The sequence below is a fragment of the Trichosurus vulpecula genome, chromosome 4 (genome assembly GCF_011100635.1).
Source record: "Trichosurus vulpecula isolate mTriVul1 chromosome 4, mTriVul1.pri, whole genome shotgun sequence".
Taxonomy (NCBI): domain Eukaryota; kingdom Metazoa; phylum Chordata; class Mammalia; order Diprotodontia; family Phalangeridae; genus Trichosurus; species Trichosurus vulpecula.
The window spans coordinates 34,913,340-35,160,852 of NC_050576.1; the positions used below are offsets into that span (position 1 = coordinate 34,913,340).

Below are 247,513 nucleotides of genomic sequence, written 5' to 3' on the forward strand. Positions count from 1 at the left end.
AGATAAAGGAAGAAAACAAAACACTAAAAATTAGAATTTTGCAAGTAGAAGCTAATGACTCTATGACACATCAAGAATCAGTCAAACAAAATCTAAAGAATGAAAAAATAGAAGAAAACGTGAAATATGTGATTGTAAAAACAACTGACCTGGAAAATAGATCCAGGAGAGACAATCTACCTGAAAGCTATGATGAAAAAAAGGCCTGGACAGTATCTTCTGTGAAATCCTTAAGGAAAGTTGCCCAGAGGTCCTAGAACCAGAGGGTAAAATTGTCATCCAAAGAATCCATTGATCATGCCCTGAAAAAAGACCCCAAATTGAAAACTCCAAGAAATATTATGGATAAATTCCAGAACTACCAAGTCAAGGAGAAAATACTGCAAGCAGCTAGAAAGAAACAATTCAAATATCATGGAACTACAGTCAGGATCACACAGGATCTTTCAGCTTCTACACTAAATGACAGGAGAAATTGGAATATGATATTCTGAAAGGCAAAGGAGCTTGGACTACAACTGAGGATCAATTACCCAGCAAAATTAAGCATAATTTTTCAGGCAAGGAAATGGACAGGGAAATAAGGGAATTCCAGACCTTCCTGATGAAAAGGCCAGAGCTCAATGGAAAATTTGATCTCCAAATACAGAACTCAAGGGAAACATAAAAAAGTAAATGGGGTGGGGGGGAACCCTAGTTAATCAATAAGACTAATTAGGTACATCCTTATATATGATTATCTCGTTTATATATTTTGTATATATATATATATATATATATATATATATATATATATCTCAATCTTGCGAGTAGTGTACCTATTATGACACTTGAAAGGGATATTCATAGACTGTGGGCATCAGTTTAAAATAGCCAATATAATGATAAAAAAATATAATTAAGAGATATAAAGGGTTGGTTCTGGGAGAAGAGGTAAGGAGGCAGTAGAAAAGGGTAAATTACATCAAATGAAGAGGCACAAAAATACATTATAGTAGAAGGAAAGAAGGGAGGGAGAAGAGCAGCATTTGAGCTTTACTCTCATTGGAGTTGGTTCAAGAAGGGAATAACATAACACTGGTAAGTATTGAAAGCTAACTTGTTCTACAGGCAGTAGGAGGGGAAAGGGGAAAAAAGGGAGGGGGTGGTCAGAAGGGAGGGAAGAAGTAGCAAGGGGAAAATGGTAAGATAAGGGAGGGGAATCAAGAGTGAGGGTAAACTGAGGAAGGCAGCTGTCAAAAGCAAAACTCTGTTAAGGAGTGGAAGGTGAAAGGGAGTAACAAAAGCATAAATGGGGGAAATAGGATGGAGAAAAAGACACAGACAGTAATCATAACTGTGAATGTGAATGGGATGAACTCTCCCATAAAACAGAAATGGATGGCAGAATGGATTAAAAACCATAATCCTACAGTATGCTGTTTACAAGAAACACATTTGAAACAGGGGGATACACACAGGGTAAAGGTAAAAGGCTAGAGCGGAATATATTGTGCTTCAGCTAAAGTAAAAGAAGCAGGGGTAGCAATCCTAATCTCAGACAAAGCAAAAGCAAAGATAGATCTAATTAAAACAGATAAGGAAGGACACTACATCCTGCTAAAAGGCACCATAAACAACGAAGCAATATCATTATTTAACATATATGCACCAAGTGGTATAGCATGCAAATTCTTAGAGGAGAGGTTAAGGGAGTTACAGGAAGAAATAGACAGCACAACTATAATAATGGGAGACCTCAACTTCTCCCTCTCTGAACTTGATAAATCTAACCTCAAAATAAACAAGAAAGAAGTTAAGGAGGTGAATAGAATTTTAGAAAAGGCAGAGATGATAGACCTCTGGAGAAAACTGAATGGGGATAAAAAGGAATATACTTTTTTCTTAGTGGTACATGGCACATACTCAAAAATTGACCATGTACTAGGGCATAAAAACCTCACAATCCAGTGCAGAAAGGCAGAAGTAGTCAAAACATCCTTTTCAGATCATGATACAATAAAAATTATTTGTAATAAAGGACCATAGGAAAATAAGCTAAAAATTAATTGGAAACTAAATAATCTAATCCTAAAGAATGAGTGGGCCAAAGAACAAATCATAGAAACAATTAATAACTTCATTCAAGAGAATGACAATAATGAGACAACATACCAAAACTTATGGGATGCAGCAAAAGCAGTTCTTAGGGGAAGTTTTATATCTCTGAATGCTTACACGAATAAAATAGAGAAAAAGGAGATCAATGAATTGGGCATGCAACTGAAAAAGCTAAACAAAGAACAAATTGAAAATCCCCAATTCAAAACCAAATTAGAAATAATGAAAATCAAAGGAGAGATTAATAAAATTGAAGTCAAGACACCTATTAAATTAGTTAAATTAAATTAAATAAAACCAAGAGCTGGTTTTATGAAAAAAAACAATAAAATTGATAAACCTTTAGTCAATTTGATTTAAAAAAAGAAGAAAATAAAATTACCAGTATCAAAAATGAAAAGGATGAATTCACCTCCAATGAAGAGGAAATTAAAACAATAATTAGCAATTATTTTGCCCGATTGTATGCCCCAAAATTTGACAACCTTAGGAATATGGATGAATATTTACAAAAATGTAAATTGCCCAGGTTAACAGAAGAGGAAGTAAAATACCTGAATAACCCCATCTCAGAAAAAGAAATTGAGCAAGCCATCAAAGAACTCCCTAGGAAAATATCTCCAGGGCCAGACGGTTTTACATGTGAATTCTATCAAACATTTAAAGAACAATTAATTCCTATAGACTATTTGGGAAAGTAGGTGAAGGAGTCCTACCAAATTCTTTTTATGACACAAATATGGTACTAATACCCAAACCAGGAAGAGTCAAAACAGAGAAAGAAAATTATAGACCAATTTCCCAAATGAATATTGATGCAAAAATTTTAAATAAAATATTAACAAAAAGATTGCAGCAACTTATCACAAAAATAATACACTACAACCAGGTAGGATTTATTCCAGGAATGCAAGGCTGGTTCAATATTAGGAAAACTATCAGCATAATTGATCATATCAACAACAAAACTAGCAGAAACCATATTATCATCTCAACAGATGCAGAAAAAGCCTTCGACAAAATACAACACCCATTCCTATTAAAAACACTATAAAGTATAGGAGTAAATGGAGCCTTCCTTAAAATTATAAATAACATCTACCTAAAACCATCAACAAGCATTATTTGTAATGGGGATAAGCTAGATGCATTCCCAGTAAGATCAGGGGTGAAACAAGGATGTCCATTATCACCCCTATTATTATATTTGGTACTAGAAATGTTAGCTGTAGCAATAAGAGAAGAAAAAGAAACTGAAGGAATTGGAATAGGCAAAGAAGAAACCAAATTATCACTTTTTGCAGATGATATGATGATTTACTTAGAGAATCCTAGAGAATCATGTAAAAAACTACTTGAAATAATAAAAAACTTTAGCAAAGTTGCAGGATATAAAATAAACCCACAGAAATCCTCAGCATTCCTACATATTACTAACAAAACCCAATAGCAAGAGATAGAAAGAGAAATTCCATTTAAAGTTACTGTAGATACGATAAAATATTTGGGAGTCTATCTGCGAAGACAAACCCAGGGCCTATATGAGCATAATTATAAAACACTTTTCACGCCAATAAAGTCAGATCTAAATAAATGGAAAAATATCAGTTGCTCGTGGTTAGGCTGAGCTAATATAATAAAAATGACAATTTTACCTAAATTATTTATTCAGTGTCATGCCAATCGAGCTACCAAAAAATTATTTTACAGAGCTGGATAAAATAATAACAAAATTCATCTGGAAGAACAAGAGGTCTAGAATATCTAGGGAATTAATGAAAAGAAATGCTAGGGAAGGTGGCCTAGCCATGCCAGATATTAAACTGTATTATAAAGCAGCAGTCATCAAAACTATGTGGTACTGGCTAAGAAACAGAGTGGTGGATCAGTGGAATAGGTTAGGTACGTGATGCAGTAGTCAATGACTATAGCAATCTACTCTTTGATAAACCCAAAGAATCTGGGCTAAGAATTCACTATTTCACAAAAACTCCTAGGAAAATTGAAAAATGGCAGGGCAGAAACTGGGCATGGAGCAATATCTTATACCATATACCAAAATAAAGTCAAAATGGGTTCATGATTTAGGAATAAAGTCTGATATTATAAGCAATTTGGGAGAGCAAGGAATAGTTTACCTGTCATATTTATGGGAAAGGGAAGAATTCATGACACAACAATAGATAGAGAGTGTTACAAAATGCAAAATGGATAATTTTGATTATGTTAAACTGAAAAGTTTTTGCACAAACAAAACCAGTGCAACAAAGATTAGGAGGGAAGCAGAAAATTGGGAAAGAATCTTTACAACCAGTATCTTTGATAAAGGCCTCATCTCTAAAATATTCAGGGAACTGAGCCAAATTCATAGGAATACAAGTCATTCCCCAATTGAGAAATAGACAAAGGATATGAACAGGCAGTTATCAGAGGAAGAAATTAAAGATATCTATAGTCATATGAAAAAATGCTCTAAATCACTATTGATTAGAGAAATGCAAATCAAAACGACTCTTAGGCACTACATCTCTCCTGTCAAATTGGCTAACATGACAAAACAGGAAAATGACAAATGCTGGAGGGGATGTGGGAAAATTGGAACATTGTTACATTGTTTTGGAGTTGCAAATTGATCCAGTTATTCTGGAGAGCAATTTGAAACTATGCCCAAAGGCTATAAAAATGCATACCCTTCGACCCAGCAATACCACTTCTAGGGCTGTATCCCAAAGAGATCACACAAGTGGGAAATGGACCAGTATGCACAAAAATATTTATAGCAGCTCTTTTTGTGGTGACAAGGAATTGGAAATCAAGGGATGCCCATCAATTGGGGAATGGTTAAACAAATTGTGGTATATGAATGTAATGGAATACTATTGTGCTATAAGAAATGAGGAGCAGAAGGACTTCATTATTAACCTGGAAAGACTTATATGAACTGATGCTGAGGGAGGGAAGCAGAACCAGGAGATCATTATACACAATTACAGACACAAGGTATCTATAAGGACTAATTTTGATAGACTTGGCTCCTCTCATCAACCCAAGGTTCAAAGACAGCTCCAAAAGACTCATGATGGAAAAAGCTATGCGCATCCAGAGACAGAGTTATGGAGTCTGAATGCCAATTGAGGCAAACTGTTTGCTCTCTTTTTTTACTTCTTTTTTGGCTTCCTTTCTTCTTTCTCACCATTCATTCCATTGGTTATAATTCTTCTTTACAACTTGACTATTATGTAAATAAGTTCATTGTGAAGGTATATGTAGAACCTACATTGGATTACGTGCTCTCTTGGGGAGGAGGGGGGAGGAGAAGGAGGGAGAGAAAATTTGGAACCCAAAAAATTGTGGAACTGGGTGTTGTAAACTAAATTTAAAAAATAAATTTATAATTTAAAAAAATAAAATAATAGCAGAAGCTATAAAATATTTGGGAACATATATAACAAGATTCACCCAGGAACTATATAAGCCTACCTATAAAACTTGCCTATCCCAGGATCAAAATTGATATGGAGGTTCTCCCTGTATCATCATCCACTCAGCATTCCCTGGACCACCTGCCAAAACCTCCCCCTCTCTGAGATCTACATCCAGGGAATGATACTACATCTTTGCCACCTTAGAGGCCACTGCTGGGGAGGTTCCCCCTTCTTCTACAGTGACTAAATAAGAATTCTCCTTCACTTTCATCTAGTGTCTCAGAATTCTCTCCAAGTCAACCAGGAATCCCCTTTTTTTCCAGGTAAACACTACCCTCCGTGGTTACATAGGAAAAGTTTATGTTGCTCCCCTATCCTGTTAGAAAACAAAACATTTCCCAATAATGCAACCACTCCGTCCCCCAAACCCTTTCTGGGAAGGAGGTCCTTGAAACCATCCCAGAGGAAAGGAAGAGTATCAATTGTAGGCATCTGAGCTATTTCTCTAAGGTAGATGGAGCTCTGAGGGGTAAGAAGCATGAGGCCAAGGCAACTCTGTGCTGAGAAAGGACTAGAGAAGGGCCAGAGAGAATTAGCCAGAATTATATCCCAAAATAGTTCACTCTTATCAGGCAAGACTTCCTGGAGAATGGAACTAAGAAGTAATGGGACAAGCTTCTTTCCAGGGTAGTACTGATTTGTCACAGACATGGCTTCAGGTTAGAAGCCTGGCTTGGTACGCAGTCATTATGTGGTCAAAGGAACAATAATGCAGCTGTTCATCAGCAGGAGCCAATTTCTTGTCCTAAGATGGCCATTTTGCCAGTTAGGAGCAGGTTGAGGGCTGCTTGGGTTAGAAACAGCTGCCTTGAGTTTTCAGATAAAGAAATCAAAGCTATCTATAGTCAGATAAAAATGCTCTAAATCACTATTAATTAGAGAAATGCAAATTAAAACAATTTTGAGGTACCACTTCACACCTATCAGATTGGTTAACATGACAGAAAAGGAAAATGACAAATGTTGAAGGGAATGAGAGGAACTGGGACACTAATGCACTGTTGGTGGAGTTGTGAACTGATCCAACCATTCTCAAGAGCAATTTGGAACTATGCCCAAAGGGTTATAAAACTGTGCATACCCTTTGATCCAGCAATGCCACTTCTAGGTCTGTATCCCAAATGGATTAAAAAAGAGTGGGGGAAGAACCTATTGGTACAAAACAAAATTTGTGGTAGCTAAGAACTGGACATTGAAGTGATAACCATCAATTGGGGAGTGGCTGAACAAGTTGTAGTATATGATTGTAATGGAATATTATTGTGCTATAAGAAATAACAAGCAGGATATTTTCAGAAAAACCTGGAAAAACTTACATTAACTGATACAAAGTGAAGTGAGCGGAACCAGAAGAATATTGTAGATGGTAACAGCGATATTGGACAACAAATAACTATGGATGATGTAGCTATTCTCAGCAATACAACGATCCAAGACAATCCCAAAGGACTCCTGATAAAAAAAAAATGCTATCTACCTCCAAAGAACTAATGTTGTTTGAATGCAGACTCAAGCATACTATTTTCTCTTCCTCTCTTTTTTCTTTCTTTCTTTCATTTTGAGTCTTGTTGCATAAAATGACTAATATGGAAGTGTTTTACATGATTGCACATGTATAACCTATATCAGATTACTTACCATCCCAGGGAGGAGGTAGGGAAGAAGGGAGGGAGGGATAGAATTTCTAACTCAAAACAAAAAAAAATCCAACAAATGTTAAAAATTGTTTTTACATGTAATTGGGTGGAAATAAAATATTATTTTTTTAAAAAGGAATAGCTACCTTATCCTTAGTGAAAAGGAATCATATGGTCCTGTGCTCAGCACAGCATGGTATCACCAACCAAATATCCAAGTTGACACTAGACCCACTTCCCAGCCTCTGCGATTCTTGTTATAATTCCAACCTGGTTGTTTACATATTTCTCTAATGGGTGCTTCCATGCCCCACAAACACCTATATGCAGTGGAAGGCATTGGGAAAATTCTTTCATTGGTCTTGATCCAAAGGGAAGAGCCTTTGATTGTCCAGTCCTGTGTTCTCCATCCCCAGAGCACATAGCTAGACCCATGGAGACTGGCAAGGAACTAGTATAAAGGAAGATCTTCTCTGCCCATCCCTCAAGGCTCTCTCACATACCAGCCATGCAACCTAAAGTTCAGCCAACTGGAGGGACTTTCCAGCACCCCTCTTCCTAAGGTATTTCCTGTTACCAGATCAGTAGTTGCTGAAGTCCAGTTGTATGGGCCAATCTTGTAGCAGATGGAACTATCAGTTAACCAGACTGTTTCTCAGGAGCCATCATGTCCTTATAGGTGGGAACCCATTGGGCTAGCAGAGGAGGCAGGGTTCCAGGGTCTGGACTGAAAGTCTTGGCATAGTCATCACCCATTTGTGAAGAGCAGTAACAGCAGAGTGACTCAAGTAAGCATGATTTCTAATATGCCTTTTTCCATTTAGCAATAGAATCTCTCCATCTTGTTTGAGGGACCATATTACATCATTCAACCCATAATAAGCAACTCTGGAAAAAAGGGTGAGTATATGACCCAGTGCCACTGTGTTCAGTTGTAACTAGGACCCAATAAGGGGCAAGCATTTGCTTTTCAAAACTGACATAATGAACAAGCTCTTGGGAGCTTGGAGCTCCCCCTGGCCCATCATTAGAGAATGTTGCTTTCTAACTGGGATCATAAGTATTGTCCACTTCATAACTACACTTCTAAGTACAGAATTACCATGGAAATGGGCCATTTTTACAGATATGCCCCATAGAGAAGAGCTTGACAGTAATTGGATGTTGCACCATGCAATCTTACATTATTCTTACCATGGCTCTTTTGTAGTTTAACTCATTTTTCTGGTCGTTTGAAATTTTTTTTTCTTTGACTCAGTGTCTCTAGAATTTGGTTACAACATTCCTGAGCATTTTTGGTTTGAGGTTTCTTTTGGTAGGTGGTTGGTGGATTTTTTGTAGTTTCATTGTGCCTCCAATTCTAATAAATCTGAACGGTTTTATTTTATTTTTTTGAAGTACGGCATCCAAATTTTTGATTCATCACGGTTTTCAGGGAGTTAAATGATTCTTAAATTCTTTCTCCAAATGTTTTTGAGGTCAGTTGTTTCCAATAACAGATGCCTTACATTCTCTCTATTTTAACAAACTTTTGATTATGTTCTAATAGTTCTTGCTGCCTCATTTAGTTCTCAGTGCTCCATTTTATTTACTAAGGAGACAGCTACTTGGGTAAAATTTTCTACCTGATATTCTAAATTATTTATTCTCCTTCCAACTCTTTCCTCCAGAGCTTCTATGAGTCTAATTTCATTTTTTGTCCCTTGTCTCAGTTCTTCCAGCCATTATTTTAGTCTTCATGCCCAAGCCATTCTTTTTCCTCTGAAGTTCTGCTCATATTTGTAGTGGAGTTCCCCTTTTCATCTGAGATTGCTTTATCTTAACTCAGGTTTCTTCATTACGTTAAATGTTTTTTTTCTGTTCCTTCCCCCCCCCCCCCGCCCCGCCCCGCTTTTCTCCACTGCTGTGGCCCCTTTTCCAGAGTTCATGGGCTTCAGTTAATTTATTGGTGCTTACTGTGGCTTCCCTGGTGTAAGCACTCTTCCAGATGCCACTGGTTTCTAGCCCTCTTTTTTTTCCATTCTGGACTGTATGTAGGATCTTATTTTTGTTTCTCTTTGGTTGTTGTTTTTTTTTTTTTGTTTGTTTGTTTGTTTGTTTTTGCTGAGGATTCATCTTACAGAACTGTCAGGTGAATTCTGTGGCTCACATTCTCTGAAGGGTGGTGTTGCTGATAAAACCAGGTGCATGGAGTCACCTGACTCTTCCTCTGGACAAGGTGGGAGAAAAGCAGATGATTAGTTGTCTTGACTCTGGATCCTGTGGGATGACTAGAGAAATGTAGAAACATAGCAAGAGAGAGAGTGACTGGATGGTTGGGCCAGGTTGGAAGTAGAAAGAGAGTCACGTCCAGTTTCTCAGCACCTGGGTGGTGGAAGGGTGTTGGTTAATTTTGCTAAACTTTTCTTTCTCTTTTATTCTTTGTTACAAGGGATGTGTTTGTGTGTGTATGTGTGTGTGTGTGTGTACACAAACAACATTGATGACATTGTAATGAATTAGCCATTGATAAGAAACATGGACCTTCTAGTTAATTGACTTGCTAAGGACCAGCTATGCCACTGGTGGGCTTTATAAAGCAAGATGTTCTCACTCCAAGAAACCAAGCTTAAGAGCGAGCTCTGGCAGGAACTGAAGACTCACCTATCCCTCTTGCGAGTGCAACAAAGTATAGAAGGTAATTTCTCTCTCCTTCTTCCTCTCCCCACTCCCCCAATACCCACCATCTACAACAGTATCCTCTAGCAAAAGTGTGTGGTCATAGGAGACATATGCATGTATGTAGCTTGAAAGCTGAATTCAAGAACACTTCTTTATGGACCCCAATCTTCTGGGTAGAGAGAGAGGTTGAGGAAAGAAAGAGCTTGGACCCTGCTGCTCAGGAGAAAGCAGGTTTCAGAGGCAAGATTCTGAAGGAGTAGAACTGGGAAGATGTCCACCCAGTCTCAGGGCAAGAGTTCCATTTCTATGAAAGCCTATAACAGTTCTGTAGTCAAAGAGTTCAGGCAAACCAGGTGCTATAGGGGCCAACCAGAAGAGCAACATGCCATGTAGTAAGCCCAATGGAGTAACTCATTAGGCCAAGATGTATTGTCCAATGAGTGGCAGGTCAGGGACATCACAAAGTAGCCACAGGGGCCCCATATTGTCATAAGTGAAGCTGTATAAACATGTATAAACTCTGGACCTGGACATCTTTCCCTTTGATGCTGTATTTGTTTGCTGAATGTTCTCAACATTTATGGGGTGGGCAAATGTTCTACTATAAATCTTACTGTGCTATTTATTATGGAACCCCTGTCCCAAGGCCTATTGGTATGGGACTTTCTTCTTATTCATGGAGATGAATACCCTGCCCTGGTGAGAGCAGGAGATCTCCAGCTTTCTTCAGTCTTCAGGATTCTTCAAGCATCATGTCACTTTAGGCACTTCTGGCTTCCAGCCTTGAGAAGGAAGATGGATGATCCCAACCCTACTTCAGGTTATTGACAGAAAATATACTGGGAAGACATGAGAGGAGCCAGTGGTCTCTATCATGTCCCTGTCCTAGCTTGCTATACCCAAGACTTTGTGAAGTTTCTCCTTGGGTAACATCCAGTGTTTCCCTCTCTCTCCCTCTCTCTCTCTCCCCCGTCCCTCTCTCTTTGTCTCTCTCTCTCTCTCTCTTTTTGTTGGTTGAATTGAGCTATCTTGCTCCCAGTGAAAGAGTTCCTTCACTCTGTATTGTCTATTATATATTCTCCTTCTCTGATTTCTGTTTTGCTATGATTTGGATAAATGGGTTTCCTTGCAATTCATTATATATGTGAAACTGGTATTTGGTAGGAAAAGGGTCAAGCCTTTGATATAGAGCTTGAGGTCTTGTTCTCCCCCATTATGATAAAGTGATCAGAAGTTAGATTGAACATGATCATATTCCCTCTAGAATAATAATATTTAAGATAGTAGAGAGATATAATTCTAGCCCAATACCCTCTCTCTCTCTGAAGAGAGCAGAGTGGTGGCCTCTGGCCCCAACTTCCTGCCTCCCCTTCTGGAAAACCTTGAAGACTCCCTTGGTGAAGGATGGGGCAGGGAGAAGAGTCTATACATGTCTATTCTGTCTTCCTTCGAGCTATGCAATGATAGTCCATGAAAAATGTGGAGCCCACCATTACAATTAAATGCCTTTACATTGGAATAACTGTGTCCTCTGACAGACTACTGAAAGATAGTCACATTAATGGGGGCTTGTGTGCTATAGTTTTAGGAGAGTATACCCAAGGAGTACCTTGAACTTAGAGCAGCTGTCCTCCAGGGGACTCACCTGTGAGTGTATGTTAGGAGGGGGTTGCCCTTGGATTTTTAGTATGACTGGGGGATTATGAATAAAGAAAGAATCCAAACATGGTAAAGAAGGGGTCAAAAAGAGCAGAAAAGAAGGGGAGTTCCTATTTTTGGTCATTTGGGGATCATGTACAAGATCATACCTCTGGACCTGTAGGAAACAAAGTAAGGCCTCTAATTGCCGTTTATTTCTTGTGTGTATTTGCTAGTAGAAAGTGTGTGCTGGGGGAAGAGGGGAGGGAGCAGGGAAAGGGAGAGCAGCTCTAAAAAGAATCCAGATGATTTGTTCAAAAAAATGTAACTAAAAGAACTAAAACCATTGGTTCAGAAGCAGCAAAGCATTAAAGGAGTTCTTGTGAAGGTCCTGATAAAACCCCCAAAGGTGTGTGGACTTACTTCCTCTAAATTATGATTCTATCCCTGGATCTAACATTTTACACTTAAGTGTTAAACTCAGAGAAAACCACCTAAATTAATCCTGGGAATGTATAAAAGCTACTTGACCAAATCTGTTACTTAGAGTTCCCAACAAACTCTCTTTGCAACTGCATGTAATACTAAATTGTAATTCTAACAAATCTAATCCTAAACACAAGGTGGAGATTTGTTTCTTTGAAAACCTCTATTTAACTTGGGGGAGGAAAGAGGGAGGAATGCCACTGGTGTCACACATTGGCTCAGAGGAGTAATAGGGGAAGTAACCTATCATAGGTAATCGGAAAGTCATCTGGTGGCCAAGCAATCCATTACACGCCTTATGTTGGTCAGTCATGTCCATCTCTTCGTGAGCCTAGTTGGGGTTTCTTGGCAAAGATACTAGAGTGATTTGCCATTTCTTTCTCCAGCTCATTTTAAGGATGAGGAACTGAGGCAAACAGGGTTAAGGGTCACCCAGCTAGGCTGTGTCTGAGGCTGGATTTGAGCTTAGTTCTTTCTGACTCGAGACCTGGCGCTTTATTCTCTACACTACCTAGTCTGCCCTACACCTGCTGCTTTCTATAAATGTGGAAATCGGAGGAAGGTCCACGTCTCTGACACATCACAGGCACCTCCAGCACCCACCACCCACACCAATTATCATAGTTATAATTTATAAAAAATAATAACTATAATAATATTATGAATGTGATGGGTGACCTTGTTTTTCTAAGTAGAGTTTCTCAAACATTGACATGGTATTGGTGCCACTTTGGTAAATAAAAATGTATTTGCCCTTAGCAAAAACATTATAATATTTTCCAGTTCAACCACTTGCTTCAATATACTATCACAAGATAATTCTGCCAACTCTTTTTGTTCAAATGACGTAAGACCAAATTGCTGTATTTGTCCATGCCAGATGTATTGATATTTAGAAATATCTAAGTCTTCAAAATAAATAGTCTACAAATAGCTTCTGTAAATTAGTTAAATGATCAAAAATTCAAGTCTTTACTTTTTTCTGTTTCATTTGCAGAACAAGTATTTTTTTTTATTTTGGGAAACTTACTATATTCTGCAAATTCATTATCCATAGCTATTTTCCATAAATGTCATCATTTTAAATTTCTGAAACAGGGTATGAGTGTGAAGAGCTTGTATTAATTTATTTGTAACACCCCATTTTTCAAAAATACGTACCAAGTTTCAGGGAAGAATTTTTGTTATAAAAATAATTTGTGTCATCTTTACTACTATTACCAGAAAAAATGGCAATTTATTCTTAGAGCTCAAATATCCTTGGAAGTTCTTTAGCATGTGAAAGTCAGTGTGTTTTTAAAAATATAGAAGTATTTTCTTCTTTGCTCCTACATCATCACACAATTTTACAAAGAATTTTTATTTTAATGGACTGCTTTTGGTAAAATTGACTGTTCTCATGTCAATTTGAAAGAACCTGTCCTTAAATAAATTTCTTAATTCAAGAGAATGGGCCCATAGTCCTTAAGGGGCCACATTGTTAACTAGTGCTTATAGTCCCATTTTTCATCCTAACACTGAACGAATTCCATCACTACAGAGTTTAATGAAATTCGACCACATTATATCATTTTGATTAAATATGTCAATTATATTGAAAATGTCTTGATGTGTTTTCAGAGTAACAAATATTTTACATCATCGATGCAGCCTGGGTTTTCTGAGGTCTAGGAAGATTCAAAAGGACCTCCTAGAAATCATAGACTTAAGAGGACCAGGGGTCATGGAGACTTGGTGAGCTAGAGTGTATGCAGGCAAATCTCCTGTGGAAGTCCTTAGGATTCCAGTTCCTTTGGCCTTGAAGGGACTCATTCTCAAGGCCATGGATATGGGAAGCAAGACAGAGAAGAAAGAAGAAGTGATCATCCATCTGCAGGAGGAGAACCCCTCCTCCTGAGTATGGCAGAGAGCATGAGACAGCCCTTAGACTGAAAACAGAAAAATGCAAAGTATGAACTCAAATCTCTTTGCAGATCACACATGGAGGATGAGAGATGAGAATGAAACAAGAGTAGCCATGTTGCTGGGGTGGCCTAGAGAGAGCCAGGAATGGTGAAGAGTGTCTGACGCCAGGAATGCAGCTGTTCCTGTTGGTGAAATCAAGCTTTTTTTCTCTCCATTTTTCCAGAGTGCTATGCTTTGGACAACTTGCCCAAGGTAAATTTTAGACCCTTTCTTTCTATTCCTTTCAAACCAACCAGTTTGAGGAGGAAAGTAAAATCCAAGCCTCATAGCAATGCTACCACAGCATGCAACTAGAAGCAATTTTCCTTTAAATGTCTATTTGTGCATTTTATGTTCAATAAATCCGTCAATGAGTATTTTATTAAGTATCTACTTTGTACCAGGCATTGCGCTAGGTGCTGGAAATAGAAGCAAAAAATGAAACAACTTTAACTCTAAAGAAGCTTAAATTTTATTAGAGGCAGACAACATGAACATATCTGTATGTACATATATATGTTCAGAATAAATGCAAATAAATATATATTATAAATATAAGGTAGTTAACTACAAGGTAGCTAAAGAATAAAGGCACTAGCAATTAGAAATTACAAAGCTATTAGCAGTGAATTAGTGAATCCTATGAATTAAGGTGATTGAGATTAAGAGCCCTGGGGGGAGGTGGGAGTTTGAGTTAATTGGAGAGAACTTTGTAATTTTTCGTTATTTCTGAATATATTACAGAATATGCTCACTAGGCTGCCATTGATTCTGGAGAGAGAGGGTAACTAGGAGACGATCAAGGAGGAGAGGGTATGTGGGCATCTTCCATCTCTGAATAGCTGCACTCAGCACATGCACTACATACTTCACTCTCTATTACGTCAAATTCAACATGTCATATCTTTTGATCAAATAAGCACCTTTAACTACATCTGCTGCTTTATCCGCTTGTGATGCAAAATGAGCAGCTTGTAGTTTCTCAATTAATTGATCACATAAATCTCTTAGTGTTTATAGACAACTCTGTTTCCCACTATATTGTCTACAAGAATAACCATTTGAAAGTGCTATGAAATTGACTTGCCAAGCACTACTTTGACTGTATTGATATCTGCAGATGTTTCTGCTACCAAATGAAACTATATGTCTCATTATCACCATACTGCTTACCAAATTGCCAAGCAACCTTATGTACTGCAAAAAAAAAAATCATTTTGCTGTCACAGGAATTTTGTTTTTGCTGAATAGGATCATCTAATTTTCTCTGGGAAAAAATTCTGTTGCTTTGACAATGGATTCTGCATACCCATTTTCAAGATGTTCCCATTTATTAGATTTCATGCTATTTGCAGCTAAAACATTTATACAAAGAAAATGCAGTGATCTTTACTCAATGTCTGTAATTATGAGTCTTTTTAACTTTTAATTTTTTTTAAAGGTGTTTTATTTATTTTTAGTTTACCACACACGGTTCTACATAGTTTTGAGTTCCAGTTTTTCTCCCCTCCCTCCCCCCTCCCTCCCTAAGACGGCATGAAGTCTCATATAACTGTCATGTATAACTTCGCATTGAATTAATTTATGCTCTAGTCAAGTCGTGGAGAAGAATTTTGACCAATGGAATGAATCATGAGAAAGAAGAAGCAGAACCAAAAAAAAAAAAAAAAACAAAACAAACAAGAAAAAAAAAACCCAAAAACAAAAACAAAAGAGAAGCAGAAAAGGCAAGCATGTAGTGTGCCTCAGTCTGTATTCAAACTTCACAGTTCTTTCTCTGAATGAAGGTAGCATTCTCCATCGTGAGTCCCCTGGAATTGTCCTTGCCCCTTTAGGTTGCTGAAAGAAGCGCAGTATGTCAGGGTTGGTCCTCACGGAATCCACATATCTGTGGCTGTGCACAACGTTCTCCTGGCTCTGCTCCGCTCACTCAGCATTATGTCGTGTAGGTTTTTCCAGGTTGTTATGAAGTCTGCATCATCCCCATTTCTTATGGCACAATAGTATTCCATCACCTTCATATACCACAGCTTGTTCAGCCATTCCCCAATTGATGGGCATCCCTTTGCTTTCCAATTCTTGGCTACCACAAAGAGAGCTGCTATAAATATTCTTGTACATATGGGTCCTTTTCCCGCTTGCATGATTTCTTTGGGATACAACCCTAGAAGTGGTATTACTGGGTCAAAGGGTATGAACATTTCTATAGCCCTTTGGGCATAGTTCCACACCACCCTCCAAAATGGCTGGATCAGCTCACAACTCCACCAGCAATGCAACAATGTTCCAATTTCCCCACATCCTTTCCAGCATTTATCATTCTCCTGATTTGTTATTTTAGCCAATCTGACAGGAGAGATGTGGTATCTAAGAGTTGTTTTGATTTGCATTTCTCTAATCAGCAGCGATCCAGAGCATTTTTTCATATGCCTGTAGATAGCTTTAATTTCTTCCTCTGAAAACTGCCTGTTCATATCCTTTGACCATTTCTCAATTGGGGAATGGCTAACTTTTAATTTTTAATAGTCTTTTCTTTTCAAGTTTTGAGGTCCAGATTCTCTTCTTCACTCCCACCCCTCCCCCACTCACTGAGAAGATAAACAATATGATATCAATTATACATGTGAAATCATGCAAAACATTTCTGTATTAGCCATATTGCAAACAAAAAAGGAAAAAAAATTAGAGAAAGTGAGAAAATTATACTTCAGTTTGCACTCAGAGTTCATCAATTCACTCTTTGGAGGTGGATAGCATTTTATATCATGAATCCTTTAGAATTGTCTTGGATCACTATATTGATGAGAGTAGCTAAGTCTTTCACAGTTGATCATCATTACAGTATTGCTGCTACTGTGCACCACGATTTCCTGGTTGTCACTTCACTTTGCATCAGTTCATATAAGTCTTCCCAGGTTTTTCTGAAACCACTTACCTCATCCTTTCTTATAGCACACTAGCACTCCATCACAATTATATACCACAGCCTATTCACGTGAACCACATACTTAACTGCCTACTACATCAAATTCAACAACACTGAGGCAGCTAGATGGCACAGTGAGTAGAGCACCAGCCCTGGAATCAGGAGGACCTGAGTTCAAATATGGCCTCAGACACTTGACACACTTACTGGCTGTGTGACCTTGGGTGAGTCACTTAACCCCAATTGCCCTGCCCTCCCCCCTCCAAAAAAAATTCAACAACATGTCATATCTTTTAATCAAATAAGTACCTTTAACCACATCTGCTCAGCCATTCCCCAACTGCTGGGCATCCCCTCAATTTCTAATTCTTTGCCACAACAAAAAGAGTTGCTATAAATATTTTTCTACAGATAGGTCCTTCTCCTTTTTCTTTGACCTCTTTGGGATACAGACCTAACAGTGCTATTTCCCAGTCAAAGGGCATGCACAGCTTTATAGCTCTTTGGGCATAGTTCCAAATTTTTCTCTAGAATGCTTTCTAGAAGTTCACTACTTCACCAACAATGCATTAAAGTGTGCATTTTCCCTCATCCCCTCAGCAATTGTAATTTCTGATTGGTGTGAGGTGGTACCACAACATTTTTTAAAATTTATATTTCTCGGGGGCAGAGCCAAGATGGCGGCTGGAAAGCAGGGACTTGCTTGAGCTCTCCCCCAGGTCCCTCCCAAACACCTATAAAAATGGCTCTGAACAAATTAGAGAGCTGCAGAATGCATGAAATAGCAAAAGGAAGCAGGGCTCCAGCCCAGGACAGCCGGGATGGTCGCTGGGAAGCAAGGAGCTTGGAGTGGAGCAGAGCAGAGCCCAGCATGGGCTGCACCAGGACCAACCAGACTGGGAGCTGGGTGGAACAGTGTAGCACCCTGAATCAGTGAGCTGTGGCAGTTACCAGATGTCTCAACCCACAAACACCAAAGACAACAGAAAAGGTTAGTGGGAAAAGCTTCTGGGACAGAGTGAAAGAAGTTCATGGTTGGCCACTGCCCTGGAGGTGGCAGAGGTGGTGCAGCTCTAAGGCTGCTTCCAGAGCTACAGTTGCAATTGCCTCCAGCCCCAGGCCCACCTGGTGGGAGGGATTGAGCAGCAGATTAGAGCGGGAGTGCAAAGCCTGCTTTGCCCTGCCTGGATCTGGGCTGCAATCCTGGTTGGTGGTTCTTGGGGAAGAAGGAGCACTGGTGTGGCAGAGCTTGCTGTGTAGAAGTAGCTCTGAAAATAGCAGCGCTTGGACCCTAAAGCTTGGGACAGAGTACTCTTTACTCTACAAGCAGTCGTATCCTGACAAAAAGCTCAAGGGTCAAGTAGTTGGCTAGGAACATGAACAGGCAGGGAAAACAAATTCACATTCAGACTCAGGCTTTGGAATCTTTTTTTGGTGACAAAGAAGGTCAAAACATACAGCCAGAAGAAGTCAACAAAGTCAAAGAGCCTACATCAAAAGCCTCCAAGAAAAATATGAATTGGGCTCAGGCTGTGGAAGAGCTCAAAAAGGATTTGGAAAAGCAAGTAAGGGAAGTAGAGGAAAATTGGGACAAGAAATGAGAGTGATGCAAGAAAATCATGAAAAACAACTCAATGACTTGCTAAAGGAGACCCAAAAAATACTGAAGAAAATAACACCTTAAAAAATAGACTAACTCAAATGGCAAAAGAGCTCCAAAAAGCCAATGAAGAGAAGAATGCCTTGAAAGGCAAAATTAGCCAAATGGAAAAGGAGGTCCAAAAGACCACGGAAGAAAATACTACCTTAAAAATCAGATTGGAGCAAGTGGAAGCTAGTGACTTTATGAGAAATCAAGATATTATAAAACAGAACCAAAGGAATGAAAAAATGGAAGACAATGTGATATAACTCATTGGAAAAACCACCGACCTGGAGAATAGATCCAGGAGACATAATTTAAAAATTATTGGACTACCTGAAAGCCATGATCAGAAAAAGAGCCTAGATATCATCTTTCAAGAAATTATCAAGGAGAACTGCCCTGATATTCTAGAACCAGAGGGTAAAATAGAAATTGAAAGAATCCACCAATCACCTCCTGAAAAAGATCCCAAAAAGAAAACTCCTAGGAATATTGTCACCAAATTCCAGAGTTTCCAGGTCAAGGAGAAAATACTTCAAGTAGCCAGAAAGAAACAATTTGAGTATTGTGGAAACACAATCAGGATAACACAAGATCTAGCAGCTTCTACATTAAGGGATCTAAGGGCTTGGAATATGATATTCCAGAGGTCCATGGAGCTAGGATTAAAACCAAGAATCACCTACCCAGCAAAACTGAGTATCATGCTCCAAGACAAAATATGGATTTTCAATAAAATAGAGGACTTTCAAGCTTTCTCTGTGAAAATACCAGAGCTGAATAGAAAATTTGACTTTCAAACACAAGAATCAAGAGAAGCATGAAAAGGTAAACAAGAAAGAGAATTCATAAGGGACTTACTAAAGTTGAACTGTTTTGCTTATATTCCTACAGGGAAAGATGATGTGAGATTCATGAGACCTCAGTATTAGGGTAGTTGAAGGGAATACACATACATACATACATACATACATACATACATATATAGACAGAGGGCACAGGGTGAGTTGAATATTAAGGAATGATATCTTAAAAAATAAAATAAAGGAATGAGAGAGGAATATATTGAGAGAGGGAGAAAGGTAGAGATAGAATGGGGCAAATTATCTCACATAAAAGTGGCAAGAAAAAGCAGTTGGTTGGAAAGGAAGAAGGGGCAGGTGAGGGGGAATGAGTGAATCTTGCTCTCATCAGATTTGACTTGAGGAGGGAATAACATATACACTCAGTTGGGTATCTTACCCCACAGGAAAGAAGGAGGAGGGGGACATAAAAGGGGGGTCAATAGGAGGGAGGGCAGATGTGGGAGGAGGTAATCAAAAGCAAATACTTTTGAAAAGGGACAGGGTCAAGGGAGAAAATTGAATAAAGGGGGACAGGATAAGAGGGAGCAAAATATAGTTAGTCTTTCACAACATGAGTATTGTGAAAGGGTTTTACGTAATGATACATGTGTGGCCTATGTAGAATTGCTTGCCTTATTAGGGAGGGTGGGTGGGGAGGGAAGAGGGGAGCAAATTTGTAACTCAAAGTTTTAAAAGCAGATGTTCAAAAAAATTTATATTTCTCTAACCAGTAGTGGTTTATAGCATTTTTTGATATGACTATAGATAGCTTTGATTTCTTCTTCTGAAAACTGCCTGTTCACATCAGCTTATCAGTTGGGGAATGGCTCTTATTTTTATAAATTTGACTCAGTTCCCTATATATTTGAGAAATAAGGCCTTTATCAGAGAAACTTGCTGTAAATTTTTTTAATATTACTTGTCTATGGTATTTTTTAGCAAAATGCAGTTTCCCTGATTATTTCTTTTAATTGGGTCTATTTTTCGCTTTTCCTTTGTCTGAAACCAGGATTGTTAACCCAGCCTTTTTTACTTCAGCTGAAGCATAATAGATTATGCTCAAGATCTTAATTTTAACTCTCTATGTTTAACTTTCTACTTTCTGCTTCAAGTGTGTCTCTTGTACACAAAGTATTGTTCGGTTCTGGTTTCTAATCAATTCTGCTATCCACTTGCACTTTATGGATTAGCTTATCCAATTCACACTCAATTTATGAATACTAATGTACTCATATGAAAACATTATCTAAATCACTAATAATCAGAAGAATATAAATTAAAATAACTTTGAAGTATGACTTTATACTCATCAGATTGACCAAGGTGACAGAAGAGGAAAATGACAGCTACTGGAGGGCATGTAGGAGAATAGGGATACTAATACATTGTCAGTGGAGCTGTGAACTAGTCCAACCACTCTGGAGAACAATTTGGAACTATGCCCAAAGGACTCAAAAACTGTATCACCTCTGACCCAGTTATACCACTACTAGGTCTATATCCCAAGGAAATCAAAGAGAAGGAAAAGGACCAGTAGGTACAAAAATATTTATAGTATCTCTTTTTGTGGTGGTAAAGAATTGGGAACTGAGGAGATGCCCATTAATTGGGGGATGGCTGAACAAGTTGTGGTATATAGTGTCAACCCGGAAGTTTGGTTAAAAGAGGCAAACAAGCTAGATGATACATAAATTCATATTGTTTTATTCATGTAAAGTTAGCAGATACATGGACATGGAGTCAAAACTTAAGTTTTGGCTGTCTGATAAAAAGAATTAGAAGTCTTAAATACATTTCAGAACAATCCCAACTCAGAATGTCTATGTCACTCAAATTTATGCTCTCCGTATATATTTAACCATAATATGAGAAAGGAATTTTCTTAATTGAATAAGTTGTAAATACAATAAGATAAAAGAGTTGACAAAGTGTCAATTGAAATTACAACCCAGGATATCTGTGTTTCCTTTACTATTAACATGACATACCATAGTATATGTCCCTAAAATAAGATAAGAAAAGTCTAATTATTCAAGATAATGTCTTGGGTTAAGGCACCTTATCCTTAATGGCCATAAACAGATAAAAATGCTCTTAGTCAGCTACATCTCGCCTTGTAGTTATTGACACAGGAAGAAGCATTCCCTGGGTTTGCTCAAAGAGTAAAGAAGGGCATGTCTGTTATGCTGCGGTTCTTCTCTTGGTTGATTAGTTCAGGCTTTGGCCCTTATTGGGGTTCAGATGATCTTAAATGATCATCAGTAGATATGAAGGAATACTATTATACTATAAGAAATGATGAAGGGGATGATTTCAGAAAACCTGGGAAGACTTATATGAACCGATGAGAAGTGAAGTGAACAGAACCAAGAGAACAATCTATACATTAACAGCAATACTGTAAAGATAATCCGCTACAAAAGACTTAGTAACTCTAATCAGTTGAATGGATCTACCACAGCTCCAAAGGCTCATGATGTAAAATGCTATCCACTTCCAGATAGAGAACCAGTTGTCTTGGTGTGTATTGAAGCATATTTTTCTTCCTTTATTTTTATTGCTTTTTTTTCTTGGAACATGGCTAATGCAGAGATGTTTTGTGTGACTTCATATGTATAGTGGGTATCGCATTTCTTACTTTCCCAATGGATAGAATAAGAGATAGAGGGACAGAGAAAATTTGGAACCAAAAATGAAAGTAAAATTTTATTTTTTTTATCATTTTTATTTAATATTTTAGTTTTCAACACTGTCCACAAGATTTTGAGTTACAAATTTTCTCCCCATTTCTACCCTCCCCCCCCATTCCAAGATAGCATATATTCTGATTGCTTTGTTTCCCAGTCAGCCTAGATTTCTATGCCCCATTCCCTATATATCTTGTTTGCCAGATGCATGCAAAAACAGCTTTTTTTGAGAATCTGCTTTTAAAAATTTGAGTTCCAAATTCTCTCCCCTCTTCCCTTCCCATCCACCCTCCCTAGGAAGGCAAGCAATTCAACATAGGTCACACATGTATAATTATGTAAAACACTTCCACAATGCTCATGTTGTAAAAGGCTAACTATATTTCCTTCCATCCTATCCTGTCCCCCTTTATTCAATTTGTATATTCCCTTCAACAACCCTAATACTGAGAAAGGTCTCATGAATTACACACATCATCTTTCCATGTGCGAATGTAAACAAAACGGGTCAACTTTAGTAAGTCCCTTATGAATTCTCTTTCTTGTTTACCTTTCCATGCTTCTCTTGATTCTTGTGTTTGAAAGTCAAATTTTCTATTCAGCTCTGGTCTTTTCACTGAGAGAGCTTGAAAGTCCTCTATTTTATTGAAAATCCATATTTTGTCTTGGAGCATGATACTCAGTTTTGCTGGGTAGGTGATTCTTGGTTTAATCCTAGCTCCTTTGATCTCTGGAATATCATATTCCAAGCCCTTAGATCCCTTAATGTAGAAGCTGCTAGATCTTGTGTTATCCTGATTATGTTTCCACAATATTCAAATTGTTTCTTTCTGGCTACTTGCAGTATTTTCTCCTTGACCTGGGAACTCTGGAATTTGGTGACAATATTCCTAGGAGTTTTCTTTTTGGGATCTTTTTCAGGAGGTGATTGGTGGATTCTTTCAATTTCTATTTTACCCTCTGGTTCTAGAATATCAGGACAGTTTTCTTGATAATTTCTTGAAAGATGATGTCTAGGCTCTTTTTTTTTAATCATGGCTTTCAGGTAGTCCAATAATTTTTAAATTATCTCTGGATCTGTTCTCCAGGTCAGTGGTTTTTCCAATGAGTTATATCACATTGTCTTCCATTTTTTCATTCCTTTGGTTCTGTTTTATAATATCTTGATTTATTATAAAGTCACTAGCTTCCACTTGCTCCAATCTAATTTTTAAGGTGGTATTTTCTTCCGTGGTCTTTTGGACCTCCTTTTCCATTTGGCTAATTCTGCCTTTCAAGGCATTCTTCTCCTCATTGGCTTTTTGGAGCTCTTTTGACATTTGGGTTAGTCTATTGTTTAAGGTGTTATTTTCTTCAGTATTTTTTTGGGTCTCCTTTAGCAAGTCATTGACTTGTTTTTCATGGTTTTCTTGCATCATTCTCATTTCTTGTCCCAATTTTCCTCTACTTCTCTTACTTGCTTTTCCAAATCCTTTTTGAGCTCTTCCATGGGCTGAGACCAATTCATATTTTTCTTGGAGGCTTTTGATGTAGGCTCTTTGACTTTGTTGACTTTTTCTGGCTGTATGTTTTGTTCTTCTTTATCACCAAAAAAGGAATCTGGAGTTTGAGTTTGAGTCTGAGTTTGAGTCTGAGTTTGTTTCTGCTGCCTGTTCACGTTCCCAGCCAACTACTTGACCCTTGAGCTTTTTGTCAGGATACGACTGCTTGTAGAGTAGAGTACTTTGTCCCAAGCTTTAGGGTCCAAGCGCTACTGTTTTCAGAGCTGCATCTACTCTACTCTATCACAGCAGCGTTCCTCCTCCTCCAAGAACCATCAACCAGGACTGCAGTCCAGATCCAAGCAGGGCACAGCAAGAGAAACTGCCTTTGTGCCCACAGACCACTCCTTGCACTCCCGCTGCTAGATTCCTCCCACCATGGGAGCCAGGGACTCATGAAGCAGTTAAAGCTGGAGCTCTGGAAGCAGCCTCAGGAGCTTCCTGCTACTGCCACTGCCACCACTGCACCACCTCTGCCATCCCCAGGGATGGTGCTGGACTGCTCTTGCCTCGATCCTGCAGTTTCCCGCTAACCTGCTCTTTGGCGTTTGTGGGTTGAGATGTCTAGTAACTGCCACAGCTCAATGATTCATGGCCTTAAGGCTTGTTCTGGCCTGCTGACTCCAGTTCTGGTTGGTCCTGGTGCGGCCCATGCTGGGCTGTGCTCCGCTCCCAGCACCGCGTGATAGACCCTTCCCAGTGACCATCCAGGTTCTCCTGAGCTGGAGACCTGTTTCCCTCTGCTATTTCATGGGTTCTGGAGCTCTAGAATTTGTTCAGAGCCATTTTTAAAAGGTGTTTGGAGGGATTTGGGGGATAGCTTTGAAAGTAAAATTTTTAAAAGTATGTAAGTTCCTTGAGAGCAGGGACCATGTTTCTTTCTACTTGGAGTCATATTCCCAGCACTTAGCCCTTACCTAGCACAAGGCAAGTGTTGGTTGTTGACTTGACCGCACTTGAATGTTCCATATTACTACTATTTAACAGTCTCTATGGTCTGTGTTTGCACTCTTTGCAGCTGCTCCAATGAGTTTTCTCTTCGAACTGCTTATATGTTTATCCAGAACAAAATTATATTATTTTATTTTTTAAAACTAGAGTTAGTTAAATTTTAAAACAACAAAATTTAAATGTAACTTTCAAAAATTCCCAATTATTATATGTAGCCATTTTTTTGAATTGTTTCCATTTTTGAAAGTTGAAGTTTTTTGGAAACTGGCTGTAACATTGAACCTACCAAAATGAATAATGTTTTAGAAATGTATGAACCATGGACACATATCCCAACTCCCACTCCCACTGATAAATTGGGTTCCCGGAGGCTTGGCCACAGCACTCTCTCTCTCCTCCCCACCTCCCTCTCTCTCTCTCTCCCTCTCTCTCTCTTTCTCTCTGTCTCTCTGTCTCTCTCTGTGTCTCTGGCTCTGGCTCTCTGGTTCTTTCTTTCTTTCTATCTCTCTGTGTCTCTCTGTGTCTCTATCTCTCTGTCTCTGTCTCTTTCTCTCCCCCTTTCTCTACCTCTCCCTCCCTCCCTCTCTCTATCAAGGATCTAGGGGTATGTACTTCTGAGAGTTCAGAGTGCCATTGCCTCAAGCCCCCACTAGCGTGCTTCCCCAAAAAGATTTTTAGTTGAGAATCAATGCAGCGAGCTATCCTTAAGTAGTTTTATAGAGGGGCATTTACTAAGGTGGTACAGTAAGAATAGTTGGCATGAAAACAGTTGATACCAAACATCTGTGACATATTCTCCCACAAAAACATACAGAATCCAGAAGAAAGTGGTCTCAAGTCTAGAGAATACATGTAAAGGCATAATATACAGCTCCTAGTGTCTGGAAGAGGTTCCCCTTGGGCATGGTGTAGTTTTCTTTTTGTTGGATTCCACTGATTAACTGACTGACTGAGATATGTTTTTAACTAGTCGTGGCATGAGACGGCTTTGACCCCATTCATACAAATCTAACAGCTATTACACACAAAAGTGTTATCTGACTTTAAGTTTAAATAGTTTACATTCAAATGCAGCACACAACAGCACAATTCAACTATGTCCTAATGGTGGTAGACCACAGCGACGATGAAAGGTTATGCCCTTGATGACATTCAAAATATTCTGAATCTACCTAATGCATCAATGGTACAGCTGTGAATTGATACAACCATTCTAAAAAGTGATTTGGAATTTTTCAAAGAAAGCAAATAAAATATCTGTGCTCTTTGACTTAGAGAGCCCACTGATATCCATATACCCTCAAGAAAGTCAATGACAGCAAGTAAGAACCCATATACACATAAATACTTATAGCTGCATTTTTTGTGATAGCAAAAAACTGGAAATAAAATAGATACCCATCTATTGGGGAATGGCTAAATAATTTGGGGTATATGAATGTAATATAATACTACTGTGATATAATAAATGGTATGATAAATACAGAAAAATATGAAAAGATTTCTAGGAACTCTTATAAACCAGAACTAGTCAAATAATATATTTTTTGCTGGAAATGGCAAAAATGAAACCACTGAAATTGAATGAATGAAATTACAATGATCAAGCTGGGTCCCAATCATCAATAGCTTTTAGGTCTGCCACATCTGAGGTCACTGGATCCTATGAAGAAGGGACAGTAAAGACTAAAAATGTGAGTGTCCAATCATTCTAATAGCAAACTAGGACTCAATACCTTGACCATCCATGAAGCCTGAACGGAAGCTGTGTGATGGCAGAGAACAGCACAAAAGCACTGGCTTATGCAATTCAGAAGTGGAACCCGAGAAGCTTGGCTTAATTCTAGGACCTTCCTTCTTCTAATGATTTATCTATCCGGTTTATAGCTTCTTTGTACATAGTATTTCCTTGTTGTCTCCCCCATTAGATCGTGAGCTCCTTGAGGGCAGGGACTGTCTTTTACCTCTTTTTGTATCCCCAGCACTTAGCACAGTGCCTGGCACTTAAAAATGTTTATTGATTGATGCATTACTCTCCAATGTTTGAAGAATGGACAGCTTAGTTGGAAGAAGCTCTGCAGGCAGACTTGTATTTCCATTGGAAGAATGTGGTATGGTATAGATAGAGCATTATTAAGCACTAACTATATGTCAGGTGATATGCTAAGGACTGGGAATATACATATATATATATGTATATATATATATATGTATATATATATATATATTTAAAAGATAGACCCTACCTGTGAGGAGATCACATTCTAATGAGAGAAGATAATACATAAAAGTGAAATGGAAAGAGGGAAGGGGCAAATGGGAAATTTTTGGAGGCATAGATAAATCCTATTTGGATCCACTGACTAATCACTGCCAATAAGCCAGCACAACACAGACAAATGCAAAGCTACAGTTAATTTATTTGGAGTGAGACATACTGTGCTAGCAGATGATGGGCTCGCGTGTGTGCATGCGTGCATGCATGTGTGTGTGTGTGTGTGTGTTTTACAATTTGTCTGGTAATATTTATACCATTCTACCATTCACCAGGTTGGTCACTGTAGAACCTCATAATACTGCTAACATAGGCCCTAAAGCAGGCAGATGCTGGCCCTGGTTTCAGTGTTGATCTAGGAGTTATGAAGGTGAAATGCTGTTCAAAGTTATTTGAAAATCTCTGTGGCTACAGCTCCCACCACACTCTTGGAAATTTTCCTGCTCTATATAGATCCTCTATATTGAAAATTCACAGGCAACACCCTTTTCTGTGACTACATGGTTTCTTTGTTAAACATACTGTGAAACAGATAAGCGTCAGGGCCATTTCTTCCTCTTGGCTTCCCCTGTGACTTTGCCTTCCTCCACATCTACCCCTTTACCCTGCTTTACTTGTTTCAATACATTTCCTGGGTGCTTACAAACTCCTGGCACAGGCTCCCAAGGACTTCTGGTGACACTTTATCCCACCACCAACTTCTCACTAATATCACATGTCCAAAATCCAGAAACTTCCATCTTTCAGCCTCTGCTTATAAGACTAAAGGTGCTGACTTACTTCTGGAAGGCACTGAAGACTCCATTCATATAAGAATCCAATGAAACAGTAGAAAGACACACATTGTTCAGGCAATTGTTGATGATGACAAAAAGCAATTTATAAAAACTCTTCATGTTTTTCTCTCTGTCTCTCTGTCTCTGTCTCTCTGTCTCTCTGTCTCTCTCTCTCTCTCTCTCTCTCTCTCTCTCTCTCTCTCTCTCTGTCTCTCTCTCTCTCTCTCTCCCAGCCTCTCCACATGCAGAGGTTATATCAAGCCAGGTGATGGGATCTGTGCATGCTCCAGACCCTGGCTAGACTTTCAAAAAGAAATCTCTTTGTAAGATCCTGCAAGTGCAGATCAGAGAGAGAACATTGGTCAGTTCCTCCTGGAGGCTGAGATTGTCAAGGCAGAACAGCTGAAGGTTTGTGATTTCTAAAATGAGCATAAATTGGTGTTTCTTGAATAGTTTAGTTTTCCAAGCCAATCTGGCCACCTTGTGAAATGAGACTCTGCAGTAAATGGACTTTTCATTTATTTAATTACTCAAAGTTCCGTTTACATCTGCACAATTAAAGAAAATAAGTCTGAAGGCTAGTAATACATAATAAAATTGCAGTAAGTTAAAAACTAAGCCATTTATTCTTCCTAACACGTTTCCAATGGAAAACATGCTGTTTTGAGCATTTGCTATTCAGTTGATTACTTTTCTTTTGATTTAAATGTTTTTGTTGTATTAAACCATGAGTGTTACAACTTTTAAAAACCTGTCAAGCATCCCACCACTGTGAAGCATATCACACAATCCTCTACAAATCTTTTTCTACTCGATCTGTCACTTCTTTGGGGTTCCTGAAGGATAGTCCTGCACCACCTCCATCAATGGGTTATAAAAAGAATTATGGAAGTGATTGCATGTCTGGGACTATAAGCACAGGCAATCAAGGGTTTAGGACAATCTAGCAGCCTTCTCACCAGCGACTGAAGTATTTGGGAACTTTTCTAGCTCTGCATCAAGTCTGGTGTTTACCCATTGGTCAGTCTCGCTCCACTCCTGGTCTCTCCATATAAAATCTCAGGTGTCAGCAACCACTCTGAGGCTGGAAGTTCCTGTCAAGATTGCTGTGGCTTTCCATAAACCTGTGCTGGAATGGAAGGGGAAGTCTTTCTTAGGTTGCATTTGTAGTATCTATATGTACAATCCTGATTCTCCAAATCAGTTGATACTGGCTTGCATGGAAGCCAACTAACTGGCTGCATCTGACAGCAACCAAGCATGAGCATATAGCTACACTGTGGACAAGGAAATCCTGTACAAATATTAAGGGAAAATTAGATAACATCTAATCTAGTATGACTCTATTACTGCTCTACTGAATAACCTCCTGCCTCAGAATGAGCACAAGCTCCTCTGGAGTTCCCCAAGGGGTAGAAAGATGACAATAGTGATTCCTAGTGAAAGGGGATGGGGTGACTCCTCAGCAGCTTTCTGTCTCCTTTTAGTCCTGCCAGCCAACTATGATCACTGCGGACATTAAGATAGGCCCCTGATGGACCCTGGAAGGGTACCCTGGCTTACAAGTAAGTAATACTCCTCCATTCAGCTAAAGATTTTTCAGTCCCTGCAAAATTATTCAAGGTTCATTTGAACATCTGCAAATATACTTCATAAGCATCAATCCCTAATCCAACCAGGTTGATTATCCCAACATCACAGGTATTCATCCCACATTATCATTAACATTACATCCACATTACTATGATATGAGGCAGACATAGCACAATGTAAAGAATCACTTGACAGATTGTTTCAATACCAAGATTATAAGCAAGACATGTCACATGGACATACATGCTCTAAATACACCAAGAAATGAACATATAATAGCAAAAAAACCTATCACTAATGGGAGGGAAACAATACTGATAGGTGCAATTAGCAACAGTAAATTCATAACATTAGCATATAAACATGAATAGCAACAATAAAAAAGAAAACAGAAAATATGCAATAGCATGTTTAATTTTCTATTTCAAATTTATTATTTATTTTTAACATTCTTTTTTTTAAATTTTGAGTTTTGAATTCTCTTTCTCCCTGCCACCCCTCTCCCACCCATTGTGAAGGCAAGAAATGTGATATCACTTTGTGAAATTATGCAAAACATAAAATATTCAACATATACTAGTGTATGCAGTTATATGCAAAGCATATATTATATGCAAAAAGATTCATGTTGTCATCTGTTGGCAAAAAGAGCCACTCCTCCTCCTCTCATCGCCAAGGAGCCTGGATGCAGTTCAGTACCTGCTTCTCAGCTATTCTATGGAAAGTGTTTTACAAACCTTGGAGCACCATATACATGTTTATTGTGATGACATGAGGATGATGGATGAGCTGGGTGACCGGATAGACGGGTCGTTAGCACCTTCAAACCTACTGCTTTATAGTCCCGAAACTGGCAGGTGGCCCTGACTGGCTATTGGAATTCTCAGACACTGTTGCATTGTCTCTCCACCTGTGGCATGTCCCCAGCTGAAGCTTGAGGCAGACAGGCAGCTGCCTCTGGCCCCCAGCCAAGGCAGGAGTCGGGGTTGAGATGCCCAATGGCTTTTTCACATAACCCTTTTCTGAGTAACTCCCCTCTGCCCCAGTAGGTGGGCGCCTCCTTCTCCCTAGAGTCCCTCTAGGTGACTGTCTATCATTTCTATCTTCCTGCTCACCATAGGGGTCCCACTAACTCCAATATGGCCAAGATGTGATTGTGCTGACCTGTCTTGTAGAGCCCCACCCCCATCAGCACTATGGCTCCCAGGGACCTCTTCTGGAAGCAAGCCAGCTGCCTTGTTTCTCAAGTGTGTGATAGACACAAGCTTTCTTCTAGTCCTCCACCTTAAATGTTCCCTGAGCACCAAGGTTTCTGGTCAAGATTGTCTACCATGTTAAAGTCTTTGATGGTCGCAAATATGAGCCTTATGCCACGGTTTGTTTCTGCCAGAGCTAAGGTCATGGCAACGTGGTTCATTTCTTTCTGCCTCTCTCTCCTCTGAGACATGGACTGGATGTGAGTATTCATGTCTTCTCCAGCTTTGGATACTCCAAAGCACAGTTCAAGAGGCGGGTGTGATTTTCACCCAAACACCAACCTATGACACCATTCCTGGAAGAGTTATCCAAATGTTGTTGTGAATGACACATACCCCACTTCACTAAGATCTTTGCCCAGGTCTCAGTGTAGGCTAACTTAGGCCTGTCAACTTTGTATTTCTTGTAGATACTTGTGTGTGTGTGTGTGTGTGTGTGTGTGTGTGTGTGTGTGTGAGAGAGAGAGAGAGAGAGAGAGAGTGTGTATTTGTGTGTGTTAGAAGGGAAGCTCCTAGAGAGCAGGAACTGCTTTATTTTTGTCTCTGTGATCCCAGGGCCTGTAATAGGAGCTTAATAAAAGCTTGTTGGTTAATGAATTGTCACTGGGAAGTTAAAATGCTCAGGTTATGGGTCTCCTTGGGGATGGTAAAGAGAGGTTCTAGACTTCTCTATTCCTGCCAAAGCTAAGGTTTCCTTGAGGAGTTTCCTCTCCAAGTCTTTCTCCCCCTCATCATTGAGAATTGACCTTTTCTTATTTGGAGGAATGGACATGTTTCAAAGCTGTCAAGGAAAGCAATCACAGCTGATCACCAGGCAGGTGAAAAACAATGGACTCTGGGAATCATGGCAGCCAACATGATAACAACCCAAGGGAGATTTCTTCATAAATAGACACAGGTCAGGGAAAGCTGCAGCCATGAGCCTATCAATCAGATGCTGGGATCTCAATTCCTAACTAGTCTGTTCTGAGAACTGAGTCAGGGGAGCTGAGATCACACTGGGAATGGAAAACAGGCACTTGGATTAGACAGGGAGCCAGGGCCCTCAGTTAGGAAGCAGGGTACCGAGAGCAGAGTGTGGTCTGGGAGGAAGGTCATGGGCTATGAAAAGGCCTGGGCACCTTTCTAACTACTAGCATGCTACCATTGCATTGGGTCTACTGTTCCTGTTCATCCTGGCCCCCCCTCCCCCTGCCCTGGCCACCATTTTATTCTCTTTCCATAATCTATGGTCCAGGACGTAGGTAGGCTTTAGGAGCTGACTGCGCAGCTTCTCTGCAAGTTCACCATGTTTAATTAACCTTATGTCCACAAGTAAATTGATTGGTTATGGAATATCAATACATAGAATCTAGATCGAGGTAGAAAATTTTCAGGAGAGCGGGGATGGGGATTCCAAAGTTACAAATTGTCCTGATTTCTTTTTACAATTCTGGGGCAATCATTTTGTATCCTCCTCTAGATTCATTCAGAACCTAGAGGAGTAGTTTAGTGGGGCTAGGCTTTTTACATACGCACAAAGAAAATCTGTGCCCAAGTCAAAGGAACCTTGATGGGAACATGGGGCCAATGGCTGTGGTGCAGCTTTGTGGACAGTTTGAGTTTGGACCAGCCATGGGCATGGGTCAAGAATGGCAAGGCCTACTTGGCTGGAGGCCAGCCCTCTCCCACTCCCCACTTAGCCTGGCTCTCAGCCCATTCCAGGCTGCTTTCTCTCCGTTATGGGGAGAGAAACTCTGCTCTTTGTACAAAAAGCAAAGACAACAGTCACAGGAAGGTAGAAACAGAGACTGAGAGACAAAAACCCTGAGACCCCAGGAGATGGAGATGAAGAGAATCTGAGACAGAAATAGCCAATTTAGTTCAGGAAGGATATTGACAAAAGGCACTGAATCAGAAACAGAGCGAGAAGCTCTGTGTCTCCTGCCCTTGTCCGCCAAGGTCTGCTCCTCCCTCCTGCTCCCACTGGGGATTAGAGCAGCCACCAGACCTTGAAGGGGAGGGCAGGGGTAGCCAAGGGTAATGAGCTTAGACCCTGTGACTCAGCTAATCCCTGGTGGCAGATGACAGTGGTCACAGACTCAGGGCCATTACTTGTCCCTCCCCAGATACTCCAAAAGAATCCAGGACTTCGTCTCTTAGCCTTTCCAGCCTGGATCATAAAGCTATATATTTATCCCAGAGAAAGGAGGTTACTTGCACAAAGTCACACAGGTGGTGATTGGTGAAACTGGGATTTGGGCCTAAGTCACAACATTATGCTCTCTCTCTGTCTAAATTGGGATGGAGGTTGGATGGGTGTTCTTGGAGCTGTTCCCTTAGCCTAATGAACCTTAATAACAGCTAAGATGTGGGTGTCCTGGGAGCATGTGACCCCAAGGTCCTTTGTCCTCTCTGTCTCTGCTGTGGAACCACGGACCCCTAATGTTGGAACTTATGGGGTCTTACAGCCAGAAAGCCCCTGCCCTGATGCAGGTCAGCTTGCCAGCCCCACCCCAGGTCCTGTATGTGGTTTCTCCCCACCCCCTTCTCTGCTCACAGCTACCTCCTCACTCTCCTTCCATTGGACTTAAAGGATTTTGATGGATAAAGGAATATGACCCTGGGAGGAGACTCAGGTGACCAGTAGCCCTTGGTGACCCCGAGACTTGAAGACCTGGGATTTTGCTTCCCCTGTTGAGCTTGGACCTTCCAAACTGTCTTCAGCTCCAGTTAATCAGAAGGTCCTGGGGTCCCTTCAGTCCTGAGCCCCTGGCTAAACCAGGCAGCAGGGTCTATAGGCTGAAGGCCTGGGTTCAAGCCCAGGCAACATCTTTTCCCATTCTGAGCCTTATTTTCCTCCTTTGTGAAATGGACTGAATCATCCTTGTCTTTGGTACCTCCTGAGGTTTGGAAGCCTGAGGATGGGGAGGGTGCACAACAGTTTGAGAAGCCTGAGGGAAGGCGCCAGGACAAACTGGTGGGGGGGGGGGGGAGGGGTGTAGACCTCCTGGCCCCAGTGATCCAGCCCTAGAGTCCTACCTCAGACTCCCTCAGCCAAGGGTGGGAGCCATTACGCTAACTTAGGGAAACATGGGGGGAGGGCCATAGATAGGAGGTTTCCGACTGCAGGAAATAGATCTCCTCTCCCCATTCATTCTCCATTCATTCAGTCTGATTCACCATTCCATGAGAACCTGCTGTATGCAGGGACCTATTCTGGATACTGGGCTGGGCTCCCAAGGGGTTAGTACCCTACCTCCATACTCTGCCTCAAGTCTTTCCCTATTCCAGTCTATCCTCCACTCAGATGTCAAAACGATCTTTATAAAGCCAGAGCTGACCAGAGTGCCCCCCACGTGGTTCCCTATCACCTCCAGGATCAAACATGAAACCCTTTGTTTGTTTGTAAAAGCCCTTCAGAACAGGGCCCCTTCCTTCCTTCCCAAACTTCTTAAACCTGACTCTCCAATTCAGTGACTGTTGGGGCAAGAGGAGGTGGCCTCCCCTCTCACTTTCTGGGCTCGCAGCTGGCTGGGCCTGAAATGGGCCTAAGCATGCCAAGGAGTGTGGTGCAATGAGGGTGGGCCATTGACCACATGACTCAGAGAAGTCCCCAGGAGGGATGGATACCCTGACCCCTTGTCCAACAGCCCCTTCACCCCAACCTGGTTCCTCCTTTCTTAAGCCCATCCCCCCATTAGGATACTTGGGTCCTTTATCCTGGGCCCCACCCCCACCACAGGAGGCTTTCTGGGAAGGGAAGGGGAGGTCTGTGGGGGGCAGATAAGCCACTAGCAATAGAGTTGAGGGGGCTTATCCAGGCAAACCAGGAAGGCTCCACCCTCTCTGCCCCTCCCCTCTCCTGGCCTGCTTCTCAGAGGGCTTTGATGACTGGGTCCTTGCCCAAGGACTACAGGTTTGGGCGGCATCTGGGGTCCTGGCAGGAACTGACAGGTGCAGTGGAGGGCAGGTCTGAGCAGTGCTTGGCGCTGGCAGACCTCTTATTGGCCTTGTGCAGAGTCCCAAGAGATGGCTAGATCCCAGGGAGAGACTGGGCATTCTGGTTTATCTGCTGGTCTTGGGGGAAGGACTGAGAAATGGGGGGGAGGGGGGAGCATCTCAGGGGCTGCAGGTTTCTGGGCAGTGTCAGAAGTCAGGGAGGTTTTAGAAGAGATTCCAGGCAATGCTGGGGGGGAGGGTGCTCACTGTGTGTCCCAGTTCCAGGCTGGGAGGCTGAGCAGAGCAGAGATGTCTGGGGTTCTCTCTGGGCTCCTGATGGCCTAAGCTTGGGGCTGTACTCAGCCGTAGGGGTTTTTACGGGACAGAGGACCGGCAGAGTGGCCCAGGCCCTTGGGACTCACACAGTGAGACAGAGCAAATCTTAGTCTCCAGGGCCTCAGAAACAGGTTGGGACCCCAAAGCCTATCCCTCCCCCAATCCACTGAGCAAACAGCATTGCAAACAGCAGGCACTAAATAAATGTTCACTGAACTGACTACAGGCTTCAGAGTGGGTACAGCAGGGCATGGCCTGGGGGAATTTGGCCAGTTCAGTGCCTTGTTTCAGAGCTGTTATTATTGGGGAGGCAGAAAAAGGGCTCTTAGAGATTCTAGCTCCTGCACAAGCTCCTGGGGGCTGCCAAAGGGTAGAGGATGGCCTGATGGGAAGTGTCTGGAAGACCCAGGAGGCCCAACTAACTGCCCAGCCCAGATACCACATGCAGGCCCTGGCAGAGGGGTTGTGTGGGTGGTTCCCATTTCAGTCAAGAGGTTCAAACTGGGATCAGACAGCTCAGAAGTGGTGGCCCCCCAGTAGGAACCCAGGACTTCCAAGACCAGCACCCTCTCCATTGGCTTACATGCCTCTCAGTTACATCTCATGTGCCTGTATTTAGTTACCCACTCTCTGTCTCTCTCTCTACCTCTGTCTCTGTCTGTCTCCTCCAATCCCATCCGTGTCATCACTCCTCAGACCTGCACAGATATGAGAGACCGAGAGCCCCTGAGGGTTTTGCACAGGGAGCTGGGACCAGCCAGGATGGTGGGAGCCGGATTTCCTCCTCCCTGGGAGGTCCCCAGCCTGAAGGGCTGGAAGCCTGTGACTCCAGAGTCCTGTCAACTCCTCCCTCCCTATGCATGAGCATGGAGCAGGGGATGGCCTGGGGGAGTTTGGCCAGTTCAATGCCTTTTCTCAGAGCTGTTATTATTGGGGAGGCAGGGAAGGGGCTCAGAGATTCTAGCGCCTGCACAAGTTCTTGGGGGCTGCCAAGGGGTAGAGGATGGCCTGATGAGAAGTGTCTGGGAGACCCAGGAGGCCCAACTAACTGCCAGTCCTGGGGGATGGGTGAAGAAGTCAGAAGAGGTACAGAGGAACCTTACTCTTCTCTGGCAAAACTCTTCGCCCATCTAGTCCCCCTCCCTCCTCCTTAGCTTCTTCCTCCTAATATCTGAGCCTGAAAGAAGGAAAGAATCCCCCAAGTGACTATTGTCCCTACCTAACCCTCCACCCCCACAGGATCGCAGATATCCCCCCCCCAATTCTCTCAATGTCCCAGAGAAGGCTGGCTTGGAGTCAGGCATCCCTAGCCCTGGAACTAGGCCCCAGCCTGGTGATTCAATGGGCCTGGAGGAGCATCTCCACTTTGGGCCTATCTGTATCCTCCTCCCTCCCATCTGGAGGGCCTCTCCTTAAGCTGGGCTACTGATGGGACTGTAGATGAAGGGAGCTGAAAGGACTAGCAAGGAGGTTAGGCTGGGGGTGGACTATGGAGCAAGGTACACACACACACACACACACACACACACACACCCCTCATGCTATAACCCTGCATGGCACTCCTTCCAGGATGCACAAAGTGGCCCTGCAAGCTGAGGACTACAGGTGTGACTGTTGTGAAGAAGCCTAGAGCCTCAGAGCTGAAAGGGAACTCAGCAGCCCCTGAGGGTCCAACCCATGCACCAAGGAACCCCCACCACAGTGTCCCTGATGAGTGATCATCCCACCTCTGCTTGAAACCCTCTGTCCAAGGAGGGTGAGCTCACTACCTTCCCAGGCAGCCTGGGCCACTATGGGATGGTGGCAATTTTTAGGAAATGTGTCCTGTCATCCAGGCACAGTTGGCCTCATTGCACGTACCCCTGGTAATCACTCCTGGTCCTTCCTCTCTGGCCAAGCAGACAAAGGCTGATCTCTCCTCCACGTGACAGTCATATTTGAGGACAGCTCTCATGTTCTCCCTGAACTTATCTTCTCCAGTGTCAGCATTCCCAGGTCCTCTAACTAATCACCATATGACCTCATGCCAACGCTCATTTCCCATTCTGGCTGCCTCCTCCAGACACTATCTGGCTGATCAGTGTCTTTCTTAAACTCTGGTGCCCAAATCTGAAAATAATATGTATTCTAGGAGTGGTCTGACCAGGGCAAAGAACAGAGATAAGGAAGTTGAGACTCATAGAGGGGAAGTGACTGGACCAGGGTAATATTTACTTAATTACTCAATGTCAGTCAAGATTTTGAAGTCATGACTCTGTTGGCTGCAAGTTCAAAGTTCTATTAACTACACTACCTTGCCTCAGTTGTAAGACAATTACTGGTACAACCCCATGGAAGACAGACTGAGGACAGAGTCCACTGTTCATGATGGACATTGCTCTCCCTCTCAGCAGAAAGGAAGGGAAGACCGGAAGGCAGGCCCCCAAGACCACAATAGTGCACCAAGGAGGGTTCATAGATCCCAAATCACCCCAACCAGTCTTCTCCAGCTGGATGCTGGGGCTTGGCGTGGGCTGGACACTGATGTCCAGCTATTGACCCATGGGCTCTTATAGTAATTCAGTCAACCAGAGAAGAGAGGAAGGAAGTGGGGCAGCAGGAAGCGAACTGGCCTGGGGGGTCCTTGGACCATACAGGGGGAAGGGCTTCCCTGTTCCTCCCTGGCTTTTCTGGGGTTCCTTCCTCAGCCTCTGCTCTCATAACAGATCCATTACTAAATCTTGTCACTTCAAATTCAGTATTGTCTTCCCACAACCACCCCTGACTCTAGACTATTGCAACAGCCTCCAAACAGAGTTCCATGCCTCTACTTTCTCCCCAATCCAATCCATCCTTCATGCTGATCACCATCCTTTCTTGCATGGATAACGTTTCTGTTAAAAAAACTTCAGCTGATTTTCTACTGCCTACCAAGTAAAAGTATCCCCAGAGCTTAGCACAGTGCCTGGCACATAGTAGGTGCTTAATAAATGTTTATCAATCGAGTGATCGAAGAATCAAAACTTCAAAAGACCCAAAGACGAGTGAACAGGGCTGCTTCAAGAGAAGGTCCTGAGTTATTCCAAGCTGAGGTGAGATAACCACTTGGTAGGGTTGTTAAGGAGGAAAGTCTTAGGTAAGTCCGGGCTGGATGGGATGTGGATTCTGGAGTTCTGAGGCTAACACTGTCCAAGGCTGCTGGTCCTGAAATCAAATATAGACTCCTCTATTTGGCATTGAAAACTCTTCATTACCTACCATGGGCATGAACTCTGAAATTCCCTTCTCTGATCACAATCTGTTGTCACTCCAGCTTTCCCTCTACCTTGCAAACCCCAAACCGTGACCTCTAATCCTTCCACCCCTGAGTTCTTTCCCAGGCCATCACCCCTGCACTGGTTACGGTGTCCTCCCTTCCCCGTCTTGACCCTTTGGCAAATCAGCTCAACTGTCCACCATCTCCCACTTTGAAGTCCCTTGACCTCTCATCCTGTTGTTGATCTTGCCCAGCCAAGCCCAAATCTTACATCACTTCTACCACCCATCACCTTCACTCCTCATGTACTGCTGAATGAAGCTAGAGAAAATCATGAAACCATGCTGACTGGATCTACTACAAATTTATATTACACAGCCTCAACTGGGCCCTCACTGCTATAAGGCAAAACTTTTGCACCTCTCTAATTGACTCACTATCCCACTCACCACAGCGGCTCTTCCAAACCTTTTCATCCCTCCTCAAACTTCCCCTGGCTCCCCCTACTCCCAGCTGAGAAACTTGCTTCACATCAAAAAAAAAAAAAAGAGTCCTTCTCCAAGAGCTCTGTCTTTCTCATCTCACGTAACTCATATGCCACTATCTCCTCTTTCATCCCCATTTCCCATGAAGAGGTGGCCCTTTCTTCTTCCCAAGGCAAGCCCTGTACGTGCACAAGCAGTCCTATTCCATCCCATCTCCTCCAACAGATTGCTTTCTGTCATTTCCACTCTCTCACTTGTTGTCAATCTCTACTTGTCTATTGACTATTTACCTATGCCTATAAACATGCCCATGTCACCCCCATCCTCAAGACCTCACCCGCAGTGTCCTATGACTTTGATAGACTTAGTCATTTTCAACAATGCAAGGACCTAAAACAGTCCCAAAAGACTCATGATGGAAAATGCCATCCACATCCAGAAAAAGACATATGGAGTCTAAATGTAGATCGAACCAGACTATTTTCTTTTTGTTTTGTTTTGGTTTGGTTTATGTTTCTCTTTCTCATGGTTCCTCCCATTTGTTCTAATTCTTCTATATAACATGACTAATGTGAAAATGTTTAATAGGAACGTATGTGTAGAGCCTATATTGGATTGCACGCCATCTTGGGGAGGGGGAGAAAATTTAAAACTTATGGAAGTGAATGTTGAAAACTAAAAATACATAAATTAACTTAATAAAAAAAAGAAAAAAGGGGAAAAAAAGACCTCAATTGATCCATCCTTTCCCACTAACCATCATCACCCATCAAGAAGGCTGCTATAATCACTGCCTCCTCTTCTTTTCCTCTCACTCTTTTTACACTTTCTACAATTACTCTCTGACATCTCACCTCATGGTTCACCCAAAACTGCTTGTTCCCAAGTTACCAGTCTCTCAAATCGAGTTTCCTTAAGCACAGGTCTGACCATTCAATACCTGCGGTAGTTCCCGTTCACCTCCAAAGTCAAATAAAAAATCTTCTGTTTGGCTTTTAAAGCCTTCCCTAGCCTGACCCCTTCCTACCTTTCCAGTCTTCTTACAACTTATTTCACCCACTACCAGTGACACTGGCCTACTTATTGTTCCTAACACTAGACACTCCATCTTTCCAGGCATGGTCACTGACTGTGCCCCCTGCCTGGAATGCTCTCTCTCCTCTCCTGTCTCTTAGCTTCCTTCAACTTCCCACCTTCTCCAGGAAACCTTTCCTGATCTTCTTTCTTGTGATATATGTCTTGCCACTGGACCCAGATGGCTCTGGAGGAGAAAGTGAGGCTCATAACTGTACAGTCCTCTCAGTTAGGTCCAATTCACCTTCCTGATATCATGGTCCTCTTGGAGAACAAAGGATAAGCAACAACAACCACATCAGCCTCCTTCATTCTAGTGCCTTCCCTCTGTTGATTATCTCCAATTTATCCTGTATATAGCTTTTGTATACCTGTTTTCTCCTCTCTTTGATTATCATCTGCCTTATCCCCAGCACTTAGTAAGGAGCCTGGCACATAGTAGGTGTTTAACGTTTATTGTCTGAGGGACTGACCCAGTGCTTCCCTAGGTTTCCAGTCTTCTCAAACACAACTCTCCTTCATGCGCAATTGTTGTTCGTCCTTCATTTTGGAAGAGGACTAATGGTGATGACTTGACTTGTTGCTGAATTGGATTTCATGGAGGCAAAGTTACAAAGTCATCAGCCTCACTCTCTCTTCCAGAGTCATTTAAATCCAGTGGCAGGACAAAAATCAAGATGGCAGACGATGGCCCAGGATGTGGCGGATGACCTCGGCATCTTTCATGTCTGACCAAGCTCAGCTTCAGCTGCCTTCATGGCCATCATTGGAACAAATTGTTCTCAGCTGCCCATTCCTCTGAGGGATGTCTTCATTCACACCTTGGGGTAGACGCCCCACTAATTCACCAACAGGATTGAGGCCTGTTGGTTACCCTCAACCTGATTGAGCCCGTTTGAAAAGATGGTGTTGCCAGGGTGTGGCTGCTGCCCATGTTACAGCCTCTTGGAGCCACATGTGAGAGTTGGTGACCAAGGACAGAATGACTCAGTTGCCACCACCTCCCTGACAGTTCTCCTTGCTCTTCCTCACCCACAAAGCTTTGTGCCTTGCTCCTGACAGTCTCCCATACCTGGGATTCTGTTCCTCCATCCTTGAGCCTCGAGAGAATTCTCAGTGGCCTCAGTGGCTCACTCAATGACTACCTCTTGCACCAGGCCTGCCTTTCCAGATTTCCCTCTAGCTGCTGGTGCCCTCCTCCCAAACCACCTAGTACTTACTGCACCTGATGGGTGTGGGTGTTGCCTCTCCCATTCAAATATAAGCTGCCTGAGGGCAGGCACTGTTTCATTTCTCCCAGTTCCCCTTGGCCTGGCTACCACAGGGTCTGGCAGAGGAGAGATGCTTGTTGGTGGATCAGGAGCAACTATAATCAATTATGCATGACAGTGGTGTACCCCAAATGTGATGTAAGACATAATTAAGGATTTGTGTGAACAGGCGGGTCAGCCCTGGAGCAAGATTGAAAGAAAGAAGCACCAGGAATCTGGCCACACCCCCTAGGCTTGGCCCCCCTCAATGAGAGGACACCCCCAAAGGGACCAGCCCACAGGGACCAGGAAGAGAAGAACTCAGCACCCCAGAATGATAACTCTAGCCTGCCCTCCCTATCCTTGGGTCCTTCTATTTCTCTCTCCTACCTCCCTCTAGCGCCCCACCTCCCTGTTCAGCAACTTTACACCTAACTCTATTCCTCAAGGCTAACACTCTCCTCACAATACCTTCTTCTTCCACACTAATGCGCTCCCTCTTCCCACCATTGCCTCACATGCTGCTAGCACTCTGGGCTGTGCTAAATCCTCACCCGCAACCAGTGACCCTCCCTTAGAACTAATTCTCCATCCACCCACTCCCAAACTCAGAATCCCCCAGTGGCTCCCCCCCATACCAGGGGGGCCCTGGGCTCCTCACACTCTGTTCTCACCCCAACACCAGGCTGATGGCAGATTTCTATGAGTCCTATAAAGGCTGTTTCCTTGTGATGTTTCCCTGGGGAAGAAGCTAAAGTCTAGTTAATCCCCTTAATAAAAGGATTTGTTCTGTGAAGTTTGGATTCAGTCAAAGGGCCAAACTTGAGGGCCACATGTGGCCTCGAGGCTGAGGGTTCCCTACCCCTGAACCAGACTCTACTGTTACTGGGTAAGAAGCATTGATAAATCTCATTCCTGTCCCATGCCTCAGTTTCCCTCTCTTAAAAGTGTGAGGAGAGGTGAGATTCTTCTCCAATCTAAGCTGACTCCCTGGGGAAAAGGAGAGGATGCTCTCTCCACCCCTGGTTTCCTATGGGCAACTTGGGGGGAAAGGAAGGAAAATAATCATAGAGTCACCACCCCATGTAGGGCTCTGGCCAACCCCTGGTGGGAGGCAGTGGCCCATGGTCCCTTCCAGGAAGGTATGGCTCCTGCTTACCCACAGGCCCAAGGAGAGCTAAAGGAAGGGAGGAACTGCCTAGCCCACTTGTGGAGAGGAGAAGAGAAGGAGCTGTGTCTGAGCAGGAGGGAAAGAAAGGAGGGGCATGGCCCAGGCCCCAGAGCTCTGCCCTGGTACACACCCTGCATGCTTTCGAAAGCCAACCCCTAACCTACCTAGACACACACACACACACACACACACACACACACACACACACATATTCCTCAACTTATTTCATTGTCTCATCCTCTCTACTCCAAGACCTTTCACTTTCTGATTACCAGAAATGAGAGGAGGAGGGACTTCTCCTAAGTCAACCAGCAAATGGGTGGTCAAGTTGGGGTGAGAATGTGAGGCTCTGGATTCTCAGTCTGTACCTCTCTCCTTTTCCCCACACAGTCTAGAGTCAGCAAACACTACATAATTCATATTTCTGTAACCTAAAGGTTTGGAAGCACTTTCCTGGGGGTGGAGATAGGTCCAGGTCTAAGGACCCAAGCTCTCAAATTAGGAGACTCAGAGAGGAGCAAAGACTGACCAGCAGTTGTATACCTAGGAGAGTTTGAGGTAGGATTTGAACCAGTCTGACACAAAGGCCAGGATTCTGGACTCCATGGGGCCCTCAGTGAGGACGGATGAGGGGGCTCTGAAGTGTGGAGGACTTAACACCACCCACCCTTCACTCCAGGTCAAGCCCGATGAAGCTAGGGGGACCTTAGGGGAGGAGAAACGCCAGTTGGTCTTCGGAGAAAAGTCACCTATGACCTCCCCAACTCAAACTCCGGACTCCTCCCCACACGCATTAGCCCCCTTCCCTTCAGCTCCCAGGCAGACTATAGGCCAGGCCAGTGTGGCTCTGGGCTACCATGCTCTTCAGGCCTAACCAAAGAGGCCCCAACGAGTGCCAGCTGCTTTTCGGAGGAGGGAAGGGAGAAAATAGAGGGGCTCAACAGGACTGCTCCGCTTCCCGCCTGTAAAGCCCAAAGAGAGGCAGCTTCTCCAGGCTCTGGGTCCCAGGCCTCTGGGGGTAGGGGGCAGGCAGCGCCCTGACTGCAGGGTCGGAGGGCGTAAGCCCGGGCCTCCAGGGCCAACTTTCAGAGGTACAGGGGAAGGATCAATCTTGTGGACGTCCAAGCCCCGGAGGGCGGCAGTGGAGGCTGGTAACCTTATTCCTTGGGAGGAGGAGCCTGGGGGAAACAGACGGACCGGCGGCGGGGGCGGGAGAAGGGGAGAAAGGGGACGGGTTAGGGGGGCGGGCCGGGGAGCTGAGCGGGGGAGGGGCTTGGCTGGGGCTCCGAAACCGTCTCGGTTCTCCAAACTTGCACCAAACTCCGAGCCCCAGCCTCCCTCCCCACCCCCCCAACACACAAAACACAACAAGCTCGGGAAAAGCCTTGGAGTAGTGCAGTCGGGGAGACCGACACCACAGCAGCCTCCGCCTGGGCCAGGCTGATGCAACTCTCCCTTTAAGAAATCCACCTGGACAGCCCTCGGCCCGCCGGTCTAGAGGCTCGGGAGAGGAAGGACAGGGACCAAGGACCATGGTAAAGGGAGATGAAGGAATCGAGGGAAGCTGGTGCGTGTGTGTGTGTGTGTGTGCGTGTGTGTGTGCGTGTGTGTGTGTGTGCGTTTGCTGGCTGTCCCGGCGTCTGGGGCTCTGTCTGCCCGTCCCCGAGGCGGGCATCTGTGCCTGTCTCTCTGGGTTGTGTCTTCCTCTGTGTTGTGTGTGCGTGCGTGCGTGTGTGTGTGTGTGTGTGTGTGTTCGCGCGCGCGCTCGCACCGACCCTATATGCTGCTCCTGCCTCTCTGTCCTGAGTGTCTGTGGCTCCGCGTGTGCCGGGTTCTCTCGGTGTCTTGTGAGTGAGGGCATCAGTGCTCCCTGCCAACGCTGCCCCCCACCCCACCCCGGCTGCCTGTGTACGCATACCCGCCTGCAACCAACGTGTCTGTGGATGCTGTTGGATGCCCAGGATGTGGGTCTCCGTGGGTACCTGTGCATCTCGGAGCCTGTCGTGGCTCTGCGTGCGAGTGTATGCGAATGTACGCGAGTGTGTGCGCGCGTGCGTGAACGTGCGTGAGAGTGTGAGTGTGTGTGTGTGGTCCCACGCAGTGCCCGTCACCAAGGTAGCCGGGGGAGGGAGCAGCCTGCTATTGCCGTTTTCCGCGCCGGCGCCGGCTACGGCTTACTCTCGGGCATCTCTGGAATTGGGAAATGCAGGCAGGAGGCTGACACCGATGGGGGGGACTCTCGCCCCCTCCGAGAACGTGTGTGTATGTGTGTGTGTGTGTGTGCGTGCGTGAGCGAGTTCTGTCGGGGTTCCTTCGCCTAGCCACCGGGCGGGAGCCCTGCATTGCCCTCGCCCAGCCCAGCCCAGCTCAGCCAGGTTCCCCTCTCCCGGGTCCCAGTAGCCCAGATCTCTCCATCAACCTCTCCCTTCTCGAACCGCAGCCACTAGCTCGATGCCCTCCAAGAGACACGGGCGGAGAGACATTTGGAGGCTGAATCAGAGTCAGAGTCAGAGTCAGGGTCGGGGCCGGGGTCCGGACCAGGGTCAGTCGGGCGGCTCCGCAGGCAGCCACAGGTGAGGGCGGGGAGCCTCCCGAACCCCGCCCCTCCCTCCTTCCCTGTCTCCCCCTCGGGCTGGGGCGGGGCGGAGCGGATTGAGGGGGGCGGAGCAGAAGCGGCCCGGTACTTTTCCACGGCATGTGCCGGAGGCGGGGCCTGCCGCCGCTCCCACTCCAGCTGAGGAGGCCCACACGTGGCGGCTGATGTAACCCCGGCTCCCCCGCGCCGCATTTAAAGGGGAAGCGCCCCGCCCCACCCCCAGGAGCCTAGGTGCAGGGAGCCTTCTCCAGGGGCGTCCTGAGTCCCCCAATCCAGATGCCCCTGCCCGCCTTCACCCCCAGCCAGCCTGCACTGCCCGAGGAGGCCGCGCCCCTCTGCTTGACAACCCTTAAAGGGGCCGCATCCCCCTTCCCTGACCTGTGCCGGGGAGCTTGCTCGTCTCCACCCCCGCGCCCCACCCCACCCCGCTCCTAAAGCCCAGCCCAGGCTGGCCCCCCGGAGAAGGCCTAAAGCCGATGAGAAGCTGGGGGATGAGAGGGGGACGGGGGGGTGGGGAGCGAAGGCGCGGGACCAGGGAGGACAGACAAAGGGGGCCTGCGGGGTCTGCACGGCTGCGGCAGCAGCAGCGACAGCGGAGGCGGTCAGGCTGGGGCTGCTTTGGTGAGCGGGCCAGGGGGGCGCCGGCACGCCCACTCTGGCCGCCTTCCCCCTCAGAGAGCAGTCACCCAGCAGACCTCCAGGTAGGGAAACTGAGGGAGGCCTGCGTCCCTGAACCCTCAGCGACCTAGAGGCCTTGAGGAAGCAGGGTGTGTTTGGGGGTCGGGCTGGGGAAGACCCCGGCCTCCTATAGCAGCTCCGGAAAGGCCAGCCCTAAGCAGGCAGGAGATGGCACAGAAGAGGTAGAAGGTCGGTGAGGCTTAGCCTTAGAGGCCCAGAGGCAGGAGGGACTCCTGGGCACGGCCCCTTCCCACTCCTTCCCATGCCAAGTGCCTGGGATTGAGTGCCAGTGGCAGGACCAGACCAACAGCCAAAGGAAGGAGGACAACATGGATTTGCATAGGAAAATCAGCTTCTCCCCCTTCCCATGTATCCTAGAGGGTTAGAGAGGAAGCTGCCCACGGCACAGGGCAGGGTGGCATGGAGTCCTGAGGGGCCCCGGAGCAAACCTCCTTCGGATCCAAGATAGTCAAATGTCCAAACCCATCTTTCTCAAGGAAACTGGAGTATTTTTTCCTCCAAGAACAGGGCCTCTTGGAATCTGGGACAGGTCCAACCTACATAGCCACTTGCCAGCAGCTAGTTCCTTATAGCCCTGTCCTTAGCTCAGGGTGACAGCACCAAGGTGGTAAAGTAGGCAGGGCTCTAGACTGGGAGTCCAGAAGGCCGGAGCAGACACCAGCTGTGTGATTCTAGACAAGTTCATTGACCTCTGTAGGCCCGTTTCCTGTTGGAAAAAAATGAGGGGCATGGGCTCAGTGCCCTCTTAAGGTTTCATCCAACTCTAAATCTGTGAGCCTCTGACCTCTAGCCCTCTCTCTGGTGTCCCCAGCCTTCCTCCATTATTCTTCAGCCTCACCTCTCCTGTCCCCCAGGCTCCTTTCTGCTTAGCCCAAGGCTGGGCAGCACATTCCTGAGGGTCTGGGACACTGAAGAGGAGGATCAGTGCTGGAACCACCACTTAGCTACAGTTTTCATCCCCTTCCCCTTCGGGAGGTGTGGCATGGAAGGCCTTGGAAGTGCCAGGCAGAGCAGGGCCCAGATCAGGCAAGAGCCCCCAGCATAGACAACCCTGGGCAAAGTTTGAGCTTGGAGGGTGGGGAGGGCATGCTGTTCTGAGCTACATCCACCCTGAGGGGAAGAATTAACAGTGCTCCAGGCCACTAATAAAGGATTTGGCCATAAGCCCAGGTCTGGTTTTTGTGGATTGTTGGGGTGTGTGTGTGCTTGAAAAATCTTTCATAGAATTGGGCATCTGGAAAGTCAAAAATATACCTTTGTCCACTGAGAGGAAAAGGCCCATGGGTCTGATAGATGGTCTCTGAGGTCCCTTCTGCCTCTTTATGGTCCTTGTTTCTGTGATCAGGAGAGGCAGAAAGAGAGAGGAGAGCCAGGAAAGAGATGCCCTGTGATGGGGGGCATGAAGGGCCAGGTGTGCTTCCCAGCTGGGGAAGATGGAGACTGCTGGCCTGAGTGGCTGTAATGTCCAGCTCCTCTGTTCCACCCCAAAGCCTGGGCTGGAGATCAGCCCAACTGAAGAGCAGCTTTCCCAACCCCAGGCCCCAAGCCCCTCATTCTCCCTCCCTCGATGCAGCCCATGCACTCACTGCCCTCTGTCCTCTTGTGCTTTGTCTTCAGCTCTTGATGCCAGTGGCCTGAGCAGAGCTGGAACCCAAGGCCGTGAGTGCTGCCCGGGACTCCAGAGCCCCACACCCACGGCAGCCTGATACTCTGGGGCTGCCATGGCCGTCAAGAATGTCAAAGGGATGCAGGTGAGTACCATCGGATCCAGGTCAAGGAGCAAGACGCCAGCCGTACCCGCTCCTGGGCCTTCCCCCCCCCCCCCCGATTCTTGGGCCATTTAATCTGGGATTGCCTGGCTGGCAGCAAAGCCTGGCAGAGAAGTCAAGCCCTTATTGTGCAGGTCTGAAAGTGGGCTGTTCAAGGCCTAGCCAGGCAGTCAGGGAAGGGCCGCCTCTGAGGGTCCAGGCAGAAACAGTGACTGGGTGCCCGGCTCTTGGTTCCATCTCTTTTCTCCGTCTCCCAGTCTCCTCTGTCAGAACATTAACCTGTAGCTGTAGGGCGGGTCATTGTGTCCTTCCTTTGGGCTTATCATAGGGCAAATTGCCTGATCTCTCATAACCTGGTATAGACCTGGGCTATTGGATTTGGAACAGGAAGAAGGTGGGTTACAGGAGGGGTAATGTTTTCAGTGCCAGGTATGAAGGGACAGAACCCAGGGAGGGGTGTAGGCAAAGCAGGCAGATGAGACCAATCCTGTAGCCACCACAACCCATGGAACTGGGACTGTTTCTCATTCTGGGCTTCAGACCCAGGTACAGTATGGAGGTCCTCTGCACTTTTCCTCCCCTTCTCTAGTATTTTTTTCAGATGTTTTCCCTTCTAATTAAAGATTGACCTTGGGTGGGGGGTTACAGCTTAATTGAAGTCAGACCTGAGGCTGCGCCTAAAACCAAGAGTGGCCACTTGGTGACAGGCAGGCCCATCCTGACCTTAGTTTATGAAGGCTGTTCCAAAGTGAGTCTGAGATCTAGGGGTACCAGGAGGCTCAGGGCTGCATGAGTGATGGTCTGGGAATTGACCTCATCTGTGGAGGGGAAGGAGACCCAGTGAGGCTCCTGGAATGCAAGCCAGGGGCCTCAGCTTAGGCTGGGGAACCCCAGTGGGGAAGAGGCTCCAACAGTTCAGTATGGGAAAGGGTAACTTGGGGTAACTCTATGGGAAGAGTGTCTCCACACCAGGGACCCTACAGCAGGCCCAGTCATTAAGATCTATACTGGCTACTGTCCGGACAGCCTTGCTGGTCTGCGCCTGCTCACAGTCCCATTCCCAGAGCTCCCTCTCTGCCCAAGTGAGCAGTATGGGGCCTGGCTTCTGCCCTCTGCCCTTCCCACAGCTGGGCTCCCTGCTTACAGCCCGTATCCCAGGGACAGGAGGTCCCGCTGGGTGCCTCTGAGATTCTAATCCTGTCTTGGCCTCCGTCCCTCTGAGGATCCTAGGCAAACCTCTGTTCTCAGGCTTCCCATTTTGGACCTGTGGAGTTGTCCTTCCTCTCGGGTTTGTTCAGTCTCAGTGCAGAACTTGGCAGCCAGCCTTCAAGCCCAGGCCAGCAGGCCCCTTTTGCCCCAGGTCCCTGGTTTGCTCTGCCCTGGCCTTCTCTGGCGACGAAAGCTCTCCCCACATGGTCTCCCAGTCTTCCCTGGCTGCACACTGCAGCATTAGCCTAGTGGTTCTGGGGCCCCCTTGGAATCAGGATCGGGGGTGGGGGATATCTCCCAGCCAATCCCCAAGTGAGGCTTTAGTCTCTGCTCAGCAGCTGGAGCCAAGCCAGATGACTAGGGGAGAGGAAGCTCACTTGCAGGCTGCCTTACCAACAGCTGAATCTCCTCGGTGTAGGAAGAGGGGAGCAACAGTAGGTCCCTTAGCCACAGGCAGGAGCAGCCAGATCTGCTCCTTCCAGCATATTCTCTGGAAGGAGGACCATGGATGCTCATTGTGCTTCTGACTGTCTGTGATCTGGGACCCAGCATTCTAGGCCTTGGTTTCCCTGCTTGTGTACTGAGAAGTTGTTCTTCCATTGTTATGGCCACAGAGATGCTAACAGTGCCACAGGGAGGGATAGGACGTTAGGTGGCCCTCAGCTGCCTGGGCTTGGATGCCTTTGAGGTCACCATAGGTCCAGTGAGTTCCCGGTTTGAGCCTCTCCCACGGAGGCAGGGGGCTGGTGAGAGTGGGCAGCCCTCATGCATGTGTCTGTGCCTGAGTCCCACGTGCCCCCCTCCCCATACCTCCCAGCCCAGATGGGCTCTGCCAGGCTGGCTCGGCTGCCTTGCTCACGCCTCAGTGGCTCCCAGGACATGGGCTCCCAAGAGGCCAGCTGGCCATGGAGCCTCTAGGCAAGGGGAGCAGCTGGACAACTTGGGGGCAGATGCAGAGGGTGAGAGCGAATCAGAATGGAGGGGGGCCTAGTGAGAACACAATGAGGCCCTTTCCCAGGGAGCCCTTGGGGTGGGGGTCTGTGGCATCGGAAGCTGGAGGGAGGGCTCTGGGGCCAGAGAGAAGCTTGAAGGATAGACTGGACTCTCCAGACAGAAAGGGCTGGGGTGGTAACTGAAGGGCCTTCCTCCCCTCACCCCCATGTCCATTCCACAATTGGGAAAGGTGAGGTGTGCTCTGAGGGGACAAGCCCAGTGCTATGAGTCTTTGATAATCCCTCTGCAGTGGCTTCTGGGAGTTAGGGGCTCATGACAAAGGAGGAAATAGGCTGCTTCGAACCTGGTGTTCTAGATCCCAAAGCATCTCCCTTCTCAAGGCCTCACCTGGCTACCCCGAACCTAGCTATCTCCCCCAAACCAGGAGACTGGAAGGGTGGGGGCTGAGCAGGAGCCTTCTTCCTCCAGCAAGTGAGCAGGTTCATGGATGCTCTTTCCTTCCTCTGGGGTTAGGTCAGTGAAGGGGTTTCGTAGCAGTTCTGCTCCAGCTTAGGGCACCTGGATGCAGTTCAGCCTGGGCCCAGAAGGACCATAGCCCAGACAGCCAGGCCTCCTCCCTAATCCCAGACACCTGTTTGCTGGTTTTCTCCCTCCACCCTAGAGAGAAGGTCCTCCAGGGCCCTGGCGACCCACTGGCTCTGGCCGTCCTCTCTAGGGACCCAGGAAAGTGTAACCGAGCCCAGGGCCCATGGGGAGGGGCAGGTGGGCCAGGCTGAGGGACTTAAATAGCCCCAGAAATGTGGCCACAGGCTGTTCCAGCTGGACCCCAGCCCAGCAGGCAGTGAGCCTGAGTGAGAGGTGGGGCTAGTGCCTCAGTGAATGAACTGCAGATATGAAAAAGCCCAGTATCCCTGGGGAGGCAGGCTCAGAAGGGAAGGGTCCATCCCATGAGCCTTTTGGCCCCTGAGACCCAGACCTTTGCCATTCTTTCTGGTCATCTCCCCGCTCTCTGCCAGGTCCTCCCTGTGCCTCCTTGGCAACCTGGCATTTCTATGAGCACACATAACCCCAGGCCAGCCCTGGATGCCCATTGGCCTTTGCACCTCAGTTCTGTGGATTTCTCCCATGTTGGGTCTAGGGCCTCTGGGCTCCATACCCTTCTGGCACTGTGGCAGCTCTGATATGGTAGGTCCAGGGGTCAGAGTGGTCTGCATGGCACAGGAAGGGAACTGGGGAGACTCTACTTAAGAAAGTGGGCCTGGGAGCAGCTGGAGCCCACTAATGAGGCCTCATTAAGGCCAGTGCCCAGCTGGGCTGCTGCCTCCTCCTGTCCCTGGGCTAGGGCTGTGTGTTCTGGGCACCTCGCCCAGGCCAGGGCAGCCAGAGCCCAGCGCCTACCCTGGACCTCATGGGTGACTGGCCCTTCCTGAAGTCAGTAACCACGCCAGGGGCCGGAAGCAGGAACAAGTCTGACCCAGGAATGGGCTGGGGAATCAATGAGTACTCTTCCCCCTCTCCCTCCTGGCCCCACCTCAGTGGCTGGGCACTCTGGCCTCAAGGGAGGCGCCTGGGGGCAGGGGAAGTGCTCCTGGATTCAGTGTCACATCCTCAAGACTTTTCAGTCTGAATTTTTGAGGGAAAGACCTTACAGACCTTGGAAGGATACGTTTCTTCATTCCTACCCAACTTGATAATGTATGCTAGTCTTTGCTCCTCCAGACCTCTGCCTGTGCCTAGTAGCTGGCAAGTACCTAGGTGGTGCCTCAGGACCAGAGGGGAGCTGGAATTTTTGGTTCTGGCTGACCTTCTTTCTGTCCAGAATTGAAAAGTGGCTGTCTCACCACTGGGCAGAGAGCAAATATTTCTATCAGTTTCCACAGGTTGATGATGGCATTCTGAGTCCTCCCTGAAAATGGGGAAACAGAGTGGAAAGAATATAGGACTTGGCATCAGGAGAGCCAGCCCCCTCTTGGCTTTCCCCCTTCCTAGCTGTAGAGACATGTGGCTTTGGGCCTTGAGGCTACTGTAGGTCTTGGAGACTCAGTTTCCATGTCTGTAAAATAGATTGTATTAGATGGCCTTCAAGGGCCCTCTCAGCCCTCAGGCTAGGACTCCAAGTGGGATGGTGGCAATGGTGGTGGTGTGTTCACACCAGCCCCTTATCCTTAGAGGCCATGGCCCTTCCTCCTGGCCACATTTTGGGTCCCTCCTGTAGGACTGGAGGGGCCCCTCTCCCTGGCCTCATTCATTCCCAGGGCTTGCTACCCCCCATTGGGCTGGGGTCTTAGGAGGGTAGCGGAGTCTCTGTGGGTGTGAGTGTTTGACTGTTTTTTGTTCCAAGAACTTGCTGGGAAACAAGGGAGTACATCAGAGGCTGCTCTGAATCGTCCGGGCTGCATGGGGACTGAAGGGGGGGAGGGCTGGAGGGGGGGTGCTGGAGAAGGCAGAGCTCGGGAGGAGATGAGGTGAAAGTAATTCTGACGTTGGCCAAGCGCGGCAGAGGGAGTACCAGGGAGGCGGGAGGGCTGAGCTGGCAGAGGTGTGAATGAGTCTCGGACTGAGCCGCCCGAGCTCCCCACTGCTCGTCCCAGGATGGCGGAGGCCCGTGGTGGTCAGGGGGCTCCCTTCTCCCCAGAACAGGTCAGCCACCATCCCCCTTCCTGGCCCCAGTTGGCCTGGGCATCCTATGGGCTTGGGGGGCTGGGAGGGTGAGGGGCTGAATGAGTGTCTCTTGGGAGGGGGCAGGCTCAGGGAGAGCAGCAGCCGACAGAACTGACCCAGAAAGTCGCAACTCGGCAAAGAGTGAGAGAAGAGGTGGTTTGTGTGTGTGAGAGTGTATGTGTGTGTGGGGGTGAATAGGGGAGGGGGGGCTGTGAGGGCTCCCCCTGCCCAGGGACCTGCTGAGAATCTGCTCTGTGTATCAAAGGGGCATTGTCCTGGCTCCCGGGGAGACGGGCCGGAGGTGCCCAGGAATTGGACTAATCAATACAGCCCCATTGTCTGGGCCACGGCAGTTACTCCTGTGGGGAGGGGGGTGAGGGCACCAACGTGGTGCCCACAAATTCAGTGGCGGTGGGGGGGGGATGGGTGGCAGGAGTCTCAGAGTGAGATTTGGGGAGATATGAGATGACCTCCCATTAACGTAATCCCTCTAGGAGGGAAATGCTCTAGGAAAAGTCCTCCAGTGTGTCTTTCTGGGGTCTAGGCAGGGGCCATTGTGCCATGCATGATGTAGCTAATGGAAAGTGAGGCTATTCCATGAATTGGCCCCTCTACTCTGGGTGTGTGAGGCAGGGGCCAGGAATAGGGGAGTCTGGTTCACTCTCAGGAAATAGTAAAGAATAATGTCAAGGAGTTTGGGGTTGGGTCTTTAGAAAAGGATACAGCAGCCCATGTCCTCCAGCAGTCCCTGAGAGACTCCAGTACAAGCCCTGCTGGAACAAATACCCCTAAGTCAGAGGAAGTGCTCCCAGTTCACCCTGAGCTGGTACAGCTCGGCTGCCCTGAAGAGAAAGGTATATGCACGTCTCAGATGCCTAGAGGGTTCGTCATAGGATCTATGGGTCACCACCCTGGTGCCTTCCCCACCAAGAGCTGAATTAGGGATGGGATGATGGTACCTTCTCAGGCTTCTCCAGCTGGCTTCCCATAGTATCCAGGGCCTGGCCTGTCATGGCACTGGCTGGCACTCCTGGAGGGGGAAGGGAGGGCAGCCTTTTGTTTTCTCTGTTGGGTCTTTGGTGCCTCTGTCCCTGTCAACAGAGCTCTGAGAGGAAATGGAAAAGGAGCTGTCTCAGGGACCTGTGTCACCCATGGGCCAGCACTGGCACAGGGTCCAAGATGCTGCCCCAGGTACCTGTGGGCCAGAGGACAAGCATCTATACCTTCTTTGGGCCAGGTGCTCACTACAGCCCCACCAATGCTATCCTAGCTCCACAAGCTGGGCAGGCACCCAGGTTGGGCTCCCAATAACCTCCCTAGCAGTCTCATTCAGGACTTGAGTGAAGAGGGTCTTTGCTTCCCCTCCCTCTACCAAGATGGCCCAGTTTGTGGATGGGGAACATGGCATGTGACAGATGACATATGTCCATCTGTGGCCTGACTTGGCTTCCCTGGAGGCAGGAATCAGAACATCAGACAAACAAATGCTAAGAGGCACTATCCCTAGAAATGGCTGGTGGGAAAGAGAAGCCGCATAGACCTGGCCATAAGAGCCTTTGTCTCAGATCCCCCCTCCAGAACCCGAGGAAATCTCCAGCAGCCTAGATGGAGCTCCAGGGAAGGATGTGATGTGAGGTCCTGCCCTCTCTTTTATAAAGTTTGTCTTGGATGTGACTCCATCTCATGAGCTAAACCAGGCTGGAGAGTCATCAACAAGGGCACGTCCAGCCCAGGCAGGGGAGCTCCAGGAGCCCTTCCTTTCCATTCAAGAGAGGGAAGAGGGAACCGCCCTCCAGGCCAAAGGGCACAGGTTGATGGGGTCTGACAATTTACCCAGTGCCTGCCTCTAGCAGCCCTGAGACAGAGCGGGCAAATCAGCCTCCCTTCAGAGATGAGGAAACTGAGAACAGCTAGTCCCCCTGGAGCCGGGACCCCCCGCCCACGACTCACCCCACTACGTCTCCCACAGTTAGACAAGGGGTTTCCCGTGATGATGGAGAAATCAGGCCAGAAACCTGGGAAACTAACAGAAAACAGAGATTCAAGGCTCAGAAAAACCCTAATGGGGACAGAACCAAAATCTCAAAATTATTGGACACCTCGTTTCCAATTCCTCTGGTCCTGGAGTGTGCCAGAGCCGGCTCAGATGGGCTCTGGGAGCTGATTGGTAAGGACCATTTGTGGTGGGTATCAGTGGCAGCGCCATGATTTTGGGAAAATGCAGTTAATTTCAAAGACTTAGAAAGTACCTACTGTGTGCATGAAAAGCACTGTTAGGTGCTAGTGACAAAAAACAAACAAGACAGTCCCTGTCCCTAAGGAGTTTATGTCTCCTTAGACATAAGGTGGTACCTAGCTATCTCCCCCATCCCCCACCACAGGACCAACAGTTATACAGTGGACTATTCTAAGCTTTTGGTTTGAGGGTAGGGGAGAACAGACTTTGCAAATTCTTATGAAACCATTTTGGTGATTCTGCCCTGGAAATTGGGCTGCCTCATTCCCAGGGAAAAGCTCAGTGAGAGCAACGAAGAGGGCAGGGAAATACTCTTGGCTTCAGTTTCCCCCCTCTGTAACTTGGAGGGCCCTGCCTATTCTATGCTTGGTGCTGTTCTGAATCCCAATGCTTGGGCCATGGTGTTAGCCGTAGCCCCCCTAGAGAGTGCAGGGGAAGGAGGAGGGGACACGGGTGATCTTAGCTGGGTGGCACAGTGCGTGGCACAGCTCTGTACCCGTAGTCAGGATAGACCTGAATTCAAATTTCGCCTCTGACACTTATTAGCCGTGTGACCTCAGGCAAGTCACAGAACTCCTTCTTGCCTCAGTTTCCTCATCTGTAAAGTGGAGATAATGATAGCACCTACCTTCCTGGGAGGATCAGATCAGATTAACATGCATATAGGATCCTGCAGACCTTAAAGCTCTCTATGAAATGCTGGCTCTTATCTTTATTCTGAGCACAAGGAAAGCCCTAGGGTGGCTGTGCCAGGGTAGCCAGTGAACCTGTCTGTGTTCATAGAAATGATTGTGTCTCCTCATCCTGCACCCTGCTGCCCCCCACTTCCATCTCAAGCTAGAGGGGACTTGGGCTCTTGGGCTGATGAGGCAGAGGCTCACTGGCCTTACAAGTCTTCTCCAGGGCTCAGGATTGTTGACAGGAAGGGAAGATCAAAATTCTCTCACCCACCGAAAGGTTCAAGTGAAAGATAGTTACGCCTCCTGTCAAAGGTAGGAACCCAATGGCAGCCAACTTGGCATTGGGTGACTGGAAACTTCTATAGGGCAGGACTGTGGCTTTTTTCTCAGTATCTCTAGGGCCAAGCACTGGGCTAAGCCTGGCACATTGATTGGCCAACTGGTTGATTAAATGTCCTGGCACCAGGAGCAAGAGACCCCCTTTGTCTCTAGAATCATAGCAGTTTCCTTGGTCGGGTTGGGTTGGGGTTGGTTGTGTGGGGGTGGAGGAGATATTGGTGAATAAAGGGCCGCCCCATTTTTTTCTAACTATGAGTTTGAGGAACCTGGGGAGAGTGGGCTGAAGCAAAGAACTTCCAGAGACAGGCAATAAATAGCCCGCAGAGAGGCAGCTGTTAAAATGAAGGGGATGTCCTGGGGAGAAAAGAGGAGAGGGGGATGTGAAAACCTTTGACTGAACAGAGGAAATAAACTTGGGGAGGCCAGGCAGGGAAGAGGGGGATGCCAAGGGGGCCCAATGGCTGACCAGACAGTGGGTGGTGGCCAGTCTTCATGGTCTGGGGCAGCGTGCCCACTGCCAAGCAGGGGCTCTCCTCTGGCTACATCTGGGTTCAAACCTCAGCAATAGCCTCAGCCTTTAATCCCACCCTCACAGAGGCCCCTCCAGTGTTTTCCCCTACCATATGGCAAGGGACAGACTGGAGCAGCGAGGAAAGGCTCAGAAAGAAATGTGTGTGGTCTGGGGGCCCCAGGGAGCTTGTGCTAGAGAGAGAGGATGGAGAGATATCCAGACCCCAGGCCGAGGAAGAACTTTGGGGCTGAGCATTCTCTCCTGATCTGCTGGTGAGGAAGCTGAGGCAGCCTGCTGCAGGCAGAAGTTCGCTAAGCAGTCCCTTTATTGACATCTTGATTGCTGTGGAGTAGCCCAGTACTCTGGCCAGGACACCACAGTGAGATGGGCATGGGAATTGTAATGGTGACCCATGGTTCCGTAGCGCTTGAACGTTGGCAGATTGCTAGTTCTGTGGGAGGCTGGAAGTTTTTCCAGGATCCAAAACTTCCTAGCAATGACAGCAGTCCAAACGAGGGGGGTGGGGGGGTGGGGTCATGAGTTACCCACAGGTTGAAGTGTTTGAGCAGATAGATGCTGGCTGGACACTTGTCTGGGATGTCAGAGATGGGAAGAGCTCAGGCCTTGGGGAGGGGCGACCCCATTGCTTAGCTCCCTCCCTCCCACCCTCCCCACTCTTGGATTCTAGGATTCTCTCATATTAGAGGTTCTTCAGTCGTCTCCAGCCATATCGGTGCACCCCCGAATGCCCATTTCCAGGACCCTCCTCGTGTCCTCACCCGCATGACTGGGCAGGTTAGCACACGGCTCGTTGGTGTGTGTGCTTCTTGTTAAACTGAACAGCGGGCTCATCGGTGCTCAGCCAGGCAACTCTGATGTGATTACCCACTGCTGGCACACGACCCGTGGTCCAGTGCCACCCCACCCCCCTTCACTGCCCTCTTTCCTGGCCAGCCTTGTAGTAGGACCCTGGAGCGAAGGAGCCCTTCCATTCTTCATGGCTGCAAAAAGGAGGAGGCACCTTGTAGTTCCTGTCAGCATAGGGGGGCAGAAGGGAATCGACCAACTGACAGCCCCTGCCCTCAAGCAACTTCTGTTCTATGTGGGGGACAAAATAGATACAAGATAGTTTGGGGTAGGGAGAAATAGGAGAGGAGCTCAAGAAAGGCTTTGGGCAGAAGGTGGTGCCTGAGCTGAGTCTTGGAGGGGCAGGGGGAGAGCATTCTAGACCTGGGGGGGCAGCCAGTGTGAAAGCACAGAGCTGGGAGATGATACCAGGGCAGGAGGAACTGTAAGAAGGCCAGTCTGCATGGAGGAAGTGGAGTGATCATGTGTAAAAAGACTAGAACAGTAGGTTGGGGCCAAATAGTGAAAGGTTTTAAATGCCGAGCTTCAAAGTTCATATTTTGTCTCAAAGGTGATATGCAAGCACTCGAGTTTATTGGGTAGGAAAATCACATGAGCAGTTGATTGGAGGGGGGAGAGTCTTGAGCAGGGACCCACCAGCAGGGCATTGCCAGAGCTTAGGCGATAAGGACCTGCACAAGCGTGGTGGGGGTGCCCCTCAAAACTCTCCTGGTTTCCCCTGTCCTCACTCTTTCAGTTGAAAACCTTGTTTTATATTTCACTGAAAAAACTGGGGCCATCGGCCAAGATCCCCCTTTTCTTCTCATCTCGTAGCACTCAGATGGCTTCCCCCACTATTTCTGCCAGTTCTGTCTCCCATGAAGAGATGGTACTTTTCCTACAACATGTGTCTCTACTTCCTTTCCTCTTACCCTCTTAACTCTACCATCTGGTTCTTGACCTCATCATTCAATTGAAACTGCCCTCTCCAAAGTTTCTGTTGCTGTTGTTGTTCAGTCAGTTTTCAATCCTGTCTGACTCTTCGTGACTCCATTTGGGGGTTTCTTGGCAAAAAAAAAAATCCTGAAGTGGTTTGCCATTTCCTTCTCCAGCTCATTTTACAGATGAGGAAACTGAGGCAAACAGGGCTAAGTGACTTGCCCAGGGTCACCCAGCTAGGAAGTGTCTGAGGCCAGATTTGAAGTCAGGTCCTGCTGGCTTTAAGTCCAGCGCTCTATCCACTGCACCACCAAAGTTTCTAGTGATCTCTTAATGGCCAAATCTAACGGCTCCTTCTCGACTTCTCCAGAGCCTTTGCCATTATTGGTCACTCTCGTCTTCTGGCTGCTCTCTTCTCTCTAGGTTTCTGCGACGCTGCTCTCTCCTAGTCCTCCTCCCACCCATCTGATCACTCCTCTGCGGTCAGACGATAGGCTTCATCCAAACCCCAAGTGTCCTCCAAGGTTCTGTCCTGAGCTCTCTCCTCTTTTCCTTCTATCGTATTTCACTTGATGACCTCATCCGCTCCCATGAATCTGACTCTACAGATGTTGCTCAGATCAGTGTATTCAGCTCCAACCTCTCTGCTGACCTCCAGTTTCACGTCGCTAAATGCCTAGTAGACCTCTTGAGCTAGACGTCCAGTAGTCATCTTCAATTCAGCATCTGTCCCCCAAACCCTTCCCTCCCAAACTGCCCTATTCCTATTGAGACCCCACCATCCTCCGAGTCACTGAGGTTCCCAACCCAGCTGTCATCCTCAGCTCCTCATTCTCTCACCTCCCCCATCTATTGCAATGGCCCATCGATTTTACTTTTGAAACATCTCTCCTATCATCCCCTTCTCTCCTCTGACGCTGCTATCAGCCCGCTTGGTGATGAACCTCATGCCTGGACTATTGCAATGGCCTGGTAATGGGTCCCCCTGCCTCATCTTTCCCCATTCAAGTCCATCTTCTACACAACTGTCAAATTGATTTTCCCAAAGCACAAGCCTAACCATATCACCTCCCCGTCCAGTCAACTCTAGGGACTGCTCATTTCCTCTGAGATCAAATTTAGAATTGGTTTGGCCTCTTCCTACCTTTCCAGTCCAGTCTACCCATCACTTGGTGATCCAGTCGACACCGGCATCCTAACTGTTCTTCAGACAAGACCCTCCATCTCCAGGCACCAGGCATTTTCCCTAGCTGTCCCTCATGCCCTGGTAGTCTCTCCTCCCTCATCTCTGCCTCCTGGCTTCCTTAGAGACTCAGCTAAAATTGTACCTTCTTCAAGAAGCCTTCCCCAGCCCTTCTTTCTTCTTAGTACCTTCCTTGTGTTGGTTATCTCTGATTTGGGGGCCATCTTCAGTCATCCTGATCGATATTTGGCCACTGGACCCAGATGGCTCCGGAGGAGAGTGTGAGGCTGGTGACTTTGCACAGCCCTCCCTCACTTAAATCCAATTCACTTACATGTCATGGCATCACCTTCCTGATGTCCTGGTCCTCTCTGAGAATGAAGGCCAAACAGCAACTGTATCTCCAATCCACCCTGTATCTATCCTGTTTGTACATAGTTATTTGCAAGTTGTCTGCCCCATTAGACTGGGAGCTGCTTGAGGGCAGGGACTGTCTTTTGTCTTTCTTTGTATCTCCAGTACTCAGCACAGTGCCTGGCACATAGTAGGTGCTTAATATATGCTTGATGACTGACTGATGAGATCACCAAGCAAGAGAGTATAGGAGAAAGAAAAGGTTCCAGGGTTTTGGGGATCAAGTTCAGATGGGAGGCAATGGTAGTACCAGAGAGCATGAGGACCGGGCAGATGGAAAGGAAGAGAAAAAGAGAGAGTAGGGTCACAAAATAGGTGAGAGTGTCCAGGAGGAGAGGGGGTCAACAGCAGAAAATAGCCTGAGAGCTCCAGAAGGATGGTTTGGTTTTGGTTTTGGTTTTTCATTTGACAGGCATTTATTTTAGTATCAGCCCATCACCTCTCTGTCACAAGGCGAGTAGCTTCCTGCTTCGTCATCAGTCCCATGACATTATAGTTAGTCATTGAAATGATCAAAGTGCCTAAGTGTTTCCACATTTTTCATTTTCACAATTCATTCTATAAATTGTTCTCCTGGTTCTGATTGCTTAACTCTGTTTCCATTCATACAAGTCTTCCCTGGTGTCTCTAAAACCATACTCTTCATCATTTCTTGCAGCATAGTAGTGTCCCATCACATGAGACAACTACATGGCACAGTGAATAGAACACTGGGCTTGGAATCCGGAAGGCTTATTTTTCACAAGTTCAAATCCAGACTCAGATACTTACTAGCTGTGCAACCCTGGGCAAATTACTTCACTCTGTTTGCCTCAGTTTCCTCATCTGTAAAATGAGCTGGAGAAGGAGAAAACCCCAAAATGAGATCACGAAGAGTCAGACATGACTGAAATGACTCAGCAACAAAAAATTCCATCACATTCAGATATCACAGTTTGTTCAGCCATCCTCCAACTGGTGGGCATCCTCTCAATTCTCAATGCTTTGCCACAACAAAAAGCACTGCTATAAATATTTTCGTACATAAGGGTCCTCTTCCTTTTCCTTTTATTTCTTTGTGAGTGGTCTCTCTGGGTTAGCTGATTTGCAAAGCTTAGTAGTAATTTGGCCATAGTTCTGGAATGGCTGGACCATCAACAGTGCAACAGTCGGCCCATTTTCCCACAGCCCCTTCAACATTCCCCGTTTTTGATGGCTTTGCTAACCTGACCACTTTGAGGTAGAAGCTCGGTGTTACTTCAATTTGTATGTCTCTATTAGGGATTTTTTCCATATGGCTATTGAAAATCCTGGAGTTTTTTTCCCTTGAGAACTGGAAAAGGTGATTATATTTGGCAATTCAAGATCGTTGGTAGCTTTGGAGAGAGCAAATTCAAGTGAGTTATGGGCTCAGAAGACAGATTGCAGAGGGCTGCAGAGTAAGTGGGGTGGAAGGAAATGGAGATAAGCAGCCTAGACAGATTTTGTTTCCTAGGAATTTGGATGAGAAAAGGGAGAGCAATTCATCAATCAATCGGCATGCATTTATTAAGTGCTTACCAAGTGCCAGGCATTCTGCCCAGATTAGGATCCCAACTCTGGAGCCAAAAGCACCTCAGAGGCCATCTAGTCCAGCCCCCTCATTATCCAGATGAAGCAACTGAGGCCTATGGAGTTTAAGTGGCTTGCCCAAAGCCACACAGGCAATAAGCATCAGAGGCAGAATTTGAACCCAGGACATTTGATTCCAAAGATAGTCTGATCCAGTGAGTGATTTTTTTAAAGGACAAGAAGACTTGGGATCCTTTGTAAGGGACATATTGGGAGAAATTGAAGCCTGGAGAGAGGGTGTGATAGTGGGATAATCTGCTCCTCCCAGAGGATCATGGACAGACCCAGCCTCCAACCCTCAGAGATTCTCCACATGAGAAATGGTCTCCCTCCCAGAGAGTTTCCCTATTCTTCAGAAGTTGTATTTGTTTTTTGTTTTGTTTTGTTTTTTTGGAGGGGGGAAAGCAGGGCAACCCAAGGTCACACAGCTAGTGTGTCAAGTGTCTGAGGCCGGATTTGAACTCACAGGTCCTGCTGACTTCAGGGCCGGTGTTCTACTCACCGCGCCACCTAGCGGCCTCTTCAGACATTGTATTTCTCTGATTAGAGATCACCTCTCCCCTCAGACGTCATCTTTCCATCTTTAGAAATTGTCTCTGTCCCCAGCGATTATCTCCCCTCCCCAATCGAAGTCAGTCTCTTCCCCCATCAGACGTTGTCTCCTCCCTTGGAGATACTTCTCAAATCCCTGGCTCCTGGGCCAGGGCCCCCTCAGAGGCAGGTCCTCCCTTCTCTCCAGGGGCTCAGACCCTGTAATCACTCCCCCACACTGTCTAGTCCCAGAGGACAAGCACCCCAGAGGCCCTTTTCTGTTTTATCTCTTTCCCTAAGGTCTTTCTCAAAGCTGACTTCCCACTGACCTTTGCAGAATGTATCTTAAGTAGCCCCCAGCTTCCTGCCAGCTCTAGCTGGACCCTACTGCCCAGGGCCCCTTCCTCAGGCACAGCTGTGCCAACTTGCCCATCCTGCCTTTGACATCATTGACAGGCTCTGGCCAGCCCTGGGCTGGAACCTACTCCTCAGGGACCCCTGCCTATGGGCCAGATCCTGTTGTGCCAGCTGGCTCCTCCTGCCTTTGACCATAGCCACTGAACTACTCTGTCAGCCCAGGGCCCTTGGGCTCAGCTGTACCAGCCTGCCTGTCTTCCTTTGACCAATTTGTCCTCCCCGCAAAGCCCAAAGCAAGAGGAAGGGGCCTGCTCCCCCTCTTCTCCTGTGTGCCCAGCTGGCCCACGTGCTCAGCCTGGCGATGTGCTAGACAGACAGGCCTGCAGGCGGACTGATAGACTGGGGGGAGGGGGGGGACACACACGCTGGACACAGGACCCTTTGTTGCCAGTCCCAGCAGGGCTGCTTGGTATGACACTGAGCTGCTTACCACTCACGCCCCTGAGAGCTGTGGAGGCTGGAGGCTGTGGGGGGGGGCGGGGGTCAGAGGAATCAGGCAGGTCTGCCTGGGTTGTCCTGGGCTGACTAGGATGAGAGACTGGGCCCCGTCTCCACATGGCATCGCCTCCTCCTGTCCTTCATTTCCTTTCTTCCCTCCTGGGAGCTGGCCGGCAGCAGGCACAGGGATCAGGCTCAGCCCTGGCCAGCATTGACTCTGGCTTCATACTGATTGCACCTCCTCTCCTCTTTCCACAGAATGGTGCTGTCCCCAGTGAGGTGGCCAAACGGGACAAGAACCTCAAACGGGGCAACTGGGGCAACCAGATTGAGTTTGTGCTGACCAGTGTGGGCTATGCTGTGGGGTTGGGCAACGTCTGGAGATTCCCTTATCTGTGCTACCGCAACGGGGGAGGTACCCAGTGGGCACTGCTTCCTTGGGCCCAGGCCTTTCCGTGTCTCCTCCCTGGGGTAGAGACCACCCAGCCAGAGTGCAGGCTCCTCCCCCACAGCCTGGCACAGATGCCCCTCTGCCTGGGGCACAGACCACCTCCAGCTCCTGGCACAGATACTCTCTCAGGGGGAGGGAAGTGGAGAGGAGAGCATCCATCTCCTGGGCACAGAGACTGTATCTGGCTCTCAGAGTTGCTCCAACATTCCCCACCCCCAATACACCCCCACCTGCTTGGGTCCTCATTTCATGGGGAAGGAGGGGGCTGTGGCCTGCTCCTGAAAACTAGCAGAGGCAGGGACTTTGGCCCCAAAGCACTCCCTCTTTCTTGAGACTCTGGGCTTAGGGCAGTCAGGGGCAGAGACCTCCCTCCCTGAACCTGGCCTTTCTCCCCACACCCTCCCAGGTGCTTTCATGTTCCCCTACTTCATCATGCTGGTGTTTTGTGGCATCCCGCTCTTCTTCATGGAGCTCTCGTTTGGTCAGTTTGCCAGCCAGGGCTGTTTGGGGGTCTGGAGGATAAGCCCCATGTTTAAAGGTGAGGATCAAGGGCAGTGTTTATGTGCCCACATTTCTGCCCCCGGAGTACCGCCTCCCTATCTTGGGCATGTGTTCCTTGGTTTGGCCCCCACACCTCTCCCCACATAGGCCCTCTGTTTCCCCTTGCTGCCCTTGGCCACTGCCTGGGCCTGGCTCCACATTCTCCCTCCCAAGCTGCCTCCTCCTCTTCCCCAGCCCACCATGAAACCTCTCCTTTGCCTGCCCTGCAGGTGTGGGCTACGGCATGATGGTGGTGTCCACCTACATTGGCATCTACTACAACGTGGTCATCTGCATCGCCTTCTACTACTTTTTCTCCTCTATGACCCCTGTGCTACCCTGGGCATTCTGCAACAACCCCTGGAACACACTCGACTGTGCTGGGGTCCTCGACGCCGCCAACCTCACCAACAGCTCGGACCCAACCCATGGACCCCTCAACCTCTCCCAGTTGCTCAACTACACTCTTAAAAGGACCAGCCCCAGTGAGGAATACTGGCGGTGAGTCTCCATCCTGCAGGGATCTGCTGGGAATAAGGGACTCAGGGCAGGCCTGGAACTGGAGCTGGACAGGCAGAAGGGACAGGGAAGGGGATGAATAAGTCAGGTGTGCTCTTGTGACAGTAAAGAGACTGGCTTGATGGGCTAGATCAGACAGAGCCTTTGGAGAGCCATGGAGAAGAGGGCAGGAGAGGTTCTGTGGGAAAGCCTGGTTGTGAGGGAGGAGCACTGGCTGGGAGCTCTGGACTAGTGACCGAACCTCTCAGAGCCTTGGTTTCCTCACCTTTAAAATTGGGGTAATAATACTGCGTCTGGGAAGAATTTACAAAGCTTGCAAAGCTCAGAGTCCCACCAGAGGGTGAAGGGCAAACAGCTTTGATTATTGCTAGGATGGGGGCAGAAAAGTCCAGCCTTTATGCAGGCAGCAGACAGGAGCAGAGCCCACATTGAGGCCTGACTGCAGCATGGACACGGGGTGCCGGCCTAGAAGGGGCAGGGGGAGAGAGCCTGAGCCAGACCCAGCTGTGCAAGGAGGGGAAGGGAGGGATGCTTCAAAGTAGCATTCTTTGTCAGTGCATCTTTGCTTCGTATTTCCCAGTGGGGAGGAGAGGTTTTATTTGGAAAGAAGCTAAATTGGAGGCTGGGGGTGAGCAGGCAGTGCTGTGTAGGGTCCCCGTCCTTGCTCCAGGCCTTCCCACACCCACTAACAGGCTCACAAATCTGCCCTATTAATCCTCTGCTGAAAAATCTCCTATGTGGTGGAGCTCAGACTCATTTGCCTTCCCTGATACTCTCCAATCCCATGGAGGGGGCATTTGGTTTTATACTGTTCTCATGAATGAATCAGGCATTATAGTTCCTTGTGTTTGTGTCTTATCCCCTTATCTCTTCATCTAACCTCCAAATGGGCAGGGATTCCGTTTTATATGAACTCTCTGTTTCCCTCAATGCCTAGCACAGGGCTCAGCACACTGGTGCTTAATTTTGTTGGATGGATGGATGGAAGAATGGATGGATGGGTGGATGGGTGGATGGGTGGGTGGATGGGTAGAAGAATGGATGAGTGACAGGTGGATAGATAGGTGGGTAGATGGATGGATGGATGGATGGGTGGAAGAGTGGATGAATGACAGGTGGACAGATAGGTGGGTAGATAGATGGATGGATGGAAGAATGGATGGATGGATGGATGGATGAATGATACCTGGACAGACAGGTGGGTGGATAGATGGATCTATAGGACTCTGCCAGCACCATTCTAAGTGCTTTTTACAATTATTGTCTCATTTGGTCCTCATGGCAACCCTAGAAGGTAGGTGCTTTTATTATCCCCATTTTAAAGATAAGGGAACTAAGGCAGAAAGTGGCTAAGTTACTTACCCAGGGTCATACTAGTAAGTGCCTGAGGCCAGGTGTGAACTCAGGTCTTCCTGACTCTAGATTTAGTACTCTATCCACTCTGCTGCAGAGCCTAGGCTACACAAAGGCTATACATTCCCCAAACCTTTATCCAGGCCCCACGCTTCTGAGATGGGGAGAGAGAGATCACAGAGTAAGATACAGGTCTCATCCTCAAGGAGGAGATGGTACCAGCCAGGAAAATAGATCAAGGTGTCCAGGGGCCCCATTGGAAGGCAATGAGATCTGGAGTTAGGGAAGGCTGTGGGAGTTATGTTAGGTAGGAGGCAATTAGCCATGGAAGCTGAAAGGCCAAGAAAAGAGCTGAGGGTGTCAACTGGCTCAGTGGGAGCAAAAATGGAGAGGAAGGGACAGAGGGGAGAGACGTTCCCAGGGAAGAATTGATAGGACCTTGGAACTGATGGCATGAGGGACAAAGAGGGGTCAGAAAGCCCAGTTAGTGCCAGGAGTCCAGGGCAGCCAGGAAGAGGTGAGAGAGAAGGGAGATCAGCAGAGCTGGAACTGTGTGAGCCCTTCCCCTCCCCTGTATTAGCACCTGCATGCACACACATCCACAGGGTGTATAGAGTGTGAATACAGTATCAGTGTGTATACACAATATCAGTGTGTGTGTATGCAGTATCAGTGTGTATACAATGTCAGTGTGTGCACATGGTATCAGTGTGTGTACAGTATCAATGTGTGTGTGCAGTACCAATGTATACAGTGGTATACATAATCTCAGTGTGTGTGTACAGTATCAGTGTGTCTATAGTATCAGTGTGTGTACAGTACAAGCGTGTATACAGTGTCAGTGTATGTACACAGTATCAGTGTGTATAAACAGTATCACTGTGTATACAGTGGAGGACCCTAAGGGGTGACAGCAGGAGGACCCGTGAGAGTTGGCTGGCAGGCTTTGGGAGACCCAGGCCTCGAGAGCACATTTGGGAGGCATCCTCACTGAGACCAGAACTGAAGCCAGAGAATGGCAGAGGCCTCCTGCAGCCCAGTTCCCTGCCAAGAGCCTGGGCCTTGCTCCCTTCTCTAATCTGAGGGTTGAACAGAGGCCGAGCTCTCCCCACCAGATCAGGCCCAGCTCGGGTGGCCTTGAGGGCTTAGCAAAAAGGCCTCGGTCTGCTCCCTCTGATGAGACGCCCAATAGAGGTTCCCTCACACTCCCCAGCAGTGGCTGCTGGCCAGCTATTTGTGGTGGGTTCCCAACCCATGCACAGGATGGAGTGGGCAGAGCCTTCCTGGCTGGGGAGGGTAGGAGTAAGTCACATAGTGTCCTCTCTCCCCCCTTTTCCTCTCCCCCTCTTCCCCCCACCCCACCCATTATCAGGAAAGTGAAATCCAAGGCACTTGAGCATCAAAAGAGGGGTCCAAGGAGTCACAGACAGATGAGCAGCCTGTGCCATGGGAGGGAGGGTCACAATAACTGGCATCCCTAGAGATCTGTAAGGTTTGCAGGACTCTACAGACCCATCATGTCCCTTGTGACACCCTCCCACCCCCCTTTCCTCCGAGGACACACAAGTTGAGAAGAAAAGTGATTTGCTCAGGGTCGTGCAAGTAATGAGTGGCAGGATTCTCTCCCCTGCATCCCACTCCCAGCCCCACAGGCTTATGGCAGAAAGGGCATAGGATCTCAGGGCTGGAGTGGACACACACCCATTTTCCAGATGAAGGCATGAGGCCTGGTTGTGCTTTGCCAGAGGGGCTAGGGAGGTGGTAGAGAGGAGCCTCCAGTCCAGCTTCAGGAGCCCCTCTGTTGTCTCTGGGCCACCTTTGTACTCCAGTGTTGGGGAGGGCAGAGAAGAGAGAAAGCTGGTCCCAGGCAGAATTCCCCAGGCCTAATTCTCCAGGTAGGGGTAGTCAGGAGCCCAGACTAGGTTCCCTACATCCAGGGCCAAATTTCCACCCTCAGAGGGATTGGAAACAGCTGCTGTATGACACAGAACATGCCTATTCAGTTTTATTGGGGGAAAAAGAGACTCCTCACTCTATCTAGAATTAATGTCTACTAGTGCCTAAAGTAGGGGTGGGGAATCTGTGGCTTCGAAGCCATATGTGGCCGTCTAGGCCCTCAAGTGAGGCCCTTTGACTGAATCCACATTTGTTCTATGAAATGTGGATTCAGTCAAAGGGCTGTACTTGAGGACCTAGAGGGCCACATATAGCCTCAAGGCTGCAGGTTTCCCACCCCTGGCCTATAGGAACCTGGAGAGTCAGAGTAGGAGGAACCAACTCAGAAGTCCAAGTCCTGGTTTCAAAGAAGACTCTAAGGAAGCCCAGGGCCCAAGGTCATATTGTTAACAGTGGCAGAACTGGGCGGTGAATTTAGCTCTACTGACCTCCACTTTGAGGCTCTAGAGAGAGATAGAGACCAAACTATACAAACTGTGGGGCACCAGCCTGCAGCTTAACTTGTCGGGTGGGACGTGGAAGGGAAATAGCCTGGAGACAAATCCAGCCAGCCAAGCCTGTGAGGCACATGACTTCTTAGGCTACCGACCAGGGTCTAGTGTCCAGCCTGGTCAGGTCCAGCTGTCCTTGGCAGAGTGGCCTCCTGATGCCCCCTACTGGGCAAAAATGCAAATTACATGAAGGAGGGAAAGGAGGGAGGGAGGGAGGGAGGGAAGAAAAGACGGAAGGAAGAAAGAGGGAGGGAGGAAGAGAGGGAGGAAGGAAAGAAGGAAGGAGGGGAGGGAAGAAGGAAGGGAGGGAAGGTTAGGCATCTGTTAGATAGGGGAGAAGAGGCAAGAAGACCCTTGAGTGAGGATCTTCCCAAAATGATCTAGCTAAGAGCTGCTGAATGAGGTCTTCTACTTCATAGGGCAGTAGCAGTGGGGAGTAGGGACCGGAGTAGAGAGAGGTTTGGAAGGTGGCATCAACAAGAGTCAGACTGAGAAGATGACAGGGTTGGAGGGGATGCTTCCCCTTATTTGGCAGATGAGGCCTTGAACCATAAAGGCCCTCTAACTCCAGCCCCCTTCCCAGTGTCTACATGGCTTCCATCCCCTGCCCAGCTGCCGCTGAGCCAAAATGATGTCCTTGAGAGGACCAGTCAGGAAGGATGAATGGTGCCACCAGTTTGGGCCCAGGAAAGTGAGAGAAATTCCAGGTCCTTCCCGCCAGAGCCCTGCCTAAGAGCTCTGAGGACAGCTGTCCTTCCCAGTAGCCCTGAGCCTTTTCCAAGGAGGCAGCAGGTGGTACATTGAAGACCTGAGTTCCATCCCAGCCCCAGACACTTACCAGCTCTGTGACCGTGGGCCTCAGTTTCTTAATCTGCAAAACATGGGTGATAATCAGAGTAATTCCCTCCTGTGGCTGTTGTGAGGATCTATTTGTAAAGGATTTTGCAAACCTTAAGTTTTGAACCTAAGTCCTGCTCTTTGGTTTCTACAGGTTGAGGCCAATGTGGCTTGACCTCAGCCCATGGGACAAGGCCTGAGGTGTAGGGTGGGGTGGGCAAGGAGCTTTCCTTGGCTTCATGTTCCAAAATTAAATGTGATCTTGTGGTGCATCTTGGCCCCAGTTCAGGGCCCCTCCTTTATGAAGACTCCCCGACCCCCAACCCAAGTGAAAACAAACTCTCCTCGCTCTGATTGCTGGTAGCCGTGGTACTTCTCACATTCTGTTTTTTCTCCAGCCTCTCTCTTTCTCTGCATACTGTTCTGTGTTGGTTCTGTGGCTTTTCACTATTATTTAACATTATATTATTTATCTTACCTCCCCTTAGCTTAGACTGTAAGCTCCTAAGCTTAATATCCACAGTGGCAAGTTTGGTGCCCAGCACTTAGGAAGCCACAATGCATGTTTGTGGGATTCAATTCAGTCTCATCCAGGATGAGAGAGAGGTTTGTTCTCCTGTTCTCAGCCTCGATCAGATCTTATCTGGGGTCAGGATCAATATAAAAAATAAACTCCTAGCAATTATACCTGTCTCAAAATGGTATAGGTTGCCTTGTAGAGTAGTGAGTTGCCCATCCCTGGAAGTATTGAAACAGAGACTGGATGCCCACCTGTTGTGGAAGGAATTTAAGTATCAGATGATGGGTTGGCTTTGATTACCACTGAAGTCCCTGAGATTCTGACTCTGTAGTATGTAACATGTGGCTCAGGCCCTCTCAAAGCTCTGTGTTCACTCAGACTGGGTTTGGTCTCAGGGGCTGATCGCACCAGGCCATTTTCTCTCTATACCCTTAATGTCCCACCTAGAGTTTACTCTGGTAAATCTCCAAATATACTAATTTCTAAGTTTTCACATTTGCAGGTAAAAAGGGGCCTTCATTTCCCTTACAGTTACTTACGGTAACAAAAGCATATGGATAAAGGACAGCCTTTATTTTACCTGTCAGAAAATGTAGATTTGCAGATAAAAAAGAACTCACAGGAGCCTATAATAGACACAAAAACCACTCATAGTAGTTCCCCTCAGAAGGAAATAAACCCAGAAATGCCACTGAGGCAGCCATTTCACATTTAATCATTCAATAAAGTATTTATTAAGCATCTATTATGTGCCAGGCACTGTGCTAAGCGTGGAGACACAAATACAAATAATGAAAATAGTCCATATTCACAAGGAGCTTAATGAAATTAGGCATTCTTATGAAATCTCTCTTTCTCACTTAAGATCCCACACAGACTCATGGTGTGACCTGTGGCTTGAACTCTCCCTGGTGGGCAGACATACACTGGGCCTGTTGGACAAGCAAACTCCTTTCCTATCAGATGCGCACTCTCTGTGAACAACTCACTGTAGTGCTAGAAGATGGCAAGCCTAAATGGGCCTTTTGGCACCACCTCTCTCTCTTGCCCCCATCCTCCCACTGCTCTTGGTTCTGCCCTCTAGGGCCCAGCAGAACAAGCCTAATCCATCTAACAGCAACAGCTCTTCAGATACATAGATAAGAGCAGTCATGCCCCCCATAGATCCTCTCTTTTCCAGGCTATAAAAACATCCATAGTTCCTTCAGCCAACCCTGAATGAAGGCTTAAATGCTATCTATACCTGCCAAATTTGGAACTAATGTAAAGCCAGGAGAGATAGCTAGGTACATTTGATGACTTGATGAAGTCAAGATTCGAAAGGATCTCAACAGGTTAGAAGAATAGATCAAATTGAATAAGAGTAAATTGAATATAGAGTAGGATGTAGCCTTGATTCAAAATAATAAACTGCACAAATACCGACTAGAGAGTTGTGACATGAGCAGCTGCTCATGGGACAAAGATCTGGGGTTTGTAGTGGAGCACATGCTCATTGTAAGCCCACAGCCAACAAAGATGATAGGAGGTTGGGTTTCCTGAAGAGAGATCAACTGTGCTGAGGATGCTAAACTATCCCTGCCCACAAGAAAGCCTCAGGCTAACTGGGGAAAAGTACATAGATATGTACAGCCTTTATGTGACACAGTGGATAGAGAACCAGACTTGGAGTCAGTAAGACCTGAGTTTGAATCTTGCCTCGGTTGCCTCAGATGCTTACTAGTTGTGTGACCCTGGGCAGGTGACTTAACTTCTGCCTGCCTCAGTTTCCTCATTTATAAATTGGGGATACTAATAGCACCTGCTTCCCAGGGTTATTATGAGGACTAAATAAGATATTTATGAAGCACCATACAAATGCCAGTTATTATTGTAGATCTACAGCCAGGAGAACCAGACAAAGTTTTCTGTAGAAGGTAGTGCATGAGCTGGGCTTTTAAGGAAATGAGAGATTCTAGGAGATAGAGGTGAGGAGGGAGCATATTCTAGGCATCAGGGACGGCCACTTGCAAAGGCACATAGTGGGAGGAGGTCATGTGTTTCCCTCCCTTTTAACCTGCCCCTCCCTATCCCTTCTGGTTTCACTGCTGAGTCTGATATATTTCTACACTAAACATGGGTGTCTGTGTGTGTGTTCAGCCTACCTGGTCTGTTTCAGATAAGAGTGAGGTTCCTCTGATGCCCTCTCCTCTCCCCCTTCCTCTCTGTCTGTACACTCCTCTGAACCTGTCCTTTAACTACCTCAATGCCCTTTGAAGGTATTAAGGGTTCTGAAGGGACACTTGCTACTTCTCTTCCTATTAAAATGTCAGCACTACATTATCATATAGCTCCTCACATAAATTTACCTTTGTTGGTTTCTCTGGACTCTCATGTTCATATTTTAAATATTCTACTCAGCTTTTGGTGTTTTCATTAGAAATACTTGAAAGTCCTTTATTCCATTTTACGGTCCCTTTTCTCCTGTATAGGATAATACTCAATTTAGCAAGGCAAATTATTCTTGATCATAATTCTATATCTTTTGCCTTTTGGAACATTGTATTCCAAGAACTCCTCTCACTTTTGGTAGAAACTTCTAGGTCCTGTGTAATCCTGATTGTCATTCCTTGGAACTTAAACTGTTTCTTTCTGCATGTTTGCAGTATTTTTTGACATGGGACCTCTGGATCTGGGCCATGACATTCCTGGAATTTTTTTCTTTTGGGGTTCCCTTCAGTAGGTGATTAGTGGATTCTTTCTCTCTTGACTTCGTTCTCTAGTTTTAATAGCTCTAGAGAGTTTTCACATATGATATTTTGAAATGTAGTTTTCAGGCTTTTTTTAAATCATGGTTTTCAGGGATTCTGATGATTCTTAAATTGTCTCTCCTTGACTTGGTTTTCAGATCAGCTGTTTTTGATAGCAGATATCTTACATTTTTTTCTAATTTTTAAATCTTCTGATTTTTTGATCTAATATGTTTTGCTCTCTCATAAAGCCAATGATTTCCGTTTAGCCTGTTCTACTTTATAGGGAGTCTATCCTTTGGTCAGATTTTTCTTTTTGTTATTGTTTTGTTTTAACTTTTTAAAAAAAATTTTATTTCGAATTTCAAATTATCTCCATCCCTCCAGCTCCTCCTGCACCCATTCAGAAGACAAACAATATGATACTGGGTCAGGTTTAGCACCACTTTCTCTTCTAAACTACACATTCTCCTTCCAATTTTTCTTCCAGAGCTTTTATCTTTTACTTTATTTCTTCTAGGGATTCATGTAGTTCTTGTAGAAAATCCATTTTTTCCTGTAAGTCTTTGCTTACAATTGTTATTGAGTTAGATTTGCAGTGTTTGGTGTTGGTTAGTGTTTAATTTATTCATCTTTCCAGCTTTAGTTTCTGAATTGGGGCTTTTGCACCCTGCTATACTTTCGGGTGGGGTGGTAGGTCCTGTTTCTTTTTGCCCTGGGTTCTTTCACTGACTCCACCTTCTGGGGTTCAGCATCTCTGAATTTTTGAAGTTCAGAGCACCACTCCATCATCAAAGGAAAGGATGTTAGGGATCTCAGAGCGCAGTATGGGTTCTACAGCACTGGGTTGGGTGGCACCACACTGTCTACACTGTGCTGGTCACTGCCTGCTGTGTAGCTGATCCCCAAAGGTTCTCACCCTGGGGCTTTCTGCCCATCTTGGGGCTTTCTCACAGGAGCCTTCTGTCCTCACTGCCCCAGACATAGAGCCTCATAGGCTACTCGTGTCCTGTCTCCGGACCCATCAACACTCTCTTGCATTAAGTAGAGTTACAGTGATGTCATTTTGCCTGTACGTGGGAGAGAGTGATCACATGCTTACAGAAATCTAGCAGAAAGGCACACGAGTAAGGAAACCCATGTGCCTAAGACAATTCATGTTTCTGGATCTTGAGAGAGCTGTCTTCACCGTGCATTAGTTGCTGGGCAAAAACTGCTGCTCTGCTATCTGCTCGCTGCTTAGCAAAGCTACTTCTCTGCTACTTGCAGGCCCTGAAACATAACAGTCGCTTTTATGCTGCAGCCACTCTTGGTAGAGTGCTGAGAAACAGTTATGTTCTTTCAGTGACAAGTAATCCCTTAAGGCTGGAGAACTACAAAACTTCTTAGGTCTTCAGTCAGTCCTCAGCAAAGACGAACTTCTCACAGCAAAGCCTATCTTTCTTCCCTCTCAAACCACAGAGGGGCAGTAAAGGGCAGGCAAACCCTTGAGAAGTTTCCTCTCTCTCAGGCAGTAGATGGTGCTAGAGCACAATCCTGCATTTTTCCAGCCCATCAGCTCTCCGCAAAGCAATGTCTTTCTTCCAATCAGCATGGTTCCCAGCAAAACCACAGCAGACTCTGAATACCTGCTTTGGATCATTTTCTGTCCATTAAAGAATTCTATCTTCTGTAAGCAACTCTGCTCCTGTGTCTTCAGTTTCTGACTCCCCTGTCCTCAGCTTACTCTCCTATCTTCCTCTGATCATATCTTACCACTCCTAACTCTTTTGGATTCTAATGACTCAAAGCCTCCTTGTAACCAGTGACCCCTTTTAACTTATAATGTGAAACTTTAAAAATTCACCTGTCAAGTGAGACTCTTTGCAATGCTGATAGGATTTTCCTGTAGTCCCTAAACAGTTAATTTATAATTTCTTATTTATAACCTTAGAAACTTTGAAAACAGTAGCATGCAAATGAACCATTGGAACACAGGGCACTGCATCCATCTTTAATTCACTAAGTATTCTGCCTTTAAATAGTCCATCTTAATATATTTATCTGGAGAAGGGTAGTTTTCTCTCAGCCTGACCCTATCCTCAACATTTTATCTGAGAGACTATTTTTTCTCAAGCTGATTTGATCATTTACAAATGTTCTTTTTCTGCCACTTTCAGAAATTTAGTGTGCTATGATCACATGGTTTATCCTGTGTGGCAGCCTCTCTGGGCCACCTCTCCAACTTGGCACTTACAGGTTTACAGGTTGATTTCTAGGGTTCTAGGTAGATAGAGTACTGGACCTGGAATCAGCAAGACCTGAATTCAAACTTTGCCTCAGACACTTACTAGCTATTTGACCATGACCAAATCTCTTAACCTCTTTCTGCCTCAGTTTCCTTATCTGTAAAGTAGAAGTAATAATAGCATCTCCCTCTCTGGATTGTTGTTATCATTACCTGTTCCTAAAACTGCAATTGATGACCCCTCATCAATGAGTTTGCCTTTTGGAGAATCCAGTGGACACAATTAACTCAAAGCAAAAGCATTTTACCAAGATATCATAGTGATAACAGTAATGCTAGAACATTCTCCTTATAAATCTAGGGGCACATTGTCTCACAAGTGGGCACAAACATAGAGTGCAATAGTAGTGAGGCTCACGTGTAGGAAACACATGTGACCATGCAGCTTTCACGTTGAGCGCTGTTGTATCCCCTTCTATGGAGCCCTCATCCTGGGCTCCCTGCATCTGCTTCCATCTGCAGCTTGACTTTCAGCTGTCAGGGCTAATTCTCTCCTGGAGGCTTAGTTAGCTCTCTTCTCTGCTGCCAGAAGGCTTACTCTTTAATGCCTGGATTGCTTTCCTTCTACGCTGATGTGTCTGAAGAGTCTGTATCTGTCTCTGCTCCCTGGCTCAAACTGGCTGATTCTCCAAGCACTTTGATGAGGTGGCTCCTACTAGATAGACTGTAGTAGCATCTTTTCAGGATGCCGTGGGTGATGGCAGGTGAGAAGAGGAAAAGCCTCTCCTTCCCCCCACCGCCTTCTGGAAGAAGCACAGGAACTGCACTCTAACAGCTACTCCCTACCTCAAGTTGCTTTGAACTCTCAAATTGTCTAACTGCCTCTAGGGCTTGGCAGACTTAACTTTTTAAAGGTGACCAGGGTAATGGCCAAACTTCCATCAGTCAATAGCAACTTCCCCCTCCAATTCAATCAAAGAACTTTGCCCCTAGCACTTAATATAGGGAAGCAGGGCATATACACATTTTCACATTTAGTTTGACACCTCAGCATCTGCCTATATAGAGTCCAACTCCAGTCCTTTTCCCACACACTCATGTACATAGAGTAAAGCAAGAAGGAAACTAGACCAAATACTTCTCTACAAAGACATTGGCCTTCAACCAGCCATCCCCCCATTTCCCTGCCAGATCTTTGGTGTGACTGGTGAGAGAGGGAGAATCTGGATCCACATACTCCTGAGGCTTGTGGGAAAGGACTTGTGGAGGAGTCTTGGTATCGTCAGCTTAAACAAGAGAAGACAAGAGATATGATCAGTATTTACTTCCATTCCCACTTTCACCCTCGGGCTGAAAGAAATCAACTTCCCAGCAGAATAGGACTCCACCAGATGTCAGCCTCAGCATGTCTGGATCTTTTCCCTTCATAAGTCCTGGCCACCACCTCTGTGACGGGCTCTAAAATTCTCCCAGATGCAGTGGAGGTGCTGGTTATGATGTCATTCACACCTTTCTATGTTACCCATGGCTACTAGGGTCTGTCTCCCAGAACACCAAATCACGAGGACAGAGGAAGCAAGACAGGACACAAAAAAGGGGATGGTGAAGGATAGATAGTGCCCTTTTCCCAGGCTGCATTCATAGAAGAATAAAATGAACAACTCACCCCTTTGTTGCTGCCAACCTTATCCAAGCACAGTCTGGAATGCCTTGTTCTTGATAAATGGTGATCATGGCTCCCTATCTAAATGCTCACAGATCATCCCTTTAAAAATGAGTTCTAGGATTTTGGTAGGAATTGGAAGTCGGGTCATTGCATTATAGTCTGAAAAATCTCCCTCTTGCCCATTAGACCATTTCCTTTGGTTCTTTTCTCATTCTTTGTTCTTTTTCAAAGATCCTGAGCAAGACTCAACAATCACTTCCGATAGTTATTTATAGCACTTTGTGATGTAGTCTGGCTTGGCCTGGTGAACTAAACTCATTAAGGGAATCTATATGCTCTTAATACTTTGGGTTTCAACTCCTTATTGATCTTTTTCATTCCACTTTTCCCAATCGAAGGATCATTGTCCCTAGTTAAGAAAATAGAAGCAAGTAAGAGTTGGGTAGCTAGGTGGCGCCATATTGGATAGAGTGCCAAGCTTGGAGTCAGGAAGATTCATCTTCCTGAATTCAAATCTGGCTTCAGACTTATTGGCTTTGTGACCACTTAACCGTGTTTGCCTCGGCTTTCTCATGTGTCAAATGAGCTAGAGGAGTAAATGGCAAACTGCTCCAATATCTTTGCCAAGAAAGCCCCAAATGGGATCACGAAGAGTCAAATACAACTGAAATAACTGAACAACAGAAGTCCAACCTTCTCTCACCCTGAGCAGCAGCCGGCTTAGCAAGGGTCCTGCTACCGTTCATTACACTGACTTGTCTGGGGAGGTGATTAGTTGCTTTTTGTCATTGTTCCCCCTTCAGAGGTGGGGGACCAGGTTGCTGCCAGGCTCTGCTCCCCGAGAGTGCGAAAGCCTGAGGAGAGTTGTCGTCCTGAGCAGCACCTTGGGGATTCCTTCCTGGGCAGTAAGGGGCTTGAGGACACCCTCAGGGACACTTTCTCTTCCTCATCCTAGACGCTACGTGCTGAAGCTGTCAGATGACATTGGCAACTTTGGGGAGGTGCGGTTACCCTTGCTTGGGTGCCTCGGAGTCTCCTGGGTGGTCGTGTTCCTCTGCCTCATCCGTGGTGTCAAGTCCTCAGGGAAAGCAAGTACACTCACCCCTTCCCCTCTCCTCCTGGGATTTAAGGGTCTCCCCTAACCAGGGAAGACCAGAGTGGGTGGGGGTGAGAAAAAGTCAGGGCTGTGAAGTGTGGGGAAATGGATGGGATGAGGACAGAGAAAGCAAGGGAACATGGAAAGGGCTTAGCCTTTGAGACGATCTCTCCAGCAGGAGACAGGGTCTGAGCCAACACCTCCCTGCTGCCCCCCTCCAGGTGGTCTATTTCACAGCCACATTTCCCTATGTGGTGCTGACCATTCTGTTTGTTCGGGGGGTCACCCTGGAAGGCGCCTTCACGGGTATTATGTACTACCTGACACCACAATGGGACAAGATCCTGGAGGCCAAGGTGGGTGTCTGTTTGGGCATTTGGGGACTGGAGGGAGGAGAAGTTGTCCTCTGCTTTGTTGGCCCCAGCTGACCACTGGCCCTCCTCCCCAACTCTCACAGGTGTGGGGAGATGCTGCCTCCCAGATCTTCTACTCCCTGGGCTGTGCTTGGGGGGGTCTTATCACCATGGCTTCATACAACAAGTTCCACAACAATTGCTACAGGTGAACCTCAGACCTTGCTCCTTTCACTTCCAGAGTGTCCGTGCCCCCGACTCCACACTAGGCCCTCAGGGTCCCTGGGTGGTCCCTCCCAGTCCCACCTCTGCTTCTCAATCTCAACCAGGCATAGCTGGCAAACCATTAGCACCAGAGACACCCCCACCCCAGATCCCCAGAGGCCAGAGGCTGAGCCTGCAAAGGACAAGGGAAAGAGGGGGAGGGAGGCAAGTGGAGAGGCCTGGGAAAGCTGAGGTGGGATTGGCCCACAGTCTCAGGGAGGATTCTGGGAACCCAAGGCTCCTTTTCCCAAGGCCCTGGTGGGGCTGGGGGTGGAGCCCATGATGAGATTGCTTCTGTACCCTTAGTCTCCAATGCTGAGCCTGGCTCTTCTTGGCCCCTCCCAGAGATAGCATCATTATCAGCATCACGAACTGTGCCACCAGCGTCTATGCAGGCTTCGTCATCTTCTCCATCCTCGGATTTATGGCAAACCACTTGGGTGTGGATGTGTCCCGAGTGGCTGACCATGGCCCAGGCTTGGCCTTTGTGGCCTACCCAGAAGCCCTCACCCTGCTGCCCATCTCCCCACTCTGGTCTCTGCTGTTCTTCTTCATGCTTATCCTACTGGGACTGGGCACTCAGGTATGAGGGGACAGAGATGCCTGGGATGGGGAAGGGGCTGGGCACTCAGACAGCAAGGTCAGCCCCCAGCTCACACATCTCCAGCTACCCAGGGGCTCCTCAAACTGGGTGTCTCATAGACATCTTAGACTCAACAGATCCAAAACTGAACTCATTATCCCCACCCCCTCAAACACTCCCCCCTTCCAAACTTCCCTGTTACTCTTGAGGGTCCTACTACCCTCCCACCTGGGTGTCATCCTCCAGCTCGCTCTCCCCCTCATAGCCAATCTTTTGCTAAGGCTTGTCATTTCTACCTTTGCAGCATCTCTCGAATACATCCCCTTCTCTCCTCTGACATTGCCACCCCCCTGGTGCAGACCTTCATCACCTCACACCTTGGGGGGGGGGGTCTCCCTGCCACAAGGCTCTCCTTGATCTAGTCCATTCTCCACCCAGCTCTCAAATTGATTTTCCTAAAATTTAGGTCTGACCATGTCACCCCTTTATTCAGTAAACTCAATGGCTCCCTATTATCTCCAGAATCAAATTTAAAATCCTCTGTTCGACTTTTAAAGCCCTTCCAAACTCGGCCCCTTCCCGTCTTTTCGGTTTTCTTATATCTCGTTCTCTCCCCCTCCCCCTTGCCCCATTACTCTATGATCCGGTGAGATGGTCTCGTTGCTGGTCCTCAAACAAGACCCCCACCTCCTGACTGCAGGCATCTTCCCTGGCTGTGCGCCGTGTCTGGAAGGCCCTCTGGCTTCACTGGCTTCTTTCACATCTCAGCTAAAATCCCACTTTCTACAAGAAACTTTTCTGATTCCCTTTCACTCCATGCCTTCCTTCAGAAGTTACCTCCAATTTATCCTTCCACAGCTTGCTTGTCTGTAGCTACTTAGCACGTTGTCTCCCCATTTGACTGGGAGCTCCTTGAGGCCAGGAGCTGTCTTTTGCCTTTCTTTGTATCCACAGCACTCGGCACAGTGCCCAGCACATAGTAGGCACTTCATAAATGCTTGTTGACTGACTGTTTGATGTTACATCCCCTCAGTTCTGCCTCCTGGAGACTCTAGTGACTGCAGTTGTGGATGAAGTGGGGAATGAATGGATCTTGAAGAAGAAAACCTACGTCACTTTGGCCGTGGCCATTGCTGGGTTCTTGCTCGGGGTCCCTCTGACCAGCCAGGTGGGCACACAGACAGCAGGGGGCTGAACAGGATGGTGCCCTCTGGTAGGTCATAGAGTATGTGCCTGCCCTGCAGGCATGTGCTCAGGCCTCAGGGGCCAGTGGGGCAGGTGGGGCAGGCCTGGCAGGCAGTGCCCTCCAGTGGCTCATGTGCTTTTGGCCTCCTGGTGGGCACACAGGCAGCAGCAGGGGGATGGGTGGGTAGATAGTGCCCTCTAATGGTTCACATGGCTTCTGCCCAACAGGCGGGCATCTACTGGCTACTGCTGATGGACAACTATGCTGCCAGCTTCTCCTTGGTCGTCATTTCCTGCATCATGTGTGTGACCATCATGTACATCTATGGTAGGTGTCCAGGCCACCCTGAGGCCACCCCACCCCCACCTCTAACCCTCCTACAGACTCTCCATAGTGGGCATGGCCTCTGATGACTTCTCTTCCCAGGACACCGGAACTACTTCCAGGACATCCAGATGATGCTGGGCTTCCCACCCCCTCTCTTCTTCCAGATGTGCTGGCGTTTTGTCTCCCCAGCTATCATCTTCGTAAGTACCCTTGTGGTCCTACCCTTCTCCCCCCACTCTCCCCCACCCCCTGCCAGCCCAAGGACCAGTCCCTCCTTCTTTGGGTTTAATCATTCAGAAACAAGCCTCCTAGAGGGCTTCAGCAACTAGCCAACAAGCAGGAGTAGGCGTAGCTATCAGAGGCAAGGACATGATTAACTTCCCAGGATGTAGGGATGACCCTGGCCTAACCAGAGGGTAAAAACCTGGTCTTCAGTTCAGACAAACCAATCAGACAAATAAAGGAGTAGAGGCAGCTGTTGTGGTGGAGGGAGAATAGTGTTGCTTGCCCATAAGCTCAATACTACCCAAGAGCTTGTCCTGGCTCCTCAGATGACACTGGGAACAAAATCACAGAACTGACAAGGGGAAGACCCCTCAGTACCACCCTATCTGACCTGGACCCAAAAGGAAGCTCTACCATAAAGGTGGGCATCCAGCCTCTACCTGAAGCCCCCAGGGAGGGGGGACCCTACCACCTCTCAAGGCAGCTGATCCACACTGAGGCAGCTCTTACTGTTGGGAGTTTTGTCCTGACATCAAGCCTAAATCTGACTCTCTACATGTTCCCACAGTGCCCCTGGCTGTGCCCTCTGGGGCCAGGCAGACCAAAGCTGACTCCTCCTCCTCATGACAGCCCTTCAAATACCTGACCATAGCTTTTGGGTCTATCCTGAATCTTCTGTTCTCTGGGCTAAATATTCCCAGTTCCTTCAACCTTTTCTCAGATGCCCTTTCATCATCCCGAATGCCCTCCCTCTAAAATAAGATGCTCAGAATTGAACAGCCACCCAGGTGGGGTCTGGCTGGAGCAGAAGACAGAGGGACACCCGAGATGACAGCAGCTTTCTGGGCTGCCTTATCATGCTCTGACCCATTGGGAGCTTGACAACAACTAAAACCCCCAAATCTTTTTTTAAGCTGACTGCTGCTTAACTGTTCCACCCTCATCTTGAATTAATGAAAGTGAACCCAAAGTTTTACATTCATCCCAATTAAATTTCATTTTGTGCATTCAGTCCAATGTTCTTGGCCACCAAATTCTTTTGGGGTCCCGACTCTTTCCTCCAACGTGTTAGCTGTCCCTCCCCACTCTGGGCCATCTTCAAGGTTGATGAGCATGCCACCTCCTAGTGCCTTTTATCTCAGTCATTGATAAAAGTGTTCAACAGCGCTGAGGAACTCCACTGGAGACCTTCTGACAAGTTAACACTGAATTATTAACACCCACCTACTCTTCTGAGGTTGGCCATTCAGCTAGTTCTGAATTCACCCATTTGTACTATTTCCTTCTTCGACATCTTTCCTTCCGTTCCATAAGAACACCAGAGAGACTTTTTTATTGAGTGCTTGTTGGGTAACCTATATGTACAGTCACCCTCTGATTTACCAATTTAGTGAACCTACAAGAAAAATGCAGGGATTAAGGTGAGCCCAGCCTGCCCCTCCTGGCTCCTTGCTATCACTGCTTCCTTTCCCCTGCCCCTCCAAATCACAACCGCTTTCTTGGTTACTACATCCCATTGTCGCCTGGCATTGACCTCCCAGACCATCAGAATGTCCAGTTCTTTTTCAGGCAGTCATAATCCTAACCCTCCCCCCATCATGTACTTGAGAAGCTGGTTTGTGAACCCAAAGATAAAGCTTCACAAAATGGTCTCTTTAATAATACGTTATTGAGGCTTCCCAGGAATCCAAGTCACGCTCCCTGGCCTCTAGCTTGCAGACTTAGTTCTCTTCCCGTCTTTGAAAATCGGGACCGTGTTCGTCTTTCTCCAGTCCCACAGCACCTCTGTTTTCAATGCTCATTGAGACATCGCTTGGCTCAGCCATCCCCTTTCAGGACCAGAGGAGGGATATCATTCACCTGGGCCATGGTACTTGAATTCATCTGAGGAGCTATCTTGGGCAGCCACCCCATGTTGCTCATTTTTGTTCCACCCTCTCTGGTCCAATGATCCTTCTTTTTGGCAGAGAGACAGAGGCAGTATCAGAACCTCTTGGCCTGGCCCTTCACTGTTGTTGCAGGAGTTTTCCAGCCTGAGCTCCTAGAGAGCCCAAGGAGAAACTCACTGACCATGAGGTCAGAGAGACTGGAAGTCAAAAAGTGAGCCACTGAACTAAAAGGAAAATTAATTAGTGCACTAAGGCAGACTGCTTGGGCTAGGAGCAGCTTCAACTTCTTAGGGTAAAGATTGGGTTATTACAGCTTTTTAGGTTTGGCTAGAGTACAGAGCCACAGCAGAAAGGGAATGGGAGAGGGGAATGGGAAAGCCTGGGAGTCACAGGAGCTGAGTAAGATCAGGGGGGATCTTCCCATAGGGAAATGAATTTCTCTGTAGCTGGTCATCCCTAAGATAGCAAAGCCTCCTTCAAGATAGAATTAGTCTGGCTGATCATTATCAGTAAGAAGAGAATAAAGTACAGCCTGAAAGTCTCTTATTGACATAACCCCACAGCTCAGTGTTTTGGGCTTTGGACATTTCTTTATGTAGGGAAATGTTCCTCCAAACCTTACAGCCCTCATTCATATTCATCCTCTTTCTCTGCTGTCATCAGCTCACATTGTCCCATCCCACCCCAGCGGGGGTCCTAGCCCTCTGCTGACCCCCTCTTTCTCTTACAAATCCTAAAAGATCATACTTTTGGTTGGCTGCCCTTAGGCTTCCACTCATTCTCAGCTTGAATCCTTCTGACGCTATTCTTCCAGGACTTGGACTGCTCTCAGGGAGCTCCCAGAGAGGAAACTCCCTTCTCTACAACTTAAAACCTTAAATGGCTGCCTCATGGGGCACTGAGAGGTCAGGTGACCTGGCTGTGGATGCCAGAGGCAGGAGGGCCATGAGCCTGAGTCTTCCTGGCCCGGAGGTTGGTTCTCTCTCTGCTCTCTCAGCTGGTGTCTCATGATACCTCGTTAGTATCCACTTAACAGCCTGACAGCCAGCCCCTGCTACTTTGTCTGACCAATTAGTTTCATTTAACTCTTCCCACTTTGCCTCACCAACTCTCCCCTCCTGTCATTCTCCTTTGTTTCTTCCTCTGCTCCTTCTTTTCTTTGGCTCCTTCTCCTCCTTCCACATTCATTCTCAATTCCCCAGTCTTCCATATCACCTTTAGAATTGCTCCTCCACCTCCGTCTGTCTTCTCTTTCTGAAGCCAGAAACAGAAAAAGTATTTTATGATGAACTTTAGACAATACCAGACCAATGAAATGGGTATGTTTATACATCAGAACTCAAGGGGCTGGGACTTCCTCAATGTGCACACTTTCTTCACTGGGGCACATTGCACCCCATGCACCTGGGCTCATCCCATGAGCTTCTTGCCCATCCCTCCATATGACTTCAGTAGCAGATCAGCCCATTCACCAGGAGCTTTCCTTCCTCAAGGTTCTTAACATCCCACAGTTCCAGTGCTAGTTTCAGCTGTCATCTCCCCACCATCACCTCCTGATCAGCCCATCCTCTTGTGTATTTTCTGGGTGGTAGCTTTTACAGCCCTTCTTGTGGGCAAGTCATTGCTGGAGGTTTCCCTTTGAGTCACCCACAACTTTGGTTCTTCAAAGATCATGGCAGCCTATGATCCCCAGCCACATGGCATCACCAGGAGAATACCGGTATGAAAACAATGAAGTTTTGTGCCAGGAACAGTGTGGCTTTACTGAAGGGGCTGCATACCTCCCCAAACACAACTCAGCCCCTTCTCTATCTCCCATTAAATTCTGGTCCCAACTCATAGTCCATCTGCTGACCATGATCTGTGTACTGATGGGCTGCCCAGACAACAACTCTGAGCAACAAGTCAAGTCAAAGAGGAAGGACTACGTGCCAGGCATCGTGCTGAGTGCTGGAGGCCCCAGTAGCCCGCTCCTGCTTGGCTTTCCTGTGTGGATTGTTGGGCATCTCTTTTGAGGAGTCACAGATGTCACTGAGGAGGGCTACGTCACCCACACATGGGAGCCCCTGGAGGATTGTGCCATCTGTAGAGACCTTCTCTTCAGCATGGCTCTCCAGAGCAGTCTTTGGGAAGGTGTTCCAGCTCCCTAATAGTGGGTGCAGAATCACAGACCCTCAGAAAATAGAGGGCCATTGGTTCCAGTCTGAATGAGAATTCCCAAAAGTAGCCTCTGAGGAGGGTGACCCCCAAGGCAGCCTCTTCCTCTTTTGGACACCTTGTTGTTAGGAAGTTTCTCTTCATATTAAGCGTCAAGTGAAAGCTTTCTAACTTCACCCCAACCCTTGTTTCTGGTTCTGCCCTCTGGAGCTAAGCAGCACAAAGCTCCAGCCTTCTTCTCAGGATGGCCCTTCACAATCGCTGGTGCCCATCTCCCCCCAAGTCTTCTTTTCTTCCCACAAACTATCCCCACCTCCTTTAACCAATCTTTACATGGCACAAAGGCCCTTCCCCATCCTGGCTGCCCACCTCTGGATGCTCTCCAGCAGACCCACGCCAAGGTATTGAGCATAATATTCCATAGTAGAGCCTAGCAGGATTTTTGCCTTTCTAGAATGGACACTCTTAAGGCAGCTAGGGGGCTCTGCAGTGGATAGAGGGCTGACTCTGGGGTCAGGAAGAACTGAGTTCAGATCCCACTTTAGCCACGTACTAGAGCTGTGTGGCTCTGGGCAAGCCTTTGAACTTCTCTAAGACTCAGTTTTCTTATCTGGAAAGTAGGCATAATACTAAGAGCACCTACCTTCCCGGATTATTGGGAGAATCAGCTGGGGTAATATATGTAATGAAGTGCTTTCCAAACCTGGAAGTGCTATGTTAACTATTACTCTTGGCTTAGAACTGCATTAGCTTCTGGGATGCCACATGGAAGAGCTGGCTCACATCGATCTTACAGTCCACCAAAGCCCCCAGATCTTCTTCAGACAAACCACTGTCTAGACACAGCTCCCTCATTTTGTACTAAGTGTGATCGTTTGTATTCAGGAGTAAGACTTTACATTTATTCCTATTCCATTTCATCTAATGAGATCCAGCCTGCCCAAATCCATTTGAAACTTGACTCTGTCATCCAGCGTCTTAACTCTCCCTCTCAGATCCAAGAGTCAACTGCCAACTGGACGTGCATGCCATCAATGCTTTATTCTAAAGCACAAATCCCTGGGGCACTCCACTGGAGACCTCCCTCTAAGCTGATAGCAAACCATGAGTGATTTCCCTTTGAGTCAGCCATTCCAGCAATTACAAATCTCTCTGACTGTTCTGTCCCCTAGTCTACATCCCTACACCTTTTTCAAAAGAATAGTATGAGATACTTTATCCGTTTTCCAGGAGCTAGGTAAAACTATATTTGCAGGATTCCTTTAATGTGTCAGCTTAGTGACCCTGTCCAAAAAGAAAGGGGAAGGTGGTGAGTCTATCAGGACTTGTTCTTGATGAAGCCAGGCTGCAACTTGTAATCACTGCTTCCCTTTCTAAATGCTCATTAACAATCCCTTTAATAATATGCTCAAAATCAATTTCATTGGTCTAGTTTTTAGTTTGAAAATTCCAGATTCTTCCCTTTTTTAAAACTTGGGGCCTTTGCCTTTTCTCCAGGCCTATGGAACTCTCCCCATGGTACATAAGCTTACATCAGAGATCATAATAGTAACATGGGAATCTTAGCTTCTGGCTTTTATTACACTAGTCCAGAACTGTGGAACAGTTATTTCTCTGTTGTTGTTCCCAAGGGATCCTGTGGAGTCTCTTCGGTGGTCTGTCAGATGTTTCAGTTATAATACCTCTTGTGTCTTATCTCATATGCCATCTGGCGAGATGCTATTTGTTCAGCAGTTTTCCTGTGGTATGTCTCATGTGGTTTCTCTAATGTGGTGTCCCTGGTGTGCTGACTTCTTGTGTGGTGTCTCTGGGATGGTATCTGTGGTGTGTCATCTCTCACGTGGTGTCTTTTGGGTGTCATCTCTGGTTTAGTGTCTCATATTATTTTTCATATGGTAATAAATAATAATGATAATAATAGTTAACATTTATATATTGCAAACTTTAAAGTTTTCAAAGGGCTTTACAAATATTATCTCATTTAATCTTCATAATAAACCTGGAAGGTAAGTCAGATCTTCCTGACTCTAAGGCCAGCCCCCTAGCCCAAGTGCCAGCTAGGCACAAGGGTGTCTCTCATGTGGCATCTCTAGTTTGTCTCTTGTGTGCCATCTCTCATGTAGAATCTCTCAGGTAGCAAGTCTGGTATGGTGTCTCATGCATTATCTCTCATGTTGTATCTCTGGTGTCTCATGGTATCTCTCTGGTTTGGTATCTCCTGAGTTATCTCTGGTGGGCTGTCTCTGATGTGCTGTCTCTGGTGTGTCATCTCTCATACGGTGTTTCTGGTGTACTGTCTTGCCTGAGTTCTCTCCTGTTTGTGTCTTGGGTAGTTGGCACTTGTCTTAGGTAGTTTCTGCTCTCCCCTCAGTGGCCTCTTTAAGGGACCATCCCATCTGTATGTGTATGGGTGGGTGCATGGGTGGGGAGTGTTTCTGATTGTTCAGCATTGTTCTTCTTTCAGAGATCCTGAAAACCAGTTTTTCAATGCTTTAAAAACTGAGTCACCTCCAGAAGGAATTTTGTCTGAGTGTGCTTCTTCTTAAGGCCATTCCATTTCCTCAGAGTGATGCCACCAAAGGCATCAGAGTCCAGATGTGGTGGCACTGACATTGATAAGGAGGTCATCCACCCTGTCTTTGCCACAGCCTCCTCTCTTGATTCTCCTCCCACTTGTCTGACCACTTCTTCTCATTCTCCTTTGCTGGGTCCCTGTTCATCCTCTAGCCCCTTAGTTCAGATTTGACTCTTGGTCAAACCATTTTCTTGGTGGTCTTATCAGCTTCATGGATTCAGTACCACTTCTGCCTAGGTGACTCAGTTCCAACTGATTGCCCAAACTCAGGCTCCACACTGCCAACAGTTTGTTGGACAGCTCCTCTTAGATGCCTTATAGGCAGCTGAGGGCACAGTGGATAGAGGACTGGACCTAGAGACAGGAAGCACCCGAGTTCAAATCCTGCCTAAGATACTCACTAGTTGTGTGACCCTCAGCAAATCACTTAATTCTGTCTGACTCAGTTTCCTCATCTATAAATTGGGGATAATAATGATACTTATCTCACAGGATTATTGTGAAAATAAAATATCTCTAAAAATATTTTGTAAACCTTAAAGAGCTGTATGTTGTTGTCATTCAGTCATTTTTGGTCATGTCACGATCCCATTTGGGGTTTTCTTGGCAGAGATACTGGAGTATTTTGCCATTTCCTTCTCCAGCTCAATTTATGGATGAGGAAACTGAGGCAAACAGGATTAGGTGACTAGCCCAGGGTCACACAGCTAGTAAGTGTCTGAGGCCAGATTTGAACTCAGAATGATGAGTCTTCCTGACTCCAGGCCCGGTGCTCTATCCACTGTGCCCTGCAGCTGTCCAAAGAGCTATATAAATGCTAGTTATTATCCGCATTATTGACATCTCAAATTTAATATCCAGAACAGAGTATATTATCTTCCCAGAATCACAGACTCCCTGCCTCTGCTGAACTCCTCTCTCTTCTCGGCCTCCCTATTTATATCAAACGTACCAACCACCTTCCCACTAACTCAGTTTGGTAGACACAGAATCATCCCTGACATTTTCCTCTCCCTCATCCCCATATCTACAAGCCATCAAGTCCGTCTCTGCCATATCTGTTGAATCTGCCCGTTCGTTGCACCCATATGGCCATTGTGCTAGTTCAGGCTGTAGTTACCTATTGACTGGACGACTTTAGTAGCCTGGATTACTGTCAGCCTCCTATTTAGTCTCCCTGACTCTAATCTCCCCCCACACAGCTGACCAAAAAATCATCCAAAGACCCAGGTCTGACCATGTCACTCGTTTGCTCAAGAATCTTCCAAGGTTTCTAATAACCTACAAGTTCAATTATAGGCTTGTCCACCTGGCATTGAAGACCCTCCCAAATCTGATTCCAAGCAGTCTTCCCAGCCTTATTTTACACTATTCATTTTCATGAACTCTGCAATCCACCCTGCTTAGACTACCACCTACTCTAAATTTGACAGTCTGTAGTCCCACTTTGTACATCTGCACTGGCCATTTCTTGGGCTTGGAACATCCGTCCTCCTTCAAAATTGAGCTCAGATTGTGCCGTCTCTGTGCAGCCTTCCCTTGTCCCCAACCCCAGCTGGTAGGGTTCTCCTCCTCCTCCTCCTCCTCCTCAACTTACCTTACACATATGCACGTTATATGCCTTCAGCCAAACGTAGACTCCTTGAGGGCAGGAGCTATTTTGGTTTTTTGTCTTTGTATTCAGGAGCTTAAGTGTTTGTTGGATTGAACTGAAAATAGAACCCTATCAAAATGCTGGCAGATAGGTTGCATTTTTTTCTGTTGTCCTCCTTCCAGATTCCCCTGTACGTGGACTTAGGCCAACCTCGTACCAAGTTTTCTAGAAACCTGTTGTCTTGGCACTGCTCTTTGCTCTTGCTGTGGGGCAGTGCTGCCCATGATCTTGCCTCCACCTTCTCCCTCCCTGATCGCTCCCTTCCTATAAATGGGCTAACAATCTAAGTCTCTTTTCTTCCTTCTCTGCTTGTTGAATAGATAGCTGAGGCAGGTTCTGGGTTGCTTTTTATGGTGATTTTTGCTCTAGTGATTCCCTTTCTTTGGTTACACTTCTGTAGGAAGTCACACAATCCAAATTAGTCTTTCCTTTTTTTCCCCGATTTCCCATTTTTTGTTTTCAGTAGCTTATCTGAATAGGATGCTAGGGACCATAGATCTAAAGCTGGAAAGAATTTCAGAGGCCATCTGGTTTAACTCCATTTTACAAGTGAGGAAACTGAGGCCTGATGAGGTTAAGTGACTCTCCTACTATAAGTATCAGAGGTGGCGTTTAAGGTCCTCTTAATTCCAGAATCAGTGCTCTTTCTACACTGGAGCTATTGGAATGTCCCCATGGTGTGTTTCATTCTCTGAGATCTTTTCTGCTTCTCTTCATGTCCAAGACTTTCTGATTCTCCTCTTCAAATGAGTCCTCGTGACACAAAGGCAAGAGGTTTCTGAGTGACCGTTCTATAAGTCTCTGACTTTCTTCCTTTCTTCGACCGTTTCGTGTTCTTCCAATCCACTTTCCATCATCTTCACCTATATCTGCCTTCGAATTAGAAGTACGGAGTATCCATGTATATACTGTCTCGATCCAGGGGATCTGGCTGTTTTGAGAACTCGTCTGTCTGTGACGTCTTCAGCTCTCCACTTACTACATTGCTTGCTTCTGTTTACTGTGAGCACTGTAGGCCAGGAGGCTGAGCAGCAAAAGAAATGGCTCTTCATGCTTACTCTGGGTACACACCCAAAGGGAATCTTCTGACCTCTCTATATGCCTCAACAAGGAGAACCTGCAAGCCGGACTTCTGTTGAACTTTGGCTCCCTTCTGGCTTCTGCTTTTTCCTCTAGCAAGAATGACAGCACTGATACAATTTGGTTCTCCCAGCAAGAGTCCCGCTGCCTGGTTGTTGGGTGAGGATCTCACCTGGAGAGTGTCAGAATCCATCAGAGCCATGCTCCCCACCCCTGACCCCTCTCTTCCATGCTGCGGATGCAAGGACCACTGAATTCACCACTCCACAGCCTGTCTGTTGGGAGGAGCTACTCCAGGTCCTCAGAAGGCAGACCCCAAATGTTGCTGGGGCCAGACTTGAACTCCTTCTGGTTTCACGAAATATGAGTCATTCTGCAGTAGCACAGTACCCAAGAATCTGGGCCATGATGAGGCATCAGAGGAGGATTTTGTGGAGAAAACTTCTAGAACTTTCACTTATGATACAAAATCATATTTATGAACAGCTAAATTTTTAGAAAAGACCTTGAAAATGCAGCGTGTCTGAAGCAACATATCTGTTACATCCACCATCATCTTTGGGCCCTGCCCCATTGGTTTTGTCCACTACCTCCACATTTACATCTACCACAGAATGTTGGAATCCAAGCATTGGGAGGGACCTCGGCACCTTGCCATCCATCTCTGCTCTAACATACCAGACACATCTTCTCAAAGACCCACAAGAAGGGGGAACCCATTACCTTGAGAATCACTCAATCAAGATTCATGAAACACCTACTATGTGCCAGCCCACTTCTGTCCAGCTCTTATTATTAGCAAGTTCTTTTCCTTGACATCATTCCAGCAGTTTCTCCTGGTTCTGCCCCTTGGGTTCTGACATGACAGCCAGCCCTCCACATCTTTGAAGACATCTATCATGTGCCCCTGAGAGGTTCTTTTTTCCATTTCCTTCCACTGATTTTTCTATCACCTGGACTCAAAGTTCTTCACCATCTTTGTTGCTCTCTTCTGGACACTCCCAGCTTACCAACATCCTTCTTAAACCATGGCACCCAGAACTGAATGCAGTATTTCAGAGGAGGTCTGACAAGGGCAATGAGCAAAGGAACTGTTACTCCTCTATTCCTGGAAGCTATGCCCCCTCCCAGTGCAGCCCCAGATCACAGTGGATGTTTTGGCTGCCACTGCATACTGCTGACTGATTGAGCTTGCAGTCTACTGAAACCTCCAGATCTTTTTCAGAACTTCTAACTAACTGTTCTAATGAGGTTGATTTTTTGGGTGTAAATGTAAGATTTTATAAGTGTAAGATTTTACATTTCTCTCCAGTGAATTTCCTCTCATTAGATTCAGCTCAATGCTCTAGCCTATCAAAATTCTCTTGGATCCTGATTCTGTTATCCAGTGTTAGCTGTCCCTCCCAATGTTGGTGTCATTCACACATTAGAAAACCATTCTATATATGCCTTTATCCAAGTCAACTGATAAAAATATTAAACAGCAAAGAGACAAGCATAGATCCCTGGGCCACTCCACTAGAGACTTCCTGCCATGTTAACATGGAACCATTAACAGCTGTCTTTGAGTCTGGCCATCTATCCAGTTTTGACTTCAGATAATTTGATTACCATCTAGTTCACATCACCTCCATAAGAATATGACAGGTTATTTTATCAAAGGCTTTGCTAAAACCTAAGCAAACTCTATCCAAAGCATTATTACCAGTTTAATAATCCTGTCAAAAAAAAAAGATGATGATAGGCAAGACCTCTGCACCAGTGAGGAAGCAAGGCTGGTTCTTTGTGCCTGATTGCTGCTTCCCTTTCTAGATATCCACCAACTATCTCTTTAAGGATCTCTTTCCCAGGAACTAAAGTCTGCGTCAGTGGTCCCTAGATGACAGCCTTTGTTGTCCTGTCACGTGGTCTTAGTGGGGCACAGTCAGGCAGCTAGGTGGCCCAGTGGATGGAGCTCCAGACCTGGAGTCAGGAAACCTGAGTTCAAATTGGGCCTTAGACACTTACCAGCTGTTTGACCGTGCTGTATAAATGCTATTAATACCCTCCTCCTTCCGCTCTTCCTCCCCATGTTATCATTATTATCTTTGTCTAGAGTCACTACCCTGGTTCTTATCGCACCCTTCACAATACTCCCTAGAGCTCTTTACAGAATCACAGGACCTCAGGACAGCAGAGACTTCTGAGCTCAGCTGAATCAGGATGTCCTGGAGTTTTTTCACATTGGTTACATTTTCAATCATCCCAAAGCTCTTATTCCCAAAGAGGTGGAAACTCACTTTATCAGCCAGCAGGGGAATGGCTGGAGTAGTTCCTTAGCAGGCCACCAGGTGGTGCCCTCCAAGCTCAGCACCTGGCATATAGTAAATACTAAATGCGGGCTGGTTGCTTGCTTACTTGGGCTGCACCAGCTCATGACTGGGCAGAGTAGAATGGTCCAACACAGTGAGTTGTTCCAGACTTCTGGTGCTCTCTTCTGCTTCCCAGGTTCCCATCTCAGGGTAGTGCTGCTCCAGCCCTAAGTCCTTCATGACACAGAGCCTCCCACCTTCCCTCTTCAGCAGATCAATCACTGAATAGACCAACAGGATGTAACACGCCCACTCCAGAAAAAGCCAGATCTCTAGGTCCCCCAGCTTTTACATCAATCTTCCTTGCTCTCATGAGGAAGGAGGGCCAACACACTGAAAGACCTTTGCAGAAATGAACTCCAAGGGTCCCAGACATCACAGTCCCTGAGGGCTGGCCAGAGCAGGGCTTCCCACCCACTAGTTCCCCATCTTCTTGCATGGCAAAGGTTCATTCTCACCTCTTGGCTGCTAGCCAGCTTTGGGTTCCAGGAGTGAATTCAGTATTCCAATGGCTGACCTGGGTTTCTGCCCACTGGGTCAAGTGACTGTCATCTCCTGGAGTCCTAAGTGAGCACTAATTCTCAAAGAGCACCAGCTGCCAGGGAAAGGCCCAGAACAGCTTAGGAGATGCACAGCTCTACATTTACCTCCTGAAAAAGTCTTGCCAGAATATATAATGGGACAGCATCTCTTCCCTCCTCACCCCCATGTGGTTGGCATCTGGCTGCCTCATCTCTGACTTTTGTCACCTTAAGATATGGAAAATTTGAGGGAGGGAAATGCCAACTGCTGCACAGAGGAGGCTACTTCCACTTGTGTGCCAGCCTTCCTAAATTCAATTATAAGGACAAGCCCAGTTTGTTAGGTTGTTCTCAGGGGTTTGAGACCATTATAAATGGGACAACAGTCAGGATCCCAAAAGATATTTATGGACCAGAATGATCAGCCCAATCTAACAAGGCAAAATGTAATAGGGAAGTAAGTCCATGGGTATAGGAAATGGGGTGAGCCATGTGTGGCCAGACAAAAGTTTGGGTGAAAAAGGTCTACAAATTTAAGGATGCTCCAAGCTCAATGTAAACCGCATTTGATTAAAAGCTTTTGTGGCCCCGGGGTCTCTCACGGAGAGGTGGTAGCATAAGGAGATGCCGCCCCCCTGTCCTTGGCCCATCTGGAAGGCTTGGGTCAGTTCTGGGTAAGATATTGACAAGCTAGAGAGCTTCCAGAGAAGGGCAGCCAGATGGCCAACAGCCGAGATCCTTGCTACAGGACCATCATTGAAGGAACTGGAGATATTTACCTTGGAAAAGAGAAGACTGGGGAGCTGCCTTCCAGTGTGAAGCACTGTTGTGTGAAAGAGGAATCTGTCCCAGAAGGCAGCATCACAAAACCTCAGAAATCATCCAGTCCAGACCTCTATAATATTCGATATTCTTATGTGATCATGCAGCCTCTTCACTGAACCAGAGACATGCTCAGTTTGCCATCCTGTTTGAAGTCCTTTAAAGGAGGGAAAGCTTACCACCTTCCAAGGCAGCCCTTTCCACTCTGGGATGGCTCTGGGTGGAAGGAAATTTTTCCTGACATTGACCCTAAGTCTGCCTCTGCAACACTCCTACCTACCAACCCATCTGCTCCAGCCTCTGCTTTCTAAAGCCAAATGGAACCAGTCTACTCCCCCTTCACTCTGGTAGCCCTTCAGTACCTTAAGGCACTTCTCCTTCCCCTTCACCTCTCAAGGCCAAATGTCCCTGTTCTTCAAATAATTCTCCCTGTAGCATGAACCTGAGGCAATATGTAGAAATTCCAGAGGCAGATTTTGGCTCAATGTAAGAAAAACCTTCTTCACAGTGAAAACTGTCCCATGGTGGAATAGGATGCCTCACAAGGTAGTGAGCTCCCCATTCCTGGAGGTCTTCAAGCCAAGGCTGGATTTGACAGGGATGTTGGAAAGAGGAAACTTAGTCAAGTTCCTGGGTTGGACTCAGTGGTACCTGAGATGCCTTCCAACTCCAGCCATGATTTTATGAGGTCTTGGGTCCCTTCCCAAGCTTCTTACTTGGTGCCACTTGACTGGCAGCAGTCCCCATTTGCATATTTGCAGTTTCCTACAGATGACATTATATTGGTGGCACCATTCCCTCTCTTCAGCCTGTTCTGTGGCAGCAATTGGTGGAATGGCCATGGCCTCTCAGTCATGGTTCACACCTGGCTCCAAACCTCCCTCCTCTCAACATGCGTGCATGTGCATACACACTCATGCCCAGGGCAGGGAGGATGGGGCCCAGAGAGAACCTGGCCCAGAGCCTTCTGGGTCCTCATGGCCCATTTTCTCCTTGCCCATTCTGTAGTTCATCCTCATTTTCACGGTAATCCAGTACCGACCGATTACCTACAACCAGTACCAGTACCCAGGTTGGGCGGTGGCCATCGGCTTCCTCATGGCTCTCTCCTCCGTCATCTGCATTCCCCTGTATGCCCTGTTCCAGCTCTGCCGTGTGGATGGGGACACTTTTCTACAGGTGAGCTGGGGATGAACGGGGGCTGGACAGGTATCAGAGGGGGAGGGGGCCAGGGACACAATTCTGACCCCCTCTCTGGCCTGCTTCCTTTGCCCACTCTTTCTCATTCAGCGTTTGAAAAATGCCACGACACCGAGCAGGGACTGGGGTCCAGCCCTCCCTGAGCACCGGACAGGTCGCTATGCCCCTGCCACAGGCGTCTCCCCCGAGGATGGGCTGGAGGTTCAGCCCCTGCACCCAGACAAGGCCCACAACTTGCTCCGGGGCAGCAATGGCTCTGCCCACCCCCAGGACTCCCGGATATAAGCACTGCTGCAGGGGACTGACCCCATCCAAACCCTTCCCTACCCACCCTCCAGAGACTGCCCCAGGCAGGAGGCAGTGAGCACCCTGCCCTCTGCCACCACCACCACTGCTAACCCCTGTGCCCTTTGTGTCTCTCATCCTGTGTCTCCCTCTGCCCCTTCCCCCTGTGTTTACAAGCCCTTTTTATGTGCCAGGACCAGGAGGGGGCAGAGGTCAGGGGCCAGCTCTCTCCCTCCATCTTAAATCTGTCCACACACCAAGGGATGTGGGGCCTAGGCTGAAAATGACTTGTGGGAGGGTAGGGTGGGGGTGGCAGTGGGGAAGAAAGGTATGCCCCTGAGGAGGCTGGGATAATGGCAGTCTTTTTGCTGCTTTTCGGTGAACAGGAGCACTTGAGCCTCCTATCGCCTGGGACCCTGGGCTCTGGGCAAGCTCTTGGCCTAGGAGAGTTGGGAAGGACATCAGAGGCCACTGAGTGTCACTTGGAGACCAGAACAAGGCCTGGAGTGAGAGGGCCACCTTGCTCTTCAGTACCCAGGATATGCAAAACCCCAAACCAGGGGCCTGTCTGGCCTTGTGGGACCGGCCCCTTCATGCTTTCTGCTGCTCTCTTGACCTCCACAAAAAGGGGAGGTGCCTAGCCTAGGCTCTGAGGGCCAGGAGTGGTGCAACCTTCCTGTGCCCAGCATGCAGCTAGCTGCCACCCTGGGTCCAGATGGTGCCAAGCTAAGCCTGGCACACACCCTTCCCAAGGATGCCAAACTCCGTCCCTGAAGATGAAACGTGATGTCCCAAGTTGGTTTCGGCTCTACCTGCCGCAGTAATTTAGAGAGATGGAAGGAAGAAGCTCGGAGGGGACACCCCACTGTGACTTCAGGAGGCTGCCCCCCCAGCCCTGCTGCCCATCTCCAGGCAGCAGTGTCACCCGTGCGTCTGGCTGCTGCCCCTTTAGCATTAGGTCTTGTGTGATATTCGAGGGGCACATCTGTGGGCTCCTCTTTGTGTCCAAACTACGTGTATTTGTGGTTGCTGCCCCACCCCCCGGCTCTAGGCCCAGCACGTCTTCCAGGCTCATCCCGCCCTCCCTTGGGCCTCTCTGGGGACTCTTCCTTTCCCTGCTCCCATCCTGCACCCTGGTCCAGAGCCCCCTGGGGTGTGGGCTGTGGAAGGCTCAGCCCCAGGGGTTTGAGGGAAAGTGTCATGTGATGGTGCCAAACGGGCCTGTCTGGGGCTGGAGGGCACCACGCCCTGCCCACCTGTCTTCCTTGGCCTGTACACTGGCCCTGTCCTTGGTCCCTCCACTGTGTGTGTTTCCTCTAATTCCCTATGGCCATGAGGCTGGGGCTCGGCCCTGGCCCAGCCTGGCCAGTGCACTGCTGGGGTTTAATGAAATTTTTATTCCTGACTTCGGGCTGCTGTTGTTTTTCCCCCTGCAGTGGGAGGTGGGCAGGGTCTCTGGGTGTGCTCCAGCTCTGGGCCCCTGCAGGAGGTTCTGGAGCAGACTGGGGAGGCTCCAGGGGAGACACAGACATGCAGACACACGCAGCTCTCGCCTGAGCATGAGGGCCTTTATTCCCCAGCCTGGCTCTCGGCTCCCAGGCCACAGCCATCAGGAGGCAGCACCTGCATGAGGCCCTGCACTGGTCAGTGGCCCGTTGCGGGGATGGCACTGCAGGTGGTGGCCCCAGCGGCTCTGGCGGTAGGAGGTGCCTGAGGCCCGTGGCTGAGGAGGTGTAGGGGGAAGGACTGGCAGCAGGCCACAGCTCCGGAACTCCTGGGGCTGCTGCCCAGAAAAGGGCAGGTCCTGGCCCTTGCTGGAGAGCATCCTCTGCCTATGAGACAAGAAGTCAGCTGTGCCCCCCAGTCCCTGACCAGCTGCCCTCCCCAAAGGTCCAGCCCAGGCCTGTACCTGCCCAGCCCTTGCCAGCCAGCATCTTGGCTCTTGTCCCCTCGAAAGCTGGGACAAGGGGCCAGGGGTGTCGGGGGCCCCAGCAGATCCTGTTCCATGGCCCTCTTCTGCTCTTTGAGTTCTGGGAAGAAGAGCATCTAGGCTGGCTCAGGGGTGGTGTGGCAGGGGCATAGGGTCCTCCCTTGCTCCCCCACACCCTTGTCTGGGGCTCACAGAGACCACAGGAGGGGAAAAAGGGTGCCCCAAATCTCCACCTGCCAGGGTGGGCTCCAGCATCATCAGGGAGGATTCTGCCACCGAGCTGTGCACGTCCTCCAGGCAAAGCTACAATGACCCACAGAGTTAGTGCTCAGAGCCCTGCATGGCTCAGGAGCTGTGCTCCCCACCCCTTCCTGCTGGCCCACCCTAGCCCATCAGAGAAGGGTCCCAGAGTTCAGGGAAGGCAGGCTGAGACACCTTTGGAAGGCAGGGCAAGTGGTGTCTCCAGAGCCAAAGGAGGTCAGGCAAAAACCTGCTCCCAGAAGGCCCAAAGGCAGGGCTTCCATGGGGTGACTCTCCTAGTTCCACAGGGGAAAGGGGCAGAGAATACCAAGCACAAAATGATCACCAGCCTGGGGATGCAGGTGGCCATGGACCAGGGGCAAAACAAGGCCCTCTGTGGCTGAATCCAGGGGCAGGGACAGAGCCCCTGGCTGTGGAGGGGGAAGAGCTCACCTGCAAGGCTTTGATCTCTCTCTCCAGAGCATGGCACTCCTCTTTCAGGAGGGTCCTGGGGCATGGCCAGAGGGGTCAGGGGTCACAGGCTACAGCAGGACTGCGGCCCATGGACTGCCTCCCCCAGCCTCTGTCCTCAGCCCCAGGCCCAGGTCTCTGCTTCTAACCCTGCCCCTCTCTGGCAGCTTCCTGGGCCTCCATCTTTACTGGGCTTTCCGGCCAATGGCCACATCCACAACTAAGCCCATTCTTATGTCCCGCTGACTCTGTTCCCTCTGGGCCCCACGTCTCCTGGATTCCAAACCTCAGAGCCATCCCCAAACTCCTTTGTCTCCCTCACTCTATGTGTGTCTCAATCACTGACTCTCATCCTTTCTACCTCTGTGGCCATCCCTCCCCTATGTCCAACCACCCCCCAGTTCAGGTCCCCATCAGCTCTCCCTTGGACTACAGCAGCAGCTTCCTTACTGGCCTCTCAGACCTCCAGATCTCCCCTTCTCTAAACCATTCCCCACTCAGCTGCCAAAGTAATCCAGATCTGACCACATCATTCCCCAACCATCAGTGATGCCCTCCTGACTCGAGGATCAAATATAACCTTCTTTGGCATTCAAAGCCTTCCCCAACCTTGGCCCAGGGCACCTGTGCTTCTTCTCTCAGATGCCCATTCGACCCCCAGGCTTTTGCTCACCTGGTTTCACCCTCACCTGATTTCCCTAAAAACTCAAAGCCTTCACTGACGGGCTGCTCCAGCCTAAGCTGACTGACCTTGACCTTAGCCTTTCTTGGTTTTCCCGGAGTCAGAGATCCTCTCCCCTGAGGCTGCCCCTGCTGGGCTCTTAGGCACTTACCGAAGATGTTGGATGACCTGGTCAATGTTGGCCACGTTGAGGCAATCCTTGATTGCACTGAGGTCCTGGCTGCTGCTTCTCAGTCAAGAGAGTGGCTCCTGGACTCAGGAAGGCCACCCACCTCCCCACCCCCCCCCATGCATCCATTCACCCACCCACCCACCCATCCATCCATCCATCCATCCATCTTTCCATCCATCCAGCCAGCCTTTCCCCACTCCCCCACCACCCCCAAACACAATTGACATTCCCAAGGAAGACCCATGGGGGCAGAGGTGACCTTACCTGAGGCCCGGAGATCCAGGCAGCCTGGCTTCAAGCTCATCCTCTACACTGTCCCTGGGGTCTCCAAGGGCAAAGCGAAGCACTTTGGGGCTGTAGCGGGCCCAGGCCTTGGCCGTGTCCCTGGAGGGGTGCAGCTGAGGGCTGGGGGCCTCAGCCCCAAGGAGGTTGGGCCAGAGGGAGGAAAGAAAAAGGGAGGGGACTCCAGATAGGGAAGGGGCTCACATTGGGGGGCTGTCCCTGGGTCCTGGGAGAGTGCTAGGAGGGGTCTTTAGAGGTGTGCTAGGACTGACCCCTGGGGTCTCTGGGGTTCGGGCACAGGGCCTGGGCAAGGCAGCAGGGGGACCCCAGGGTGGGAGCGTGGGAATCCAGCCTCCTACCTGCCCTCCAGCGCTGCCTTGTGGTGAAGACTGCACAGGAGCTGCCTCAGCTCCCTTCGCACCAGGTCCCGCATCAATGGGGGCGGGGCCAGCAGCGAGAGGGGGGTGGGGTGGGGGGCGTGGTCGGGACCCTGGACGGCCTTGCGCTCCTCCTCGAGGAGGGCCGTCAGGATTTCTACCTGCCAGGTACAGAAGAAAGGGGCGGGGCTGGGAAAGCCAGAGGACACCCCCCCACACACCCCTCGCTATGACCCAGCCCACCCTCACCTCAGCCCGAAGCTCCAGGCTCAGGTCCACCGCGGCCTCACCCAGGATCCTCTTCACCTCTGCCCGCTCGGGAGGCTGAATATGCTCCTCCACTAGCTCCCACAGGGATGGGGGCACCTGGGACATGGTGGGGCCCCGCCCCCTGCCCCGCCCTACCGGGCAGGTGGCTCCTGGGAGGGGCGGGGCCTGAAGGGCGGGGGCAGGCTCACCTCTCCAGCCCATGTCCCCGCCCCCTATGAAGCCCCACCGCCCATTTTCACTCCCAGCTAGGGGATCCGAGAGGAGGAGTCTGGGGGGAAGGGCGGTTCTCCACACCAGAGGCCACGCCCCCACCCAGGGCCCTCCCTGAAGAATAGGCCCCGCCCCATGCCCCCACAGCCCCCACCCGCGCGCCAAGCCCCGCCCCCATCTCGAGACCCCGCTCCTCCCCACACATCACAGGTCACAGGGCAGCGCCCCAGGAGACTCCCCCCGCTCCCCAACCGCACGCTGCCTCCCCCTCGCTGCCGCAAGGTCCGTGGGTCGCCGGCCTGACTCACCGGGCTGGGGCCGGGTGTCAGGGGAGCGGGCGCCGCGCGGATACTAGCCCGCCCCCTGCGTTCCAGTCACGCCGTAACCATGGTCACAACGGCAGCGCGCACACGAAGGCCACGCCCCCAGAGGCGTATACTCCTCGCCCTTAAAGGGGCCACGCGGCGCCGAGGTCTGGAAGAGGCACTCGAGCTGGAGGGTTCAGTTAGAGCCTCCGCTCGGATGTCTACTCAGCCCTTCCGGAGCTCTGGGCAGTCACGAGAGATACCGCCGGTCCCCACAGAAACAGATACAGATTGAACGTAAAAGAAATCCAGGGCAGTCAACGGGAGGTGCCCGAGCAGCCCGGACATCAGGATGAGAAGCCTTGAAGGAAGAGGGACAAAACTAAAGTCGGTGAAAAAAATCCCTGCCAGGGCAAAGGCGTGGATGTGGGAAATGGAGTTTCGTGAATGAGGGGCAGCATGAGGGCCAGTCAATGGAGCGCAGAGTGCATGGAGGGGCTTAGAAAGGTAGGAAGGGGTCAGGTTATGAAAGCCAAAGGATCTTATGCCTGATACTGGAGGAGATAGGGAGTCACTGGAGTTGATTGAGTAGGGGGATGACACGGTCAGACTTCACTTTGGCAGCACGATAGAGAACGATACGGTGTAAGGAAAATCTAGAAGCAGGGAGATCAGTGAGGAAGCTGTTGTTACAGCCCAGGAGTGAGGTGATAAGGGGCCTGACCTGGGGCGGGGGTGCGGTGACAGAGAAGGGGACAGTTACAGGAAGTATGGTGGACGTAGAAAAGGCAAGATTTGGGAACCGATTCCATACGTGGGGTGAGGATGAACAAAGAGTGTCAATAGGAAGGAAGGTGGTACCCCTCAAGTAAAATGACTAAGTTTAGAGAGGAGCTAGGTTGGGGGGGGGGGTGGGAGAATGAGTTCTATTTTGGACATGTTCAATTTGTGACGTCTTTGAGACATCCAGTGTGAGAACTGGAGATAGAAGAAGGAAGGAAGGGAGGAAGGGAGGGAGGAAGGACTTATCAAGCTCCTACTATGTGCAGGCAGCAAGAGGAGGTAGTATTCTTATGCCATAAGTTGAGGAAATGGAGGCAGAGATGAAGTGACTGGGGTCTTTCAGCTAGTAAATGAGGGCAGATTTTAACTGAAGTCTTCCAGACTCCAGCCTCAGCATTCTATCCACTGCCCCATCAAATTGCTATCTAGGTGAGCAAAAGGTTAAGGCTAGATAAATAGGTTTTAGAATCATTTTAGAATCATGGGAGTTAATGAGATCACCACCAAGTGGCACGGTATACAGGGAGAAGAGGGCCCAGGGAGGGACACCTACAGTTAGGGGGCATGACCTAGATGAACAGCCAGGAGACAGGTGTGGGGAGCAATGCCTTATGTTTTAAATATTAGATGGCATGTACTTAGGAGCTTTTGCGGTGGGAGAAATATAGTTGTCCTGAATACCTAATACATATGTAATTGGCTGTTATGTTTATTTCTAAAAGAGCTGTTAATTCCTTTGGGGAAGGTCCTAGACACGAGCTGTACCTGGAGTTCTACTCCAGGGTGGGAACACAAGGCAAAGAAAAGGCAAATGTCTAACTCATTTCTTGGTGGGGGTCAGAGAGCCACTCCCCCCATGAATATAGGCTTTAAAATCAGGAAGAGCTAGAGACCCTACCCCAAGATGGCTTCATAACTTTGCATAGTAAGAATGTCCACATGAGGATATCTGAGAACTAAAGATGAAAAGCATTTGACAGTAGATGAAGAAACAAACATGACTTTTTTTTTTTTTTTTTCAAACGGGAAGATACTACAGACCACCAGGGCAGACAGAGGAACTGGATGACAAGTCTGGCAAGCAGCTTGCCAGGCTGGTGCAAGGCTGGGCCTTCAGTTATCCCCACAGACTCCAGCTAACCAACTAAAAGGACTTTCCCCCATTTTCAGAAGGTGGACAAGTCATTCAAGTAAATTCCATTTTGGATATGGCCTCACAAAGCAGTCAGGCACTGGCTGTGGGGTGGGAGTGATGGGAATCCTCGAGGGAAATGACCTACCCCTTTTAGTCTGTGATAGAGGAAACCCGAATGCAGCATGACACACACCCTAGATTCTGGGTCAATTTCAAAGGGATTAAAAGGATAGGTAGATAGGTGGCTGTGGACTCAAATTCTACTGGTCAGCCCACAAATGGGACATTCTGAGAAACAAAATGAAGCTCATTTCTGGCCCTGGGTCTCAGGCTGTCCACTCCAAGGGCCTCCTTCATCACTTTGTCCACCCCGTGCTCATGGGTGATCCTCCTGGGTAGCACGCAGGGGCAGTCTCATTTTAGCCGTGTACCAACAGTCCCTACCCTTACTCAGGCGACTCAATGGTCCATGATTTCATGGATGAGACCCCCTCCTGCCATGCAGATTATAAGGTTTCTTTACCATGGTATCTGAGAGTTGCTGTGGCCAAAAACTCATCCCCCCATGGCCAGGTCCTCAGGCCATCTCTACCTCAAATCCCCCCAAACTGGGCAGAACCTGGCCATGCCCATGTGGATGGTCTTTGGGACCCCACATCATTTCAAGACTGACAAGGGCTGGGCTTTTCTGTCAGAGACTCTCAGAGCCTACCGAGGACTTAAGCCCAATGGGTTTCTGAACAAGGATTCCCCTTGACAGCTCCACTCCCCCCAAGGGCCCCCCCCCAGCCTGGAAGCCCTGATACTTCCAGTGAGGGGGGTTTTGCACACAGTGGGAATTCCAGAGAATGAAGGCCTTGAGGGTGCCCTCCCTTCCTTCTGGGATGATAGGACCCCAGGGTTGCCTCTTGGACCAAGCTGTGAGTTTCCTGCTTCCCCTCCTTCCAGGAGGGGCACATGGGGCTTCTTTCCCTAGTGTGTGTGGGAGGATCTCCCTGGATTCTCACTGCCCCACTCCCATCCCCTTGTAGCAATGAGGACCAGGGTTCTCCTGCTTCCCCTCCCCCCATGAAAAGGCAGGTGGAAGCCATGGTAGGAAAATAGCTTAGGCTCAGCCCCAATTCTCTTCAGGTTTTTTACTAAAGCACTCAAACCAATTCCCGTGTGATATACAAAGATCCCCAAGCAGGGGGGGAGGGTCCCCTACCCTATCAGGGGCCTAGCTTTTGTCATCAGTTGCCCTGCCCAGCCCCTGACCCATGCAAGTCCACCACCTCAGATGGATACAACAGCCCAGCTCTCCCAGGGCCCTGAGCCTGAGTCTGGGGGCCCCAAAGCTGGCAGCAAGGGCCCGAGCCTGGGCTCATCCCTTTCGAGACTACCTCCTTCTGCTCCCACAGGCCCTTGGGCAAGGGCAGGGAGAGCCCTCCATCTCAAGAGGGTCCAGGGGTAGTGATGCTGGCTCCTCCCCTCTCAAGGAATTGGGGATTTAAATGGGGAAACTGAGGCACAGAGAGGTGAAGTAGGGACACAAGATCTCAGAGCTGGGAAGGGACCTCAAAGATCATAATAGTCCAACCCCCTCATTTTACAGATGAGGAAACTGAGGCCCAGAACGGTTAAGGAACTTGCCTAAGGCCAGCCAGGCAGTGGTGGGGTTGGGGGCCACAAGGGGTCCCCTGACAGTGAGGCAGAGGACAGCTTGGCTGGGGGGGGGGGGGCAAAATGTAGGTGGGAGACTCCCACCCCCCCCAGGTGGTGCTGAGTCATCTCTGCCTCCCCTGGACTCGGTGTCCCCAGAAAACACTCCCCTCGATAGAACCTGAGGTGCTGGGGGGAGGGCAGCAGCCTGGCTGGGAGGAATGAGTCCCTCCCCTCCCTGGGACACCAGCTGGAGCCCACAGTGGTGAGGAAGCCCAGGTCCCTGAGCCAGCAGGTCAGAAAACAGGAAGAAGCCTTCTGACTCAGACAGACAGACAAACAGACCAACCAATGAATGCTAAGCCACCCAGGTGAGCAGTCTCAAGTCCTGCACCAGGAGAGGCATGAGGGCGCCCTGCCAGCCCTGCCTGGCCCAGCACCAACCCCCCCCCCCGTGGGAGGGGTGGCCTCATGCCCACAGCCAGTGGTGCAGCTCCTCAGCAGTCAGTCACAGGCCAGCAGGCACACCTGCCCCTGCTCTCCATGGACACCCCGAGCTCCTGGGCAGTATGCATCATCCTCGGGCCGGCCGTGGCGGGGCCCGGCCGATGTCCACGGTGATGTTGGTGAAGAGCGGCTGCCTGGACACCTCGAGCACGCGGTAATGCACCGAGCCAATGCCATCCCGCTTCATGGTCAGCTTCGTGTTCTGGATCTTGGTGAACCTGGGGGGAGGGCTCAGGGTCAGCCTCAAGGCCCCCAAGCAGGGCGAAGGGCAGGGGCAAGGACAACAGGGGAGGACTCCAGGGAACAGGGGCAGGAAGGAGGGCAGGGAGGACTCAGGACCCTGAATAGGACAAAGGGGAAGGGCCAGGGCAGATGCCAAGCATTCTACATCAGAAGTCATCAGCACATCGTGCCTGTGCACAGGCACAGCCCCTAAGCCAGGCAGTAAAACCCAGTGGAAGGAATGTAGCGTTTGGAGGCAGGAGCTGGGGCTGATGCCCAACTCTGTTGCTCGCCGCCTTGGGCAAAGTGCGTTAGCTCTGAGGGTGCCAATTTCTTCAACTGTAAGGTGTGCAGTCTGAACCTAGGATCCTTTGAGATGCCAAGTGAGGGAGAACGGCATCAGTGGAGAGGGAGCATCAGGATTGCCAGAGACTGCTTCAAACTGCCATCAGATGAAGGAACTATGGAGATCAAGGGAGCCTGGAAGTCGTAGCATGAAGACGAGGAAACATACCCTTGTTATTACTCCCTACGCAGGCTTTCTGTTCATAGTCATGGACAAGTGTGGAAAGGGCTGGGGACTTTCCTTTGACCCCCTTGCCTTGGGAGGCTTCACCTGGCTTGTTTATGGGAAGATGAGAGATGGTCTGTTTTAAAGGGATGTCAAAACAAGAACTACTGGCAAAAAGGATGTTCACAGGAGGAAATCTAGGCACCAAAGTGGGGCATATCCAATAGACAGCATCAGGTAAAGGTCAAAGGAGAAACAAGGAGATGTGAAGATAGACTATTCAAGCACAAGAAAATCAATGACAAGTTTGGAGAAGAGAGGACATGGGAGTGCTCAGTCACCCTCAATGAGTTCAAGTCATGGATTCAGTGATTCTAGTATGAAAAATGAAACCCCAAGGCAAGGAGGCTGTTTGGCCTGAGCAGTAAAGCGCAGAGGGCGTCTCTCTTCCAAAAAGGAGTGTTTCACAAATCAAAAGTACATGGGATGCCTTGAAAGATAACAAAGATCATCTTGTTCAACAACCTTGACTATTTGTATCAAGAAAACAGATATCTTGAAGCAGGAGCTGAGCCTTCTGGGATGGAGGCCCCACCTTTGATTTCCCCTCCCACCTACCACTATTTCTGGTCTGTCCTTTTTGGACCAAGACTTCCCATCACACGCATACGATCAAGATGAAGCGGGGCTTAGGTGGAAGTAGTTGGAGGGTAATTCAGAACTGGATGAACTACCAGATCCACAGAGGAATCAAGGTCAATATCAACCTGCAAGAAGGTGTCTTGCAGAATGCCCCAGGACACTGTGTTGGCCCTGCACTGGTTCAGTCTATTTATCAGTAACATGTGTGAAGGCATACATGGCATTATTAACAGATTCATGAGACTGAGTTTCACAGAACAAATCCCCTTAACAAAAAGATTTATTCTGTAAAACTTGGACTCAGTCAAAAAGCCACCAAGGACCTAGAAGGGCACATGTGGCCTCAAGACTGCAGGTTCCCCACCTCTGGCTCAGCACAAACACCAAAGCTAATATAAAACATGAAGAATACAAATGAGACAAAGATGACTCCAATCTGACTGATTAAAATACACTGTTGACAAATGAACAGAGGAATGGATATTGACACAGATTAAAAACATTTTGTAAAGAAGCTGAACTAATAAACACCAAGAAGCAGCGGAGAGAAAAATGTTTAAAGAAAGTCTGGCAAGAGACCCAGCTAAGCAAAGTCGTCCAAGGGCATTTAAGGGTAAAAGTGGAGGGAAGACAGACGATAGCAGGCACAAGATGGAGAAGACCACAGACCTCAAGTCCCTAACACTGGCAAACACACTTCCTTCATAGGCATCATGAAATTGCTGGAACAGCAATACCTCACATTTAAATAGCAAAGTGATTTACATTTGTCATCTAATGTGAGGCTCACAACAGCCTTACCCCTATTTTACAGAGGAAGAAATTCAGACACAGAGAGGTTTAATGCCTTGCCCAGGGTTATAGAGGTATTAAGTGTCTAAGATAAAATTCAAACTCAGGTCTTCCTAACTCCAGGTCTACCAGACCTCCCTGCCAGTCTGGGGCCAAGATTCCTTCTTTGAAAGGAAAAAGATTGGCTAAAATGGGCAGGGTGAACACACTGTGAGAAAATGCAGGAACCAGAGGGGAAGCATGGGAGAGAACATGTGAATGAAGATCAGTTGGGGCAGAAAGAGAAGGGAGAGGTATCCACCCCATCTTAAAATCTGTAGTGGAGGTGGGGAACTCCAAGCACATCTAGCCCATGAGGCTCCCTAGATTTAACAGAGTAGATTTCAAGGGACTCAAAAGAGGGATAGGTGGGGCCCCAGGGACCAAAATTACCCAGAAGTCATCTGAGGAAGGATAAGAAACTTTCAAGAATGAAATTCTCTGGAAACAAAGTAACAGTAACAATATGTTTGCAAAGTACTTTACACGTTATCTCATTTGATCCTCATAACACTGCAAGGTAGGCGTTATTATACTCATTTTACAAGTAAGGAAACCGAGGCTGAGAGATCAAGTGACTTTCCCAGGGTGACACAGCTAGAAAATGTCTGTGGCAAGATTTGAGCTCAGTTCTTCCTGATTCCCAAGTCCTGTGCTTGATGCACTGCACCATCTAACTGCCTCCAATTCCAAAAAAGTAAAAAAAAAAAAAAAAAAAAAAGGGAATCTGCTGAAGAGATGGATAAGGACACATAGGGAACTGACCAACCAACTTCTATTTGAAAAGGTTAAGTATAGTAGATGGAAGCAAAGAGAAGGTAACATGAGATGACCCTCTAAGGAGAGTGTGAGGAGCAGTACCATCAGACTGAGCTGAGGCTGGCAAGGAAAGCTGAGAGAGGATGAGACCACTGCTCAGAGGAAAGGAAGAACTGCTCAGTTTTCATTCTGATCCCACTTTCTCTACCAAGGAGAACAAATTTCACACTCGGAAGTAACAGAATAAATGTGGAAACAGGAAGCTGATACCCAAGATGCATCACAAGACAGTACAAAAGTACCCAGCTGCTCAGGGGGAATTTCAGGTCCCCAGGCCCTGAAAAAAAAAACAAAACAAAACTGGCAGGTGGGATGGCTGGGCCACAATTAGTGATGTCTACAAGATTCCATTTGTAAAAAAGGGGGAGGAAGAGAATAGAATCCTCAGATTATAGGCCACAGAGCTCAACATCAACTCCAGGCAAAATTCCAGGACCTATCATTAAAGAGATAGTTGGGGCAGTCAGTATAAAAAGCAGTGATCCCAGAAAGGAGCATGGCTTCAAGACCACGATGTGCCAGGCTACTCTCAGGCCCTTCTCTAGCAGGGTCAACAGGCTGGTAGCCAAAAAGAGTGGGATCGAGATTACAGATTACATATTACAGCTCATGCAAGTGTAAGCTCCTTGAGGACAAGGGACTGCTTTTTGCCTCTTTTTGCATCCCCAGCGCTCAGCACACTGTTTGGAACATAGTAGGCACTTTAGTAAAGGTTGCTTGAGAGCTTTGTTTACCTAGATTTGAGCCAAGCGTCTGATGAAGCTTCTCATGCTGTTGTTGTGGGAAAGCTGGTGGGCTGCCCAAAAGTGCAATCAGACACATTCTCAATTTGATGAACAGTCAAAGGGGAAGAGTAGTCACGCACGGTGGTGTGTCCATTTGGCAGGAAGTCCCAGGGGAGTGTCCTCAGAGCCGTTTGGTGCTGTACCTTTGGGCCTTTTTATTGATGACCGTGACAAAGCCATAGAGGACGTGCTTATCAAATCTGTGGCTGACACCAGGCTACGTGCTGGATAGGAGCCAGGATCCAAAGAGGCTGGGCAGGCCAGAGCACTAGACTTAATCTAATAAAATGAAACTGAAGAGGGATCAATGTAAAGTTGGGGTTCAAGAAATGGGGTCCAAAGGTAAAAATTGGGAAAGCAGGCCAGGAGGGCAGAGGGCCTGGAGCAGGGACAAAGGAGGAGCAGCTGAACAATTAGAGATTCTGATCATTCCTATCTTCTAGGTCCAGGCCTTAGTCTCAGAGGGCTGAGCCAGGAACAACGGGAGGAAGCTACAGAGAAGCCTGTCCAGGCCTGATGCTGGGAAAGACTTCCTGTCTATCAATTCTACCCCAGGAGGTGGTGAGCTCCCCATCCTTGCAGGAATGCAAGCAGGGGCTGAGTGACTCCTTGTCAGAGATGTCCTAGAAGGGATTATTTTTTGGGTATGCATTGGACACACTTGGCCACCGAGGCCCTGTCCAGCTCACAAGTTCTGTGACTGTAAAGAGGAAATGGCATTGAGGAAAGAGACAAAGCTAACACGGAAGTGGCTTGGCACCCAGGTCACAGGATCATAAAGTAAGTCCTCAGGGGATCTGGTTTCAATGTATCAGAAAGGGAAGAGGATGCCAGCGCCCTGGAAACTGGGGCCTTCTCATTACCAGAAATGGGCCAGTAAGAGAACACCCATAAGGTGGGTTGCGAGGCACGTCTACAGGCAGCCTAGTACATGCATCCTTAATGAAACCAGGAGAAGGAAGCAGGAAGGTTCTCTCTCTCCCAAGCAGTACACATGGGTCCTAGCAGTCACCCAATTGACTGAAGGTCTTGGAGAAACAAGACCCTGTTGCACTCCTTCCTTGGGGACTAGGAGAAAAAGCCTTGGGTTCAGTCTAGCAGAACACTGCCTCAAAGATTCTGCTCCCACCAGCAGTCTCTCTCGTTAAAATGACATACCACTCCTTAAAAGATGGAACAGGACAACCTCAACTTCAATTCCGGATCTGAAGCAGGACATGACACAGGACAACATAGGCTTGCCAGACGCTGGGCCTCATCAGGAAGGAAGGCAATCCAAAAGGAAGCACGGGCTGCTTGCCAATGACATCAGGTGAGCAGAAGCAAGCCCCAGAACACTGCAGACCCTCCAAATAGAGAGCCAGCATCACTTCGGAGTCAGGAAAAAACCAAGAATGTAGAAAGTGGAGGAAGGAGTCTGATCCAGCTCTTCCATCAGGCCACAGGGCGGCTGGCCCATAGAGTTCATCCATCCGGCCACTGAGCTGGGACAGAGCCTGCAAAAGGACAGGAGGTGGCCGGCAGACTGCGCTGCTGCCTTGGAAAGATGGATGTCCTCTGAATGGCTAGCTTTGTAGCATCAACATTCAGCTGGCCATGTGATGAGGTGGAAAGTCACAAAGTGCCACAGCCTCAAGAGCTGTGTGAAGGACCACTCCAAGGGTGGTGGAAAGGATCAAAGCCCATGTCTCAGATAAGAAGCTGGAGTCAAGACCCATGGGCTGGTCACATAGTGAGAGTAAGAAACCTGATGGCTAACTTGGCCCTGAGAGGCAAAAGAAGCCCCCAGCATATGGGTGGGGCAGAGAGATATGGGCAGAAGTCACCAGAAGAGGCAGGCAGGTCTGAGCTGCAATCTGCACTGCTGTAGGGCATGAATATTGAGGAGGGCTCAAAGCCTGTAGGTCAAGTGTCCAAGTAGAGAAGGGATCAGCAGCCAGGAGCCATAAGGGCTGGGGGGAGGCAGCAGATTCAGGTATGACACTGGGAAAGACTTCCCAACACCCTGAGCTGCCCCAAAGTCCAGTGAGCGCCCTTGAAGAATGGTGGGCTCCCCGTCACTGGTCTTTAAGCAGAGACTGGCTGACCGTGGAACAGTATAAGTCCTTTTCAGGTGTGCACTGGCCTAGGTGGCTAGCAGGTTCCCACCTGACCGGGATTCTGAGTTGTCATTATTAATGGTTCCATGTCAATTTGGGAGGAGGGTCTCCAGTGGAGTGCCCCAGGCCTCTGTCCTCAGCCCTGGATGGTTTACCATTTTTTACAAATGACTTGGAAGGAAGTCTTCCATGAAGGTTCGGGGAGGACTCGGGGATGATGCAGAGGGAATCTCCTCTAAGGATATGGCAGGAGATTAGAACCCTTGGGGGCTGTCAGGTGAAAAAACGGGATTGGATGGATAGATGCAGTGTAGCAAAGTAGAAAGAGGACAAGCTGTGAAGTCAGAGGGCCCAAGTTCAAATCCTGCTACCCATTTATTATCTATGTGACCACTTCCCTGGGCCTGTTTCCCCCTCCCAGGTCCCCTCCAGCTCTAGCTCTATGAACCTGACTACTGCTTGGTCCTGGAGGGCAGAATCAGGAGGAATGGGCAAAGCTGCTGAGGCAGACTGAGGTCAGAGGTCAGTGAGAGCTGTCCCCCGTGGAAAGCGCATCATGACCTTTCATGTTTTACATCCTTAATGCCTCACTCTCCCCCCCACCCCATATCCAGATCCATTTCTACCTTTGTAATGTCTCTCAAATACACTCCTTCCTCTCTGACAGCGCCTCCACCTGGACCACTGTTAGTACAGGCCTCTGCCTGAGGCTGGCTCTGCCGGCTTGGCCTGGCTCCTTCCTGCCTTTCTGGCCTTTCTGTTCTCTGCCCTTCCAGGCTAGGCAAACTGGCCCCATCTCCCATCTCTGGGCCTTTGCCCTGGCCAACCCATGCCTAGGATGCCCTCCCTCCCTCTGAAATCCTTCCATATCAGCCCAGCTACTTTGCATTTATTCAACTTTGTACTTTAATGTCTGTGTCCCCGATGTTTCCCCTGCCTAAAATGGGCAGGGATTGTTTCCTTTGCCTTTGGATTCCCTGTCCCCAGGGCAGGGCCTGGCACCCAGCTACCTCATCACCACCTTTGCTGCTGTTCTCCTCCGTGCCCCATTAGCTCCTGCTCTAACGCTCACACACAGAAGTCAGCCATGGCCCTGAGGCCCAGCTTGGAGCCCCCTTCCCCTGGTCCCTCCTCCCAAGCTTTGGAGGCCACCCCGACCTGGCCCCCCAAAATTTGTCTCCACCTTCATTCTCCAAGACCCATTCCTCCAGCCACACCAGGCTCCTCCCTGATGACTTGCTCAGAACCTCTCTCTACCTAGCCTGTGCTTTCCCCTTTCCCCACAGTCCTGACCCACATCAGGGGCTACCTCCCCATCGTGGCTTCCCCAAGCATCCCCACCCCTCCTCAGTGCTGGGTCTCCCACTGCTTTTTTTCCTGTCCTTTTATGGAAAGAACACGTCCTTCCCCTACAGAAGGCCAGAGTTCAGATCACGCACCACCACTACCACCTGCCACCCACTGACAGACCACCTTCTCTTCCCTTTTTCCCTCTCTCCAGTCTCGCACCAAAGCCTGATGAGTCCTTCCCTCGTACCTGGATTACTTCAAAACCCACCAGCCCCAGTCCATGCTTTCAGTCAGCCTAAAGCACAGATCTGATGAGCTCACACTCCAGCCCAAGAGCCAACCTGTCTTTCCAGCCTCCTCTCCTACCACACCCTCTCCAGCTCAACACCCAGGGGCCAGCTCGCCTGCAATGTTCCAGGTTCTGGCTCATGGTGTGTTCCTCCATTTGCTGAAGACTTGCCTTCTGCTAGGTCCCACCTCTTCCAGGGGACTGCCCTGACTGCTCTAGGCCCAGGACCTCCCCTTCCTGGAGTGACTCGATTTGAAGTGTCTCTAAGGCAGAGGGTTCAGCTTCTCCCCAGAGACAGAAGCCCAACCTCTTGCTGGGTGTGCCTGGCGCTGGGGGGGCTCCCTGCACATTCTTCACAGTCCCCTGGGAGCGGATGGGCACAGGTGTTCAAGAAACACTCAATCTAACCTCTAAACATAGACTTAAATTATAAAAATGGTTTCCTTAAGAACTGCTGAGGTCTTTATTCTTAACTGTGCCTCAGGCTGCCTGAAGGCACTGAAAGGAGGTACCATCTGAGGATGGGGGGTGAGGGGCAGGGGCCATGTGAGGGTAGGGGGTCAGAGGTCACCTCTGGGGGTTGGGCTCATTATGCTTGTCCCGATCATGCTTGATCATTCGGTATCGGCCGATGCGGATGTCTGGGCGGGAGACCTTCATCCCTGAGAGGGAAATCCTAGGGGAGATGGAGGCGGGGTGGGACTTAGGCTGAGTAAAGATCTCTGAGGCAGGGCAAGGATGTGGGCCCAGTTAAACCCCTTAACTGCCCAGCCCCCTGCCCTTACCCCCCATCCCTCTCACCCCTACTTAGCCTAGTTGAGCCCTGAGCCCAGCACCCCAAGCCTATCCCCCCTATCCCCAGCCCCTAAGCCTAGCTGACTCCTGAGGCCAGTCCCTACCCACCCCACTTCACCCTCTCAGCACAACACAAGCCCCAGCCTCACCGGTTGAAGATGTCGTCGTCCTCCCCACCCCAGCCCCAGTATTCATTGGGGAAGCCATTGATCTTCAGGAACTGGGCCTTGCTCAGACCTGATACACCCCCAAAGTAACCAGCATAGGGCAGTCTGCAGAGAGTCAAGAACAAATAGGCTCAGTCTAGCAGCGTGGGCCCAAAGGCTCCACCCACCCCTCATTCTGAAAGAACCAAGAGCTTCTAGGGCCATGGCAGGAAAGGGAATCTGAAGGCAGATGCCAAGTCTCCACCCCCCGCAACCCCTGGGGAAGCAGAAGAGCCTTGCTCACCGGAAGCCAAACTTGTCCATGGCAATAGCAAAGTGGCGAGGCTGCTCCCCACAGCGGTAGAGGTTGCGGTCGTCCATGGGCACCAGGTCCACGTCGCTGAAGATGAAGCAGTCATAGGCGGGGTCTTCCTTCAGTGCCTCTAAGAATCCAACATTGAGGAGCTTGGCCCGATTAAACGTGTCCTCGCCGTGCTGGGGGAGGGGGAAGGCACAGGACGGTCACTGGACTGCCCCCCAGCAGATGCACCCGGCCTGTGCCCAGGGCTGGAAGCCCTAGGCCAGACCCCACCTCACGAGACAATGCTCCTCCTCTACATCCCCGAGAGCAAGAATGAGGAGGGAAAGCATCCTCCAAGGTAAGCAGACAATTCAGTGAGCACTTATCCGTGCCAGGCACCGGCTGGTCACTGGGGACACGGACAGACCCACTCTCAAGAAGCTTGCATTCTACGGAGCCACATCCGGAAGGGCTCCTGGGAAGGGCTGGCCCTAAGTGAGGCCCCAAGGGCACAGAGAGACAGAGGTAGGGGTCAGCACTGCCGCTGAGCCCGGCTCTTTGAGATCAGGAAGTGCAGAATAACAGCGCAGCCTGCCCTGGCTGGACAGGCCACAGGCCACCCCAAGGTTTCAGGAGTCATCAGGTCCAGGACCCTCATAAATCCAAAGAGGAAGAGTGACTAGAGCAGAGAATGAAGCCAGGCCCCCAAACCAGGGGGGTAAGGGCGGGGTTCCCATCAGACCACATTGCTAATTAACCACAAATTGGAGAGTCTGCTCTATGCCCAACAGTGGCATATTCTGGATCACAAGGAAGAACTGACAACACCCAACCTGCCCTAAAACTTAAAAACAAGCAGGAAAGCCAGCTGTCCAGGTGAGCAAGCAGCTGGGTGAAGGCCTGGGTGTGGACAGGTGTGATCACATGTGCAGCTTTGGAGCACTGCTCCTCCATGACCTAGCAGCCCAGGCCGGCCCAGTGGGCTCCAGCTTCAGCCACTCAAGGCTTGGGAGGGCTGAGCTGGACACCTGACCTGCTCCCCAGCCCCCTTCCTCCCAGCCGCCAGCTGGCCGTGCACACCTGGCTGATGACGTAGATGCCATACCGCAGCCGCTGCCGCCGCAGGATAGGATGCAGATAGTGCAGCCAGTATCGAAGGTGATGCTCCCGGTGGCGGAAGGGAATGATGATGGCCACAGTTTGCCGAGGGGTACAGTCGGGGGGGGCGTAGCGGCCCCCCCCTCGCACGCCAGGGTTCTCCTGCTGGACCCGATCCATTGGCATGGGTGAGCTAAACTCAATCAGCAGCCGGCCCACTGGGGGGAGGGAGGGGGCTCTTGTAAGGGAAGCCGCCGGGGGACTCAAGCCCCAATGACCTCCCCCCTACACACACAGAGCTGGCCCCCCATGCCCTGCAAGGGGCCTCACCTAAGCCAGGTGGCATGTCAGGGCACGGGGGCAGGGGCAGCATGGTGACCGAGTGGTTGGTGTCCAGCCGGGGGCTAGGAGCCTCCGAGCTGGGGGCTGTGCCATTGAGCCGGGAGCAATTGGTGCTGATGCCCATGGTGGCGGGGTGCAGCGAGTGAGCGGCAGTTCGGCGGCCGTGGGCACTGAAGCGACTGAAGAAGTCGAGGTGCTGGGCATAGACGTCAAAGTAGAGGATGACGGCGATGAGGAAGTGTAGCAGACAGAGGAGCAGCACGGCCTTGCAGATCCGCTCCAGGGTCCCCCCCAGCAGCCTGCTCATCTTCTGGCTGCCCGGCTCGGCCTGGGCATTGGTCCTGCCGGCCCTGCCAACAAACAGCCAGCTGGCTCCACCCTGGCAGCAGGCAGCCCCAGCTGGGACCCCAATGCCCACACCGCCTGGGCAGACTACTGATGGTCTGGGGGCCGTGAGTCCTCAGAGTAATCCCAGCCCCCGGTGCCTGAGTCCGAGCCCCCAAGAAGGGCAGCGAGGTTGGCTGGACCAGTCCCTTCCCAAACTCCCAAAGGCACACAGCTGGGAAGGAGTGAAGAAGACTCTGGAGTGGGCAAGGTGAGCTCAGAGAAGTTCACAGACTTTCTTCCCTCATGCCCTGGCTGGAGTTCTTGGCCTGCTAGGAAGGATCTAGGACCCCACCCTGAAGCTGAGAAAGACAGAAGCTGCCAGGCACCCCTGGTTCTAAGCAAGATGCCAGGAAGGGCCTTAGGGATTGCAGACAGTGGGCACGCCCAGGACCTCAGGAAGGGAGGAGGAGGCAGCGGGACCCTTTTTCAATAGAAGAAAGGTAGCTCTGGCTGGCACTGGGGGGGGTCACAGGTGGCACTGCCCAGCAGCAGCCGTCCCCTAAGGTGCAGCCATCACCTTCTGTGGGACACACAGAAGCAGCAGCACCCACCTATCTCCCCTCTCCCCAGCTCCAGAGGCTCAGGCCCTAGCCAGCCCAGCCAACCCAACTGCTTCCATGTTCTCTCAGCCAAACAAGGCCCCAATTCAAGCACATGGCGGCTGAGTTCAGATCACAACAAACTCAAAGCTCCAAGGCTGGGAGTGCTGGAGGCAGGGACCCGCAGAGAGGCTCCAGACCAGAAAAGGAAGAAGAATAAAGGGGAGGGAAGAATGAGAAACAAGAAGGGACTGAATGAGGAAAAAACCTAAGTGAGGCCTGAGGGAACCCTGGGAGAATCAGGGACAAAGAGAAGGCCAAAGCAGGTCGGGGCTGCTGGGGGAGGGGGGATTCTGGAAAGGGAGGCTAAGGGTCCCCTAAGCTGTGGAACTGGATGGGGGAGGGGGCTTCTCCATTTCCCCAACTGCTCCTTTTTTTAGGCTCCTGATCAGCTAGTTGGGATGGGTCAGTGGAAGAGGACCAAAAGGGGTGTGGGCTTCAGCCTTCAGGGTCCAATGGACCTAGACTGGTGGGTCTCACAGACCCAGAGGGGATGTGAGCATGGGTCGAAGAGAACAAGAGGAGGTGTAGGCTTGGCACTCAGGACCCCACAGGGCCGTACAGGTTGGGGGGGCTAGGGGAGTTGGGCTCGATGCTTAGGCCCCGAATGGGCTAGGTCAGAGGGAGTTGGGCTCAGCCTCGGGGCCCCCGCTGGGCTGTACAGGTTGGAGGGCAAGGGGAGATGGGCTCGGTACTCCGAGCCTGGGTGGGCTGGATCAGAGAGGGGTGGGCTCGGTGCTCAGGGCCCGGCTGGGGTGTACAGGTGGGGACGAGGAGGGTGGGCTCGATGCTCAGGGCCTCGCTGGGCTGTGGGGCGGGGGGGGGGGGGGGGGGGGGGGGGGGGGGGAAGGAGTGGGCTCGGCGCTCAGAGCCCCGCGGGGCTGTACAGGTTGGGGGGGGGGGCGAGTGGGGTAGGCTTGGCACTCAGAGCCCCAAGGGGCTGTACAGGCTGGGTCAGAGGGGGTGGCTCGGCGCTCAGGGCCCCTCCCCGCATCCTCACCGGCTGCGCTCGGCGTTCAGGGCCCCGCGGGGCTGGGCTCGGGCTCGGGGCCGGGGCCGGGCCGGGTCGCGGCCGCTCCGTCCCCCATGGCCCCGGAGCCCCCTCAGCGCCTCCCCGGAGGCCCGGTGCCGAGTCCGCTCTCGCTCCCGCCTCCTCCTCCACCTCCTCCGCCGCGGGGCATGGTGCGGCCCGCCCGGGGCCGCCGGAGCCGGAGCCGGAGCCGCCGAGACCGAACCTCGCAGGGGAAGCAGGGAGCGGCGCCGCGCGCCCCCGCGTCCGCGCCCCCGCGCGCGCTCCGCCCAGCCCCGCCCCGCCCGTCCGCGCGCCCTGGAGCTCCAGGCCGCAGGCGCAGAAGCGACGAAGGGAGGAGCCTGGAGGGGAAGGGGGTGGGACCTAGGCGGGAAAAAGACTCAGGCGGCAACCACCTCGGGGGCGGAGCCTACGAAACCCACGGTCGGAGGCAAAAGCCCAGAGAAAGCAACTGGAGAGGGCGGGGCCTCGGGCAGAGGGGCCGGCCCATCCATATAAAATCTACGGCGGGCTACTTCGCGGGCGGGGGCTGGGGAGAAGGGCGGGTCCATGTAAAATCCACAGCGGGCAGCCTCGGGGGCGGGACTGGACGGGAGCGAGGCCGGGGAGGAGGCGGGGCCAGACCCTCGCGAGCAGCCCGAGGAGGCGGACTCCCATGGAGAGGGCGGAGCCTCCCAGACAGCGGGTCTGTCAGTTCTGGGCTCTCAAAGTAGGGGTGCTCGGAGGCCGACTGTGAGCCCCGGAAGAAGCCTCGGGGAAGCCGAGAGCGGACTGGGCAGAAGGTAGGAGAGAGATAGGGAAGGAGAGTGGTCAGGGCCGGGGGGAGAGGCCAAAGCCAGCTGGGATTGAGGGATTCCCAGAGAGCAGGCCAGGAGGGCCACAGGCACTGGAGACTGCTTGGGGAGAAGGCCGCCCAGAGGGCACTTACGGTGGAGAAGACATGCCAGGGCACAAAGGCAGCTGCAACACCCCCACCCTCCACCCCATGTTGGGTGACCAGCATCTGGCCTGGCCACATCTGGTACGTAAGCACCCCCAACAGAAGGGACAAGGATCCCCAAAGCCAGACCCACTAAAAGGAGAGCAGGACTCTCCCCCCTTCTCTGGGTCCAGATAGAAGGTAAGGCACCGTATAGATATTTACCCCTCCCCTCCGTGAAAGGACCAACAGGGAAACAATGGCTGGGGTGACTAGGACACAGACCTTTATTTCAAACACTGGTGAGGTGGAGAATGGGGCAGGGGGCAGGACAGGTGGGCAGAGGACATACCCTCCCAACCCATGGCCAGAGCCTGCCCCTCTGAGGGACTCCAGAAGGGGCAGATTGCAGTGAGGGCCGGAGGGACACAGTATGGACACCATGGGGGAAGCGGCTCCGCTGGCTGGGGCAGCCAGGCCCCCCAGGAAAACCAATAAATTAAGAGTAGGGCACAGCAGGGCAGGGCCCTCCCACTGCTCCAGGCCTAGTCTCCCATTTTTACTTTAGAAGTCTGCAAAGAAAGCACAAGAGGCAGACAGACAAAGGACACACAGAAAAACAAAAAAAGAAACCAGGAGTGAGCAGGGGAGCCCCAGGCCCCCTGCCCCTCCCCCTGCCCCCGGAGGGGCCCCAGGCTTTGGGCTCCTACCTGAAGGATGGCCACAATGACCCCAAAGAGGCCAATGGCACTGCCAAAGATCTCTACAATGAGGATCTTGACGAAGAGGCTGGCATTCTGGGCATCGGCCAGGGCAGCTCCACTGCCCACAATGCCCACGCACACACCACAGAAGAGGTTGGACAGGCCCACGGTGAGGCCAGCACCAAACATGGAATAGCCTACAGACAAGGGAGTGGAATGCTGAAGGAGGGCCCACATCCTCACTCTCCTTACCCAGACAAACCTGACCTGACCCAAGCCTACCTGCATGGTAGTTACGGCTTCCAATGGCTTTGGGGGTAGTGCCGCTGAAGGGCTGCAAAACAGTGTTCTAGTCAGTACAAATGCCCCATCCCTGGGTGATGGCTCGTCCTGCCCCAACACCCATCTCCCATTCCAGGATGTCAGTACCTCTCCACCCCCACCATCTCTCCCCTGTCACAGTCACCCCCTACCTCTGCCATGTTGCTGATGACAATGGCCATGATGATGCCATAGATGGCCACGGCCTCACAGAAGATGATGCTGTGGGATTTGGAAGCATAGGATAAGGGCTCAATATGGTCAGAATTTGGTCCACCCTTCATGGCCCACCACCTCCAGGAAGCCTCCCCTGATACACCCAACCCATCCCAATCCCCCTGTCCCCTTTTCCTTCCCAACCTGGGAAGAGATGGATTCTATTCTGTCTTCTTCCCAGGACACAGGGGACAGAGAGGAGAGTCTTGGCCAGAGACTAACCACTGTGCAAATGCTTCCCTAGGCCATCCCAAACTCACCTTACCAAGTTCTTGGTCTTGATCCTGGGGGCCTTGACTCCTCCACCAATGATGGATGAGCCTGTGATGTAGATGCCCCTGGCGATAGGCATGGGAAGGTGAGCCAAAGGCTCAGGCATCAGCATCAGTGAGTACCCCATCCCCAGCCCTTCCCCTAGTCGGACATGAGTGATCACCCTGTCCCTTTCCTTAAGGTCCTAATCTCCCCATCCCATTCTCCAACACCTAGACCTCAAGGGTTTCTCCCTTTCCCCCAACATGCAAATACTCACCAGGCTGCTCCCACCACAGAGAGGGAGATGGCCAGCCCTATCCCTAGGTTGGACCACATGTAGGGTGACGTCTCTGTGAGGAACCTGGCAAGGAAAAATGTGAAGTCCTAAGAAGGGAGGTCAGTGCCTGTTCTGGGTCTGGCCCACTAACTAAAGACTCACCACCAGCCCCTGGCCCCTGGCCACCCTCCCAGCTCTGATCATGGGTGGGACCTCTCCTCAGGACCTTGAAGGGGGGTGCTGGGGAGCATGGGCTATGACTCACCATGCCACATCAAAGCGGAAGCCCAAGTCGAATATCGTATAGCAGATTCCTAGAAAGAAAAGAGAGAAGGGGCTAGGAGTGCCCCTCTACCCCGCCACCCCCTTTTGTAAACCTCAGGGCTACAGGGCCTCGGCACAGGGCTGTGTTGCCCCAGGCCCCTGGGCTGAGGGGGAGCAGAGTTTAAGGAGAAAGAAAGGAGAGGAGGAATTTGGCTGGATAGAAGGTGACCGAGTACAGCCTCCTAGGGATCCCTCACGTTCCTCACTAAAGCTTTTTCTGAGCCCTCCCCCGACTTTAGATCCAGGGCCATCATCCCAGTATGCAAGGAAACCCCATAGCACTCAGGGCTGGATTCTCTCTCAACAAACATGAGAGCAGGGGCTGCCCAGAGGTTGCCTGGAACCATGGTGGGGACCATGATGTCACTGCTCTGCTGGGCCTATTACTGTTTTTTTCAGTCATTTTTCAGTCATATCCATTCTTCCTGACCCCTTTGGGGTTTTCTTGGCAAAGACACTGGAGTGATTTGCCATTTCCTTCTCCAGCTCATTTTATGTAAGAGGAAACAGGCAGACAGTGTTAAGTGACTCGCTCAGGGTCACACAGCCATTAAGTGTCTGAGGCCGGATTTTAATTCAGGAAGAGGAGTCTTCTTGACTGCAGACCCATGGCTCTATCTTGGGCCTGCTTGGGGATTGTTGGGGAGTCTACAAACAGAAGCTACAAGAAGGGGCTGTAGCTTGCTTGTTAAAGCTGCTTTGGCACCTGTGGCTCCTAGTTTGACATCTCCAGCCCACCAGGGCTGTCCTCCCCAGGTGATCCCAAGGCTCCCAAATCCCAAGGAGGGTCAGGGTGACCCTTGAAGGGACAGTCCCTGAAGCCACTCTCCCCTGGAGCCCCGGTGCTGCCCCCCCCCATCCAATTCCCACTTTTCTCTTCGGTTTGGAGAGGAGTGAAGCAAAAGCTGGGGGTCCCTGGCGGTGGGGAGGGCAGAGTGCCTGAGGCTGGTCCTAGCAGTCCCACGTCGGTCTGCCCCAGGACCTGTTTACCCAACAAACTGGAAGGGCAGAATGGGTCCTAAGTGGCTCAAGGCAGATCAGACTAGCCCAGGCCTGGGGACTAGGACAGCAAAGGGGAAGTAGTGGCGAGGGCTGGGCTTCCGGGACCCCGAAAGGGCCCTGGAGCCTTTTCCTCCTCTTCATGACAGGCCCCGGTAGTTCCAGAAAAACGTGAAAGGGTGGGAGGGGGACAGGGGTGCACGGTCACGGGTGGGGGAAAGACAGATGGGGGGGCGCACGGATAAGGTAGGAGTGAGCAAGGACACGGGGCGCGCGGGCACGATTTCGCGCAAGGGCGCACAGCCACGATCAGCGGGGTGGGAGGTCTCCCGCAAGCACGGACACTATCGGGTCACGGACACGCCCGGGAGGGTCGCGGGCACGGACACGCGGGGGGGGGAGGGAAGGGTCGCGGGCACGGACACGCGCACGGAGGGGTCACGGAGGTCGCAGACACACGCAGGGCGCACGGCCCGGTCGGTTTCGACGGGCTGTTTCCCTCGCCCACCGCCCGTGGGCAAGGCCCGGCTCTCACCTACTACAATCACGCAGCTCCAGAAGGCCACGGACAGGCCGGAATAAAGCAGCGCGAGTCCCGTCATGGCGGCGACGGCGCCGGGGTCCGAGGCTGGAGCCGGGGCTGGGGGTCGGGGGCTGGGGGTTGGGGGTCGCGGTCGCCGGACGGGCCCGAGCGCACTGAGCTCTGCCGCCTCCGCCCGCCCGTCCCCGCGCCGGGTCACCTGACGTCACTGCCTCTGCCATGTGACCGCAGGCTCCACCCCCCCCCCCCGCGTCCACGTGATCCTGTGGCCGCGACCCCGAGAGGGCTCCTGGGAGTTGTAGTTCGTCGGCCGAGCGGCCCGAGGAGGTGCGGGGCCGTGCGAGGCTCCAAGAGAAAAAGGGGCGGACGGAAAATGGAACTGAAGCCGCCACCCTTCACACTCCACCTCGATGCTTTCCGGGGCAAGGGGGGCGCGGACCCACTCAGATCTGGGGGGGTGGGGAAAGGCGTTGGATGGAAATCTCGACTCTTGACACTACTGGTCCAAACTTGGACCTCAGCTGCAAAAACATACAAGATATCTACAAAATGAAGACTAGGTCGTTTGGGGAGAAAATGCCCTAGAAATTGGGAGAGGGGAACCAGAAAAGAGTTCAAGCAGAGGTGTGGGATGGTGGGGGGATACTTGAGCTGAATCAAGAAGGAAAGATGGGTTCCAAATGGTAGGAAAGCATACCAGGCTTGGGGGACAGCTGGTTCTAAGGCACAAAAGAGGGAAATGGAGGTCAGCAAGTGGACCGGTGTGGTTGGAAGGTGGAGTTGGAGAGGGAGAGCAAAATGGAAGAAGGACCAGGCAAACAGAAGAGTTTATATTTTATCCTTTCAGAGAGTTTTTGGCATGTTGTTTGGACAGTGGCATAGTCAGATCTGCACTTTTGGAACAGCATTCTAAGCCTCTAGGTTGGACCATAGAGTGGCAAGAAAGGGAAACAACCAGCAAGCTATTACAATCATTCACCTGCACTGGGGGAAGGGGTACCTGTGTGAGTGCTGAGAAGGGTACCTATATGAAGGATATTATGTTGCAAAGATTGAAGCAGCAAAATTTGGCAGCTGATTAGATGGGTGGGTCCAAGAAGAGTCCAGGATCACACTGATCCTATGAATGATGAAATAACGAATGGTGGAGCAGAGTAAAATCAATTCTATACAAGTAAATGTCCACACTCTATAGAAGACATTTGTTGAAATTGATAGGAAGGGGGGGGGGATTTAAAAAAGTGAAACAAAGAACTCAGAATGGACATTTTAAAATAGAAGGGGGAAAGCTTTATTCTTCAGGGAGAAAAGCACTCAGGTGAACCCCAAAGATGCACTTTGTAATACTATTTCAAGAGTTTTCTTCTGAGTTGTCCTGCCCCTTCCCATTATCAGGCAGGCGATCCAAGTGTGCTCTAAAAATCAAACAAACATGGATGAGCTGCACTGTCAGAACAAGTAATATCACTCCAAAAAGGAATTTTTAAAATAGTCTGAGAGAACTCTCAACAAGACAATCCTAATGGGAATTTGGGACATTGGTCTATATAAGCCTTCCCAGTTTCTCTGAAACCATCCCCTTCATCATATCTTATAGCACAACAGTATTACATCACATTTAAAACTATAACAGCTATTTCCCAATTGATGGGCACCCCCTCAATTCCCAATTCTTTGCCACTTCAACAAGAGCTATGGGTATTTTTGTGCATATTTAGTTAGTTTTCTTTGCTTCAGACTTACCCCTCTGAATCTACCCTCCCTGAAGTTCCCCTTCTCCCCTTTCCTTACTAATTCCCTGTTGAGCGAAATGTATTTCTGTACCAAACAGTGTGTGTATGTGTATCCTTTCCTCCTTGTTTGTGTAGATTTCTACTTGCACCCTGTGATTATGTGAGATGATTCTCCCTAACCTTCCTCTCTTGTTTCCTTCCCTTTCTTCCCCTGGTGTAGTCCTCTTCCCTTTCCTTTCCTTTTTTTTAAGATCATTAAGACATAACAGAATCCCAACCAGGCCTTCTGTTTAATTAGATTCTTCCTATGACCCTTGATAATGATAGGGTTCAGAGGGGACACATGTATCTTCTTATATTGGAATACCAGTAGTTGCATTTTCTTCTAGTTTTCAATCTTTTGGATTTGTCTGGTATTTCTTGCTGTCTCACGAAGCCATTGATTACTATTTGGTCTATTCTAGATTTCAGGGAGTCTCTTACTTGAGCAAGCTTTCTCGCTTTTTGTTCCAAGCTATGTATTCTCTCTCCAATTCTTTCCTCCTGAGCTTTTATTTCTTTTTTTTTTAATTGCTTCATTTCTTCTATGTATGCATGCATGTAATCTTTGTGAGAAATTCTTTTTTTCCTTTGAGTTGCTTGTAGTTCTTACAAAGTTAACTTGCTCCTTCTCAGGCCCGGGGCGGGGGAGATTTCTAGATCTACAATAAAAAATGTTTTATATCCGTCAGTGTTTTTTGCTTGATTTACGCTGGCCATTGACTGTTGTCTTGACTTTTGTTTTGCCACTGGATGCTGCTGACCCTGGAGGAGAAAGCAAGGCTGATGACTTTGCAAATCACTGTCTCACTTAAATCCAGTTGGCTTGCAAGTCAGGACATCACCCTCCTGATGTCATTGGTCCTCTCCAAAAACAAAGGATGGAACAACAATCCAATCTACTTGTCTCTTCAGCTTTAGCTCCTGATTTGTAGCTGTGTGCCAGGACCAGGATCCGCTCACTACTACCTGTTGTGCTTTAGCGTGGAATGGTTGGCCCTACTTCGTCTTCCTCGAGCATCCTCTGGATTCTTGTGCTGACCTCCAGCTCCTAAAGTTAGGCCCTCCTAGCCACTCCATCGGGCTTCTAAATTCCTTACCATGGGGCTTTCTAACCTCCCTGGGGCTTTCTAAGTGAGAGAATCCTGGAGAACACCCATGGTCTGGGGGGTAGAATGTGGATAATGATTTTGCAAAGAGGAAGTCAGGCAGGAAATAAACCACAGATCTTGAAGCTGATCCAAGTATGTTTCCCTTTTAGGGAATTCTGAAGGATAGGGTGGCTCGATGGATCTAGTTATATTTGCTTTATTAGCCCAGGAGATTGAAGAAGGCTCCTTGGACTGGAAATGACATAAGAAAAATGGACATTGATATTCCAGATACGTGGGAAGGCTGTTGAGAGAGTGCCCAGTTGCCCTTCAGGGGTTCAGGTCACTAGGTCTGGATGGAACACATCCAGTGAGATTGAAAAAACTGGCTGGTGGGATTGCAGAGCCACCATCTGAGATGTGAATCATCATAGAGAACAGGAAAGCTGGCACAGGACTGGAGGGGGCAAAGGTGGTCTTTCTTTTTTTTATTTTTTATTGGTACTTTTTTCTTTTAGTTCTTTCTCTGGATGTGGATGGCATTTTCCATGAGTCTTTTGGAGTCGCCTTAGATCCTTGCATTGCTGAGAAGAGCTAAGTCTATCAAAGTCAGTCATCACACACTGTTTCTGTCACTGTGTATAACGTTCTCCTGGTTCTACTCACTTCACTCAGCATCAGTTCGTGTAAATCCAGGTTTTTCTAAAGTCCACCTGCTCATCATTTCTTATAGCACAATAGTATTCTATTACATTCATATGCCCCAACTTGTTCAGCCATTCCCCAATTGATGGGCATCCCCTCAATTTCCAATTCTTGGCCACCACAAAAAGAGCTGCTATAAATCTTTTTGCACATGTAGGTCCTTTTCCCCATTTTTATGATCTCTTTGGGATACAGACCTAAAAGTGGTATTGCTGGGTCAAAGGGTATGCAGTTTTTAACTTTGGGCATAGTTTCAAGTTGCTCTCCAGAATGACTGGACCAGTTCACAACTCCACCAACGATGCATTAGCATTCCAATTTTCCCACATCTTCTCCAACATTTATCATTTTCATGTTTTGTCATGTTAGCCAATCTGATAGGTGTGATGTAGTACCTCAGAGTCATTTTACTTTGCATTTCTCTAATCAATAATGATTTAGAGAATTTTTGCATGTGACTATAGATAGCTTTAATTTTTTCATCTGAAAACTGCCTGTTCATATCCTTTGACTATCAACTGGAGAATGACTTCTATTCTTATAAATTTGACCCAGTTTTCTATATATTTTGGAAATGAGGCCTTTATCAGAGATACTGGCTATAAAAATCATTTCCCAACTTTCTGCTTTCATTCTAATCTTGGTTGCATTGGCTTTATTTGTGCCAAAACTTTTTAATGTGATCAAAATCATCCACTTCGCATTTCATAATGTTGTCTATCTCTTGTTTCATAAATTCTTCCCTTCTTTGCTCTCCTAGTTTGCTTACAGTATCAGCCTTTATATCTAAATCATGTAACCATTTTGACTTTATCTTGGCGTGCAATGTAAAATATTGGTCTATGCCTAGTTTCTGCCATAATATTCTCCAGTTGCCACAGCAGCTTTTGTTAAATAGTGAGTAATTATCCCAGAAGCTAGAGTCTGGGTTTATCAAAGAGTAGATTACTATAGTCATTGACTACTGTGTCTTGTGTACCTAACTTATCCCACTGATGCACTACTCTATTTCTTAGCCAGTACAAAGTGGTTTTGATGATTGCTGCTTTATGATACAATTTAAGATCTGATACGGCCAGGCCAAAAGGTGTTCTTTCAAGAAAAGCAAACATTGATTCAGAGAGGCTGGCCAGGTCCTGCCAAACAAGGCTTTTTTTTTTTTTTTTTTTTTTTTTTGTGGGCTGTGATGAATGGCTGGGGGGTAGGGTGGGGATTTCTCTGTGGAAAAGAGGAGTTGGTCCCAGGAGTCCTAAAGCGCCAATATGTGTAGGTGCAACTGCTCATCACCCCACCCCTATCACTGTTTCCAGATTTATTCCCAGTTAAGCTTATCTGAGTTTAAAAAAAAAAAGGCAAGTCTAGGGTGTGATGGGAATGGTATTCCATCTGCTCAGTCCCCCTCTCAGTTCCTCCTCCAGGGAAAATTCAATTTTTCCATTTTGTGTTGACTCCCCCTGCTTCCATCTTGAGCAGGGCACTTGGACCAAAATCATTGTAAACGAGCTTTTCTAGCATTTATAGAGTACGAGTATATATGTAGATAGTATATTGAGATACATGGCATAATAGCAACTTCAAATGACAGAAATGCAAAATATTATTAAGAAGAATACAGGCTCCAAGTGCTATTTGGGAATGATTGACATTGGGGGACCAAGATCATCTGTGGGTCACCCTGTCCCCCAACACTCCGTACATGAGGGGCTCCCCTATGGAAAGCAAAGGGATCCAGGGCTTCCATAGGCAGCTGCACATCAGGGCCAAGGGAAGAAAGCCAAGTGGCTCTGGACTGAATTCAGAGCACATGTAGGCCTTCTTCCCAAGCTGCTCTCCTCTGGATGGCCTGATCTGGTCATTACCTCTTCTTGTCCCCTGCCCTGCCCAGGCCTACCTTTCCCCTCCCCTCAGTTGCTGATTACTGTCAGGCACAGTCCCTCCCCTTCTCCCTCTCCTCCCCTCTCCCCCCCCCACCCCCCGCCTCCCCCCAGCTATGACCTTGCTGCTGCTTCCTTTTCTCCAGCATCAGCTAGTGGGAGGAGGGGCCCCAGCCACCAGGGCTTCCCAGAGCAGTCTCCTTCCTCTCCTCAAGAGGCTTCCTCATTTCTCCATGGAAATCATAGGAAGTCATCTGAAGGCCTAGGAACCTGGCAAACCTGAAGCTTTCTCAGAGCTTCTCTCTCTAGCCTGGGCCTCCCACATTGGCAGATGCTTCAGGCAATTTACCTGGATTTTTTGCAATGTGAGACAAAATGTCTCACAGTAGTGTTCTGGGGAAAGATGTAGCCAGACCAGAGTCCTATCGGCTGGCCTGGCTCAATGGACTGACAGGAGTAGTTCATAATAGTCACCACCCACTTAGAAGGTCTCCAGTGGCATTCCCCAGGGATATGTGCTTGTCTCTGGGCTGTTTAATGTTATCAGTGACTTAGAGAAAAGCATAGATGATTGGTGCTCTTATCAACCTTGCAGATGACCCTGAGCCGGGAGGGTTGGAGCTCACACACCAGATGGCAAATGGGCTCCAAAAAGATGAGGTGAGAGCCTTGGGCTGATTCTAGGATGAAATCCACTAGGGAAAAAAGTCAAGTCCTGCACTTGGGTACCAAGTCTAGGATGAGAGGAGCATGGAGAGACAGCAGGTGTTCTGGGAAAAGATTTGGGGAAGGGGGGTTAGTGGACCACAACCTCAACGAGCCAGCAGTATAAAGAGGCAGGCGGCCAAAAAAGCCAATGGGATTTGGACAGCATTCAAAGAGACATGATTTCAGGAATAAGGTGATGGCCCCACTGCCTTCTGCCAGACTTCATCTGGAGGAGTGTGGTCAGGTCTAGCCACCACAGTGTTAAGAGGGACCTGGACCAGCTAGGGAGTGTCCAGAGGGCAATGGGAGAGGTCAAGCCCAAGTCATATGAGAATTGGAGGAACTAAGGGTTGGAGAGAAAGTCCTGGGTGGGCCAATATAGCTTTCTTGGTGTTTTTGAAGCTCAGATGTGTGGAGAAAGATTGGGCTTGTTCTGTCTGGTCCCTGAGGGCCAAATCAAGGGAGAGGCAGAATGAGGATCGCTTTGGCGGGGGGAATTTGTTTCCAATGAGAGCTGCCTACTGTCCTCAAATGAGAGCGGAGGAGGGAGGGCATTCCAGGCACTGGAAATAGCCTGTGCAAAGGAGGTGGCCAGGTAGTGGATGGGGAGTAGCAAGGACAGTTGGCCAAACATGTGACGCAAAGTTCGGCCTGGAAACAGACTGCACCCAAGCTCTGTGTGCCCACAGAGGAGAGGCAGCAGGAAGCTTTTTGAGCATCCGGGTGATGTGATGCCACGCCTACTGTATCACTCTGACAGCTACATCAGAATGAAGAACAGGAGAGGGAAAAGGCTGGGGAGGCCAAGGAGGCAGCTGTGGCTAGAGTCCAGGTGGGAGGGGACAAGAGACTGAGGCTGGCAGCATAGGAGTGAAGAGAAGGGGCTGGATGGGGGTTTGTGAGGAACAGCGAGCTTTAGCCACTGATGTCTTTGAACACGGGGCGGGGGGGGGGGGGAGAGGGGAGTCAGGGATGACACTGGAAGGAGGGGGTGCCTTAGACACAAGCTGGGGGCTGGGGAGAGGAGGAGCTCTGCTGGGGACATGGGCCTACAGCTCCTCCAGCTGGCAGGGTCCACCAAGGAGCCAGCAATGAACAAGGCTGGGGCTCTGGAGGAAGCTGCACCCGACCAAGGCAGGCAGAGCCAGGGCTGCATGCGGCATCCTGGGAATCTGACGCTAGGGCCGAGTCCCTCCCCAAAACCCAGGCACCTCCTCAGCTGAGGCACCTAGAAATTCAGAGCACCCTTTGTATCATTCACTAACACATTCAACATTCTTTAGAACATTTTTTTATTCTGAACCTAATGAATAAAATGGGCATTTCTACAAACATGGTAAAACAGGGAAAAGATCACACCTGAGAATGTGGCTGTTGCCTAGTTGGCAAAGTTGCTTTTCTTTTTAAATACCCAATACATTAAAAAAAAAAAACGCAATACATTCAACTGGAACTTCCTTCCACCACCTCCACACAAGAGGCTGATTTTGTCTTTGCATGAGAATCACCCTCACCAGGAGAGGTTCCTTCAAAGGCCTGGGCAGCATCCGGGACTGGGGCGGGAACGTCCCTCTTCCACACCTGGTGTTAGGTGCAGGGTGGCCTGGAAGCCCCCAAATCCCCCACAGCTCAGAGCCTCTGGTCCATGTTGTCTGTCTCCCCCACCAGACAGCGAGCCCACCTCAGGCCGGAGGTGAAGGACTCCAGTGTTGCCATGCTTACACATTCGGTACAGGGCCTGACACAGTCATACAGTAGGTGCCTAATCAATGCCATTTGTCTGCTGACAGAGCCCCTGGGACACCAAGAGGATGAACACACAGAAACAGCAGCAGCCAAAGGGACAGTGTTGAGTTTTTGGGGTCACCTTGATCTTGGACCACCTGTTAGCTAAGTGAGCACAGTGGATAGAATGCTGGGCCTGGAGTCAGGGAGACCTGAGTTCAAATCCTGCCTCAGACACTGATCAGCTGTGTGACCCTGGGCAAGCCACTTCACCTCCAATGCCTCAGTTTACTCATTTGTAAAACTGGGATAACAGCACCTACCTCCCAGGGTTACTGGAAGGATCACATGAGCTATTTGTAAAGGCGTTCAGCCCATTGCCTCACACACAGTAGGAGCTGTATAAATTCTTGTTCCCCCCACCCCACCTTGTATTCAGCCATCGGTCATGGCTCAGGGGGGCAGAGACACTTGAAGTCTGCCAGGGAGGATAGCCCAGCCCAAGACCGCTTACTCTAGCTAGAATGGCTGCTGGCACCTGGGATCTGCTCTTTCAAGGAGTGCCAAGGTCTTCTCTTGGAGTCTCATCAGCCACTGAGGGTTCCTCAGCTGCTAGGCTCATCCTCATAGGCAATGGGCACACCTCGTCTCCCAGTTACTGCCTGCATTGGTGCCGTCTGGCCTAGCTGAGGTTCCAACCCCTGCCAAGTACGGGAACCAAGGAACAAAGCTGGAAGGAGACAAGGAAGAGCATCAGCCAGGGGCCTAGATACCCCCCACCCCCGAACAAGGGTCCCAGAGGATCCAGGGGAGCTGGCGGGGTACACACTGGGGTTACCTGCTGGACTGCTCTCAGCAAGCTCAAGCCGGGATCGCTGGCTCAGGGCTGAGGCCCCTAGGACATCGGGGACATCTGGTGAGGCCAAGGCCTGTGGTGGGCGCAGCTCTCCAGTGATGAGTGACACATCAGGTGCACCCCATAGCTCAGAGTCTGGGGGCGGGATTGGCACGTGGAAGGGGGATCCTGGAGGGACAGTGGAGGGAGATCAGGGATGGGTCCTTCTCTCCTCCTTCCCTCCCAGCTGGGAGCAAAACCAAAGCACAAAGCTAAGGGGCAGGAAGGAACCCGAGTCAAGAGGTACTGGGCCTTACCTGGAAGCAGGTCAGAATAATGAGTCAAATAGGGGCCCAGCCCCAGGGGCCCCCGAGCTGGATTGCAGGCGGCTTCCAGCTCATAGGGAGTAAGCATCGGCCGGAAGAGACCTCTACTGGCACCACTCTGGGGTCGGTCAAGTGCCCTCAAGGGACAGGCCAGCAGAACGAAGACATCTACCTCTGGGAAGTTGGCCAGCTTGGCAGGGCTGGGCCAGCCCAGCGACAGGACATAGGCCCGCTTGCCAGCAGCCTGCACCAGTTTCCGAAGGTGGGCCAGAGCCTCACAGTGCCCTGCTCCCCCTGGAGCACCTGCCAGCAGTCCCACCACTCGGGCATCCCGTGCCCGTTCCACCAGATAGAGGCTCTGGGCTCTGGCTCGGACTGCCTGGGGGCCCTCTGCTCGGGCCTGCCCAGAGCCTGGCAGGCAGGATGAGAAGGGGCGGCTGGGGGCCCAGCCCAGGAGCAGCTGGAGCAGGTCTGGGCTCACCTCAGCTTCACTGCTGTCCCCATTCTCAGAGCCCCCCACATAAAAAGCACCATAGTCCTCCAGCTGCCGCCCAGGGCCCAGTGGGAAAAAGCGGCCAAAGCGCTCCAACGGTGGGTGCTCCCAGCTTGGGGCAGCAGCAGGCAAAGCTGGGTGGGAGACCAGGATGTCCTCATAGTGTGGGCGAAGAAGAGCAGCCAAGGCTTCTGCAGGAAGAATGCAATGGGTCGGTGGGCAGGGCCGATTGGGAGGGCAGCCACACCAGGCCTGGCCTGGAGAGCACCTAGTGTTAGGACGGGCTGAAGGGCCACGTGTGCTTATCGGGGAGGAAAGAGGACTAAATGGGACCCAATAGCTAGCCTCTAAGGTCAAAGGGGAAGAAAGGGGGAGGAGGCCGCAAAGATATAAGTAACTTCAACTTATGAAGGGCTTATTCATAGTCAGAACTGTGCCACACTAGACTGGGCTGCCTTGGGAAGGAGAAAGCACCCCCTCAGTGAAGGTCACAGGTGCTGGACGGCCACTACATTGTAGTGGTATGGGACAGGTTAGACTCCAGGCCTTTTCAAACGACTTTCCAACTCTGAGGTCCTATGATTCAGGCATTCATCCCAAGAACACAGGAAGAAACTAAGACTCTTGGCTAAGGAACAGATAGGGAAACTAAGCCAGCAAACAAGATAAGTGGCTGATTTGGGTAGTAAAGTCTCAGCCAATTTCCTTTCCTCCTCTCCAATAAATCAATCAACATTTATTAAACACCTATTATGTGCCAGATCAAGCTAGTACTGGGGATACAATGCAAATCAAAAGACAGTCCCTTTCACAAGGAGCTCGCAGTCTAAGGGGGAGAACACACAGACATACATATGGGGACCACCAATGCAGGCCTCTACCCACCCTCCTCTCCCCTGGTCCTCACCCAGGGCGTGGGCACAGGCTGGCTCACTAAGCAACACCACAGGCTCTGCAGAGTTGGGGTGCAGGGCTCTGAAGGCCTCTGCACAAAGCTCCACGGCCACGGGACGCTGGCCAAGGATGTAGATGACAGGCAGGGGGCAGGAAAGCCGGCTCAAGCAGGCAGGGCCAAAGTGGACCAAGGCATCGGCTTCAGCCTGCTCGGCCCCCAGGACATCCACACAGCAGCTGCAGAGGGAGATCAATTATAGGGCCAGGGCAAGGCCAACAGAAGACCTCCCTGATTTCCTCCCGTCCTCAGGCTCCCACCTGCCATAGGCTGTATCCCCCAGAACAAACATCTTGGCTCCTGTCATCTCCTCCAAGGCCCGAGCTACAGCCACACTGTCTCCAAGGAGTTCATCGGGGAACTGCAGGGCCACCTGGGCAGCCAACAGAGAGCCCTGCTCAGACCTTCACTCCGCTCTGGTTACGGAACGTACCCCACCGCCAGCCCCGACATACTCTTTCTCCTCCCCCAGGCCCTTTCACCTACTCCTCCCTCCCCCAAGTCTCCCCTCCTCCAGTCCGTCCTCCACCCAGCCTTTCCGCCCTCCTTTAGCCCTAGTCCTCTCTCCCCCACTTACCCGCCTGGCTTCGTGCTCTAGCACGAAGGCCTGAACCCGCTCCAGCTCATAAGTACGGCCCAGCTCCGTGAGGGGCGTCAGTGGCCCTGGGGCCCCAGCCTCCTTTTGCAGCGCAGCCCCGGCTGGGCTGCTGAAAGCATCTTCCATGTCACCTTCTGCAGCAGGGGCCGCCAGGCCTCGGAAGGTCCGAGCCTGGGATCAGCTCCAGGACTGCACTGGGTACCCCGGACCCTCCACGTGGGTCTCCCCTCCAGCCTCACCACAATTTCCGGGACTACCCCCAACCTTCAGCCTTCGCCAATCTAAGCCCGTGATTCCCATCTTGCCCTGCGCCAGTAGCCAATAGCCTACTCCAGGACTCTGAGCCAATGGGAAGTGGCGTAGTTGCCTTACCTCCGCCCTCAATCCGCAGATCTGAGCCGCATACCTTTATGGGAGTTGTAGTTTCCAGGGCCCTGGGTAAAGGGGAGGCGGGGGTGACGTGAGATGGAACGGAAAAAGTCCAGGAGCCGCTTGCGCAGCCTGGTTCTCGGGTTCCCTTCTCTGTTCCCGGGGCAACAGGGTATAGGAGGTGTTCCACCCTAAGTCGAACTGTGACTGCGGCGGCGACCACTAAGCTACCAGCATTACCCAGAGCTATTAGTATAAGGCGCTTCGAGAGAGCAACGCTGCGGTTGGCCCCCAGGTCCTCCCCCGAGCTCTCCCGCAACCATTGGCTCAGTGGCGGAGCTGCGGGCCTGGACGCTGTGCAGCCACAGCGGAGGTGGGGTGGGGTGGGGTGGAAGACAGACTGACCGACGGACTGACGGGCAGACCTACAAACGGACACAAGCGCGCGCGCTCGCGCGAGCTCTACAGTGGTTACTATGTAACCTCAGGATAGACAGCAGAGCGTCCCTGAGATAGATACTATGTAGCCACCCGCGAGCTCTCCCGTGGGGGCCGGCCGCGATGCAGTGGATACGATGTAGCCGCCGGGCCTCGGCCGGCGGCGGGACACCGGGTGGCACCTGCCGTGGATACAATGTAGCCGCTGGCCAGGCTGGGCAGGGCAGCCACGGTGGATACAAAGTCGCTCCTGGGCAGCAGGCGGCCAGGCTGTTTCGAGGTGGCTACCACCCCACCGCAGCTCTGGGCTGGGAAGGGATATAGGCACAATGGAGCCACCGAAAACGGAAAGAAAGCCTTACGGCACCCAAAGGACTCTTAGCTCGTCCATTTTACGCCCGGGGAAAATGAGGTGGGGGGAGGGGGCGAGAAGAGATGTGCCTGAGATATCTCAGTTAGGAAGTGGTAGAACAGGGACTTATGGCCAAACCTCCTAACTCCAGAGGGGTGCGCGAGCCTCGGCAGGCTAGCCCTTTCCCAGAAGCCTGCCTGGAGGAGGCGGCGCTTCCATCCAAAGGAGACGATAGGTAGATGGTGAGTAGACAGCAGTGGGGGTGGAGGAAGAAGCGAAGACACGGAAGTCCGCGATCACGGGTGCGGTCTCAGGAAAGGGGAGCGGCTGGGCTATTTGGCCTCCCCTTCTCTCCCCGCCTCCCCCACCCCCACCCCGCGACGGTAGTCACCAGGAGGAGGAGCCTGAGCCAGCGTGGAGGAGCCGGCCTGACCTCGAGGTTGAGGAGATGACTCATGCTGGGACTGGGTGTCAGGAGATCTGGCGCTGAGTCACATTTCCCTGTTACCCTGGGGACGTCTCTTCCTTTTCTGAACTTGCTAATTTAAAAAAAAAAAAGCGATGGGGAGCCCCTTTCTTGTGCACAGATCTGGGCAAGGGACTCCGCTTCGGTCAAACCTTTAGTGATTCTCTAGGGCCTCCCTACTGAAACTCACACCCCTATATCTGGCATTCAAGGCTTTTTCACATCCTTTCCTTCAGTTGTCTTTCAAGCTCAAAGGACTTGGACTAAAATACTGGACTTGAAATCAGGAAGTTCTGAGTTCCAGTCCCACCTCACACACATACTAGCTGTGTGACTCTGGGCGGATCATTTAATGCCTCCACGACTCAGTTTCCTCATCTCTAGAATGGAGCTAATAAAAGCATCCACCATTTTTTTTTTCGAGGATCAAATGAGATAATGCATCCAAAACACTTTGCAAATCGGAAAGTGCTAAATACATGTTGTTATTCACTCCTGTTTTTCTCCTCGCCATGCTGAACCAAACTGGAAGACACTTCACATCATCATCATCATAACAATACCGATAATAGTAATAACTAACACTGCCAGGCACTGTGCTAAGCACTCTACCATTATTCTCTCATTTGATCCTCACAAGAACCTTGAGAGGCAGGTGTTGTTACCCCCAATTTATGTAAGAGGAAACTGAGGCAGACAGCAGTTAAGTGACTTGCCCAGGGTCACACAGCTAGTGTGTGTTCTAGACCAGATCTTCATTCAAGTCCACCTGACTTCAGAACGGGCTCCCCATCCTCTAGGCCACCTAGCAGCAACCATGCTCCCAGCCATGTTACTGCCTGGGCTGTTCCCTCTACCTAGAATGCCCCACCCGCCCCCTTCAGGTGTAGAATTCTACCCACCCTTAAAATTAATGAACTAACATGCATTTACTGAATGCCGGGCTCTGTGCTAGGCAATGGGGGTACAAAATGAGACCTTTAAATACAGGGTGTTCCTAAAGTCTGGACACATAGGCAAAAATGCGTATTTTCAAGAAATGAATGAAATTTTCAACAACATTTTATTTAATTGGAATATTAACAAATAACATCTTCAATATGATTTCCATCATTTGTGATGCGAAGGTTGCTGCCCTTTGCAAGATTCACGTGAACTTGATGCAGTAACTCCACATTGCCATCAATTTTAGCACATTCACTCTTTATGCATTCAATCAAGTGTGGTGCATCTGTGATTTTCATACCCCAGAAAAAGAAGTCAAGGGGGCTAAGGTCTGTTAATATTCCAAGTATTTCAAAATACGCATTTTTGCCTATGTGTCCAGACTTTAGGGACACAAAATTTGGGTGGGGAGTGCCCACCCATTAGTCCATTTCACTTTTGGACAATTCAATTAAAGAAACCTTTATTAAGCACCTACTGATGGCACAGTGGATAGTGGTGGGCCTGGAGTCAGGAAGACTGTCCATCATCCTGAGTTCAAATCTGGCTTCGGATACCTTGGGCAAGTCACTTAACCGTGTTTGCCTCAGTTTCCTCATCCGTGAAACGAGCTGGAGAAGGAAATGGTAAACCATTCCAGTATCTCTGCCAAGAAAACCCCAATTGGGATCACAAAGAGATGGATACAACTGAAATGACTGGACAACAAATGATGTGCCAGGCACTGTGCTAAGTGCTGGTGATACAAATAGAAAAAAGAAGGTTCCTGCCTTCAAGGAGCTTCCAATCTAATTGGGTAGAAACTCACAAAAGGAAGCTGGAAAGGGGTGGGGAGATATGGGGGGGGGGTCACACCACAGGAGGCATCTTGTTCCATGAAGTTGAAGCTAGACAAACCTGCAGGTAGTGATTGGAGGGAGCTGGAAGTCTAATTTTTGCCCCCTGTAAAGGAAAACTTTGGTAGGAATTCAGTACTCCACCTTCTAGCCCTTCAGTTAGAGGGGGAGGAGGCTGAGGGAGGTGGTATCCAAGGCTTGAATTAGCAGGATAGTACTGAGGCTAGAAGTGATGCTGGAAGGGGCATCTCATCTGTGGAGATGAAACCAGGCAGAGATGCCTATGGAGAGCAGAGCTCTTCCGGTTAAGATTTTCCCCAACCCAAATAGCAGCCCCTACACACCTGCCCACTTATTCTGGGCAATTCTTGTTCACATCCTCCCATAAGTTCAACTTGGGGGGTCCACCTCATGTGCCAGAGGGCTTTCCTCGATTTCTGCTGCCATCTTGAGTTCAGTGGAGGACCTTGTGCTTTCTTGCTCTCAGCATGGGATGGGCCCATTTGTTCTTCCCAGCACACATATCTCTAATGGCTTCGTACCCTTCTCCTGTCATCCCTCATCTCTCATCCCCTGATCTTGCCATTAGACCAACCTAGCTGCTTTCATTTTTAGAGCAAGGATGTTAAAGTTAATGTGATTCAGCTCTTCCAGCAATGAGTGTGGCCCCTCACCTGGCAGTGGACAAGGACTTTGCATTAGAAGACCAGCAATCAAACCAAAGTTGGATGGCCTAAAACCACATGGTTCTTGGCAGCCTCTTCCTCCTTTGCTGCTACTGCTGTTGTTGCTGCCAAAGAGGAAGGGGTCACACCGGCCCAGGGCTGTTGCCACAGCCAAAGAAGCTTCATCATCAGATGGCCAGCCCTGCTCCGGGTGTTTGACTAGCGAGGCTGGTGGGGCGCCCCTCCGGGCCTTTCCATGACAGAACCTGCCCCAGAGCACATGCTCCACCAACCTTGGTGCTGGATAACCCAGGGCTGCTATGACATGCAACCTAAACCTGCCTACTTACAACCCCTCCCCCTACCCATTGCTCCTCCTTCTGCATGCCCTCCCCCCTCAAACAGTTGAGAAACAGAGGTGTTGAGGGGTAAGGAGGTGACTGGACTGAGCCCATCCAGTGACCACAGCTTTGCTGGACTGGTCCCTATCTCAGGGGCACCAAAGCCCACTTGGATGAGCTAGGTCTCAGCAGTTAGAGGTATCAGGCATGGAGTCCCAAGCTTTATAGTGGGGGCGGGGGGCAGGGGCGGGTGGGGTAGTAGAGGGAGAGGGAGGGAGCAGGACGGTGTCAAAAGTAGACCATTTACCCCTCTTCTCAACTTGTGGTTTCCTGTCCAGGGCACCACCATCCTGCCAGTCCCCCAGATTCATGGCCATACTAATACCCTCTACTTCTTACTCTCCCTCACCCAGCACAACAAAGCACTTGTCAGATCCTACTGGCTTCACTGTCATAGCCAACATCCAGCCCCTTCTCTCCTCTCTACATGGCCACTGCCTTCGTTCAGGCCCTCACTACTAAATCCTTAAACTATGGTGGTAGCTGCCTGCTGGTTGGCCTCCCTGTCCCAAGTCTCTCCCCAGGCCAGGCTATTCTCTCTTCAGCTGTCAATTTAATCTTCCTTTAGGAACACCACTTTAAGCAAGGTCTATCCATATCAACCTCCTAGCCAACCAACCCTAGGGGCTCTCTATCACTTCTATGACCAGATAAAAATCCAGTCAGCCCTCAAAGCTCTTCATGTCTCAGACTCCTCCTACCTTCCTAGTCTTAGACCTTACTCTCTACCCACCTGCTCCCACACTCTGATCCAGTGGCCCTGGCCTCCTTGCTGCTCCTCACACAAGACTCTGGTCATCTTCTCTAGCCGTCCCCCATGCCTGAAATGCTTTGCCCCCTCATCTCTTCCTCTTGGCCTCCTTCAAGTCCCAGCAAAAATAGCACCTCCTAAGAGAACCTGACATCCCTTCCTTCTAATGCCTTCCCTCTAGCCATTATCTCCAATTTATCCTGTATAAAGCTTGTTTGCCCAATTGTTTGCAGGTTGCCCCCTCCCCCCCACCAGGTTACGAGCTTCTCAAGGACAACTACTGTCTTTGGCCTTTTATTCCCATCCGTTACCGTGGTGCCTCGAACAGAGGAGGCACACAATACCTTGCTCAATAAACTCTAGTTCCCTCTAGAACCTTGCTCCCTCTAGGATCCAATGCAAATTCTTCTTTTGGGGATTTGTGGCCTTCTTCATCTTCCAGTTCTCACACATGATTCCATTTGGTGAATTCAGTAGTCCAGCCAAACTGGCCTTTGGGGCTCTTCTTTCCTCCCTGGGCTCCAGAAACACTTCCTCCCTGGCCTGGAGATTCCCCGGGTTCCTGGCTTATTCACTGGTTTCTCAGGCAGGGCCCTTCCATGAGGAGCTGAAGCTTCTAAATGCCATTGTCTGGGTTCTGCTGCTTAGTCCTGGGCTGGATAAAGGCGCTCACTCACTGGCATCCCTCTTCGGAGCTCCCAGTCATTGCTCAATCGGATACTCTTTTTAGCTCATTGCCAGAGGGAATGTGGGGGAGTTAGGTTTCACTGTGACCATTCTTGGGGCCATCTTAATTGGAAGCTGCCCCTCATTCCTACCCCACTTGCCTTTCCAGCCTCATATCTCCCCCTACCCCATTCTATGGTCCAGCCAAGCCTGCCTTTGTGCTGTACATACAAGGAGCTACCTTCAGAGATGAGGGCTCCAGCAGCTGGAGGTGGGAGGGCTGGGAAGAGCTTCCTGCATGAGGTGGCATTTGAGCTAACTGACACATGTGAGAAAGGAGAGCATTCCAGGAGGTGTGGGGGGAGAAGGGAGTGGGCAAAGGCATGAAGAAGGGACAGAGCAATGGGAAGGTAGAAAAGGGCCAGATTGGGAAGGGAAGGGCTCTGAATGCCAACCAAAAGATTTCTTATCTGATGCTGGAGGGAATAGGGAGCCATTGGAGTTTAAAGCGTGTGTGCAATTGTGCAGGGCAGGGTGGGGGGGGGGAGGGGGAAGATGAGGAAGGTAGTGCCACGGGCCAGACATTTACCCTAGGAAAATCAAGGCAGCATGTTTTATTGGAAAGGATACTCCAGAGGCAGGGAGACCAATAGGCATCTCAGTAGTCCAGGAATGGATGGCGAGGGCCTTGGGGGTGGGGCAGGGGGAGCAGGCCAGAAGAGATGAGATGTAGTGAGCATGTAACAACCTGGATGTGTGGCATGTGAGTGAGAGATCACTAAAGTTCCCACCCCAGGTGGCTGAGGGTACACATCCTTGATCCCAAGCCATCGTCTCCTCCAGCACTTTGTCCCCTCTATCAGCCCCTCTCTCTAATTTGAAGTCTATTGGCTCTTCCCCTGCTGCCTACAAACACACCCATGCCTTCCCTCCCCTTAAAACCAACCCCCTCGCTGAACTGTCCCATCCCTGCCAGCTGCCGCCCTCTATCTGGCCTCCCCTCCACAGCTGAATGCCTTGAGAAACCCTAAATGTCTCTAACACCTGCTGCTCCTAATTCTTTCCTCTCTCTTCTTTAATCTCCAGTCTGGCTTCTGACCTCATTATGCAACTGAAACCGCTCCCTCCAAAATTACGGATTGTTACTGGCCCAGTGAAATGGTCTTTTCTCAGTATTCCTCCTTCTTGAGCTCTGCAGCCTCAGACACGGTCTCTTCTCCTTCGCATCCTCATCTCTGTTCTTCTGTGACACTGCTCTCTCGGCTCCCTTCCTGCATCTTCATTCTGTCCACTTCCTGTAGGGGTCCCCCAAGGCTCTGGCCTGGGCTCCCTTACCTATGCCATCTCATTTGGTGATCTCCTCCGCTCCCATGGCTTCAATTATCTTGCAGAGTATTCCCAGATCAACCTATCCAGTCCTAACCTCCAGACACACATCACCAACTGCCTTTTAGACACGTCAAACTGGATGTTCCACAGGCGTCTGAAACCCAACATGTCCAAAACTGAACTCATCACCTCCCCTTCTCTTTTCCAAAGGTCCCTACTGCTGTCAAAGGCATCCTCCTGGTCACCCAGGCTTAACCTTGGTATGAACCTTGACTTTCTCTACCCACCCCACATACCTAATATATTGCCAAGTCCTTTCAATATTTACCTGTCCTAGGTGCCCCCTTCTCTCCTTGGGCACTGGACGACATCACCTCACACCCAGGCTACTGCTTTATCCTGTTTGGGGGGAGGCTGCTTGCCTCAAGTCTCTCCCCACTCCACTTCATCCTCCTCTCAAATGGCAAATCAATCTGGCCCTGCTTCACTTTCACTCCTCAGCTTCCCTGCCTTCTTTTAAGATGGCTTAAATTCCACCTTCTACACGAGGTCTTTCTGTCCACCCAACCATATGCCTTGGTGAGTGTCATCCCTCTGGAAGCTTCCTTCCATAGACCTGTCCACACCTTGTTTTTACGCATTCTTTGCATGCTGTCTCCTCCCATTAAAATCTGAGCTCCTTAGAGGCAGGCACCATGCAACTTGCCCTTTTTTTTGTATCCCCAGCACTAAAGCACAAATGCTGGTTGGATGATTGGTGCTCTGGGAATTTTGGAGGAGGAACAGATTTTGCGAGAAGATAATCAGTTCTGTTTTGGGCAGGCTGAGATTGAGATGCCCATGGGACCCTGGGTAGTAAAAGGAGCATGGATTCAGAGCTGGAAGGGACCTCAGAGGACCGTCACTTAACAGGTAAGGAAATGAGGCTCCGAGAAGTGACAGGCTCTGAGTCAAACAGTGTGTTTGAGGTAGGCTCTTATGCCAAGTCCAGAATTCTGGCTGCTGTTACTCTACAGTGGTATCCACAAATCCAGAAGGCATTTGCATAAAGATGACCATCAAACACATGGGAGCTGATGAGATCCCCCAGGGACATTGTAAAGGAGAAGATAGGGGGGCCCAGGCAGAGCCTGGGAGGACACCTAGATTAGTAGGCACGAAATGGATGGAGGAAGACTAGGAAAGTCACTGTGGGAAAAAGTGAGGGAAAGGTCTTCAGGAGATGCTGAACTCTGGTGTCAGAAGCTGCAGAGAGCTCAAGAAAAATGAAGACAGAAAAGGCCGTTAGATTCATCAATTAAGATACATGAAGAGAGCCATTTCAGTTGAGTGATGGGGTCGAAGGTCAGTCTGCAGACAGATGCTGGCTGCTGCGAACAGGAGGCTTTCTCAAGGAGGGAGAGGACAATGGCTCAAGGGAATGGCGAGGTCTAGTAAGCTTTTTAAAGTTGGAGAGACTTGGGCATATTCAAGGCAGCAGGAAAGTTAATACAAGGAGATTCAAGATTAGAGTGGGGGTGGTGGGGAGGAGGGACAAGTTTTTGGAGAATACATGGAAGGGTGGGATCAAGGCTGCAGAGAGAGAAAGGAGAAAGGCTGTCTCTTTTTGTGAGATGGACGTGAGGGAAGAGTGTGTGGGGGAATGTCAGAGCATCCTGGGATGAGAAAGGTGGGGGTGGGGCTCTTGATTGGGGTGGGTAGGTGAAGTATGGGTCACGAGAGTGATATAGGAGGCCTGAGAAGACAGGTCTAGAACATGTACTGTGCAGAGTGGGACAGGAAACGGTTAGGGAGGAAAGGGATGTCTGCCTTGCTAAAGAATAAGGGCCCAGTGCAGACAAGATGATAATTCTGTAGCAGCCCCAATGTGTAGTTTCATGATTTGCTGGAGCACCCTAGAGGCAGATGGTGGGAGCTGACTGACAGTTCAAGGCTGGAGACTGGCAAGGCCTATGAGGTATTGAGAGAGGGCAGCAAGGGACTTAAGGGGACAGTGTGGACATCAGGATGGAAGGGAGGGCAGTGCCAGGGTGAGGGGTGGAGCTGGAGGTCAAAGGGAGAGAGCTTTCAGGGTCTGCCTTAGAGCCTCAAGGATCTGGACAGGGGATAAATATGGACCATGGGACCCTCCAGGGAGGAGAGGCTGTTTTCCCGCAGCAGACTGGGAGCTCCTCTTTGTCTCCCCAGGGCCACAAGGCACTCAATCACAACTGAACTGAAGCGGGGTGTTAAACCCCCCTCCTCAGATCTGCAACAGAATCCCCTACCCCCATCATGGGGCCACCTGGCCCTCCCCATGCTCACAAAGCAGCCCCGGCCTCCCTCCATCAGGCCTCAGAGGGCCCCACAGTAGCACAAAGCAGGAGGACAGAGTTGAGTAGGGGGTTTGGGGTTTATTCTATAGAAACTCGGCCTTAGCCAGCCCTCAGTAGTCAGCAGTGTAGTCGGTACCATGAAGACCCCGGCACAGTAGTGTGAACTCCTTCACCATCTCCTTCACTCGACGTTTGTTCACCCGCTCTCTACAAAGGCAGAGAGAAGAGAAAGGGGGCACAGCATTAACTCCATTCACTCCCATGTCAAGACCTACTGCCAAGAGAAGTGCCCAGGTCAGGGAAAAGACAGAGGTGGAAATGCTCAAGGCATGTTGGTGAGCTGGGCCCAGTTTGGCTAGCACACAGCACATATGGAGGATGGAATAGGTCAGACAACAAACATTTATTAAGCACCTACTATGTGCCAGGCACTGAGCTAAGCTCTGGGGATACAAAAACCAAGTCTCTGCTCTAGAGGAGCTCCCAGGTGAATAATGTGATGAGGCTGGTGAGGTCTGGGGGGTACCAGGCTGTGGGAGGCCTTGAAGGCCAGGGCAGAGGCTTTCTGTCATCCCCAGCAGGTCCCTGCCCCCTCCTGCCCAATCACCTGAGGACCTGCTGGCTGAAGGTATCCTTCTGTTCAGCACTGAGCCGGGGTGAGGGGAAACCTGGCGGCTGCATCACCTCCTTGATCCACACACTGAGGCAGCTAAAGCAGTGTTTGTTGAGGGCAAAGAGGACATCCGCAAAGGAATCCATGAGGCTGCGGGAGGCCTGACCGCCGATGGCCTAGGTGGAAGGGAGCCAAGGTGGCTGGAGTCAGGAAGGCAGGTGGGCAGAGAAGCCCCATCTCTCCCACCCTCAATGGCCAGTGTGCCCCCAGAAAGCCCATGCCCTGGCCTCCAGAGGGCCAACCTTAGCTCTCTGATACCTGCACATAAAGTGTGTTTATCTGCCTAATCCCACAGTTCCTTCTGCTTCCAGCCCTCCTTCTTCCTTCATGACAGCATGGCCCCTGCCCCACTCACCTCTAGCACAGCCTGCAGCAGCACTCTGCCATCCTCCTGGACCACCTGCCCAATGGGTGGGATCTCCCCACAACGGGGCAGCAACTCTGTCTGCAGCAGGGACAGGACACAGGCAACTCAGGCCCCTAGGATCAGGCACAGCAGTGCTCCCTGCCTCCCCTGCCAGACATCTGAAGCAGGTCCTTCATTCCTCATCTCACATGTGACCTGCTGGGAGGCAGGGCCTGGCCAGGAGAATCTTGCCCCCAACCCCCTCACTGGGACCAGGACTTGGCCACCCCAGGGAATGATCTGACCTGACCTTCTCATGTGAAGCGAGAAGAAATGTGAGGAAGGCGGGGTCTCAAGTGTCCTGAGATGTGACCCCACTGCCTCTGGGCCCAGCAGAACAGAGCCCTGCCTCATGCATCTGTGTCCCTGCCCCAGGCCAGAGTCGAGTCCTCTGGGAAGTGCCAGGATCTATCTGCCAGGACTCTCCCTGAAAGGTACTTATAAACAAGGCTAAGGAAGGGGAAGGAAGAAGGGGAGGCTGCTGAGAGGAGGAGGAGGAGGAGGGAGGAGCAGGCAGGCTGGCTGGAGGCCCAATCACCAGTGAAAGGAAGGAGAAGTGCCCAGTCATCAGACACAAACCCCACTCTAGGCCTAAGAGACAGACAGCTGCCATGAGACGTAGCCCCAACATCAATGGAGGATCAGAATGTTGGGGAACCGTCCCTGCCTTCAAGAAGCTTCCTTCCCAGCGAGGAGAGAAGGAAAGGGATGCTTGTGGGCCCACACAATGCAATGCTATCTCTGCCAGTGCCAAGGCACAACTCTGGGTGTGCAGCCTGCAGACCAGCTCCCCTGGTCTTCTGTGGGGTGGGGGGCAGGGAGGCAAAGCTCCGAGGGCCTCTGCTCTGGAAGCACTCATTATACCCCATAGGCGAGAGGGCCCCCAGTGAGGAATGACCTCAAGACCTTCATTGGAGAAGGAATCCCATCACAAAGCTGGGGCTGGGGGGGAGGTCAGGGTGAGAGCTGCACCCTCTGAGGAAGAAGCAACAGCTGCTCAAACTCCAAGAAAGGAGCATGGAGAGACACAAGGGCCTTGAAGAAAGGTCAGAAACTCTGCAGAGGGGCACATCCATTGGACCACAACAGCAAGGAGTGAATCTGTCTTCCCAAGTACTAGGGACAAGATGGACCAACATTATCCATGCAGGCAGGAAGACAAGGCCTGGGAGTGATTCTCACATCCTCCTGAATTGAATCAAGAAGGCCTCAGAGTAAACATGGAGGGTGAAGGAGAAAAATGCCAAGTCAGCACAGAGTGTGCCAGGCAAGACACAAAATATAAAATGCCAGTGGAGAACATACAATCCAGACAGTTCTCACTTTACACAAACTTGCATTACACAAATCCAACACTGAAAGGAATCTGCATTCCAAATATATACCAGTGTTAACTTTACTGGACAGGACTGGCTCTCTCTCCCTGTTCCTACTCCTTGTGGGCACTCCATGGCCTCCCATACCCCCACCAAAAAAAAACCCTAACCTCCTCCAAGTGAAAGCAGAAGAACAGAAGTAGGGAGAGACCCCCACTGCTGCAGGTGGACTGGAAGCTTGGCTTGAGACCACTGGCACTGAGAGGAGGCCTTTGCCCCACTCCGCCCACATTCACCCGAGTCTGGCTCCCACACATCAGTCTTCTGTCTCTGCACTTGGGCACCATCTGTCCCCGGCCCCCGCCTGTCACCCATCCTCTCGGGTCTGGGTCTGCATCCACCCCTATGTGTCTGCCCTGCCCCATGTTCTTTCTCTTGGCTGGCCCTGGCCTCTCTCATCTCTGTCTCCTGCCCCAGGTGTCCTCAAACCGTGTGCTGTCCTCCTCCTTCCACCTCCAAGGTACACAGTCTCCTTCTTGCCTCTCTCCCTTCCCCCCATCCACAGGCAAATTTGTATTACATAAAAATGGCTTTATGTAGAGGTCGGTGGAACAGTCCACCTATGTAAAGCAAGAACTATCCATATCTAAGAACAAAGGTGACTTTGTGTCAGTTTAGTCTCACAGCTGTCACTGAGACGTGGAGTGGAGCTCAAGTCTAGAATGTGGCTATGGAAGTTCTGTCCTATTTTAAAAGGTCAGAATAAACCAAATGTGTGGTAGAATGCATTGTATGGCAAAGACATAAACTCATGAGAGGACATATACAAATGAGGTGGGAAGCACTGTGGAGAGCTTCTCGGTGAGGATCAACAGTGGGGGGAAGAGAATTCATGTGGTGGTAGTAGCTTACAGCCCAGCCAAGGGGAGGAAATGGATGAGCTCAGGAAACAGATTACAAACCCAACACACAGGCAGGAAGATGGGACTGGCTTTTCAGCTATGGGGATACTGGCTGATCTCTCTTCCTCCTAAGAACACGGTGGCTGATGAGTTCCTAATTGGCCTTAAGCACCCTAACTCTGACCAATAAGGGTGCACTAGTTGCTGAAATAGAAACCATACGATGCTTGGGAGAAAACTGCTCCCCACAACACACCAGTGACATTTCTAAAGGGCTTCAATGCTCTCAGAGCACTTAGCCCAAGTTCTCATTTGGGCCTCATGATAACCTTGTGAGTACACAGTATAGGTGTGATTATTCTCAAGCTTCCTTAGAAAGGAAAGTGGAGTTCTAAAAGTGACTGGCCACAACCATACAACAAGTGTCTAGGCTGGGATACAAACCATGGTCTTCCTGACTCCCAGGCAGTGTTCTGCCCAGTATCCCCTGGGCTTGTGACAGGAAAGAGAAAGGCCAGGCTTACTCTGATCAGAGAAAGGGTAGACAAGAGTGCATGACCTAAAGTCCAACAGGAGAATCAGTCAGAGGGATGAGGTCTATCAACCAAACTGGGGGCCATCAGGAGCAGCCCCAACATACAAAGAGCAGTGACGGACACTAAGAAACCCACAAGCGAGAATCCAAGAAAGGAGCTGACAACATGGCCCATGAGCCCACTGACGAACCACAAAGGCCCCGAGGACTTGTAACAAGCCAGGTGAACTCCAGCTCCTTATTCAAAGACTCGAATTGAACTCTCCAGGCATTACTTAGTCTTGGTGGGAGGAGACTCAGGCTTCAAACAGGACTCTGGAAAGAAGGGCAGACCACAAGCAAAAGGAACAGGAAAGCCAAGAAGGGAACGAGGGACGGTGGTGGTGGAGCATTGTTGGTGGAATGTACTCATGGGAAGAAAAGAGGAAGGAAGCCCAAATCCATGGTTTCACTGACACAGGGTGCTCCCAATGAGGAAACTCTTTTAACCAATGCAGGTCAGGACCTGCCCTACAACTCAGTCTTAGAGAGTGATCTGGGGCACTGAAAGGGTCACTGACTTCCTCAGTTTCACACATACTGGAGGAAAGATTTGAACCCTTATCTTCCTGACTCCAAGGGCAGCTCCATCCAGACTCATATATGAAGAACTATGAAGGAACAAGAGACTCATACTCACATAAGAAAATCTGGGAGATAAGAACGCAGCAGAGTTGGGGGTGGGGTGCATAGTAAGAGAGAGAAGGAGGGAAAAGGCAGTAAAGCATCATGAACAGCATTTGGGAGAAGGTGCACAGAGAGAGAAATACAAGTAATTTTTTTGGAGTTGGCTACAGACCATCTGGGCAGAAAGAAGAAAGAGATAAGGAATTCAGGAAACATGAGAAGCCTGGCACAGGGGCAAGACAGTGATAGGGGACTTCAATTATCCAGATACCTGCTGGAGGGCGCGCTCTCTCCCTTCTATTTCTGTTTTCTCTTCCTCCCTACCACCCTCTTCTCTCTGTCTCTCCTCTCTTTCTCTCTCTCTGCTGACAGGCAGCTAAGAACTTACTGACTGGCTTTACTGATAATTCCATCTTTCAAAAGCTGGAAAGGCCAACAGGGGGAAATCCTATTTTGGAGCTGTCTCTCACCAACATGGAAAAACTGGCTGCTTGGGTGGGGATAATGGGAACATTCTGAGGGAGTGTTCACTCCATTATGGGATTTGTTAAAGAAAAAAAACAGGAACAAAGGGGCATGGTGTTACCAGGTCTCAAACTATATCATAAAGAGGGACTTCTCCAAACTATTTTGGAACTGGTTACAAAGTAGAAAAGAGAACAGTGGAACACATTAGACAAACAGGACTGAGAAGTCAGCAAATCCAGAAACTTAAAATTGTGAAACCAGAGAAACAATTCTGATGTAGAAGAAAAGTCCTCTCAAGAGACCATGGGAACAGGACAGTGGAATGAAGACAGTCCTGGAAACAGTGGTAGGTAGGGCTCAAATCCCAGCTTTGAGTAGCCAGTTCACCAGCCTGGGCCTCAGTTCCCTCAGCTGTAAAATTAAAGGGCTGGATGCCAAGGTCCTTTCCAGTCCTGGCTCTAGGACCCACTGACTTTATGATCTTTTATAGGCAGATGGAACTTAACAGACTACCTAAGAGCTTACAAAGACATGTATTTCCCCAAGGTGGGAAGAGAGGCAGGTAATGGAGGATGAGAGGACAAATCTGTAAACGAGTCTTCTAGGAACAGCGTCAGGAGGGTGGGATTCCTGCATACTCTGGCTGGATGGGGCAGGGCTGGCAACAGAGAGAAGGCAGACCTGCTTTGCTCTGGGCTGCTTTTTTTCTGCCAAGCTGAACAACTTTGCAGCAGATAAGCAGAACAAAAATGGCAGATGAGAAGTTGAAACCAAAGAGAAGGAGAGGGATGATAAGAGAAAACCCAGGGGCCCTGGACAAATCCAGGTCACCAGGGTGGATGAACTGGATTCTTAGGTACTATAAGAAATACAAATGGGATTGCTGTCAGAGGTCTTTGAATGATCACAGGATTTGGGGGTTGGATGGGAACTCAGATGTCAGCCAAACCTGTACACAAAACCCTTCTACAACATACCCAAAGAGCAGCCATCCAGTCTCCCTGAAGACCTCTAGGGAGAGGGGATCCACTGCCTCCCCAGGCAGCCCCTGTGGAGAACAGGAGAAGCACTAGAGGATTGGAGCAGGGCAAATGTCCCAACTTTCAAAAAGGGGGAAGAAAATGGAGTCTATAAACTATAGGCCAGTGAGTATGGATTGAATTCCTACAAAAATCCTAGAACATATCATTAAAAGGGCTGGTTAGTAGGCATCTGGAAAAGGAGGCAGACTTGGTAAGATAAAACCCAGGCCTTGAGTATGGCTCAGAAGCAGGCTAAGCATAGAAAGGATTTAGAAATGGTTGTCTGGCCAGGTCCAGAGATGAATTATTAATGATGGATTTAAGGTTTCACATCGGGCGGGTGAGTGAAGGTGAAGGGTAGGGCCCTGTGAGAATATTGCCGGGGCGCTTCACCTCAAATCCAGCACAGCTAGGGTTTAGCTGCCCCAGGGCAGAATCAGACAGTGGGTTCAAGTTTTTGTTTCTAGAAGCTCAGGGTCATTGAAAATGCCACACTATTTCTAGCCTTGATCCTCCAACACTGTCCATCCAGATGCAGTACGTGGCCTGGACATCCACTGGGAATGGATGGGAAGGAACCCATTCTTTGTTCTTCCTGCACAGCCATTCAGGCTAAACTGCTTACACGGGTTCCAGCTTTTGTTCAGGAGGCACCAGTCAAACACCAAGAGCATGTGGCCAGGGAGGGAGCTGGGCCACCCCCACGACAAGCAGTGACTCAAGAGGAGGGGGAGGCATTGTTCTTTGTTACCATACTTGGAGGTGGCAATTAGTGCTATTAAAGTTTGTGCCCATTACATCTCTTGAGGAATCTCATGTGATCGTGGCATGTTTCTAGGAGACATTGCCAGGCAAGATTCCTTTTAGGTGGCCTTTCCCTTAACTAAATTTAATGATCTTGCCTTCTCTAGAGGTGCTCCCTGCCCTTGGGGGACTGCAAAGATATGGTCTGCTGTGGAACACTGTGCACCACCTAGTAGCTTGCCCCTAATATGGGTAAAGTCTATTGCCCTAGGGTGTGGAGACCAGATGTGGAGGAGTTGTGCAAGTCCTTAGGATTGCCTTTTTTCAGGAACAGAAGAGCTTTGCTCTCCCGCCTTCAGGTACTCTAACAGATGGATCTCAGGTAGCTACTCCGTTGATCTCTGCTTGCTATACTTCCTTGCAGAGCACACTGGAGACCTCAAAGCCAGGCTTCCTGGGTCACTGACACAGACTTTGGGGCACAAATCTCAAAGTGATCCTTGCCATCTCCTGCTCACTGGTCCACCGGTTCTGGCATCTCAAGCCAAGACGTTCCCTTTCAACTCCTGCTGATATTTTATGAGAAAGTACTGCTTATAATCTAGGATCCTCCTTTGACAAGATTTTGCAAAATGAGTTATTATTCTAAAAGAGGACTGCCCTTGGCTACCATGTTTTGCTGCTCAGAAGATCGAGGGTTTGCTGACTCAAGCACTTTCTGGGATGTTCTGGCCTCCTCTGAGCAGGGACTGCATTATATTGGTTAAACTTTCACAGGCAATAGAGATTGTCCATGTCAATGTCTGTTACCTTATCCATTCTTGGTTTTTTCCCCCTAACAATACCTGAATTGGATCTGTGACTTCATCAATGTGAACATTCTCTCTAATGATGCAGATAGAAACCTATCCAGCGCAATTCTTGCTCATGCCCACCCAAAGTCCTGGGGAAATAGTGGGTGTCTTCTTTCCTTTCTCTTGTGTTGTAAGGATACAGTGGGAAACACTTCCTGTCCATTAGTTTATCCTTCATACTGGCCATGTGGCCAGCCCCATTAAAAAAAAAATCTATCATGATTTCTTTGATGAAATCCTTCACTGTGTCAAGATTGTTTTAAAATGTTGGGTTGCAGCTGGTTTTGTTGCCTGCTGATGTTTGTTCTTTGAATCTGGTGTTGATTTTGACCTTTAAAAAATAAATGCTCTGACAGGATCCTGCCTTGTTGTTGTTTGTCCTTTGTTCTTGAAGAGGACCTTGACATCAGGGAGGTGATACCATGACATGAAAGTGAATTGGATTTAAATGAGGGAGGGCTGTGCAGTCACCAGCCTCACTTTCTCCTCTGGAGCCATTTGGGTCCAGTGACAAGATATAGATGCAAATGATTCAGAAAGGATGACCATAGCAATCAGTCCTTTCCAATCAAGATAATAATCTACCCCATGTTTGTGATGGGATTCCACGTTCACCACATCCAGAGCTTCCTCCTTCTACTCTCAAGGAAAACATTAGCAATTGATAAGTGTGAGGCTTCTCTAAATTCTTCACTGGTCCTGAACAGGGGATCAGCATATTGCTTGCTCCCTATCACCACTTCCAGACCCACCAATCCCTGCCACTGCCATTCTGGAACCTCTCCTCCTTGGAGGTTTCCTTTATCCAGCTCCTGTCTTACCCACCAGCCCGTCCTATTCTAAGGAACTTCAATGTAATGGTTCTAGTCCCTCAAACACCCATGATCTCCCAGTTCTTTATTCTCAAACCCCTGACCTACTTACTTCTCAGCCATACTGGAATGGTCATGGCCTAGCTCTTATCATCACCCATGAGTGTTCCACTTCCAAAATCAAGATTCTAAAATTCCTTTACTCAACGCTGACATCTCATCATTCCATCTCTGCATGTACCTTACTCCTAAAACTATTCTTCCTCACCATGACCTTAATCCTAACATCTGACTCAGCCTAACCTTTCAGTTCCCTCCCAGGCCATTACCCTTGCTCTGGCCTCACTTTCCTTAATCTTAAACCTAGAGTAATCAGGTCAATATTACACTGTTCCCTGCTCTCATGTCCCACAAGACTCTGCCCTGACACCGATCTGATCTTGCCAAACACCAGCCCTCCTTGGTTTTGACTCTGCACTATTTGGGTGGGTCCCCTAATCATAGCCCAGCTTTCACGCCTTCCTTACTGATTCTCTAACACACTGCATAACAGCTATCTCTGAAGCTTCCCACAACACCCACTACCCCTATCTACACAGCAAAGAACCTCAGGTCCCCCTTTCTTCAATCTCTCCCTATCCACTGATTCCTTTCCTGTTTGTGCATAAACATACCCAGGTTCTCCTGATCTTTATGATACAAGACCCTATTAATCTCTCCCCATTTTCCTTTCTTAGCCAAATTCCTAGAAAAATCCATCTCTATTGCCGCCTCCATTTCCCATTCTCCCACTGACTTCTCAGTTCTCTGTGACCTGGCTTGTGCTTTCATCACTTCACTCCCACTGCTCTGTACAAAGTGAACAAGAATCCAATGCTTTGTGTGCTTGTGCTGGATCATCGTCCACACTGCCCTAACTGTGAATGTTCCCCAAGGGTTCTTCCCTGGAACCTCTTCTCTTTTCATACTCTTTCCTGGTGTTCTCATCACCTCCCAAGGGTTCAATTACTAACTCTATGCTGATGACTCCTAAGTCTACAGATCCAGCCCGTCTCTCTTGAGGTTCAGTCCCATATCAACAACTGCTTCTTGGACATTTCCCAGTGGATGTCCTGTAGGCATCTCAACTCATCAAATCCAAAATAGAACTCACTACCCTTTTCCCCAAGCCCAGGCCTCTTCCAGACCTCTCTTTTTCTGTGGAGGGCACCATCACCCTCCTAGTCATTCAGGCTCGTGACCTCAGTGTCTTTCTCAACCCCTCTCACACTTACTCATCTATCCATTCTGTTTCTATGTCCACAATATTTTTCTTACCATTCCCCTTTCTTCATTCACAGGGCCATTGATCCAGACCAAGCCCTCAATACCCCTCTCCTGAACTACTGCAAAAGTCTTCTAATCGGTCTCCCCAACTCTGTCTCTTTACTTCAATACATCCTTCCCCAGCCCCCACCCGCAGCCAAGGCAATTTTCCTAAGGGGTTTTGTTCTACCAAGTCATGCCACTCCTCACCCCCATGCAACCAGTGACCCCCTATTACCTCTAGGACCAAATGCAAACTCCTTCCATTGGCATTCAAAATTCCTTACAACTTCACTCCCATTTACCTTTCCAGCTTAATTCTATGTAACTCCCCTTCACACACATCGCAGTCCAGCCAAACTGCTCTTGTTGCTGATCTTCCCCTGAGACCCTCCATCATTTCCAGTCTCCATGCTTTGTGCAGACTGTCCCTCGCCTCCACCTCCTACAACCTCTGGTTTCCATCTAAGCTCAGCTTAGATGCCATCTCATATAAGTCCTTCTTCATGCTCCCATCTGCTGGTTGCTGTCCTCTCTCTCTAGGAATGCCCTTGGATTTACTTTGGTAACTTATTATGCACGTACTGCCTCAAGGGCAGGGGCTGTTTCCTGTTTTTTTTTATTTGGTTGAGTCAGTCCTGACATAGCATGTACTTGCCCTTCTCCAAGCTGGCTACCCTCCTCTGGACAGGCTCCAGCTAGCTGATCCACGTGCTTCCTATGCTTGGTGGCCAGAACTGAACAAAGCGCTCTGGATGTCACCCGAGGGAATGGAGCACAGAAGAACTGGCCCCTCCTCCTTCTTGGGCCCTCTGCCCCTATGAAGGCAGCCCAAGATGGCATCCACTGCTGATTCACTGAGCTTGCAGTCCAAAGATCTTTTTCAGACAGCCCATTGAGGTGTGCCTTTTCCTGATGATGATGCTGTGAAGATGGCTTTTTTTTTTTAAACTAAGACGTGAGACTTTATACTTATTCCTATTAAATTTCATCTTTTGAAAAAATTTCAACTTAGGACAGTCAGTCCAAAGTCTGTCAAAATCATCTTGGACTAACCTGTCAACCAGTACATTAATGCTCTTTCCCAACAGCTTTCTGTCATCTGAATATGTGATGACCTGTTAGCCATCTCAGCCTTTATCCAAGTCTCTGATAAAAAATGTTAAACAGCAACAGGGCCTAGCACAGATGCCTCGGGCACTCAACAGGAGACCTCCTGCCATGCTGACATCAGACTACCAAAGACTACTTAGGTCTGGCCATTCAACTGGTTTCAAATCCATCTAATAGTATTGAATTCTAGTCCACATCCCATAAGAATAATATGAGAAACTTTGCCTAATGATCTGTTAAAACCTCAGTAAGCAGCATTAATGGCATTCTCTAGCTCTTCCAAGCTGGCTAGGTTGTCCAATAGGGGCAGTTATTCTGTATGACTGACACATGATGGCTTTGGTGATTGCTGTTTACCAACCATCCCTTTAATAATACGGTCTAGAATTTTTGCACAAATCAAAGTCAGACTCACTGGCTTATAGTTAGTGGATTTCGTTCTCTTCAGTTTTTTCCTCTCCCGTTCTCCACAATCTTTCAAATATCAGCCATCATATCCACCATTTCTTTCAACACTGGAAGACATAGTTTCTCTGGCCTAGGTGATGAATTCTTCAAAGATTATTAGGTCCTTTGCTAACTACGTCCTTCATTAACCTTACTTATCCTGCTGCCTCTAGTCCAAAGACCATCCTCCTTGGCAAAGAAAGGTGAAGCAAAATTTTGACAGTGTCTTGTGATTAGGAATCTGCTTCCTCTGGAGGCACCCTATTCCACAGTTGAACAGCTTCACTTTCCTTAAATAATGCCCAAATCTGTCGACCCCTGAATCTACTCCATGTCACTGAAGGTGACATTTTACTAAGCTCCTGGTGGTATCCTTGCATATGAGGTGACCACAGGGCCTTCTCAGGAAGATCAGTAGCCAGTAAAAACAGACAAGCTTAACAATCTACACAGGAAAAACAAAGTGGATGAAGAAAACACATTGCCCACTGATGTGGTCTATGAAAGGTACACTGTAGATGGACAGTGAGCTTGGTCCAAAATTGAACAGCTTGGGAAGATTGGCTGGGTAGCATTTGAAAAGCTGCTCCCTGATGCCAAAACCACAACATTCTTAATATCAATATTTTCCTGGTAATGCTCTCAGGTGGGGTCATGGACAACCACAACCTCAGAAGCAGCAAACTTACAGGTGAGACAGAAGGCAACAGAAAGACACAGGATGGATGCAAGGGATGACATCTGACAGCCATGTTAGGGTGACTTGAATGCAAGAAGTGGCTAAGAGACTTGAGGTGGGTTGGCCATATCATGAGAACAATGCTCCCCGGGCTGCACTGCCGGCCACAAGATGCAGAGCATGGCCTTCAACCTTCATTCTCCCAATCAAAAGACTGAGGATGAGCAAGGAAGAATGAACTGTCATCTGTCCCAGGGAGAGCACACTCCCACCAGAAGCACAAGGATCTGACGACATGATGAAGGAGCCTAGTGGGGGCAGCCAGAAGGCTTGGGTTCAGATCCTGGCTGGCTTGGACACGAGCTGCTACTGCCCTTTGCTTCTGAGAGAAGGCGGCCCTTTTTTCACAGATGTGGGTCATGATCCTTGTCCCACCAACGCCGCAGGACAACAGTCTGTAACCTTAAAGCACTCAAGAAACATAGGAGGGAGGGGACCAGCCAACAGTTCACATGAAAAAGATCTGAGGGCTTTAGTGGACTGCAAGCTCACTCAGTGTGACAGAACAGCCAAAATAGCTCACATGACATTGGGCTGCAGAGCGTCCACCGTCCCTTCACCCTGGTGAGGCCACATCTACCAACGGCTCAGTCCCAGGTCTCACAGTTTGGAAGGGACGTTTTACAACCTAACACACCCATGGAGGGCAACCAGGCTGCTGAAGGGCCTCAAGAAGCCCAGAGACCTTTTCACACAAGAATCCATTGAGAGAACTTGGGGGACTTAGCTTGGAGGAGAGAGATCTCTCAGGGCATGGGAGCTGTCTGCAAAGGGCTGTCACAGGGAAGGGTCAGACTTGTTCTGTTTGGTTCCATAGGGCAGAGGTGGGTGTGTGTGTGTGTGTGTGTGTGTGTGTGTGTGTGTGTGTGTGTGTGTGTAGGTCTGCATTATCTGTGTGAGCATGCATGCATGTGTGTGTGTGTATGTCTATATTATCTGCGTGAGTGCGCGTGTGTCCCCATTATCTGTGTGAGTTTGTGTGTGTCTGCATTATCTGTGTGAATGTGCATGTTTGTGTGTCCTTGTTCTCCTGTGTGTGCCTACAGCTGAGGCGGATGGTTCCAGCTCAGTGTCAGTGCCAGCACCTTAGCTACCTGTCTGCAGAGGGGTGCTCAGAGCTGGCTGCAGATGCCCTTGGGAGGCCCTGCTGAGGTGATTCCTGCAAAGCCAGAGGCTGGACCAGAGGCCTCTGGGGGCACTCTGACAGCTCACTTGAGCCTGTGGCTGCACTGACCAGTACCTGAGAGGTGTGTGATCACACAGAACACAGAGAATGAGAAGGATATATTAGAGACTTATTTCCAGGCCATTGTCCAGTGGTTCTGAACAGCAGAAATCATGAAACAACACTGAACTTGAGACACAGACAGGATGAGGGGAGAAACTGAGAGCAGGTCCTATCGTAGCAGCCCGGGCCAGACCCTGGGAGCATAGGACAGCAGTCCTCTGAAAGACCAAAGAAAGTATTTGGTTCCTATTATTCTGGAATCTGAGAGTCCTATGGAGGTTGGGAGGGGGAGCAGGGCCCCATACTCACAAAGAAGCCGCAGGAGGCCTTGACAGTCGGGGCCTCAGGGAACTTGAGTGCCAGCACACCTGCCCACAGGGAGAGACAGATCAGGCCAGGGAACTCATTCAGTCCCTCCCCAGGCCATAACCAGCCCCCTACTTACCACACTGGAACACAGCCTTGACATCCAAGCTCTCAGACAGGAAGAGATCTGGCTTCCGCTTCAGGGCCTATGGGGAGATGGAGCCCCCGTGAACCCAGCCCCTAACCCTCTCCTGGCCCCACCCCACTAAGCCACTCACCTGCCCTGGTCTGGTTTAGGGTGTGGCCACACCGGGTATCCAGCCCTGCTAGGCTCCTCAAAAAAGCTTGTTCCCTCCCTTCCCACCCCCTGCCCCCCACAGGGACCCAGGACACCTCAAAGCTCCTGTACGAGGTGGGGGACAGGAGGGAGACAAAGGCTGATGAAGGAAGGCAGGGACATCGTGTGCTGGGACCAGAGGCTCTCTGGGTAGAAGTGGCAAGAGACCTTGAGTCACATATCAGGGGGAAGATACATAAAAGGAAGAACTGGGAGGACCCAGGGGGAGGCCAAGGACAGTCAGTGTCTCAGGGCCAAGAGGGAGCTTTCTCCAAATCTCCACCCCCACTGGGCCAGGCCTCCCAACGAGGGCTCTGGGTAGACGCGGTGCTGCGGCTCTGGGCTCAGGGGCCAAGTGTCTCTCAGCCCATCATCCTCTCTCTTCTTTAAGCCTTGACAGTACCTCCTGACCCCATCACCAGCCCCACCGACCATCCACTCCCAGAACACTCCCAAGCCACCAGCCCTGACCCCAGGGGAAGGCACAGCCTCCCCCTTCCAGTGGATCAGAGTATTGTGGGGCCATCCCAGGCCCCTCCACTTCTCAGCCTCCCCACAGTCCACTAAGGCTGGGGGCAGCCCACTGCCCAGGCCTCACCAGATCCAGCCCTAACATCGATCAGCCCAGAGGCCCAGGCCCAGCCCCCATCTCCTCCTCCCCCACACAGTACCTTCCACAGAATCCACCAGCCCAAAGGTTCCCACTCCCTAGGAGTTTTGGAACAGACCAGGTACATAAGCCAACAGACCTCCCAGCAGAGGCTCCCAGCAACTGGACCCCCAATTCCACTTGGCTCCCCAGGCCCCACGGCCCCTCCTGCAGCCTTGAGGGTGGGCACCTAGCAACAGCAGAGCTTCCTGATGTAGCCCACCCCCAGGCCTGCCTACTTGACCCTCATGTGCCCACGGGGGCAGCCTCTCCACGGCCCTTGTGGCAAGTCCAGGGGGAAAGGAGGACTAGAGGAGAGTGTTGGGTTATCAACTTCCACGGAAACAGATGGAGAAACTCTATTCAACTCAACAGAAAAAAAGTTGTCAACAGAAAGCTAAAAAGATATTTAAATTGAATTCCAACAGAAGAGAAAGAGAAAGAGAGAGAACAGAACGTGAATGAGTAAGAAACTAAAACACACCTGTGCCAGGAGTTGCATAAATGAATCAACAATATCAGGATGATCCCTGGGCCCTAAAATATAATAAATAAAGATGGAACTTAAGAAAAACTCATCCAAACAGCAACTCAACGTCATACAGTTACGTGGGCCGGAGGGCCTGCAGGAGGCAGGCCTGAGCGGCAGGAAGCAAGGGAAAGAAACAAAACATACAAAAACCATGAACTGGGAAAGCCCCAAACAGAAAGAAACAGCAGAGTGACGGTAGGGATGGGCTGGGTGGCCCCTGGCTGGCAGGAGGGGGCCTGGGAAATACCTGCAAACAAGTCAGGGAACTCACCAGCACAAAGCGCCAGAGGAAGGGGGTGAGGACAGGGACTGCCACCCCCTTGCTACCCTTCTGGGGCCTCCTTCCTCAGGCCCTCAGACTAGTGATGCCTGAGACAGAACCAAAGAGCACTGGTGGAGGGCCAGGACACCAGGTGTCCATGCCAGCCAAGCAGGGGCAGAAGGGCCTCTGAGCTCTTCTCTTTCAGACTGCTGGCTTAGGGATTAGGGAGGGAATGGGAGCAGGCCCCTCACCTTAGTCCCAACAACCCCATCCCCATTCTTCCTGGTGCTGACCTCCTACCCTGGCCCCTGTCCTAAGGCACTGCAGCAAGCTTCTCTTGGGATTCTTCCTGAACAGTAATGGGCAGAGAGGCAGGAGGAGGAGGAGGGCAGAGGCCCAGGGCATGCAGAGGTCCTGGGGCTGGAGTAGATGAGACAGAGCAGGAAGAAGGTCCACAATTGGGAGAGGAAGGGTGGCTCCCACTCCCCACCCTTCTTCCCTTCAGGCAAGGACTCCAGGCGGGGTTGGAAGTGCACAGAGATGGCCCCAGAAAGCCAAGAGCTGAGCTTGGGCAGCAGCACCAGGGACAGCTCAGGGAAGACAGGGATGCACCGAGGGCCGTCATGCTGGGGGAGAACAGGAATAGGGAAGCTCATGACTTAGGTCCACATGAGGGTTTCCCGAGCCTTCAGGCCCAGGGAAAGATGTTCTCCCCAGGAGGGGAAGCAACAAGCCTCCCCTCTAACCACGTCCCTCCACAGGCAGCGTAGGAGGATCAGCCAGATCCGCCCACGTCACCACTAACCTCTGTCTAGGTCCTCCTCTGCCAGATGGGGGATGAGGCACGCCCACGAGGATGACGTCTACCCACTCCCACCATCAGGCTGCTGTGAGCATCAGAAAAGGGGCACCTGCCCTGACCAGCTGGGGCCTGACCCAAGCTTCCTTTTCTTGGTCCCAATCAGGGGAGGGTCTATGACTCTCACTGAAGCAGACTGCAGCTCCTGATTTGGCGGAGGGTCTTCTGGGGTTGCTGTGACCAGTCTGCATACACAGCCCATCACCGAGCCCAGTCCTTCTCCTGGGGCTCAAGGCTAACCCTTACATTTCCTCCCCTTAACACCTTGCAGTTTGAGCAACCCTCACAGATGCCTCTTGGAAAGGACATTTGTAGGAGACATTGATCTCTCTCAGGGGGTGAGGGAAAGACATCTCGTCAGCTCCCTCTCCCCCTCACCAGCATCTGCACTGTCACATTTGTTGGGGCTGAGAGGAGGAGCAAGGGGTGAGAAAGTCACTGCTCTGCCCACCTTGAGCCCAAGAACTGAGCCTGTAAGGGGCTAGGAGGTGAAGAGAAGGCCCCGGGCCGAGGAGGAGGCAGAGCTCTGGCAACTGTAGCTCCAGCTACTCTGGACTCGAGGCCTCCCTCACAATGTTCCCCAACTATGGATCGGCAGCCCCAAGCCAGGGAGGGGATGCCTGGGCTATGACTAGCTCCCTGCTCAAAGGCAGCCCCCAAATCCTGCTGAGAATAAGAAATCTAAAATGAGGCAGCCTCTTGTGAAGCCCATGGGCCCTAGGCCTGCCTCTCCCCAGCAGAGCCACCGCAGAGTGCTGAGGCTGACACAGACAGACGCCCCTTCTACTTGCTCTCCCACACCATCCAGCCACCTCCTTCCAGAATCTCTTTCCCAGCCTCTCAGCCCCTTTCCAGTCTGGCCACTCTGGAAGGGCAAAGAGAGGGCTGAGTTGGGAGCTCGGATTCTCCTGCTTGGGTGGGTGGCGGCGGCAGCAGCGGCGGCGGTGGCAAGAAGAGGAGCATGGCCCAGCTAGACCTACCTTGCTGGAAGAGGGTGAGCGTGACAGAGGTGACGAGGAGGAAGAGGGCCTTTATGGGAGGAAAGTGGGCAGGTTCATGAGCAAAGATGTGCACCAGCTGGAAGACAGAAAGCAGGCCCACCAGGCATCAGCTCAGTACTCTCTCCCACTTGACAAGGATCTCCCACCTGCCCAGGCACAGTATGCTCCATACCTGGCGAGTGAGGTCGAGGGCAGAAGCCTGGGGGATCGTACTGTACATCTGTCCCAGCATCTCACACAGCTGGGGGACCATAGGCGCAAAGTCATCCAGCAAGGTCTTAACAGACTTCTCAAAGATGGCGCACACTGCCTGCAGCAGAGCAGAGAGGAGGCCAGCTAGAGCACACATGCGTCTCCCTGTGCCGGGTCCCACTTAGACAGCTTGGCTACACTTAGCTCAGTGACTGCTGCTCATGGCCCAGCACCCACCACTCCTCTGCCTCCTAATGACTGCTTCTCCACCCTAAACCCCTCACCTTGCTCAACTGTCAAAACGAGGAACCGAAGGCCAAAAGTGGGTGTGGCCAAATTTGGAGTCAGAAGGCCTGAGCTGAAATCCCAGCTCTGACACTGGCTGTGTGCCGACAGGCAAATCACCTCGATAACATCCCTTGGATTACCTACCCACAGGGACACTGGGAAGAGAATGCCTCATAAACCTTTAGGAGCTACAGAAACGAGAGCTGTTGTTTTTTGCCAGGATTTAACCCAGGAGTGGCCTGGGACTTCCTCATACGCGGAGCTGCTGGGGGAGGCAGCAAGCACCTGGTCATCCAAACTATTTAAATACACGGCTTCTCTGGTCAGAGGCAGTGGAAAGAAGCAATTCCTCCTTTGGTTTGGGGTGGGATGAGATGGCGTCATTTAGCCTAGAGGTTGTAAGTCTAGCCTTTTCAAGGTTAAATGATCACACACACAGCAGGGCCCTCCCCAACCTGACACCCAGTGATGAGGTTAGCCCGTGGCGACCCTACAGGGTTCTCTAGGACAGGTGAGCCTGCTCCGACACTGTGAGATCCCTCCAAGAGAAGGCAGAAAGTGGACAGAACTCCTGACCTGCAGTCAATTAGATCTAAGTTCAAATCCAGCCTCAGACATGCACTAGCTGTGTGACCCTGGGTAAGTCACTTAAGTGTGCTTAGCCCCAGTTTCCTCATCTCTAAAATGGGAATGGGTCATTATGAAGAGGATAATGTCTGTAAAGTGCTCTATAAATGCTCACTATCATTGGCCTCCATGGGAAACTCGCTCTGATTCTACTGGAGTCGCTAGCAGAGGTCAGCCTCCTCTGCCTCGGTGGGATCCCTCTGAGAACGGTCAGCCTAGAAGATGGTGACCAACGGGAAGAAGGCCCCACAGGAGCCTCTCTGACCAGTGAGCCCACTGGGTTACTCTACAGGACTCTCCAGGAGCCAGGAGAGTCCACCTTGGGACTGGCAAGTTAGCTTGCTCTGGGATTCTGAGATCCTCGAAGAGAGGTGGGCCTCTCTGAGACTACAAGATCCTCTCAGAGAGGCACCTCTCTGCAGGATTCCTCTGAGAAGGGTGGCTCCCTCAGTGAGGCTCAGAGGCCTAGAGGAAAGGCTGGCACACACTGGGTCTCTAAGGAAATTTGCCTCACTATGACTGTAAGAAGCCCAGGAGAGGTCAGGCTCTCTGGGAGCTGTGCCGAGAGGTCAGCCTGCTCCGGCACTGTGGATAGGAAGCCCACATTGTTTGTGACATTTTAAATTAAGCATTTCCAGACCAAACCCATTGTCTTTCACCTCCAAACCCTCTCTTCTTCCCAACTCCTCTTTTCCTGACAAGGGTCCTAATCCTCCCGGTCACTCAGGCTCCAGGTTATTCAGTAGGTGATATCCTGGTGGAAAGTCCTCTCCTTTCTACCTTAACAACATGTCTCCTCATCTTCTCTCCACTCACACAGACACTGGCCTAATAGAGGTCCTCCCCACCTCTCGCCTGGACTCCTCAAACAGCCTTCTGGTCGGTCTCCATGCCTCGGCTCTCTGCCCACCCCAGCTGTCAAAAAGACATTCCCAAAGAACAGGCCTGATCCTCCCACAATAGAGCACAGTGCCTTCCAAGCACCTCCAGGAACAGACAGACGATCCCGTTTGGCTGTAAAGCTTCCTAACCTGGGCCCTGCCCTCCTTCCCAGGCTTCTTGTGCCTTCTTCCCCTTCAGGTACTCTGTGACCCAGTGCCGCCAGCCTCTTGGCTGCGCCCCCCCCCCACAAGACTCTCTGGCCTGCAGGCCTGGGACGCTCTGCCTGCTAACCTTGCCCTCTAGCCTCCCTGGCTTCCTTCACAGCTCAGCTCAGAACTCCTGCAAGTCTTTCCTGATCCTCCTTAATGGGGGGCCTTCCCTTCATCTGCAACTGATCCTGCCTAGATCTTGCACGTACATAGTATGTACATGTGTTTGCGCATTGTCTCTCCCATCAGGACAGGAGTCCTCCTGACTTTCTCTGTGCCCCCAGCCCTCTGCACAGGGTCTGGACCATAGTAAGCAATTAATAATGCTTGTTGACTTATTGATTCTGGGTTCTATGAAATTTTCCAAGGATGACAAGTTACCTCTACCACTTGGGCATCATTTAGCCACTTGCTCAGCACCTTCTGGATGAGCTGGAAAACTTGCTGTAGCACAACCACCACCTGGGGGAAAGGAGAGAGAAGCTGGGGCAGGGGTGTGGGGATGGGGGGGGGGGTGTCTGCGCTACAGGGGCCCATAGCGTCAGACAGGGATTCCCTGCCTGCTGCTGGAGTCACCCAGGACTAGGCCTGGAGGCTGCAGAGAGGAGGAATGGGAGCAGAGCTCTGGGACCAGGCAGGGGCTGGGAGGGACCAGGGGCATCACTCACTGGGTTGGGTCCCTGTGGAATGGGCAGCTTCCTGAGCTCAGGGCCTTCATGCTCATCCTCATGGTGACTGATGTCCAATGTAGTGAAGAGGTTGGAGAGGAGACCCAGGATGTGGACGATAGCCAGCTTGTTTGAAGGGTTGGGCTGTGGAGGTGGAGAGAATGTTAAAGTAGGAACATCCTAGAGGCTCACAACGTGAAGAATGGGCATGGCTGGGCTGACAGGTTAGCACCCTGAGGCAGCACCTTCTTCACCTTCTTTTGCCAGATGGACCATCCTGGCACCCCTCCCCCCACACCAGGTCCCCACCCTACCCCCCACTCTGGGCAGGCCTCTGAGCCTTCCCCAGGCATCCCACTCCAGGGAGGCTCCCCTCCCACAGTCCACAACCATCAGGTCTCTAACACCTTCCCTCCCTGCCCTCCAGGCAGACTCCCTCACCTTCTCTCCTGCTCCCTTCAACACAGACTCCCTCACTTCCTCTCCTGCCCCGCCCCCCTCCAGCAGGCAGGCCTCCCTCACCATCTCCTCAGCCAGCTTCTCCAGCTGCTGGATGTAGGGGGTGATGAGGGAGTGGAGGTTTTTCAGAATCTCTTCTACTTGCAAAGCTGACAGCAGGAAGCCCAGGGCCTGCATCAGCCACATGCACTGGCTTGTCTGTGGAGAACAACAGGGAAGGCTCAGCCCCTGGACAAGGCCCAAGGTCTGTGACCTGCCCACGGAATCTAGGATGGGAAGGGAGCTCCCCTCCTATGGTCAAACTGCAGGAAGTTAGTGGAGCCAGGGCATGCATCACTTTGTACATGAAGAAACGGACTCAGACAGGCTTCCAAAGCTAGAAACCAAGCTTGGGCTCTCCCGTTGCCAAACCCTCAGTCCCAAGGGTCCAGGCCATCTCCTCCCCACCCCCACCAGCAGCCAGACCTTCCTCCCCATCTCCCACCTGCTGCCCAAGGCCGTACCTTGTGAATCTGCTTCATCAGCACATCCTGGGAAGGGAACAACACCACCATCAGCAAGGCAGGGGTGGGGTCAGCAAGCCCCTCACTCTGCTCTATGCCCACCAATCTCCATACCTGGGACACGGCCACAATGTTGGCTGCATATGGGGGGAGGTCATACTTGCACTCCCGGCAGATCTTCTTGAGGGTAGACACAGAGGACACTGAGAGCTCAGGGTTGCCCAGGGCGTGAAGCACCAGGGGCAGGACATTGTTAATCATGACTGGGTGGTCTGCCAGCCACTCCGACAGAGCCCCTGGGGAGAAGAAGACAGCAGGCTGGGGGGGAGGGGCACCCAGAGGCTTCTCCACAGATGCTCCAGGCTCCGCACCCAGGTGCCCAGAGCCCACCCGCATGCCGCGTCTCACCGATGGTGAACATGACGGTGTCTGCCAGCTGCACGTTGCTGATGCTTATGCGGGGGATGAGGCCAATGAGTCCTGGCACCACGTCGGAGTAATTGACATCAATGGTTTCCGCAATGGACTGGAACCCATAGAGAAGAGCCTCCGTGTGCTGTGGGGATGAAAGGCCAGCAGGCACAAGGCTGAAGGTGGGGGGCCAGGGCACGGCAGGGCAGGGAGTGAAGAGAGAGAGGGGAACTCTGGCCGCTGGGTTGTCATGGGGACTCTTAGCTCTAGTCTGTACTGGAGAGTGAAGGCGGTCCCTTCAAACTCAGATTCTGTAGGATCTGGGGGCCAGGCAGGGCGAGGGAAGTAGGGAGAAGGTGGGCCACAACGGGCTGAGGTGGGGGGGGGGCCTGTACCTGCCAGGAGCAAGGCTGCTCAGAGCTGGTGAGCAGGCGGCCCAGCTTGTCATAGAGGTTACTCAGCAGCTCCGCCCCCAGCATCTCATAGACGTACATGAGTGTGTCCGAAATGTCCACCCTAAGAACAGCTACTGTTAGGACTACCCGCACACACAGACCAAGATCCTGCCTGCCAAGGCCTTGGCCAGACTTCCCCACCGTGTGGTTGGGGCCAGCCGCACCATACGTGGCCTTTGGGGCCGTGAGCCCAGGTGAGCTCACCTGTAGATTCGGAACTGCTCCTTCTCATCAGATGACCAGAAGCTGTACTCTTCGTCTGCGGGAAACTGAGCTTTGTGTAGGAGAACGTCCACCAGGTGGAAGTAGACAGGGCGGTACAGCTGCTGGTACACAGCCTGTTTCTCTGCCTCCAAAGACAAGATGTCGTCCTGGGGAGTGGTCAGGGAAGGACAGTCAAGTTTACCTGGCCTGGACTCCACAGGAGCCTCCCCTGTTCCCTTGCCAGGTGCCTTCATCTCAAAACTAGGTTTCCCCTGTTTCCCACCCCAACTGGCACCAAGAGTCTATCTTCTCACACACCTTCAACCTCTCTGCACCTGACCTAACTTGTTCCTCCTCCAGCTCACCAAGAGTCTGTCTCATCTGTCCATACCCATCACTCTGAAAGCTGGTCTCCTTAGAACTGAGAGCTCAATGATACATGCCTCTCTCACTCACTCTCCACCTCAAAGGCCCAAGACCTCCTTCCTCCACCTCACCCCACCAATGAAAACATGAAACGAACCTGCAGAGTGTACCAGAAAGTGAGGGTCAAGGAGCTAGTCGTCTCATTGACTGGGTAGTGGCCGGGGATGCCCGTGCAGAACATGATCATGTTGACCAAAGCCAAGAAGCTTTGCCAGTGCTCCACCTGGTCCAGCAGGGCCCTGGCATGAGGCAGAGGGCAGAGGTGAGCCTCTTCTATATGGCCAGAGACTCACAGGGGAGTGAGCTCACCCAACAAGAGGGTGATCTGGGGCAGGGAGGAGGGATGGGAGCTAAGCTTCTTCCACCTCCCTGAGGAATCTCAGGATCTTTGAGATGGGACAGACCTGACCCAGCTCCCTGTTTACAGCCCCCTTAGTAAATGATCCCAGTCCTCTAAGGGAGAAGAAAATCGCCCTCACATCCAAGGCAACCAATTTTGTTGTGGGATTATTCTGGTCACAAGTAAGTTTTCCCCCACCTGTCCTCCCTTCCCTCTTCACCCTTGTTGGGCTTCTACAGAGTCTGGTCCTCTGCCTATGGGGATCTCTTCTAGGTGGCTAACAAGTGCCCTTTGAACCTGGGCTCTCTACCCCCACTCTCCATCTGCTGGCCCTCCCAGAAGACCTGTCTGTCACCCTCAATAGACTGTACCACCCCACCTCATCCCATTCCCTGCACTTGGCTACGAGGAGGTGCTCCACTCCCCATTCCTTACTCCTAGGGCCATACAGCCCCTCTGCTCTCACAGCTCACCCCTCTTCTCCCAGGACCATTTCATTCATACTTGGCATCTATTTATTAGTTCAGCCCAGCCTTCTATGGGCCCCAAACCACACTTTCTTTCTCTAAGCATTCAGCATTTGGCTCACAGAGAGTGGCTTCCTCTACTTTGACCCCTGCCCTCACATCCACACATACTACAGCATCCCCTCCTACATTCTGGCCTCTCAAGCCATCCACTGCCTCGATTGTTATACCCTATGTGACCCCACCATAGCAAGGGAGAGTTGGACCCTGATGTGACCATCCCCTGTAATTGCCACCCACCTCCATGATCCTGAACTTTGATCCCAGCCTCCCGTCCTTCCCTCCTACCCTACCCCCTGCCCTGCTCTTGCTTCCATCCCTTTACAAGCTGACCCTGACCCTAGCCCTTAAATCCCTTGCCCCATGATTGCCAGTCACACTTTGGCTGACCTCGGCGCTGGCTTATCCCATTCCCTATCCCTTCACTGACTCATGAGCTGCTGCAGGGGAGCTGCTGAAGTCAGCTGGGCCTTCCCGGTGGCCTGACCATCCTCTGGCTCCTTCCTGAATAGCTGTTGCCCTTCCCAGAACCACTGCTCTCCTCAGACTAACCCTCCCTCTTAACTGAGGCACTTGTGTCCTGATAAAACGAAGACTGCCCTCTGAGTCCCCTTTCCTCCCTCGCTCCAGTCTCTGGCTGGGAGATGGGTCTTCTCCTCCCCAAGGCCAAGCCCTACATTCTTCTTCCCAAACTACATCTGCGAGGTTGCACCTTTGCTTAGACGCCACTCACCCCCATGTTCGACCTCTCCTTATCCACAGGCACAGTCAAGTCTTAACCCAGCCCCCGCCTTGACCCTGCAGAACCTACCAGCTGCCATCCCAGGTCTCTCCTCCCTTTCTCGACCCAACTCTTAACAGGGATTGCCTTCACCTCCTCACCTCATTTATTGCCTATTGAGATGGGGGACCCCAGGCCTCCTCACTGGTCTTGCCACTACGCCCCCTTGACCCTTGGGCCTTGACATTTGCCCTGCAATTGAACTCCAGCATTTAATACAGCGCTTGGCACACAGTAGGAACTTAACAAATGTTTACTGACTGACTCTCTCCCAATCAGAGTGTGAGTTACTTGAGGGCAGGTACTGTGTCCTGGGCTTGCTGCCCTTCGCCCTTCTCTGACATTCTCTCTGGTCAATGTCCTTTCTAAACCATAGTGCCCAGGGCTGCCCCCGGTGCTCCAGATCACAGCTGACCTGGAGGAGTCGAGCAGGGCTATCCTGTCCCAATTCTGAACTCTGAGGCCTCCTCAAGACAGCCCACCAAGGCAGCAGCGCTCTTGTCTGTCAGTTTGTGGGCCTAAAAACCCCAGACTTTGCTGTTACCCAGCTTTTCCAGCATGTCTCTTCCATAAGGTCGGAAGCTGAGTTTTAGAATCTGAGTGTAAGGCTTTACTTTTAAACTCAGTACATTTCCTCTCCTTAGATGCCGCCCCGTCTTAGGCTGCCAAGATGGGTCTGGATTTTGACATTGATCATCCTGTACATTAACCATCCATTCTAGCCTGTGGCATCTGCAAATTTCCCAAGCACAGCCTAGGCCATTACACAAACCCCTGATACAATTATGAAACAGCACAGTGCTGAGGACAGATCCCTAGGGCAAGCCACTGGAGACCTCCTGACAAGCTGGCATCGAGCCACTAATGACTACTCTGAGAGTCTGGCCTTCCAATCAGTTTCAAATCTCCGGAACTCTGCAATGGTCTGGCTCCAATGTCGCCATCTTTTCCAATGGAGGAGCTTGGGAGGCTATCACATGCTTTGCCACAATGTAGGGAAAAGATTCCCTGCCCCACCCCCCCCCCCAATCTTATAACCAATCTAGGGAGCTTGTCATCCCCAGCACCTCCAACCACACTTCTCTTCTAGGATGTGCACCAACCATCCTTTAATAATAGGCTGGAAAACTTTGCCAGGAACTGAAACTCAGCTCCCTGACTGAGAGTTTGCAGATGCCAACCCCTTCTCTATTAGGGAAACTGAGCCACCTGACCTCTCTAGGCCTCCTGGCATGCTCAAAAATCACTCCTAGTCACTTAACAGCTACACTGCCTGTTCTTTCAGGACCCTCCCACATAACCCATCCAGACCTTAGAACTCTGCTCGGCAGAGGCCGCTGGGTGTTCTCTGAAAGGCTCCTTGCTTAGCTCTGGTTTCAATGCCCATTTGTGCTGTCTCTTCCACTCCCAAGGTTATTCTCCTTGGCAGAGGAAGAGAGAGCACAGTAAGTGTGTGGCAGCCCTCCCTTCCTTTGGTCCAGTGTTCTCTTGTGCTGTCCCTTCCTTTGGCATCCTCCTGTCCCTCAGAATTCACCTGGCCTGACCCACCCTCCCTTCATGACCACCTGGGAGACACTGACTACAACTCCCTCCCCACCCTGCCCACAAAACACTGTCCTCAGCCACATGGCGGACTGCTCTGCTTCTTACCAGGCCCTTCAGAAAAAGAGCTCACCCCTCATTTGCCCCTGACTCAGCAGCCCTTCTCTATAACCCCAACCTCCTCAGCCTCCACCATAGCTCCAGCCCGTATCCCAGCTTTCCCATGTGCCCCTGGGCCTCACCTGGAATGGTTCTCCCCCAAAGCCACAGCAACTCGGCAAATCCCATGAGACGTCTCCATGTCCCCATTCTGCACTGCCTGCCGAAGCTGCTCCTGCAGCCCCAGCACCAGGGGGATCAGCTTGAGCAGTGTGTTCACATACCTGTGGGGACAACCACCTGTGGCTCTCCCAGATTCTGAGCCACAGACCTCCAAGGGGTCCTCAACCACAGCTACCTATGGGGAAGAGGCCAGGACCCTGTAATCTCTCCTGCTCCCAGGGAGAGACCAGGCCCCTAAAGTCTCCTCTTCTCCTGCCTGTGGAGGGGAACAGGCCTGAAAAGCCTCCTCTTCTCCTGCTCCCAGGGAGAGACCAGGCCCCTAAAGCCTTCTCTTCTCCTGCCCGTGGAAGAGACCAGGCCCCTAAAGCCACCTCTTCTCCTGCCCGTAGAAGAGACCAGGCCCCTAAAGCCTCCTCTTCTCCTGCCCATGGAGGGGAACAGGCCTCAAAAGCCTCCTCTTCTCCTGCTCCCAGGGAAAGGCCAAGCCCTTAAAGTCTCCTCTTCTGCTCCCAGGGAGAGACCAGGCCCCTAAAGCCTTCTCTTCTCCTGCCCCCAGCAAGAGCCCATGACCCTAAAGTCTCCTCTTCTCCTGCCTGTGGAAGAGACGAGGCCCCTAAAGCCTCCTCTTCTGCCTGTGAAGGGGAACAGGTCTCAAAAGCCTCCTCTGTTCTACTTCCCCTGCCCAGGAAGAGGTCAGGACTCTTCCCCCAAACCCTTGTGCCCCAAGGCTAAGACCCTGAAGCATACCCCACTCCATCCCCAAGAAGCCAGAAGCCTGCAAGCCCCCGTAGTGAGGCACTGACCCCCAGAAAGGAGTGACCATGGATGGAGGAACAAGCCATAGGCACTTTTCAAAAAAACTCTGGAAGAAAATCAACATAGCAGTGGGCAGGGTACCATGTGTGGAGCCCAGAGAGCCTGAGATCAGACTTCCACTGTCTGTGGCCATCTTCCTAAACAGGAAGAGTTTGATCAGGAGAATCCTGGGCAATGACACCTGCCAGTCAGAGGGGGCAGCCCAGAAACTTAGGACCACTTGACCCAGGATACAACGTGACTGGGGCAGAGCAGCAAAGTCTGGGCCTCCATACCCAAGCTAGGTCAATGGGAACCGACGCCCCCACAAGAGTGGCATTTCTATGTCAGCCTATGGAAGGGGAGAGGGAGGAGAGGACAGGTCATCGAGGCTGGCCAAGGACCAGGGCAGCAGCTGCTTCTAGGTATCAGACACTAACCCACAAGTTCTCTCCAGCCGGTGGGGGTGGGGGGGAGGCTAAGCTCTCGTGTCCACCCCTCCTCCAGCCTCTATCTCAGAGTATTCGTTCCTCCTGGTGCCAGTGGAGATGGCGTCACCCTTGCTGCCCTGACACCCAAGGTCCCAAAACAATGAGAGCCTTCAGCTGCTGCCTAGCATGGGCCTGCCAGTGGCGGGCAACGCCTGGTGCACAGCAGGCACTCTACTCCAACTCACAGAGAAAGGTGAGGCAGGCTTGATTATCCATAGTTTACAGAGAAGGAAACCAAGGTCCAAAAAAGTGACTTGTTCCCACCCACACAGTGCCTTATGGACAAAACCAGAAATGGAATCCAGGTCTCCTGTCCCCCAGCCTGGAGCTCAGGGGACACCCCGGGCCTCTGGTCTCCCTTGAGGAACTCTCCTGGCTGGGCAGTAGGGACATGGGGGAAGGGTTCTGAGCCATGGTCATAGGCCTGAGGGGAAGGCAGTCAAGGCTAGGCATTTGCCTCTTTGGAGGCCTAGTCAGAGCAAGTGGGGGCCCTGGGGGCCCCAAGAACAAATGTACAGTTGGCACCAACTAATGAATGCTGGCTGATGTGAATCAAGAGGAAATGCACCACATGTTTCCTTCCACCTGGCCCTGACTCAGGGATCTCAGAGGATCTCTCCCTACCCCCACTTTCTCCATGCCCCTACCCTGCCCCCTCACCCTAGGCTGCTGTGCTACACTGGGATTAAAAATACACTTCAAAGACTTGTTGTCTTGGCACAGGGAGCACCAGTAATGGGTGGCAACAGCTGTGGAGGAGGTGGGGAGGGGAGGAGTCAGGCCAGGTTGGGGTGGGGCTGGGGTAGCAGCAAAGCAGGACTCCCCACTCCATGATGAACACCAGAACAGAAGACAGCCAGGGCTTGCCTGGAAGTCTGAGGCAGGTCCAGCCTTCTTGGGGAGGACCCACTGCTGGCAGCAGGGCAGCCCAGGCTGCTACAGCTGGGCAGGGTGGGTGAGCACGGGAAAGGGCAGTGTGTGGGGCTGGGCCAGGCCAAGCCAGGCTGACAGCCCCTGGGGATGCAGCTGGTTCTCCTTGCTCCCTCCTCAAACCCCTTGGGCGGTGCTGGTGCTGGCAGGGGTGGTATCAGTGGCAGTGGCAGCGGCAGCAGCAGCAGCAGCAGCAGCAGCAGCACCTGACTTCCTGGCTGCCTCTCACACTGAGCTCAACCCAGACCTGCAATTAGAGCTCTGAGAGGCGAGCGGAGAAAATGGGGAGTGTTGCTTAGCAACCAAGGGCTCTTCAGCCAATGGGAGCTCAGACAGCCGTGGGCTCCCTCCTTGGGGGAGGACGGGCATCATCCGGATGCCTGGCAAGGCCCAGAATGGCAGGCCCGGCTGCAGGTCCCAGAGGACAGCCCCCTCCCCAGCCCTGCCCACACCTGAGACTCTGGAGGCCTGTCCTGGCTCAGCTCTGGGGGCCTCAGAGCTGATTGAGAGGCAGGGACTGCTAGCCCCCAGGCTGATGCCAACAGAAAGCCTGAGCCTCTTGGGGATGCAGAGGAGAAGGGAAGGGGCTCAGGATGGAACACGCATTTAGGAAGCGCCTACTCTATGTGCCAGTTTCTGTGCTAAGCAATACTATCCCATGTGATCCTCAACAACCCTACAAGCTTGGTGCTATGTATTATCCCCACTTCACAGTTGAGGCAAGGCAATTAGAGGTTCAGTGACTCACCCAGGGTCTGAGCTAGTAAGGTCTGAGGCCAGATTTGAACTTACGTCTTCCTGACTTCAGGCCTGGTGCTCTATCCACCTCACCACCAGCCACTAGCACCCACCTGCATTAGCAATGTGACCCCCTGGTGGTGCACTCACCTCTGGGCATCAGGCTGCGAGATGGCATTGACGATGGCCTCCACACTGCTGTCAAAGAGTTCAGGGTCCCGCAGAGCACTGAAGGCGGCCTGAATCAGCCGCTCACAGTCCAGCAGGGGCACCTCCAGGGGCACCCAGCTGGAAAAGCACTTGAGTGCCTTCTGCTTGATGGCGCTGGGCAGGCTGGGCTGCTGCAGCAGCTGCTCCAGCAAGGGGAAGATGGCCCTGCACTCCTGTGCCAGCATGGCACGTACCTGGCTCTTGCGGTATTGGGGCAACCGGCTGGTCTGGAACTCCTCGGGCAGCACAGTCAAGAGCTCCAGTAGCGCCAGGCAGCGGCCCTGCCCATCGCCAGGGGTGGCCTCGGCCTGAAACAGGCGCACCATGTCTGCCACAGCACAGGGCCAGGCTTCTGGCATCATGCTGAGGGCCAGCGAGGCCAACGCCACACATAGCCGCGTCAGCACGATCTTGGAGCCGCTGGCGAAGCGGCCAATGTGCGCCAGGAGTTGGGCCTTCAGACTCTCATACTGGTCGGCAGGGATGTCGCTCCAGTAGCGGGAAATCTTGATGTGCAGGGCACTGGCCCCAAAGTACTGGATTTCGGGCACCTTGTCAGGTTGCAGCAGCTGCCAGCTGAAGTGCCAGGCCTGTGGAGAGACCTGGGCCTGCATCAGCCACTTCTGGGCCAGGTTCTTGTTCTCGATGTTGGGGTCATAGTAGAGCTGGTGAAGGGCCTGGGGAGGAGGAGAGGGCAGGATGCCAGGCATCAGCACAGGGGGCCCCGAAACACCAACCCTCAGAACTGGCCTGTGGGCTCCCCTTGTGTCCATCTCTCAGCAAGGGCCAAGCCAGAGGGTCCCCCTTCCTAACCTGGTCTTCCACACTCAGTTCCTCTGGGGCCTCCAAAGACTTTCTTCTGACTCCCCTTATTGCTAGCACCTCCCAGCCTGAAATTACTCCTTGTAGGAACAGGGCTAGAAGCTGGACTTTTAATGTTGCTGTTACTGGGAATTCCTACTGAGGAAATTCCCCCTAGTGCAGGCTGGCACCTCATCTGTTGTGAGAAGTGCATAGAGAGATTAAGTAATTTGCCCAAGGTCTCACAGCCAGTGTGATGCCCACTTGGTGCTCTGCCTACGTTTGGTATTTACTGAGTACCTGCCTTCCAGCCTCAACTGGCCTGTTTGCACCTCCCTCCCAACACTGCTCCTGGCTCCACTGTGGGGGCCAAGCAGAAGCCCCCAAGCCTTCTTCCATAGGACACACCCTCACATAGTGGAAGTCAGCTCTGGGACCCTGTGGAGTTTCCAGGGGCTTCAACCTGGACCTGCTCCACCCTGGCTGCCCTCCTCTGGCATTCTGTCTGTCGTGCCAAGCTTCCTTAGGACTCCACACCAACAACCCACTCAAGAGAGAGGAGGGTGAGGCCAAGGAAAGCCTCAGCTAAGGGGAGGCAGGAGATGGGGTGCTTAACATGTCTCAGAACACACTAGAACTAAAAGAGCCCTGAGAGATCATCTGAGGCAACCTTCTCAGGCCCAGAGAGGGAACGGGAGCTGCCCATGGTCTCAAGGCTCCCAAGTCCTCCAATCCAAGCCCCAGGAAACAAGGGCCCTGGAGAGGAAAACGTGACCTCTGGACAGCTCCCTGCTCCTCATCCCAAGGAACAAAGCACTGAACTAGGAGGCATGAGTCCTCGGTTCAAATCCTGGTCCTGTGATTCAATCCCTTGGTGCTGTGACCTTGGCCAGCCCCTTCTCAGCCCTGGGCCTCAGCGTGCTCATCAGTAGAATGAGGGCCACGGTACTACCCAGCCCTAAGTTCTATGACCCTCAGATACCAGAGTCAAAGGCACTAGGTCTACAAGAGTGAGACTGGCCAGGGGATGCCAGTCCCAAGGGAGCCTCAGGAGTAGGTTGAGAGAAGACTCCTGGCCCTCCCAGAAGCCAGTCCTAGGGCATAGCTGGCCAGCTGCTTGATTCACAGATCGTTCCCCTCAATCAGAGCCCCCTGGGTGCCATGAGTCTCTGGGGCCACAGAACCTGCCTGGGATGGGGGCTAGTCAGCAGCTGACTGCCCCTGGCCCCCAGTCTCCTCTGGGCCTTCTTCTCCCTCAAAGCATGATATATGTACACACCTACTAGACACTTCACAGCCCCAGCCCTGCAAATCAGCAGCATCTGTAGGGGTTTGGGACTGGCTCTCTGTACCTTCTCCTTTCTTCTTAATCCCAGCAGGTTGCTGTGTGGTGGGGAAGCCCACAGCAGACAGTCCTGAGCCTAGTGCTCAGGTCCAACTGCATTCAACTCTGGGGTGGCAAGAAAAGAGGATGAGGGAGGGCTACTGCAACCCCTATATCCCTGGACTGACCTAGAAGGAGACTCCCCTGCAAAAGGAGGGGGTACTATGTGGCAAGATCCTAGCAAAGACAAGGAGGCCTGGGAAAGGGCTAGAGAAAGCCCACCTTGAAAGGTCTGCTGGCGGAGGTGGGAGGCCTCACTAGCAGCCTCTTCCCCATCTGGGGCAGGCCCCAGCTCAGGGCAAATTGGCCACAGCTCCTCCAATCTTGTGCTAGTTTCATTGCCCACCCCATGGTGGACCCAATGGATCTGGCTAGGACACTCCTGCCACTCTCTCCTGGACCCTTGAGCTCAGCCACTGGCTCCTCTTCATTTGGCCCCCTTGGGGCTATTGAGGCCTAGAGACAGGCCTCAGCCTCCAGAAAGCTGATACAGAGAACAAAGGGAGAAAGCCCAGGAGTCCTGGGGTGCCAGAGGAGAGGGCAGAAATGTGGCAAGAACCTTCGTTCACTTTTCCTCTTCAGGGTCTGAACCAGCAAGTCCCCAGGGTGAGGTGAAAAAGCCTAGAGGCTAGCCACTCATTCCTGGCAAGGAGGGCATCCTTTAGGTGCTGCCTAGGGGCTTAGGGTTCGGGACCTCTGGGGGGGGGGCCTCTTTTCCCAGCATACTCACACTCACTTTCAGAGGTCTCTGTAGCCTCAGTTTACACTAATAAAGAATTGGGCATCCTTGTTCTCCAGAAGGAGGTAGGGAGGGCGGTGATGGGGCACAAAGCAAGTCCTAAGAAACCCTCAGATTGGGGCTTGCTGGATCACAAGGTAAGAGCTTTCAGAGGGCTCTACCGGGCTGAGGATCCAAGAATCTGGACCCAAGATGGGGAGGGTCTACCCCACTTAAGAGAAAACCAGCCCAACTGAGCACTGGTGCTCCTCAGTTGGTAATCTATGCTGTGACTGGCCATTCCAGACCAGCCAAGGATGCTAGGGCCAGCCCCTGAGCCTCGTGTTCATGGCTGATGATTTACACTGAGCCTATCATGCCCACCACGGCCCAGGGTACCAGGCCAGCTCCCTACCAAGCCCAGTAATCATGGCTAAAGCTCTATGCTGAGACTGGCCATGCCCACGTTGGCAGGAGTGACAGGCCAAGGCTCAGAGCTGGTGATCCGGGCTGCCCCTGGCCATCCTCCGTCCAACACTTCCACTGTGGTCATGCCCACTGTTACCAGGGTTGCCCAGCTGCCAGTGCCATGCCAGCCCCCACCCCCCCCCCCCGCCCCAGCTCCGGTGGCCATGCCCGCCCTAGTCCAGGTGCAAGGCCACCTAGGGTTCGTGGCTCACAGCGCTCGGACCAGCATGCCCACTGGGGCTGGGGCTGCCCCCTGCCATGTCCTCGGGGCACGGATGCGGGGCCACGTGCCCCCACTCACCTTCTCCACGTTCTCCACGGTGAAGTCCAGCGGCGGGGGCGGCTGCACGCCGGGGCCCGGGCCGGGGCCGGGGCCCGGGGGGCCCGGGGGCGGCTCCTCCCGCCCCTCCATCTCGGGCAGGCGGGGCGTCTACACCAGCAGCCGGCCGGCTGTCTACACCGCGTCTACACCCCTCTGGGCGCCCGGAGGCGGGGCCAGGGCGGGCATGGCGGGGGCGCGCACGGTGCGGGCAGGGGCGGGGAGGGGGCCGGGGCCCGGGCACCTCCTCCTCCTCCTCTGCCGCCGCCGCCGCCTCCTCTGGGTCGCCCTCCCGGCTGCCGCCTCCCCTCGGCCGGGCCGCTGCTCCCCGGGGTCCGCGCCTGCCGCCCCCCACCGCCTGCTGCCCTGCGCTCGGCTCCCTCCGCGCCTCCCAGGCCCTCGGTCCGTCCGCCCCGTACCGTCCTCCCTCCCGCGTCCTTTTGGACTCTCGGCCAGGCCGGCCGGGCGGGCGCCCCGGAGGAGGGAGGCCCGGGGTCCTCGCGCTTAGGGCGGTCAGTTCGGCGCCGGGGCCGAGGATGCCCTTCGCACAGGCATCCGGACGGACGTCCCCACCTCTCCAGGACCTCACCGCGGAGGATGCTGGGAAATGGAGTCCAGCGGGCAGGCGCGCGGCTGAGGCTGGCTAGGAGGGGTAGGGGGGTTGGGCCACAGGGTGGGGGCGGGGCCGGAGGGGAGCTGGGGAGTGAAAGAAGGAGGAGCCGGGACGGTCCTGTAGAGGGAAGTGGAAGAGGAACCTGGGGCGAGGCCAAGGGAGGGGCCAGAGGAGGAAGGAGGGGAGGGGAGGGGAAGGGCAGGGCAGGGCAGGGCGGGGGCGGGGGCGGGGAGAAAGGAAGAGGAGGGAGGGAAGAATGGAGGAGGAGGGAGGCAAGAACCGAGCGCGGGATCACGACCCTCACCCTCTCTAACTGCCTCCTCCAGGCAGCTCTCCCTCATGCCGCTCCTACCTCTCCCCACCTAGGGTTCGTGCCTCTGTCCAGCAGCAGGAGGTGGGAAGGGGGCAGAACCAGGCAGAGAGGCCAAGTTAGGCTCCTGCAGCGAGCCCTTCCAAACCTGCTCCCAAATGGAAAGGGAAGGGGCAGCTTTGGGAGTGAGCTCCCCATCACTGGAAGTCTTCCTGCAGAGGCTGCAGCATTCCAGCCAGCAGCACTAGAACCCGGCTGGTCCTGTTCTGGGACTTTGGGAAATTATGAGGCCATCACAGACCCTCTGCCTGGGCCCTCACAGCAACTTGGCAATACTCCTCTTCCCTAAGTAATTCGATATCCGACTTTTCACTCTCTCGTCGGTCCGCCAATCAACTTCGTTGATTAAGCACTTTCTATGTGTCAAACATGGTGCTAAGTGTGGGAAATACGAAGAAAGAAAGACGCTGTCCCGGGGAGGGCACATTTTAACTGAGGAGATAACATGCAAGCACCATGTACCTATAAGACATATGCCGGGTAACCAACAGGAGTAGAAGCAGAGAAAGACCCCTTGTCGTCAGTCAATAATTTTTTTCCTTCTTACTTAATTTTTTTTCAATTTTTAAACATTTTTATTTAAACTTTTGAGTTCCAAATTCTATCTCTCCCTCCCCTCCCCTCCCAGACCTTAAGCAATCAGATAGAAGTTATAGATGTGCAATTATGTAAAACACTTCCATTTTAGTCATTTTATACAAGAAGATTCAAACAAAAGAAAAAATGAAAGAAAGTGAAAAATATCATGCTTCAGTCTGTAGTCTGAAAATATCAGTTCTGATATTTTTCACTTTCTTTCTCTGGACGCAGATACCATGCTTCATCATGAGTCCTTTGGGATTGTCTTGGATCGTTGTATTGCTGAGAATAGTTAAGTTATTCACAGTTGATCATCACACAAAATTGCTGTTACTATGTACAATGGTCTTGGTTCTGCTCACTTCACTTACATCAGTTCATATAAGTCTTCCCAGGTTTTTCTGAAATCATCTTGCTTGTTATTTCTCACAGCACAATAATATTCCATTACAATTATATATCACAATTTGTTTAGCCATTCCCCAATTGATGGACATCCCTTTGATTTACAATTCTTAGTCATCACAAAAAGAGCTCCTTGTGGCGACAGTTTGGCTAGAAGCTGTTGTAGGGTGGAAGACCCAACAAGACCAGCAATAAGAGCTGCCAGCACAGGTTCTTCGATCTGCTTTACTAAGGAAAGTAACTTTAAGGGGTTAACAATCTCACTTGAATCCAACATACAAATATCATTCACTTAGTTCAGGAGGAAAAGACTGCAACCTGAACTTCAGAGCAAATACAAACAAATTACAAACATACATTATAAACAGACCAAATACAAACCAACATCTGGGTTAGCAAGGCCAGGGGGCAGTTACAACAGCTTTCCCAGAGTCACATGCCACTCTTCCAGTGAGTGAGAGCCCTGAAAGTCAAATGCCAACCTTGGATCTTATATACTAGTCTCAGGGCCCTGGGGCACTCCATTATCTCAGTGCTGAAAAGCACTCAAATAACAGTGAAAAATCACATTGAGAGTTATTCCCTAGTACCACCATATACAAGTCAATGACTCCTGATCCAATCAAAGAAACAAAGGCCAGACTCTTCAAGGACACTTAATTAAATAAGTGCTAAAAGAGAAAACAATAAAAGAAAATCCCACCTTAATTACTGATACACTGCTATAAATATTTTTGTACAAATAGGTCCTTTTCCCTTTGGGGATATAGGCCTCCCAGTGGTATTGCTGGATCAAAAGGTATGTACAGTTTTATAGCCCTTTGGGGATAGTTCCAAATTGCTCTCCAGAATGGTTAGATCAGTTCACAAATCCACCAATAGTGCATTAGTGTCCCTGTTTTCACCTCCAACATCCAACATTTTTCCTTTTTGTCATATTAGCCAATCTGATAGGTGTGAGGTGGTACCTTAGAGCTGCTTTAATTTGCATTCTCTAATCAATAGTGATTTAGAGTATTTTGTTATATGACTATAGCTAGATTTGATTTCTTTGTCTGAAAACTGTTCATATCCTTTGCCCATATATCAATTGGGAAATGACTTGTATTTTTATAAATTTGACTCAGTTCTATATACATTTGAGAAATGAGGCCTTTATTAGAGATACTTGTTGCAAAAAAAAATTTCCCCAGTTTTCTACTTTCTTTATAATTTTGGTTGCATTGGTTTTGTTTGTGCAAAAATGTTTCAATTTTGTATAATCAAAATGATCTATTTTACATTTTATAATGCTGTCTATATTTTCTTTGGTTCTAAATTTTTCCCTTATCCATAAATCTGACATAAACTATTCCATGCTCTCTTAGTTTGCTTATGGTATTACCCTTTATGTGTAAATCGTCAGTAAACATTCTAAAGTGCCTACTATGTGCCAGGCATTGAAGTAAGCATGGAGGGTACAAAAAAAAGGCAAAAGCTAGTCCCTGCTCTCAAGGAGCTCACAAGGCGTCTAATGGGGAAGAAAACATGCAAACAGCGTGGACAAATTGTCTACAGGATGCAAGGGGAATAATGACCACAGGGGAGGCACTAGCATTAACAGGGATCAGAAAAGGCTTCCTGCAGAAAACGGGATTTTAGCTGGGATTTGAAGCAAGCCAGGTAGGTCAGGAATTGGAAACAAGATGAGAGAGGACTCCAGGTATGGAGGACAGGAGGTAAAAATATACAGTCACCAGAAGGAACACAAGGAGGCCAGCGTCATTGATGTGTAGAGAGGAAGAAGTTATAAGAAGCCTGCCAGGTGACGAAGGGTTTTAAGAGCCAAATGGAAGATTTTATGAGACAGGTGAGAGGGAACCACCAGAATTTATTAAGCGAGGGAGGGGTGAAGTGGTCAGATCCTCAAGTTAGGAAGATAAATTTTTCAGCCGAGTGAGGAGACAGTTGAAGCAGGGAGACCAGCCATCAGTCTATTGGAATAGTCCAAGTGTGAGAAGTAGGTGGGAGCAGTGTCAGAGCAAAGAAGGGGGAACATGGGAGCAATGAAACAAAAGTATAAAAGGCAGGTCTTGGGAACAGGTTGGATGTGGGGGTGCGTGGGTGAGAGATAGTGAGGAGTTGAAGAGAACACCTAGGTTTTAAGTCTGGGGGACTGGAAGGCTGTAGTGCCCTGGGCAGTAGGGGCAAAAGAGAATGGATTCAATTTTGGATATACTGAGTTTAAGATGTTAACAACACATCCCAGTTCAAGATATCTAATAGGCTTTTGGATATGTGAGACTGGAAGTCAGAAAAGAAGTTAGGTTTGGATAAATAGATCTGAAAATCATCCACATAGAACTGATAATGGATTCCATATGAACTGACCATGTGCAGTCGTATAAAGGAAGAAGAAAGCCCATAATAGTGGATAAGGCAGCTAGGTGGCACCATAATGCACAGAGCACCAGCCCGGAGCCAGGAAGACTCATCTTCCTGAGTTCAAATCTTTTCTCAGATACTTACTAGCTATGTGACTCTAGGCAAGTCATTTGACCTGGTTTGTTTTGTTTCCTCATCTGCAAAATGAGCTGGAGAAGGAAATGGCAAACCACTCCAGTATCTATGCCAAGAAAATTCCAGATGGGGTCACAAAGAGTTGTTGTTGTTGTGTTTGTCCTTCGTTTTTGAAGAAGACCATGGCATCAGGGAAATGATGACATGACTTGCACTTGACTTTGATTTGAGTGAGGGAGGGCAGTGCAAGGTCACCAGCCTCACTTTCTCCTCCAGAGCCATCTGGATCCAGTGACCAGCTATTCATCAGGATGACTAGAGATAGCCCAGGATACAGTGGGAGATCCTGGCAAATACAGCCATTGATTGGAGCTTGGGCAGGGACCTATTGTGGTCCAATCTATGAGCTTCAGAGTGAACTGGGTTTAAAGTTTGGTGAAAGGAGAGAGAGAGAGAGAGAGAGAGAGAGAGAGAGAGAGAGAGAGAGAGAGAGAGAGAGAGAGAGAGAGAGAGAGAGAAGGAGAGAGAGAGAGAGAAAGAGAAAGAAATATCTAGCCAGTAAACTCCAAATTAAGTGGGCTGTTTCTGGCCATCAAAATTTACCTTCCTTTGGAGAGGAGAAGGAGAGGGAGAGGACGAGAGAACCTCAGATGGGGTCACAAAGAGTAGGACACAACTGAAATGACTGAACAACAGAAAACAATAGATTCAAAGGCTGCAGAGGGGTTAAGAAGGATGAGAACTGAAAAAATGCCATTAAGATTTGGTCATCTGGTCACTTTGGAGAGAGCAGTTTCAGTTGAATGATGAGGTAGGAAGTTTGGCTATTTCCTCAGCCTCAGTCTACCTGAAAGCCATGATCTAAAAAAGAGCCTAGACCTCATATTTCAAGAAAGTTTCAAGGAAAACTGCCCTGATACCGTAGAACCAGACGGTTAAGTAGAGATTGAAAGACTCTGTTGATCACCTCCTGAAAGAGATCTCAAAATGAAAACTTTCAGGAATATTATAACCAAATTCCAGAGCTCCCAGGTCAAGGAGAAAATATTACAAGCAGCCAGAAAGAAACAACTCAAATATCATGAAGCCATAGTTAGGATAACCCAAGATTTAGCAGCTTCTACATTAAAAAATCAGAAAATTTGGAACATGATATGCCAGAGGGAAAAAGAGCTAGGATAATAGCCAAGAATCACCTGCCCAGTGAAACTGAGTATACTCCTTCAGGGGAACAAGTGGACATTTAATGAAAGTGAGGCCTTTTAAGCATTCCTGATGAAAAAACCAAAGCTGAATAGAAATTTTGATTTTCAAATATAAGACTCATGAGAAGCATAAAAAAGGTAAACAGAAAAGAGAAATTATAAGGGATTCAACAATGTTAAACTGTTTATATTCCTACATTGGAAGATGATACTTATAATTCCTAAGAATCTTGTCATTATTAGAACAGTTAGAAGGAGTATTCCCAGACAAAGGGTATGGGTGTGAATTAATTATGTTGGGATGATATAAAAAAAATTGAGGAGTGAACAAGAGGAGTGCTCTCAGAGAAGGGGGAAGGGGGAAGGGGAAAGGGAATGTTGAATAGGGTAAATTATCTCACATAAAAGAGGTACAAAAGAACTTTTACAGCAGAGGGGGAAATGGGGGGGGTGTACAATGCTTTATCCTTGATACTCTTATCAGAATTGACTCAAAGAGGGAATAAGATGCACTCTCAGTTGGGTATAGAAATCTATCTTAACCTACAAGGAAGTAGGGAGTAGAGGGGTAAGAAAAAGGGGAGAGGCTGATAGAAGAGAGGGTGGATTGGGGGAGGCAGTGGTCAGAAGGAAAACACTTTTGAGGAAGGACAGGGTGAAAGAAAAGAGAGGGAAGGATAAATAGGATGGTGGGGAATGAGGATGGAGGGAAATACACAGTACTCATAACTGTGAATATGAATGGGATGAGTTCACCCATAAAATGGAAGTAGAAGAATGGATTAAAAACCAGAATCCTAAAATATGTTACTTATAAGAAACAAACTTGAAGCAGAGAGACACACAGAGAAGAAAGGTAAGGGGTTGGAACAGAATCTATTATGCTTCAACTGAAGTGAAAAAAGAAAAGCAGAGAGTAGCAATCATGATCTCAGACAAAGCAAAAGCAAAAATAGAGTCAATTAAAAGAGATAACAGGGGGGGTGGAGCCAAGATGGCGACTGGAAAGCAGGGGCTTGCGTGAGCTTTCCCCCCACGTCCCTCCAAAAAACTATTAAAAATGGCTCTGAACAAATTATAGAACTGCAGAACCCACAAAATAGCAGAGGGAAACAGGGCTCCAGCCCCGGACAGCTTGGATGGTCGCTGGGTAAGGTCTATTGCACACGGAGCTGGGAGCAGAGTGGAGCAGAGCCCAGTGTGAGCCATGCCTGGACCAACCAGACTAGGAGCTGGGGTGGAACAGGCCCTAGTGTCATGAATCAGTGAGCTGTGGCAGTTACCAGACTTCTCGACCCACAAACACCAAAGACAACAGAGAAGGTTACTGGGAAAAGCTGCCAGGGACAGAGTGAAAGGAGTTCACAGTTTGGCCGCCGTGCTGAGGGCAGCAGGGGAGGTGCAGCTACAGAACTACAGCTGCAGTTGCTTCCGGCCCCAGGCCCACCTAGTGGGAGGAATTAAGTGGCAGATCAGAACAGGAGTGCAGAGCCTGCTTAAGATCTGAGTCCTGTCCAGGTTGGCAGTTCTTGGGGGAGGAGGAGCACTGGTGTGGCAGAGCTGGCTGTATATAAATAGCTCTGAAAACAACAGTTCATCTCCTCAAGCTTGGAACAAAGTACTTTCTACTCTACAAGCAGTCATACCCTGACGAAAAACTCAAGGGTCAAGTAGTTGGCTGGGAACATGGCCAGGCAGTGAAAACGGACTCAGATTCAGACCCAGACTTTGGAATCTTTCTTTGGTGACAAAGAAGACCAAAACATACAGCCAGAAGAAGTCAACAAAGTCAAAGAGCCTACAACAAAAGTCTCCAAGAAAAACATGAACTGGTCTCAGGCCATGGAAGAGCTCAAAAAGGATTTGGAAAAGCAAGTTAGAGAAGTAGAGGAAAAAATGGGAAGAGAAATGAGAAGGGTGCAAGAAAACCATGAAGAACAAGTCAATGACTTGCTAAAGGAGACTGAAAAAAAATACTGAAGAAAACAACACCTTAAAAAATAGACTAACTCAAATGGCAAAAGTGCTCCAAAAAGCCAATGAGGAGAAGAATACCTCGAAAGGCAAAATTACCCAAATGGAAAAGGAGGTCCAAAAGACCACTGAAGAAAATACTACCTTAAAAATTAGATTGGAGCAAGTGGAAGCTAGTGACTTTATGAGAAATCAAGATATTATAAAACAGAACCAAAGGAATGGAAAAAGTGGAAGACAATATGAAATATTTCATTGGGAAAGCCACTGACCTGGAAAATAGATCCAGGAGAGATAATTTAAAAATTATTGGACTACCTGAAAGCCATGATCAAAAAGAGAGCCTAGATATCATCTTTCAAGAAATCATCAAGGAAAACTGTCCTGATATTCTAGAGCCAGACGGTAAAATAGAAATTGAAAGAATCCACCAATCGCCTCCTGAAAAAGATGCCAAAAAGAAAACTCCTAGGAATATTGTCACCAAATTCCAGAGCTCCCAGATCAAGGAGAAAATACTGCAAGCAGCCAGAAGGAAACAATTTGAGTATTGTGGAAATACAATCAGAATGACACAAGATCTAGCAGCTTCTATGTTAAGGGATTGGAGGGCTTGGAATACAATATAACAGAGGTCAATGGAGCTAGGATTAAAACCAAGAATCACCTACCCAGCAAAACTGAGTATCATGCTCCAAGGCAAAATACGGATTTTCAATAAAATAGAGGACTTTCAAGCTTTCTCAGTGAAAAGACCAGAGCTGAATAGAAAATTTGACTTTCAAACACAAGAATCAAGAGAAGCATGAGAAGGTAAACAAGAAAGAGAAATCACAAGGGACTTACTAAAGTTGGACTGTTTTGTTTACATTCCTACGTGGAAAGATGATGTGTATGATTCATAAGACCTCAGTATTAGGGCAGCTGAAGGGAATATACATGTGTGTGTGTGTGTGTGTGTGTGTGTGTGTGTGTATCCACACACACACAGAGGGTACAGGGTGAGTTGAACATGAAGGGATATCTAAAAAAATCAAATTAAGGGATGAGAGAGGAATATATTGAGAGAGGGAGAAAGGGAGAGATAGAATTGGGTAAATTATCTAGCATAAAAGTGGCAAGAAAAAGCAGTTCTGTAGGAAGGGAAGAGGGGGAATGAGTGAATCTTGCTCTCATCAGATTTGACCTGAGGAGGGAATAATATACCCACTCAACTGGGTATCTTACCCCACAGGAAAGGAGGAAGAAGATAAAAAAGGGGGGATGATAGAAGGGAGGGCAGATGGGGGAGGAGGTAATCGAAAGCAAACAATTTCAAAAAGGGACAGGGTCAAGGGAGAAAATTAAATAAAGGGGTTAGGTTAGGAAGGAGCAAAATATAGTTAGTCCTTCACAACATGAGTATTGTGGAAGGGTTATACATAATGATATGCATATGGCCTATGTTGAATTGCTTGCCTTCTTAGGGAGGGTGGGTGGGGAGGGAAGAGGGGAGAGCATTTGGAACTCAAAGTTTTAAAAACAGATGTTCAAAAAAAAGTTTTTGCATGCAACTAGGAAATAAGATACACAGGCAATGGGGCATAGAAATTTATCTTGCTCTACAAGAAAGTAAGGGAAAAGGAGATGGGAGGGGAGTGGGGTGACAGAAGGGAGGGTTGACTGGGGAATGGGGCAACCAGAATATATGCCATCTTGGAGTGGAGGGAGGGTAGAAATGAAGAGAAAATTCATAATTCAAACTCTTGTGAAAATCAATGCTGAAAAGTTAATATATTAAATAAATTTTTTAAAAAAGAGATAATTGGGGAAAATTACATTTTGCTAAAAGGTACCATAGACAATGAAGTAATATCAATACTAAACATATTACACCAATGGTATAGGACCAAAATTCTTCAAGGAAAAGTTAAGTGAGTTACAGGAGGATATAGAAAAACTATACTAGTGGGAAACCTCAACCTTTCTCTCTCAGAACTAGACAAAGCTAACCAAAAAATAAACAAGAAAGAAGTTAAGGAGATGAGTAAAATTTAAGAAAAGTTAGATATGATAGACTTTGGAGAAAATTGAATGGGAATAGAGAAAAAAATTATCTTTTTCTCAGTGGTACATGGCACCTTCACAAAAATTAGCCCTGTATTAGGGTATAAAAAACCTCACAACCAGATGCAGAAAAGAGGAAATATTAAATGCGTCCTTTTCACATCATAATGCAATAAAATTACATTTAATAAAGAGCTGCTGTGGAAACATAGATTAAAAATTAATTGGAAACTACTAAATCTAATTTTAAAGAATGAATGTGTCAAAGAACAAATCATAGAAACAATAATTTCATTACAGAGAATGACAACAATGGGACAACATACCAAAATTTAGGGGATGCAGACAATGTAGTACTTAGAGGAAATTTTATGTCTCTAACACCAACATCAACAAAATAGAGAAAGAGCAGATCAACGAATTGGGTATGGAAGTAAAAAAAACAAAACTAGAAAACGAACAAATTAAAAATCCCCAACTAAACACCAAATTGGAAATCCTGAAAATCAAAGGAGAGATTAAGAAAATTGAAAGTAAGAAAACCAATGAACTAATAAATAAAATTAGAAGTTAGTTTTATGAAAAATCCCAATAAAATAGACAAAGCATTGGTTAATTTTATTTAAAAAAAGAAAGAAGAAAACCAAATTACCATTATCAAATATTAAGGGTGAATTCACTACCAATCGATATGAAATCAAAGCAATTATTAGGACCTAATTTGCCCAATTATATGCCAATAAATTTAACAATCTAAGTGAAATGGATGAATGTTTACAAAAATATAAATTTCCCAGATTAACAGAAGAGGAAATAAAATAATTTAATAACCCCTGTCTTAGAAGATAAAATTGAGTAAGCCATCAATGAGCTCCCTAAGAAAAAAATACACAGGACCAGATGGAGGCACAAACAAATTCTGACAAACATTTGAAGAACGATTAATTCCAATACTACATAAACTATTTGGAAAAGTGGGCCAAGAAGGAATCCCACCAAACTCCTTTTATGACAGAAATATGGCACTGATACCTAAACCAGGAAGAGCAAAAACAGAGAAATAAAATTATAGACCAATTTCCCTAATGAATATTTATGCAAAATGTTAAGTAAAATACTAGCAAGGATGTTACAACCATAGATAATGAAGATCATATACTATGACCAGGTGGAATTTATACCAGGAATGCAGGGCTAGTTCAATATTAAGAAAACTATTAGCATAATTGACTTTATCAGTAACAAAACTAAGAGAAATTATCTCAATAGATGCAGAAAAAGTCTTTGGTAAAATACAATACTCATGCCTATTTAAAAAAAAAACACTAAGAAGCATAGGAATCAATGGAATCTTTCTTAAAATGATAAGTAGAATCTATCTAAAATCAAGATTATCTGTAATGGAGATAAGCTAGAAGCCTTCCCAATAAGATCAGGGATGCCCATGATTGCCACTATTATTCAATATTATACAAGAAATGCTAGCTAAATCAATAAGAGGAGAAAAAGAAATTGAAGGAATTATAATAGGTAATGAGGAAATAAAATTATCACTCTTTGAGGATGATATGATGGTATGCTTAGAGAATCCTAGAGAATCAACTCAAAAACCAGCTGAAATAATTAACAACCTTAGCAAAGTGGTAGGATATGAAATAAACCCTTATAAATCATCAACATTTCCATATATTATCAATAAAGCCCAGCAAGAAGAGACATAAAGAAATTCCACTTAAAATAACCAGAATGTATGGCTTATATCAGATTGCTTACTGTCTTGGAGAAGGGCGAAAATTTTTCAGAAAACCCTGGAAAGACTTATATGAACTGACACAAAGTGAAGTGAGCAGATCCAGGAGAACACTGTACATAGTAACAGCAATATTATATGAAGAAGAATTGGGAATGACTTACCTATTTTCAGCAATACAATGATCTAAGACAATCCGGAAGACAATCCACCTCCAGAGAAAGAACACGTAGAGTCTGAATGCAGATCAAAGCATGCTTTTTAAAACTTTATTTTTCTTGGTGTTTTTATGGGGGGAGGAGGTTGTGTTTTCTTTCACAACATGACTAACATGGAAATAGGTTTTGCACGACTGCACCTGTATAACATATCAAATTGCTTGCCTTCTCAATGGGGGGGTGGGTAGGGGAGGGAGTGTGGGAGAGAATTTGGAACTCAAAAATTTTTTAAAAAACACCAAATGTTAAAAATGGTTTTTTACATGTAATTAGAAAAAAATAAAAGATTAAAATAAATGGCTCACAACCAAGGACACTCTATCTGGCAAAACTGAGTTTAATTTAACAGGGGACAAAATGGACCTTTAGTGGAAAAGATTTCTAAACATTCCTGCTTCCTCTTGATGATGAAAATGGTAGAGCTAAAATAGAAATGCAGGCACCAAGAGAAATATAGAAAAGTACCCATTTGTTTAATTGTAAGGGAATTTGTGGGGGGTGAATTATTTAGGAAGATAAGAAATAAGTATCTTCTCAGAATTGTAATGTCTTTAAGGGTCATAAAAAAAGGTAAAATGACAGAGGGCCTATGGGTCATTTTCTTCTGTTCTAATAGTCTTGGAGGATAAAAATAGGAGTGATGGGTAACTATAGAAGGGAATAAAGGAGGAGGAAGAGGAGGAAAATCACTAGCACATAATAGAGGCATATAAGATAAAGAATATATAGTCATGGACAACGTGGTGTGAGGCAGGAAGTTAACATTTATTAAGCACCTACTATGTGCCTGGCACTATGCTAAATGTTTTACAGGTATTATTTTGTTTGATCCTCACAACAACCCTAGGACATAGGGGCTATTATTCTCATTTTATAGTTGAGGAAACTGAGGCAGTAATTTGCCTAGGGTCACAAGTAAATGTCTGAGATCATATTTCAATTCAGGTCTTCCTGACTCTGGGCCCAGTGCTGTAACTACTGTACCATCTTGCTGGTGGGCATCATCATTCCCCCACAGACAAATGGACAACGCGTATGAACAGGCAGTTTTCAAAGGAAGAAATCTGAGCTATTAACAGCTACATAAAAATGCTCTAAATCACTAAGAATTAGAGAAATGCAAGTTAAAGCAATTTTAGGCTTTTTCCTCTCCCCCATCAGATAACAGGCAAAGATAATCAAAGAAGAAAATGACAAAATGCTGGAGCACCTGTGGGAAGACAGGCTTCTAGTGCATTGTTAGTAGAACTGAATTGGTCCAGCTATTCTGGAAAACGATCTTGAACCGTGTCCCCAAATTAACCAAATCGTATGTACATTTGACCCAGCTGTAACATGACTAAGCCTAATACTCCAAAGAAATTAAAGAAAGTAGAAAAAGTACTTCTAGTACTACTGTTTCATAGTGGACAAAAACTGGAAATGAAGAGGGTGTCCTCCTCCTGGAGGGGCCAAACAAATTATAGTGCATGACAGTAATGGACTTCTATACAATAAGGCATAATGAAATGAATAGCTTTAGGGGGAACTGAAAATACCTTCATGAACTCATGCAGGTTGAAGTTAGGAGAACAACTTACACAGTAACAACAGCATTATACAGAAAAACAACTCCAGAAAATGTTAGAACTCTTTAATTAGGGCAATGATAAACTGAGAACCCAGAAGACTCAAGTCAACATATGCTGCTCACCTGCCAGAGAAGGGGATGAATTTATTAATTTTTGTTGTTGTTGTTTTAATTTATTTTTTCTTTTTAGTTTACAACACTCAGATCCACAAGTTTTTGAGTTCCAAATTTTCTCCCCCTCCTTTTCCTCCCCTCTCTGCCCCCCCAAGATGGCATATAATCCGTTACAGAGAAGAGGATGAATTTATGCAGAGAGAGGCAGACATTTTTGGTCATGGTCAATGGGGGAGTTTGATTGTTAGCCTTTGCATGCGTAATGGGGGACCGCATCAGTTTGCTGAATTGGCATCATCCATAGGGAGGACACTTCAGTAGATGCTTCCGGGAAAATCCTGAGGATAAGAGCATACATGGATAGTTGGTAACTGTTTCTGCTCTAGCCTACCACTACCTGGTTGGGAGGAGCCTTTTTCTATCAGCTGTATATCTTCAAAAGGGCCAGAGGCAGCTCTGTTTGAGGGGCTTTGGGTGACATTTGGGGCTCTGAGGAAGTGAGGTGACTCCTTGACTAACAGCTTCCTATGAGACAGAATCATGGTGTAGGGCCTCCGTTCCGCACCCCACCAGGCCATATAGCCCCTAAGAAACAGGCCATGGTCTTTGGCCTTTTCTTCTATTCTTTTCCATCCTAGGTTCAGGGAATGGAGTCTCTGATCTGGGCTGGGAGTGTGAGCCACACCATCTGGGAGTACAGGAATCCAGACTGAGTATATCAGCCAGACTATTATTAACGTCCTGAGGAACAAGGATGGGGGAAGGGAGGGAAGTGTGAGAGACAGATTATAAAAGCATGCAAAAAACCCTGAGTAAATTAATTTGTTATTAAATTAAAATGATACATTTATTTTTAAAAGGAAAATGCAGTAGACACTTGTGAATCATAAAATCCAATTAAACTATTTTAATAAAGTTTAAAAACACACAACACTAGAATAAGTGAATAAAGCCTTTATTAAGAACTTCCTGTGTATAAAGCACCCTGCTAAATACTAAAGACACAAACAGAAAAGCAGGGCAGCCCTTGCTCATGTTCTAATGGGGGAGACAACATATGGGGAAGGCTTCAGCTGGAGAGTTAGATGGAAAGGTCCTTAGGGTGCAGCCACAAGACAGATGTTAACACATCTTCTCTAATGTGGTTTCCACTGATAAAATCCTATCATTTTCTGATGGTTGAACCATTTGACAATGCCACAGGCTTCAGCAGAAAGAATTTTCCTTTCTGTGTCTTCAGTAGCTGTGGTTGCTGCACCTGCATAAATACAATAAAAGAATATAAAACAAAACTCCTCTTCTAAGTCAAGAAGCATGAAGAAACATTTCAGACTCCTTTGCTACTGCTACTCCAATCGTTTTAGAATCCAAGCCACCAGGATAGGAAAGCACCAGATAGGGCTAAGCCCATAGGTAACTCCCACAACAACTCCTGCTTCTGCCCCCTTCTCTCCACTTCCAGGGCCCTCATCACTTGTCACCTGGTCTATTTCAATGGCTTCCTAATTGATTGCCTCGCCTCAAGTCTCTCCCCATTCCAATCCCTCCTCCAGTCAAAGCAGCCAAAGTGATTTTCCCGAAAAGCAGCTGGGTCTGATCATGTCAACCTCACTCCTTAAGAAGGTCCAGCAGTTTCTGATTATCTCCATGGTCAAATACAAAGCCCTCTGTTGGGCACTTAAAGCTGTCCCCAACTCAGCACCTTCCTACTTTTCCAATCTGCTTATACCCCATTCTCTTCCTACTCAGTGGCCTCCTTGCCATTCCCAACACACTCCGTCTCTGGGTCCTGTGACTTTGGTCTTTGTACTGGCTGTACCCCATGCCTATAATGCTCTCTTTCCTTGTTTCTGCTTCTCAGTCTCTCTGGCTTTCCTCAAGATTCAGCTCAAATTCTACATATTACAGGAGCTTGGTTCATCAGTTGCTAGTGCCTTTTCCTCCAAGATTGCCTTCCATGTGCTCTGTGAGCTTCTTGGGAAGAGAGACTGGTATCGGTGCATTTCTTTGTATCCCCAGCCCTTAGCACAGTGGATGACACATGGCACACACTTAATAAATGCTTCTTGTCCATCCTTGCACACCTAGTGATAGTGACAGTCAGGATTCAAAGTGAGGTCTCTTCTGAATCCAAGGCCAGCAATCTTTGCACTATGCTACATTGCCTCTGACCCATGGAATGGAATGCCCCAGGTGGTAGTGAGCCCTTCACCACTGGAAGCATTTGAGTAGAGGCTGCACACTCCATTGCTGGGGTTGAGGTAGGTGAAACGAGCCTCAAAGGAGGAGAAGTTGATGAGACAGAATAGCAGCAGAGGGTGTGAAATGCCCAGGAAGGGTTGGAGTCTATCTCCTCTCTGTTGGCCCAGTACTTCTGGAGGGATGAGAAAAGGTGCATGCGACACTGGAGAGCATGACCAAGTATCCATACAGATCTGGGCTGGAGATGAGCTGTTAATGCTGCCTTATTCCCTCTCTAAGCAGCCTAGTCCCAGGATTCCACCAACATTTACTGTGACTCTCAGGCCAGACACCGTTAATCACAAAAACATTACCCTTACAATCTACTATGCTATAGCTTCACTCAGAACCCTCATGACTCCTTTTTACGCTGCCCAAGACCCAGTTGCTGGTCACCACTCCCTGCTCCTTCCTACCTATCCATGGCAACCCATAGCTCTGGTGCCTCTATATACTTTCATTGCATCTTCTAGAAACTGTTTTCTATTGTTAACCAATTGCCCTTTAACTTAGACCCGTGCTCTCCTCCCTCAAATGATTTTGTATTTACTTATAATAACGCACATCTATGCCTCTCACCCATAGAATATAAACTCCTCGAGGGCAGGAACTATTTCTCTCTCTGTCTCTGTCTCTCTGTATCTTCAGTACTCAGTATAGTGCCTGTCATACAGTAGAAGTCCATAAATACTTGTTAAATTGAACTGAAATATAATAGCTGAAGACTTGGAAACAAAGCACGCACCCATTAGTTGGAGAATGGAAAAAGAAAATGTGGTACAAGAATATAATAGAATATTATTGTGCTGTAAGAAATGATGTGTGTCAGATATATGGATTCTGTGATGACTAACCCTGATAGACTTTGCTCTTCTCAGCAACACAAGGTGCAAAGACAACTCCAAAGGACTCACGATGGAGAATGCTCTCCACATCCAGAGAAAGAACTATGAAGTATGAATGCAGATTGAGGCACACTTCCTGCTAGCCTTTTCCCCCCTTTTTTCCCTTTTGTTTTTGTTTTTGTTTCTCCTTTCTCATGATTCATTTCATTGGTCACAATTCTTCTTTACAACTTGATTAGTGTGTAAATAAATCCAATGTGAAGTTACACGTAGAAGATATATCGGATTCCATGCCATCGTGGAGAGGGAGGGCGGGGAGGGGGCAAAGAAAATCTGGAACTCAAAATTATGTAGAACCGAGTGTTGTAAACTAAAAAAATAAAAATCTCAAAATGCAAAAAAAAAAAAAAAAGAAATGATGTGTGTGAGGAATACAAAGAAGCATGGAGAGATCTCCATGAACTAATACAGAAAGAAGTCAGCAGAGCCAAGGAGACAAGATACACAGTAGTTACAATGTAAATAGAAAGAATGACCATGTTACAAAAAATCAAAAGAAAATGTAACAAAATTCCAAAGCTCAAGTAAGACTTGAGTCTTATGAGAATATACCCCCAACGCACCCTTCATGAACGTGGGGGGCCCACAGGTGTTATGCAAGGCACATATTTTCAAACTTTTTAAAGTTTTGGATCAGGCTGATATTTTTTCCCTCTCTAAAAAATCCTATTTGTTATACAGGATGGATGGATCTCTGGGAGGGGGAGAAGGTGGAATGCTTGAGATAACTATGACGATGTAAGAAACAAAAGCTATCAATAAAATATATTTTTAAAAAAGAAAACAAATAGCTGGGTTCTTGATGGCATAATGGAGGGGTGAGGGTGGTCATTCTGCCCCTCCTGGGTTGTCAGAAGGACCAAGTGATCAGAAGAGGAGAGGTGAAGGCAGAGATCAGGAGGGTTTGGGGTAGGGAAGACATCTATGATTTCATTGCCATAAGAAACTTCCAGGTGAGGAAATTTCTTCTACCAAAGCAGGTTGGCAACTTTCCTGTAATTTATAGTCTTCAAGAGTTGCCCTAAGCACTGAGGAGTTAATTGACCAGCCCAGGGTGGTCATAGGCTAGACTGGAACCCAGGCTTCTTGGCTTTGAGGCTGGCTTTCTAGTTGTTAGGTTATGCTGTCTCTCCTCACATGAACAAGACCAGGGAAAAAGGTAGCCCTTAGCTCCATCATGGCCCTTCAGGAGGCTGTGGACATGGGGGCAGTACCTGGACATCGCACTTCAGCATCCCTCTCTCCTGTGGCCATAGTGGGGCCAAGGAAGGGCATGGATGGTGTATGATCTCTCCTCTATAGCTGGCCCCCACCTCCTTGACAGAGGGCCTAGTGACTGAAGGGAAGTGGAGAGAGCCTTCCAGTATGAAGATCTCTGATCCCAGTTTCTGGGGTAAGTGATGGGGAAGTCCAGGCTGCTCCTCAGCTTCTGCATGCCTGCCCCAAAACTGCCTGTTCCCTCCTCCAGGCCTTTGCCTTACTGTGCCTGCTGTCCCACGTGCCTGGAATGTTCTCCCTCCTCATCTCTACCTCCTGACTTTCTTGAAGTGTCAGATAAAACTCCACCTTCTGTGAGTTTTTTTTACAGTCCTCCTTAATTTTAATGCCTTCCCTCTGACACTATTCCCAATTAATCTACAAATGCTGACTTCAGGCATTCTGATACCTTGTCCTATTTTGGAGTTGCTTTGAGCACACCTATGCCATCACATCAAATTTTTGTTCTAGTGTTCCCTCCCTGCCTGTAGTGTTTGCGTGTGTGTGCGCGCGCATATGGAGAGAGGTGAAGGGAGGGGGAGAAGAGAGAGAGAAACAGAGGCAGAGACAGAGAGGAGACAGAGAGACATTGTAATTGCACATTGTCTTTCCCATTAGATTGTGAGCTCCTTGAGAGCAGGGACTGTCTTTTGTGTTTTTTTTTTTTTTGTTACCCAAGCACTTACCACAGTGCCTGACACATACTAGGTGCGTAATAAATGCTTGTTGATGACTTGAATCAACTTTTCTTTCCTCCTGGAATTCCTCTAAAGGTCAACTTCAATGCCACCTCTTCCAGGCACCTTTCTAGTCCAGCTCCTCGCAGAATCCTTTGCCCTTCTGGGAGCCCCTGATACTTTGCTGGGTTTTGGGAAGACTTGACAGCTTCTAATGCCTTGTCAAGGCTGTGAGCCCTGTCTTGGCATCTCCCTGGCAGTGAGCACCTTGCTGTTGTGGAGCAGCAGGTAACATTTCTCAAGAGGAAGAGGAGTCATAGGTGGTGGTGGGCTCCCTCCAAGGCTGGACAGGAGCAGAGAGGGATGGAACAAGCATCCTTAACTAATGCTACTGTTCTCTTCTGGTGTCTTCCTCTTTCTGTTTCACAGGTTCCTTTGCTGGATCTTCACCCAGGTCATGTCTACTGACTTTGGATCCCACTAGGGCTCTATCTTCTCTTCGATTATTTCTCTCTTGTATTAATAACTAATTATTGGATCAGGATCAAGGTCTTCTCCTTTTCTACTTCCTCACCCAGAAATCAACCAGTGTGGAAAATCTTGCTCAAAGATTTACCCAGGCTAAGATCTAATAAGACAGTAAAAGAAATTCTAAGTTTAGGCCAATGGATGGACCTCTGCTCATTGTGTTTACTCAGACAGAGCTTGGAACATGCTGATTCTCCCTTTTGACAGGTAGGTGATATGGAAATTGATAAGTCTCTTTGACCAAGACTGGGGCGACCCCAGTCACGTACCCCAAGAGCTTCATTGTAATATGGCCCACCTCCTATTATAATATTCATTTTCTCATTAACTGTTAACCAAGCAGAGTTGATTGCCACCCTCTGGAACACCTGCTCTTCCAAGGGCATATAAACTGTAAGCCCACCTCCATAAGGGGTCTTTGGCATTCTATAGTGCCACTGACCTTTTACTAAAATTCTGGAGTTATTAATAAAACAATTAAATTATCCAGAAATTATGTCTCTCAAATTTTTGAAATCTTCTTTCTCTAGACTATCTTGATTGGTGATTTCATCAGCTCCCAAGGACTCAGTGATCATCTCTATGATGATTCTCAAATCTCCTGATCCAGTCTTAATCTTCCTCCTGATTTCCTGTCTCAAATCTCCAATTTCCTATTGGTCATCTAGGATTGCATGTCCAGTAACCCAATGTGGACAAACCTGAACTCATTCTCTTTCTCCCTAAACCCTCTCCCACCTCCTAACTTACCTGTTACTTGAGGGCAAACCCAGCTTCCCGGTCACTCAGGCTTGCAACTGTCACCCTTGCCTCAGTCTCTCTCAGCCCCTATATCCAATCTGTTGCCAAACCCTTCAATTTTATCTTTGTAACATCTCTCCTGTATGCCCCATTTTTTTTTTTTTGCTGTGAGACTGTCCCCACCCTAGTGCAGACCTTTATCACCTCATGCCTGGACTATTGCACAAGCCAATCCTGGATCTGCCTGACTCGTCTCTCCCTACTCCACTCCATCCTGCCTTCAGCTGCCCAATTGGGCCTTCTAAAGTGCAAGTCTGACCGTATCAGACTTCCTAAATAAACTCAGGTGACTCTCTATCACTCTATCACTTTCAAGATCAAATATGAAATCCTTGTTTGGTCTTCAAAGCCCTTCATAACCTGGCCTCTTCCTTACCAATTTTCCTACACTTTAATCCTCCCACCCACCTCTGCATCCCCACGTGTATATACTTTATGATCCAGTGACACTGGCCTCTTTGCCTTTCCTAAAACCAGACACTGTATCTTTCAACTCCAGGCATTTGCACTGGCTGTGCCTCCTACCTGGAATGCCCTCCCTTCCTATCTCCATGTCCTAGCTTCTCTGGCTTTCTTCAAGTCTCAGGCACTTTTTACAGAAGTCTTTTCTGATGTACTGCCTCCTACCCCCATTCCCTTCCCCTTCCTTCTACTCTCTATATATCAGCACTTGCCGGTCACGGTGGATAGATCTCCAGGCCTGGAGTCGGGAAGACCTGAGTTCAAATGTGGCCTCGGCTACTTACAAGCTGTTTGCCTCAATTTCCTCAGCTACTGGATGGGGGATAATAATAGCACCTACCTCCTAGAATTGTTGTAAGGATCACATGAGATAGTTGTAAAGTGCTTAACACAGTGCCTGGCACATGGTGCCCACAGTATAAATGGAAAGTAATATAATTATATACACAGTCTTAGTTATGTAGTAGCGCTATATATAACAATATAACAAATAGTGACAGCTATATAAGTGTGAGTGGTTAACTTGTATGTGCACAGCTTTTCACCTGATTGCTCCCTTATTAGACTGAATTCCTGGAGGGCAGGGATTGGTTTTTGCCCTTTTTGTATCCTCAGATACTGTCTAGAACACAGTAGATACTTAATAAATGCCTGCTGCTGCTGCTGAATCCAGAATTCCAGTGCCAGTTTCCATCAGGCTGCCTGTACCTTCCCCTTCCCCTTCCCCTTGCCCATCCTGGGTTTTTCTGCCCAGACAGCTCAGACACTTTGTTGTAGACCCGAAGTCTGAGGTCTTCCCTGAAGGGGAGAGAAAAGATGGGGCCTGAAGGAAGTTCTTGGGAGGCAAGATGCACTGTGGGCTTTTGGCAGAGAATAGAAGGACAGCTGAGTAGCAGGCATGACCAGGCCCTCAGCCACTGTGGGGCAGCATGAATCTGTGGCAGGCCAAGCCTTCACGGTTTGGGGAGAGGGGCATACAGCAGAGAGGGGGTCTGTTGGGCAGAGGGGCTGATGTCAGTCAGCTTCTGACAGTGACCTCATCCTTGGCCAACCCAGGGAAGGCCTTTGATCATCTCCTTCCTGGACCCCAAGACTCCCCAGAGACTTGCTGTCCACATAAGTGGAGAAGGGGGATGAAAGAGGGGTCCAGCCTCTATAGTTCCTGGATCTCCGGGGATACCTAGCTCCTATGTGCACTTCCTAGAAGGTTAGAAAGGCCCTACCAGAGGGAAGAGAGAAAGGTCCTAGTTGCTGGAAAGAGACCTGGGAACAGAGAACAAAGCAGGAATGAGTTAGGAGGCTCTAACCCCAAATACACAGCCTTTATTCTGTATGATCCCAAGACTCAGGGACCTCAGAGAGTCCAATCCTACCATCCTACAGATGAGGAAATAGGAGAGCAGAGAGGGCAAGGATCCAACCCACGGGTAGCAAATGGCAGGACCTGAATTTGAACTCATGGCTTCTGACCTCATATCAAGGGCTTTCCCCTAAACTTTGGTGCTTCAGATAGAATCCCTTCACAGCATGACAGCTAATCTGACCCCAGATCTTCTCTTCTCCAAGCTAAAAATGCCCAATTCCTTCAATGACTCCTCAGCTGACACGGATTCCAGACCCTCCTCCATCCTGATTACCCTCCCCTAGCTCTTCAGCCCATCAATTTCCTTCTTAAACATGGAGCCCAGTGGTTGGACAACCACTTTTGGGGATGTCACTGGGAGGTTCTCACTCAGGTACAGATTTGTTTGATTTGAGGCTTCTGTGGTCCCTTCCAGCTCTGGCCATCTACGGCCTTGGGCTTAAGTTGGAAGAGGGAGAAGCCAGAACCGAGTTGCCCATCTGCAGTTGGGCTGGGATATTGACTCCTGGCAGGAAGGTGGACAGACCATGCCTTTCCAGAGGTCTAGGGGTATGGGGGGGGGCTCAGTAATGGGCCTGAGATGGACGGGGTCCTGCCCCTCCCTCATGGCTGTTGGGAGTGGGCCTGCCCCCAGGTTACTGTTCTTTTCAGTTGGCTAGAGAGGCTGGTTCTTAGCAGGAATGGGCATCTCAGTAACTGGAATGAACTGGATGGAGCGCCCATCCATCCCTGATGGCTGAGTAAGAGTGGGCATTTTCTGGCCCCAGATGTCAGAGTATACAAGGCAACAGGCCACAGCAGCAACAACGGTTCATTTGGGGGTCACCTTCCTATGACACCTTCCAGGTTACAAAGTGAGGCTGCCTCTCTGCAGCCCTGGAAGGTCAGCAGTACTATGGACAGTTACTCTCATTATACAGAGGAGAATACTATGGCTCAGAGCATGAGACGGACTTGTTTATGGTCACATGACTAGAAAGGGGCAGGAATTTGGCTTCCAACCCTGTGTCCTTTCCTGGCCCCTCCCCACTCACCCACTGGCTGTGGCTGGTGTTCAGCTACAGTGGAGTGGGGAGGTCCCCATGGTCCAGCCCTGTGCTCCAGGCCCTGTCCAGTGCCCAGAGGCTGGCTCCTGTGCCACTGGGGATCAGGGCAGATTTTACACCATCCCAGACCCCCTGGGCCTTCCTGAGCCAGTGGCCCTTCCTCCTCTGACCTCGGGGCATAAATAAATAACTTATGTAATAAATAGCTGCCCCAGGTGCCAAGAGGCTACTCCAGGGCCTGGCTCTACTCAGCCTTAGGTGTAGCCCAGGGTTATAAGTGGTGCCTTTCCCCAGGCTCCTCTGGCACTCTGTGGCTGCCCTGCCAAAGGCCTGGGGGGCTTGTTCCCTAGCAGCTGTCCCTTTCTTCTGCTCCCTGAGTCCAGCAGGCCTTTTGGAGGGCTTCTCCACTGGCTGCCTGCCCAGCTGTCCTACCCAGCTGGCAGGTGGGTAGGTCAAGGCCCAGGGAGGTGGGCTGCTGATGGCTTTGGGCTCCAGGAGAGGGGCCACTGGCCTTCAGCCTAGGCACCCACAAGCAGCAGCAGAGAGGCTGTCCACTGTCCTCCAGGTGTTGCTGACATCCATGAAGGAGACGGCTTTGTAGGCTGTGGGTCGACAGCAGGGGTGGCTGAGTACCCTGATAGAGCCTCTCCCAGGCTGGGCAGAGAGGCGTAGACGGCCGGAGCGCAGCAGGTGTGCCAAGCTGATGTCATGGTTGGAGCGGACCTTTGGGCAGGCCCCGCTGCAGTACTGGAATCGGATCAGCTCATCAGAGTCATGGCCCAGGCCCAGCTCATGCACCTTCACCAGTTCTGTGCGCAGGTGGCAATCTAGCTTTGCCCTCCTGTGGCCCTGGCCCTGATTCTGGCCTCGGCCTCTTTCGCGATGGCCTGGCTTGCCTTGGGCCTGGCCCTGGCCCTGTAGCAGGGGTGACAGCACTGGTTTTGGGCCTCGACCTCCTCTCAGGGGCTTGGGGGTACCAGGGATTGCCTCTGAAAGAGAGGGACAGTCCTTGGTCAGAGCCCACATCAGACTCCTCCTACCCCCAGCCCCCAGTTTCCATCTCTTCTGGACCCCAGGATCCTGCAAAGGAATCTGGTAAGTCCTGGTATCCTTGTTCCCCTTTCCATGCTCTTACCCCCAAAGTTCACTCACCAGGCAAGATCTGGGCACCAGGTCTAAGGGTTCCAATGAGGGGCACCCTGGGGCCAGGACTGGAGAGGGCTGGGGGCAGCATCAGCATCAACATTAGCATGAGGAGGGCCGCTAGGGTTGGACTCTGACATAGGGGTGCCTACAGGAGAGAGAGAGAGGAGATCTAAGTGGTGGAGGAGGAGAGAATTTGAGAAGGGGGCAGGGTCAATAGCTAGCTGAAGCCCCACCTTCAAGTACGAATCACCCTGAGCCTCCCTAGCCTCCCTTCCAGCTAGCTCCTAGCCCCTCCAGAAGTTCCTCCCATCCAAGACTTTTCCAAGCTGGCTCCACCCCTCCCCATTTGCCCCACCCACCCTCTTCCTCCTGGCCCCTCCTCTCTATGCTGGCTCCTCACTCCTCTCCAAATCAGCTCATCCCTTTCATACAACGCTGACCTTGGGGTGAGTGTGGAGTATGGGGTGGTGTGGGCCAGTGGAGAAATGAGGAGCCAGTGTCTGGAGCCCAAAGGCCCTACTCTCCCCATTCCCCAACCCCCGACTCCATCCTGACACCTGAGACCTTCCTCAGGTCTACCCCACCCAGCACCCCATCTATACTCCCTTGACTCTCTCCCAAACTGTCTTGTCCCAATGCCTTTCAGCAGAAAAGCTTCCTGCAGAAGTTGGGGTTTAGGCTGAGTGTAGAAGCAAGACGGGGAAGCCAAGAGGCAGAGGTGCAGAGGGAGGGCATTCCAGGCGAGGGCCACAGGCAGTGCAAAGGTGCGATCAGGAGTTGGAGTGTTAGGTGTGAGGAACAGCAAGAAAGCCAAGTCACTAGATCAAAGAACATATGCAGGGGATTAAAAGGGAAAACTTTGGAAAGGTAGGAAGGGCTTTAAATGTCAAGCAGAGCATTTTATATTTCACAGAGGTAGCAGAGAGCCACAGGAATTTGAGGAGGGTCAGACTAGGTAGGAATTTAAAGCTAGAAGCCCCATCAGACCTCTCCCTTCACCTTTCCCACGCTAGACAACTCCAGCCCACCCTCCCCCCACCCTTTCTAAATTCTTCTAACTTGGGATCCCTCCCACCCTTATACAGGCCCTCTCCCCAAAGTCAACCACCCCTGAGACTCTGCCTGCCCCACCCCTTCAGCCTCTGCCCCCTTTCTCTCCCCTTCCACCCTTCTGGAATCTTTCCCTTGCAACCCTTCCCCAGGGCCCTGCTGTCAGCCTGTTGTTATTCAGCACTACCCCCCCCCCAGTCCTCTGCCACTAAAGAGGTCTTCCTCTCTCTTCAGCTTCTGCCTCCAGAATTCAAGTTCCTCCCAGCCTCAGTGGTCCCCCTGGCCTGTTTGGGATTGAGGGAGAGAAGAGCTTGGAGCCACTGACCAGTCTGTTGGGAAGGTCTCTGGGGGTCTTCCTTCTCTGTACCATCTCGGTCCTCTGGAGGCTGCTGCCTTCTGAACCCCTCCTCTTCTGCCCCTCCCTCTAGCTGCCAGCACCCCCAACCAAAGGGAAGAGCACCATACAGGACAGGAACCCTGAAAGGAGAAGCAGGAAATCTGAAGCCCAACCCCCCACTTCGCTTTGGACTGGGGTGGGAGAGGGGGTCTTTTGGAGCAACCCTCACCCTCCTCTGGGCTGCCTGAGGCACCTGGATGGTAGAGTAGACAGAATGCTGGACCTGAGTCAAAAAGATTTGAGTTCAGGGCAGCTAGGTGGCACAGTGAGTAGAGCACCGGCCCTGGAGCCAGGAGGACCTGAGTTCAAATCTGACCTCAGACACTTGACACACTTACAAGCAGTGTGACCTTGGGCAAGTCACTCTGTCTCCTTCAGTTCCATCTGTAAAAGAGACCTAATAATAGTACCTACCTCCCAGGGCTGTTGTGAGGCTAACACAAGGTAACATTTGTAAAGCACTTTGCCAGCCAGAAATGCTAGGTATTATCACTCCTCAGTGTCTTCCTCTGTAAAAAGGGGAGGGGGTAGATGAGAAGATTTCTAAAGGTCCTTGCAGACCTCACACTCTATGGCTCCAAGCTGATGAGCCAAGTATGGCTCCAATGGGGTGTGGGCCCAGAACATTGGGGGCAGCATGCTCTGTTCTCCTGGGCCCATTCTCTCATGTCTGGGGTGTCCCCACTTCTCCTTTTGGATTCTCAAGTGAATTCTGGCCTTAGCTGTGCTCCTCCTGAGCTGGGGGACATGGAGAAAGGCCAGTTGCCTCTCTGTGCTTTAACTTCTTCCTAGGTAACATGTGGGTGATATACGGATGCCACCTGCCTCCCAGGGGCAGGGTGCTATACTGAAAGCTCTTGGTAGTTACAGAGTGCTAGACAAATGGGAATTATATGTGACTGCCTTGGGAGGAAGGCAGGACAGAGATGCTCATGACATTGGAGTAAATGGAGGCACAGACTGATAAAGAAACAAGCCTTCAGTCACACATATAACTAGAACCAGACAAGAACTATGTGCCCTCCCCTGGCCAGGACTTCTCTGAAACACATGTCCCACGTTCCCACCTTTGGCCCAAGTTCAAGGGCACTTCATGGACATGTGTGTGTGTCAATTTAGCTGCAAATGGCAGGTCATACTGACCTGGGCCAGAGCCTAGGCTAAGACCAAAGCTTGGGTAGCCACTGACATATTCTGTGCCTCAGTCTCCCCACCATGCCCCCATGCACCTAGTAAGAGCTGCTAAGAAAGTGGCTTCCCCTGCCCCGGGAGGAGGCCCTGCTGTAGCTCTGAGTGGCCACCAGGTGACAGCCTCTGCCTGATAACAAGGGTGGTCAGCAGCCATAGCCTGGTCTCCTGTGCAGTTTCCACCTGTTGTTAGGCCATGGCTCCCGGGCAGACAATGCCCATACCGGTCCCTTTGTAGTCCTTGCCGTCCAGGAGGGCTCTAGGCTATCCCCTATGTCTAGGCCTCTTCTGCAGAACCCTGTGAGGTGGGGTGGGCTGGGGAGTTTTCACTGTCTGTGCCAAACAAGGCCAGCCCCTAGATTCAAGATGCAAGACACTGGCTGTGTGCCCACCATGGGGCAGGCTTCCATCCAGCCAGCTCGAGGATATTTCTGAGTCCTCCTGCATTGGAGCCCTGGGTGATTCCATGACACCACTGGGTCCCTCTAGCCCTGAGCCCCCAGCCTCTCACCCTGGGTCCCCAGTCCTGGCCCAGCACACAGAGCTTCAATGTGGGGTGCTCCCCTTTGGCTCTCTGACATTGTTTTGCCCAGACTTGTCCTGTTCTGACCTTCTAACTGGACACTCCCAGCCAAATCAATCTGTTCTCTCCTTGATCAGGTTTTGAGACATAAGAGGTTCACTGCCAGCCTGGCCAGAAGTCAGAAGCCCCTGCCCTGCAGGCCTGTGGGCACAACAACCTCCCAGGCATTGGCTGGGGCTCTTGCAGATGACACTACCTATTGGAACTTCACCCCCACCCCGAAAACCTAAGCCCCTGTTTGGTGGGATATGTGGGCAGCCCCTGACTGGAAAGGTCCAAAGCGCCACTATTGGAGGAAGGCAGGGCCTCTCCCCTGGTCTTACTCATCTGGTTCAAGAGCCAAGCCACTGTGACCTGCACTGGCCAGCCTTGGGTGGGGAGTGGGTATAGGGCCTAATGTGGCCCAACCAGCCTCGATGGCCACTTTGGGGGGATGTGGTGGCAGTTTAAGTTGGATGCCGAGTCCTTTCCAACTTGGAGCTTTGGGGATCCCTAAGGCCTCTGGGCAGGCCAAGCTGGCCTGCTCCCTCCCTCTCTCTAGATGGTATCCCTTCTCCCCTTCCTGGCCTTTCAGAATCTTCACCCCTTGTCCCTCCTCCAGGAAGCCTTTCTAGATAGCTAGGCCATCAGTGAAACTTCTTTTTCTTACCCCAACCCCTTGTCCCTGTGGCACCTGCTGCTGCCCCCTTGGTACTAAGTTCAGCCCATGCTGCTGCCTCTAAGATTTCTCTCCTTAGGGCTCCCTTAGCTTGGGAGCTGGGAGGAAAAAGGCTAGGCCTCAGCCCTCTCTTCTTTCCCTGAGGGTAGCATCCTCTTTCACCTTCCCCTCCCCAGCTGGGCCTGCTCTCGTAAGAAGATGCTGATGCCGCACCCCCTTCCCAACACTCCCCCATACTTCCCAAAGGGCAGGCATATTTCCACAGGGCTCTACCTACTAGGCTCTCCCAGCCCTGCCGTGAGTGGGGTGGGGGGTAGGGGTGGGCAGCAGCTTCTCCCTCCATGCCCCCATGCCATGCCATGCCAGGCCAGCTAGCCTCTCCTCCTGGCTCCTCCTGGACCCTTTAGGGAGCCAGCCACGGAAGCACAAGGACTTCTCCCTGGGGACGCAGGTACTTACCTTTTCCTTCTGAGCAGCACGGTCGGCGTCCTGGGCCCCCGACCCTGGGGACGCCGGGTTAGGAGCCAAGGCTCCGCGGGACCATGTCGGGGCTCCGCACCTGGAGCTTGGTACCTGGGGCTTCCGCCCGCTCGCCCGCCACAGCTCTGCACCGAGCCCTACTGGGCTCCCTGAGGCCGCGACGGGAACTCGAGTTACTACTGCCTGTGAGGGGCGGGCTGGGGGCCGGGCGGGCTGCGGGCTGGCGGGCAGGGGGCTGGGGCGCTAGGGGGGCGGTCTTACCGGCAGCCAGCGCGGGGCAGGGCCGGGCAGGGCGGGGCGGGGCGGGGCGGGGCAGGACGGGACGGGACGGGGCTGGGCTGGGCTGGAAGGGGGCGTGGGAGGAGGCGGCAGAGGATTAGGGGTCCTGTGGGGGCACTAGGGGTCCCGGGCCACCGAAGGAGGGAGGGAGGAGAGGGATCGCTGAGGAGGTGGCTGCTGGACAGACGCCCGCTACGGGGATCGGGGCCTGCACCGCTGGCTACTTCTCTGCCTGGGGCCCGCCACCTCCTTCCGGGGGCCCCCAACTGCCTGACCCCTGAACCAAGGGAGATCCCCCTTCTGCTAGGACTCCGGGATCCGCTGAGGCAGAGGGGACGGACTCCACGACCCGCGGACGGACTGGACGGCCCTCGAGAATAGGGCAGGAGGAGGACGGGGGCTGAACTCGGAGCCACTGCTCCGTCTTGGGGAGATATGGCCCGACCGGTCAGGGCCCCGGGAGCCGGGGGGGGTGGTGAGGAGGGGGGCAGGCACGATGGAAAAAGGAGCCACGGCTGGACTCACCGGTCAGCGCGTGGAGGTGGGCACGGGGTAGCCCCGTGCCCAGAAAGCGGCGGGTCTCGGAGAGCGGAACCAGAGGCTAACCAGGACTGCAGGCTTTGGGGCCCCGTCTGAGGGGCTGAGCCCAGCTCCATCCCTCTTCATTCAGCTCCTTGCCTTCGCAGCCGCAGCCGTCTGGTGTCAAATTCCAGTTCTGAAGTCACCTGATCCCGATCTCCGGGCCAGGCTGGGTAGGGCAGGGCAGGGCAGGGGCGGGGGCAAGATGGAAGGCCCCCTAGTTCCGACAGTTCCCCAGAGTCCTATCCGCTCCCGCCTCTTGCCCTGGGCTGCTCACCTGGTAGCTCTTCCAGGGGCGGGCCCCTTCCAGCTACCGGTGGGCCTCCTGGCACCTGGGACAGCGCCCCAGAGAATGGGGAGGGGAGAGAGGGCATGAGTCTCAACTAAGAAAGGTAGGTGGGCTGGGGAGATCCCAGGAGAATAGTCAGGTGGAGTTGGGAAAGAGAACTGGGGAGATGGGGACCCCTAGGTCCCAGGAGGAGTATGTGTGGATATGCAGAGAGGGAGACAGATGAGGGGATGCCAGACCCTGGAAGAAGAGTACAGGTTAGAGGTACTTCAATTGCAGTGGAGGTAAGGATGAAGAGAGAGCTAATTGGTTACATCCTAGGAGGATTAATAGCTTGTCTTGTCTGAGGCCATCATACCTGTCTCCCTTCTGAGGTTGAGGCCCTACCCCTTGGCCCCTGGGGTGGGGAGGGCACAGAATGAGGAGTCCCTGACTCATTCTCTTACCAACTGTATGGGGTTCTCTGGGCTGGGCTGGGCTGCCAGGGCCTGGGGATTTGGAGCCCCCACCTGTTGGTTCTACAGGTGAGTTTAGTCCCTGCTCCCTCAGAGCCATTAGGGGTGAGGCATTCCATACTGGGGGCCCTGGTGGGCCTAGACCTTGATGCCTGGGCAAGGCAGGGCTCCCAACCCCAGTAGTGCTGAAGGGCCTATTCTCTTGAAGGATCAGCAGGGCCCAACCCCCAATACTCTAGGCAACTTGAGCTAGAATAGGGAAGTCAGGTGCTCCCCTTCCACAGCTACAGATTCACACAAGTTCAGAGCTTCCTGGGTCCAGAGGAAGATTGTCCACTTCCACCTGACCCAGACCAGGACCCCCCTTTGACCAAGAAATCTGCCTAGAGCTCCCTGGTCTCTGCTTGAAGACCCCCCAGTGAGGAGGAGTTCACTACCAGTACAGCACAATATGATCTATTGGTGGACATCTCTGATTCCTGGGAAGGGTTTCCTTACATCAGAGTAAAAACAACCCTGTTCAGCCAACTAGAACATGAGCAGCAACTCTATCATTCCACAGATGGAGGGAGGTGTGTCCCCTTTGAATTGTTTCAAGGCCAAACATCCCTGGTTCCTTAAGACGATTAGCATTTGGCAGGATTCTGAACCCTTGCCTCATCTTGGCCTGCTTCTCACACTAGGTCCACAACATCCTTCCTCAAAGTGTGCCCCCAGAAATGAACACAGCACATGGACCACATGTGCTTGGAGGCCAGGGCACCACCCTCCTCTCCCTCATTCTAGTACCACTCCTGCCTCACCCGCTTTTTGGCAGCCATGTTGCATTGTTGAGTCAAATAAAGTCTTTTTCCCAGGTACTTTTCAGAGACACATCCTCTCTCCATACTGTACTTAGGCGATTAATGTTTTAAACCCTAAGTATAAAACTTTACATTTGGTCCTATTGAAATTCATACCAGATTCCATCATCAATGTTTTTGTTATCATTTCCAGCTTCTAAGCCATTTGCTCATTTGATAATTGGGTCATCCCTGCCTTCATTCAAGGAACTGATAAAAATTATTGAACAGGACAGTCAGTCAATAAGCATTTAAATGCCTACTTTATGCCAGGCACCGTGCTGAGTGCTGGACTCTAGTGTACCACTACAGACTTCCCTCTGGGGTGACATTAAGACTCTACTTGTGAGAACCACCTACAAGTGATTGCCCAATCCACAGAGCTCTCTGTGAAAGCAGTGATGGGGAACACACAGCCTTGAATGTCAGAGGCAGTCCTGGAGAACTTCCAAGGTTAGAGTTCTTGTACTTGAGTCTACTGGCCTTTTGGGAGCTTCCCACCCTATGGCCCCTCCATCATTCATGATCCTGTCCTCCTGGGCAGAGCAGAACAAGCCTCACTCTCCTCCCCACCACAGCCTGTAAAGGCATCCCTGCTGGCTGACAGGCTCCCCTACTCTTCCCTTTGACAAGCTAAGCATCTCTACTTCCTATAACCAGTACATAGACATGTATGTATGTGCATGTATATGTATCTAGATTTCCCTATATGGGTTTTGTATCATTCACTGTACTGGTCTTTGTACTTCAATGGATTAAAGGGACTCTGAAAGAGAGAAATGAGGAGGGCTATATGCCTGGAGTGAGAATTATGGGGGTCACTAAGATGGGAGACGGAATGCCAAGCTTGGGAAATAGGTCAGTTTGGATGAAAAGTAGAATGTGTGAATAGGAGTAACATGCAGAAAGCTTGGAGAGGTAGAGTGGGGATAGCATAGGAAGGACCTTGAATGCCAAGCTGAAGAATTTGTACATCAGGAAAAAGTCAAGCATAGGAGCTAGAAAGCTAAGCTTGGGCTCAATTTCCATTTCTGATTTTAACTAGAGTCAAGTCGCTTAACCTTTCTGAAACTCAGTTTCCTCATCTGTAAAATGGGGATAATAATACCAACAGTTCCTGCCTCACTGAGCTGCCATGGAGATGGAATGAGATTAGGATTGTAAAGCAAACGTGCCGTTATTCAGAGCTTAGAGACAGCAGGGAGTGAAACACTCAAGATTTCTGAGCTGGAGATTGGTGTGTTCAGGAGGCCTGTGTCCTCGAGAGGATCCTTTTGGTAGCTCCGTGGAAGATGCATTGGAGAAGGGAGAAGAGATTTGTGCAGGGAGATGAATAAAGAGACCATGACAGGAGTCCAGGCAGGAGGCTTTGAGGGCCTGAACTAAGGTGGTGGCTGAAAGAGGAAAGAGGAGGGTCTGAGAGATAAAGTGGAGGGTGAATTGATAAAACTTGGCCACTCATTGAATGTGGGGGCAAGACAGAGGAAGAAGTCAAGGGTGCCAACTGGCACAGGAGGTCCTTCCTAATCTCCACTCCTGCCCCTCCCATGACCATCCCACCTCCTTACTAGTTTGCACCCCTCACTTACTAGATGAAATTACCTTGTATTTATTTTTCTGTGTGGGGATATTTTATACGTACACATATTATTTCCCTAGAATGTCTGCTCCTCAAGGGTGCTCCTGTCTTTGTAGTTCCTGTGCCCAGCAGCACAGGACTTGGCACATAGCAAGAGCTATGTTGATTGACTCATTGGTTGGTGGGGTCTGCAATGGGAAGTCTCGAGTTCCTCAAATTCAGCATGGCCAATTGTGCTATCATCTCCCCCTAGGAGAAAAAGTGGACGGTGCATGAGCTTAGATTGGGGAGGAGGCTGATCTGCAGATTCTCGGAGTCTGTGCTGGTCATTGTCCTTGGGCAAGGGGGCTAGTGGGAAGAAGAACAGGAAAACAGGCATTTCTAGGACTTCCTAAGAGGGAAGGTCCTCCTTTCTCTATGAATTAGCTTGATGGCTGCTTTCTAAGGATCTGTCTGTCTGTCAGTCTCTGTTACAGAGATGCCGAGATTCTGAGACAGGATCCAGAAAAGGCATGTAATTAAGTCTCAGATTTCTGAAACCCTTAAAGTCTCCCCAAGTGTTGACCGATGATACTGACCTCCACAGGCCAGGAGGTGGAAAGGCTGAACGAGACCTTTGCTTGAGTCATTACTTTGAAGCAGAGCTGCAGTAGGACTGGATCTGAGGAGAAAGGAGGGGCTCAGGAACAGAGATGGTAACATAGTGGGGAGGCAAGAAACCTTCTATGGTTTCTTGTGGGCACTGTGGGCACCATCTCCATCTGCCTCCCAGCCCCCAGAGGTACAGATGGCATGGCCATCCCAAAGATGTGGGTTTGGGTCCTACTTCTGCTACTTACCCCCTGCTTGGCCTTAAGCAAGTTATGTCCACTCTCTGGTATCCATAAAATGAAAAAGTTGGACTAGATGGTCTCTGAGGCCCCTCCAGCTTTAAATCTATGTTTTGACCACCCTGGTAGGTGGGAGCTGCAGCCACTGAGAAGAGAGGTCATGCTGATGCTGAAGTGTGGACAGCACTGCCCTGGACTTGGCTCTTGGACCAGGCCTCCTCACCACATGTTCTCCTCCCTGTAACTGCCACCTAGGGAACCTGAGGTAGGGAACGAGGGCTGCATAGCTGTCAACACTTGGCCAGTCTATCTATAAGTGTTTGCCTGGCACTCAGTAAGCACTTAATTCATGCTTGTTGATTGACAATCTACTATGTCAGTCAGTCAACAAGCACTTATTGTTATTGTGTAAATTAATTTTTTTCAGTCAGCAAAAATCCATCTTTCTCCCTCCTACTTCACCCCACCTCCCAATTGAAAAAGAAAAACAAATCCCTATCATGAGCATATAGAGCCAAGCCAAACAAATCCACATTAGCTATGTCCAAAGAATATATGTTCCATTTTACTTTCTGAGGCCTTTTCCTCTCTCTCTGCAAATGGACAGAATGTTTCACCAGGAGTCCTCTGGAGTCATGGCTGGTCATTAAGCTGATCAGAGTTCCCAAGTCAGGCAAAGTTGTTTGTCTTTAGGATATTTTTGTCATATAAATTATTCTCCTGCTTCCCTTCATTCTGCACCAGTTCATACATTTTCCCAGCTTTCACTAAGCCATCCCCTTCATCATTTCTTTCAGTCAATAGCATTCCATCACATACATATACAATAACTTATTCAGTTGTGGGCACCTCTCTCAGTTTCCAGTTTTTTGCCACCTCAAAATGAGCTAGAAATATTTTTGTACAGAATTCATTTTGCTTAGGCACCTGTGTCAAATGAAATAATAATTGTAAAGTGATTAGCACAGTGCTGGGCACATTGTAAGTTCTATACAAATGTTAGCTATTGTTATCATTATTATTATTAGTGCCACCTTTAATCTACTTTCCCTCTTATTCTCTCTCTCCCTTCTTCCCTTTCCCTCCTGTTTCCTTGTTCCATAAAATGTATTTCTGTACTGAACTTCGTGTGTGTGCGTATGTTTATTGAGCATCTCAAAAACTTAAACTTTAATAACTTAAAACTGCACTGAAACTTTTGGGACGCTCTGTACTCTTCCTTCTTTCGAGTAGTTCAGATGAGATCAGACTCAAGTGTCACTCACTCCCCCTACCTCTTCCTTCTTGTTTATATAGACTTCTACTTGGGCACTCCGATTATGTGAGATAATTTTTCCTAACCTTCCCCTCCTTTTCCATTGCACCTTTAAAATGATCAAAACATAACAGAACCACTCCCAGGTCCTTGATCTATTTAGACTCCCTTTATTTAGACTTCCCTCAATACCTGGGATTTCCTGGCTCTAGAACAGCTTACCACACCTGTGCTCTGCTCACCCTGGAATATTCCTCCATAACACTCACTCATCCCTCCCTTCTCCTGTTAGTGAGTTCCTTTGGGAGCCTCCATTTTGTGGAAGGTACCAGGCCAGCCTGATTTCATTCTCCTCCTGATCCTGTTCCTGACTTCCTCCTCCTCACACCTTCCTCCATCTTTTAGCTCCCTTTTGTGCATTGCCTTCCAGTGGGGTGGGGGTGGGGAGTGAGGGCAGAGAGGGGGCATTAGAATGTAAGCTATTTGAGGGTAAGGACTGTCTTTCTTTTTGTCTATATTTGTATCTCCAGTGCTTAATACTGGGCCAGATACTTGTTCATTTGTTCAGCCTTGTCGGACTCTTCATGACCCAGTGGATCACAGCACTCCAGGCCTTCCACTATTTCCCGATGTCTGTCCAAGTTCATTTTGTTCTATCCCGCCTCATCCTTTGCCATCTCCTTCTCCTTTTGCCTTCAATCTTTCCCAACATCATGGTCTTTTCCAATGAGTCCTGTCTTCTTATTATGTGGTCAAAGTATTTAAGCTTCAGCTTCAGTATTTTTCTGGAACTCCCTTGCTTTCTCCATAATCCAGTAAATGTTGGCAATTTGGTCTCTAGTTTCTCTGCCTCTTCAAAAACCAGCCTGCTCTTCTGGTAATTCTCAGTTCACATATTGCTGGAACCTGGGTTGCAGAATCTTAAGTATAACCTTGCTGGCAAGTGAAATGAGCACAATTGCTCAGTAATTTGAACATTCCTTACTATTACCCTTCTTTAGGATTGGGACACAAATTGATCTTTTCCAGCCTAGTGGCTACTGTTGAGCTTTCCAAATTTCCAAATGCTGGCATATCAAGTGCAGCACTTTAATAGCATCATCTTTTAGAATTTTAAATAGCTTAGCTGGAATTCCATCACCTCCACTAACCTTATTGCTAGCAATGCTTCCTAAGGCCCATTTGACTTCATTCTCCATCCTGGTTCTCAGTGATATTAAGATCTTTCTTGTATAGTTCTTCTGTATATTCTCGATGCCTTTTCTTAATCTTTTCTACTTCTGTTAAGTTCCTACCATTTTTGTCTTTCATCATGCCCATTTTTTGCATGAAACATACCCTTGATATCTCTAATTTTCTTGAAGAGATCTCTTTTCTTTCCCATTCAATTGTTTTCCTCTATTTCTTTGCATTGTTCTTTTAAGAAAATCTTATCTCTTCTTGCTATTCTCTGGAATTCTGCATTTAACTGGGCATATCTTTCCCTTTCTCCTTCCATTTTCCTTCTTTCCTCAGCTATTTTGTGAAGCCTCTTCAGAAGCCATTTTGCTTTCTTGCTCTTCTTTTTCTTTGGGATGTTTTTTGTTGCTGCCTCCTGTACGATGTTTTGAACCTCTGTCCATAGTTCTTCAGACACTCTATCTACCAGATCTAGTCCCTTAAATCTATTCATCACTTCCACTTCATATTCATAAGGGATGTTTTTTAGATCATACCAATATGGTCTGATGGTTTTCCCTAGTTTCTTCAATTTAAGGATGAATTTTGCAATAAGAAACTCATGATCTGAATCACAGTTGGCTCCAGGTTTTGTTCTAACTGGCTGTATAGAGTTTCTCCACCTTTGGCTGCAAAGCATACAATCAATCTGATTTTTGATATTGACCATCTGATGATGTTCATATGTAGAGTCACCTTTTGGGTTTTTGAAAAAGAGTATTTATATGGATATGTTTTGCATGACTACACATGTATAACCTATATCAAATTGCTTGCCTTCTCAATGAGGGGCACAGAGAGGGAGGAAGGCAGAGAATTTGGAACTCAGAGTTTTAAAAACAAATGTTAAAAATTGTTTTTACATGTAACTGGGGAAAATACTAAATAAAGGCAAAAAAAAAAAGAAAAGAAAAAGAGTGTTTGCTATGACCAGCAAGTTATCTTGAGAAAATTCTATTGTCTTCTGTCCTGCCTGATTTTGTGCTCCAAGGCCAAATTTGCCTGTTATTCTAATTAGCTTGTGATTTCCTACTTAAACATCCCAATCTTTTATCATGAATGTGACTGAATCACTGCCTTGTTGTGGCAGAGGGATTTGCATAGATTAACAAAACCATGAGCTACACTGTGCAGGGTTACCCAAGACAGACATGCCATGGTGGAGAGTTCTGGCAAAATGCGATCCACTGCAGAAGAAAATGGCAAATCATTCCAGCACCTTTGCCAAGAAAACCCCATGGACAATATTGAAAAGATAAAAGATATGACATTGGAAGATAAGCCCCTCAGGTCAGAAGGAGTCCAACACAACACGAGGAAGAATGGAGGACAACAAGAAGTAGCTCTGGTACTAATGAAGCCACAGGGCCAAAGCTGAAAGGCAGCTCAGCTGTGGATGTGTCTGGTGACTAAAGGAAAGTCTGATGTTGTAAAGGAATAGGAACCTGGAATGTAAGATTTATGAACTAAGGTAAGCTGGATGTGGTCAGCCAGGAAGACTAACATCGACATCATGAACATCAGTGAACTTAAATGGATGGGAATGGGTAAATTTAATTCAGGTGATCACTATATATATTACTGTGAGCAAAAATCCTTTAGAAGAAATGGAGTCGTCCTCATGGTCAATAAAAGGGTGTGAAGAGCAGTACTGGGGCATATTCTCAAAAATGACAGGCACTTAGTTGCTTAATAAATGCTTATTTCTTTCCTTCCTCCTTCTTCTGATGATGAAAGGGTTCAGAAGGAACCCATGTATCATCTCCCCACATTAGAATGTAAAATGTATCCTTGGTTAGTCTCTTGTAACTGTTTGCTTATGTTTCACTTTGTATATTTCTCTTGACTTCTGCCTTTGCACCCCAAAGTTTCCATGCAGCCTTGTCTTTTCATCAGTAGTGCTTGGAAAACTTTTCTTTCATTAAAAGAACATTTCCCTCTATAGGACTATGCTCAGTTTTGCTGGGTAAATTATTCTCTTTTGCCCTCTGGAATATCATGTTACAAGCTTCCCACTCCTTTCTAGTGGTGGCTGCTAAATTGTGTGTAATCCTGAGTGGCTCCTTGGTTTTTGAATTCTTTCTTTTGGGCTCTTTGCAGCACTTTTTCTTTGACTTGGAAACTTTGGATTTTAGCTATACAGCTAGGTTCTGATTCATGTTAGTTAGAATAATGAAGCTTGTGAAGTGGTCATATTATTTGGATTCACTATTTGAGGTAATAATTATGTATAAATTATGCAATTGATCCCAACCTAGTAGAAATATATAGAGAAAATTTTTTAAATGTTTCTAATCTGTTTATAACAATATAATAGCAAAAATAAGAAAAATATTTCTGATTCAAGTTTATCTCAAAATAATAGAGTAATTACAGAAAACAAAATTTTAAACTTTTAAAAATTACTGTTACCTAAGAAAAAGCCTATACTGATTTTATGACAAAAACATCATTATTTCCATTTAAAATATTTTAGCAGCCATGGTCTGAACTGTCTTCTCTTTCTTTGAATCTTCATAAATGCACTGGTAGGTGCAAAGTTTTATCCACATCTCAGTGAATTTTCACATGCTCTCATTTTCACACAATAAGCCAAGTCTAGTTGGCTGACCTGGAGCATTATCTAAAATCAGTAAGGCTTTTAAATTTGATATTATTATCCTTGCAAAAGTCTTCAACAGCTGGGCTAAAATAATGTGAAAACTAGTCTTCAAAATCAGCCTTAGTCACCCATGCTTTCTTCTTTAGCTGCCAAAGAAGTGGAATTGATCCATGGCAGAACTTGAGGATTTTGAAAATTGTAAGCAAGTATTGTTTTTAATTTAAAATCTCCTCTTTAAAAAATCCCCTTCAGCATTACCTTCTAATAAAATTGTCAGGTGATCCTTAGACAATTTAAATCTAGGTAGAATTTTTTCTTTCTTTGAAATATAAGTTCTACTCAAAGCTTTAAAAAAATGAATGTTAAAAATTATTTTTACATGTAACTAGGGGAAATTTAAAAAAATGAAGAAATATAAATTCTAGAAGGCATCTTTTCCTAGAATAAGCCTGTTTCATCCACATTAAAAATTTGTTGACATTAAATTTCTTCAAAACATAAAGCTAGCTACCTCATCCTCATCTGCACTGGCCTCCTTGCCTGTAATTTTAACATTATGTAATTGAATTCAGGTTTTGAAGTGATTGGCCCAACCAATGATTGCAGTAAAAGTTCCTTCATTAGTCACTTCATTTCCATTTTCTTTTACTACCATAATGAAACTTGAAGCTTTTGAGTGGATGGCTGCTCTGCTAAGAGGAATGCATTTTTAAAAAGAAAAATTGTAATCTTTAATCCACACTGCTGAAAGATACCCCATTTCTATCATTGCAATACTTCCATTCCTCATAGTTGTTTGCAAAAAGCTGTTGCAATTTTGCCTTTTTCTTTTATTTTCCCTGAATGTTTTATATGGTTACATACGGTAGTTTCAGGCGTTCTGATATCTTGTCCTCTTTTAGGGTTGCTATGACCACACCTATTCCATTTGATTATATCAAATTTTTGTTCTAGTGTAATAACAAACCTCTCCCTTTTTTGTAATGATAGTGTTTCTCTCCCAGGTATTCTTTCTTTTGTTCACTTTGTTAAAAAGAAACACAGCTGTTAATAATAAGCAACATATGTAGTAGCATAGCACATTCTCATGTGAGGACGGACAAGTGCAACCTGATTACATAGCAACATATTAAAACCGTAGACTAGCTTGTACACATCCAATTAATTGAAATTTCACATTTTCACACTTGCTCAAATTTTGCATTATTTGAACTTGTATCAATCACAAAATGTCTGTAATGTTCTTGGGTGTTTCCATTCAGAAGGTGACCAATGGATTCTTTCTAATTCTACCTTATCCTCAAGTTCAAAGAGATCTGGGCAGTTTTCTTCAAAAATTTCTTAAAATATGATTTTTAGGCTTTCCTTTTGGTTGTGGCTTTCAGGCAATCCAATGATTCTTAAATGATCTCTCTTTGTTCTGTTTTCCAGGTCAGTTGTTTTTACTATGAAATACAATACCTCACATTTTCTTCTATTTTCTCGGTTTTTTGGCTTTGTTTGAATATTTCTTGTTGTCTCATGAAGTCATTAGCTTCTATTTGGTCCATTCTAATTTTCAGGGAACTTGTTGCTTGGTCAAGGTTTCCCACCTCTTGTGCCAAATTGTTAATTTCCTTTCCAATTATTTATTCTGTAACTCTTATTTCTTTCCTAATTTCTTCCTTTTTGTGCTCTCAATTCATTTATAAAACTCTTTTAAACACCTTTTCTTAACTTCTGCTTCACATCTCCCAGGAATTCAAGTTGAATTTGTGGCCAAATTTTGTTTTTCTTTGAGGCTTCACTTGTAGATGTTTGGAGTCATTCTCTTCTTCTGGGTTTCTCTCTTGAGAATTCCTGTCACCACAATAGCTTTTAATGATGGGATTCTTTCTTTGTTTAGTCTTCCAGCGTACTTCACAACTTCAGACTATATTACAGCCAGGCTGTGTACTTTTGGAGGGAGTGCCTAGCCGGTCCTGCTGCTGCTTTCTTGGGTCATTGAGTGTTGTGTTTTTCTATGATCGCAGGGATCATGCAGATAGGAAGCTTGTATGCTGCCAGTGCTCCCAAAGAGATTTCAACCATGGTACACTGCCCTCCATGGTATGAGCTCTACAAGTTTCTGACCCAGGTTTGTGTCTAAGCAACACATCCATTGGCTTGCCCCTGGTTGGAGTTCAAGTAGACTGTTTCTGAATTCAGTCACTATCAGCCATCTGGAAAGCTGAAAGTTCAGAGAGGCATAACTGTAGATTTCCCTTTGTTCTGGGATACCTACTCTGGTTATTCCCCTGCAAGCTTCAGTCTGGGCTGGAAGGTGGAACTGCAACCCAACTCCACTCTTGGAATCCAAGTTACACAGCTGCTCCTTGCTTCTGAATTTGCTCCCTGGTAGGTACAGCCTAGGATCCATGATCCCTCCTTACTCTGGAGTACTACACTTAAGAACAGTTCCCTTTATCAGTCTCCCTCAGATCTGTGACTGAGAACTAGGGAGTGAGCAATAGAGCTGCTAGTTGGCACCTGTCCCTGCAACCTACACAAGATTAAGCTCTTCTGTATTGGATCTGGGGCCACCTCTTGCTCTGGTACACAGCCTCTCCCTATGCTGGAATGCTCTTTGCAGTGTACTTCTGGCCCTGGTGTTTAGAGATTTCTCTGTTAGTCTCTCTGTACTCATCTGGGTGAGAAAAATGACTAACTGTGATTTTTCTTGGATTTCCTGAGGAGTATTCAGTCTAGTGCACTTTAAAGATCTGTTTGGATCAATAGTAAGCTCTCTGAGCCCCACTGGTGCTCCACAAACATTCATTATAAAGCATCAAAGTATCCCAGGCACTCTGTTAAGCACTGGAGATTTAAAAAAGGACATAAACATTCCTGCCCTCAAGAGGCTTCCAGTTTAATGTATGCATCCATGTATGAGGAGGCAACAGACATGTATTCATATAGATATATAGAGTCCATGGGATAAACTTAAGGTCATCTGAAAGGAGAAAGGCACAAACAGCAGACAGAATCAGAAAAGAACTCCTGAAAGAAGAAGGAATTTGAGTTGAGGCTAGAAGGTAGCCAGGGAATCTAGGAGCTGAAGATAAGGAGGGAGTCAGTCATCAAACATGTATTAAATTCCCACTATTTACCAGGCACTGTGCTGAAAGCTGGGATACAAACAAAGACAAAAGATACCCTCTGTTCTCAAGGAAGTCACATTCTAATGGGGGAGACAACATGTAAACAACTATATGTAAACAAGAGAAGTTGGAAATAATTGGGAAGGACTGGGAAAGGATTCTCATGGGTAGGATTTTAACTGAGACTTGAAGGAATCTAGGGAAGTCAGGGGGCAGAGTTGAAGAAGGAGAGAATCTAGGCCTGGGGGCAACCAGTGAAAATACCTGGAGTCAAGAGATGGAGCATCTTGTTTGAGGAGCAGCCAGGAGGGCCAGTGTCACTGGATCACAGAATACGTTAGGAAAGGAAGATGTACAAGGTGTAAGAAGTGCAGCAAAGGTGGGGGTGGGGCAGGTTATGTAGGGTTTTGAAAGCCAATTAGAGGATTTTATATTGATCATCAAGGTGATGGGGAGCCACCCGGAGTTTGCTGAGTGGGGGGTATGAGGTGAGAGGAAGAGTAATTTGACAGATGAAAGGAGAATGGACTGGAGTGGGGAAAGGCTCTGGGTTACTGCAATATTCCAGGCATGAAGTGACGAGGGCCTGGACCGGGCCAGTGGCAATGTCAGAGAAGAGAAGAGCGTAGGAGAGAGGAGGAGATGTGGACAGGAGTGAAGGGCCATAAGTGAATGATTTCAATGCTCTCCGTGAAACATGAGGCAAGGTTCTTAGCTGAGACGATGTGGTGGGGGGTGGGCAGGGAAAGGGAGCTATGGGAGATTGGGGATTGAATTAAATGGTTTGGAAGAACCATTGTGGTGATTCAATCAATTAGGGAGATATAAAAAGATTGTCTTGTCACAGGGAGGGTGCTGTTGAGAGTGTGTAACATAAATTGTATTGGGCCCAGTCAGAACGATTTTGTGATTTACTACAGCTTCATTCAGCTGGAAGTGAATTCAGAGTAGAAGCAAAGGCAGCAGATGGTGGGAGGAATCCTAGACTGAGTCTTGGCAGAACAAGATCTGAGATAGGATGAGGGACTGAGGGACTCAAGGGAAAAGAATGGTGTACAATGCCGCTAGACTTAGCCTTCTCGGCAACGAAACGATCTAAAACAATTCCGAAAGACTGGTGATGGAAAATGCCGTCCACATCCAGAGAAAGAACTAGGGAGTCTGAATGCAGATTGAAACACACTATTTTCTCTCTTTTTTTCCTTTCTTGTGGTTTTTCTCTATTGTTCTGATTCTTCTTTCATAACATGACTAATGTGGAAATATATTTAATATGAGTGTACATGTATAGCCTATATCAGATTACAGGCCATTTTGGGGAGGGGGAAGGGAAGGGAAGGGAAAGGAGGGGGAAAATTCAGAACTCAAAATCTTATAGAAGTGAATGTTGAAAACTAAAATAAATAAATAAATAAATATATTTTTTTTAAAGAAAAGGATGGTACAGAGTTGAACTGGTTAACTAAGGAGTGAAGGTGGGGAAGGAGGAGGATATAGCCAGGGCAGAGATGCTGACTTGGGAGAGAACTGATGGGTGGAGGGACTTGGAAGTCACCTGGAGGATGAAGAACATAGTTTGGGGTTGTAAGGCAGAGAGAAAGAATGATAAAAGGTTTTGGATAGACATGGGAATTTCAGAGTTTCTTCATATGGATTTGTAGCACTTAGAGATGATGACAAGATTGAGGATATGACCATCCCTGCTGGGAGCTGTAGGCAATGGATATGTTGATGAACCATGAGGTTTGGGTGTTTGGTGGGGCATTAAGACGTATGGCAAAGTCCTCTATTATAGGGCAGGAGTTGGCAAGGAGAGGAAGGGTGTGAACCACACACTGAACTGGTTGGAGAAAGAAAGGGAGTGCCCTGAGGTTGGTAGACAACAGATACTTGGATAATAGATATGGATTGAGTGAACATCAAAGGAGCAGCGGTTACTCAGTGATGGAAGTAGAGGGAGGGCCTGGAAGTGGCTGTGGGGAGTCAAGACTATTCTGATTCCTCTACCTCAACCAGTGAGCTGTGGGAAATGAGTGCAAATGCAGCCAGTGCTGGAAAGGGAGGCCAGGGAGATTGTGTCATTAGGAGAGAGGCAGATTTCAATGAGAGTCAAGAGAATATGGGAATAAGCATTTATATAGAGCCTACTATGTGCTAGGTGCTCTGTGTTGATCCTCACAGCAACTTTGCTATTATTTGCTATTATTATCCCCGACAGAGGTTAAGTGACTTGCCCAGGGTCACACAGCTAGTAAGTGTCTGGAGCTAGGTTTGAACTTATCATCTTGACTCCAGGCCCAGCTTTATTCACTGCTCCGCTAGATGCCTCTGTGGACAGGGAAGCCAGGGAAGTGTTCCAGGAGATGGAAGGAGTGGGATGTTCTCTCAACCATTCTTCCTCCCTCTCTCTCTGTCTCACCATCTCCCTCCCTGCCTCTCTCCTTGTGTCTGTACCCCTGTCTGTCTCCCCCAGCTCTTCCTCATTCCAAAGAATCTCTCCCTGGCTCCCACCCACTTCAGTGATGGCAATGTGAAGAATGGAGAAAGAGTCATTGGGAAATGTGGCTGAGAGTTAGGAAAAGAGGGGCCAAAGGCTTGACATGGAGGACTTTGGAGCCTTCTGTCTGCAGGTCCTATTCCCTGCTTTCCAGAGCTGAGCCTGACCAGACCAAACGAGGGCCCTCCCTGTTCACAAGCTTCTCATTCCATCCAGACCAGACCCGATGCAGCTCCCAAGCCCAGGGTCCATCCACTCAGCTCATTTCCACTTTTGACATTCAGAGCCTCCAGTCATTCGTGTTCTCTCCTGTTCAAATTATGCTGTTTGGAAGCATCATAGAAGACCTCGACTTGAATCCAGTTTCAGATACTCACTTATTAGCTGTGCACCCCTGGGAAAATCATTTAACCTCTCCAAGTCTCAGTTTCTTCATCTGTAGAACGAGCCATTGGTGGAACCCATAACACTGGCTTCCTGGGGCTGTCACCAGGCTCAAATGAGATAATGTGTGTACTGTGCTTGGGAAATATCAGCTATTGTCAATGACCTGTAATAAGAGATAGACTACTGAAGGCTCAGTCTATAGAGTATGATCAGATCGATCCTTTCAGGTGAGTTATACAGTGGTAAAGCATGCTCTAAGGCTCACCCTTCCAACCTCCAATCAAATGGCAGATTGGGTCCCTGGAGGATTGCTGCTGATTCTTCCCTCAGAGTTCTAGGGCTAGTCCTTTGGGGGTATATTTCTAGTACTATGGCTCATAAGCCCCCACCTCTGTGCTCATCCATTGATTACCAGTCCATATCAGTTAGCCAGCCAGACTTAATTTAATTAACGTTTAGAAATGGTATTTACTTTTTTAGTGTTGGTTAGTCATTTTTACCCTTTAGGGGTTTTCTTGGTACAGATACTGGGATTGGTTTGCCATTTCTTTCCCCAGCTCATTTTATAAATGAAGGAACTGAGGCAAACAGGGTTAAGCGACTTGCCCAGAGTCATACAAAAGCTAGTAAATATCTAATGCTGGATTTGAACTCAGGTCCTTCTGACTCCCGGCCTGGCATTCTCCCCACTGTACCATCCAGCTGCTTGGGGATTTACTAAGGTGATGTAGTAGAGCAGTTGGTACTAAGTACCTCCCCCCAAAATCTGGGACACACCTGCCCACAAGTACAGATGAAGTCCGAGAGAAACGTGGGCTCAAAGTTAGGGGTTGAACGGCAATGGGGGCAGCTTACACCTCCTGCAAGTCCTTTGGTAGGAGAAATTTTTCCCTTTCATGGAGCTCTCATGACATTCTCCTTAAGCTGGGGGGGGGGTAAGGGGGAAGGGGATTGGGTGGTCATGATTTCTCATGTCAGATAGAAATGCTGGCTATGGACACGAGAAATGCTCTAGTCCTCAGAGCCCAGCAGAGCACTGTACCTAAGGGAAGCTCATCAGGACTTCCTGAAGGGAAAAAAGGCTTTCTGGAGCCAAGAATCAAGAGGTACCCCCTTGTTCCCCCATGTTACCTATGTGCCTGACTACATTCATGGTGAGCCCCCATCTATCTATCTATCTATCTAATCTATCCATCTACCTACCTATCTACTGCTTATCTGTCTTTTTTGAGTCTATCCAGTCTTTGACCCTACATCACTATTCAGTCTTCACTGTTTACATCATTGGAACTGTGTCTTGGAAGTCTCACAATGAATGATCCATATGCACCTCAAACTCAACATATCCCAAAAAGTCACTTAAGTATGCTACCTAGGAGTCATCTCTGACTGGTCATTCGAGTACCATTTCCAAGTCTTATTAATTCTGCCCCACCCCCAATATTTCTCCCATCTATCCAATTCTCTCCACTTACAAAACCATTACCCAGGTCTAGGCCATGACCTCTGGCATCTGATTTGGCACCTTGCACCCATAGTTTCTTCCATTGGGTCCATCCTTCACTCAGTTGCCAAAGTAGTTTTCTTAAAGCCCAGGGCTGAATGTGTCACTTGCCCATTCAATAAGTTCTAGTGGCCCCCTATTGTGTCTAGGATTAAATATGGACTTCTTTCTTTGGCATTTGAGGCTCTTCCCAACCTCCCTTTCCAGGCTAATAATACATTCTTGCCTTCACATTACACTCTGGCCACACTGGCTTTCTTGCAGTCTCTCATACTGCACAGCCCTTTCCATTTCTTGCCTCCGTGTCTCTGTATTGGCTCATTTCTGGATGCTTTCCTTCCTCCCCAAGACCTCTTAGAATCCTGAGTTTCCTTCAAGGCCCAGCTTAAATATAACTTCAACATTAGGCACTTCCCAATCTCCCAGCAGTTATTGGCTTCCCTCTCCAACTTACCTTGTGTGTCCTTACATAGGTATTTTTCCTCTCCTGGCTAGTCTAATTTCCTCAGGTGACTGTTTCACTTTTGTCTTTGTAGGCATCTAGCCCCATGCCTGGGACATACTAGGAACCTAATAAAGATGAATTGATTGTTTGACTGATTGGTGGGTCTAAGTCGACTATGAAAAAGCAATGGGATGAGGAAATGCCCCATCCGAAAAGGAAGTGGGCTGTTCAGGAACCTTACGTGGCCAAAATGGAGGATAATAGATGGGCAAAAAACCTTGTCCTAGAACAAGGAAGGTCTCTTGAACAGAGGTAGATCCTCCACACAGGATCTATGTGGACCAGCACTGCATGGCATGAGAAAATGCGCAGGGAGACACTCAGGAGGCCACAGATGCACAGCCCTTTTCTCAGAAATCCCCTTCCTTGAATTCTCTTCAGTCTCTGATAACTGCTGATAAACCGCTTCTCATAGATGCTCTCTGTCTGTCTCTGTCTCTGTCTGTCTCTCTCTCTCCCTCTGTCTTTATCTGTCTGTCTCTCCATGTGTGTGTCTTTGTCTCTCTGTCTCTGTCTGTCTCTGTCTCTCTGTCTCTGTCTTTATCTGTCTGTCTCTGTGTGTGTCTTTCTCTGTATCTGTCTCTCTGTCTCTGTCTTTATCTGTCTGTGTGTGTGTCTTTGTCTGTCTGTCTCTCTCTCTCCCACTCTCTCCCTCTCCCTCTGTCTCTGTGTCTCTCTGTCTGTCTCTGTCTCTATCTCTCTCTGTCTCTCTGACAATTGCCCTCTCCAGGTTTTCCTCTTAACCCTCTAATTGTCTGTCTGTCTGTGCCTCTCTCTCTCTCTGTCTCTCTCTCTGTCTCTCTCTCTGTCTCTGTCTCTCTACACATTTCCTGATACTTCCCTACTCTACTCCCTCTTCTGCTATATGAACTGCTAGCCCTTTCCCTACCCATTCCATGCCCCCCCCCGCGCCCCACCAACTTCATTGGCTCATCAGGACACCCATAATCTAGCCACTTCCTGGCACCCCCAGTAGCAGTTGTGCAAGTGGCATTGGGAAAGATGTGCCTTCATTTCCACTCCCATCTCCAATCCAGATCATTTGGCTGTGGTTGTGGGGGGTACCTTGGTGGGTAGGCTCTGTGCCCTGGGGAAGTGACCAGTGAAGTGACCCACCTCTCCTCCCTTTTTTATTTTTACTCATTCATTCATTTTTTTCATTATGATGGATGGATGGATGGATAGATAGAAAGACAGATAGATAGATGATAGATGTGGAGATGGTAATTGAATGGAAGATGATGAGGTCATCAAGAAAGGCCATACAAAGAGAAAAGAGAAGAGGACACAGGCCAGTGTAAGCCCAGAGTGAGTTAGACAAGATGAGCAGGGATGGATGGGCTGTGAACAGCAGTGCAGATCTCATCCTATTGTCTTTGCCCCCCAAAGCTCCCCGCTTCCAACCTTCTGTTACGGTCAAGTGCACCACCATCCTCTCAGTAGTCCACGTTGTAACCTCAGTGACATCTTCAGTCCCTCCCCCTCTCTCACCCCATATAATTGGGCATGTGCCAAATCATCTGGCTTCAGACCTCCACAACGTCTCTCCAAAACGTCCCCTTTTCTCCTCTGCCACAGCCCCCACTCTGGCACAGGCCCTCATCCCCTCACTCTTGATCTATCGCAGCAGCTGCTGGTTGGCCTCCCTGCCTCAACTCTTTCCACTCCAGTCCATCCTCTCCCCAGCTGGTTCAGTGATCTTCCTAAAGCACGGGTCTGACCATGCTACCTCCCTACTCAATAAACTCCTAGGATCAAATATAATTTCATTTCATTTCTATCGCATTCTTTCTGAACTTTTATTTTTGATTTAAATTTTATCATGTCCATAATCATCAGAACAGTCGTGCATAGTTATAATTTATAAATAAGTGAATATCTAATTATTTGGGGTTTATAAGATCATAGATTCAGAGCTACGGGACTTTACAGCTCATGTTGTTAAACCCCTTTATGAGGAAACTGGTGCCCAGAGCAGTTAAGTGCAGGGGCCAGAGTCACACAGCTGGTAACAGTCTTGTCTAAGTCAGTCTTCCTGCCTTCAAGTATGGCCCTTTAGCCCCTCTGCCACCTTTACTAATGGGGGTGGGGTAGGGGTGCACGCTGCTCTCCCCTTCCCTCTTGGGGAGCTCATAAGTGCCCCTACCTCAGTTATCTCTCAATGGAGATGAAGAGCTCTAAGAAGTCCTCGGGTGGAAGCTAAAGCTCTCTCCTGAACCCCAGTCGTGGATCTGCACATGCCTGCTGGCCATCTGGGCCAGATGCTCTCCAGAACGAGCCTCATCCACTTCCCCTCCTCCTCCAGCCACCCCTCCTCCAAATGGCCCCATTTCTGTTCCTGGAGCTGTTGGTTCCCCAGGCGCCTCTGGCTCAAAACTTCAGAGACATCTCTGACACGCTACTCTGCCTCTAGCCAATCAGTCAACAAGTCTTCCCTGTTGGATCTCCATGATGTCTTTAAAATCCAGCCTCTTCCCTCATACCAAAGGCACCGCCCTAAGGTCAGGCACACAGACAGGATAGAGGAGTGATAGGGAACTTTAATTAGCTGCACATCTGTTGGATCTCTCTCTCTCTCTCTGTCTCTCTGTATCTCTCTTTCTCTCTGTGTCTCTCCCTCTGTCTCTGTCTCTCCTCTCTCCCTGTCTCTCTCTGTCTCTCTCTCTCTGTCTCTCTCTTTCTCTCTGTGTCTCTCCCTCTGTCTCTGTCTCTCTCTCCTCTCTCCCTGTCTCTCTCTGTCTCTCTTCTTTCTGTCTCTCTTCTCTCTGTCTGTCTCTCTCTGTCTCTGTCTCTCTCTGTCTCTCTTCCTCTCTCTCTGTCTCTCCTCCTTCCTCCCTCCCGTCTCTCCTTTTCTCTCCCCCTGCCTCTCCTCCCTTCCCTTCCTCTTTCTCTCTCCTTCCCTCCCCACCCCCCAACCAGAAAGCTGGAAAGCAGAGCAGCCAAGAACTGTGATCATTTCATCCTTCATAAAGTGAAGGAATCATCAAGGGGAAATTCTCTTCTAAATCTGACTCTCACTAATGGGGAATGTTGGGGATACGGGAGGAGAAATTGGTTAGAAAAAAGAGAAGGGAGCTGGTAAAAGTCTTTGCTTTTTATAAAGCAGAGTTTTAAGGGTTCGGAGAAAGGATACCTGGGAGACACAGTCCGGGAGAGATAGGAGGCCCTCAGGAGTAAAATTCTGAATGTCCAATTCTGATGAGAGAGGCCTGTGCCAGGAGACCAATGTGGAAGCCCAGGGAACTCAGGAGCCAGTTTAGATGTTCAAGATATGTGCTAGGGCAGGTAATAAGATGGCACTGTTCTGTAAAAATGGCATCAAGAAGGAAACAAGCATTTATTAAGCAGCTACTATGTGCCAGGTATTTTGCAAATATCTCATTCAATCCTCCCGATAACCCCGGGAGGTAGGTGCTATTACCGTTCCTGTTTTACAGTTGAGGAAAATGAGGCAGAGGGTTAAGCAACTTGCCTAGGGCCACATAGCTAGTCAATGTCTGAGGCTAGATTTGAACCCAGGTCTTTCTGACTGAAGGTCCAAGGCTCTAACCAGTGCACCAACCAGCTGCCTCAGGCATCAGCAGTGCAAGGAAACACTTGGAGGGAGCTGCAGCTGGAAAGACAGGCTAAGAACAATAAGGACTGTGAGGTTTGGGGGGTCACTACTGGGGAAAAGAGAAGGCTCAGAGGAAGTATGGAGCACTGCAGGGGTGGGGAGGGGCACGAAGAGAGAAGACAAAGCTGCCTGGTGCCTATTTGACCCCTGCAGACCCTGTAGACTCAAACTGCCCACTCCGGACTCCTGTCACCCCTCCAGCTTGTACTTTTGGCTACCCCTAATAGCTGTGAGGGGGCCCCTTGGGCCTCACAGTGCACAGTTCTACCTGCCATGAGGTTGGGCCTCAGCTAAGATCTTGAACAATCTAATTACTTGCCTCCCTCAAAGAACCTCTCTCCAACCACCAATGCTCTGCCTGGACTCATTCCTCGCTGGCTAACATACTCATACTCCCTCATTCTTCTCCTATTCCATTGATTCTGAACCCTCGGCTGATGCCACACAAATGATTCCTCATCCTGCTCCTCCCTTTGAATCACTTACATCCCTCTCAACTCAAGCCCACCAGTGTTTCACTCTAAAGCCATCCTGCCCCCTTCCACTGTGCTCTCTGGAATGCCTGCTCCGTAGGCAACAGACTTGCTTTCATCTTCAACCTTTTCCTTTCCCACTCATTCCATCTTCTTGCTTTCCCTAAATCCTGGCTCCCTCCTGATGACACAGCCTCCCTTTCCAGCACTGGCTGCACTTCTCCCCATTCTACCACCTCACCACTTGTGGAGGGGGTGTTGGAATACTCCTTTGCCATTTCCAAGCTCTCCCTCTACCTCCATCACTTAGTAACTTCACTTCCTTCAAACTCAGTAATTCAGTCCACATCCACGATCCAGTCAAAATTCTGGTAGCTTGTTGTTGGCTGACCTCCCAACACTTTCTTTCTTTCCTCAACAAGCTCGGTGCCCATCTCACAGGCTTTCTCATCTCCCCAAGTTCTGCCCTCATACTAGGGAGCTCCAACATGCTCCTTCAAACATCCTCCCAGTTCTTCAACTTGCTCATTCCCCATGACCTTCTCCTCTACCCCACCTCAACTATGCTCAGATGGTTATACTGTTGATCTTGCTCACAAGTGTTCCATATCTATGTTCATGAACTCTGAAATGTCTTTGTTTTTATCGAAATCTGATGTCATCAGGAATGAAGAGGAAACTTTTCCTCTGAAATGAACCCAAACTTTGTTCTTCATCCTCAATATGATTTCCAATCTCTCAGCCCCCCAGTTCCCTCCCAGGCCACCACCCCATGCACTGGCTATACGGCCCCCAGCTTGACTCCTTGGTGAACCAGCTCAACCTTGCATTTGTCTCTTGTCTAGAGTAACTTACCCTCTTCTTCTATCACTGATCTTGTTCTATTAAGCCTCAGCCTTGGATTGCTCCTATCGTCTGCTGCTTTCAGCCCTACACATGTACTGCTGAATGAAGCTTGGGAAAATTATGAAATCATGCTGACTGAATCCACTACAACTTTATGTTACCTAAACTTAACTAAACCCTCACTGATGCAAGACAGTCCTTTTACACCTCCCTAATTAACTCACTAACCCAGGCACCACACCAGCTTTTCTAAACTTTTCATCTCTCTTTAAACCTCCCATAGTACTCTCTTGCCCCACCCTCTCAGGTGAGCATCTTGCTTCATATTTCACTGAAGAAGATGAAGCCATTTACCAAGAGCTCCCTCTTTCCCCCTCTTCATCTCACATCACCCAAGTGCCTTCTGCCACTATCTCCTCTTTCCTCTTTCCCTCCCCCAGTTCACATGAAGAGGTGACTGTAGTCCTTGTCAAGGCAAAACCTCTACATTTATGAGAGATTCCATTCCACATCATTTTCTCCAGCAGATTGCTCCCTTTGTCATTCTCACTTTTCTTCAGTCTCTCCCTGTCTACTGGCTGATTCCCTGCTGCCTACAAATGTGTCCATGCCTTTCCCTATTTAGATTAAATAAAGCATTTATTAAGCACTATTTGTCAGGCACTGTGCATAACCTTTAAAAAACTTCACTTGACCTTTCTATTCCATCTGACTATTCTTCTATAGCTATCTTCCTTTTAGTAGTTCAACTCCATGAGAAGACCATCTACAGTTGGTGCCTCTTCTTGCTCTCCTCTCACTCTCTTCTAAACCCTTTGCATTCTGGCTTCCAAGCTCGTTACTCAACCAAAATTGCTCTTTCTGAAGTTAATGGTCTCTTAATTGCCAGATACAATCCTTCTTGCCCTCTCTGTAGCCTTTGATACTGTCAACCACCCTCTCTTACTGAATCTCACTCTTTCCTCTCTAGTTTTTTCTGTCACTGGTCTCTCCTGGTTTTCCACTTATCTTTTTGAGCACTATTCAGTCTCTTTTGCTGGATCTTCATCCCAGTCATGTCCACTAATAGTGAATATCTTCCAGGGCTCTGACCCGGGGTCTCTTTTCTTCTCCCTCTATGTTATCTTACTTGGTGATCCCATCAGCTCCCATGGGTTCAATGATCATCTTCATGCAGATAATTTCAGATCTATCCAGCTTTAATCTCTCATTTGAGGGAATACAAGAAATCTTAATATATTTACAAGGTTCTCTCATGGAGAATGGATTAGCCTTGTTCTACTTTACTCTAGATGGTAGACCCAGGAGCAATGTGGGGAAATTGTAGAGAGGCTGGTTCAAACTGCATGTTGAGAGATGACAAGGGCTATTCCAGAGTGCAAAGGGCTGCCCCAGGAGGTGGTAAGTTTCCCTCAGTAGCTTGAAGCCTTCTACTGATCCACTGGGCAGGGGTGTCATAGATGGGATTCTGAGGCCCCCTCTAATGCTGGGCTTCTGTTATATTCTCTGAGACACTGGTCTGAGCTCCCATGCTACAGCTTGCTCAAAACCCTCTGTGTGCTTCTTATTGCCTTTCTGATAAAATATGGTCTTCTCAGCTCAACCCTGAACCACTAGCCACAACCTCCCATTCCAGCCTCCTCTCCCGCAACACTCCTTCACTTCTATAATCCTTCTGCATACCAGCCTGCAAACTCAAAATCCCATCTCCTGCCTCTGTGTATTTGCCCAATGCATGACCCATGCCTGAAACTCCCTCTTTTGGGAACTGAATCTTCCTCCTAGGATCGGTTCAGGCACCACTTCTTTTCTGAAGCCCTTCGTGTGTCCCCTACTTTGTGTTCTCTTCCTTCTCAGATTTTTCAAGAATCTTCTTCCTGTTCTCTCCCTCTGCCCTTCGTTCTCTATCTTATTTAGCAGGGTCTTCAATGGGAACCAGCTCTGTGGGTGTCTGAGCAGCCGCAAGAGCCACCATATGAGAAACGGAGTCAGCAGGCCATGGGAATTAATATGTGGATAAATAAGGTAACTTCGTAGAAGTTAGGTTTGCTGCAGGGTTGAAGCCAAATGAGAATATGGAAGATTGGGGAAAGAGCATTCATATGGCACCTACTGTGTGTCAGGCAGTGTGCTGAGCACTTTACAAATATCTCATTTAATCCTCGCCACAAACCTGTGAGGTATGTACTTTTATTATCCCCATTTAACTAACGAGGCAAGCAGAGCTTAAGTGACTTGCCTAGTGTTAGAAGTGTTTGAAGCCAAATTTGGAACTCAGGTCTTCCTGACTCCAGGCCCAATGCTCTATTCACCGTCTCATCTCACTGCTTCAGGGAAGACTTTGGGCCAGAGATTCTTCCCATTCAGATCACCACTCCACACAAGGAATTGCCGTTTCTTCCATGGAGCTGGGGTAGGCAGGCAGGCAGGCAGTAGCACCTTGTTGCTTATTGCTCAAACTGAGACAGATCCTAGTGAGCTATGGAGGCCCAGGCAGGGATGGGACCATGGTTCTCCTGCACAGGAGAGGTGAACCAGTGCCCAGCAGCTGAGACACAGTCAGCTTGACTGGCAGCCACGCTGAAACATCAGGTGTTGGTGAGCCTCTTATTGTTCACGGTGAATCCCCGAGGTCCCAGGCTTATAACTCCTTCCTCCAACCTTTCCCTTTCTTTTCCTGGGAGGGGTGAGGGCAGTGGAACTGATCAATGGGAGGCAGCCAGAGTGGCCACACAGTAGGTCCTGATAACTAGATCTCATATTGATTATGTGATCAAATGCATGAGTGGCCTCACTGTGTAAAAAGAATATAGCAGGATGTTTGGATAGAGGGAGATTTCCTGGAAAAATCATGATGGGTACTAGAGCCACCTTGAGGTTTTTAGAATTCTCCTATCTTAGAATAATATCTATTCCATTTTTCTTTGTCCAAACACCTAAATCAATCCAACATTTAGTACAGTGCCTGGCACATAGTAGGGGCTTAATATTTATTAATTGATGTTGAATTGTGGTCAATGCTGAGCTGCAAGCCACGGGAATTCTGGGTAGTGGAAGCAAAGGGAAGTAAGATGAGAACTTGTCAAAGGGCACCCTCTGGTGAAGAGTGGGGATAGTACAGCCTTTGGGAAAACCAACACATGCACCCAGGATGCTCTGACAAAACCACTTTACTAGTGACTTGAGGGTAATGCCACCTGGTGGCCAAATTATAGACTACACCCCCTTTGCATGCTAATTTAATTATTTAGTTAATAAATGACAGCCTGCTTTTCTGTAGGTTTGCAAAAAACACGAAAGTAGCCAGAGTTGATAGCAAGACCGATCTATTGCTTTTGCAGTACTTCAAATGTCACCTGGGATGCCCACCAAACATACAGATACTTGGTTTTGTTTTTAAATTTCTTTTGTTTTCATTTTCTTTTTGAGCCAGTTGTCCACTGTGGAAGTTTTTAAAAAATTAACTAGAATTTTATTTATGTTTTTGTTGTGTTATTTTCCTAGGACATTGTTGCAGATAAGCTCCTTGTGATTCGGGAAGAAACAGCACACAAGGGAAAGAGGCACAGAAAGTCAGGGTGATCAGTCCAGTTTTGTTAGGGGATTTACTTAGAGGAGACCCCTACAGTAGCACTTTTAAAGGAGCAACAAGCAGCAGGACAAGAGTCCATGAAGGGACTTTTCTCTTAAGCTATTTGTGTGTTGCTACTAAAACACTTAAATAGGGAGTGGATGCAAGATATATGTGGAGGGTGAGTGGCTGAAGTTGCAGGATATGTAAATGTTCAACCAAGATGGAGTTTGCTGGTGGGCACATCTTTTTTGACCTGGTGGCAGTATTTTTTCTTTTTAAAGAATATTTTTATTTTTATTTTTTTGAATTTTTTTATTTAATATATTTAGTTTTCAGCATTGATTTTCACAAGAGTTTGAATCACAAATTTTCTCCCCATTTCTACCCTTGTCCGCACTCCAAGATGGCGTATATTCTGGTTGCCCTCTTCCCCAGTCAGCCCTCCCTCCTGTCACCCCACTCCCCTCCCATCCCCCTTTCCCTTCCTTTCCTGTAGGGCACAATAAATGTCTACGCCCCATTGCCTGTGTATCTTATTTTCTAGTTGCATGCAAAAACTTTTTTTTTGTTTTTGAACATCTGTTTTTAAAACTTTGAGTTCCAAATTCTCTCCCCTCTTCCCTTCCCACCCACCCTCCCTAAGAAGTCAAGCAATTCAACATAGACCACATGCGTATCATTATGTATAACCCTTCCACAATACTCATGTTGTGAAAGACTCACTATATTTTACTCCTTCCTAACCTATCCCCCTTTATTGAATTTTCTCCCTTGACCTTGTCCCCTTTCAAAAGTGTTTGTTTTTGATTGCCTCCACCCCCATCTGCCCTGCCTTCTATTATCTCCCCTTTTTATCTTCTTCCTCCTTTTTTCCTGTGGGGTAAGATACCCAATTGAGTACGTATGGTATTCCCTCCTCAGGTCAAATCTGATGAGAGCAAGATTCACTCATTCCCCCTCACCTGCCTTCTCTTCTCTTCCTGCAGAACTGCTTTTTCTTGCCATTTTTATGCGAGATAATTTACCCCATTCTATCTCTCCCTATCTCCCTCTCTCGATATATTCCTCTCTCTTCCCTTAATTTGATTTTATTTCTTTTAGATATCTTCCCTTCATCTTCAACTTACCCTGTGCCCGCTCTCTCTCTCTCTCTCTATACATACATACACACTCACATATACATATATATACATAAATATATATATATATATATATATATGCATATTCCCTTCAGCTACCCTAATACTGAGGTCTCATGAATCATACACATCATCTTTCCATGTAGGAATGTAAACAAAACAGTTCAACTTTAGTAAGTCCCTTGTAATTTCTTTTTCTTGTTCTTTTTCTTGATTATCTTTTCATGCTTCTCTTGATTCTTGTGTCTGAAAGTCAAATTTTCTATTCAGCTCTGGTCTTTTCACTGAGAAAGCTTGAAAGTCCTCTATTTTATTGAAAAATCCATATTTTGCCTTGGAGCATGATACTCAGTTTTGCTGGGTAGGTGATTCTTGGTTTTAATCCTAGCTCCATTGACCTCTGGAATATCGTATGCCAAGCCCTTCGATCTCTTAATGTAGAAGCTGCTAGATCTTGTGTTATTCTGATTGTGTTTCCACAATACTCAAATTATTTCTTTCTGGCTGCTTGCAGTATTTTCTCCTTGATCTGGGAGCTCTGGAATTTGGCGACAATATTCCTAGGAGTTTTCTTTTTGGGATCTATTTGAGGAGGCGATCTGTGGATTCTTTCAATTTCTATTTTGCCCTGTGGCTGTAGAATATCAGGGCAGTTCTCCTTGATAATTTCTTGAAAGATGGTATCTAGGCTCTTTTTTTGATCATGGCTTTCAGGTAGTCCAATAATTTTTAAATTCTCTCTCCTGGATCTATTTTCCAGGTCAGTGGTTTTTCCAATGAGATATTTGACATTGTCTTCCATTTTTTTCATTCCTTTGGTTCTGTTTTATAATATCTTGATTTCTCATAAAGTCACTAGCTTCCACTTGCTCCAATCTAATTTTTAAAGTAGTATTTTCTTCCGTGGTCTTTTGGACCTCCTTTTCCATTTGGCTAATTCTGCCTTTCAAGGCATTCTTCTCCTCATTGGCTTTTTGGAGCTCTTTTGCCATTTGCGTTAGTCTATTTTTTAAGGTATTGTTTTCTTCAGTGTATTTTTCAGTATTTTTTTGGGTCTCCTTTAGCAAGTCATTGACTTGTTCTTCATGGTTTTCTCGCATCCTTCTCATTTCTCTTCCTAATTTTTCCTCTACTTCTCTATCTTGCTTTTCCAAATCCTTTTTGAGCTCTTCCATGGCCTGAGTCCAGTTCATGTTTTTCTTGGAGGCTTTTGTTGTAAGCTCTTTGACTTTGTTGACTTCTTCTGGCTGTATGTTTTGGTCTTCTTTGTCACCAAAGAAATATTCCAGAGTCTGAGACTGAATCTGGGTGTGTTTTCGCTGCCTGGCCATGTTCCCAGCCAACTAACTTGACCCTTGAGTTTTTCAGCGGGGTATGACTGCTTGTAGAGTTAAGAGAAGTATGTTCCAAGCCTGGGGGGATGCGCCAGCTCTGCCACACCAGCACTCCTCCTTTCCCAAGAACCCCCAACCCGGACTGGACTTAGATCTTCAGCAGGCTCTTCACTCCTGCTCTGATCCACCACTTAATTCCTCCCACCAGGTGGGCCTGGGGCTGAAAGCAACTGCAGCTGTAGTTCTGTACCTGCCCCACCTCCGCTGCCCCCAGGGCGGTAGCCTAACCACAAACTCCTTCCACTCCTGCAGCTTTTCCCACTAACTTTCTCTGTTGTCTTTGGTGTTTGTGGGTTGAGAAGTCTGGTAACTATTGCAGCTCACTGATTCAGGGGGCTAGGGCACACTCCACCCGGCTCCTGGTCTGGTTGGTCGGCGCCGCCCATGCTGGGCTCTGCTCCACTCTGCTCCCAGCTCCATTCGAGATAGACCTCACCCAGAGACCATCCAGGCTGACTTGGGCTGGAGCCCTGCTTCCCTCTGCTATTTTGTGGGTTCTGCAGTTCTAGAATTGGTTCAGAGCCATTTTATATAGGTTTTTGGAGGGACTCGGCGGGGAACTCACGCTAGTCCGTGCTTTCCAGCCGCCATCTTGGGTCCGCCCCTAAAAATATTTTTAAACATGGTTTTCTTTTTAAATTTTGAGTTCCAAATTCTCTCTCCCTCCTGCCCGTCCTCCACTCACTGAGAAGGCAAACAATATTATATTCTATCAATTATACATGTGAAATCATGCAAAACACTTTTCTATGTTAGCTTTATGTTTTTTTTTTAAAAAGCAAAAAAATAAAGTGAGAATATTATACTTCAGTTTGTCCCCAGAGTTCATCAGTTCTCTCTCTGGAGGTGGATAACATATTTTCATATTGACTCCCTTGGAATTGTCTTGGATCATTGTATTGGTCTAAGTAGCTAAGTCTTTCTCAGTTGATCATCATTACATTTCTGTTACTGTGAACAGTGATCTCCTGGTTCTTCTCATTTTACTTTGAGTCAGTTCATATAGGTCTTACCATGTTTTTCTGAAACCACACCTTTCGATATTTCCCACAACACAACAGTATTCCATCACAATCACATGCGACAACTTGTTCAGCCATTCACCAATTGATGAGCATCCCCTCAATTTCCAATTCTGTTGAAAACATTTATGAGTTTCTTACTTCTAACTGCAACCATGACCTATTTAACCCACAACGCTCCTAGCTGCAACCATGATCTGCTTAACCTATAGAATTTTTTTTCTTTCTAGACATCGATTTTGAAATATTTCTCATTTCTTTAGTGGAATTATTTTTCCATGTCAGATTTTTGACTAAATATTTTTAACTTTTTGTTTCCTTGTGGAAATTGCCTCTTCCACATCTGCCCAGTTCTACCTGGGCCAATTTGCTGTGGTGCTAATCAATATATTTGTTTTACTGTTCTGTGAGTGGCATGTTCTTACACTTCCAACTTTTCATTTTTTTATTTGTGGAGTACAATTTTAACTAGTTTAATTGATCAAAATGCTAGATGAAATTTTGGGAATTTTTTGTGAAACACCAAGAGGTTTCTTGATCTAGGTTCAACTTTGAAGAACTACTGCTGGGCCTCCAGGGGGCTTAGACTATTCCCTGTTTCTATCTAGGCATGCAGTTTGCACTCGGTTCCATCCTAGGAGCCTGTATCTAATTACTGGGATTAGACTCCCTGTTATCACCATCTTTGCCCTGTTAAATTCTCCATCCTGGTATCTCGAGATTAGATTATTTTTCTTATGATTCACATTTAATGCATTGCCAAAATAGGGGAGTAAAAATGTACTCAGTGTACAACATGGGTCAGGTTACTGACAGCTCACTGACAGCTCTTACAAATACCCATTAACAAAAAATAGATTTCCTAAAAAAAATAAAGTGAACTAGCAAACAAAAAAAAAACCAAATACCCATTAACAGAACAGGATGCAATAACTTAATTTATAATTACTGTAACAATCTCTGGGAAGCTGACTGTTAAATTTCATCAGAACATAAGAACATCAGAGTTTGTAGGATCGTTAATTAGATATTTTATATTTCACCTTGGCTCTTCCCTCTCTAAGCCTTTCCTAGTTGTTGTCTTCTGGGGAAATGGACAGGTTGGAGCCAATCCTGTCAAGTGATTTTGTGCATTGTGTTCTGTCTATTGTATGTCATGATGATGTTGATGTGATGGCACCACATGATAGTAAATAGCACATGTGATGTTGGAAAAATTATCTTGGGTCTCTTGGATATTAATACTTAGTATGATACTTCTGGTGTGTTTTTTCCCCAGTAGTTTAAATGTATTTCTGTTTATTTTTTCAAAGACTGAAAAAATTTTGGCTGAGAGGAGGAATGCAGAAAAGTCTTGGAGGAGTTTGAGGAGCCCTAAGAACTTTCACAGGGGAAATTGAGTCAGCAGCATATTTAAGGCAGGAACTGACCAAGTGTGAACTGAAGGAAAGGATAGAGCTATTTAAGAGGGGAGAGGGAAATGAACACCGATTAACCACCTAGTATGTGCTGAGTACCGTGCTAAGCCATTTATAAATATTATTTTATTTGATTCTTAGGTAAGTGTTATTATTACCCTGACTTTACAGTTGAGGAAACTGAGACAGGTTGGGGTAAGGGACTTACCCAGGATCACATAGCTGGCAAGTGTCTGGGACTGAATTTGAACTCAAGTCTTCCTGACTCCAGGCCCAGAGAGGTCAGGAATTGCAGATTGCAATTCTTCCAGCCTGCAATTCTTCCCATTTGAATTCCCCATTCTGCCTTTAATTCTATTCCTTTCATGCAACTCAGATCAGGCAAATGGAGGATCAGGCAAATGGAGGGTCAGGCAAATGGAGAGTCAGGCCATCAGCAGATGTTTTTTGCTTATAGCTGCTGCTGCTGCTGCCGCTGCTGCTGAGGCTACACACAGGAGGAAGACTCTCCACTTGCTCTCCTCTTCACTCTTCTCTTCACCCCTTATAATCTGGTTTCTGACCTTATCATTCTACCCAAATCCATCTCTCACTGATGACCTCCTTGCTGCCAAATCCAATGGCCTTCTCTCCATCCTCCTTCCCCTTGACCTCTCTTTGGCACCAACACTGTTGATCACTCTCTCCTCCTGGATACCCTCTTTTCTCTAGGTTTTCATTCCTCAGCTCCTTCTCCATGTTCTCCTCCTACTTCTCTGACCTCTCCTCAGTCTCCTTTGTTGGCTCTTTATTCAGGAGGCTCCCACTAACTTTGGGTGTCCCCTGAGGGTCTCTTCTCTTCTCCCTCGATACTATTTCACTTGGTGATCTCATCAGCTCTCATAGAATCAATTAGCGTTTCTGTGCTGAGGATTCTCAGATTTACTTTTCCAGTGCTGATTTCTCTCGACACCAGATTCTCATTCCCAAACTGGATATTCCATAGACATCTTAAGAACCAACGTGTTCCAAACTGATCTCTCTGTTTCCACCACCACCACCACAAGCCTTCTCTTCTTCCAAACTTCTCTATTTCTATCAATTTATTGTTGTCCAGTCATTTCAGTCGTGTCCAACTCTTCCCAATCCCATTTGGGGTTTTCTTGGCAAAGATACTGGAGTGGTTTGCATTCCCTTCTCCAGCTCATTTTACAGATGAGGAAACTGAGGCAAACAGAGTTAGGTGACTTGCTCAGGGTCACACAGCTAGTGTCTGAGGCCAGATTTAGACTCAGAAAAGAGGAGTCTTCCTGGTTCTAGGCCCAATGCTCTGTGCACTACGGCACCACTTGGCTGCTACCATGCTTCCAGTCACCAAGCTCCAAACCAGGTGCCATCCTTGTCCCCTCACTCTCTTTCATCTCCCATACACTATTTCTTTCCAAGATCTGTTGATTTTACCTTCACAACATCTCTAACCTGTGGCTGCTTCTCCTCTCTGATGCTGTCACCACCCTCATCCAGGCCCTCATCTCCTCATGCCTGGACTACTGCAATAGCTGCTGGTCGGCCTGTCTGCCACAGACCCACCAATGCATCCTCTGCTCAGCTCACAAAGTAATCTTCCTTAAGCCTCCTAAAGTGTAGGTCTGACCATGTCAACCTCCCCCCCAACACACATACACACACACATATATATGCACGCACATGCACGTACATACACACACACACACACACACACACACACACACACAGACACCCCTCTGGTTGTTCCTCTTGCCTCCAGGATTATCTATAAAATTCTCTGTTTGATGTTAAAACCCCTTCATAGCCTTCCCCCACACATACCTTTCTAGTCTTCTCTGCTCCCTCCCCCATCCATGGACACTAAGTTCCTTGCTATTCCTCACACAAGACCCTCCAGCTCTACTTTTTCATCGGCTGTCCCCCACACCTAGAATTCTCTCCCTCCTCCCCCTTTCTGCCTTCTGGGTTCCCCGGCCTCCTTTGAGTCTCAGCTAAAATGCCATTTTTTTACAGGAAGCTTTTCCTAATCCCTCTTAAGTCTGGTGCCTTCCCTCTGAGACTTCCCCCAGTTTATCCTGTGTATATATTGTTTGTCAGGCAAGAGGCTAATGGCCAAGCCTCCTTTATGGGGACTTTCATCGAAGGGCTGCTCATTAGCTATTTTCCATTTCGCCTCCACTGAATAGAGCCTGATCAATGACAAGTGGGCTCTTTTCTTCTCTCTCTGTGGGTGAGTCCCTCTCAGGCACTTTACCATCGTTGCCAGGGCCATTAACCTAGTAGATAACAACCAGTATCTGCTCAGGCGCTCAGGAGGGAGGGGATGATGCCAGCGGCCTTTCTGTTAACTCCCACGGTCCCACATCAAAGGAAAGAAAGGCCTGGCCCTGTGCTGAAGGGTCCTGGTATTTTGATCAGTGCTCAGTGGTCCCTTAGTCCTTCCTTACCCTAGGATAATTGCAGGGGTCACAGTGATATATTCATTAAAAGAAAAGATGACTTTTGCTCCACCTCTAGAGTCACATGGATTCCTCCTGGTGAGGTGTGAAGGGATGGGGCAGAGGGATTGGGGAGCTGGTTCAAGCCTGTATCCGAGCTCCCTGCTGCCTTCGCCTTTGGGTGCTTCCTTTCCTGACTAGGTGATTGAGTATCAGGTTTGAGGTGGGTGCATCCAGTCTTGGAGGCTGCCTCAGGAGTCCAAGGGGTCTGGAGGTCCTGGGCCCAATGAGTAACACTGGCTGGTGGCAAGGGTAAGTTTCTGCATTGGAGAAGATGGCCACCAGCTAGGGGGTTGGCCCAAGCCTGGCCATTTTTCCAGCGACATATACGGAAGTTATTTGGCGGTACAGTTCTGTTGAAGTGTGAGCATCAGCCTCACAGTGGAATAGAACAGTAATTCCAGGGTAAGTTACTGAATTGTTTTTGTTTTGTGCCTGGAACATAGTAGGTGCCTGATAATTGTTGACTATTGACTAACATAATAGTCTCCAAGTATCTGAAGGGCTCTCATCAGGAAGAGGGATTAGGTGTATTCAGCCTGGCCTAAGGAGGCAGAACAGGAAGCAGCAGGTAGAAATTAAGCTTGGAGTGAGGGAATTGGAATGGAAAGTGGGTGCCTAAAGCATTGTCGGTGGAGTTGTGAACTGATCCAACCATTCTGGAGAGCAATTTGGAACGATGCCCAAAGGACAATCAAACTGCATATGTTTTGATCCATCAATCCCACTACTAAGTCCCAAAGAGATCATAAAAAAGAGAAAAGGACCCACATGTACAAAAATATTGATAGCAGCTCTTTTTGTGGTGACAAAGAATTGGAAATTGAGGGAATGTCCATCAATTGGGGAATGGCTGAACAAGTTATGGTATATGAACGTAATGGAATACTATTGTTCTATAAGAAATGGTGAGCAGGTGGACTTCAGAAAAACCTGGAACTGATGCCAAGTGAAGTGAGCAGAACCAGGAGAACATTGTGCACAGTAACAGCCACATTGTGCGATGACCAACTCTGATAGACTTGGCTCTTCTCAGCAATATGATGACCCAAGACAATTCCAAAAGACTCATGATGGAAAATGCCATCCACATCCAGAGAAGGAACAATGGAATCTGAATGTAGATTGAAGCAGACTCTTCACTTTTTTGTTTTTTTCTTTCTTGTGGTTTTCCCCTTTTGTTCTGATTCTTCTTTCCCAACATGACTAATGTAGAAATATGTTTAACATGATTGTACATGTATAACCTATATCAGATTGCTTGCTGTCTTGGGGAGGGGGGAGGGAAGGGAAAGAGGGAGAAAAATTTGGAACTCAAAACCTTACAATTGAATGTTGAAAACTACCTTTACATGTAATTGGAAAAAAAAATACTATTAAACATTTAAAAAAAACAAAAGGATTAAAAAACTTTAAAAAAATTTTAAAAGGCAAGTGGGAGTTTTGGGAGGTAGTAAGTTCCCCATCGCTAGAGGTTCTTCAAACACAGGTTGGAAGTGTTGTAGATGGGGCTTCTCAGTGAGGTAGACACTGGACACATTACCACTGAGATTCCCTTCTAGTTTTGCATCAAGGACTCTGAGGAGATTTCTCAGTTCCAAGGCAAAGGAAACCCTAGTCTGAGGGGGTGGGCAATGGATGGAATCAAGAAGCCACAGATTGTGACAAGGATCAAGGGTGATCCTGTGAGTGTAAGGAATGGATGGGGAAGAGTGGAAGGAGCTTGTGGTTGGGCTTAGGCAGAGGCTTCTAAGGAGAGCATCCATAGATGCTGGCCAGGGCTGGGCTGCAGAGAAAGTTGGAGTCACTTCCTAAAGCTATTGGTGGAATACGGAGGTAGAGGGTACTGTGAGAGGGTACTAGAAGGTTCTTGTTTCTCCCTAGCCACAGAATAAGCTACTCCCAGCCTGGAAGCCCTATGGCCCTTACTGCCCTGGCTGCCTCCACGCTCTCCTCCAACCTCTCAAACTTGGTTCCTGCTTCTCCCAAATGAAAGGGCTTTCTCCCCCTCCTCAGGAAACCCTGATTCCTTGGTAGGTCTACTTGCTCACCGGAGGCACTTGATATATGTTTGTCATGTGAGGGGGCTAGTGCATGCAGAGAGCCCACCAAGCTAATGGAGGGTGGTGGGAGTGGAGCCCCACAGACATTCAACACCTGATAACCAAGTGGTTGAGAGGGGCTGTGGAGCCGGAATGGGCAGGGGAGGAGTGGAGGGTGGGTGGATGGGAGAGAGGAGAGAAGGGGTGGGGAGGGATCGAGGGAGGAGGAAAAAGGGGGGAAGAAGGGAGAAGGCAGAGGGACCTTGGTCAGCCTCAACCTGGTTTCTTGGACCATTTCCCTTTTCATTATCCTCCTTTGTGGATCGCATCCTTGCAGGACCCAAGGCTGTGTGCTCTGTTTGAAATAAATATCCATTTTCTCCACCTTTTGGCTTCCTTCCAATCCCAGCTAAAAATCCCACCTTCTATAAGAAGTCTTTCCCATAGTGCTTAATTCTCATATTTTGCCCCTGATGATTATCCCCAATTTATCTCATACATAACTTGTATGTATCTAGTTGTTTGCATGCTGTTACCTGCCCCCCTCCCCATTAGACGTGAGTTCCTTGAAAACAGACTGGTTTTTTTCCTCCCTTTCTTTGTACACCCAGTGCTTAGCAAAGCACCGGGCATAAAGGAGACACTTACATGCTTGTTGACTTGTTAAGTGACTAAAGGTAACTAAAGCGCTAGAAACTGGCCCTTTTTAAGTGAGGGAAGCCCAATCCCTGGGGGCTAGAGCCAAGAGCAGGAGAAGATACTCTGAGTCTCCCAGGGTACTCTAGAATCCACAGCAGGAGATGTAGTGGGCTTCATTGGGGAGCGTTGCCCAGAAAGCATTCATCACAATTGAGTATTTGTTGTGGAAATGTAGTTCATATAGGCATGTGACCAGATCTCAATTATCTTTGTTCTTCTCTGAGGTTCTAATTTGTGTTTTAACCATATTTGTTCTACTGTTTATAGCTTAAAGACTGACAGAGAAAATGAGGGCCCAGCAGGGTCTATGTTGTTTCTGAAAAAGTGTTATGTAATGGATGGTTGGTTGTGGGTTGTTGTCCTTCGTTCTCGAAGAGGACCAAAATGACATCATATGCTAGAGTCAAATTTCAACGTGTCCTACTATGGCCCATCAGACCAATACAAGCTCAGAATGCTCTACCACAGGTCGGGCACAAATAGTCCGTGTGCACATTGGAGTGGATACTCTAAATTTGCTCATCTTGCGTTTCCTTTGAGCTGTTTCAATTCTGCTTTGCTCATAGAGCACAGCACCTTCTCTGATGTGGGCCCACCATACTGAGTGGTCCTGTGCCAATGTCTCCCATGTCACACAATCAATTCCAAAGTTCTTAAGAGGGATCTTGAGTGTCCTTGTATCTCTTCTTCTGACCATCATGTGAACGCTTGCCCTGTGTGAGTTCTCTATAAAATAGTCTTTTTGGCAAGCAAACATTTTGCATTGGAATGACGTGGCCAGCCCATCGGAGTTGTGCTCTCTGAAGCAGAGTTTGAATGCTCACCAGTTTAGTTCGAGTAAGAACGTCAGTGTCTGGTACCTTATCCTGCCAGGTGATCTTCAGAATCTTCCTAAGACAATTCTAACAATTAACACTGAGAAAACACAGGTGCTCCATCAGCCACCACCACACCATCCATACATGGAACCATCAGTTACAGCAAATGGAGAAGTTTTGAATGCTGTGGATAAGTTCACTTACCTTGGTACTGTACTTTCCAAGGAGGTACACATTGATAATGAGGTTGACACAGGCACTGTCAGAACTAGCTCAGTGTTTGGGAGGCTCCAAACGAAAGTATGGGAGATAAGAGGTATTAGACTGATTACCAAACTGAAGGTCTATGGAGCTGTGGTGCTGACCTCATTGTTGTATGCCTGTGAAACCTGGACAGTCTACCAGCGCCATGCCAGGAAAATGAATGGCTTCCATGTAATGGATAGAGTTAGTTTCAAAGCCAGGAAGGTTTGGGTTCAACTTTTTCCTGGGATATCCATGTGACCCTGGGAGAAACACTAGACCTCTCAACACCCCAGGCAACTCTCTAAGACTGTGAGCCGCAAAGATGGGGTTGACCTATGTTGGTTGAGTTTTCTCTTCCGGAATTTCCCAATTTCAATGAAATGCTAAGGACAGGTCCAGGTCCTACCATGGTTTTGAATACTATTCCATCTTCCCCAGTCCTGGTCTCCCCTGAATTTCCTTTTTCTCCAACAAAACTAAAAAGAAGCCCTTTTGTTATCTCTTCCATTACAATGTAAGATGTGGGAGAGCGGGAACTGTCTTGCCTGCTTGTATTCATATCCCTAACATTTATCATGATGCTTGGCATATAACATGGAATTCTCTCTCTCTCTCTCTCTCTCTCTCTCTCTCTCTCTCTTTCAGATCTGTGCCACTCTTTTGTATCAGTCCTTGGGAATGTATCCTTTCATTTTTTTCTACTAGACTTTTTAAAGATCTAAACTTTATCAGAGAGCTCCCTGTGCAACCACATCAGATTCTTCTAGATGGCTCTCCCTGTTCGCATTTGTGTTAGGATTTGTCTTGAGGACCTTGCACTCCCCCCAATGCATCTCTTTTAGTTTCTCTGGCCATGGAGTCCTGTGGACAGTGTTTGCACATAATGGGCACTAATGAACGCTTGCTGATTTGAACATTTAAACCTCTGAACCTTTTGAGATGACTTGAAATCTAGATACGGCTCACTGCACCCAGGATTCAGCTGTCCCAAATGCAAGAACATCTTTCCCTCAAGATTAATTCCCTTACTCACTCTTCTTTATCAGTCAGTCACCATAAAGTATAATCTAAAAGCTCTTGTTTTGGAAGACATGGCAGAGGGGCAGGGGCTTGCCGTAGACCCATCACTGAGTTGTGTCAAAAGACCAGGGCTTGAATTGTGACTCTTAGACTCACCATCTGGGTAACATTTAAGGTCTCTGAGCTTGAAAATGGGATAATGCTTGGCCTACTGACAGTCTCACCCTGAAATCTCTCTCAGACCTTGGGCCTCCTCACCACAGAACAGCCCTCCACCATGCTGGTGAGTTCTTCTTGGGGCCTCCACTTTGGGCAAGACACGGGCCAGCCAGCCTTTACTCCCCCATCGATATTACCGAATTACTTCATTACTTCAGTACTTCCCACTTTATGGGCTTTAATTCCATGCCTCCCCTTCATGATTTCTAGCTAACTTTTACGTATCTTCCTCAATTAGAATATAAGCTCTTTGAAGGCAGGGTGTTTTTCTTTTGGTATGTATTTGTATCCCCAGCACTTGGCACTGTGCCTGGCACATAATAAGTGCATAATAAATGCTTTTTGCTTTTCCTACTTCATAGGGTTGTTGTGAGAAGCACACTCTGCAAACTGTATTGTCATTTAATCAGCCCCACTGAATGGTACATGAATTTCCTGTGTAGAAAGTGGCCACCTCCCCTCTGCTCAAGTACCTCTTATGACAGGGAACTCACTAACCTACGAAGCAGCCTGGGCCATTTGTTTTACTTGTGCTGAAATCTGTCTTGGTGTGACTCCCACCTGTTGGTCCTGGTTCTGCCCTCTGGGATCAGGCAGAATAAGGGGCATCCCTCAGAGTGGTGGAGGACAATGTTAGCTGGCCAGGCAATGAGCACTGACTGCTAGAGGGATCCAGGTGGACGCAGAACCTGGGGTGACTGAACAGACTTTGAAGGAGTCACTTCTTGAATTTGATGTTGAGACCTCTGGAAAAGAAACTGTGAGAGGGTAGTGGAGGCAAGAAGGCTGAGCGGCAGGAGCCAGTATGGCTGAGCTCCCCTCCCCCCAGCACCTTCAAACAGATCTAGAAAAATCACCAATTCCTGAAGGGGAAATCCAGAGACAAGTTAGTGAGTCCTTTGTCCAGATCAGCTTGGCACAGGGAGATAGAGGGAGGTCTGTGAACTGGGGGTGGGGTTAGGCCAGGATCACAGAGTGAATGGAACATTCCAATGCCCAGGGAGCAGCTGTGCACCAGGGCAAGAGGTCCCAGACCCATTTGGGCACAGTGATGGGGACATGTGTGAATTGGCAGCTTTGTCACCCGTTACCCAGTTCTGGGTCACAGATCCAGGAGGGTCTGAGAAGAGGACCTGCAAATGATGGTAGGGAGACTCTGGGCAACGTACAGAGATAGGACGAAGTTCAGAAGGCAGCAGCAGTGGTGTGGCTCAGACTTCTAACATCTAGCCCAGCCTACAGAGAAATATCCAGAGTGGGAATCCCAGACTAAAGGGGAACCCACAATACTGCTGCTCTGAACCAAGGAAGCTTTCCAGTTGACTTATAGGAGCTGAGTCCAGAAACAGTCTACTGTTGCTCAGTCCCATGTCAGAGTTCAGACTAGGGCAGGGTCTTTGCTCTGGATCAGACCACTCTGGAAGTACTGAAAGCTTGCAGGTCCCCAGTCTGTCCCTGAGATTCTGGAATAATACAACACTCTGAACCTCCGCAAAAGCAGTAACAGGACTAGTCCAGAACTTCCCCATTAAAGTGCAGCAGAGCCCAGCCCTAACATAAAGTCTTAAGTCTGGAAATAGGCTGGAAGAATGAGCTAACAAACAAACAAAAGAATCCTATTGTGGTAGCCAGAAACTCAAGACACAGAGAAGAAAAGAATGACTCTAAACATCTACAAGCAAAGCCTCAAAGAAAAATATAGCTTGGGCAAAAATTCAACTAGAATTCCTGGAAGAGATGGAACAAGAGTTTAAAAATAATTTTATAAATGAGAGCACTTGAGGAAAAAATTAGAAAGAAACGAAAGCTAAGGAAGAAAGAATTATAAAGGAAATTAACAGTTTGCTACATTAGGTACAAAACCTTGTCCAAGCAACAAACTTCTTGAATATTATAGGAAGGACCAAACAGAAGCCAGTGACTCCATGAAACAAGATACATTAACATAAAGTCAAAAGCCTGGAAAAAATGGAAGAAAATGTAAGGCATCTCCTAGCAAAAACAATTAACTTGGAAAACAGATCAAAGAGAAAAAAATTAAGAATGAGTGCACGATTTTTTAAAAGTCTAGACATCTTAAAGAAATCACAAAAGAGGGGGTGGAGCCAAGATGGCGGCTGGAAAGCAGGGACTTGCTTAAGCTCTCCCCCAGGTCCCTCCAAACACCTGTGAAAAATGGCTCTGAACAAATTCTAGAGCTGCGGAACCCACGAAATAGCAGACAGAAGCAGGGCTCCAGCCCAGGACAGCCTGGAAGGTCGCTGGGAAGGGTCTATCGCACAGAGCTGGGAGCAGAGCAGAGCACAGCCCAGCATGGGCCATGCCAGGACCAAACAGACCAGGAGCCAGGCAGAACAGGTCTTAGCACCCTGAATCAGTGAGCTGTGGCAGTTACCAGACTTCTCAACCCACAAACACCAAAAGACAACAGAGCAGGTTAGTGGAAAAACTGCTTGATCTGAGTGAGAGGAGTGGGCGGTCAGCCCCAATCCTGGGGGCAGCTGAGGTGGTACAGCTCTGTGGCTGCTTCCAGAGCTCCAGCTGCGGTTGCTTCTGGCCCCAGGCCCACCCAGTGGGAGGAACTAAGAGGTGGATCAGAGCGGGAGTGCAGAGCCTGCTTGGATCTGGGTCTCAGTCCTGATTGGTGGTTCTTGGGGGGGGGAGCACTGGTGTGGCAGAGCTGGCTGTGTAGAAGTAGCTCTGAAAATAGCAGCACAGCTCCTAAAGCTTGGGACAAAACACTCTCTACTTTACAAGCAGTCATACCCTGAAAAAAAGCTCAAGGGTCAAGCAGTTGGTTGGGAACATGAACAGGCAGTGAAAATGGATTCAGATTCGGACTCAGACTTTAAAATCTTTTTTTGGTGACAAAGAAGACCAAAACATACAGCCAGAAGAAGTCAACAAAGTCAAAGAGCCTACATTGAAAGCCTCCAAGAAAAATATGAATTGGTCTCAGGCTATGGAGGAGCTCAAAAAGGATTTGGAAAAGCAAGTTAGAGAAGTAGAGGAAAAATTGAGAAGAAAAATGAGAGTGATGCAAGAAAATCATGAAAAACAAGTCAATGACTTGCTAAAGGAGACCCCCCAAAAATACTGAAGAAAATAACACCTTAAAAAATAGACTAACTCAAATGTCAAAAGAGCTCCAAAAAGCCAATGAGGAGAAGAATGCCTTGAAAGGCAGAATTAGCCAAATGGAAAAGGAGGTCCAAAAGACCACTGAAGAAAATACCACCTTAAAAATTAGATTGGAGCAAGTGGAAGCTAGTGACTTTATGAGAAGTCAAGATATTATAAAACAGAACAAAAGGAATGAAAAAATGGAAGACAGTGTGAAATATCTCATTGGAAAAACCACTGACCTGGAGAATAGATCCAGGAAGGATAATTTAAAAATTATTGGACTACCTGAAAGCCATGATCAAAAAAAGCCTAGACATCATCTTTCAAGAAATTATCAAGGAAAACTGCCCTGATATTCTAGAACCAGAGGGTAAAATAGAAATTGAAAGAATCCACAGATCGCCTCTTGAAAAAGGTCCCCAAAAGAAAACTTCTAGGAATATTGTCACCAAATTCCAGAGCTCCCAGGTCAAGGAGAAAATACTTCAAGAGCCAGAAAGAAACAATTTGAGTATTGTGGAAACACAATATCTAGCAGCTTCTACATTGAGGGATTGGAGGGCTTGGAATATGATATTCTGGAGGTCAATGGAGCTAGGATTAAAACCAAGAATCACCTACCCAGCAAACCTGAGTATCATGGTCCAAGACAAAATATGGATTTTCAATAAAATAGAGGACTTTCAAGCTTTCTCAGTGAAAAGACCAGAGCTGAATAGAAAATGTGACTTTCGAACACAAGAATCAAGAGAAGCATGAAAAGGTAAACAAGAAAGAGAAATCATAAGAGACTTACTAAAATTGAACTGTTTTGTTTACATTCCTACATGGAAAGATGATGTGTGTAATTCAAGAGACCTCAGTATTACGGTAGCTGAAGGGAATATACATATATATAGACAGAGGGCACAGGGTGAGTTGAATATGAAGGGATGATGTCTAAAAAAAATAAAATTAAGGGATGAGAGAGGAATATATTGAGAGAGGGAGAAAAGGAGAGATAGAATGGGGTATATTATCTCACATAAAAGTGGCAAGAAAAGGCAGTTTTACCAGAAGGGAGGAGGGGGCAAATGAGTGAATCTTGCTCTCATCAGATTTGACTTGAGGAGGGAATAACATACCCCTACTCTACAGGAAAGTAAGGGGAAGGGGATAAAAAGGTGGGGATGATAGAAGGGAGAGCAGATAGGAGGAGAAGGTAATCAAAAGCAAATACTTTTGAAAAGGGACAGGGTCAAGGGAGAAAATTGAATAAAGGGGGACAGGATAGGATGGAGTGAAATATAGTTAGCCTTTCACAACATGAGCATTGTGGAAGTGTTTTACATAATGATACATATGTGAACTATGTTGAATTGCTTGCCTTCTTAGGGAGAGTGGGTAGGGAGGGAAGAGGGGAGAAAATTTGGAACTCAAAGTTTTAAAAGCAGATGTTCCAAAAAAAGTTGCTTTTGCATGCAACTGAGAAATAAGATATACAGGCAATGGGGCATAGAAATCTATCTTACCCTACAAGAGAGTAAGGGGAAAGGGGATGGGAGGTGGAGTGGGGCAACAGAAGGGAGGGCTAACTGGGGAATGGGGCAATCAGAATATATGCCATCTTGGAATGGGGGGAGGGTAGAAATGAGGAGAAAATTTGTAACTCAAAATCTTGTGGAAATCAATGTTGAAAACTAAAAAATACTAAGTAATAAGGTATGGAATTAAAAAAAAAGAAATCATAAAAGAAAACTACCTAGATCTCTTAGAACCAGAGGGCACAGTGGAAATAGAAAGAATCCACCTGTAACCTCTTGAAACTCCCAAGATGAAAACTCCCAGGAACATCATAACCAAAATCCAGAGCTTCCAGGTCAAATAAAAAAAAAAATACTGCAAGCAGCCAGAAAGAAAGAAACAAGGTACTGAGAAGCCACAGTGAGGACACACATAATTCAGCAGCCACCACTATGAAAGAGCAGAGAGTTTGGAATCTGATATTCCAGAATACAATGGAGATGGACTTATGGCCAAGAACAAGTTACCCAGCAAAACTGAGTATAACCCTTCAGAGAGAAAATGGATTTTTAATGAAATGGACGACTTCTAAGCATTCCTGATGAAAAGATCAAAGTGACAGAGGAACTCTGAAGTTTGAATACAAGAGTGAAGAATAACGTAAAAAGGTAAATGTGATCAGTGATAAGCAAAAACTGCTTACATTCAAATATGGGGAAATGTTATGCATCCCTTCTGACATCAGGGTTCATATAGGGAATCTAAGTAGAAAAGGCCTGAGGGTGACTTTATGTCTTGATGATCCTAAGAACGGGAAAAGAAGTGAAGAGGAATACACGAGTCGGGGGGGGGGAGGGGAGCAGCAGGGGGAAGGAAGTTTAGGGACCATTGTTTTATGAAATCAGGGCTCACAAGTAGGCATCCTTACAAATAAGGAAGAAGGGGAATGGCTGAGACATGACTGTCTCATCTGAACTAGTCAAAAGGAAGAACACACACACAGACTCACATTGTTGGATGCAGAAATTCACTTCACCCAACAGGGAGAGAGGAGGGAACTGAGAGAAGAGGTGAGGGGGAATTAGAGGGAGGTTAAGGGAGTGATTGGTCCCAGCAAAACAAATTCTGATGCACAAAAACATGATAGTTCTTTTAGGTGTCAAAAAACGGGAGTCCGAAGGTGCCCAGAAATTGGAGAATGGATGTAAATGAGGGAATACTGTTGTACTGAGCTCATATCGGTGTGAAGACCTACCAGGACTCCAGAGGAAGAATGTCGAGGCACTACCCACCCCCTCAATAGAGAGGCAAAGCACTCAAAATGCAGAATGAGACAAACAATTTTTTGGACATGGCCAATGAGGAAATTAGTTTTAATTGACTATACATGTTTGCAATAGGTTTTATTTTTCTCATGTTCTCAATTCGGGAGAGGGGGAGGGAGAAGGCCCAGTTTGACTGATTAAAGCAGAATATTTTAAAAATTGAAACGTGTAAATTTTTTTTTAACACAGAGACAGAGAATCCGTGGATCCACAGGGAAGCTGGTGAGGGAGGTGTGGTTAGAGGGGGACGTCCTGGCATTGGGTCACCGGGACCCCCACCCCTTCCAGGTCCCGGAGATGGTTCCAGGTTGTTGTTGCTCTGGGTGGTGAAGTGATGAGAGTTGCTAGTCAAAGCGGGGGGAAGTGCCCAAGTGGCCTCAAATACCCACCGAGTCCCCCGCGGGACTGGGGAACTGGCCCTCCCTTAGCTCTCCCCTTTTTTGTATCTGCTCCCTTCCAGAGGAGGAGTTTCCTCTGGGTCTTTGGCTGTCTGTAACCCTTTCAACTCCAATGCTATTCTAATTGTATGATATAGAAAGGAGGGATGGAAACAAGCATTTATTAAGCTCCTACTATGTGCCAAGTGCTTTATAAATATTATCTCACAATAACCCTGGGAGGTAGGTGCTATGATTATCCCCATTCTTCAGATGAGGAAACCAAGGCTCAGAGAGGGTGACTGAGACAGTCTTGGATGATTGCCAGTCCATCCTTCTGTGCACTGACACACCTGGCAGCCTCTCTACCTGTGAGGTCGCTAATCTCCCCAGAGGAGGCCTGCCAGGAAGGAAGTGTTCCTGAGGTGGATTGGAGGTGAGGGTTAGGCAGAATTGGATGGAACACTTTCTCCCATGAGAGTGCAGCAGGCTGCCTAGGGAGACAGTAACACAATATGGCAGACTGAGATTTAACTAAGTGCCCACTATGTGCTGGTGCCAGAGAAGTGTTGAGAGCACCGGGAAGGGACGGAGCCCTGTGTTTCCCTGCAGAGGGGGTTTCAGGAGGGGGCTGAACGGCCATCTCCAGGAGGCCGGGGCCTGACTCCCTGTACCCTCGGGCAGCCTCTCTGGGATGTGGCACTAAGGTCCTCAGGGCTAGGCTCTGCTCTGCCTGATGACCCCTGACCCTTTGCTGCCATCCAAGGCCCCTAAAGGGAAAAGGGTATTGCTTGGGGCTGCCTGTCTTCGGGCCACCCATTGGGGCTGCATCCTCAGGGACACTCAGGGCCCCATTTGGCTGCTGTGCTTCATGGGAGCATGCCTCAGTTTCCTCCTAAGACACTGAGGCACAATCTCAGCACCCTGTGTGGAGGCTTCCAAGACTCCCCCAGGAGAGCCCCAAACTCTGTAGCCAGTACATCGAGCTGGGGCTCCAGGGAGGGGGCACCAACCCACCCAAGGCAGGGGACCCAATAGTAGCCTCTGTTTTGGGGCTTCCTGCTAGGAGAAGCAATGGCTGTTTCCTTCCCAAGGGCAAAGCCCAGGTAGTGGCT

At 48.5% G+C, this 247,513-nt stretch overlaps 7 protein-coding genes across 9 annotated transcripts; 1 reads left to right on the top strand and 6 right to left on the bottom strand.

Annotated features, from left to right (window-relative positions):
* Positions 1-43,300: 43,300 nt before the first annotated feature.
* Positions 43,301-94,057, top strand: SLC6A9 (solute carrier family 6 member 9). 3 transcript variants are annotated; one of them, XM_036757743.1, is made up of 14 exons: positions 43,301-43,453; positions 46,831-46,964; positions 62,189-62,345; positions 62,788-62,919; positions 63,152-63,422; positions 76,175-76,307; positions 76,537-76,671; positions 76,773-76,876; positions 77,278-77,515; positions 78,549-78,683; positions 78,929-79,028; positions 79,128-79,228; positions 93,311-93,481; positions 93,593-94,057. In XM_036757743.1, exons 2-14 carry the CDS (start codon positions 46,935-46,937, stop codon positions 93,785-93,787), a joined length of 1,902 nt encoding a protein of 633 aa, XP_036613638.1. In that variant the 5' UTR covers positions 43,301-43,453; positions 46,831-46,934; the 3' UTR covers positions 93,788-94,057. The 3 variants fall into 3 exon arrangements, with proteins under 3 accessions (XP_036613638.1, XP_036613640.1, XP_036613639.1); XM_036757744.1 differs by lacking the exon at positions 43,301-43,453 and adding an exon at positions 45,126-45,215; XM_036757745.1 differs by lacking the exons at positions 93,311-93,481; positions 93,593-94,057 and adding an exon at positions 88,705-88,724.
* Positions 94,058-95,352: 1,295 nt separating this feature from the next.
* CCDC24 (coiled-coil domain containing 24) lies at positions 95,353-98,331 on the bottom strand. Its single transcript, XM_036757781.1, has 8 exons — positions 98,191-98,331; positions 97,924-98,102; positions 97,547-97,666; positions 97,262-97,336; positions 96,411-96,465; positions 95,951-96,020; positions 95,697-95,817; positions 95,353-95,619 (listed from the first exon to the last, which is right to left on the bottom strand). Exons 1-8 carry the CDS (start codon positions 98,314-98,316, stop codon positions 95,397-95,399), a joined length of 969 nt encoding a protein of 322 aa, XP_036613676.1. The 5' UTR covers positions 98,317-98,331; the 3' UTR covers positions 95,353-95,396.
* A 3,434-nt stretch (positions 98,332-101,765) lies between these two features.
* B4GALT2 (beta-1,4-galactosyltransferase 2) lies at positions 101,766-115,117 on the bottom strand. The gene is made up of 7 exons (XM_036757685.1): positions 114,949-115,117; positions 112,951-113,312; positions 112,603-112,838; positions 111,526-111,716; positions 111,225-111,347; positions 110,852-110,956; positions 101,766-103,010 (listed from the first exon to the last, which is right to left on the bottom strand). Exons 2-7 carry the CDS (start codon positions 113,267-113,269, stop codon positions 102,860-102,862), a joined length of 1,125 nt encoding a protein of 374 aa, XP_036613580.1. The 5' UTR covers positions 113,270-113,312; positions 114,949-115,117; the 3' UTR covers positions 101,766-102,859.
* Positions 115,118-116,161: 1,044 nt separating this feature from the next.
* On the bottom strand, positions 116,162-119,729 carry ATP6V0B (ATPase H+ transporting V0 subunit b). The gene is made up of 8 exons (XM_036756093.1): positions 119,529-119,729; positions 117,936-117,984; positions 117,671-117,754; positions 117,399-117,476; positions 117,075-117,144; positions 116,884-116,935; positions 116,608-116,798; positions 116,162-116,469 (listed from the first exon to the last, which is right to left on the bottom strand). The coding sequence occupies exons 1-8, from the start codon at positions 119,593-119,595 to the stop codon at positions 116,443-116,445; spliced, it is 618 nt and encodes a 205-aa protein (XP_036611988.1). The 5' UTR covers positions 119,596-119,729; the 3' UTR covers positions 116,162-116,442.
* A 7,236-nt stretch (positions 119,730-126,965) lies between these two features.
* On the bottom strand, positions 126,966-130,926 carry DPH2 (diphthamide biosynthesis 2). Its single transcript, XM_036756114.1, has 6 exons — positions 130,593-130,926; positions 130,276-130,388; positions 129,971-130,194; positions 128,562-129,254; positions 128,248-128,433; positions 126,966-128,139 (listed from the first exon to the last, which is right to left on the bottom strand). Exons 1-6 carry the CDS (start codon positions 130,737-130,739, stop codon positions 128,015-128,017), a joined length of 1,488 nt encoding a protein of 495 aa, XP_036612009.1. The 5' UTR covers positions 130,740-130,926; the 3' UTR covers positions 126,966-128,014.
* A 9,278-nt stretch (positions 130,927-140,204) lies between these two features.
* IPO13 (importin 13) lies at positions 140,205-173,130 on the bottom strand. The gene is made up of 20 exons (XM_036755305.1): positions 172,955-173,130; positions 169,223-169,959; positions 166,079-166,219; positions 162,744-162,885; positions 162,221-162,387; positions 161,957-162,077; positions 161,559-161,706; positions 161,265-161,446; positions 161,151-161,177; positions 160,711-160,845; positions 160,189-160,332; positions 159,902-159,982; positions 157,495-157,632; positions 157,302-157,398; positions 155,153-155,205; positions 153,822-153,888; positions 153,686-153,744; positions 141,175-141,264; positions 140,754-140,935; positions 140,205-140,353 (listed from the first exon to the last, which is right to left on the bottom strand). The coding sequence occupies exons 1-20, from the start codon at positions 173,063-173,065 to the stop codon at positions 140,257-140,259; spliced, it is 2,919 nt and encodes a 972-aa protein (XP_036611200.1). The 5' UTR covers positions 173,066-173,130; the 3' UTR covers positions 140,205-140,256.
* Positions 173,131-196,108: 22,978 nt separating this feature from the next.
* Positions 196,109-198,254, bottom strand: ARTN (artemin). The gene is made up of 3 exons (XM_036753780.1): positions 198,117-198,254; positions 196,748-196,886; positions 196,109-196,584 (listed from the first exon to the last, which is right to left on the bottom strand). Exons 1-3 carry the CDS (start codon positions 198,159-198,161, stop codon positions 196,109-196,111), a joined length of 660 nt encoding a protein of 219 aa, XP_036609675.1. The 5' UTR covers positions 198,162-198,254.
* Positions 198,255-247,513: the final 49,259 nt, after the last annotated feature.

What these genes read in the sequence shown, in the direction of transcription:
- SLC6A9 (XM_036757743.1), top strand. Translation starts at nt 46,935, where the DNA reads ATGGCCGTCAAGAATGTCAAAGGGATGCAG. An exon ending in TACTGGGACTGGGCACTCAG is followed by an intron (nt 77,516 to 78,548) that starts GTATGAGGGGAC and finishes ACATCCCCTCAG; the next exon opens with TTCTGCCTCCTGGAGACTCT. An exon ending in GACCATCATGTACATCTATG is followed by an intron (nt 79,029 to 79,127) that starts GTAGGTGTCCAG and finishes TTCTCTTCCCAG; the next exon opens with GACACCGGAACTACTTCCAG.
- CCDC24 (XM_036757781.1), bottom strand. Translation starts at nt 98,316, where the DNA reads ATGTCCCAGGTGCCCCCATCCCTGTGGGAGCTAGTGGAGGAGCATATT. An exon ending in GCCTGGAGCTTCGGGCTGAG is followed by an intron (nt 98,103 to 98,190) that starts GTGAGGGTGGGC and finishes TGTACCTGGCAG; the next exon opens with GTAGAAATCCTGACGGCCCT. An exon ending in GGCTGGCAAGGGCTGGGCAG is followed by an intron (nt 95,620 to 95,696) that starts GTACAGGCCTGG and finishes CTTGTCTCATAG; the next exon opens with GCAGAGGATGCTCTCCAGCA.
- B4GALT2 (XM_036757685.1), bottom strand. Translation starts at nt 113,269, where the DNA reads ATGAGCAGGCTGCTGGGGGGGACCCTGGAGCGGATCTGCAAGGCCGTG. An exon ending in TGACATGCCACCTGGCTTAG is followed by an intron (nt 112,839 to 112,950) that starts GTGAGGCCCCTT and finishes CCCTCCCCCCAG; the next exon opens with TGGGCCGGCTGCTGATTGAG. An exon ending in AATGAGCCCAACCCCCAGAG is followed by an intron (nt 103,011 to 110,851) that starts GTGACCTCTGAC and finishes CCCTCCCCCCAG; the next exon opens with GTTCACCAAGATCCAGAACA.
- ATP6V0B (XM_036756093.1), bottom strand. Translation starts at nt 119,595, where the DNA reads ATGACGGGACTCGCGCTGCTTTATTCCGGCCTGTCCGTGGCCTTCTGG. An exon ending in TCTGTGGTGGGAGCAGCCTG is followed by an intron (nt 117,477 to 117,670) that starts GTGAGTATTTGC and finishes GCCTATCGCCAG; the next exon opens with GGGCATCTACATCACAGGCT. An exon ending in AAGCCGTAACTACCATGCAG is followed by an intron (nt 116,799 to 116,883) that starts GTAGGCTTGGGT and finishes CCTTGTCTGTAG; the next exon opens with GCTATTCCATGTTTGGTGCT.
- DPH2 (XM_036756114.1), bottom strand. Translation starts at nt 130,739, where the DNA reads ATGGAAGATGCTTTCAGCAGCCCAGCCGGGGCTGCGCTGCAAAAGGAG. An exon ending in TAGAGCACGAAGCCAGGCGG is followed by an intron (nt 130,389 to 130,592) that starts GTAAGTGGGGGA and finishes TTGGCTGCCCAG; the next exon opens with GTGGCCCTGCAGTTCCCCGA. An exon ending in GGGGATACAGCCTATGGCAG is followed by an intron (nt 130,195 to 130,275) that starts GTGGGAGCCTGA and finishes CTCCCTCTGCAG; the next exon opens with CTGCTGTGTGGATGTCCTGG.
- IPO13 (XM_036755305.1), bottom strand. Translation starts at nt 173,065, where the DNA reads ATGGAGGGGCGGGAGGAGCCGCCCCCGGGCCCCCCGGGCCCCGGCCCC. An exon ending in TGATGAAGCAGATTCACAAG is followed by an intron (nt 160,846 to 161,150) that starts GTACGGCCTTGG and finishes TGTTCTCCACAG; the next exon opens with ACAAGCCAGTGCATGTGGCT. An exon ending in AGGCCTCCTGCGGCTTCTTT is followed by an intron (nt 141,265 to 153,685) that starts GTGAGTATGGGG and finishes TCCCTGCTGCAG; the next exon opens with ACAGAGTTGCTGCCCCGTTG.
- ARTN (XM_036753780.1), bottom strand. Translation starts at nt 198,161, where the DNA reads ATGGTACAGAGAAGGAAGACCCCCAGAGACCTTCCCAACAGACTG. An exon ending in GAGACCTTCCCAACAGACTG is followed by an intron (nt 196,887 to 198,116) that starts GTCAGTGGCTCC and finishes TCTCTCCTGTAG; the next exon opens with GCACCCCTATGTCAGAGTCC. An exon ending in TGGTGCCCAGATCTTGCCTG is followed by an intron (nt 196,585 to 196,747) that starts GTGAGTGAACTT and finishes CCTCTCTTTCAG; the next exon opens with AGGCAATCCCTGGTACCCCC.